This window comes from Procambarus clarkii, chromosome 79 (genome assembly GCF_040958095.1).
Source record: "Procambarus clarkii isolate CNS0578487 chromosome 79, FALCON_Pclarkii_2.0, whole genome shotgun sequence".
Lineage (NCBI taxonomy): Eukaryota > Metazoa > Arthropoda > Malacostraca > Decapoda > Cambaridae > Procambarus > Procambarus clarkii.
Window position 1 is genome coordinate 23,269,003 of NC_091228.1, and position 255,000 is coordinate 23,524,002.

The window sequence follows — 255,000 nt, forward strand, 5'->3', positions numbered from 1 at the left end:
GCTGCTTCTGTTCTCTGCATTTCTCCTGCAGTTGTTTGAAGGAAAAGACCATGTCGATGGTTGACCTGTTAGCTCTGAATCCACATTGTGATTCTGGATAGACTCTCTCTGCAAGTACTTGGAGCCTCTTCAATGCGACTCGAGCAAACAGCTTTCCGTCAATACTGAGGAGGGAGATTCCACGGTAATTGTTGCAGTCGCCCGTCACCTTTATTCTTATACAGCGTGACGATGTTGGCATCCCTCATGTCCTGTGGCATCTCTCCATCTTCCCAGCAGAGGCAGAGAATTTCATGCAGCTCCATGAGCAGGTTACCTCTGCAGCACTTTAAGGTCTCTGCAGGAATGCCATCTTTGCCAGGAGCTTTACCAGAAGCAAGGGAGTCTTGGGCATCGCTGAGTTCTTCCAGGGTCGGTTCGCTGTCGAGCTCCATTAACACAGGCAGGCACTCAATGGCGCTCAGGGCGTCTTCGGTGACCACATTGTCCCTGGCGTATAGCTCAGAGTAGTGCTCGACCCAGCGCTTCAGCTGCAGTGTCTGGTCCTGAATCACCTCGCCAGTGGCAGATTTCAGAGGAGCGGTCTTCCTCTGGATTGGGCTGAGGGCCTGCTTGATGCCGTCATACATTCCCCTTACATTGCCTGTATCCGCTGCAGTCTGTATCTGGGAACAAAGCTGGAGCCAATAGTTGTTGGCATATCGCCTGGCGCTCTGCTGCACTTTGCAGCGGACGGCCCGTAGGATCTGTAAGTTGCGCTGACTTGGGCAGGCTTTGTAGGCTGCCAAGGCGTTTCTCTTCTCTTCGATGACAGGTGTCATCTCTTCCGAGTGAGCCTCGAACCAGTCTGCCGACCTGCTGGTCTTCTTGCCAAAGGTGGAAATGGCAGCGTTGAACACAGCGTCTCTGAAGTGCTCCCATCTTTTACAGGCAGTGACCCCGGCTGGGCCAGGGAGAGCTTCCTCGAGCACGTGTGCAAAATCTCCCACCTTGTCCTGGTTGCGGGTCTTGGTGGTGTCGATGCGAGGTCTGCCCGCCTTTTTCGAGTGATGAATCTTCTTTGGTTGCATCTTGACCCTGCTACATACTAAGGAGTGGTTGGTGTCACAGACAGCACTCTGGCAGCTACGCGTAATCTTGACGCTGGGTAGACTTGCACGCCTGGTAAGAATCAGGTCAAGCTGGTGCCAGTGCTTGGATCTGGGGTGTCTCCAAGATACTCGGTGTTGAGGCTTTGTGCCGAAGAAAGTGTTGGTGACACAAAGACCATGAAGGCAGCAGAGTTCTAGCAGACGTTGCCCGTTCTCATTCATCCTCCCTATGCCGAATTGACCCAGACAAGTGGGCCAAATGTTGTGATCGGCACCCACTCTGGCGTTGAAGTCGCCGAGGATGAACAGTGGCTCCTTTATAGGGATTCTCTCTATGACTCTGTTGAGGTCATCGTAGAATTTTTCCTTTGCCTCTGCTGGAGAAGTCAGGGTTGGTGCATATGCACTAATTACATTGACTGGTCCTGTTTGGGAGTGCAGTTGCAGAGACAGAATTCGTTCGGTTTCCCCCATCGGTGGCCTAATGTGTCCCAACAGTGCATTCCTGACGTCAAATCGCACACCATGTTCTCTGGTCCCATCTGGAGGTTTTCCTTGCCAGAAGAAAGAGAAGGTCCTTTCTCTCACAGATCCTGATCCTGGGAGCCTGGTCTCTTGGAGAGCAACAATATCCATCTGCAGCTTGCTCAGCTCCCTATCGATGATTGTTGTTTTTCGGACGTCATTGATTTCTTGCAGGTCGTCAGAGAAACCTGGTGTCAGTGTCCTGATGTTCCATGTGCCCAACTTTAGGGCAGTTAATATTTTCTTTTTAGGTTTGGTATTGCTTGGTGCAAAGTTGTTGGGCCGCTTGTCGGTTTTCACCCTAAACTCCACGCACCCAGTGAGGTTAACGGACCGTGGCGAGGCAACACCTTATTGGCTGGGGTTTGCCCAGCTTGAGGCGGGCGGTAGCTGCCCAGTGGGGCGCGATGACCCCTCCCACCGTCGGAAGCAACCCCTGGCGTCACACTCTTTGCCAATCGAGCAGAAGACTTAAAACCGGTAGTCTGTCGCTTCCTGTGTTGGTTCGACGCTGTGAGGCGAAGCTGGAGTGTCCTCTCCAGGGCGCAAAGCCTGGGTAGGTAGATATGGAGAAGCTGTTACCCATGCAGCAGGTCCCCCCTCCACATTGCTGAATTTATCCAATGGAAAGGCAAATGCCAATACACATTGTTCCAGCACCGTCGCAGGAGCTACCAGAACAAGGTCGAAGTCAACAACGAACTGCCTGAGGGGCTCAAACTCCGGATTTTTCCTCGAGGTTGACTCCTGAAGCCTTTCCCAAAAAAGGGATATGACCACAAGGCAGCGGAGATTTAAAATCAGGGTTTTCCTTCCCCTAGATGGGCTGCCTTCCCAGGCTATCGAGTCCCATCCACCTGGAGCAGCTGGTTTTAAGGCTCCAGAGGCACGCCATCGCCCCTTCTTCTGTCGGTAAAAGCAGTTCCGCCGGACTTAAAGACTAAGCCCCCGTGCAGGCCAGGAGTTGGACTTGGTTGTCAGAGGCTATTTGAGATGCACGCCATATAGGAGCTTTTTATAGGTCATGGGAGCTCATCCCCCATTACCACCCCCTGGCTATGACAACCCCTTGGAACCCAAGGGGTTATCATAGCCCCTTAGGGTATACCCATGTCAAGGGTATGTAAGTCAACACCAAGCCAAAACAAAGCAGAACCACAAAGTTACAGCTGCCCAAAGAGTCCTGCCATAGAATCAGTCGGGCCAGAAATAAAAGCCTGCACCAGCAAATAGACAATTAGAGCAAACCACACACACACACACACTCAAGGTACACAACATCATTTAAGAATCTAAACACAGAGGTTTTCAAGTCTTACAAACTGCCTGTGAGACCATTACTTGAGGTTTGCAACTAGATTAGTACCAGAATTGAGAGGCTTCAACTATGAGGGCAGGTTGAGAGAACTCAGCCTCACAACATTAAAGGAGAGAAAAGAGGGGGGATATGTTAACTACATACAAGATCCTGAGGAACACTAGACAAAGTGGACAAAGGAAGCATATTTAAATTAAAAACGAGGTTGGACTGGGGGAAATCAATGGAAAGTGGAAATGCAATTGAGTTGATGAGATGTAAGGAAAGTCTCATTCCTTGTACAGGTCGTTGGCAAGTGGAATGCATTGAACAAAGAAGTTGAAGGCAATTCCATCCAGAACTTTAAGTGATCTAGACAGCTAGACAGCTGGAGTGGTTCAAACACAAGTGTCTGGTACAGGATTATAACAACAACAACATTGCATATACAGTGGTACCTCGGAATGCGAGTGTCCCTGTATGCGAGTTTTTCAGAAGACGAGCAGGATTTACTCCAAAAATATGTCTCGGAAGGCGAGGGTTACCTCGGGACGCGAGTTTGTTGATACGTGTACAGGCCGACTGGCGCGTGGTGGCATGGCGATCGCGCCTCAGTTTACCAGTGTCTCGTGTCCAGTGACTATCCCACCTGAATTCTTCACAAGGATTTACAGTTTTTTATCGGTTTTTTTGGCCATTTGAGCATAAAAGTTGTCATTATATATCTTGCCATGGGTCTCAAGAAAGCCATTGGTAAGGTTCAACCTAAGAAAATAGCTGTGACTAGAGGCAGTATAGGATGTCCCTTCTTGATTAAGAAAATGTGTGAAGTATGGGAAGAACTGCAAAGTTTTGTTGAAAAAACTCACCCAGATAAAGCTGTAGCAGGCCGTTGCATTGACCTTTTAAATGATAATGTGATGTCTTACTACAGACAAGTGTTAAAATGTAGGGAAAAACAAGTGTCATTAGACAAATTCTTAGTAACAAGCAAGTCCTAGTGTATGCAGCAAAATGTGCAGTGTGCATACCAGTGAAGTCCTCACTGCCTGATGTGATAATGGGAGGGGACTCCCCTTCCAAACAGTAACTCCTCTCTTCCTCCCACCTCCTCACCATCTTCCATACGCCTACAGCAATCAACAGCAAGGTAAGTAATAACTTGAACATAGTTTTGTAGGTTTATTTAGATGAATTAGGTATAAAAATTTAGTTTGATGTGGGGTTTTTGGGGTAGTCAGGAACGGATTAATTCATTTCCCTTTATTTCTTATGGGGAAATTAGCTTCGGAATGCGAGTTTTCGGAATACGAGGCGTTTCCAGGAACCAATTAAACTCTTAAACTGAGGTATGCCTGTACAGTAGTTGAAGAATTTGATATCGTGTCTACTGACATATCAGTCAAAGGCTTGTATTTTGTATATCAACATACACATTAGTTTAGGGATTTTAATAAATGGTTTTACAAAAAACTTAAGATTTATTACTTATTGCTTACAATATTACAAAGATGCACAAGTTTGTGACTAGAATTACAGAGCAGTAAAAATTAAATTTCGCTGACCAAATTTAACAGTTTGGCATTGTGGAGCGGAGGGCAGGTTTGCCCCTCTTCTTGTAGGTCACCCTCTTCGGCCGCTCGCTCACTAACAAATTCAATAATTTAACGCAGTTTCTATATGGGCACCTAATTGTGGGGTAACACAATGTAGTGCGAAAATGTTCAGATATTCTGGACACAAAGGACCAACAAAATTGAATAAACAGTGTTGCAGGAGAGGCACTAATCACTTTACATAACTTTATAAACATTTCAACATTGCACAGTTATTTATACTCGTAAATAATTGTTTATGTAAATGCAACCCATCCTCTTGTTTAGATAGTACCTAATGTTGTGATGATCGTCAATAGTCAGAATTCGTACGTTTGTAGCTTTTAGATAGTAGTATACTGACTAGTAAGGAATTCTTTAAAAATAAATGAAGCTAAAACACAAACTTAAATATTCCTAGGCCTAGTATACCATACATATGTACTATATTAGGCATCAAATATTGTGTATTAGGCCTAGGAGGTTAGGATAGGTTAGTTTAGTTTGTCAAAGCAACACAAGTAAAATAGTTTTCCTGTTTGTCCAACTCAATAGTTCAGATTTCTACGTTCTAATTTCATTGTACGTCGGAATATATACATCGTTACTTTAAGTACTACCAAAACACAAGGACGGGCTGGTAAATGTGCACAAATTATCAATGTTTTACCGTAGAAGGAATGTGAAAATTATATGAACAATGTTTATTCAATTGTGAAAGTAAGGTCAATTTTGTGTGGCAGCATCACCTGCAGATGCTGCAATATATCACTTGTATACATTGCATTTTGCAAGACTATTTACTGCCAAAGAAATATCAATGATTTAGTTTCAAACTGTTTGGATAGGAACATACTAAGAGTGTAAGTGCTGTCAAAATATTGGATAAACATTGCCGGGTGTTTGAGGTACCGCTGTCAAAACTTGATAAACTTTCATACATTAGTTATTTATAGGCATAACACATTTGTTTTATATAACTATGCACATAGGATTGAGCCTATATTGCTCTAGAAAATGAATTACTTGAATAAAGTTCATTCAATCCCATTTAAAGTGAACCATAATTCATGTGCGCACACAACAACTGCAGCTGGCAAAATGTTAAAATATTTATACTAGATTTTGGTTTGTGGAACTATTTAAAGGATTAGAACATTGATTATGGTATCAAAATGCTTTAAAATGAACAATCTTCAGATGCAGTAAGAGATCACTGGAACATGGACCAAAATGTAGCAGGTGATGCAGTTACGTGTCATCGGAACACCAAAGTCTCAAATATTCCAACATAAATAATAGGTCCATTTTGTACAATGCTCTCCTTAAATGGCAGCAAATATCAACCAAAATTTTCTAGTTAGACATTTCATCCACTGCACAACAGTTTTTCCATTTAAAATCATCATGCAAAAAATTAAAATAGCCTTCAGTGTTTAGCATGGGCACACCATAAGAACATATTTCATTATAAGCATAGAAAAATACCTGTTTCCACACACTGTGCACAGGTGTATTACGCACTGCAGAATAACACCTTTATCGTTTAAGCGTTATGTTACTACATCAAAAGAAACAAAATACCTTTCTCAGTTGATTAAACAGTCCTGGCTCAGATTCCATACACTACATATTTACATTATTTCTAAAAGATGTTTCATATCTGATTTTCACCCATTTTGGTAATGCCCAAAACAACACAAATTTGGCATGTGGAAATAAAAAAAATGGCATTTAAACTGGGTCAGTTCTTACTTTATAAACAGAATACCCTGGAGGAACTACAGCTACACAAATAAGTTATGATCTAGATGTCCTACAGATATAACTATGCAAACAGTGCAGTATGGACCATCCTCATGCATATATGCCACTCAAAATAATGACAATATATAAAAAATTTCACTAAGGGTAAGAAGTTTGTTCACCTACAAATGCCTCTACAGCAATGAATCATACAAAAAACCAACATTGAATGTAATGAAACACCATTTTCTGGGTAAGTCCCAGAGACTCCCGGAGCTATCCAGGCTGACATGGATATCAGCTTTCTGACATCAGTCAAAGTGCATGGAGTTCGGCCTACCGGGGACCATGAGCCAGAACCTGGCCCTCTCAGATGACCCACAAAGAGCAATAGCCTATAAAAAAAACAATGCGGTTGGGAGCATTCTATGTCTGCCATCGACCGGGTCTGGCACCCAGAGAGGTAGGCGCCCCAAAACAAACCCCTATTCTGGTGAAAATATAGCTACCGAAAGCCGAACGAGTGGACAGAACTCCCCCAAACAAAAAGTAGCAAACAAGCATGACGTTATCACATTGCCAAACTGCTGTCTGCGCAACCCCCCCCCCTCCCCGGGAGGCGGAAGGGAGAGTCCCAGTCCCCTTGCGCTGGCAATCCAATCGACAGTTCTTAAGCTTGATGTCAAAAACACGCAAAAAACACCGCCAACCGGACGGTCCTGAAAAACCACGAAAGGAAGGACAAAACAACCATAGCAGAGACCAAAGTACACCTACGCAGGATGGAAAGCCGGAAGGACCGTTAGGAAACTTCACACTGCCGCCGAGACGAAGTATGCAGGTGGGAGACCAACAACGAAGCCACCTGCGCCCCATACCCGATGATGATAAACCCGAGTCAGAAACTCCAGACGCGAAGACTCAAGGAGAAGAACGAATCAGCCTAGTACTGGGCTGGACCGATCTCCTAAAAGAAGCAAAGCCGCGGGAAAACCCTTGGATTCGGACACTGAGCAAGCAGTGCTGAAACCAAGGCTAGGCAGGCCACTAAGGAGCCAGAACAACAACTCTTCCCCCTGGTAAGTCTCCGAGCGAGCCAGGACCTGGAGCAACAGCCGAACCAGGGGGAAAGAGGTATAGGTAACCCCACCTCATCCAGTACAGCCAGAAGGCGTCGACCCCAACAGCCTCGTAGTCAGGGAAGGGCGCCATGTATACTGGGAGACGCCTTGACAATGCCGATGCGAAGAGATCCACTTCCGGAGGCCCGAACATCCGGCAGAGCCAACTGAACGAGTCAGCATCGACTGTCCATTCCATGGAAAGGGGAATGAACCGGGACAGGCTGTTCGCCAGGACATTGGACACCCCACAAACGTGAACCACCAAGAAAGCCAAACCCCGAGAACTCAGCAGACAAGTCACCTGAAGCGACCAGCCCCAAAGAGCCAAGGACTGCAGCGAACCCCCGCAGTTCAGGCAATGAACCACTGGGGAACAATCCAAATGTAGCCTGATCGTCGATACACGAGAGACCTGAATCCTCCGGAGTCACATCCACATAGCCGTGAACACCCGCACCGTGCTGTGAGCTCGACTGAAAAACAGACCCCAACATTCCTGGGCGGACTGAACAGTCCGTGAACACATCGATCGAGAGCTCGGGTAGGCGCCAGGGCACTGAACCCCGAAAAACCCAAAGAGGAAGCCGGCAACTCAGTAACTGATGCAAAGCCCCAGGTGGCCAACCCAGCGGTCGCGAGAGGCGGAAATCACAAAGGCACACAAAGCGTGGGACCAGGCACGAGCAAACAAAGCGAGCCCCAACCCCGCACCGCCCTGTCAATAGGACGAACAACAAAAGGGCCGACGCATCTTACAAGCACCTAAACAGCACACTGGGCAATCTCCATGCCAAACAGAAACAGATGGCACCAAAGGTTGCGCCGGCACCGAATCTGACACCACAGGCCTACCACGATGGGAAAACCACGAGCCCACACACTGAGGACCAACAATTCCTGACATAGGACAGCAACTAGCCGAAGCTGCCTGCAGATACTGCACAACAGCAAACTCTGCAAACAGCAATGGACAAAAAGGGAAGACAGTCTGAGTTAGGGCCCAAGCGGATTCAAAGGAAGAAACAAGCACTGCCTGCTGACACGCGACTCAAGAAGCAAAAAAACGCAAAACCACATCCTGCAGGAGCTGCACGAACAGCTTCAACAATGCAGGCGACACACTCGCTGCCGAGGGCAACGCACCAGACCCAGAGGCGGCCACAAGAACCTCAACATCCACCTGAAGCCAGTCCGAGGACAGTTCAAGGAGGGAGAGGAAACGCAGGGCCGAAGCCAGCAGGCCATGTGTACGTGAATCCTCGTCGACCAAAGCAGCCGAAAGGAAAGGAACCTGAACATAAAGCTGCATCACCCCAACATCCAGTGGAAGGGGAGGGGCAAACAAGCACGCATTAAAATGCTCAAATTCACCCCCCAGGAAAACCTGCAAAGCCGTGTGAGCCTCCTGCCACTCAAGCGTACGGGATCGACAGACTGTATGCCATGCCTCCAAGAGGGAAAGTGAGGGCAGTCTGCAAACCAGGACTCCTCCTGAACTTCATAACGAATTCAGGAAGGACACGAAGATCCATACACGAAGGAATACGGATCCATCACGAAAGCATAATGTGGGTCGGCAGGAGGTATGGCACATGCAGCCCGAATACTGTGGAACATTACTCCTGGCTCACACACCACCTGTAGAGACGGACCACACCACAAGGCAAAGAAACTGAGACCAATTCAGGAGCCAGAGGCACATGACCTGCCAGTATCACATCAGTCAAGAACTGTCAGTTGGATCGCCAGTGCGAGGGTCTGGGGCTTCCCCCTCCCGGGGATGGGGGCCATTGCGCAGACAGCGTGGCGTGGCAACGTGATGACGCTATGCTCGATTGCTACTTTTCATTTGGGGAGTTCTGTCCACTCATTCGGCTTTCGGTAGCAATATTTTCACCAGAATAGGGGTTTGTTCTGGAGAGCCAACCTTCTTGGGTGCCAGACCCAGTCAATAGCAGACATAGAATGCTCCCAAACACATGGGGATTTCAATAGGCTATTGCTCCTCGTGCCTCGTCTGAGGGGCATGAGCCAGAACCCGAGCCAGGTTGTGGCTCGTAGTCCCCGGTAGGCCGAACTTCATGCACTTTGAATGATGCCAGAAAGCTAATATCTATGTCAGCCTGAATAGCTCCGGGAGAGATGATGGAGCTTCCCCCAGAAAACTAGTGTTGATTTCTAATATTTAATATATTGCTGAGAAATACTTTACAAGTTCACATGGAAATATTTTAAGAGTATGAGATACTCCTCATTATTAAAAAAACTAGCATTGAATGTAATGAAATGCCATTTTCTGGGTGAGTCCCAAAGACTCCCCGGAGCTATCTGGGCTGATATGAATGCATAAGACCTTGGCATCAGTCAAACGAATGAAGTTCTAGGCCTACCGGGGACCACGAGCCACAACCTGGCCCCTCAGAGGCACTAGGAGCAATGGCCTCCAGAAACCCCATGTGGTTGGAAGCATTCTATGTCTGCCATCGACCGGGTCAGGCACCCAGAAAGGTAGGCACACCAAAACAAACCCTATATGGTTAAAAATTTGCTACTGAAAGCCAAACTGTTGAGCAGAACTCCCCAAACTAAAAACGAGCAAACAAGCATGACGTCACAACCGTCACCACACCATTGTCTGTGCAGCTCCCCCCCACCCCGGGAGGGGGAAGGGGAAGCTCCAGACCCTCCTCCCCTCGCTGGCTATCCACCCCCATTTCAGAGGCTGGATGTCAAAACCACTAAAACTGCCAACCGGAGGGAGGGAGGGAAGGTTGTGGGAAGCCTCTGGGTCTCACCCAGAAAATGGCATTTCAGTGACATTTTCAGTGGCATTTTCACCAAGAAAATGGCATTCAATGCTGGTTTTTGAGGGAAGCCCCTTCAGCTCCCCAGAGCTAGTTAACCAAAGATAAAACAAAAGGGACTTACCAGGGAAGCAGTTGCCACTCGCTCCTCAACTTGAAGTCGAGACAACTGGCTGCATCCCCTGGCCCAATGCGACACACGCCCGACTAGGGCCAGGAACATTAACTAGGTAGCGAGCGGCCAGGACCCTGTTCGACCTCCAAAAACCCCTGTGTCTGAATGTCAGCCCAAGACATATTACCAAAGACGGCAGTCTATGCAGCAAACTTACGATTGTCATGGGCACGAGGATAGACTACAGGCTGGCTGGACCAAATAATCCTGCAGACGACCTGGGACATCCTAACCCCTGGAACAGGGAAGAGGAGAAACTGGGTCAGCCCAAAATGCGTCCCCGGTCACCGAGGCCGTGGCGCCCATGTAGCGCCGAAGAGCCGCAACCGGTTACAACACATGATGCATCCCCGGCCGAACCACCTAAGCATCAACAACCCAAGGATCCCTCCGGAAAGCAGGCGTCTCATTCTTTGCCATAAAAGACGGAGACGGCTGCAACCGAACAAACCTATAACCACGACCAAAAGAGCAGAAACCCCTGCACCGGAGAAGAGCATGAAGCTCTGCAACCCGACCCCCAGAGGCCAACGCCAACAGGAAAAGAGCCTAAGAAAACAATCCTGAACCGAAGGGGCCACAACAATCTGAGAAGAGAGAAAAGAGAACACCCTATCTAATGACAAGGACAGCTCAGGCAGTGCATAAGCAGGCCAGAGAAAGCTTGCAGAATGGAGCAGAAGTAACTTTCACCCTGAATGCAAGCTGAAGCGGCTCCGCCAGAGCAGAAGGATACGAGGTGACAGTATTTGACATTAGATGACGGTCCTGGAACAACCAAGAAAGGAAGGACAAGACAACCTAATCCGAAACTGAAGAAAACCTACGGCTGGACAACAAATAACGAAAGAACCGACAGGAAACTTCATACTGCTGCCGAGATAAAGCACGCAAGTGGGACACCATCAATGAAGCCACCTGCTCACCATACAAGTGGTGATAGACCCGCGTCAGAAAGACCAGACGCGAAGACTTGAAGAGAAGATCGAACCCGCTACGTAATGAACTGGCCGATTTGCTGAAAGAGGCGGAGGCGCCGGAAGACCCCCGGGTTCGGACACTGAGCAAACAGCACCTGAAACCAAGGCTGGGCTGGCCACCAAGGGGTCAACAGGACTACTTTCCCTTGGTAAGTCTCCAGGCAAGCCAGGACCTGGAGCAAAAGCGAACCAGGGAAAAGAGGTACAGGTAACCCCACCTGGACCAGTCCTGCCTGAAGGCATCGACCTCGACGGCCTCGCAGTCGGGGAAGGGCGCCATATAATTTGGGAGATGCTTTGGCCACGCCGATGCGAAGAGGTCCATCTCCGGGAGCCCGTACCTCAGGCAGTACCAATGGAACGAGTCGGCGTCGACCGTCCATTCCTTGGACAGGGGAATGAACCGTGACAGGTCATCCGCCACAACGTTGGACACCCCTCGAATGTGAATGGCCAAGAGAGCCAAACCCTGAAAACTCAGCAGACGAGTCACTCTAAGCATCCAGCCCCAAAGAGCCAAGGACAGTATCGAACCCCCGTGGTTCAGGCAATAAACCACAAGGGAGAATGGAGCCGTATCGTTGAATCTCGAGCGACCTGAACCCTTTGAAGTGACGTCCACACGGCCGTGAACTCCCGCACTGTGCTGTGGGTTCGATGGAAGAACGGGCCCCACCGCCCCTGGCCGGCCTGGTGAGCACTGGTTATAAAGCCCCAGCCAAGAGACGACGCATCCGTGAACACATCGAGTGAGGGCTCAGGTAGGCGTCAAGGCACTGAATTCCAAAAAACCTGAAGAGGAAGCCAGCGACACAGCAGCCTACGCAACGCCCTCGGAGGCCGAACCCAGTGATCGCGAGAGAGGCGGAAGGGACCAGAACACCTGACGAAGCCAAACCCAGCCCAGCAAGTAGACCAATATGGTAAAGTTTAGACTCCTGCACAAACCCAGGGACACCATCCAAGCATCTGGCCCTAAAAGGAGATGGACCTGGGACAGAGTTCTCTTCTGAAAGGAGGGGCAATAGACCCAGGGGTTCAGGTGGAACAAGTCTAGAATGAACGGCAGGTCCATGCAGTCCCGTTTCGGAACTGGAAACAGGCGGGAAACCTACCTGAGGGACGAGGACATTTCGACCATGTCCAAGCGAACCCTGTTAAAGATGACCCGACAGAGTGCAGAAGAGGCCCGCCCCGCCAGCTCTGAACCCCCTGAAGGGGAAGGGGCCCACTCATCACCACCGCAGGTCGCAAGAAACGACCTAACAAGCCCACAAATCGTGAGACTAGGTGTGAGGAAACAGCGTGAGCTTCCCCTCCAATCGCCCCGTCAATGGGATGAACTGTGAAAGGGCGGACACCCCCTTACGAGAAGCCTACCAACAAGCAGAGCGAACACCACACCTACCAGATGTCGCCGGTTCCGAAGACTGTACCGGCTCAGAAACTGGCACCACTGGCAGGATGCGGGAGGCCGAAAACCTTTCGAAGGAAGGGACCGAAGAACCCAAGGGAACCTGGAACCGAACCTGGGTAGGAGCCGATGCTATATCAAACTTGTACAGGAAAGTTAGATAATAAAACCCCACCCCCAGTAACAACAAGCCCCGCTCAGAGGGTACCAACACCCAAGCAGGGTCAAATGGGGGCCCAAACCCCACCAAGCCAGCCCCTCCCCCGCCTCAGGAACCTCCACACCAGGACCCGGGGCCGGGCCGTCCTCCTAACTCTCTGCCTCAAAAGAAAAAGCAGAGTCCACTGGAAAAGCAGGAAAGAAGGGGGGGGGGGGGGCCCACTGGTCAGACCCAGAAGCATCGGCTAGAGTAACAGGCTCAAATGACTCCATCGCAACACCAGATGGGCATCCCCCGAAACTGCCCGAGTCTCACCACCAACTAAACCCTGCCTTGACTCCAAAAACATCAGATGCTTCGGAGCCGGGTGCAGGGGGGGGGGAAGAGGACGAACAAAAGCAAGGGAAGGACAAGGTCAAGGGACGAAACCAAAGTCGAGGCAACTAATGCCCCCCCCCCCCAAGTCCGGGTCTCTATAACGAAAATGGGGCAGCCTCGGGGCATCTGTGTGAGCAACCAAGTGCCATACAGCAATCTAAAACTCGCGTGTAACGCCAAAGCTTCCTGCACCCAAAATTCAAGACAGTGGATTTGGTAAACTGAAGTACAAGCAAAGAACTCCATTCGCAGCCCTCCGGGTCGAAGGTGTGATTGCCACCCTGAGACAAGGGGACAGAGCAACCTTCAAACTCACACAAAGTGAGATAGAACCCAGGGGATGTATCCATTGGATGATTGAGCCCCAGTGGGGTTTTCCAAGGCCTGTAGACGCTCTGCTAAGGGAAGCCCAGGCAAGGTACTGTTAATTGGCACCCCAAACTACCAAGCAAACTACTAATTGATGAACCCATGTGACGTGTACACTCACTGGGACCTAGTGGAGGACCACCAAGAATATAAATAAGGGTCAACAACACCAATGGTCAGAACCCCCACCAGGCAGCAAACAAAAATATAAGAAAAACCCTGAAAGAGTACAATGTCTCCAGGCGGAACAGAGCCAGCCGCTATGTTATGGTGAAAACTTGCTACATAGCACCTTGCATACTACCAGTGACGAAACTACCCCTACCCAGAGGCAGACAGACACATGAAACACCCAGCTGACTCCAAGTGCTCCAATCTCCGAGCAGCAAAATACCCCATGAAGGTAGGTCCCAAGCGACTTGTGGAAGGTAACCCCCTTCCACAGTAGAACTTACAGGGCACCTAGGGAAGGTAACCCTAAGTGCATGCAGCCCGAGTACTGGTGAAATTACTCTTGGTCCCACACTACCACAAGACCAGACCACACCACGAGGCACAGCACTGGACAATGCCAAGGACCAGAGTCGCACGACCACCAGGTCTCACATCAGTCTCAGAACTGAGGGTGGATAGCCCGCTCGTGAGGTCTGGAGCTCTCTCTTCTCTCCCCCTCCCAGGGGGGAAAGATGTGCAGACAGCGGTGTGGTGATAGTTGTGACATCATGCTTGTTTACTCGTTTTTAGTTTGGAGAGTTCGGCTTTCAGTAGCAAACATTTAACCATATAGGGTTTGTTTTGGTGCGCCCACCTTTCTGGGTGCCTGACCCGGTTGATGGCAGACATAGAATGCTTACAACCACATGGGGGTTTCTACAGGCAATTGCACCTTGTGCCTCTCTGAGGGGGCCAGGTTGTGGCTCGTGGTCCCCGGTAGGCCTAGAGCTCCATTCGCTTGACTGATGCCAGGGTCTAATACATTCATATAAGCCCGGATAGCTCCGGGGAGCTGAAGGGGCTCCCCCCCAAAAATCTCTTTCCATTTGTTGACCAGACTGAAATGATTTATTCAATTAGTTGTGATGAAGAATATACAAGCGAGAAAGTGTTGGGCAAATATTACCATGGTGAAAGTGACCACAATAAATGGCATTACTTAGCGGTTGAAATGCAAGACATGCAGGCACTAGTGTGCTGCACTCAACACCATCATCACTGCACAGCTGACTAAACATACTATTCTCATCAAGGATCTCTAGGAAGCTAGCATTGTATACACTTAAATTATGAAATGTAATTAAACCATATTTAGAATGAGTATGAAAGGTCTCCCTATCAGATTTTTATGACAACTGTCATAAAAAATTATGAGTCCCGGTAGTATAGTCGGGTTTGTTCTCAACTCCCATTCGAGAATTCCTGGCGTGACAGAAATGGCTCGGTGCACTTCCTATCACCTAATGCCTCTTTTCACCTAGCAGTAAGTAGGTACCTCAGGAGTTAGTCAGCTTGTTGTGGGGTTGCATGCTGGGAGGGGGGGGAGGGTCTGTAATTCCACCTCTGGACCTCGATATAAGCCTAACGTGTATAAACACACCCTGACTGCCTGTTCTCTGACACAATGAATTATTATAATAATACTCATTAATACTAGACCTTAAACATGTTTGCAAGTTATATACACTTTAATTGTTTTTTTTCTGGAAAACCTGTTAACCTCTTTGCAGACTGGATATTTTTTTTAGCATGAATAATATTCAAGCAAAAACTTGCTTATACTTAAGTTCATGTGGTAAGTTCACCAAGCAACCAGACACCTTATTTACTCAGTACTCATCTTCTCAGACACTGATACTGTTAACTGGAGGTGCAATTATTTGAAGCCGAGTTTGTTTCCCGGGCAGGACGAGATGTTTAGCCACATTTGCTCGCACTAGTAGCCTCTGTTTACCTAGCAGCATATCAGTACCCAAGAGTTAGGTGACTATTGTCAGTTGAGTCTTGATCTAGACGGACCTCAATGAATGTAACAGACTTGTGTTACCGACACTGGGAAACAGGAAAGCCATGCCAATAAGATAGATCCAATAACACTAATGGAACGGAATTTGTCCCAACATTCCTAACAGAAATAGATATAACTTGACTGCTGATATTTAGTTTATAATTTGTATTGAAAATAAAAGTTGTGGATTTACCAGTATAAGAACCATTTCATATATTTGTGGTTATGCTTTACATGTAACTGAGCTCAATATTTGACAGCAGCCAATAATGCCCTTTGACAGGTATTTGATGCATCATACTGCAAAAAGTTGATCATTCTTTGATTTGGTATGAAAACTCTAATTGATATTTACACTTTATATTTACACAATGGAGAATATACATGCAGGCAAAATGTGGTGGTGCCACGAGGGATCTCTTCACATGTGCGTGACACAGCTGAGGAATTTGCGCACGACTCCACTATTCTATATACAAGTAGCACGAGTTCTGTAATAAGTGTGCCCCCCATGGTTGTAATAGCTGTCACTACACTACTCCAATGACAAATTGCCAATAAGAAAACTGACCAGTTTTTTTACAGTACAAAAATATATATTTTTAACATTAAAGTGAACTCACGAACATGATGTATCTCTGTATAATCCCATACAATAACGTTGTGTGTGTATTTGCAGACATAACAAGATACACACAAATATATACACTTGCAGCCTTCCTGCGCATCATTGCAGCTTTAACTATTAAGTAATATTTAAGACAACAAATCATTTAATTGTGCATCAGTCAACTGTCTATAGAGAAACCTATTAACTTGACCTTTAATAGCAATATATTCAATCTTTTGAAAACTGTGTCAGTTTACAGATACATAAATTAGGAGTACCAGACCAGTGTACAGTGAGCCAGACTGTACCAGACCAGTGTACAGTGAGCCAGACTGTACCAGACCAGTATACAGTGAGCGAGACTGTACCAGACCAGTGTACAGTGAGCCAGACTGTACCAGACCAGTGTACAGTGAGCCAGACTGTACCAGACCAGTGTACAGTGAGCGAGACTGTACCAGACCAGTGTACAGTGAGCCAGACTGTACCAGACCAGTGTACAGTGAGCGAGACTGTACCAGACCAGTGTACAGTGAGCGAGACTGTACCAGACCAGTGTACAGTGAGCCAGACTGTACCAGACCAGTGTACAGTGAGCCAGACTGTACCAGACCAGTGTACAGTGAGCCAGACTGTACCAGACCAGTGTACAGTGAGCCAGACTGTACCAGACCAGTGTACAGTGAGCCAGACTGTACCAGACCAGTGTACAGTGAGCGAGACTGTACCAGACCAGTGTACAGTGAGCCAGACTGTACCAGACCAGTGTACAGTGAGCCAGACTGTACCAGACCAGTGTACAGTGAGCCAGACTGTACCAGACCAGTGTACAGTGAGCCAGACTGTACCAGACCAGTGTACAGTGAGCCAGACTGTACCAGACCAGTGTACAGTGAGCCAGACTGTACCAGACCAGTGTACAGTGAGCGAGACTGTACCAGACCAGTGTACAGTGAGCCAGACTGTACCAGACCAGTGTACAGTGAGCCAGACTGTACCAGACCAGTGTACAGTGAGCTAGACTGTACCAGACCAGTGTACAGTGAGCCAGACTGTACCAGACCAGTGTACAGTGAGCCAGACTGTACCAGACCAGTGTACAGTGAGCCAGACTGTACCAGACCAGTGTACAGTGAGCCAGACTGTACCAGACCAGTGTACAGTGAGCCAGACTGTACCAGACCAGTGTACAGTGAGCCAGACTGTACCAGACCAGTATACAGTGAGCCAGACTGTACCAGACCAGTATACAGTGAGCCAGACTGTACCAGACCAGTGTACCACGAACAAGACTGAACAGACTGCATGCTTCATCTCTTCCTTGTGCACAAGCCAAAAAGAATCTTTCTATGTTCAAGATAAAACCCGTTAAATACTGTACTGTAGTTAAACTCTCTTACATTTACCAATGAAAAATAATAATTTAGAAGACAGGAATACAATAGATACATATAATAATTACACCATGAAAAGTGGCATATTTCAATGGAAAAGATTGTGCATGACTTCCACCCCTTTATGCTAGAACACAACATAAAGATAATCCAGGCCAAATATACAAAATTTAATAAAAATCACTAAAAAGGATTGTACAGTGCGCACAAACTTGCTGCTAAACATTTCACATGAATTCTTTTACAATTCTCTAATTATTTTACATAAATATTTACGAGGTTATTTACGATCCAACTTAAATTGATTGGAAAGGAAGAATTTCTTAAAGTTATTCAATTATTATTTACAAAATGATTGGGAGATCAATAAAAGATTTATTAATATTATCCTTCTGACCACACCTTACAGTATGGCAGTCTTGTATAGCACTGTCACACTATATGGCAGTGTTATATAAGGTGGCAATGTTAGAGTTGCCACACCATATAGTGTGACAGTCCTGTACAACACTGCCACACCATATAGTGTGACAGTCCTGTACAACACTGCCACACCATATAGTGTGACAGTCCTGTACAGCACTGCCACACCATATAGTGTGACAGTCCTGTACAGCACTGCCACACCATATAGGGTGACAGTCCTGTACAACACTGCCACACCATATAGTGTGACAGTCCTGTACAGCACTGCCACACCATATAGGGTGACAGTCCTGTACAACACTGCCACACCATATAGTGTGACAGTCCTGTACAGCACTGCCAGACCATATAGTGTGACAGTCCTGTACAGCACTGCCAGACCATATAGTGTGACAGTCCTGTACAGCACTGCCACACCATATAGTGTGCCAGTCCTGTACAACACTGCCACACCATATAGTGTGACAGTCCTGTACAACACTGCCACACCATATAGTGTGACAGTCCTGTACAACACTGCCACACCATATAGTGTGACAGTCCTGTACAACACTGCCACACCATATAGTGTGACAGTCCTGTACAACACTGCCACACCATATAGTGTGACAAAACTGTCAGTCGTGAGGTCCAAGAGCATTTCACTCCTTTTCTTATGTTTTAAAAGAAGTAACTCCTCATAAGGTTGAATATACATCTTTACCAGGCAATACATACACACAACTCATCATCTATCATCAGTATACATGGTCAAGTAATACATTATCTATGATCAGTATACATGATCATCTATGATCCGTATACATGATCATCTATGATCCGTATACATGATCATCTATGATCAGTATACATGATTATCTATGATCAGTATACATGATCATCTTTGATCAGTATACATGATCAACAAATAATAAAGGCAAGGTGTAGTGTATCTGGTACTATGTTGTACTCTGTATTAAAAACTGACTAACAATATTTTTCTTAGGCAAAAGGAAATCAACATTGATTGGTATAAAAAAAAAAATAAAAAAAGATGATGATCAAGATATTCAATAAATCATAACAAAAATATATCCCAACTTATCACGGTAAGTCAACCATCAGAGTAGTTATTTTAATCCTTTTAAATCTTCTTTGATTCTCCACTGCATCAGTTTCATGCAGGTGAGAGCGTCCTCAGCACTGTCGTGGCCTGAAACTGTAAGGCAACAAGGATTACTAAATATTGTCACAGGCTGCACAATTAATGGCCCAAAATGCTGTGGCTTTTGTTTTGGCTTTAGTCATAGTATATATACCAGCTCTATCTATAATCCAACATTATGTATCTAACTTAACCCTCAAACCGCTAGGGGCCCAAATGGAATTCACACCCACAGGCGCAACAAAAAAAAAAAAAATCCAAAAAATTCTTTCGTCTTATAGAAGTGTTCATTTTTGTTCCCTGATCACGGAAAAAATAACAAAAAAATCGTAGGTGGCATATTTTAGCCGCAATAGGGTAGGGAAGTGTGGCAAAAAACCAGCGTTGAATGTAATGAAACGCCATTTTCTGGGTGAGTCCCGGAGGCTCCCCGGAGCTATCCCAGGCTGATATGCTAATGTCAGACTTTGGCATCAGTCATGTGTATGGAGTTCTTAGGCCTACCGGGGACCATGGCCAGAACCGGGCCCCCTCAGAGAGGCAAGGGGAGCAATGGCCTATAGAAGCCCCCGTGTAGTTGGAAGCATTCTATGTCTGCCATCGACCGGAACAGGCACCCAGAAAGGTAAGCGCCCCAAAACAAACCCCTATTCTGGTGAAAATTGCTACCTAAAACCGAACTAGTGGATAGAACTCCCCAACCGAAAACAAGCAAACTAGTGTGACGTCACACACTGCCGCGCCGCTGTCTGCGCAGCTCCCCCCTCCCCGGGAGGGGGAAGGGGGAGCCCCAGACCCCCCGCGCAGGCTACCCACACCTCAGTTCTTGAGGCTGGATGTCAAAAACGCGAAAAACCGCCGACCGGAGGGAGGGAGGGATGCCGGGGAGCCTCTGGGACTCACCCAGAAAATGGCGTTTCATTACATTCAACGCTGGTTTTCTGGGGGGAGCCCCGTCGGCTCCCCGGAGCTAACTACCCACAGACAGAAAAAGAGGGACTTACCCGGGAGGCGGTCGTCGCTCACCCCTCAACTCGAAGCCGAGACAACTGGCTGCAACCGCCGACCCAAAGCAACACAGGCCCGACGAGGCCCAGGGACATTCACAAGGTAACGAGCAGCCAGGACCCTGTTCGACCGCCAAAATCCCCGCGCCCGAATATCAGACCAAGACATATTCCCAAAGACGGCAGCAAGAGCCGCGAACTTACGAACGTCATGGGCACGGGGATAGACCGCAGGCTGGCTGGACCTAATAACCCTGCGGACGACCTGAGAGACCCGAACCCGCGAACAGGGAAGAAGGGAAACCGGATCAACCCACAGCGCGTCCCCGGACACAGAAGCTGTGGCGCGCAAATAACGGCGAAGCGCCGCAACCGGACACAAAACATGATGCACCCCCGGCCTGACCAACCAAGCATCAACCACCCATGGACCCCTCCGGAACGCAGCAGTCTCATTCTTCGCCAGAAAAGAAGGAGACGGCTGCAAACGAACAAAACTATCACCACGACCAAAAGAGCAGAAACCCCTGCGCCGGAGGAGAGCATGAAGCTCCCCTACCCGACCCCCAGAGGCCAAAGCCAACAAGAAAAGTGCCTTGGAAAAACAATCCTGGACCGAAGGGGCCACAACGAAACGAGGAGATGAAAGGAAAGCGAGCACTCTGTCCAAAGACCAGGACGGCTCAGGCGACGCATGAGCAGGCCGGAGGTGAAACAATGCACGAGACAGCTTGCGAAACGGCGCAGACGTTACATCGATACCGAAAGCAAGCTGAAGCGGCTCCGCCAGCGCCGCACGATACGAAGCGACAGTGTTAGGCATAAGATGACGGTCCTGAAACAACCACGAGAGGAAGGACAAGACCACCCGAACAGACAAGGAGCTAACACGACGAAGACGCAAAAAGAAACGGAAGGACCGCCAGGAAACTTCATACTGCCGCCGAGAAGAAGCCCTCAGGTGGGACACCAACAAGGAGGCCACCTGATCACCATAGAGATGATGATAGACTCGAGTCAAAAAAACCATACGCGAAGACTCGAGGAGAAGATCGAACCAGCTACGTGACGTACCGGCCCGATCTGCTGAAAGAGGCGGAGCCGCGGGAAAACCCTCGGGTTCGGACACCGAGCAACCAGCGCCTGAAACCAAGGCTGCGCCGGCCACCAAGGGGCCAGAAGGACAACTCTCCCCCGGTAAGTCTCTAAGCGAGTCAGGACCTGGAGCAACAGCCGAACCGGGGGAAAGAGGTACAGGAACCCCCACCTCGACCAGTCTAGCCGAAAGGCATCGACCCCGACGGCCTCGCAATCGGGGAAGGGCGCCGCATAAACAGGAAGACGCCGCGACCACGCCGACGCGAAGAGGTCCACTTCGGGGCGCCCGAACGTCTGGCAAAGCCAACGGAAGGACTCGTCGTCGACCATCCACTCCGTGGAGAGGGGAACGAAGCGAGACAGGGCATCGGCCAAGACGTTGGACACGCCCCGTACGTGAACCGCCAGGAGAGCCAAACCCCGAGAACTCAGCAGACGAGTCACCCGAAGCGACCAACCCCAAAGAGACAAGGACCGCATCGAACCCCCGTGGTTCAGGCAATGAACCACTGGAGAGCTCCAGACCCTCCTCCCCTCGCTGGCTATCCACCCCCATTTCAGAGGCTGGATGTCAAAACCACTAAAACTGCCAACCGGAGGGAGGGAGGGAAGGTTGTGGGAAGCCTCTGGGTCTCACCCAGAAAATGGCATTTCAGTGACATTTTCAGTGGCATTTTCACCTAGAAAATGGCATTCAATGCTGGTTTTTGAGGGAAGCCCCTTCAGTTCCCCAGAGCTAGTTAACCAAAGATAAAACAAAAGGGACTTACCAGGGAAGCAGTTGCCACTCGCTCCTCAACTTGAAGTCGAGACAACTGGCTGCATCCCCTGGCCCAATGCGACACACGCCCGACTAGGGCCAGGAACATTAACTAGGTAGCGAGCGGCCAGGACCCTGTTCGACCTCCAAAAACCCCTGTGTCTGAATGTCAGCCCAAGACATATTACCAAAGACGGCAGTCTATGCAGCAAACTTACGATTGTCATGGGCACGAGGATAGACTACAGGCTGGCTGGACCAAATAATCCTGCAGACGACCTGGGACATCCTAACCCCTGGAACAGGGAAGAGGAGAAACTGGGTCAGCCCAAAATGCGTCCCCGGTCATCGAGGCCGTGGCGCCCATGTAACGCCGAAGAGCCGCAACCGGTTACAACACATGATGCATCCCCGGCCGAACCACCTAAGCATCAACAACCCAAGGATCCCTCCGGATCGGGGAAGGGCGCCGCATAAACAGGAAGACGCCGCGACCACGCCGACGCGAAGAGGTCCACTTCGGGGCGCCCGAACGTCTGGCAAAGCCAACGGAAGGACTCGTCGTCGACCATCCACTCCGTGGAGAGGGGAACGAAGCGAGACAGGGCGTCGGCCAAGACGTTGGACACGCCCCGTACGTGAACCGCCAGGAGAGCCAAACCCCGAGAACTCAGCAGACGAGTCACCCGAAGCGACCAACCCCAAAGAGACAAGGACCGCATCGAACCCCCGTGGTTCAGGCAATGAACCACTGGAGAGCAGTCCGAATGGAGCCGAATCGTCGATCCGCGGGCCACCCGAATCCTCCCCAGAGCAAACCACACCGCCGCGAACTCCCGCACCGTACTGTGAGCTCGACGGAAGGACGGATCCCAACGCCCCTGGCCGGCCTGGTGAGCACTGGTCACAAAACCCCAGCCGAGAGACGACGCATCCGTGTACACATCGAGCGAGGGCTCGGGTAGGCGCCAAGACACTGAACCCCGAAAAACCCGAAGAGGAAGCCGGTGACGCAGCAACCGACGCAAGTCCCCCGGGGGTCGAACTCTGCGATCGCGAGAGAGGCGGAAGGGGGAACCCCGAAGGAACCAGAACAGCCGTCGAAGCCAAACCCGACCCGGCGGGTAGACCACCATCGCGAAGTTCAGGCTCCCGCACAGCCCCTCGAGCAACCGCCGGGTGACCCGAGGGCCCTCCAGAAACAGACGAAGGCGGGACCGCAGCCGCAGGAGAGACTCCGGAGGGAGAGACAAAGAGGCGGTTCGAGAGTCCCACACGAGACCCAGCCAAGTCCGAACCTGAGAGGGAACCAGATGGGACTTCCTCCAGTTCACCAAGAACCCGAACCCGGCGAGCTGGGAAAGAACCAAATCCCTGGCTAGCAAGCAAGCTGACTGGCTGGGAGCCCAAACCAGCCAGTCGTCGAGGTAGGCCAACACCCGAACACCTAGGAGACGCAAACGAGCCACCACAACCCGTGTAAGGCGTGTGAACACGCGAGGTGCCAGGTTCAACCCGAACGGGAGACAACGAAAGCAGTAACTCAGACGCCCCACTACAAAACCGAGCCAGTTCCTGAACCGCGGATGAATCGGGACATGCCAATAAGCGTCCCGGAGGTCCAGGGACACCATCCAAGCTCCCGGCTCCAAGAGGAGACGAACCTGAGACAGCGTAGTCATCCGAAAGGAGGGGCAATGAACCCAGGGGTTCAGACGGGACAAGTCCAGAATGAACCGCAGGTTCATTCCTGAGGGCAAACCCATCTGAGGGACGACATCGTTTCGACGACGCCCAAGCGTACCCACTCCAAGACGACTCGACAGAGCGCAGGGGAAGAAGCCTGCCCTGCCAGCCCCGACCCCCCAAAGGGGGAAGGGGCCACCCAACGCCACCGCAGGCCGCGAGACACGACCCGAAAGGCCCACGAATCGTGGGACCAGGCGCGGGCCAACAGCGCAAGTCGCCCCCCCATCGCCCCGTCAAGGGGGCAAACCACGAAAGGGCCGGCGACCCTTACGAGACCCAGAACCCCGCACAGCGCGAACACCGCGCCGACCAGACGAGGGAGGGTCCGCAGGAGGAGCCAACCCCAAACCTGACACCAGAGGCCTACCACGACGAGAGGAACCCCAAGCCCTGGCACGACCTTTCCGGGAAGACCCACCCCGGGCCCCCCGGAAAACTAACAAGTCCGACATCGGACGACAAGCCGCCGACGCAGCCTGAATAAACTGCGCCACGGCCGACTCCCCAAACAGGAGAGGACAAAAAGGTGAAGAACGCCTAAGAGCCAGAGCCCAAGCAGATTCCACGGAGGAACCCAGCACCGCCTGCTGACACGCGAGACGGGAAGCATAGAACAGGGAAACCGCATCCCGCAAAATCGGCGTGAACAGCTACAACAAGGCAGCCGACGAACGCGCAGCCGAGGACAAGGTGCCGGACCCCGGGACGGACCCAAGCATCCCCACATCCTCCACGAGCCAATCCGAAGACAGCTCTAGGAGGGAAAAGAACCGCAAGGCCGAACACAAAAGGCCCCGGGCGCGCAAGTCCTCCGCCACGAGCGCCGCCGAAAGGGAGGGAACCTGCACATGGAGCTGAATAACGCCCACATCGCGGGGAAGGGCAGGGGCAAACAAGCACTCATTCAGGTACTCAAGTTCACCCCCCAGGAAAACCTGAAGCACCGTGGAAGCTTCCCGCCACTCCAGCGTGCGGGAACGACAGAAGGAATGCCAGGAATCCAGACCAAACAAGGGGCAGTCTGCTAGCCAGGACGACTCCGGAACCTCGTAACGGAGCCAGAAAGGGAACGAAGTCCCAAACCTGAACGTGGACGGATCCATTTCCGAGGCATAATCCGGGTCACGCAGGAGGTAAGCTGCAAAGGCCGCTCGCACCACACCAGGTTGGATGCGATAAGCCGAAAACCTCCGGAAGGACGGAACCGACGTACCCGGGGGAACACGGAACCGAACCCGGGGAGGGGCCGACACCAAATCCAACTCGTACGCAGAGGGGGGAAAAGAAAACCCCACTCCTTGTAACAATAAGCCCCGCTCAGTGGGAAGAAAAACCCAGGCGGGGTCCAGCGGGGCCCAAGGCCCCCAAGTCAGCCCCTCCCCAGCCTCGAGGTCCGTCACCACAGGACCCGAGGCCGAGTCCTCTCCCCAAGCCCCGACCCCACAAGACAAGGACGGAGCAGCCGGAAAAGCTGGAGGAAGGGGGGCCCACTGGTCAGACCCTGAAGCTTCGGCCGGGAGATAAGACTCGAATGCCTCTGCCGCCCCCCCGGAAGGGGCAACCCCCGAAGCTGCCCGAGTCTCGAGATCAAGTAACCCCTGCTCCGACCCCGAAACCCTCAGACGCTTCGGGGCCGGAAGCAGGGGCGGGGGACCAGAACGAACAGAAGGGGAAGGACGAGGAGGTGCGGACTGAACCAGGATCGAAGCGACCCCCACCCCCAAGTCCGGGTCTCGAAAAGCAAAGCGGGGCAGCCCCGGGGCATCCGGGGAAGCAACCAACCGAGCGCGTTGCAACAGATGAAACCTAGACTGCAACGCACGTGCCGCCCGTACCCGAATAGAATCATCAGAGGATTGGGTAAATTGAGTCACAAGCAAGCAGCAACACTCACAGGACTCAGGGTCGAAAGTATCACCGACCCAACAGGCAGCGTGGCAGAGGCAAAAACAATGAGGGTCACCCTGAGACAAGGGGACCGAGCAACCCTCAAACTCGCACACAGCGAGTGGGGACTCCGGGGTCACATCCATCGGACCCACGCTCCCCCTAGGGGATTCCCAGGGTCCTGAGCGTTTACTTTAAGAGGACTCGCGCTCAGGTAGTCCCAGGCAGGGTACTGCAAACCAGCGCCCAAAACTACCAAGCAAACTTCTAAAGCTGAACCCCAGGGACGTGTACACTCACGGGGACCTAGCAGGGGGTGCCACCGAGGAGAACAGTGGAAGGGCAAAAACAAACTGAATAAAATGACAGAACCCCCCACCAGGCAAAAACAAAAAGAAAAACAAAACCCCGCAAGAGGACAGCGAACCCCAAGGAACAGAGCCGGCCGCGATGTCGGGAAATACAAGCTGAGCAGCACCCTGCGCCCCTACCAGTGCAAACTGCCTCTTACCTGCCGGTAACAAGGGAGAACAGAACACCCAAGAGCCCAACAGGCGGCCGAAAAACCGAAAGGTAAAACGGACCAGCAGAGGCAGACCCCGAGGAGCCTGTGGAAGGTGGCCCCAAGCCCCAAGGGCAGTACTTACAGGGCACCTAGGGAAGGCAGCCCTAGGCGCATGCAGCCCGAGTACTGAAGATAACTCCTGGCTCTCGCACCCACAAAACTAACACCACACGCAAAGCACAGTGCAGTAGCGACACCGGAGCCAGAGCACACGACCATCGCCTATAGCATCAGCCTCAAGAACTGAGGTGTGGGTAGCCGGCACGGGGGGTCTGGGGCTCCCCCTTCCCCCTCCCGGGGAGGGGGGAGCTGCGCAGACAGCGGCGCGGCAGTGTGTGACGTCACACTAGTTTGCTTGTTTTCGGTTGGGGAGTTCTATCCACTAGTTCGGTTTTAGGTAGCAATTTTCACCAGAATAGGGGTTTGTTTTGGGGCGCTTACCTTTCTGAGTGCCTGTTCCGGTCGATGGCAGACATAGAATGCTTCCAACTACACGGGGGCTTCTATAGGCCATTGCTCCCCTTGCCTCTCTGAGGGGGCCCGGTTCTGGCCGTGGTCCCCGGTAGGCCTAAGAACTCCATACACATGACTGATGCCAAAGTCTGACATTAACATATCAGCCTGGGATAGCTCCGGGGAGCCGACAGGGCTCCCCCCAGAAAAGGGGCGTTGGCAGAGCCTTCGCCAGACGAGGTCTACTCCGCCCGAGCTGTCAGACAGCAGTTGCCACAAATATATTATTACCTAATTATTTCAATGTCTCTGATTGATTTTTTCTTAGTTTTTTTGCAGTAATATTATTCCATACAGTGAATTGTGGTATATTTATATTATAAAATGTGTGAACCATCGCTGTACTCAAAATTATGGTGTGCATATTAGTGATTCAATTATTATGTTCTTAAAACAATAAACAAATAGTTTTGCTGTTGTTACACTATATACACAGGTTATATATAAGTATTTGCATGTTTTGTACACCATAACGAACTACTAAGTTGGTCTTGTGAGTCAAAAGGCAACGAGGAGTGACCGCCAAACACCAGCGAGCCACTCACTGCCACTCCCTCCCTCAACACCTCCTCACTCACCCTCATTCACCTCCCACAATACTCTTTCTGTATTTATTCACTATACACAGACGTTATATATACGTATTTACATGTTTTGTTCACCATAACTGTATATCTAAGCTTGTATGGTGAGTAAAGGCCATAAGACGTAGCTACTCACACAGTCAGCTGATCGGTGGCCGCCCTCAAGGCCAGACGCACTAATATTTGTCCTCCAACAATATTGTTTGTGGTGTTATTACGCTATATACACACATTATATATAAGTATCTACCTGTTTTATTCACCATACCTGAACAAATAAGCTGGTATGGTGCCCAAAGATCATAGTGGCCACCAGTAAACAACACGCCAAGTCGTGCAGATGACGCTCCTCCCTCACCAAAATGGCGGCTCTCAACCTACTCCTCTCTCTGTTATCTCACACTATACACACGTTATATATAAGTATCTACATTTGTGTTCACCATATCGAACCACTAAGCTGGTATGGTGAGTGCAGTCAATAAATGGTGGCCACACACAGTCAGAAAACGACGCCACAACCCTCCCTCCCACAGCATTACTCCTCCCTCCATGGAGCACAGCGCTAAATATCACCACAATCCTGCTATTATCAGAATCCTGGTCAGTTTTATCACAGTCAGGGGGCTTCAGTAATACTATCACTGCTAAATAATAGCAGTATCATTTATATTATGGTATTTGTAGGTGATGCTGTGGTCACATGCTAAACAGCGGTGCTGTGAGCTCGTGCTGCGTGCGCCAGCCTTGGTGGCTTGCTCAATACTGACGCTGTAACACCCAAGAATGTTGGCCTGGATTTTTTTTCTAGGTGGCATCTGGCAACTATCGGTCGTGGCTGTACTATAGCTGCTCCTATCCCAGGTGGGGCGTTTAAATTATAGCGCTAGACACGAAATCATATATAAATGATGTGCGCGGTTTCGGTTTTGTCACTGATATCATTTATATATGATATGCGCGGTTTGAGGGTTAATATGTATTTATGTACTTTTACCTAAATAAACTATTTATTAATTTATTTATAATAATTAAAAGGATCACCAAGCCGGCAAGATTACTTAACATCTGGGAGCAATATATATACAGTACAGTATATTCAAAGGGTTCTATGAATCACTGATGATCTCAATATGAGAGCAATACACCAGCATTAAATATAATTAAACACCACTTTCTGGTGGGTCCTTGGTACCAGCTAACTACCCAATTCAATCCATGCCAGGTCCTTTTCAATCAATGTTAGCCTAACAAGTCCCAGAGGCCACAACCCTCTAAAGCAACCTGTCCTCTTACAAAGAATGCCGCATTCCAATCGTATGTATTACATAAGGCCAAAAAACCAGCGTTGAATGTAATGAAATGCTATTTTCTGGACGAGTCCCGGAGGCTCCCAGGAGCTATCCAGGCTGATAGGGATAGTCCTAACTTTTGGCATCTGTCGATGTGGGTGGAATTTTAGGCCTACCGGGGACCACGGCCAGAACCTGGCCCCCTCAAGAGGCACGAGGAGCAATGGCCTATAGAAACGCACATGTGATTTTGGAGCATTCTATATCTGCCATACACTTGGGCAGGCACCCAGAAAGGTAAGCGCCTCAAAACAAACCCCTATTCTGGTGAATCCAACAAAAATAAGAAAACAAGGAGACAGAACTACCCCAAGGGAAAACGAGCAAAAAGCATGACGTCACATGAGCAGCGCCTTATGTCTGCGCAGCTACCCTCTTTCCCAGGAAGGGGAAGGGGGAGCCCCAAACCTCTGCGCCCGCGATCCTCATCTCCAGTTCCGAGGCTGGATATCAAAATACGTGAAAACCGCGGACTGGAGGGAGGGAGAGTTGCCCGGAAGCCTCCGGGACCTAACCAGAAAATGGCATTTCATTACATTCAACACAGGTTTTCTGTGGGGAGCCCCCCTACAGCTCCCTGGAGCTTCATACCCAAAGAGAAGGAAAAGAAAGGGCTGACCCGGGAGGCAGTCGCCACAAACTCTGCAACGCGAAGCTGAGACAACAGGCTGCAACCTGTGACCCAAGGCAACAAGAATGCACAGGAGCAGATACGGGCATAAAGAATGGGCGGCCAAGAACCTGTGCGACCCTTACATCCCTCCACCTATAATGAGCCCTAGACGTCACCAACACAGCAGCGAAAGTTGCAAATGTCCGAACAGCATGGGCGTAAGGACAGACCGCAGGCTGGAATACTTAAAAACTCTGCGGACGATCTGGGAGACCCGAGCCCTGAAACAGGGAACGAGGGGAAACGGATCAACCCAAAGCGCATCCCCAGACACAGTACGCAGGTAGCGGCAAAAAAGCGCAACCGGACAACACAGGACACACCCCCGGCTGAACCAATCAAGCATCAATAACCCAAGGACCCTTCCGGAAAGCAGCCGTCGCGATCGTCGCCAGAAGGACGGAGAAAGGCTGCAAACGTACAAACCTACCACCAGTACCAAAGAGCAGAAACCTAAACCGAAGGGGCTATCACAAACTGAGAAGATAAGAAGGCACCCTGATCAAGGACCAGGATGGCTCAGGCGACGCATGAGCAGGCTGGAGGTGAAACAAAACATGAGAAAGCGTACAGAACGGGACAGATGTGACATCCACCCTGAACGCAAGCCGGAGCGGATCCGCCAGCGCCACACAAAACTAGGCGACAGTAAGAAACGTCAAATAACTGTAATCCTGAAATCCCAAGAAAAGACAAGACAACCCGATGCGAAAAAGAAGACAACCTACGAAGAGCAAGAAAAAAGGTGCATAGAAACACCAGGAACGTCATACTGTCGCCGAGACGAAGCTCGCAGCTGGGACACCATCAACAAAGCCACCTGATCACCACAGAGATAGTGATACCCGCATCAAAATACCAGTTGCGAAGAACCGAGGAGAAGGCCGAACCAGTCACGTACAGGACCAATCCGACCTGCCGAAAGAGGCGGAGCCGTGGGAAAACGCCCCGGGTGGGACACCTATCAAGCAGCGTCTGAAAATAAAGCTGGGCCGGCCACCAAGGGCCAATGAGGACTACTCTCGTGGGAAGGGCTCTAACAGAGCCAGAAACCGAAGCAACAGCTGGACCGGGAGAAGAGGAATAGGTACCCCCAAATCGAACAGTCCTGCCGAAAGGCATCCACCGTGAACGCCTCGCAGGCGGGTAAGGGCGCCACATAGAATGGCGACGCCTAGACCACGCCGACTCGAAGACGACCATGGCCAGGAGTTCATACGTCCGGCAGAGCCAATGAAACGAGTCGGCGACGACTGGCCAATCCGCGAACAGAGGAATGAACCGAGACAGCTGTCCGCCAGGACGTAGGACACACCCCGGACATGAACCTCATGGTTAGCCAAACCCCGAGAATCCAGCAAACGAGCCACTCTAAGGGACCCCAAAGGTTAAACACCTAAGAGAAACCCTGTGGTTCCGGCAAAGAACCGCCAGAGAATAGTCCGAATGGAGCCGAATTTTAGAGCACCGAGTGACCCGAACCCTCCGAAACGCAAACCAAACAGCCACGAACTCCCGAACCGTGCTGTGAGCCCGACGGACGGACAGACCCCACCATCCCCGGCCGACCTGGTGAGCACTGGTCACAAAGCCCCAGCCGAGAGATGACCCATCCGTGAACACATCGAGCGAAGGCTCGGGGAGGTGCCAAGGCACGGAACCCCGAGAACCCCAAAGAGGAAGCTGGTGACACAGCACCAACACAAGATCCCCGAAGGAATGAACCCAACGATTGCAAGAGAGGCGGAAGGGGAGGCTCCGAAGGAACCAAACAGACGCCGAAGCTAAACCCGACCCTGCGGGCAGACCAGCACGTTGAAGTTCAGACTCTCGCACAACTGCTCGAGCAACCGCCGAGCAACCCGGGACCCCCTCATGAACAGCCGAAGGCGGGACCACAGCCGCAGCAACACTTCTGGAGAGAAGGACAAGGAGCGGCCCAAGAGCCCTAAACAAGACCCAGCTAGGTCCGAACCCGGGACGGAAACAGATGGAACGGCCTCCAGATCACCAGGAAACCAAACCCGGTGATCTGGAAAGAACCACACCCCTGGCGAGCAGACAAGCGGACCGACTTGGAGCTCACACCAGCCAGTCGTTGAGGTAGGCCAGACACCGAACCCCAAGCAGACTCAGACAGGGCACCAAGATCTGGTAAAGATGCGTAAATACACCAAGTGCCAATTACAAAATAGCGGCTTGCCGCAACAAAAGCGGCAAGCCTGAAGCCCCACTGCCAACTGTGCCAGTTCCGGAAAACTGGAGAGGAATGTGCCAAGAATTGACATGGAGGTCCAGGGCCACTATCCAGGCACCCGGCCCCAACAGAAGCTGGACAGGAGACAACAGTCCTTTGATGAGGGCATAGAATCCAGGGCGCAGACTGAAGAAGTCCAGAAGAACCGCAGATTCGCCAGGCCCGTGTCTGCATAGAACAGACGGGAACCCCAGAAGGATGGGGCGGATCGACCACGTCCAACGCACCCACTAAGACGACATGACGAAGCGCAGGGGAAGAAGCCCACCCGCCAGCCCTGAACACCCCAAAGGGGGAGAAGCCGTCCGCCACCGCCACCAGAGGCCGGAAGACAACCAAAAGAGCCCACTAACAGCAGGACCATGCGAGAGTCAACAGAGCAAGCTGCTCCCCCAGCGCCCCGTCAACAGAGCCCGTTCCGAAAGAAAAAGTATACATACATATACACACATACATATATATTATTTATATACACATACATACATATATATTATGTATATACACATACATATATATACATATACAAGCACACACAAGGTGTGTTACACACACGTGCGTATGCACATACACATGTGTGCGTACACACACACACACACACACATTTCACATACGCGTGAAAAGAAAATTACAAGCCGCCGACCAGTGGGCAGAGAGCACCACGCCGACCAGGCAAAGAAGGCACAAAATTGCATCAAAAGGCCCACCTCGACAACAAAACCCTAAGTCCCAGCACGACCACAACACTTGCCAAAACCCAAAAGATCAGTCTGCAAGCCAGGAAGACTCTGGAACCCCAGAAGGCAGAACCGGGTCACACATGAGGAAACAAAGCCCCCTGAACCCACAAAGGGGGCCCAAGAGGAAGTAAACCTCCGGAACGAAACAAAAGAACCCAAAGGAACCCGGAATCGAGCCAGGGGGAGCCCAAACCACCACATTTGCCGGTGGAGATACACCACAGAAAGGCAAAGCACAGCCCACAGACAGAACCCCCAGGGAAATGGTCAAAACAGACCAAAAACTGAGGGACAAAGTGTGGGAGCAAGCATAACAGACAGGGACACCGAGCCCAATCCCTAGGGCCCAGACCCAAAACAGACAAAATGGAAAACCCGGTGTAAAATCAACACTCAAATGTTCCCAGAGGAACAGAAAACAGGCAGAAAACACCAGAAAAGCAAAGAAACAACAACAGGAGGATAAAACACCTGAAAAAGGTGAAACTCACCTAAGACGCTCGCTCGCACACCCAGGCGCATGTAAACAAACCTCGACGCCGCCCTGGTGGCCACGCTGGGAAACCGGCAGAAGAAAAATGGCCACCAGAACAGAGGGCTGTGACCGACGCAAAAGATACGAAAACACGCCAGCAAAAGCAGAAAACCCAGGCAGGGGCAAACTGCCCCAGAAGTGCTAGCAGGCATTCCCCACAGCACTGGGAACCCGCAACAGAGGCCCCGGGGCAGAGCCGTCCTCCATGCCCTCCACCCTTAAAGAAAAGGAAGAGTCCATGGGAAAGGCAGCAAGAAAGGGCCGCTGGTAAGACCCAGAAGCTTTGGCAGGAGGAACAGGCTCGAAAACCTCCGTCCCCAACCCGAACGTGGGCAGCCCCGAAACCGCCCGAGTCTCTGCCCCAACTAAACCCCGCCCCGACCCCGAAACCCACCACGGTCCGGAGCCAGGAACAGGAAGGGAAAGGGGCGAACAGCACCTAACCAAAACAGGGCGGCCCTCGGGCATCCGAGTGGGAAACCAACCTAGCGTGTTGCAGCAACCTAACCTAGCTTGTAACACGGATGCCGCCTGTACTCTGAACAGTAATAACATCAGGAGAGTACTGGAGAACAAGCAGAGAACATCTCTTGCAAGACTCCGGGTCAAGGTGTCAGTGACCCAACAGGCAACATGACGGAGGGAAAAGTGGCTGTCACCCGGAGACAAGGGCACAGCAACCAACGATCCCGTACAAGACGGGTTGGAACCCAGAAGACACATTCAATGGTCCACCTAGCCCCGACAGGGGTTTCCAGGGCCCGTAGGGGTAACAACTACGGGAAGCCCGGGCAAGGTGTTGCTAACCGGTTAAACATCCAAAAATAACAAGGAGAGTAGAGGACAATACTGAAAACCCCTGCGACGTGTACAATCATGGGGGCCTAGCAAAGGGCTACCAAACACTACCAGTGGAACTATAGCCACACTAGGCAGACTGCCACGAGGCAAATGAAAAGAAAAACAAAAGAAAACCCCCGCAAAAGTACGCCGTCTCCAGAGGTAACAGGAACCAGTCGTCGCTTAGGTGGCAGGTCGCGCAACACCTTGACGCCCTAACCAACACAATACCAGTCCCTACCCCAGGGCCAAACAAGGGCCCCAAGCCCCAGCTGGCCCCAAGGGTGAGGCAAATGCTGAGCAGCAAGAACCTCTACGGAATGGTTCCCGAACACCCCAGGGAAGATAACCCTGTCACGCAGGAGCAGTACTCACAGTGCGCTTAGGGAAGGAAGCCCCTAAGCGCATGCAGCCCTGGTACTGATGAGGAACACCTGGCCACCGCACAACACAACACACGGCAGTGAACGCCACACAAGGCAAACACCGCCTAGGAAACTGAGGCCAGAGAAGCGTCTATCCCGGTTGACATTAGCTTACGAACTGATGCTAGGCAGCCGGCGCGGTGAGGTCCGGGACTCCCCCCTCCCCCTCTCAGGGCAGAGAGGGCTGCGCGAACGATTGGCGCGGCAGTAAAGTGTGATGTTTGCTTGTTTGTTTGTTTGTTTCCTTGGGATTGTAGGGAGTTTCTACCTCTGTTCGTTTTTTTGTTTTAGTTTTTTACCATGTAGGGTTTGTTTTGTTATGCCTACCTTTCTGGGTGCCTAAACTTGGTCGATGACAAATAAGGAAACCCCAACCACAAAGGGGTTTTCCAGGGCCATTGCTCCCTGAAACCTCTCTGAAGGGGCCAGGTTCTGGCGCTGGTCCCCTGGTAGGTCTGAACTCCTTAGCTAATGTCCCGGTCTAATATAACATACATTAGCCGGATAAGCTCCAGGGAGCCGTAGGGGCTCCCTACAGAAAACTCCAGCTGACTCCAAGGGCAGGCAATCACCAAGCAGCAAAAGAACCCTGCAGAGGTAGTCCCCGAATAGTTTGTGGAAGATAACCGCAAACTGTAAGGGCAGTACTTACAGGACACCCAGGGAAAGTGACCTGCTTGCTTGATGGGGTTCTGGGAGTTCTTTTATTCCCCAAGCTGCCCGAGGCCAGGCTTGACTTCTGAGAGTTTGGTTCACCAGGCTGTTGCTTGCAGTGGCCCGCAGGCCCACATACCCTCCACAGCCTAGTTGGTCCGATACTCCTAGGAGAAAACTATCTCGTTTTCTCTTGAAGATATCCACGGTTGTTCCGTCAATATTTCTTATGCTCGCTGGGAGGACGTTGAACAATCATGGACCTCTGATGTTTATACAGTGTTCTCTGATTATGCCTATGGCACCCCTGCTCTTCACTGGTTCTATTCTGCATTTTCTTCCATATCATTCACTCCAGTATGTTGTTATTTTACTGTGTAGATTTGGGACCTGGCCCTCCAGTATTTTCCATGTGTATATTATTTGATCTCTCTCTCTCGTCATCTTTCTAGCAAGTACATTTGGAGGGCTTTGAGACGATCCCAATAATTTAGGTGCTTTATTGCGTCTATGTATGCCGTATATGTTCTCTGTACTCCCGCTATTTCTGCACTCTCTCTTGTTTGGAAGGAGGAAGTGAGTACTGAGCAGTACTCAAGACGGGACAGCACAAATGATTTGAAGAGTACAACCATTGTGATGGGATACCTGGATTTGAAAGTTCTCGTAATCCATCCTACCATTTTGCTGGCTGACGCAATATTTGCTTGGTTATGCTGCCCAAAACGTTAGGTCGTCAGACATCATTATTCCCAAATCCTTTACATGTTGCTTTCCTACTATGGGCAAATTCGATTGTGTTTTGAACCCTGTATTATGTTTAAGGTTCTCATTTTTACCGTATCTGAGTACCTGGAATTTATTGCTGTTAAACATCATGTTATTTTCTGCTGCCCAGTCAAAAACTTTATTAATATCTGCTTGTAGGTTTTTCAATGTCTTCAGCAGAGGTAATTTTCATGCTGATTTTTGTGTCATCTGCAAAGGATGATACAAAGCTGTGCCCTGTATTTGAGTCTATATCTGATATGAGAATAAGGAAAAGCTGTGGTGCAAGGACTGTACTTTGAGGTACAGATCTTTTAACTGCGCTTGGACTCGATTTTATATGGTTGACTGTTACTCTTTGTGTCCTGTTCGACAGAAAACTGAGTATCCAGCATCCTACTTTACCAGTTATTCCCATTGACCTCATTTTGTGTGCTATCACTCCATGGTTATATTTATCGAATGCCTTTGCAAAATCTGTGTATACCACATCTGCATTCTGTTTTTCTTCTAGTGCCTCAGTGATTTTGCCGTAATGGTCAAGTAGCTGTGAGAGGCATGATCTTCCCGCTCTAAATCCATGTTGGCCTGGATTGTGGAGATCATTGGTTTCCATGAATCTAGTGACCTGACTCCTGATCACTCTCTCAAATACTTTTATTATGTGGGACGTTAGTGCAACTGGTCTATAATTCTTTGCCAATGCTTTGCTCCCTCCCTTGTGTAGAGGGGCTATGTCTGCTGCTTTAAGCGTATCTGGTATCTCCCCCGTGTCCAAGCTCTTAATCCACATCCTAGGCACGTGCTGCCCCAGTACAGTAGTTCTTGAATTACATCTGGCTCACGCACACCACCACACAGCAGCACTGCTCAAGGATTGGAGCCACAGTCGATCAAACCGTCACTCAACACAACAGCCTCAGAACTGGGGTCGGCTAGCTGGCGCGGGAGGTCTGGGACCTACGCTTCCCCCCCTCAAAGGGAGGAGGAGGGAGCCACGTAGACAGAGGATACGGCGGCTGCGGTGTTATGCTTGCTTGTTTTCTGATTGGGGAGTTCTGCTTGCTCGTTCGGTTTGCAATTTTTAACCAGCTGTACTTTGTTTTTGGGATTCCTACCTTTTTGAATGGAAGCTACGCTGGCCGCAGTGCGCCCCACCTAGCAGAAAACCCACTCCCTACCAGAGGCAAGACGGGAAGCCCAAGACCCCTGGCGGACCCCAAGGGTGAGAATACCACCAGGCGATGAAGCTCTCAAACGGGAGTGAGACCCAAACGTCCCAGGGAAGGTAACCCTGACATGCAAGGAAGTAATTACCGGTTATCTTGAGATGATTTCGAGGCTTAGCGTCTTCGTGGCCTGGTTCTCGACCAGGCCTCCTTTTTGTTATGCATCCCAAGAAAGCAGCTCGTAGCAGCTTGTCTAACTCCCAGGTACCTATTTACTGCTAGGTAACAAAGGTATCAGGGTGAAAGAAACTCTGCCCATTTGTTTCTGCCTCCACCGGGGATCGAACCCGGAACCTGAGGACTACATATCCAAAGCGCTCTCCACTCAGCTGTCAGGCCCCTGAGTGCTTTATTGGCCCTAGGGAGCATAGCCCTAGGAGCATGCAGCCAGTATACTTAAAGAACACCTGGCCACCACCAAACACACAGCTGGCAAAGCCACAAATGCCAAAGCCAGACAATAATTCGAGGTCAGAGGAGACTTGTGGACATGAGCACATCAGTCAACGAACTAGGGTGGTACGGCCGGCTCGTCTGAGCGGGCTTTCCCCTCCCCCCGACCATGCGTGCTAGTTGGATGACAATTGATTGTTTCCTTATTTTCTTTTTGGGGGGAGTTCTTTAGCTTTATTCGGACATAGGTTGCAATTTTCACTAGTTAGAGGTTTGTATTTGTTCGCTTACTTTTCTGGGTGCCCTCCCCGGGCGATGGCAGACACGACAAACCCTATATTTAGAGAGCTCATATGGCCATTGCTCCCTGCGCCTCTCTGAGAGGGCTACAGGTTCCAGCTCGTGGCCCTCATGAGGCATACAACTCCAAGGACTGATGGCAGCAGACTAATATGGCACATGTCAGTTTGATAGCTTCAGGGAGCCGATGGGGCTCCCCACAGAATACCACCCTAAAACTACACAAGCCCAGCACAGACCAGGAACGTTCACAAAGTAAAGAGCCACCAGTGCTCTGTAGGATCGTCTAAATGGCCCGAGCCCGAATATACGTCCAAGACAAATTTGAAAAATCCACGGACAGAACCACAAACTTAAGAGTATGAGAGGTCTTTTAGCAGCTTGAAGGCTGACTAAACTTGATGACACTGTGGCCAACCTGGGACACGGCTTATCTGCCACTTCCTTTAGAACTTTGGATTAATTCAACTTTGGATTTGGTCGGCTCCCAGCCGGTCGGCCGAGCGGACAGCACGCTGGACTTGTGATCCTGTGGTCCTGGGTTCGATCCCAGGCGCCGGCGAGGAACATTGGGCAGAGTTTCTTTCACCCTATGCCCCTGTTACCTAGCACTAAAATAGGTACCTGGGTGTTAGTCAGCTGTCACGGGCTGCTTCCTGGGGGTGAAGGCCTGGTCGAGGACCGGGCCGCGGGGACACTAAAGCCCCGAAATCATCTCAAGATAACCTCAAGAATTCCATCTGGGGTTATAACTCCTTTACTTTGTCAATGCTTTTCCTGCATGTTTTGGTAATATCCTTTAATTCAGTCTCTTGCCCTGCTTCAAACATTTGTCTGGGGTATTGGGATAACCCTGAGGGAGAACTATCAACATCAGAGGCCTGAGACTGTTCAACACGCTTCCACTACACATAAGGGGCATAACTGGCCGATCCCTCAGAGTGTTCAAGGAAGAACTTGACAAGCACCTCCAAAGGATACCTGATCACCAGGCTGTGACTCCATTAGTCAGGCTGCAAACAGCCCGCGTCTAACAGCCTGGTTGACCAGTCCAGCAACGAGGACGACTGGTCGAGGACTGGGGCCGCGGGGACGCTAAGCCCCGAAAGCAACTCAAGGTATGTTGTCTAATGTCTCTAGTGTTAACACTCATGTAATGTATTCATTCAGAATGTTGGCTGCACTTTTATCAATTGTAACTTGGTTGGTTTCGTCTTTTAAGGATCCCAACGAGTCTCATCTTTGTTTTACTTCTTGTGTACACATAACACTTTGGAGACTTCTTATATTTTGAGCAAGTTTTCTTTCATAGTTCCTTTTGGCTCATCTTATTTCCTGAGTATATGAATTAACGCCCATCTGTATATCTCATAATATATGTGGTTGGTGATGCACTCATACTTCTTCAAGAGGTATGTTATACCAGTCTTGTTATAGCTCTTTATACTGCCCCCGTCATCCACCTGGTTCTTATGTGTTTCCTTCTCCTTCTCGGTACATATTCTTTACAGTTTCAGTGATGACCTTTCAGAAAGTTTCCCATGAAGCTTCCATGTCTTGATCTATTAACTCCCATCAGAGGGTATTTTACCATTCCTGTCTCATTCTACCATAAGTTTCCTCACAGGTAGCCAAGAAAGTCATCATCCTGGACCTTTAAATAGGTTTCAATAATAATATTCCAGGTTAGAATATTGCTGGTAACATGAAATGATGAGCTCTCTCTCTCTACCTGGATTTGATTGATCACGCCCTCTTCTGATGTTAGTACAAGAACTACAATGATAATGCTGTACCTTGGGTGGGCTCTGTCACATGCTGCATGAGAAAGGAGTCCTGTGCCAGGTCAAGAAATTGTTCTCTCTCTCTGCTTGTGAAGTTAAATTAATCCACTCTCATATCTCAGGGATTAAAGTTCCCCATTATAGGAACTTGGGCTTCAACAGCCGCATTAGCACATTGTGAAGATCTGTAGCTTCTTCCGAAGCTGTGTCTGCCCTGTAGCATACTGCCACTGTCAGTTTGCTACCATTCTGTGCTAGAAAATTGCACATTCAGATTCTGAGGGTCCCATGTTGTTTAATTCCTCATTGTGCAGTCAGGTCCTCTTTGGTATATAGTGTCATCCCATCTCCTCTTGTTGTTCTTTCCTCTCTAAAAAGTGGGTGGTACCCTGGAACATGACATTCTCCCGTCAATTATATCTTCTCATTCCCATGTTTCGCTGCTGCCAATGATGCCTGGAATCTCAGTTTCAATATATATGCACTCATGGCATCAAATGTATTTACTAGGCTTCTGTACTTATATTAACTGGTTGGTGGCAAGTACCAATATGTTGTGATGGAACACCACAAAGTTGACCTGTATTCTTCAATTTGGAAGAACATGAATTTTTGTAACTGCAACATGAAAGTAAGACCTAACCTAACCCTGCAATCCTAGGCCTAATACTGTACATGCCAAATTAAGCCTAATACCAGTACAGATATACTAACATAAGAATGTTTTAGGTGTGTTTTTTTAGCTTTAGTTTTCCAAATTATATAAAATTAAAAGTACAAAAAGTGATTTACTGGAGGTCCATTACTACAAATTCCTACTTTCCACCAAATACTCTACTGTAAGTACTATAATTTCAGGAGGATGGTTCTCTATTTTAACTATGGAACTAAAAGCTTACTTAATGGCAATTATATAATCGACTTGCTGAGTCAACGTCCAGCTCTTGTACCCTTGAAGTGTGTCCCTGCTGACCTGCTTCCTCTGGCAACTGTCCCTGTAGTCCCTGCTGACTTCCCCTAGCCTGAGTGTGTACTTTGGTACTCTGAAGTGTGTCCTGCTGGACCTGCTTCTCTGGCAAACTGTCCCTGTAGTCCCTGCTGACTTCCCTAGCCATGAGGTGTACTTTGGCTACCCTGAAGTGTGTCCCTGCTGACCTGCTTCCTCTGGCAACTGTCCCTGTAGTCACTGCTGACTTTCCCTAGCCTGAGTGTGTACTTTGGTACCTGAAGTGTGTCCCTGCTGACCTGCTTCCTCTGGCAACTGTCCCTGTAGTCCCTGCTGACTTTCCTAGCCTGAGTGTGTACTTGGTACCCTGAAGTGTGTCCCTGCTGACCTGCTTCCTCTGGCAACTGTCCCTGTAGTCCCTGCTGACTTTCCTAGCCTGAGTGTGTACTTTGGTACCCTGAAGTGTGCCCGCTGACCTGATTCCTCTGGCAACTGTCCCTGTAGTCCCTGCTGACTTTCCCTAGCTGAGTGTGTACTTTGGTACCCTGAAGTGTGTCCCTGCTGACCTGCTTCCTCTGGCAACTGTCCCTGTAGTCCCTGCTGACTTTCCCTAGCCTGAGTGTGTACTTTGGTACCCTGAAGTGTGTCCCTGCTGACCTGCTTCCTCTGGCAACTGTCCCTGTAGTCCCTGCTGACTTTCCCTAGCCTGAGTGTGTACTTTGGTACCCTGAAGTGTGTCCCTGCTGACCTGCTTCCTCTGGCAACTGTCCCTGTAGTCCCTGCTGACTTTCCCTAGCCTGAGTGTGTACTTTGATTTGAAATCCTTCAAAGGCATCTCAGATGGCAAGAAAAGTTAAGATACCTTTTCAAAGAGCTGTTGAAACCACTAATATAAGATACTGTATAGACTGATCTATCTGTTATTTATATATAAAAATATATATATATATATATATATATGTATGTATGTATGTATGTATGTATAAAAGACCGGATGCATCTTCTTGCACCGAGGCCTAACACTAAATGTATTCCTTTCTTGTTACATTTCTTTACCTAGAACTAGCTAGCACAATGAAATCACAAGAGCATAATATATATATGAGAAGATATTGTGGCAGTACAATGGGATCAAACCTACGTCTCTGGACTCGCCAGGCATGCAGGATATTGCCTTCCAACCTTCATGTGCTCCATGTAGTGAGCTTCAGGTTGGGACACTTGTATCTCGTCATGGTTTAATCAGTAGTGCTTGTGACTGGCAAGTTCACGAATATGACTTTGATCCTATTATATTGCCCCAATATTTTCTCATAAAACTACCCTGTTACGCTGGAGACAACTAAATTTAAGACACAAGAATGAAAGATACGACTGATTTCCTCTTTCAACAAAACACAGATTCCGAGCATTGCATTAAAAATCTAAGTGAGAATTAACCAAAAGTGATTCAATATACATATGATAAATTTACTACTGATAAGCAAAAATAATAAACACAAAAGATCTTACCATCATTCTGAATAATTGTTTTAAGAATCTCTGACGCTAAGTTGCGAAGTGCACGCTTATAAGGGGCGCCCATCTTGTGTGGGAACACAACGCTGGTGTCCACAACTGTTTCATGGATCAGCTGAGGGATGACAAGCACTCTCGTTAATATCATATTGGAACTCTTCAATATGTACAAGTTAAAACTGAGACAGCTTTAATATTAGGCATAATTAGGCAGGAGAGCCAACCAGTGTATGGGCAGGACAAGAATATATACAGGATGAGGCACTCTACAGGGGAAGCATGGAGGGTAAGTACCCAGTATATGGGCAGGACAAGAATATATACAGGAAGAGGCACTCTACAGGGGAAGCATGGAGGGTAAGTACCCAGTGTATGGGCAGGACAAGAATATATACAGAAAATGGTATGCTACAGGTGGAGCATGGCTTCGATCTGCCCCCCGACCAAATCCATCAGGTACCTACAAGGTACAGCTGACCACGACTGCATCCACCTAACAGGACTACATCCATCAGGCATGACTATATCTAACTGCTCCGAACACTTACATCTGGGTAAACGTCATTCATTTGGCCTGAACTACATGCATCTGGCACCATTCACTACACACATCCAGGCTGTAGCTGCAGCTCCAGCCTGGAGTCCATACCTAGTTAAACACAAGACAAAGTTAGAGAAGATTCAGAGGTATGCCACCAGACTGGTCACAGAACTGAGAGAATGAGCTATGAGGAAAGGCTACGGGAGATAAACCTCTCGTCCCTGGAAGACAGAAGAATAAGAAGAGACATGATTACCACTTACAAAATTATCAGAGGAATTGACAGGGTGGACAAAGACAAACTATTTAGCACAGGTGGAACACGAACAAGGCGACACAGGTGGAAACTTAGTACCAAAATGAGCCGCAGACACATTCAAATAATTATTTCAGTGTCAGACTAGCTAACAAATGGAATGCTTTAAGCAGTGATGTGGTGGAGGCAGACTCCATACAATTTCCAATGCAGATTGATAATAGCCCAATAGGCTCAAGAATCTGTACACAGATTGATTGACAGTTGAAAGGCAGGATCAAGAGCCAAAGTTCATTCCATGCAAGCACAACTAGGTAAGTACATCTAGCACCACTGAGCACCTATAAGTTGGAGAAACAAGCTGGAGTAAGTGGTAAAGTGCTCCAATGGATAAGGGAGTACCTAAACAACTGGAAGCAGAGTTACTTGAGGGGTGAGACCTCAGACTGGCATGTTGTCACCAGCGGAGTCCCACAGGGTTCTGTACTCGGACCTATCCTGTTTCTGATATACTGTACGTAAGTGATCTTCCAGAAGGTATAGATTAATTCCTCTCAATGTTTGCTGATGATGATAAAATTATGAGATGGATTAAGACAGAGGAGAGCAGAAAGAGGCTACAGGATGATCTGGACAAACTGAAGAAATGGTAAAACAGATTAATTACTAGAGTTGATTGACAGCTGAGAGGCAGGAGCAAAGAGCCAAAGCTCAACCCCCTCAAGCACAACCAGGTAAGTACCAACTACACCACCACCCAACACAACTAGGTGAGTACAGTCTACACCCACCATGGTCTACATCCACCACAGTCTACACCCACCATGGTCTACACCCACCATGGTCTACATCCACCACAGTCTACACCCACCATGGTCTACACCCACCATGGTCTACATCCACCACAGTCTACACCCACCATGGTCTACACCCACCATGGTCTACATCCACCACAGTCTACACCCACCATGGTTACACCCACCATGGTCTACACCCACCATGGTCTACACCCACCATGGTTTACACCCACCACAGTCTACACCCACCATGGTCTACACCCACCATGGTCTACATCCACCACAGTCTACACCCACCATGGTTTACACCCACCATGGTCTACACCCACCATGGTCTACACCCACCATGGTCTACACCCACCATGGTCTACACCCACCACAGTCTACACCCACCATGGTCTACGCCCACCATGGTCTACACCCACCATGGTCTTCACCCACCATGGTCTACACTCGCCAGTCTACACCCACCATGGTCTACACCCACCATGGTCTACACCCACCACGGTCTACACCCACCACGGTCTACACCCACCACGGTCTACACCCACCACGGTCTACACCCACCATCGACTACATCCACCACAGTCTACACCACCATGGTCTACACCCACCATGGTCTACATCCACCATGGTCTATACCCACCATGGTTTACACCCACCATGGTCTACACCCACCATGGTCTACATCCACCACAGTCTACACCCACCATTCTACACCCACCATGGTCTACATCCACCATGGTTTACACCCACCATGGTTTACACCCACCATGGTCTACACCCACCATGGTCTACATCCACCACAGTCTACACCCACCATGGTCTACACCCACCATGGTCTACATCCACCACAGTCTACACCCACCATGTTTTACACCCACCATGGTCTATACCCACCATGGTCTACACCCACCATGGTCTACACCCACATGGTCTACACCCACCACAGTCTACACCCACCATGGTCTACACCCACCATGGTCTACACCAACCATGGTCTACACCCACCATGGTCTACACCCACCATGGTCTTCACCCACCATGGTCTACACCCACCATGGTCTACACCCACCATGGTCTATACCCACCACAGTCTACACCCACCATGGTCTACACCCACAATGGTCTACACCCACCATGGTCTTCACCCACCATGGTCTACACTCGCCAGTCTACACCACCATGGTCTACACCCACCATGGTCTACACCCACCATGGTCTACACCCACCACAGTCTACACCCACCACGGTCTACACCCACCATGGTCTACACCCACCGTGGACTACATCCACCATGGTCTACACCCACCATGGTCTACACCCACCATGGTCTACACCCACCACAGTCTACACCCACCATGGTCTACACCCACCATGGTCTACACCCACCATGGTCTACACCCACCACAGTCTACACCCACCATGGTCTACACCCACCATGGTCTACACCACCGTGGACTACATCCACCATGGTCTACACCCACAATGGTCTACACCCACCATGGTCTACACCCACCATGGTCTACACCCACCACAGTCTACACCCACCATGGTCTACACCCACTATGGTCTACACCCACCACAGTCTACACCCACCATGGTCTACACCCACCATGGTCTACACCCACCATGGTCTACACCCACCATGGTCTACACCCACCATGGACTACATCCACCATGGTCTACACCCACCATGGTCTACACCCACCATGGACTACATCCACCACAGTCTACACCCACCATGGTCTACACCCACCATGGTCTACACCCACCATGGACTACATCCACCATGGTCTACACCCACCATGGTCTACACCCACCATGGTCTACACCCACCGTGGACTACATCCACCATGGTCTACACCCACCATGGTCTACACCCACCATGGTCTACACCCACCATGGACTACATCCACCACAGTCTACACCCACCACAGTCTACACCCACCATGGTCTACATCCACCATGGTCTACACCAACCATGGTCTACACCCACCATGGTCTACACCCACCATGGACTACACCCACCATGGTCTACACCCACCATGGACTACACCCACCATGGACTACATCCACCATGGTCTACACCCACCATAGCCTACACCCACCACAGTCTACACCCACCGTGGTCTACACCCACCGTGGTCTACACCCACCGTCGTCTACACCCACCATGGTCTACACCCACCATGGACTACCATCCACCATGGTCTACACCCACCATGGTCTACACCCACCATGGACTACATCCACCATGGTCTACATCCACCACAGTCTACACCCACCACAGTCTACACCCACCATGGTCTACACCCACCATGGTCTACACCCACCATGGTCTACACCCACCACAGTCTACATCCACCATGGTCTACACCCACCATGGTCTACACCCACCATGGTCTACACCCACCATAGTCCTACACCCACCGTGGTCTACACCCACCATGGTCTACACCCACCATGGTCTACACCCACCATGGACTACATCCACCATGGTCTACACCCACCATGTCTACACCCACCATGGTCTACACCCACCACGGTCTACTCCCACCATGGTCTACACCCACCATGGTCTACACCCACCATGGTCTACAACCACCATGGTCTACACCCACCACAGTCTACATCCACCATGGTCTACACCCACCACAGTCTACATCCACCACGGTCTACACCCACCATGGTCTACACCCACCATGGTCTACACCCACCATGGTCTACACCCACCACAGTCTACACCCACCATGGTCTACACCCACCACAGTCTACACCCACCATGGTCTACACCCACCATGGTCTACACCCACCATGGTCTACACCCACCACGGTCTACACCCACCATGGTCTACACCCACCATGGTCTACACCCACCATGGTCTACACCCACCATGGTCTACACCCATCATGGACTACATCCACCACAGTCTACACCGACCATGGTCTACACCGACCATGGTCTACACCCACCATGGACTACACCCACCATGGACTACATCCACCACAGTCTACACCCACCATGGTCTACATCCACCATGGACTACACCCACCATGGTCTACACCCACGATAGTCTACACCCACCATGGACTACACCCACCATAGTCTACACCCACCATAGTCTACACCCACCATGGACTACATCCACCATGGACTACATCCACCATGGTCTACACCCACCATAGTCTACACCCACCATGGACTACATCCACCATGGACTACATCCACCATGGACTACACCCACCATGGTCTACACCCACCATAGTCTACACCCACCATGGACTACATCCACCATGGACTACACCCACCATGGTTTACACCCACCATAGTCTACACCCACCATGGACTACATCCACCATGGACTACATCCACCATGGTCTACACCCACCATAGTCTACACCCACCATGGACTACATCCACCATGGACTACATCCACCATGGACTACACCCACCATGGTCTACACATACCATAGTCTACACCCACCATGAACTACACCCACCATGGTCTACATCCACCATGGACTACACCCACCATGGTCTACACCCACCATGAACTACATCCACCATGGTCTACATCCACCATAGACTACACCCACCATGGACTACATCCAAAATGGTCTACACCCACCATGGACTACATCCACCATGGACTACATCCACCATGGTCTACACCCACCATAGTCTACACCCACCATGGACTACTTCCACCATGAACTACATCCACCATGGTCTACACCCACCATAGTCTACACCCACCATGGACTACATCCACCATCGACTACATCCACCATGGACTACACCCACCATGGACTACACCCACCATGAACTACATCCACCATGGTCTACATCCACCATGGACTACACCCACCATGGTCTTCACCCACCATGGTCTACACCCACCATATACTACATCCACCACAGTCTACACCCACCATGGTCTACACCCACCATAGTCTACACCCACCATGGACTACATCCACCATGGACTACATCCACCATGGACTACACCCACCATGGTCTACACCCACCATGGTCTACACCCACCATGGACTACATCCACCATGGACTACATCCACCATGGACTACACCCACCATGGACTACACCCACTATGGACTACATCCACCATGGACTACACCCACCATGGACTACACCCACCACGGACTACACCCACCACGGACTACATCCACCATGGACTACACCCACCATGGTCTACATCCACCATGGTCTACACCCACCATGGTCTACACCCACGATGGTCTACACCCACCATGGACTACACCCACCATGGTCTACACCCACCATGGACTACACCCACCATGGACTACACCCACCATGGACTACACCCACCATGGACTACACCCACCATGGACTACACCCACCATGGACTACACCCACCATGGACTACACCCACCATGGACTACATCCACCATTGACTACACTCACCACAGTCTACACCCACCATGGACTACATCCACCATTGACTACACCCACCATTGACTACACCCACCATGGACTACATCCACTACGGACTATATCCACCACGGACGACATCCACCACCGAGCCACACACAACATTCAAGCAGAGAACATATCCTTACCTTGAGTGCATGAAAATCGGACTCGAGACTGTGGGCCCGATGAAGAATAGTCTTATCTGGAAGAAGAGTGTGAGCAAGGCGGCTTGGACATCTCTTATTGTTGTCTTCACATCCTGCATGTCACTCTCACTAATTCCAGAAAACCTAAATGAACAACAAATATAGAAAATTAGGACAAAATCTAAGATGATTATTAACATTAAGTTCCTGATGAGTCACAAGACCACTTCTGTCTTATGAAGTTCTTCACTTTACAAATTTAAGAAAATTACTTTTTACTTATAGGTCCCTATAATTACCAAATAATATACTGTGTAAAAAAAAACTACTTTGAAAGTAATGAAATGCCATGTTCTGTGTGGATCCCCGGAGGCTCCCTGAAGCTATCCGAACTGAATGTATGCTATATTAGTTTGTGGTCATCAGTCACAGGAGTCCACTGGCAACCGGGGACTACGAGCCAGAACCTGGCCGTCTCAGAGAGGTGCAGGGAGCAATGGCCTATGAGCATTTACTTCCTGCACCTCCCTGCACCATTGATGACACATAATTGCCATCAACTTGAGAAGGAGCAGAAAGGCAGGTGAATCAAAAACAGACCACTGTCTGGATACCTGTGCAATTTACATCTGAAAAAGATCAAAATAACTCCCATAGAAAGAAACCAAACAAGCATCTCTTCATGTGAAGGGGGAAGCTGGCAGCCCACCACTCCAGTTCTTGAATGATGAAAAATCGCTGACCAAAGGGAGGGAGAGAGGGAAGGGTTGTCATGGAGTCTCCAAAGCTCACCCAGAAAATGGTGTTACATTACATTCTATGCTGGTTTTCTGCTGGAAGCCCTGACGGCGCCTTGAAGCTAACTACCCAATAGATAAGTAAAAGGAAGGAGCTACCCAGGAGGCGGCAGCACCACAGGTTCTCAAGACGAAGAAGAGACAGATGGCCGTGACAGGCACCCCAAAGCCACACATGGCCAGGAAGGAACCAGAATGTTCATTAGATACCCCCCTTAATTGGGGAGGGGGTCGGGACGAATTCAAATCAAACTCGTACATGGTAGGGGGAATACGAAAACCCCAGCCCTACAACAGCAAACCCCGCCCTGAGGGCACCAAGGCCCAGGCAGGATCGAACAGGGCCCAAGAGCCCCAAGATGACTTCCCTCCAGCCCTGGTAGCCTCCATTCCAGGCTCCGGGGCAGAGTCATCCTCCACGTCCTTCACCCCTCGAAGAAAAAGCAGAGTCCAAAAGAATGGCAGCAAAGAAGGGGATCCGCTGGGAAGACCCAGAAGCCTCGGCAGGAGGAACAGGCTCAAAAGTCTTTGTCATCATAATGAATGGGGGCAACCCCCAGAGCTGCCCGAGTCTCAATCCTAACTAAACCCTGCCCAAACTCCGAAACCCTCAGGCGTTTCAGCTCCTGAGGGTTTTGGAGTCTGCTTCTTTATTCCCTCCTGCAGCAGGGGTAAAGGAGCAGGGAGAACCACGCCAACCAGGGAATGGCTCGAGGGCGCGGGCTGAACCAAAGCCGAAGCGACCAACGCCCCCATGTCTGGGGGCGTTGGTCCAAAACGGGACAGCGCCAGGACATTAGAGCAGGCGACCAACCTAGCATGTTGTAACAACAAAAACCTACCATGCAACGTGACAGCTTCTTGACCCCTAAGACCTTTCAAAGAAGAATTGGCAAATTGGAGAACACGTCTTGCATGACTCTGGGTTGAAGGTGTGTTAACTCAACAAGCAGCATGACGGAGGCAAAACAGATGATTGTCACCCTGAGACAAGGGATACGAACACCCTTCAAACTCGTATAATGCGAGAGGGGGACTCGTGAAGCCATATCCATAGTAACCCCAGCCCCGATGGGGCTTTCCAGGGCCTGCAGGTTAATGTGTCCCTACTGGAAGCCCAGGCACTGGTACTTCAAAGCTGGTCAAACCCTGTCAATAACTGGGCAAACTGACCCCTGTGAAACGTGCAACCTCGGGGGCCCAGAGGAGGACCACCAAAAGGAACCTAGGTGTACTTAATCAGAAGCCAGGCAGCCCTCCACCAGTCAGGAAAGAACTCGAAAAGAAATGAAAACAAAACCCCGAAAGCACACAACAACAGGAGACGAGAGAAACACGGCTGCTGCTAGGTATACGAGCTGCTCAGCACTGTGCGCCACAACCAACTACAAACACTCCCTACTCAGGGCCAAATGAAAGCACCAAGACCCCCATTAACCCAAAGGGCGAGGACAATGCCAAGCGACAGCAACCCCTACGGGAGTGAGAACCCAAAAACCCCAGAGAAGATAACCTTAAGACTCCAAGGGAAGTACTTACAGGGCACCTAGGGATGAGAACTCTAAGCGCATGCAGCTCGAAATACAGCTCTCTCCTGGCCACCGCACCATCCACACAGCAGGCATAACTCCAAAGGCAAAATCCTGAAAGGAGATTGAGGCCAGAGGTAATGTCAGCCCCAGTCGGCTTCAGTCAACGAACTGTTGGGCAAGCAGCGGCTCTGGTGAGCAGAGCTGCTCATTCGCCTCCCCCCCCCTTCTGGAAAGGGAAGGAGGCGACTGAGCAGCGGCAAACGAGATGACATTTTGCTTGTTGCATTGTTTTTCTTGGCGGGAGTTCTTGGGCTCTGTTCGGACTTAGGTTGCAATTTTCTACCAGTTTATTTGGTCTAATTTGGGGATGCCTACCAAATTACCTCCTAATAGGGATGCCTACTTATTCTCATATCAGATATAGACAAAAATACAAGCAACAGCTTCATGTCATCCTTTGCAGATGACACAAAAATCAGCATGAAAATTACCTCTGCTGAAGACATTCAAAAACTACAAGCAGATATTAACAAAGTTTTCGATTGGGCAGCAGAAAATAACACGATGTTTAACAGCGATAAATTCCAGGTACTGTACTCAGGTACGGCAAAAATGAGGATCTGAAACACAATACAGGGTACAAAACACAATCGAATCTGCTCATAGTAGGAAAACAGCATGTCAAAGATTTGGGAATAATGATGTCCGATGACCTAACGTTTATGGAGCATAACCAAGCAAATATTGCAACAGCCAGAAAAATGATAGGATGGATTACGAGAACTTTCAAATCCAGGGATCCCATCACAATGGTTGTACTTTTCAAATCACTTGTGCTGCCCCATCTTGAGTATTGCTCGGTACTCACTTTCCCCTTCAAAGCAGGACAGATTGCTGAAATAGAGGGAATACAGAGAACGTATACGGCACGCACAGACGCGATAAAGCACCTAAATTACTGGAATCGTCTCAAAGCTCGCCAAATGTACTCACTAGAAAGGAGACAAGAGAGATACGAAATAATATACATGTGGAAAATACTGGAGAGCCATGCCCCAAATCTACGCAGTAAAATAACAACATACTGGAGTGAACGATATGGAAGAAAATGCAGAAAAGAACCAATGAAGAGCAGAGGTGCCATAGGAACAATCAGAGAAAACTGTATAAACATCAGATGTCCGCGGTTGTTCAACGTCCTCCCAGCGAGCATAAGAAATATTGCCGGAACAACCATGAATATCTTCTAGAGAAAACTAGATTGTTTTCTAAAAAAAAGTGCTGGACCAACCAGGCTGTGGTAGGTATATGGGCCTGCGGGCCGCTCCAAGCAACAGCCTGGTGGACCAAGCTCTCTCAAGTCAAGCCTCGCCTTGGGCCGGGCTTCGTGAGTAGAAGAACTCCCAGAACCCCATCACTGGCAAACATGAATATACTCTCAAAGAGTGGAGTTACATTGGCCATTGCTCCCTGTGCCTCTCTGAGCGAGTCAGGTTCTGGCTCGTGGTTCCCAGTATGCAAAACTCAATGTGACTGAACCCCCAGACTAATATAACATATATCAGTCTGATAGCTCCAGGGGAGCCTATGGGGCTCCCCACAGAAAGAGAGAAAGGAAAGAGCAATATATATACCCTGAACATGGAAGGCAAGGCAGAGAATTAGTCACAATAATGTGGCAGATAAATAATAACCCAACACACACTCACATGAATGTTGAGATCAGAGCTAAGCTGACAAATACATGGAGTGGTATTTATGTAATAATTCTGGATGTTACACCTCAACATAAAAAAAAAAAAACAGCATTGAATATAATGAAACCCCATTTTCTGTGACTCTGCGACTCTGGGTGAGTCCCCGAGTGCCACACAAAATCCAGCCAAGACCGAACCTGAGAGGGAATCAGATGGGACTTCTTCCAGTTCACCAGGAACTCGAACCTGGCGAGCTGGGACAGAACTAAATCCCTGGCAAGCAGACAAGCGGAGGATGCAGATGGGCCACAACGACCTGGGTAAGGCGTGTGAACACGCGAAGTGCCAGATTCAAGCCGAAAGGAATGCAATGAAAGCAGTAACCCTGACGTCCCACAACAAAACCTAGCCAGACCCTAAAACCCACGTGAATCAGGACGTGACAATATGCATCCTGGAGGTCCAGGGTCATCATCAAGTGCCCAGCTCCAAGAGAAGCCAAAACTGGGACAGAGTAATCATCCAAAAGAAGAGGCAATAGACCCAGGGGTTTAGACAGGGCAAGTCAAGAATGAATCTCAGATCTGCACAGTCCCGTTTCAGGACTGGAAACAGACAGGAAACCCACTTGAGGGACGTCATCGTTTCGACCATGCCCAAGAGCACCCACTCCGAGACGACTTGACAGAGCGCAGGAGGAGAGGTCTGCCCCGCCAGCCCCGAAACCCCCAAAAGAGGCGAGGCCAACACCATTGCAAACCATCGGAAACGACCCGAAAAGCTCACAAATCGTGAGACCAGGCTTGAGCGCACAGTACGAGCCTTCCCCCATCGCCCCGTCAATGGGACACCAACCAGACGAAGTCAGGTCCGAGGGCAGCACCGAAACTGGCGCCATTGGCCTACCCCAGGAATTATCAGGAGGAACCACAAGCCCTGGCATGACCCTTCATGGAAGACCCCCCCCCCAACCCCCGGGAGAACCAACAAGTCCAACATGGGACAGCAAATAGAAGAAGCTGCCTGCAAATACTACACCACCGCAGAATCCACAAACAGCAAAGGACAAAAAAGCAACGAAAACCGAAGAGCCAGGGCCCAAGTAGATTCTAAGGGGGTTGCGAGCACCGCTTGCGTGCACCGAGACATGAGACTACAAGCAAAAAAACCAGCGTTGAATGTAATGAAACGCCATTTTCTGGGTGAGTCCCGGAGGCTCCCCGGAGTTATCCAAGCTAAATGGATACGTATAACTTTCTGGCATCAGTCAAAGTGCTAGGAGTTCTTGCCTACCGAGGACCACGAGCCAGAACCTGGCCCCCTCAGAGAGGCATGAGGAGCAATGGCCTATAGAAACCCCCTTGTGATTGGGAACATTCTATGTCTGCCATCGACTGGGACAGGCACCCAGAAAGGTAGGCGCCCCAAAACAAACCCCCTATTCTGGTGAAATTATTGCTACCGAAAGCCGAACAAGTGGACAGAACTCGCCAAACAAAATTATCAAACTAGCATGACGGCATCACGTCGCCGCGCCACCGTCTGCGCAACCCCTCCCTTCCCAAGAGGGGGAAGGGCGAGCCCCAGACCCTCCATGCCGGCGATCCAACTGGCAGTTCTTAGGCTGGATGTCAAAATACGCGAAAAACGCCGCCGACCGGATGGAGGGAGGGAGGGATGCCGGGGAGCCTCTGGGACTCACCCAGAAAATGGCGTTTCATTACATTCAACGCTGGTTTTCTGGGGGAAGCCCCGTCGGCTCCCCGGAGCTACCTCACCAAAGATAAGTAAAACAGGGAAGGAACCGGGAGGCGGATACCACACGTCCTAACTGAACAACCAAAACCAGAGACAAAACAAAGACCAAAACAAGAAGAAAAAGACCACCCAGGCCAACGACCAGGACGGCCCCAAAACTCAAGAGCAGGCCAGAGGGGAACAACGCCCAGGACAGCATGTGGAATGAGCAGAAGGAACCACAACACTGAACGCGAGCAGGAGCGGCTCTGCCAGCACCACCCAACATGAGGTGACAGGACAATCCCAGACAAGGGTCCCAGAACAACCCCGAAGGGAAGACAAACCAACCCTATCAAAGACCGAAGGACCCTTCGCAGTGACAGGAAAACCACACACCGCCCCCGAGACGAAACACGCAGGTGGGAGACCAATAACGAACCCACCTGTGCCGACACAAATGACGAGAAACGAACACCACGATCGAAAGCGCAAAACGCGAATCTAAAAACAGCGACCCCGCAACCCAAAGGAGAAACAGAACCAGCTCCAGCAGGGAAGAATGATACACACATTCCCGAGGCATCCAAGAGGAGAACTACCGAGGACGAGAACCACAGGAAAGCAAACACACCAGGTCTGGAAAAGGAACAAAGAAAAACTGAAACCAGGACCAGAACCCAGCAAACCCGGTTCCAAGAAAAGGAACCAGGAAGGCAGGAGCGGCAGACCGAAAAGTCCAATAAATAATAAATGGAATGCACTAGGAAGTGATGTGGTGGAGGCTGACTCCATACACAGTTTCAAATGTAGATATGATAGAGCCCAGTAGGCTCAGGAATCTGTACACCAGTTGATTGACAGTTGAGAGGCGGGACCAAAGAGCCAAAGCTCAACCCCCGCAAGCACAATTAGGTGAGTACAGGAGCACCAAACAGGATAATCAAGAAGCACTGACCCAGATACACAAAAAAGTGTAGCATGGGGGAGGAAAAACGGAAATAGATAAGGAAAACCATGAATACGGCCCAAGGAGTGGCCGGGAATTAACGCACACGACCAACCACAAAATGTGTAGAGGAGCGCGTACATACCTGAGGGACCTTACGGACAGTAGGGTGCAGTCAGGCACCGAAGATAGGCAAGGAAAGTGTCCAGACAGGGAAAAGACCCAGGGGTCGACAACGAAAACAAAAGCACCGAAATGCGGGGCAGAGCCCCACAGGACAACAAAGAACAAAAGATGGACAAAACAGGCACTGAAGACACAAGCAAGGTGACCAAACACCACACCAAACACCCCGGTCAGGAGCCATCGACGCAATCCCGCCAAGCGTGGAAGAGTAAACAAGGATGGAACAGTGAACAAGGGTGGCGGAGTGAGTAGAGTATCCCAAGAAGATACTCGCTCCAAACGCATGAGCCTAACTAGAGAAGCAAAGCTCTACAAAGTACCAACGATGGAACTCAAACCGTTCCATACGTCCAAGGAAAGGTCCTGCCAACCTGTGGAGAACTGTGAGGCGGCGCCCAAGCATATAACCAGCAGAGTAGCGAAGAATAACTAGACTACCTGCAAGTGTGGTCTAGAACAGACATGCGAGACACCGTACCGACACTCAGAGCGCCCAACCCGCACCATTGCCCGCCAAAATATCACCCGCAACTACTGTATACTGTTATGATCTCAGCCTGCAGGAGAAACGAGTCTCCCTCCTTGAGAGTTATTCATCAAGCCTGACCTGATTAGAAGGTCTAGCAAATATTGAGGTAATAACCCATATGTAAAATAGTTGTTTGGATATGTATAACAGTTTGAGATTATGGGCAATGAAGGAGAAAACAGATAAATGACTGGCGAGGAGATGTGGACATTTTGCTGGAGGCGTGAGGCTCGCTTCCGGAGGACCTTGACCTCACTTGAGTGCCAGACATCGCAGGGGAAAGCTGCGCTCCGTTGAGCTCCCGTCAGAAGGGAACCCCTAGTGATATATCTCTAAGAGAAGAGAAGTGTGCAGACGTGCCAGCTGTGGAATTGAGCTGAGAACGTTGTGGTGTCAAGTCTTGGACGGCGAGGAGAGTTTAATAAGCTGCTCAGAGGCATTTTCGTGGGCTGTGTGGAGCGCCCTGACCAGACGCCGTCAGAGGGAAAGCGCCCTCGATCAGTTAATCTGTGGTAAGCACGATATACGCCAGTTCATAGTGATTGCTCGTAGTTGGTCGTGTGCCCAGCGACAGTAGCGATGTTTATTTATAAGTTAGACATGTTTTAATAAGGCAGAAGGCCTGAAATAGGAGAGTGAAGAGGGAGGAGCACGGAGCGACGTCCGTTCCCTCTGAGCTCTGACGGACGACTGAGGGAGCCCGGCTCCTGACGGAGGAAGACCCTCCCAGCGAGTGAGGACCGCCGCCGGGCGAGGTGGAGTATGGACCCGCCCAAAACGGGGGAGTACACTCTCACTGTATGTAGAGAACAGATAGAGGTTTGAGGCAAGCATATTGTGTGGTTATTTTTGTTTATGTGTTAAAGGGGAACGTTTTATTGGAGTGTCGATGGGTTGCAGGTTTGTCTTTGGGGAAGAAGTTGCTGAGAACTTCGAAGCCAGCCTAGATGAAGTAATTGATGAGACTCCAAGGTAGTGAAGCAGAGGACCTCGAGCTGTGAGGAGAAGCAGTGAAGAGGAGTGTCACGTGCTTCTGTAGAGGTGGTGTAGCAGCCAAGAGAGCTGTGGAGGAACCTAGCAGAAGGGTGAAGCACCGTAGTTACTCAAGGAAACTTCATGATAGCAGCCTGGAGAAGCTGCAGAGGATCCTGGTAGTGAAGCCCGGAAGAACCTAAAGATATTAGGGTAGTGAACTTCCAGAGGTGGAAGGGAAGTACTGGTGGATTACTTGTAGGGAGTTGATAGTGTTTGATTGTCAGTAGCGTGCAAGACGCAGTGAGAGGTGGGTGATTGTTGGTATTCTGATGTCAAGGAGTGTTTTATACTGAAGTTTAGAGTTACAGTCGTAGGCTGGATTACCTACAGATGTATGCATTCCAGGACTGACAGTGATCGATTGATCATTGTTGTGTATCAATGAACATTTATACTGATATATGTTATTGCATTCAAATGCTGATTTTCTATATATATATTATCTTGCTGATGGTGTAACAGCGTATGTAGACTTGATCAACTTGAGGAGGTTGATAGTATCAGGTGGTGAACCAGGAGATAGGATACCACTTGATAAGCTGATAATAGAGTTCTGATGGTGTTGGAGTGCAACCTGATTGTAATATTATAGAGTATAGGATTCATTATTGTTATATGTGTGTATGTATCGTGTATGTGCTTTGTCCAGTAAATGTATCACAATTTGCTGGTGTTTGCCCTTGTCCTAGTGAGGCTTCCCATGAAATAGTACAGAAGAAGAGAGAGAGAGAGAAAGAACCAGGAACCACTGCTGTGGGCAGGGTAAGAGGTAATACTAGTAAGTCATAGGGGATTGAGGAGATCAGATCTCATAAGGAGAGAGTGGGGAGTCACAGCGGCTCGAGTGGGTGTGTGTGCACGTGACAACGAGGCTAAGTGTTGGAGCCGCATCCCCTAAACGTGTGACGTTGAGCCCCTCTCCAAGAGCCAGAAGTGCAAGGGTGATCTCCTAGTATAAACACTCTACCGAGTTGTGGGTTGGGTTGTCCGTAGAGAAGGATCAACGACGACAACACCACCAACCCACAGAGTCTATAAGAATACGCAACAAAAGATAAGTAGTTCCTTAGTGTTTGTGTTTATTGACCAATCCCCACGAAACAATAGAAACTGGGATAGTGGCACAAGCCACCCTTGTGGCACATTGTGAGCACGAAACAACGGGCATAAAAGGGATAAGTGCAGAATCAGGAAAGACCGGAGGAATGACAGGCACGGTAACAGGCCCGGTGATGCGCGGAACCAATTACCACGTACCGTGGTGGTGGGGCCCCACGATTGGTGCACGGGCGGGTTGGACATGTATGTTTGTGGGAATGGATAGTAAGAAACAGTAGCTGCCTCGCATGGGCCAATAGGCCCTCCGCAGGTCCACTGTACTTCTGTCCATATGTTTGCACGCGCAAGGGACACAGGAGGTAGTGAGCACCCAAAGGAGCCACAGACACTAAAAAGAACGTGATTAATGTCAGAGGGAAAGGAAGCAAAAAGCACCAAAAAGCCATGTGGAGGAGGCAGACGCCACCCACAGGAGCAAACGTGAAGACAGAGCCCAGAAGGCTCAGGAAACTGCACAACTGTCAACTGACAGAAGAGGAGGGGCCCAAGAGCCAGAGCTCAACCCCCGCAAGCACAACTAGGCAAGCACCCCACCAAAAGTGAGAACCAGCACTAGGCCAACAGAAGCGCCAGACATGACAACCTCACCTGCAGAGCAGACACACAACCATACCACAACACAGGCGAGCCAAGTAACATACTAGGAGCAGCGCTAAAGGTGTGCCCGAAAGCCATGCATACTCGAGGCAGTAGGCATAGTATGTACCGTTACCTGAATAAAATGCGAAGTCAAAGGAGAAATACGGCCAGAGGCGCGCGCCCTGCAGAAGACGAAGCAGTACAGAGGGTGAGGCGGCGCCACGCCAATCCATCCCACATCAAGAAGCAGAGGAAGAACAAAGTGACACCCCCAGATATAAATCCAGAACACCCTCAGCATCCAGAGGGCCACGACTGGAGGGAGAAACGAGCAGAAGCCATAGAAAACCATGAGAAACGACGCGAACACACGAGCATACCGCCCGTAAACAAACGCCACACCGCGGCCCCAGCACACGAGGTACGAAACGCACCACCCGTCCACCGGGAGGCGTGGCTCGTACACCAGGCGGACACACAAATCTTACACACAATGTACAGACATCGTACAAACACCAGGAAGGCATGCGGAACGAAGACAAAGAACGCCGAAACTGGAAGTAGAGACGACGCGAAAACAAAACAAGGGCGAAACGAAGCAAAAGAAAATAGATGATGGAAGGGAACCAACAAGGCCGACAAAAGACCCGAGGGAAACCACATCGAAAATCAACAGACGTTCCAATAATATTGGAAGGTACGAAGAGACTCGCGAACCAACGAGAACCATGACAAGCACCCCTGACCAAGGAACATGCAGGACAACGATACAAAGCGGTTTAGGCACTATGTACTAGGTCAATATAGAAATCCATCAATGTTTGTTTCACACCTTGTATGGATGTACCTTACCTGAACACTTTTTTTTTTTTTTTTGAACAGCATTGCGACATAAGAGCGAAAAGGGGTAAGGAAAAGGGGGTGAAACACACCCCCATGAACGACGGAACCGACGAACCCAAAGGAACACGGAACCGAACCCAGGGAGGGGTATACCGAAAACAACAGGAACACAGAGGGAAGGAACAATCCCACTGAGGAACTGCCAGCCCCACACCAAGGTACAAAGACCCAAGAGGGGCCAAATGGGGCGAGGCCCCCAGGCAACCCCTCCCTAACCCCAGGAACCTCTACGGCATGACCCAAGCCGAGCCGCACCCCCAAAGCCCCAGCTTAACAAGGAAAAGCCGGGGCAGCCGTGCAAACACTAAGGAAGGGAGCCCCACTGGTCAGGACTCATACGGCACGGCTGGAGGAACCGACTTGAATGCCTCTGCCGCCACCCCGGAAGAGGAAACCCCCGAGACCGCCCGAGTCTCAACCCAACCAGACCCCGCCCCAACCCCGAAACCCGCCTATGGTTCGGAGCAGGAAGCAAGGGAGGAGTGTGTAGAACAGAAGGGGAAGAACAAGAAGCGGAAGGAACCAGAGTCGAAACGACCCCCACCCCCAAGTCCAGACCCCAACCACCAAAACGGGGCAGCCTCGGGGCATCTGGGGCCGCAAACAACCAAGAGCGTTGCAGCAACCTACATCCAGCAGCCGCCTGCACCCGATTATCAAGACCAGTGGCCTGGGTGAAGGAGAACGCGTACCGACAACAATCATCGGACGACTCCGGGTCACAAGAACAAGGACCCAACAGGCAGCATGGCGGAGGCACAACCGGTGAGTGTCACCCTGAGACAAGGGGACAGATCAACCGTCAAACTCACAGGACGCGAGGGGGACTCCGGGGACACACCTAGAGGACCACGGAGCCCCCGTGGGGTTTCCCAGGGCCCTTAGCCTTTGGTACACGCTAAGGGAAGCCCAGGCAGGGTACCGCGAACCGGTGCCCAAAACTACCAACAAACTGCTAAAGCTGAACCCCCGGGACATGTCCACTCACGGGGGCCAAGCGGGGAGTACCACCAACAGACGCATTCGAAAGAAAATCACCTAGAACAGGAAAGGGGGACCATAGTAAAGGCAGACCCCCCTCCAGGCAAAAACAAAAACAAAAGAAAAACCCCGAAAGAGGACAACGTACCCAGGCGGAACAGAGCCGGCCGCTGTTAATAGTGAAAAACTAGCTGTGCAGTACCCCGCGCCCCTACCAGTGACGAAAACTACCACCTACCCAGAGACAAACCAGGGCAACAAAACCCCAGCCGACTCCAAGGGTGGCCCAGTACCAAGCAGTAAAGGACACAGCGGAGGTAGAATCCAAGGCGACTTGTGGAAGGTAGCCCCAAGCCCCAAGGGCAGTACTTACAGGGCACCTAGGGAAGATAGCCCCTAGGCGCATGCAGCCCGAGTACCGTGGAATCTTACTCCTGGCTCACACCCCACCGGTAGAGACAGTCCACACCACAAGGCACAGAACTGAAACAAAAACCGGAGCCAGAGGCACTCGACCAGCCAGTAATCCCATCAGCCAAGAACTGCCAGTTGGATCGCCAGCGTGGAGGGTCTGGGGCTCCCCCTTCCCCCTCTCGGAGAAGGAGGGGGGGGGGGTTGCACAGACGGGGGTGCGGCGACGTGATGACGTCATGCTAGTTTGATAATTTTGTTTGGGGAGTTCTGTCCACTTGTTCGGCTTTCGGTAGCAATAATTTCACCAGAATAGGGGGTTTGTTTTGGGGAGCCTACCTTTCTGGGTGCCTGTCCCGGTCGATGGCAGACATAGAATGCTCCCAATCACAAGGGGGTTTCTATAGGCCATTGCTCCTCGTGCCTCTCTGAGGGGGCCAGGTTCTGGCTCGTGGTCCTGGTAGGCAAGAACTCCAAGCACTTTGACTGATGCCAGAAAGTTATACATATCCATTCAGCCTGGATAGCTCCGGGGAGCCGACAAGGCTCCCCCCAGAAAACAGAGACACCAAATCCCGCAGGATCAGCGCAAACAGCTTCAACAAGGCAGATCACACACATGCCGCTGAGACCAAGGCACCAGACCCAGGTGCCTTGGGGTCCACATCCTCCTCAAGCCAATCCAAGAATAGCACCAGGAGGAAAAAGAATTGCAAGACCAGAGCCAACAGGCCACAAGCGTGCAAATTCTCAGCAGCCAGTGCAGCTGAAAGGGTGGGAGCCTGCACGATGCCGACATCCCGAGGAAGGGCAAGGGCAAACGAGCATGCATCGAGGTGATCAAACTCGCCTCCCAGGTAAACTTGGACCACTGTCAGAGTCTCATGCCACTCAATCATGCGGGACCGACAGAATATATGCCAAGCCTCCAATGAAAAACCGGACATTCCACTAGCCAGGACGACTCCGGAATCTCATAATGAACCCAGTAAGGAAATGAAGTTTCAAACCTGAATGAAGATGGATTCATTAAGGAGGTGTAATCTGGGTTGCACATGAGGTAAGCCCCAATGGCGTCCCGCACCTCATGAGGCAGGATGCGGGAAGCCGAAAACCTCTGGATGGACGGGACCGATGGACCCGAAGGGACACGGAACTGAACCCGGGAAGGGGCTGACACCGATGGAAAACCATGACATCAAGGAAAACACCTTTCCTTGTAACAGCAAGGCCTGGTCAGAGGGTACAAAAACCCAAGCGGGGTCCAACGAGGCCTAAGGGCCCCCGAGTCAACCCCTCTCCAGTCCCGGGGGAGGCCTAAGGGCCCCCGAGTCAACCCCTCTCCAGTCCCAGGACCTGGGGCCGAGCCATCCCCCAAAGTCCTAGCCTAAAAGAAGAAGCCAGAGCAGCTGGAAAAGCAGGAAGGAAGGAAGGGGGCCCACTGGTCAGATCTAAACGCTTCGGCAGGAGGAACCGGCCCGAATGCCTTCGTCGTCACCCCGGAAAGGGCATCTCACGAGACCGCCCGAGTCTCAAAACCAACTAAACCCTGCCCCGACTCCGAAACCCTCAGACGCTTTGGAGCTGGAAGCAGGGAAGGGAGGACCATAACGAACCACAGCAGAGGAAGGATTAAGGGACGCGGACTGAACCAAAGTTGAAGCGACTAACACCCCCAAGTCCGAGTCCCTATAACCAATAAGGGGCAGCCTCGGGGTTTCCAGGACAGCAACCAACCTAGCATGCTGCAGCAACTTAAAACACGCATGCAACGTTTGAGCTGCCTGCACCCGGAAAGTGTCATCAGTTGACTGGGTGTACCGAGTCACAAACAAGCAACAAACTCGCAGGACTCCGGGTCGAAGGTGTCACCGACCCAGCAGGCAGCATGATGGAGGCAGAAACGATGAAGGTCACCTGGAGAGAATGGAGACTCTTAGATGGAACTCGCTCTAAGGGAAGCCCAGGCAGGGCACTGCGGTACTGCTAACATGGCGCCCAAAATTACTAACAAAACGTTTAAGGCTGCCCCCTCCCCCCTGGGACATGTACACTCACAGGGGGCCTAGCAGGGGACCACCAAGATACAATAAGGTGAGACCAAAATCAAGGGGGAGAACCATCCACTAGGCAAGTAAACAAAAATAAAAGATCCCGTAAGAGGACAACGTAGCCAGGCAGAACAGAGCCGGCAGCTATGAGAGGTGACAACTAGCTGCACTGTACCCTGCACCCCAACCAGTGACGAATACTACCCGCTACCCAGAGGCAAATAGGGGTGAATGGAACACCCCCAGCTGACTCCAAGGGCGTCCAATCACAAAGCAGCAAAAGACCTTGCGGAGGTAGCCCCCAAGGTGACTTGTGGAAGATGGCCCCCAAGCCCCAAGGGCAGTACTTACTGGGCACCTAGAGAGAGTAACCCTAGGCACATGCAGCCCGAGTAATTGTGAATACATTGGAACCTCGAGTGACGAGCGACTCCAGTTATGAGCAGTTTGAGTAACGAGCGAGCCACTCGCAGAAAATTTGTCTCGATTGACGAGCTTTCGCTAGATTAACGAGCAAACCATATGGTGCTTCCTAGCTTTCCTGCTAGTTCTCGGACACCTCCGACGACGGTGTTGTTGTTTCGCAAGACGAGCGTTTCACATGACGAGCTCGGTGCCAGAACGGATTAAATTTGTTAATCGAGGCACCACCGTATACTCCTTGCACGCTCTCCACCAAGGACAGCACCACACCACAAGGCACAGGACTAGAAATCGGGAGCCAGATTTGCACAACCTTGCCAGCCTCACATCAGCCTCAGAACTGGGGTGTGGATAGCCGGTGCGGGGGTTTGGGGCACCCCCTTCCCCCTCCCGGGGAGGGGGAGCTGCGCAGACAGCGGTGCGGTGACATCATGCTCGTTTGCTCATTTTCATTTGGGGAGTTCTGTCCACTAGTTCAGCTTTCAGTGGTAATTTCTGAACCAGAATAAGGGTTTGTTTTGGGGCGCTTACCTTTCTGGGCGCCTGACCTGGTCGATGGCAGACATAGAATGTCTCTAACCACACGTGGGGTTTTTATAGGCCATTGCTCCTCATGCCTCTCTGAGGGGGCCAGGTTCTAGCTTGTGGTCCCTGGTAGGCCTAGAACTCCATGTGCTCTGACTGATGCCAGGGTCTAATACATTCATATCAGCCTGGATAGCTCCAGGGAGCTGAAGGGGCTCCTCCCAGAAAATACACTAGCTTATTGAAAATGCATACAATATAGGGACATGGGAATAAAGTTTAGGACTGCTGAGGGCCAAGACAAAGGCAGTCGTAAGAAAGACAAAAAGATTTACCTGGTATTGTAATCAATAATTGGGTTTTCAGGCTTCACTAAATGCTCATAGACTGTCTCTCCCTCCGTGTTGATGACTGTTATGCGGGTGAGCTCGTTGCCAGCCGTAGTGTAGCACATCTCACAATCTTAAAACAACAACTATCTCAGTTATGTGAACCAATCACAAGCAGAACAAAAAATAAAGAAAACACAAAGACAAATTCAACAAATATATAAGGCAAGTAAAGGAATAAAACACCTTTAAGTCCCTCTAGATATCTTTCCTCAAGTGTTTCATCAGGTTCACCTGTATTTTAAGATGGCATATAAACTGTTTATCACGTGCTCACTATCACTCATATAGAGCTACATCTCACTCCACTGTTGACACTGATAAGTAAGCACACATATTAACATGTTAGGTACAGTGGCTACCTTGCTCTCGTACACTTACTGTATTTACATGTTAGTTACAGTGGTTACCTTGCTCTCGTACACTTACTGTATTTACATGTTAGTTACAGTGGTTACCTTGCTCTCGTACACTTACTGTATTTACATGTTAGTTACAGTGGTTACCTTGCTCTTATACACTTACTGTATTTACATGTTAGGTACAGTGGCTACCTTGCTCTCGTACACTTACTGTATTTACATGTTAGTTACAGTGGTTACCTTGCTCTCGTACACTTACTGTATTTACATGTTAGGTACAGTGGTTACCTTGCTCTCATACACTTACTGTATTTACATGTTAGGTACAGTGGCTACCTTGCTCTCGTACACTTACTGTATTTACATGTTAGGTACAGTGGCTACCTTGCTCTCGTACACTTACTGTATTTACATGTTAGTTACAGTGGTTACCTTGCTCTCGTACACTTACTGTATTTACATGTTAGTTACAGTGGTTACCTTGCTCTCGTACACTTACTGTATTTACATGTTAGTTACAGTGGCTACCTTGCTCTCGTACACTTACTGTATTTACATGTTAGATACAGTGGCTACCTTGCTCTCGTACACTTACTGTATTTACATGTTAGGTACAGTGGCTACCTTGCTCTCGTACACTTACTGTATTTACATGTTAGTTACAGTGGCTACCGAGCCTCACACATCTCATACACTTCAAGTTTCCTCTCAATGAGAAAATCAGTAGGAGCAGTGAGGAGGTTTCGAACCTATGGTTTGAGTACTCCCAAGCACACGTCTTAGACCACTACACCACGACATGGTAAAAGCATTTCAGCCTTGGATTCAACTGAATCCTCTAAGGTTGCTGAGGCTTCCACTGAAGCCAGAAATCAGGGTTTCACGTAATGCCCCCATGTCGGGTTTGCCGTCTAGGAATTGTACCTCCAACGCTTCCCTCCAAATGCACAAAGAAATCACATTAATTTAATGTGATTTATCAATGAGAAAATCAGTAGGAGCAGTGAGGAGGAGAGAGGATTCAGTTAAATACCAGGTTACAATGCTTTAACCATGCCGTGATGTAATGGTCTAAGGCGTGTGCTTGGGAATACCCTGAGCATAGGTTCTAATCCTCCTTATGGCTCCTATCAACTTCTTTGTGTATTTCGTATCAATGTAAATACTCGACTGTCAGCTACTCAGAATTTTTTTTTTTCAATACAAACAGTGGTAAATTTTTTGAATATATTTGGAAGACATTAAGAAAGCTGAATGTAACTGTAGAACATGGAATACGCACAGTGATTTAACTAATCATGAAATTAGTACAAAATTTTTAATTGAAATTTAACAAATTGAAGGAAACTAAGTGTTTGGTAAACGAAAGGAGTTTATAGTGGTGCATATGCTAGGGAATTACTCATATCTTATCTACCCACAAAACAACTCGTTGAAGCATTTGTCAAAACAACAGTTTTATAATATTTGTCATCAGAGAATAATATTTGTTAAAACAACAGAGTTTTGGTCGAGAGAGCCAGTGTATAAATGGTAACAATTGTCGGGGGTGACTTGAATAAGCCAACACCCGTAAACACTAAGCCAGGCCACCAATGTGTCAATACCAGCACCTGTAAACACTAAGCCAGGCCACCAATGTGTCAATACCAGCACCTGTAAACACTAAGCCAGGCCACCAATGTGTCAATACCAACACCTGTAAACACTAAGCCAGGCCACCGATGTATCAATACCAGCACCTGTAAACACTAAGCCAGGCCACCAATGTGTCAATACCAACACCTGTAAACACTAAGCCAGGCCACCAATGTGTCAATACCAGCACCTGTAAACACTAAGCCAGGCCACCAATGTGTCAATACCAACACCTGTAAACACTAAGCCAGGCCACCAATGTGTCAATACCAGCATCTGGTCAACTGGTGCCCATAACACTTTGCATATTAGTGGCTTTATTTCATATATATAATTTATCTACCAACAAATAAGCCACTGTTCCATGTTTCAATGTATATTGTATAAATCAAAACTAATATTATTAATGTATTATATATTAAGTAAACGAGTCCTAAGCTGTGCATGTTAAGAGTAATATCAGGAAAGAGGGTTAAGAGGAATGAAGAGCCTTAACATGATCATTGCTCATACAACCTGCCACATGCATGACCGTTACAGACAACAAATTACTCACAGCAACCCAAGAAAACCCATGAAAACAGGCTGTTCGTGCTGCTGTCAAACTGTATCTCTTCCCGTCCCATTTCTCCACCCACAATTTCACCGAGACAATATCCTTCCCTACAAACTATCTGTATAAATCCCAAGAGCTTCCAACACATCTCTCTCTCTCTCCACAATTATTTCAATTCCTTTCTCTCTCTGTATTGCCATTACTTTGCTTTTATATATTCAGTCTCATACTCACATACCAAGTAAACTTTCAACACAGCTATTTAAGTTTCTACTAGAATGCCTGCATCTCCAGCATACATCAACATTAACATACTCCATATACTGGCTACTCTCATAACCTTCTTTATTTAACAATTATTGAAAATGAAAACAGCAAGGAGGATAAAAATCCTACACTAATACTCGGTTCAATAACTACTCAAAATCCCTCGCAAATAAATTTTAGTATACAATGACAAATGTCAATTATGAAATCATTTATAAAAACATTGCCAACTATATAAGAAGGCACATCTATTGATTACCTAAGGCATATACTCCATGGTCATTTCCTCTGGTGTCTTTGGGAAGAGTTCTGACGTAACCACGCAGGTCGTTGGGATTATAGTTCTGGGAAACGTGTGTAGTGGCCTGACAACATCCTTCAGATTCCAGATCTCCTCCACAACAGGAATATCGCGCCTCAAAGCCGCTGTAAGTTCTGCGTTTGTACGCACGACCCCAGTGATGAACGCAGGGACCCGTGCACTTGGGAAAACCCCATTTGTCAACCATGTAGAGAACAGAACAACGATCACAATAACGTTCAACGGAACTTGGACTCACTTTCTTGCGGGTGTCAATCTGCATTGAGAAAACACGATTAATTAACCCATTCCATAATATAGGAAGGATTTATCAACATTACCTAAACAAGTGGACCACAGCATTATTGAATACTTATTGTAAACTCATAAACATGCAAAATACTTTAAATGTTCTAAATACCATTTTATTATATAAACATATACTGTAAAAGTTTTAAGTTAGGCAAGCTGCTGTTATCATAGAATTAATAGACCACATTTTCATGGATTACTACAGTATAAAGACAAATCAGATCCAGCTACAAGTATCATTTTATCTTGGACATTGACTGATAAATAGAAAATGGAGTACTATATTATAGCATACAGTACAATCATGCATGTTTGGTTCTAATATTTTTCCCTGCCAGAAAAGGAGGAGCCAGCTGCACCACCACCACTAGGGGGCCAAAAGAACAAAACCCTCATCACTGGGGAAGAGCATAAAGCTGCCAAACTCTATAAACTAAGATGAAGGAAACCAAAAACAAAGCCTTGAAGAAGCAATCCCAGACTGAAGAGGACATGGTGAAATGAGGAGGAGAAAGAAATGAAAGAACATTGTCCAAAGAGCATGCAGGCTCAGGTGACGCATGAGCAGGTCAGAGGTGAGACAAGGTGTGAGAGCCTGCGAAACGGAGCAGCGGCAGTGTCGACATTCTAATATAGGCTTCACTGGCTCTGCAAGTGCCACACGATTTTAGCTAACAGTATTTGGCATAGGACGTTGATCAAGAAAGACAGAAAAGAAAGACGAGCACCACCTGGCGAAAAGAGTGCCAAGAAACCACAAACTGCCATCTCGAGGAACCTCGCAGGTGGGACGCCCTTAATTGCCATATACAGTGGTGCCTCGATTAACGAATTTAATCCGTTTCAGCACCGAGCTCGTCATGTGAAACGTTCGTCTTGCAAAACAACAACAACATTGTTGTCGGAGGCATCCGAGAACCAGCAGGAATTCTAGAAAGCACCATGTGGTTTGCTCGTTAATGAAGCTAAAGCTCGTCAATCGAGATAAATTTTCTGCGAGTGGCTCGCCCGTAACTCAAAATGCTCATAACTGGAGTCGCTCGTCACTCGAGGTTCCACTGTATAGGATGATATCAGAAATAGCAGATGCATAGAGTGAAGGTCAAACCAGCAAGGCATGTCATTGGGCTGGCCCTCTGTAAGAGGCAGACACAGGAAAACAACGAAGGCCACCAGGGAGCCAAAAGGAGAGCCCTCCCCAATTTGGACAACAACCTGAACAGAATCCAGAGCAACAGCCAGACTGGGAGAAAGAGGTAAAAGGAACCCCTCACTGTAACCAGTCTAGCTGAAAGGCATCCACCACAAGAGCCTTGCAATCACAGAATGGCACCTCGTACAGTGGAGGGTGCCGAGACAAGGTTGACGCGAACCAATCCGTGGCCCCCAAATGTCCGACAAAGCCACAGGAAGGAAACGGCATCAACAGCCCACTCTATGGAAACAGGAAGGAAATGGGACTGACCGTCAGCAAGGACGTTGGACACTCCCTGCACATGAACTGCATGGAGAACCAAACCCTGAGAAGTAAGAAGAGGAGCAATCTGTAGGGTCCAGCTCCAAAGAAGCAGGCACCAAATTGAACCCATCAGGTTGAGACAATGAACCATGGGGGAACAGTCCGAATGGAGCCAGAGGATAGAGCCCAATGGAATCCAAACCCTCTGCAGTGCATACCACACAGTCGCAAACTCTCTGACAGCAATGTGCACCCAGGAAAGTAGAGGGGACCATTGCCCCTGACCAGCTTGATGAGTGCTGGCCACAAAGGCCCAACCGAGAGCCGAGGCATCCGTGAAAACATTAAGCGAGGGCGGAGGAAGACGCGAGGGAACTGAATCGCTAAAAAACCTGAAAAGGAAACTAGTAACACAGCACAAACCAGGCAGTGGCGAATGAGGCTGCCTTGGAGGGACCAGAACAACCTCTGGTGCTAAACTCTGCCAAGGGTAAACAAGGCAGGCAAAATTGCGGCTTCCGCAGAGCCACTCAAGCAACTGCCGAGTCATCTTGTTACGGACTCGTCACCCTTGTCAGGGGGTAGAGTGGCAGTTCCAGCACCATCTACGAGTCCGTACCCGAACTGTCCCGGAATCGTACGTAATATGGACAATGCCATCTGGTGGTGGCTATCTAAAACTTGCAAATGGCTAAAGATTCCTGCTTGGGTCAGCCAGAGGGGTCGTTGTGAGTGACCTCTGGTGAGGTGACGCATCAAGACCAGTGCCACCTAGTGTGTGCTACAGAGCACAATGTCAACTCCCCAGTGGGTTAGTAGTATTTCCTAGTTCTCCAGTACCGGTAAGGTCATTGATGATGTTTCGTGTCCACAGAGGTGACGTCTGGGGCAGCAGTACTGGAGAGGGCAGTTCATCTTGGGCAGTCCACGGTCTCCCCACATGGTCCTGGAAACGACCAAGTAAGCCGCCGCCGATGAAGCAGTGTGGTAGCTGCTAGTGATTTAGTGTTGAAAAGGATCGGCGTACCTTTGAGACTGGATTAGGGGAGAGACTGACAACAGGGAGGTGCCTGTTGAGTAGTGCTGCTAGCTGGTTGCTAGAGACTGCTGCCAGGGGATCGCTACCCCTGTATTGGTTTATGACCCCGCTCAGCGTGTGGCTGAGCTGGAGAGCGGTCGTTGGGGTACAGGCACCTCATAACACTGTCAGTGGGCTGGCCCATGTATAGGTGAACTCGCCGATGTTCTTCCCAGTAAGGTTGGATACGCTACTGGACAGTGAAGAAATACTGGGGATTGATGAACTCTGCACGTGAACACGTTTGATATCCTGAGCAAAAGGATTGTACATAGGTGTAGTAATAGCCAATCTGTTCTTTATATATTATTTATGGTGACGGTGCACATATATATATATACTTAAGGGTGGTGGAAAGATATTTAATACATTGACGAAAGGAACAGTGTTTTGTTCATCCCCTCCTTTTTTTATGCACTACATAGCCACTTTCTTGAAAGCGTACTACCGACTTGGGGTCGGATACTATCATTTTGGTTCTACCATCAAAGAACCCGGTTACGACCCATAGTGGCCGTAACACACCTCAAGCCAACTCAATACCAACAGACGGTGCCACTGCAGCCATGTCAAAGCTGCTGGAGGCAGGACGAGAGAAACCGACCAAGTCTCAAACGAAGCTCAGCAAAGACTGAACGTGGGACGGAACCAACTGGCACTTCCGCCAGTTCACAAGGAATCTGAACCTGGAAAGCTGGGAAAGAACAGCTTCTTGGCTAGCAGACACGAGGACTGGCTGGGAGCCCAAACCAGCCAGTCGTCGAGGTCGGCCAAGACCTGAACACCCAACAACTGAAGACGGGCAACGGCAATCTGAGCCAAGCATGCGAGTCCAAAAAAGTAGGACCTGAAAGAAGTAGGCCTGAAGCCCCCACAACTAAACCCAACCAATCTCTGAACCTCGGATGTATTGGGATGTGCCAATAAGCATCCCGGAGATCCAGGGAAATCATCAAGTATCTGCAATGAACTGTCACTCGTTACTTGTGCTTCTGGTCCCTGGTAGTCACAAACAGTTGCAAATGCAACTGATTAGACCTAAAGTATTAGAATGGAACAATTTCTGTGAAATAGCTTCACGGAGCCACTAGGAGAGTCCCCTGCATATGGGGGTGCTCTCCTAATAGCTTCACGGAGCCACTAGGAGAGTCCCCTGCATATGGGGGTGCTCTCCTAATAGCTTCACGGAGCCACTAGGAGAGTCCCCTGCATATGGGGGTGCTCTCCTAATAGCTTCACGGAGCCACTAGGAGAGCCCCTGCATATGGTGGTAGTGCTCTCCTAGTGGCTATTAGGATACTGAGCAGCCTAGGGGGTTAAGGCTTCCCGTTCACATATTACTCCCCTAAAATAAGTACAATTTAAAATGTATAATTGCTGACAAAACCAATAACTAACAAGTCACCAGTGTTTGAACATCTTTCCTAAGCCACCCTTTCCTTGCCATATACAACAAAATGTTAAGTATACCAATAAAGAGAAATAAGGTTGTAGTACAAGTGAGACAAAAGGCTCATACCGTCTTTATAATGGCCTTGCCCTTCTCCTCGGGGTCAGGATGTGGGTAACCATTCTGGTCAAGGAGCTCAGTCGACAGCAAATACTTTAACAAAAGCTTGTAGAATGCTTCTCCTAGTCATACATGGGAACACAACATTAATCAATTTATACACATTGAACTGGGAAATTTTATTCTTTGAAATTTTTATAAAGTTCTGTTAAAAAAAAAATTATCATACATGAAATCACTATAAACTGTAATTCTTTATAAACAGGCATTTAAGGTTTATAACATTTATAACGCTCAAATTGGCAGTATGCTATATCAATACAGTAGGTCACTTTTCAAAGTTATAATACTGAAGAAGGATAAGGACTTTCAAACTGACCTTTTAGACAGTCTTGGATATCAGATGTATTCTTTTTGGGTTTCTCAATGCTCCAGGAACCTCTCTGTCCTCCTCCTGCCAACACTGTGAAGTGAGACAATCTCACGTGGTTCGGGTTAGTAGGATGGGACTTTGTAACTTTGGACTGTGAGGGCGCACTCGAGGTTGAGGGATTTACAGATGATGATGATGGTTCTTCAACACACAAACTTTCAGCAACTGCAGAAAAGAAAAAAAGGCTTTAAATGTAATAATATGCCTCTTTCTTGAGGAGCCCCTGTGGGTTCCCGAAGCTATCTTGCCGAGACTGATTCATACTACAAGTCACATCAGTCATGGAAGTTGAATTTGGCCTTTCAGGGACCAGAGCCAGAATCTGGCCCCTCACAGCGGCACAGGGAGCACGTGACACTCTGCCCCCACCGGAAAAACCCTCCAGAAAGTCAGCGAAGCTTTACAAGCAACTGGAGGGTTGATAAAAAATTAAGCCTCAAAACCACCAAACAACTCTGCTGATAAATTCTGGTGCTGATGAACAATGCAACAATGAACCAAGAAGCCTAGAGGAAGGGAGGGGGGGGGGCAAGGAATCATGGAGCCACCCAGGCTCCTCTAGAAAGAGGTATTTCATTATATTGAGTGTTGAGTTTTTAGAGCTAGCTAACTAACCATAGAGAACAACCCAGTCCGGGAGACGTGGCCCAAAGCCAAACACGATTGGCTGGGACCAGAAACATTGACTAAATACCAGGCTGCCTGAACTCTGTTTGAGTGCCAAAAAACCCCTAAGTCTAAATATTAGCCAACGACATGTAGGTGACGACTGTAGCCAAAGACACATATCTGTGAATATCATAGGCCTGAGATGATGTTGAGCCACACTAGTCCCCTTCATGGAAATGGAACGGACGCTAGATAACCCATCCAAGAGAACATTGGGCACACCCTGCAAGTGAACCACATGAAAACTAAATCCCGAGAAGTCAAAAGCCAAGCCTCCTGAAGCATCCAGCTCCACAGGGAAAATGACCAAACTGACCCCTTTTGGTTCTGGCAACGAACCACCAGAAAGCAGCTGAGTGAAGCCGGAGCACTGAACCCAGAGGAAGCTGAATCTTCTTCAGGGGTGACTCACAGCCACAAACTCGACTACAGACCCTGGGTGGCCCTGTTGAGTTCTGGTCAACAGAACCAGAGACCTAACTCACGAGACTAGCCAAATGTGAACATACTGAGCAATACGGGAGGATGGACCAAGGAACTGAACCTCAGAAACCTGAAAGGGAAGCTGGCAAAGAAAGAGCCAATGTAGGGTGAGTGGGCCCCAAACCCGCTCGTCCCGGCTCGTTTAGGGAGCTGGTCGGCCGAGCGGACAGCACGCGGGACTTGTGATTCTGTGGTCCTGGGTTCGATCCCAGGCGCCAGCGAGAAACAATGGGCAAAGTTTCTTTCACCCTATGCCCCTGTTACCTAGCAGTAAATTAGGTACCTGGGTGTTAGTCAGCTGTCACAGGCTGCTTCCTGGGGGTGGAGGCCTGGTCGAGGACCGGGCCGCGGGGACACTAAAAGCCCCGAAATCATCTGAAGATAACCGTCCCAGGAGGGGCAATACAATGAACCAATATTCATTGGTTCATTGGTAATAAAGGAACCAATACAATGCCTGGAACCAAACCCCTGCCCAAGGGAAAGACAATGCAGGCAAAGTTCAGGTTCCTGCACAACCTCTCAACCAACTGGAGTCACCAAGGGCCTAGACAGTGATGAAGCTTCAGGCAGAGTAAAGCTGCCAGAGGCAGAAACAGGGAAAAGTGACCAAGTCCCAAATCAGGCCCAGCCATGTCTGAAGCTGGAATGGAGCCAACTGGGACATCCTTCAGCTTTCCAGGACACTGAACCTCGTGAGCTGGGACAGAACCAGATAGATCCCTGACCAGTTGACATGCAGACTGGTTGGGGACCCCACACCAGCCAGTTTATGAGACAGACCCCCACACACAAACCCACATGAGATGAAGCTGGGCCATAACGAACTGTGTCAATCTAGTAAGCACACTGGACGCCAGATTCAAACTGCAGGGAAGAACCCTAAAGAGGTAAGCCTGGTGCCCCACAACAAAATCTAGCCAGTCCCTGAACCCAGGATGTATAGGGACATGCCAATAATCATCCTTGAAGTCCAAGAACACCATCCAAGCTGCAGCCTGTGATAGCAGGTGAACTTGGGCCAAAGTGGCCTTGTGTATGTTCGGATAAGGAATTAAGGTGCTTAACCCAGAAAGATTGAGGATGTACTGTAGATCTGCATGTTGTTTTGGGACCGAGAAGAACTCGGACACCCACAGAAGGGACGTGGCCACCTTGATCACATCAACCAACACACAATGACACAAAGCAATGCCAGGGAGGACTCCTGACTCGAAAGACCCGACCCAAAGAATCAACTCTACTACGGCTGCAGGAAAAGACCAAAAAAAACAGCGTTGAATGAAATGAAATGCCATTTTCTGGGCGAGCCCCGGAGGTTCCCTGAAGCTATCCAAACTGACATGTGCCATATTAGCTTGGTGTAATTACCTAAGTGTAATTACCTAAGTGTAGTTACAGGATGAGAGCTACGCTCGTGGTGTCCCGTCTTCCCAGCACTCTTTGTCATATAACGCTTTGAAACTACTGACGGTCTTGGCCTCCACCACCTTCTCACTTAACTTGTTAAGTTAGTGTCATTAGTCCCAGGAGTTCTTCATGCCTACCAGGGACCACAAGCCCCTGAGGGGGACCTGGTCCCCCCTCAGAGAGGCGCAGGGAACAATGGTCATTATGAGCATTCTACATTTAGAGTATGTCATGTCTGCCACCCACCAGGGAGGACACCCAGAAAGTTAGGTAAACAATACAAACCCCCAACTGGTAAAAATTGCAACCTACGTCCAAAAAGAGCCAAAGAGCTCCCCCCTCCCCAAAAGAAAACAAACAAGCAAATCGTCACCCAACTAGCGCGCCCGCTCAGGCAAACCAGTGGCCCACCACCCCGGTTCATAGAATGATGAAAACCGCGGACCGGAAGGAGGGAGGGAGGGAGAGTGTGGCAGGCAGGGAGCCTCTGGGGCTCGCTCAGGGCTCAATCTCAATCCTAGGGCTTCATCTCTGGAGTTCAAGATGAAGACGAGATTCCAAGCCGCAACAGACGTCCCAAGGCCACACAAGATCGGAGAGGGCATGGAACATTCACAAGATATCTGGCAGCCAGGATTCCGTTCGATTACCAAAATCCCCGTGCCCAAATGGCAACCCAAGACATATTCCCAAAGACAGCAGCGAGAGCCGCATATGTCCTCACATATTGGGCAGGCTGTCTCGCCATCGCAGTCTGGCTAGACTTGATAACCCTGCGGACAACCTTAGAGACATGCGCCCTGGAACAGGAGACTAGGAAACCAACCTATAACGCGTCCACTATTACCGAAGCAGTGAAACTCGGGTAGCAATGTAAAACCACCCCCGTATACAAAACATGATGCACCCCCTACCGAACAAACCAAGCATCAACCACCCACAGACCCCTCCGGAAGCCCGCCATCTCATTCTTTGCCAGAAAAGAAGGCGGCTGCAAACAAACAAAACGACCACCAGGACCAAAGGAGCAAAACCCCTTGCGCCGGAGAAGAGCATGAAGCTTCCCAACCTGACCCCCAGAGGCCAAAACCAACAAAAACAAGACTTTCAGAAAACAATCCCAAACCGAAGGGGCCACAACAAACAGAGAGGAGGAAAGGAGAGAGAGCACCCTGCTCTTTCTTCTTTCCTTTCTTTGCTCTTACCAGCACAGAGTGGCTGTGCTGGTGAAAGAGCACCTGAAGGTAGGAGAGTTAATACTTGACGACCTTCGAGAAGTTGACATAATGGCATTGCAGGTTTGGAATCAGGATGATAAGCTGATAATTGTAAATGCCTACAGCCCACCAGCAAGCAACACATGGACAAAGGAAGAACTGGATGACAAACAAAACGGCCCTCATAATGGTCATGAGAGAAATTGTTGTACTGTACAAGCAGATAAAGATACATCACAACTGTTGATACTGGGGACTTCAACTTTAAAGCAATAGACTATGAGGCCTACAAAGCAAGAACGGAGGACTTCTGGACAGACAGATCTGTAAACCTCATTCTGGAGACATCCTTGTATCAACACGTCAAGTAAGCCATACATGGACAGCGATATACTAAAGAAATTGTTCACGACTTTTGTTAGGCCAAAGCTAGAATATGCAGCGGTTGTGTGGTGCCCATATCTTAAGAAGCACATCAACAAACTGGAAAAGGTGCAAAGACATGCAACTAAGTGGCTCCCAGAACTGAAGGGCAAGAGCTACGAGGAGAGGTTAGAGGCATTAAATATGCCAAAACTAGAAGACAAGAAAAAGAGGTGATATGATCACTACATACAAAATAGTAACAGGAATTGATAAAATCGATAGGGAAGATTTCCTGAGACCTAGAACTTTAAGAACAAGAGGTCATAGATTTAAATTAGCTAAACACAGATGCCGAAGAAATATAAGAAAATTCACTTTCGTAAACAGAGTGGTAGACGGTTGGAACAAGTTAGGGGAGAAGGTGGTGGAGGCCAAGACCGTCAGTAGTTTCAAAGCGTTATATGACAAAGAGTGCTGGGAAGACGGGACACCACGAGCGTAGCTCTCATCCTGTAACTACACTTAGGTAATTACAAGAATGAGGGAAGGGGATGTTCCGTCATTACAGGGTACAATATTCACAAGGAAAGAAGAAGAAATATTTGACATCCAGCACCTTCCTCCCTTGGGAAAGAGTGATCATGTCCTGTGGGGCATTAAATATGCCTTAAGATATAATTTAGAAGAAAATGGAGACATTGAAACGGTTGTTAAACTCGATTTCAATTGAGGACACCATGGAGAACTTCAAAAAATTTGAATGGGTGTAATTAGATAGACTTGTTGCTAGACAGGGAAGTAAATGAGATGTGCGCCCCACATCTTTAATTACTTGTTTCCTTTGGGGAGCTCTGTTGCATTAATTTTGCAAAATATACGATGAAGGCATCCAAACATTCATACCAAAACAGAGATGCAGGACTAGGACACAGGATTGGTTCAATAGAACTTGTGAGAGGGCCAGAGACCAAAAGACACAAAAATGGAATCAATGTAGGAACAGACCAAACCCCCTAACATTCCAGCAATACAAAGATGCGAGAAACAACTACACGGCAGTGAGGAGAGAGGCAGAAACAAATTTTGAAAAAGGGATTGCAGACAAATGTAAAACAGAACCAGGTCTATTCTATAAATTCATAAACAACAATTTTTTTTTTTTTTTTTTTTTGAGATATATACAAGAGTTGTTACATTCTTGTACAGCCACTAGTACGCGTAGCGTTTCGGGCAGGTCCCTAGAATACGATCCCCTGCCGCGAAGAATCGTTTTTTCATCCAAATACACATTTTACTATTGCGTTAAACAGAGGCTACAGTTAAGGAATTGCACCCAGTCAATCCTCCCCGGCCAGGATACGAACCCATGACATAGCGCTCGCGGAACGCCAGGCGAGTGTCTTACTAATACACACCGGAGACTGCAGGTAAAGGATAATATTCAGAGGTTGAAAATGGGAAAAAAATTCACGGAAAATGAAATGGAAATGTGTGAAACATTAAATGAAAAGTTCCAAAGTGTGTTTGAACAAAAGGACATCTTCAGGGAACCAGACACAATAAGAATTCCAGAGAACATAGAGACACAGTGGAAAGGAGCTAAGTAGGAACAAAGCAGTTGGTCCAGATGGAGTTTCACCATGGGTTCTGAGTGTGCATCTGAGCTCGGTATTCCACTTCACTTGATTTTTCAGGCATCCCTGTGTACAGGAGTCGTAGCAGATGTGTGGAAAAAGGCTAACATAGTTCCAATCTACAAAAGTGGTGGCAGGGAAGACCCCCTTAATTAGACCTGTATCATTGACAAGTGTAATAGTCAAAATATTGAAAAAATAATTAAACCTAAATGGTAGAACACCTGGAGAAAAACTAAGTAATATCAAACAGACAGTATGGTTTTTGATCTTGAAGATCCTGTGAAACGAATTTACTCGGTTTCTATGATAGAGCCACAGAGATTTTACAGGATAGAGATGGTTGGGTTGACTGCATCTATCTGGATCTAAAAAGGCTTTTGACAGAGTTCCACATAGGAAGTTGTGGAACGACCGTAGGCAATTCTCGATACTCAAGTGTGCATGCCAACAGGATGAATGCCAAGCCCCCCAACGAAGAAAAAGCAGTCAGCCAGTCAGGAAGACTCCGGCACCTTGTAACGCACCCAATAAAGAAAAAGAGGAGCCAAACTCAAAAAGAAGGCTTCATTATCGAGGCATAATCCGGGTCTCGCAGGAGGTAAGCCGCAAGGGGCCTCCCACACCTTCCTAGGTGGGATGAGGAAAATGATGAGGAAAGCCAAAAACCTAGAGGAGGGAACTGAAGAACCCAAAGGAACTCGGACCTGAACCCGGGGAGGAGCCGAACTCATAACAAAATCGTGTAGGGCTGTAACAAGCCCCACACCGAGGGTACCAAACACCCAAGCAGGGACCAGTAGGGCCTCAGGCTGCCAAGTCAACTCCTCCCCAGTCTCAGAATCCTCTACGTCAGGACCCGGGGCCGAGCCGTCCTCCAAACCCTCTGCCTTAGGAGAAAAAGCAGAGTCCACCCGAAAAACAGGGATGAAGGGGGCCCACTGGCGTGGCCCAAAAGCTCCAGCAGGAGGACCAGGCTCGAGTGCCTCCGCCACCGATCCAGAAGGGGCACTCCCCGAAGCCACCCGAGTCTCACAACCAGTATATTTCAGCGGGGCAGCTGCGGGGCATCCAGAAAGGCCACCAACCTTGCACGTTGCTGCAACTTAAACCTTGCATGCAATGGTAAAGTTGCCTGCACCCAATATCAGTCTCAGTGAATTGGGTGAATGGAGTACAAGCAACGAACACCACTCGCAGGACTCCAGGTCATAGGTGTCACTGACCCCAACAGGCAGCAAGGCGGAGGCAGACGGTGAGTGTCACCCCAAAACAGGGGGACAGAGCAACCTTCAAACTCACACAAGGCGAGATGGGACTCAGAGGTCTCCTACAGTGGACCACTGAGCCCCAGTGGGGGTTTCCAGGGCCCTTAGGCTGACTGCTAAGGGAAGCCCAGTTGAGGTACTCCTAACCAGTTATCCCAGAGTTACCAAGAAAACAATCTAAATGCTGAACCTCTGTGACGTGTGCAAGCACAGGGACGTAGTGGAGGGCCACCAAAAACCTACCTGTGGTCCTACCGCCACACCTGGCAGACCCCCACCAGGCAAAACAAAACAAAAACAAAAGAAAAACCCCGCAAAAGCACAACGTCTCCAGGAGAACAGAACCGGTTGTCATGCGTATATCAGACAGCTGCACAGTACCTCGCACCCCAGCCAGCGACAAAACTACTTCCTAACCCAAGGGAAAACAGGAGTAAGAACCACGCCAGCTGAACCCCCAAGGGCGGGCAATCACTGAGCAGCGACAGAACCACACGGAGGTAGCTGCTCTTGAACAGCTCATGGAAGATAACCCTGAGCCCGCAAAGACAGTACTTACAGGGCGGCCTAGGGAAGGCAACCCTAGGTGCATGCAGCCCCAGTACTCTTGTGTTACGTCTGGTTACACACCACCAAAACAGAGCAACAACACCGCACTGCACAAAGAGTGGAGCCAGAGCGATCGACTGTCACCAACACAATAGCCTCTTGAACTGAGGAGAGTTACCAGCGTGGAGGTCTGCGACTCCCCCCCCCTCCTCCTCCCGGGAGGAGGGGGGGGGGTTGTGCAGACGGATGCGTGGCGTTTGTGGTGACGTCATACTTGTTTCCTTGGTTTTGATTGGGGAGTTCTGTTGCTAGTTCGGTTTTTGGTTTGCAAATTATTTGATCAGTAGTAGTTTGTTTTGGAATTCCTACCTTTCTGGGTGCCTGACCTGGTAGATGGCAGACAAAGACTGCTTCCAATTACACGGGGGTGTCTTTAGGCCATTGCTCCTCGTGCCTCTCTTGAGGGAGCCAGGTTCTGGCTCTGGTCCCCGGTAGGCCTAGAACTCCTTCGATTGACTGTTGCCACAGTCTAATATATACACATCAGCCCGGTATAGCTCTGGGGAGTGTGACAATAATCTCCTTCAAGAGACTGAGCCTGCTCTTCCCTCCACAAATACGTCGTTACATCTATATAAAACTACTATGGAAGAAATGTCCAACAACGACAACAACACCAGCAAGGTTTGCCAGAGAGCAAAACGTATGCAGCCAGAGACACCTGCTCAGACTCAAACCGCCAAACTACCCGTCTTGCTGCCGGCTCCTCGCTGATTAGTCGCCGGTCTGGCTGCAACTGCACTCGCCCACCATACTACTTGATGTCTGGGGCCGCCACGACCTCAGTCCTCAGAATATTCAGTGCTTTCACACAGTTAACACTTCTCCCTGCTAGACGTAAGCTTTGGCATACGTGTACTAAGAGAGGTGATAGCTTAAAGCCGATATTCCCGCACCTCTCATTTTTTGTATATTGCACTTCTTGTTATTTTGCTCACTTGTCTTAACGTAACTTTTCATTGTCATTTAATTATTCTTATTATTTTGATTGATTTTATTATACGAATTTGTAAGTCCATTTTATTCATGTTTTGTTTATTTAACGTAATTAAAATTCCATTGTTAAAATTTACTTGTGTTTTGTGTGTCTTCTCCTTACCTTACCACAGACGAAGTTCCAGATTTTCTATTTTTTTTTTATACTATGTGACGAGGCCATACCCCTAGCTTTGAACAGCCGAACACCAACGCGTTACCGTCACATATTATATGGAGGCCTGTCCTAGGAGCTTCACTCAGGTACTGGTGCCAAGTGGTAATTAATGGTAAGCGTATTTAACTTTGTTAACGTAGCTTTTCCTATTTTTCATATTCAATTTCATTTTTTATATGGTGCGGTGTATTGTGCATTACGAGAGTAACATATAGTGAAGGTGAGACAACTTTGGATTACGTGGTGACTGTAGGCCGCAGTCATACTCTTAATTGGTCATCTCTCCCTCCGTGTTATTACTCGTGTTTACCATCTTTGTCCCTTGGATATTTCTCATTTTTGACAGATCATCATATTGGTACCCTGGTACTGTGGTCTGCCCCGGGTCAAGAGTACCCAATCTTCTGCAATCTGACTGTAGGAGGACAAAGAGGGCCATAGTTCCTCTAGCTCGAACTTTAGTTGCTGAATTGGGACCTCAGCAGCAGTTCTCGTCACCAGTTGACACCTCGCACCCCTACACGTCAGTCAGAGATGATGATACATACAACGGTAGGGAATTAGCTTACTTTTTCAGAGCACAAGAGTTCGCTAATTCTGTAAGTATCATATTAAATTCAGTAGGAAAAACTTGCTTTATGTCCTATAGAGACTTGGCAAGGTATGCCTACATCCTTGGACTACCAATTTTACTTTTGAGGCAATTTACTGTTTCATTTGTTTTCGAAACTCTGTTTCATTTGTTAGTAGGATTTTCTTGCCCTTATCCTCTTACATGAGTACCGGGTACAAGATTTCCTGCGCCCTTGATTTAATTTAATCATTTAACATCTTTTACTTAACTTTAATTGTTAAAGATCTCACAGGATAGGTACCAGTTGCCACGTTGTCCTGTTTCTGACATTCACTATTGAATATTCGTGTACCTTTATTTGCTAATTTCACCATGTTTCGTCTCCAAGCTTTCCGTGCAAATCCAGCAGGTGAAATAGGGACTTTAAGTCGTGCCAAGAGGACTGAATTACAAACTCTTGCACATGAGTATCAACTAGAAGTTCCCTACCAAGCCAACAAAAATGACCTACACAACCTGTTGCTGGATTACTATTTAGAGCAAGGTAAGATAGACTCTGAAACTCATGAAACTTACTATATTGCAGATAAAACTGACTTGGCAACGATGAAACTCAAACTAGAGCTGGCCAAGATTGAACGCGAGCAGCAAAGAGAAGCAGCTGCTATAAGAAGGGAAGAACACGAACGTGAGGCTGCTTTGAGGAGAGACGAACAAGAACGCGAGGCCGCCTTGAGGAGAGAAGAACACGAACGTGAGGTCGCATTACTCCGTGAACGTGAACGAGTACAGCTTGAAACACTCCAGGAGCGGGAACGCGTACAGCTTGAAACCAAACAACGCGAGTTGGAGATGCAACGCGAACATGACAAGCAACAAGCGACTCTGGCTCTAGAGTGTCATCAACGAGAAATCGCCTTGGAAACTTCACACTTCACTCAACGCCAACAAGCTACTGCCAATCTTCCCGTCAGTTTTAATATATCACATGCAAGTAAGTTAATGCCATCCTTTGTAGAAGCAGAAGTTGATGTGTTCTTTACCACCTTTGAAACCCTTGCTAATCAACTCAGTTGGCCTGTCGACCAATGGGCCACACTTCTCAGAGTCCATCTTACAGGTAGAGCTGCAGTCACACTCAGTACTCTGGCGTCTGAGAATGACTACCCGACTCTGAAACAAGCAGTGTTGGACGCCTACCTCCTCTCTACTGAAAGTTATAGAAGGAAATTCCGTGACCACCTGAAGGCAAGTACCACTACCTTCCTTGAGTTTGCTAACACGAAACGGAGATATTTCATGAAATGGTTGGAAGCAGCACATGTCTCTACTTTTACAGAACTCGTCAACCTGATGCTTGTTGAAGAATTCTTGAGACGTGTGCCGCCTCCTGTCCGCCTCTACTTAGCAGATAAAGAAGAAACTGACTACCTGAAGTGTGCTAAGTCGGCTGACACTTACAGCCTCATCCACCGGCTGACACCCGAACCATCCTCCAGTAAGAAGTCGTGGTACAGTTACGAGAAAGTGAGCCCCGATCAAGCTGGTTCACAACTGTACTGCAAGTATTGTAGACTCTATGGACATACCATAGACAAGTGTGGTAAGTCTCAATACAAGGGAACCACTGACCAACAAAAACCCAAACCAACTCCTCCTAAGTCCGGTAAGCCTGTGATGAATGTTGGTGTTAATGTTAATGATCTTTCTCTTTTCAGTAACCACCTGTATACTGGAACTGTCTCTGCCAACGGTTCAAATCCGGAGGGACGTTTCAAATTGAAGATCTTGAGGGACACAGCGGCTCTACAATCGATCATCTTGAAGTCGGCTGTGCCCAACATCACCTACACCGGAGAAACTGTCTTCATCACTGACCTCACTGCTACCACTCCATACCCTCTCGCCAGAGTCCACCTGGATTGTCCCTACGTGAACGGGGAAGTCCAAGTCGCCGTCAGGGAAAAGCCTTTTCCCATGCCTGGAGTGCAACTTCTCCTAGGCAACGACTTGGCAGAAGACCTGCAACCGACCAACCTGATCGTCATGGACAAACCCCAGGTGTGTAACTCTGTGCCAAGTAACCCTATTCTAGAGTATGTTCCAGTAGAGGTTCAAGAGAGTGATGAAGTTTCTCCTCCGGTTCTCGTGACCACCCGTGCACAAGCCGCACGTCCACAGCCAGCTGACTCTACTGCTACCGCTGTCCCTCAAGACCCTCTGAAACTCCCCCCGCATCTGACCAAGTTGGAGTTCCGTAAGTTGCAGAGGGAAGATCTTACTTTAACACCATTGTTTTTCCAGGCTGAGACTCAACCCGACAGTATTCCTGGGTTCTTCCTAGAGAACGACTTGCTCTACCGCAGATATAGACCCAGTAAACTGAAGGAGGAGGACGATTGGGCCAACATCGACCAACTTGTGATTCCTACCAGCCTGCGGCCCACTATTCTACACCTGGCCCACGGAGCACTCTCCCACTACGGCTTCAACAAGACTTACCATGGAATTCGTCAAGACTACTACTGGCCAGGTATGGTAAATAGCGTCAAACAGTACGTAAAACAGTGTCATACATGTCAGATGGCAGGCAAACCGAACATCTCCATTCCCAGAGCGCCACTGATTCCCATACAGGTGCCTGCGGAACCTTTCCACAGACTCATAATAGACAGTGTTGGTCCTTTACCTCGGACCAGTTCGGGTAACGCCTACATCCTAACCATCCTGTGTCCTACCACCAGATTTCCCATAGCAGTTCCAGTGAAGAACATCACGGCTGCTACGGTTATAAAACATCTATTGAAGATCTTCACTCAATACGGATTTCCCAGGGAGATTCAGAGCGACTGTGGTACCAACTTCACCAGTGATCTCTTCAAAAGGACACTGGAGGAGTTCAACATCAAACAGGTATTGTCCAGCCCCTATCATCCTGCTTCACAGGGTTCTCTTGAACGTAGTCATCAGACTATCAAAGCACTCTTGAAAAAGTTTTGTAGTGAAACCTCTAAGGATTGGGATAAGCAGATTGACCTTATAATGTGTATTTACAGAAGTCTCCCCAATGAGTCCCTAGGAGTATCTCCTTATGAGATGCTCTACGGCCGTAAGTGCCGTACTCCCCTTAAGGCTTTCAAAGACTCTCTCCGAGATGCCACCTTCAGTGAGCATCAGAATGTGCCCCAGTTTCTTCAAAACCTTCAACACATTCTAGAGAGAGTCCACCGTTTTGCCCATGATAATCTATTGAAAGCCCAGGAGAGAATGAAGACTCATTACGACCAGACCAGCAAAGTAAGAAAATTCAAGCCGGGAGACTTCGTCCTTGCATACTTCCCTATCCCAGGTTCACCTTTACAAAACAGATTTTCAGGACCCTACCGCGTCAAAGAGTGCAGGAATAACAACAACTACGTAATAGAGACTCCAGATAGGCGGCGGAAGACCCAGCTGTGCCACGTCAACCTCCTGAAGCAATATAATGGTACTCCTCCCACTGTCCTAATTAACTATTCCACCTTCACAGAACCCTACATCCACAGTGAGACCTTCCCAGCTTCTCCTCCCGAAAGCACTGACAAGGAGTCAGCGCTTTCTAATTCCGAAATCCTTAATGATCTTCCCAAATACTTTCAGGATAATAATCGTGCTCCTTTGCCATATTCTAATTCCACTCTCACCTCGTCAGATAAGCCCTTCATCCTCCATGTCGACGCCAGTGGTACCGACGTTGGTGGTGTCGTGATGCAGCAACGAGGCGAGGAGAATACACCTGTCAGCGACTACTGCTACAAGGAACTACGGAACAATTGGCAAGGAGCTACTCTTCCTCATCCTGAAGCTCCAGCACTTCACTCCACACCTGAAAAGTGCTCGGTCCACCATCAACACGGACCACACCACCCTACACCTCCTGCAGCACGCCCACTTCTCATCTCAACGTCTTCTACTATGGGCTTGCTAACTGCAGAAATTCAACCTGGAGACACGCTATACCAAGATTCCGACAACATCTTAGCCCATGATCTCTCCAGAGTTTATGAAGTAGAAGCGACTCCATCCATTACTCCACCACATAACGACGTACTTCTTCCAGAACCGCAGGCTTCGGGGGAGAGTTGTGACAATAATCTCCTTCAAGAGATTGAGCCTGCTCTTCCCTCCACAAATACGTCGTTACATCTATATAAAACTACTATGGAAGAAATGTCCAACAACGACAACAACACCAGCAAGGTTTGCCAGAGAGCAAAACGTATGCAGCCAGAGACACCTGCTCAGACTCAAACCGCCAAACTACCCGTCTTGCTGCCGGCTCCTCGCTGATTGATCGCCGGTCTGGCTGCAACTGCACTCGCCCACCATACTACTTGATGTCTGGGGCCGCCACGACCTCAGTCCTCAGAATATTCAGTGCTTTCACACAGTTAACACTTCTCCCTGCTAGACGTAAGCTTTGGCGTACGTGTACTAAGAGAGGTGATAGCTTAAAGCCGATATTCCCGCACCTCTCATTTTTTGTATATTGCACTTCTTGTTATTTTGCTCACTTGTCTTAACGTAACTTTTCATTGTCATTTAATTATTCTTATTATTTTGATTGATTTTATTATACGAATTTGTAAGTCCATTTTATTCATGTTTTGTTTATTTAACGTAATTAAAATTCCATTGTTAAAATTTACTTGTGTTTTGTGTGTCTTCTCCTTACCTTACCACAGACGAAGTTCCAGATTTTCTATTTTTTTTAATACTATGTGACGAGGCCATACCCCTAGCTTTGAACAGCCGAACACCAACGCGTTACCGTCACAGGAGCCATAGGGGCTCTCCACAGAAAATAGTTCCAGACTCTCTCCCCAGTCTGTTTTTTCTGCTGCATTTAACCATAATATTGAGCGCAAATGACAGAATGCAAATTTTGCACATACTGTACAATAATACTGTAGGTGAATATAGATCCTATATGTATAGTCCACCCAGCAATTATACCATTTGCCACACTTCTCAACCCTGTCTCCTAAGAGACAAGCATCTTTGTACATGGTCAAATCCTCAGGGAGGGATGAAACAAGGAGAATCCTCAGGGAAGAATGGAACATGGAGAGTCCTCAGGGAGGAAATCATTCACCATTTTTCAGTGAACAACCTTGTACAATCGACACAACATGGATTTGTTAAAAACAGATCCTGCCTTACAAGCATGCTCACATTTTTGGAATTGGTAACCAGCTACTCGGACAAAGGCTTTCCGTTGGATGTAGTATACATGGATTTTGCTAAAACTTTTGATAAAGTATCACATGAAAGACTGGCAAGGCCCATGGAATAAATGGTACAATATTAGAATCGATAAAACAATGGTTGAAGGAAAGATAACAAAGTGTCGTGCTAAATGGAAATGAATTTGATCAGAGAAATGTGCTAAGTGGGGTCCCACAGGGGTCCATTTTGGGGCCAGCCCTTTATGTTATATACAACAATAACATAGATGAGAATATTACAAGCCACATCATCAAATTTCCAGATGACACATAGATTTATGGTAAAGTAGGAAATTATAATGATATTGAAGCCTTACAAAGAGATCTACATGAAATCCACAAATGGTCAGAAGATTGGCAAATGCTTTTTAATTAATATCGACACATGCAAGACATGCATGTGGGGCATAACAACCCACGCCACAACTATTAAATTAATAGCATTACATTACAGCAGATCGATGAAGAAAAAGGACCTGGGAGTCAATATCAACCACTCATTAAAAGTTGCACAACAGGTGGGTGCAGCAGTCAGAAAAGCTAACCAAACTCTTGGGATAATTAAGCATACTTTTGACTATAAACAAAAGAAGGTAGTGACTCAATAGTATAAATCTCTGCTGCACCCAAATTTGGATTACTGTATCCAAGCATGGAGACCTCATCTTCAGAAGGACACAGCTGCTCTGGAGAAGGTGCAATACTTGGCCACAAAAGTCCTTCCAGAGCTAAGTCATCTCACGTATCAGAAATGTCTCAAGGCCACAGGGTTAAACAACACTGAAAACCAGGCATGAAAGGGCAGATCTTATTGAAACTTTTAAAATACTGAACAAGTTAGAGGATGTTGATCCAGACATTTTCTTCAGAAGCTCAGATGTAACACGAACGAGGAACAATGGCTTCAAGCTCAGCAAGCCACAATGTAGGACTGGGAACAGATGCTTTTTCACCCACATGGTTATTAACCCATGGAACTGGCTATTCGTCGAAGCTGTAACTGCCAAAACTGTGCTGAGTTTCAAAATATCCCTGGAAAAGATCATGAAGGCAAATGGGAGGACCTTCGACAAGCTACTGGCTTCCTGTCCTCTTCGAGGCCACTTGGGTTAGTTGCCCTCAAGTAACACCCCCAGCAAGCACCACTACTAGCTCACAATAATACACAATTACATTATAAGACATATTAGCATCAATATTATAATAACTGGATAAGAATGGTTAAAATCAATCTATGATCTGAACTGCATTTTAAAGGGTAATAAATAGAAATGCACCAATGTATACATAGGAAACCATTCAAACTGATTTTATTGGTATAAATACTGGAAATGTCCTCAACAGTCAGACTGATCAAGATTTCAAGTATAATGGTCGTTAACCTAAATGACCCAGCAATGCTCCCGTTAACACCGGTGGAGTACTGGAAATTTGTACTCCCGGATAGTCCGAGAATCTGGAAAATTATTCCTAGATGGGAGTACTGTACCAGTGTTATACAAACAGTAGGCAGGTTCCTTCCCCCATGTGATAGTAGAAGTATAAAAGAGAATTACATCAAGACATGAAAAAAAGAACCTAAAGATAAGCAGCTCAAGGAAGAGCATCTCAAGGAAGAGCAGCTCAAGGAAGAGCATCTCAAAGCATAAGAGAAAATATCACAGCACCTGGAGACAGATTGATACAGCTACAATTAGATTTGAAATGCAAAGAGGTGAAATGAGAGAAAATATGAATCCTTTACGAACATCATTCAAGGCTTACATTGTGGTTCTCTATCAAGAAGTTCTTGAGCAGCTTCTCCAGCGTGCTGTTGAGTCCGTAACCTTTTAATAGCATTTACGGCAAGGTTGAGGTACACCATACGAGATGAGGCACGCTTGAAACATATACGTTCCTCGGCTGCAGCCTATAAAGAAAGCCATATATATTGTAATGCCCTTACAACATGTATTACTCAATACAATATACTGTATAAATAACTTGTTAATTTTTAACGTTCACAGTAACATAATAATAATAATAATAATAATAATAATAATTATTGTAGTATCTATGTATCTATCTAATAATACCTGCCTACCACCTCCTCCAAACTAAATGCAAGACCACTGAATTCAGTGTACTGCACATTAACATCTTGCATGCTGGCAAAGATGCAAGCAACAATAATAAACATCAATTCTATCACAATCATCACAGAGTTATTGTAACTGCACAAATAAGAGGTATTATAGCACCCGAACCCAACAACCCCAGAGGGGAGTGGGGAACCCACAACCAGCAATTCAGTAACCCTAACAGAGAACTGCAACACACACCCACCTGCCACTCCAAGTCCGAACCTTACTGACACCCTACACAAAGGGGTAGAGAAGATTCAGAGGTATGCCACCAGACTAGTCCCAGAGCTCAGAGGTATGAGTTACGAGGAAAGACTACGGGAATTAAACCTCATGCACCTGGAAGACAGAAGAGTTAGGGATACATGATCACCATCTAAAAAATTCTTAGAGGAATTGACAGGGTGGAGAAAGCCAAATTATTTAGCATGGGCAGAACATGAACAAAAGGACACATGAGGAAACTTTGTACTTAAAGGAGCTATACACATATTAGAAAGAACTTTTTCAGTCAGAGTAATAAGTATCAGACATCTTTTTCAGTGTCAGAGTAAGCCCCTGGAGGCCAAACCCAGCAGTCACGAGACGGAAGGAACGTCCCCGAAGAACCAGAACAGCCGACGAAGCCAAACCCAACCCAGCGGCGGGTAGCCCAGCATGGCAAAGTTCAGGCTACCACACAAACCTTCGAGCAACCGCCTTGTGACTCGGGAGCCCCTCAGAAACAGGCGAAGCAGAGCCGCTGGAGGAAGAGACATGGAAGCAGTCCAAGCACCCTACACAAACCCAGCCAAGACCGAATCTCAGAGGGAACGAGATGGGACTGCCGCCAGTTCACCAAGAACCTGAACCCGGTGAGCCAGGAAAGAACCAAATTCCTGGTGAGCAGACACCCAGACTGGCTGGGAACCCAAATCAGCTGGATGTCGAGGTAGGCCAGAACCCGAACACCAAACAGATGCAGGTGGGCCAGCATGACCCGAGTAAGGCGTGTGAAAACACGGGGCGCCAGAATCAAGCCGAAATGAAGGCAACAAAAGCGGCAACCTTGATGCCCCACAACAAAACTGAGCCAGTCCTTGAACTCCGGACACACTGGGACACGCCAAGACACATTCGGAGGTCCAGGGACACCATCCAATAGCCCGGCCCCAACAGAAGACGGACATGGGACAGAGTAGTCATCCAAAAGGACAGGTAATAACCCATGGGTGCAGAAGCGACAAGTCCAGAATGAACCGAAGGTTCGCGCAGGCCTGTTTTGGGACTGGAAACAGGCGGGAACCCACCTGAGAGACAAGGTCATTTCGACCATGCCCAAGCGAACCCACTCCGAGATGACTCGACAGAGCGCAGGAGAAGAGGCCTACTCAGCCAGCCCCGAACCCTCGAAGAGGAAGGAGCCATCCAACGCCACTGCAGGCCTATCAGGAGGACAAACCCTTCATGCAAACTGCACCTACTATCAAGAAGAAGAACAACAACAACTCTATTCACACTGACTGATGCCAAAATCTAATAATATACATACCAGCCTGGATAGCTCCGGGAAGCCTCCGGGTCTTACCCAGAAAATGGCGTTTCCATTACATTCAACGCTGGTTTTTTTTTATCGTATATGATGGACATGTGTGTCCTTTACCATATGTATACATTGGTACATTCATAATGTTCCATGGAACTGTGATACATGTGTCAGTAATGTGTCCACAACAAATGTTCACTGGCACAATATTACCTCTTCATTATTCAATATATTTACAATATTTACAGTTTTTCACACTATTTCTGGGGGAGCCCTGTCGTCTTCCTGGAGCTATCCAGGCTGGTATGTAACTATTAGCTTTCTGGCATCAAAGTGCATGGAGCTCTTGCCTACATGGAACCACGAGCCAGAACCTGGCCCCCCTCAGAGAGGTGCGAGGAGCAGGGGGGCCTATAGAAATCCCTGTGTTGTTGGAAACATTCTATTTCTGCCATCAACCAGGTCTGGTACCCAGAAAGGTAGGCACCCCAAAACAAACCCCTATTCTGGTGAAAATATTGCTACTGAAAGCAGACCGAGTGGACAGAACTCCTCGAATGAAAACTAGCAAACGAGTATAACTAGTTTGCTAGTCATGTCGGTACTGGGCTCATTATAAGGTTCCGGAGTCGTCACACCACCGCAGGCCTCACGAAATGACCCAAAAGGCCCACAAATCATGGGACCAGGCATGAATGAACAGTGAGAGCCACCCCCCCCCCCATTGCCCCTCATCAAGGAAGGAGAAGAATGCAAAGCCGAAGATAGCAGGCCATGTGAAGACAAAGCCTCCGCCACCACAGCCGAAGGGAAGAAACCAGCACGTGAAGCTGCATCACACCAACATCCCGTGGAAGGGCAGAACAATACGCATTGAGATGCTCAAATTCTACCCCCCAGGAAAACCTGCAACGCCGTCTGAGCCTCCCCACACACAAGCGTGTGGGACCGGCAGAATGTGTGATAAGCCTCCAACGAAAAGAGCATACATAGTCTATCAACCAGGACGACTCCGGAACCTCATAATGAGCCCAGTACCGACATGACTAGCAAACTAGTTATACTCGTTTGCTAGTTTTCATTCGAGGAGTTCTGTCCACTCGGTCTGCTTTCAGTAGCAATATTTTCACCAGAATAGGGGTTTGTTTTGGGGTGCCTACCTTTCTGGGTACCAGACCTGGTTGATGGCAGAAATAGAATGTTTCCAACAACACAGGGATTTCTATAGGCCCCCCTGCTCCTCGCACCTCTCTGAGGGGGGGGGCCAGGTTCTGGCTCGTGGTTCCATGTAGGCAAGAGCTCCATGCACTTTGATGCCAGAAAGCTAATAGTTACATACCAGCCTGAATAGCTCCAGGAAGACGACAGAGCTCCCCCAGAAATAGTGTGAAAAACTGTAAATATTGTAAATATATTGAATAATGAAGAGGTAATATTGTGCCAGTGAACATTTGTTGTGGACACATTACTGACACATGTATCACAGTTCCATGGAACATTATGAATGTTCCAATGTATACATATTGTAAAGGACACACATGTCCATCATATACGATAAAAAAAAACCAGCGTTGAATGTAATGGAAACGCCATTTTCTGGGTGAGCCCCGGAGGCTCCCCGGAGCTATCCAGGCTGGTATGTATATTATTAGAATTGGGCATCAGTCAGTGTGAATGGAGTTTTCTTCTTCTTCTTCTTCTTCTTCTTGATAGTAGGTGCAGTTTGCATGAAGGGTTTGTCCTCCCGATGACAGCAGGAGTACACGTGTTGGGAGACGCGTTTATGTTGAGAATGATAAGAGTTTCAAAAGTGCTTGTTGCGTTGTGCTGTAGATAGAGGAGCGGCGACTAAAACAGAGGTGGATGTTAGAGGGAGACTTGCCGCACAGTAGGGCAGTATGTTGTGTTTATAGCGTCAGCTTATCCTTGGTGCTGCGATGAGCCAGTTGTTTTCTGTGTTTAGCTGTTTACTGTGCCAGGTATAAATGTGACACGGCTCAGATGCGGCCCAATTTGTTGGTCGACTGGAGACATTTACCCAGTGCTTTGACTATTTGATATTATTCCTGTAACGAGAGGTCACTTCCTAATATATGCTCGATGGTAAAGGATATTTTAAGTGCGATAAATAATTGTTTGAAATTTACTCTGGCACTATGATGTCAAAAACAGTGAAGGTGATAGTGTTTAATTGTTTCAGGCACCTAGGCCTACCTGGGACCACGAGCCAGAACCTGGCCCCCCTCAGAGAGGCACAAGGAGTAATGGCCTAAAAAAAAGGCGTCCCGTCTTCCCAGCACTCTTTGTCATAAAACGCTCTGAAATTACCGACGGTTTTGGTCTCCACCACCTTCTCACCTATCTTGTTCCAATTGTCTACCACTCTGTTTACACAGTTAGATTAAAATTAGATACTATAGTGACCTCTCATGTAGAAATAATTAGTAAATTGAAAGAAAGTAATGACCATTTAAATAGCAAAGTTTTATGTCTTGAGGGTTTAGTGAAAGACTTGTGCAAGGATAAGAATCAATTGGAAACAAATTGCAAAGCCATGGAAGAAGAAAATAAACTTAAAAATAGCTTTGGAAGAAGTTAAAGTAAATTTAAACATAAATGACTACAATAGGTTAGGTAAGGAAATTCCACAGGAGAAACAGTTTTTGTCAGCACAGATGGAGGAAGTTACACAGGGAATAGAACAGTGCAAGAAAGATATGCAACTCACCTATGCACAAGTGGCCAAGGAGAAGGAAAAAATTGAAGAAGCAGTAAAGGAAGTCAAACACTGCAGCAACCAAGATAAAACAAACATTAGGCTGGAAGTGAGAAAAGAATTGGCATCTAACCCGAAGTTGGTGCAAAACACAATTGATCGGAGTAAGTCCCTGATAATTTTTGGCTGCAAAGAAAAGGAGATAACATCTAGGTCAGAAAGAGCTGTAGAAGAAGCATAAGTAGTAGATAAAATTGTTGGCCTCGTGGAAGGTCTTACAACTATAGAGAATGTGTGCGGCTACAGGAGAATAGGCAGATATGTAAAAGGGAAAGATCGACCTTTGAGGATCACCCTAAATGGTGCCAAACAGATGGAAGAAGTACTAAGAAATGCTAGAAAATTACAAAGTGATGAGGATGGGAAAGGGTGGTTGTTAAGACAAGATCTTTCAAAAGAAGACAGAGACGCTGAAACTGAACCTCGCCGAGGCAAAACATTTAAATGAGAGCAGGAATGAAGAAGAAATCAATTCTTTTTTTCTACAAAGTGATAGGGGTAGGCAGACCAGTAAAGTGGTACATAAAGGCAAACCAACAAAATCATTAGAGAAAGGGGGAGTGAAAAATAAGAAGAGGGGGAACAAGTTCCTGAAGATTGCATACACCAACATAGATGGAGTGAGACCGAAGATACTGGAGTTAAGAGATGTAATACAGCTGCAGACACCAAACATTGTTGCACTCACGGAGACAAAACTTGAAGATGTAATTTTAAATGAGGTCATATTCCCAAGTGGCTACTCAATTTGGAGACGGGACAGAAAAATTAGGAAAGGCGGTGGCGTTGCTGTGCTGGTGAAAGAACACCTAAAGGTGAAGGAAATAATGACATCCAATCCACAAGAAGTTGACATAATAGCACTAGAGATCTGCCATGAGGATGATAAACTAATGATCATAAATGCATATAGTCCACCGCCAAGCAGCACATGGTCAAAGGAGGAGCTAGATAGTAAACGAGAAGGTCTTATAACAATAATGAGAGAGAGATCATAGCGAGAGCGGATAACGATAGTTCACGACTGTTGATAGTCGGCGACTTCAACTTGAAATCCATAGACTGGGAAGCATATGAAGCTAAAACAGAAGATTTTTGGACCTGTAAATTTGTAGACCTCATTCTGGAAACATTCTTGTATCAACATGTTAATTTAACACTTTCGCGCTCTCGGCGTTCAAAAAAAAATCATACCCTATGCGCTTTCGGCGGTTCGCGCGCCTACACGGTAAGACCGAAAAAGTGTACACTCTTTTGACTGTCCTGACAATAATTGAAGGCTCACGTATTTAAATTTGGTATCACTGTGTTCGCAATAAAATTGTCTATAAGAACATACCTATAAAATGCCGCCAAAGCATAAGGACTATCAACACCAAATAAAAAACTATTCAGATCACTCGCCGAGGGCGCCAAACAGCAACAAAATGTTTCCACTCTCTTAATGGTTGCGAAGCCTACAGTTGTCCTACATCGCTAACTGTGGTATCATTGGAATCGCAATAAAATTCTCTACACGGACATATGCATATAAATATAGATTCAATGTCGTAGCCCACCCAAAACAGTGTGGGAAGTGGCCGAAGTGTTACCCGCGGCGGCATATCGGCGAAACTCGCTTTGAAAAGTGTATATTCAATTCACTGTCCTGACTTTATTTGTCGATGTATGTATTTCATTTTTGTACCAATGTGCTCGCAATAGAATGTTCTATAAGAACATAAGTATTAAAGGTCACACAAGGATGCGTTCGACCGGCAACATATATAAAAACTACGTCGATTATACTCGTCGTGTCAATAATACAATTGTTTTACCACGATGATTCACTGTCACGACGTTCTCTTTAATAAGCTGTTCGGATATTAGAGAAAACGTAAATTTCATGGCAAACATTTGTAAACTATTCCCAAGTTGATAGGATAATAAATGGATTTTATAGAAATATTTTTTCTCGTGACTCCCGAGAGCGGCACACATGCGGTTTGATTAATAATATTGGTGACAACGGCGGTCTGCTCGGATGCGTGAAAGTGTTAAATTAAACAAGCTACGAGGATGAGGGAAGGGGACGTTCCCTCTATGCTAGATTTGATATTTACCAGGAAGGAGGAAGAAATATTTTACATTCAGTACCTTCCTCCCTTGGGTAAAAGTGACACATCTTTTTGGGAATAAAGTATGCAATGCGTTACAATCTGGAAGAAAATATGAAGGTTGATGCAATTGAAAAACCTGACTTTAGGAGAAGACATTATGGCAACCTTGCAAAAATTTTTAGTGAGTATAATTGGACAGACTTGTTGCTAGGCAAGGAAGTGAATGAGATGTATGTCAGGTTTTGTGAATTATATGATAAAGGCACAAAAAAATTTATACCAAAACAGAGATGCAGAACTAGGAAACAGGATTGGTTCAACAGAAATTGCGAGAGCCAGAGACCAAAAGACACAAAAATGGAATCAATACAGGAAGAGGCCAAACACCCAAACATACCAGCGATACAAAGATGCGAGAAACAACTACACGGCAGTGAGGAGAGAGAGGCAGAAACAAATTTTGAAAAAGGGATTGCAGACAAATGTAAAACAGAACCAGGTCTATTCTATAAATTCATAAACAACAAATTGCAGGTAAAGGATAATATTCAGAGGTTGAAAATGGGAAATAGATTCACGGAAAATGAAAAGGAAATGTGTGAAACATTAAACGAAAAGTTCCAAAGTGTGCTTGTACAAAATGAAATCTTTTCAAAATGAAATTTTGAAAAGATTTGAAATCAAAATGAAATCGAAGAATTCCAGAGAACAACTTAGAGCACATAGAGGTGTCTAAAGACGAAGTGGAAAAAATACTCAAGGAGCTAAATAAGAACAAAGCAGTTGGTCCAGATGGAGTTTCACCATGGGTTCTGAGAGAATGTGCACCTGAGCTCAGCATTCCACTTCAACTGATTTTTCAGGCATCCCTGTTTACAGGAGTTGTAGCTGATGTGTGGAAAAAGGATAACATAGTTCCAATCTACAAAAGTGCAAGCAGGGAAGACCCTCTTAATTATAGACCGGTATCATTGACAAGTGTAATAGTCAAAATATTGGAAAAAATAATTAAAACTAAATGGGTAGAACACCTGGAGAGAAATTATATAATATCAAACAGACAGTATGGTTTTTGATTTAGAAGATCCTGTGTATAGAATTTACTCAGTTTCTATGATCGAGCCACAGAGATATTACAGGAAAGATATGGTTGGGTTGACTGCATCTATCTGGACCTAAAAAAGGCTTTCGACAGAGTTCCACATAAGAGGTTGTTCTGGAAACTGGAAAATATTGGAAGGGTGACAGGTAAGCTTCTAACATGGATGAAAAATTTTCCGACTGATAGAAAAATAAGGGCAGTAATCAGAGGCAATGTATCAGACTGGAGAAATGTCACAAGTGGAGTACCACAGGGTTCAGTTCTTGCACCAGTGATGTTTATTGTGTACATAAATGATCTACCAGTTGGTATACAGAATTATATGAACATGTTTGCTGATGATGCTAAGATAATAGGAAGGATAAGAAATTTAGATGATTGTCATGCCCTTCAAGAAGACCTGGACAAAATAAGTATATGGAGCACCACTTGGCAAATGGAATTTAATGTTAATAAATGTCATGTTATGGAATGTGGAATAGGAGAACATAGACCCCAGGCAACCTATATATTATGTGAGAAATCTTTAAAGAATTCTGATAAAGAAAGAGATCTAGGGGTGGTTCTAGATAGAAAACTATCACCTGAGGACCACATAAAGAATATTGTGCAAGGAGCCTATGCAATGCTTTCTAACTTCAGAATTGCTTTTAAATACATGGATGGCGATATACTAAAGAAATTGTTCATGACTTTTGTTAGGCCAAAGCTAGAATATGCAGCTGTTGTGTGGTGCCCATATCTTAAGAAGCACATCAACAAACTGGAAAAGGTGCAAAGACATGCTACTAAGTGGCTCCCAGAACTGAAGGGCAAGAGCTACGAGGAGAGGTTAGAGGCATTAAATATGCCAAAACTAGAAGATAGGAGAAAAAGACGTGATATGATCACTACGTACAAAATAGTAACAGGAATCGATAAGATTGATAGGGAAGAATTCCTGAGACCTGGAACTTCAAGAACAAGAGGATATAGATTTAAACTAACGAAACAAAGCTGCCGGAGAAATATAAGAAAATTCACTTGTGTAATTACCTAAGTGTAGTTACAGGATGAGAGCTACGCTCGTGGTGTCCCGTCTTCCCAGCACTCTTTGTCATATAACGCTTTGAAACTACTGACGGTCTTGGCCTCCACCACCTTCTCACCTTACTTGTTCCAACTGTCTACCACTGTTTGCGAAAGTGAATTTTCTTATATTTCTTCGGCATCTGTGTTTAGCTAGTTTAAATCAACGACCTCTTGTTCTTGAAGTTCCAAGTCTCAGGAAATCTTCCCTGTTGATTTTATCAATTCCTGTTACTATTTTGTACGTAGTGATCATATCACCTCTTTTTCTTCTGTCTTCTAGTTTTGGCATATTTAATGCCTCTAACCTCTCCTCGTAGCTCTTGCCCTTCAGTTCTGGGAGCCACTTAGTAGCATGCCTTTGCACCTTTTCCAGTTTGTTGATGTGCTTCTTAAGATATGGGCACCACACAACCACTGCATATTCTAGCTTTGGCCTAACAAAAGTCATGAACAATTTCTTTAGTATATCGCCATCCATGTATTTAAAAGCAATTCTGAAGTTAGAAAGCGTGGCATAGGCTCCTCGCACAATATTCTTTATGTGGTCCTCAGGTGATAGTTTTCTATCTAGAACCACCCTTAGGTCTCTTTCTTTATCAGAATTCTTTAAAGATTTCTCACATAATATATAGGTTGCCTGGGGTCTATGGTCTCCTATTCCACATTAAGGGAGCTGGTCGGCCAAGCGGACAGCACGCTGGACTTGTGATCTTGTGATCCTGGGTTCGATCCCAGGCGCCGGCGAGAAACAATGGGCAGAGTTTCTTTCACCCTATGCCCCTGTTACCTAGCAGTAAAATAGGTACCTGGGTGTTAGTCAGCTGTCACGGGCTGCTTCCTGGGGGTGGAGGCCTGGTCGAGGACTGGGCCACGGGGACACTAAAAAAAACCAGCGTTGAATGTAATGAAACGCCATTTTCTGGGTGAGCCCCGGAGGCTCCCTGGAGCTTATCGGGCTAATGTGTGTTATGTTTGACCGGGACATTAGCTAAGGAGTTCAGACCTACCAGGGACCAGCGCCAGAACCTGGCCCCTTCAGAGAGGTTTCAGGGAGCAATGGCCCTGGAAAACCCCATATGGTTGGGGGTTTTCCTTATCTGCCATCGACCGGGGTTAGGCACCCAGAAAGGTAGGCGTAACAAAACAAACCCCACATGGTAAGAAACTACAACAAAAACCGAACAGAGAGGTAGAAAACTCCCTACAATCCCAAGGAAACAAGCAAACATCACACTTTACTGCCGCGCCGATCGTCCGCGCAGCCCTCCCCACCCCGGGAGGGGGAGGGGGGAGCCCCGGACCTACCGCGCCGGCTGCCAAGCTCCAGTTCGGAAGCTAAGCTTCAACCAACGCGAAAAAACCGCCGACCGGTGGGAGGGAGGGTTTCCAGGGAGCCTCCGGGGCTCACCCAGAAAATGGCGTTTCATTACATTCAACGCTGGTTTTCTGTGGGGAGCCCCTACGGCTCCCTGGAGCTTCATACCCAAAGAGAAGGAAAAGAAAGGGCTAACCCGGGAGGCGGCCGCCACAAACTCTGCAACGCAAAGCCAAGACAACCGGTCACAAACCTGCGACCCAAGGCAACAAGAACGCCCAAGAACAGACGCACACATGGATGGGCGGCCAAAAACCTGTGCGACCCACAATTCCCTGCGCCCGAAATGAGCCCGAGACGTCACCAACACAGCAGCAATTGCTGCAAACGTCTGAACAGCACGGGCGCAAAGACAGACCGCAGTAAGAAGGAAAACACTGCGGACGACCCGGGAGACCCGAGCCCTGAAAACAGGGAACGAAGGAACCGGATCAACCACAGCGCATCCCCAGGCACGGTACGCCGGCAACAGCAAAAAGCACAACTGGACAACACAGGACGCACCCCCCGGCCAAACCAAACAAGTACCAATACCCCAAGAACCCCTCCGGAAAGCAGCCGTCTCGACCGTCGCCAGGACAGAGAAAGGCTGCACACCAATAAAGCTACCACCAGTACCAAAGAGGAGGAAACTGAAACCGAAGGGGCTACCACAAACTGAGGGGAAGAGAAGAAGGCACCCTGAACAAGGACCAGGATGGCTCGGGCGACTCATGAGCAGGCCGGAGGGGAAACAAAACGCGAGAAGACGTAATAAACGTCATACAGTCTCCAAGACGAAGCTCGCAGGTGGGACACCGTCAACAAAGCCACCTGAACACCATAGAGATGGCGATACCTGCGTCAAAATACCAGACGCGAAGAGCCAAAGAGAAGGCCGAACCAGTCACGGACAGGACCGATGCGGCCTGCTGAAAGAGGCGAAGCCTCAGGAAAAACGCCCCGGGTACGGACACCTATCAAGCAGCGTCTGAAAAGAAGGCCGGGCCGGCCACAGTGGAACCATAAGGACTGTTCTCGCGGGAATGGGCTGCAACCGAGCCAGAACCCGAAGCAACAGCTGGACCGGGAGAAGAGGTACAGGTACCCCCCACCTCGACCAGGCCTGCCGAAAGCCTCCACCGTGAAGTCCTCGCAGGTGGGAAGGGCGCCACAAAACGGGCGACGCCTAGACCACGCCGACCCGAAGACGTCCATGGCCAGGAGTCCATAAGCCCAACAGAGCCAACAAAACGAATCGGCGACGACTGGCCAACCCACGAAGAGGAATGAACCGAGACAGCTGTCCACCAGGACGCAGGACACACCCCGGACACGAACCACACGGGTAACCAAACCCCCTGTGGTTCCGGCAAGAACCACCAGAGAACAGTCCAAACAGAGCTGAATGGTAGAGTACCTAGTGACCCAAACCCTCCGAAGCGCAAACCAGACAGCCATGAACACCTGAACCGGGCTGTGAGCCCGACGGACAGACAGACTCCATCAACCTCGGCCGACCTGGTGAGCACTGTTCACAAAGCCCCAGCCGAGAGACGACCCGTCCGTGAACACATCGAGCGAAGGCTCGGGGAGCTGCCAAGGCACGGAACCCCGAAAACCCCAAAGAGGAAGCTGGTGGCGCAGCACCAACACCAGATCCCCAGAGGAACCCAAGGAATGCAAGAGGCGGAAGTGGAGTCTCCGTAGGAACCAACCGACGCCGGAGCCAAACCCGACTCCGCGGGCAGACAAGCACGCCGAAGCGCAAACTCCCGCACAACCGCCCAAGCAACCGCTGAGCAACCCGGGACCCCCTCCTGAACAGCCAAAGGCGGGACCACAGCCACAGTAACACTTCTGGAGGGAAGACAATGAGGGGCCCAAGAGCCTGAAACAAGGCCCAGGACCGAACCCGGGACGGAAACAGAAGGTAAAACCTCCAGATCACCAGGAAACCAAACCCAGCGATCTGGAAAGAACCATCCCCTGGCGAGCAGACAAGCGGACTGACTGGGAGCCCACTCCAGCCAGTCGTCGAGGTAGGCCAGACACCGAATCTCAGACGCAGACAGGGCACTAAGATCCGGTAAAGATGCAAAGAGTATACAAAGTGCCCTTCACAAAATAGGGAATGCAATAAAAACAGCAAACCTGAAGCCCCACCACCAAAGCATTGTATGACAATCATATGAAGACATATTATGACATATGACAATCATTATATGACAATATGACAATTATAATCAAAGCATTATATGACAAAGAGTGCTGGGAAGACGGGACACCACGAGAGTAGCTCTCATCCTGTAACTACACTTAGGTAAGTACACATAGGTAATTACCAACCGTGCTAGCCCCAGAAAAACTGGAGAGGAACGTGCCAAGAAGTGACCTGGAGGTCCAGGTCCACCATCCATGCACCCGGCCCTAACAGAATCCGAACAGGAGACAACAGTCCTCCGAGCAGGGCAGAGGATCCAGGGCGCAGACGGAAGTAGTCCAGAAGAACTGCAGACTGGAAAAGCTCATGACTGCAAAGAGCAGACGGGAAAAGCTCATGACTGCAAAGAGCAGACGGGAAGCCCAGAAGGATGGGGCGGATTGACCACGCCCCACGCACCCACGAAGAGGAAATGACGAAGCGCAGGGAAGAAGCCCACCCCGCCAGCTCTGAACCCCCCCCAAGGGGGAGAAGCCGTCCTCCGACGCCAGCAGAGGCCGGAAGACAACCCAAAGCGCCCACCAACAGCGGGACCAAGCGAGAGGCAACAGAGCAAGCTGCTCCCCCAGCGCCCAGTCAACAGAGAAGGGAACAGAACCCCTTCAGAAAGAAAAAGTACACTACCGAAGTCATGAGGAGAGACTACGGGAATGAAACCACACTTCGCTGGAAGAGGAAGTGAGGGGAGACCTGATCACCACATACAAGATACCCAAGGGAATCGACAGGGTTGAGAAGGACAGGCTATGTAACACAAGGGGCACACGCACTAGGGGACACAGGTGGAAACTGAGTACCCAAAAGAGCCACAGATAGAATTAGTTTTTTTTTTTTTTTTTTTTTTTTTTTTTTTTTTTTTTTTTTTTTTTTTTCCCCCCCGAGTGTCAGAATGGGAACGGGAAAGCACTAAGAAGTAATGTGGCGACTCCTCACACAAGTAACGAGGCTGACCCCCATACAATGTCACATGTAGACATGACAGAGCCCAAGAGGCACAGGAACCGATACACCTGTTGACGGACGGTTGAGAGGCAGGACCAAGGAGCCAGAGCTCAACCCCCACAAGCACAACTAGGTGAGGACATATATTGTAAAAGCACAAGCCGCCGACTAGTGGCAAAGAGCACTACGCCGGCCAGGCAAAGAAGGCACAAAACTGCATCAAAAGGCCCACCTCGACAGCAAAACCACAAAGTCCCAGCACAACCACAACATGTGCCAAGACCCAAAAAGCTCAGTCTGCAAGTCAGGAAGACCCCGGAACCCCAAAAGGCAGAACCGGGTCACACGAGGAAACAAAGTCCCCTGAACCCACAAAAGGGGGCCCAAGAGGAAGAAACCTCCAGAACGAAACCAAGGAACCCAAAGGAACCCAGAATCGAACCAGGGGGAGCCCAAACCACCACATTTGCCGGCGGAGAACACCACTAAAAGGCAAAGCACAGACCCCAGCAGAACGCCCTGGGAAAACGGTCCCAACAGACCGAAAACCGAGGGGCAAGGTGTGGGAGCAAGCATACCAGCCAGGGGCACTGAGCCTAAACCCAGAGGCTCAGACCCAAAATCAACACCCAAACGTTCCCAGAGGAACAGGCAACGGCAAGAAAACACCAGAAAAACAAAGAAACGACAACAGGAGAACAAAAACCCTGCAAATTTTTTGAAAACTCACCAGAGACGCTCGCTCGCACACCCAGACGCATGTAAACAAACCGCAACGCCGCCCTGGTGGCCATGCCGTGAAACCGGCAGACGAAAATGGCCGCCAGCAGGGGCTGTGACTGACGCTTAATACACAAAAACACGCCAGCAAATGTGGGAAGCTAGCAGACTGGAAGGGCGAAAAACGACGCCCAACAGCAGAAAACCCCCTGAAGGGGCAAAACCGCCCCAGAACTGCTAGCAGGCAACCCCCACAGCCCCGGGAACCAACAACAGAGGCCCCGGGGCAGAGCCGTCCTCCAAGCCCTCCGCCCTTAAAGAAAAGCAAGAGCCCATGGGAAAGGCAACAAGAAAGGGCCGCTGGTAAGACCCAGAAGCCTTGGCAGGAGGCACAGGCTCAAACCTCCGTCCCCAACCCGAACGGGGCATCCCCCGAAAACCGCCCGAGTCTCTGCCGCAACTGAACCCCGCCCCGACCCCGAAACCCGCAGACGGTCCGGAGCCGAGAACATGGAGAGAAAGGGGCGAGCAGCACCTAACCAAACGGGGCGGCCACGGGCATTCGAGTGGGAAACCAACCTAGCATGTTGCAGCAACCTAACCTAGCTTGCAACACGGATGCCGCCTGTACTCTGAACAGTAATAACATCAGGAGAGTACTGGAGAACAAGCAGAGAATCACTCGCAAGACTCCGGGTCAAGGTGTCAGTGACCCAACAGGCAGCATGACGGAGGTAAAAATGGCGACTGTCACCCGGAGACAAGGGAACAGCAACCAACGATCCCGTTCAAGACGGGTTGGAACCCGGAAGACACATTCAATGGTCCCCCGAGCCCAGACAGGGGTTTCCAGGGCCCGTAGGGTAACAACTACGGGAAGCCCGGGCAAGGTGTTGCTAACCGGTTAAGAAACCCAAACATAACAAGAGGGTAGATTATAGCACTGAAAACCCTTGAGACGTGTACAAGCACGGGGGCCTAGCAGAGGGCCGCCAAACACTACCAGTGGAACTATAACCACCTTAGGCAGACCCCCACCAGGCAAGAAAATGAAAAACAAAAGAAAAACCCCGCAAAAGTACACCGTCTCCAGAGGCAACAGAAACCGGCCGCCGCTTAGGTGGCAGGCTGCGCAACACCTTGACGCCCTAACCAGCACAATACCAATCCCTACCCAGGGCCAAACAAGGGCCCCAAGCCCCAGCTGGCCCCAAGGGCGAGGCAAATGCCGAGCAGCAAGAACCTCTACGGGAATGGTTCCCGAACGCCCCAGGGAAGATAACCCTGTAACGCAAGGGCAGTACTCACAGGGCGCTTAGGGAAGTCAGCCACTAAGCACATGCAGCCCTGGCACTGATGAAGTACTCCTGGCCACCGCACACCACAACACACGGCAGTGAACGCCACACAAGGCAAACACCGCCTAGGAAACTGAGGCCAGAGAAGCGTCAATCCCGGTTGACATTAGCGAACGAACTGGAGCTTGGCAGCCGGCGCGGTAGGTCCGGGGCTCCCCCCTCCCCCTCCCAGGGTGGGGAGGGCTGCGCGGACGATCGGCGCGGCAGTAAAGTGTGATGTTTGCTTGTTTGCTTGTTTCCTTGGGATTGTAGGGAGTTTTCTACCTCTCTGTTCGGTTTTTGTTGTAGTTTCTTACCATGTGGGGTTTGTTTTGTTACGCCTACCTTTCTGGGTGCCTAACCCCGGTCGATGGCAGATAAGGAAAACCCCCAACCATATGGGGTTTTCCAGGGCCATTGCTCCCTGAAACCTCTCTGAAGGGGCCAGGTTCTGGCGCTGGTCCCTGGTAGGTCTGAACTCCTTAGCTAATGTCCCGGTCTAACATAACACACATTAGCCCGATAAGCTCCAGGGAGCCGTAGGGGCTCCCCACAGAAAAAGCCCCGAAATCATCTCAAGATAACCTCAAGATAACATTCCATAACATGGCATTTATTAACATTAAATTCCATTTGCCAAGTGGTGCTCCATATATGTACTTATTTTGTCCAGGTCATCTTGAAGGGCATGACAATCATCTAAGTTTCTTATCCTTCCTATTATCTTAGCATCATCAGCAAACATGTTCATATAATTTTGTATATCAACTGGTAGATCATTTATGTAGACAATAAACATCACTGGTGCAAGAACTGAACCCTGTGGTACCCCACTTGTGACATTTTTCCAATCTGATACATTGCCTCTGATTACTGCCCTCATTTTTCTATCAGTCAGGAAATTTTTCATCCATGTTAGAAGCTTACCTGTCACCCCTCCAATATTTTCCAGTTTCCAGAACAACCTCTTATGTGGAACTCTGTCGAAAGCCTTTTTTTAGGTCCAGATAGATGCAGTCAACCCAACCATCTCTTTCCTGTAAAATCTCTGTGGCTCAATCATAGAAACTGAGTAAATTCGATACACAGGATCTTCTAGATCGAAAACCATACTGTCTGTCTGATATAATATCATTTCTCTCCAGGTGTTCTACCCATTTAGTTTTGATTAGTTTTTCCAATACTTTCACTATTACACTAGTCAATGATACAGGTCTACAGTATAATTGAGGGGGTCTTCCCTGCTGCCACTTTTGTAGATTGGAACTATGTTAGCCTGTTTCCACACATCTGCTACGACTCCTGTACACAGGGATGCCTGAAAGATCAGGTGAAGTGGAATGCTGAGCTCAGGTGCACATTCTCTCAGAACCCATGGTGAAACTCCATCTGGGCGAACTGCTTTATTCTTACTTGGCTCCTTTAGCATATTTTCCACTTCATCTCTAGACACCTCTATACGCTCTATGTTGTTTTGTGGAATTCTTATCTTACTTATACTTATACTTATACTTAATATACTTGTGTGTGTGTGTGTGCATTTGCATGCATCAAGCTTGAATGGTCCCCAAGCTAACATGCATCAGAAAACACTTGACCCCTGAAGAACCTGAACCCAGTCAGCCAGGGCCTTCATGCCCCTTGGCATGTCCAGTACATGCCCATCACACTGCCAACAGACTGTACAAAAGTATTGGAAAGTCGTCTGATTTTTAACTCTAGTACCCGACAGCTCTTGTGACAATTTTGGGCACAGATATTTCATCATATCACTTCATCATGCCAGGACAGCACGAGTAACATTTGTGCGTCAAGCTTGACACACACAAATGTTACTCCTGCGGCCCCAGCATGATACTACCCTTTGAAAATTCAGGGAAATACTTACAATATTGAAGGCCTCTCTTTCTCCGCAAAATTTTAAGCACTCATCAATTAAAGAATTGAGGTAACGCTGTCTAATGTTCTGCGGAACTTTGCTACCAAACTCGGCCGGAATGATGGGTCTTGCCAATGTTTCCTGGAAAATAAAATTTGTAACAAACTATGTTCATAATAAAAGTACAACTAACCAAGTTTCTATAGCAAATAAATTATAAATTAATAGAATATGCTTCCACAGAATGTTTACAATTATTATACAGTACTTTCATTTGTAATCAATTACAGTATTTCCAATGCATGGGATGCATCTTTTTCAAAGTTTAAATTTGATTTCACAGCTTATACAAAGAACATAGTAATAGGAAAGCTGCACTTACAACAACTTTCAATAATTGTACGATGAAACAAACTAAAAGGACAATAACAATCCATAAAATTTCCTTGCAAAATATGGGTGCATCGTATATAGGGAAAATACAGCAATAGTATATGCAAATGAGAGAAAACAAGGAAAGACAGCTCTGATCTTAGAAGTAAATCTTTAAAAGTAAATAAATAATTATAACCCCAAGTGTTATAATTTGTTTAATGCATATATATTTATATATTTAAACTAATTAATACCCCAGTATATGATATGACTATTAGAGAAATGTGTAAACATAGTGTTTACGTCTCTTATGAATCAATGGATTTGAGTGCAGACACAGTATTAAATATGCCATATGCAGATGACAACAGAGAGTATGAGGAAACTGTACAGCATGTAGACTAGTTTTAATGATATTGAACAAGCACACATTGAGGTGCTCAAACTAACCCCCAGGTAAACCTGGACCACCATCTGAGCCTCACACCACTCAAGTGTGTGGGACCGGCAGAATGTATGCCAAGCCTCCAACGAAAAAACAGGGCAGTCTGCAAGCCAGGGTGACTCTGGAACCTCATAACCTCTCCAGTAAGGAAACAAAGATCAAAACCTGAATGAAGACGGATCCATTAAAGAGGCGAAATCCGGGTCGCGCAGGAGGTAAGCCGCAATGACTTCCCGCTCCTCTGAGGCATGATACGGGAAGCCGAAAACCTCTGGAAAGACGGGACCGACAGACCCAAAGAGACACTGAACCGAACCCGGGGAGAGGCCGACACCAAATCCAACGCATACGCAGAAGGGGGGGAGGGGGGAGGAAAACTCCATCCGCTGCAACAGGGGGGGTGGGGTACCCTGCTCAGAGGGTTCAAAAACCCAAGCAGGGTCCAACGGTGCCTAAGGCTCTTAAGACAACCTCTCCCTAGCCCCGGAAACCTCCACAGCAAGACGATGGATGGCTGAGCCATCCACCAAAGATGTCGTCATCGTTTTCCTCAAAAAGGAAAAGCCGGAGCAGCTGGAAAAGCAGGAAGGAAGGAAGGAGGCCCACTAGTCAGACCCCAGACACTTCAGCAGGAGGAACCGCCTCAAATGACTCCATCGCCACCCCGAAACCACCCGTGTCTCGAAACCAACTAAACCCTGCCCCGACCCCGAAACCCTCAGACGTTTCGGAGCCAGAAGCAGAGGAAAAGGACCAGGATGAATGACAGCAGGAGAGGGACGAGGAGCACGGACTGAACTAAAGTCGAAGCGACTGACACCCCCAAGTCTGGAGTCCCTGTAACTAAAACGGGGTAGCTTCGGGGCTTTCGGGTCAGCAACCAACCTAGCGCACTGCAGCAACCTAAAACGTGCATGCAATGCCTTAGCTGCCTGCACCCGAATAGTTATCAGTGGACTGGGTGTACTGAGTCACAAATAAGCAACAAAACTCTCAGGACTCCAGGTCGAAAGTGTCACCAACCCAGCAGGCAGCATGACGGAGGCATAAACGATGAATGTCACCCGGAGACAAGGGGATCAAGAAACCCTCAAACTTGCACAAGGCAAGAGAGAACCCAGGGGTCGCTTCCATCAGATCCAAGCGCCCCTGCGGGGTTAACCCAGGGTCCTAAGATGGAACACACGCTAAGGGGAAGCCCAGGCAGGATATAGTACTGCTAACCAGCGCCCTAAGTTACCAACAAACTGCTAAAGCTGCTCCTCCTGGATGTGTACACTCACTGGGGCCTAGCAGGGGACCACCAAGATAGAAGGGACCACCTTGGGCTTACCATCCCCCTTGACCCCTAATGACCTAGTGCCCTTAATATACTCCTAAAAAGTACTCCTCCTTAAAGTACTCCTCTCTCATCAGTCCCTCAGTGAGGCGTATCAATACTAAGAATGTCCCGTCTTGCTCCCGTTTATTCTATAATACATCCCAAGTGGTTCCAGGATTATTCGAGTGACAGGCCAGGATTCTGCTACCATTCATATGTTCCTTACACCTGTCCTGGTGGGACATTATACAGTCTACAAGTCCTACAGTTCTCTCTGGTCTCCTATCTGGTAAACTCAGGATGGTGGCAGCGTTAATTCTTATTTGGCAAGTCATACGAAGGCTGTAGCAGCTAATATTTCTCTCTCTCTCTCGTTTGCTCTCCCTCACTCGCTCTCTCTCGTGCTCTCTTGCCGTCTCTCATTCTCGTTATCCCGCTCTCTCTCTCCCCCCCCTAGCTCTCTCTCACTCTGTACTCCCTTTAGTTGCCTACGAAGATCTCAGTTTATGTTGCATAATTATATAGCTACTCGTATGACAGACTAAGTGTTAATATAGTACAAGGTCGGTACAGCAGCAGTTATTGCAATGGAAGTAGCGTTGTTCTTATCCAACATTACAAGATGAGGGGAAAAGCTTCTCTAATAGATGAGGAAAATGTTTCTCTACAAGATGAGGGAAAAGTTTCTCTACAAGATGAGGGAAAAGTTTCTCTACAAGATGAGGGAAAAGTTTCTCTACAAGATGAGGGAAAAGTTTCTCTATAAGATAAGGGAAAAGTTTCTCTACAAGATGAGGGAAAAGTTTCTCTATGAGGGAAAAGTTTCTCTACAAGATGAGGGAAAAGTTTCTCTACAAGATAAGGGAAAAGTTTCTCTATAAGATGAGGGAAAAGTTTCTCTACAAGATGAGGGAAAAGTTTCTCTATAAGATGAGGGAAAAGTTTCTCTACAAGATGAGGGAAAAGTTTCTCTATAAGATGAGGGAAAAGTTTCTCTACAAGATGAGGGAAAAGTTTCTCTACAAGATGAGGGAAAAGTTTCTCTACAAGATGAGGGAAAAGTTTCTCTACAAGATGAGGGAAAAGTTTCTCTACAAGATGAGGGAAAAGTTTCTCTACAAGATGAGGGAAAAGTTTCTCTACACGATGAAGGATTAACTTACAGTTCTCGGCGTGTGTGCGATTCTCTTGCCACCTTTGGCAAGCGTCTGTATCGTCGTCTGTGGGATAGCACCCGAGGCCTTTGCTACACTCGGAGAAAGCAGAGATCTGGCATTGGGGGGAGGCAAGTTCTTGATCTTTTCTCTGGCATGGAGAAGTGACGAGACATTTGGTACGTGTGAGATTCTCCGTTTTGTTGCACCTTCAGAGGAAGAAACAAATGTATATTAATAATAGGCCTATCCCTACAGGCCAACAGTCATTACATGCAATTCATTTCAAGTGCACATCATAAAAAACAAGATGAGGTCAACATAAATAGCTTCTTGCAATCTAATAATGTAAACACTACACAAACTAAGTTGGACTACAAGGTTTGACCAGTACCTTAACTGTTGGGTACAGTGGTCATCACCTTAACTGTAGGGTACAGTGGTCATCACCTTAACTGTAGGGTACAGTGGTCATCACCTTAACTGTTGGGTACAGTGGTCACCACCTTAACTGTAGGGTACAGTGGTCACCACCTTAACTGTTGGGTACAGTGGTCATCACCTTAACTGTAGGGTACAGTGGTCACCACCTTAACTGTAGGGTACAGTGGTCACCACCTTAACTGTAGGGTACAGTGGTCATCACCTTAACTGTTGGGTACAGTGGTCACCACCTTAACTGTTGGGTACAGTGGTCACCACCTTAACTGTTGGGTACAGTGGTCACCACCTTAACTGTTGGGTACAGTGGTCATCACCTTAACTGTTGGGTACAGTGGTCATCACCTCAACTGTTGGGTACAGTGGTCACCACCTTAACTGTTGGGTACAGTGGTCATCACCTTAACTGTTGGGTACAGTGGTCATCACCTTAACTGTTGGGTACAGTGGTCATCACCTTAACTGTTGGGTACAGTGGTCATCACCTTAACTGTAGGGTACAGTGGTCATCACCTTAACTGTAGGGTACAGTGGTCATCACCTTAACTGTTGGGTACAGTGGTCATCACCTTAACTGTTGGGTACAGTGGTCATCACCTTAACTGTAGGGTACAGTGGTCATCACCTTAACTGTAGGGTACAGTGGTCATCACCTTAACTGTTGGGTACAGTGGTCACCACCTTAACTGTAGGGTACAGTGGTCATCACTTCAACTTGGGTACAGTGGTCATCACCTCAACCACTGGGTAATGTGGTTATCACAGGTAAGCACCTACACACCATACAAATGGTGAATGCCCCACATCAAATGGTCCAGTCACGTAGATCAGAGGAGAATGTTGAACCACCTAGGAACTTTCCTGGTTCACTCTGCTAAAGGAGATGGAGCTAAGGATACAAGCCCAAATTCAGATACTGGGCTAGAAGAGCCAGAAACCAAGGAGTCAGGACAACTCTGTACATGCAAGTTTCCAATTGGACAACACTTGAAGCAACAGCTTGAACAGTAAGAAGAGATAAAGGAAAAACCCCACTTTGATCAACCCAATCAAAAGTCTTCCACTGCTAAGGCCTCGCAATCAGGGAATGGAGCCACGTAAGAGCGAAGCCATCAGTTCCATGCTGATGTGAAGATGTCCATCTTGTGGCAACTGACATCTCACAGAGCTACAAGAAGGCTGCAATGAACAAATCCAAACATTGCAATGAACAAATTTGTAATAGTGTAAGGCTGCAATGTTGATGGTCCACTCTGTGGAAATGGAACGGAACTGAGAGAGGCCATTCAAAAGAATGTAGGAAACCCCTATACATGAAGAACCAAACCATAAGAACCAAGATGCTGAGCTACTCACAGAGACCAGCTTCCAAGTAGGAAGGACAAAAGCAACACCCCTGCAATACAGACAATGAACTCCCCAGCAGCAGTCAGAATGCAGCCAGTGAACAGAACCCAGAGAAAGATGAACCCTTAAAATAGCGTGAGACACCACAGAAAACTCACATGCTGTAATGAGTACTCAACTGAGAGGACCTGCCCAATAACTTTGGGCAGCCCGGTGAGCATTAGTCACAAAATACCAGCCTAGGGCCAAGGCAATCTTGAAAACATCCGAGCAAAGGGGGAGGAAGACACCACAGAACTAAACCACAAAAAGTTGGAAGAGGAGAAACTGACAAAGCAAAAGCCGGCAAAGGGCAAATGGAGCCTGAACTGACAGTCCCAGCAGTGAAAAAAGGGGGGAACTGAAGGAAATAATACCTTGAGCCAAACTCTGCTGAAAGGAAAACCACAAAGGCAAAGTACAGGCTCCTATGCTATGCCTTGACCAACTGCTGGGTAAACAGGGGCTGGTCCAACAACAGATGAAGACAACACTGCAGGCGGAACAGAGATGCAGATGGTCATATGAGGGAAGTCAACCGGGAATCCCAAACCAGGGCCCAATCCATGTTCGAATCTGGGACAGAACCAACTGGGACTTGGTGACCAGACCACACACTAGAAGGTGAAGGGACGACGACCTTTCGTCCACAATCGACTTGAGAATGGTCCAGGACGGACCGAAACGTCATCGTCCCTTCACCTTCTAGTGTGTGGTCTGGTCAACATTAGCCACGTTATTGTGACTCATCGCCTACAACTAGGACTGCCTCCAGATCAACAGAACCTGAATCTAAGAAAAAACCAGACACCCAGCATGCAGATACATGAACTGGCAGGAAGCCCAAACTAGCAAATCATCAAGACAGGCCAAAACATGAACCCCATCCCCCCAAAAGACATAACTGGTAGCAACTATCAGTGCTAACTTGGTAAAGTCCCAAGGAGCCAGATTCAAGCTCAAAGGAAGAACCTTGAAGCAATAAGCCTGATGCTCCACAAGAAACCCTAACTAGCCCCTGAACCTTGAGTAAATAGGAACATGCCAATATGTGCACTAAAGGTCCTGCGACACCATTTAGGAATCTGCCTGCAAGTGGACCTGAGCTAATGTGGCTATGGGAAAGGTTGAAGAGGAATCAAGCTGTTCAGATCCAAGTGGTTGAGAATGTACCATAGAACTACCAAGCCCCACTTGGAATTTGGGAACTTAAATAACTTAGAAATTATATTTTAACTTTCCTGTGATCAGGGAATACATTTTCACAATAATAGACGAATAAAATATATTTCAGATTTTGTCTTGAGCACAAAGAGGCTGTCATATAAACTACTTGAACAGTCGAGTGGTTAAACACTAACCCACAGAGCCCTGGAGTCAATTTACCCCTGCACCATCCTGGGCAAGGCACCCTAAACAGCAGGTCTGCCATTCAGGGATGAACTCCTGAACCCACCAGAGAAGTCAATCTGTCAGGGCAAGGGCAACACCAAACAAGTGCCTAAGGAAGAGCAACTCTAACACATGCAGCTTGAGGCAACAACTGAGTGAAGTCCACATAACAAGTGGGGCATGTACAGTATATACACACACACACATGACCCTATAACTAAACCTTGAAACAGCTCACAAGCAAAAGGCCCATGCCCCCCCCCCCCCAACAGGACGAAGTCCAAAGGATGGCTTACACTTGTCTAGAATTCGAGACCTACAGACTGGCAACTCAAGGATAGGTCCACACTGGTGGACAACAACAACAGGATTCGGCTCTGTTGACACGGAAAGCCAGAGCTCCCGGTGGTGCTGCCACCTGTTGGTGGCTAGCTGTAACTAGTGGGTTCTATCTAACTGCTTGATGGATCATCTGTGGAGTCATTTGCTGCTTCCTTTCTTATCTCTCTGTGAACCTTGCAGTTGTTGGTTTTGCTTGCTTACTTTCTGGATGTTTCCTTCATGAGGGTGACCATAACACTCCCCTGCTCCCAGCACCTCTGTGAGGGAGACCTGGCTCTGGCTCTGGTCTCCAGTAGGCCACATGGACTCCTAGAGTTGATGTAACTTGTGTGTGGAGCTACCTCAGTGAGCTACCACCAGGGAGCCACTGTTCGGCCCCTCAAAAAATTTATAACACAGAATAACTGTGAAAAGTCATAACAAGTGAAATAGTTGGACATCATGCACCAAATAAACTTGGTTGCACGAGACCTGTGCGCCAGCTCCCATACATACTGTACAATTTTTACTCAAGTATTTCTAATTATCGTACCAAAACCATGTACCATACCTGAATTTACACTTCCACAAATTTTGTTTGGATTGAGGGGTACTGTATTTATATAAAAATGTTTAATACACTACAAGTCTGAGAGACTGAGAAATTTGTAAAGACTGAGGAAAAGGGGGGGGGGGGAGGCTATATTTTTATTGTTACAGTACCTGTACCTGGATTGTACCTGTATGGGGGTTCTGGGAGTTCTTCTACTCCCCATGCCCGGCCCAAGGCCAGGCTCAACTGTGAGAGCTTGGTCCACAAAAGGAGGATAGACGCACAAATCAGTGAATCTGTACGCTGGTACAACATGGTTGCAGCTAGCAATACCAATCATTATGGACAAAGAGGAGGTGGCTGCGGGAGAGAATCAGTAATAGTGAGAATCCATCTTGGAAACAAATATCCATGGAGATTCGGAATGGAAACAACAGTTGAGCAGCGGAGTTGCAGAATCTCTGGTGAGAATGATGGACACCGCCTTGACCTCTATCTACGAGAATGTGAACATCTGAGAGACATTAGAAATATGTGTAAAATAATAAACCCCACATTGTTTGAGTTAAGAAAATACCATCTGTCAAACATAGATTAGAAGATTCCCCCATTTTGCACCCGCAAGATAACGTAAGATTTTAAGGGTTGACTAATGTTAATGTTCTTGTTTGAGAAGCTGTTCACTTGAGACAGTTAAGCAAGTCCCAGCTGTGTCTGGGTACAAGTGACAGGATGAACAACCCAGCGGGTTTTCTTCCTATTGGGGAGTGTTGTATAAGTTGCTATGGCGGTATGTCCACTCACAGGATGAGTGGCGCTGCCCAATACTGTCACTATGGCGGTATGTCCACTCACAGGATGAGTGGCGCTGCCCAATACTGTCACTATGGCGGTATGTCCACTCACAGGATGAGTGGCGCTGCCCAATACTGTCACTATGGCGGTGTGTCCACTCACAGGATGAGTGGCGCTGCCCAATACTGTCACTATGGCGGTATGTCCACTCACAGGATGAGTGGCGCTGCCCAATAAACTTGCCCCTCAGACAAAATTAAAAAAACCAGCGTTGAATGTAATGAAACGCCATTTTCTGGGTGAGCCCCGGAGGCTCCCTGGAGCTTATCGGGCTAATGTATGTTATGTTAGACCGGGACATTAGCTAAGGAGTTCAGACCTACCAGGGACCAGCGCCAGAACCTGGCCCCTTCAGAGAGGTTTCAGGGAGCAATGGCCCTGGAAAACCCCATATGGTTGGGGGTTTTCCTTATCTGCCATCGACCGGGGTTAGGCACCCAGAAAGGTAGGCGTAACAAAACAAACCCCACATGGTAAGAAACTACAACAAAAACCGAACAGAGAGGTAGAAAACTCCCTACAATCCCAAGGAAACAAGCAAACAAGCAAACATCACACTTTACTGCCGCGCCGATCGTCCGCGCAGCCCTCCCCACCCCGGGAGGGGGAGGGGGGAGCCCCGGACCTACCGCGCCGGCTGCCAAGCTCCAGTTCGGAAGCTAAGCTTCAACCAACGCGAAAAAACCGCCGACCGGTGGGAGGGAGGGTTTCCAGGGAGCCTCCGGGGCTCACCCAGAAAATGGCGTTTCATTACATTCAACGCTGGTTTTCTGTGGGGAGCCCCTACGGCTCCCTGGAGCTTCATACCCAAAGAGAAGGAAAAGAAAGGGCTAACCCGGGAGGCGGCTGCCACAAACTCTGCAACGCAAAGCCAAGACAACCGGTCGCAAACCTGCGACCCAAGGCAACAAGAACGCCCAAGAACAGACGCACATATGGATGGGCGGCCAAAAACCTGTGCGACCCACAATTCCCTGCGCCTGAAATGAGCCCGAGACGTCACCAACACAGCAGCAATTGCTGCAAACGTCTGAACAGCACGGGCGCAAAGACAGACCGCAGGAAGAAGGAAAACACTGCGGACGACCCGGGAGACCCGAGCCCTGAAAACAGGGAACGAAGGAACCGGATCAACCACAGCGCATCCCCAGGCACGGTACGCCGGCAACAGCAAAAAGCACAACTGGACAACACAGGACGCACCCCCCGGCCAAACCAAACAAGTACCAATACCCCAAGAACCCCTCCGGAAAGCAGCCGTCTCGACCGTCGCCAGGACAGAGAAAAGCTGCACAGCAATAAAGCTACCACCAGTACCAAAGAGGAGGAAACTGGAACCGAAGGGGCTACCACAAACTGAGGGGAAGAGAAGAAGGCACCCTGAACAAGGACCAGGATGGCTCAGGCGACTCATGAGCAGGCCGGAGGGGAAACAAAACGCGAGAAAACGTAATAAACGTCATACAGTCTCCAAGACGAAGCTCGCAGGTGGGACACCTGCGAGCTCAACAGGTGGCTCAACAAAGTTCAGGTGGCTCAACAAAGCCACCTGAACACCATAGAGATGGCGATACCTGCGTCAAAATACCAGACGCGAAGAGCCAAAGAGAAGGCCGAACCAGTCACGGACAGGACCGATTCGGCCTGCTGAAAGAGGCGAAGCCTCAGGAAAAACGCCCCGGGTACGGACACCTATTAAGCAGCGTCTGAAAAGAAGGCCGGGCCGGCCACCGTGGAACCATAAGGACTGTTCTCGTGGGAATGGGCTGCAACCGAGCCAGAACCCGAAGCAACAGCTGGACCGGGAGAAGAGGTACAGGTACCCCCCACCTCGACCAGGCCTGCCGAAAGCCTCCACCGTGAAGTCCTCGCAGGTGGGAAGGGCGCCACAAAACGGGCGACGCCTAGACCACGCCGACCCGAAGACGTCCATGGCCAGGAGTCCATAAGCCCAACAGAGCCAACAAAACGAATCGGCGACGACTGGCCAACCCACGAAGAGGAATGAACCGAGACAGCTGTCCACCAGGACACAGGACACACCCCGGACACGAACCACACGGTTAACCAAACCCCCTGTGGTTCCGGCAAGAACCACCAGAGAACAGTCCAAACAGAGCTGAATGGTAGAGTACCTAGTGACCCAAACCCTCCGAAGCGCAAACCAGACAGCCATGAACACCTGAACCGGGCTGTGAGCCCGACGGACAGACAGACTCCATCAACCTCGGCCGACCTGGTGAGCACTGGTCACAAAGCCCCAGCCGAGAGACGACCCGTCCGTGAACACATCGAGCGAAGGCTCGGGGAGCTGCCAAGGCACGGAACCCCGAAAACCCCAAAGAGGAAGCTGGTGACGCAGCACCAACACCAGATCCCCAGAGGAACCCAAGGAATGCAAGAGGCGGAAGTGGAGTCTCCGTAGGAACCAACCGACGCCGGAGCCAAACCCGACTCCGCGGGCAGACAAGCACGCCGAAGTGCAAACTCCCGCACAACCGCCCAAGCAACCGCTGAGCAACCCGGGACCCCCTCCTGAACAGCCAAAGGCGGGACCACAGCCACAGTAACACTTCTGGAGGGAAGACAATGAGGGGCCCAAGAGCCTGAAACAAGGCCCAGGTCCGAACCCGGGACGGAAACAGAAGGTAAAACCTCCAGATCACCAGGAAACCAAACCCAGCGATCTGGAAAGAACCATCCCCTGGCGAGCAGACAAGCGGACTGACTGGGAGCCCACTCCAGCCAGTCGTCGAGGTAGGCCAGACACCGAATCTCAAGACGCAGACAGGGCACTAAGATCCGGTAAAGATGCAAAGAGTATACAAAGTGCCCTTCACAAAATAGGGAATGCAATAAAAACAGCAAACCTGAAGCCCCACCACCAAAGCATTGTATGACAATCATATGAAGACATATTATGACATATGACAATCATTATATGACAATATGACAATTATAATCAAAGCATTATATGACAAAGAGTGCTGGAAAGACGGGACACCACGAGAGTAGCTCTCATCCTGTAACTACACTTAGGTAAGTACACATAGGTAATTACCAACCGTGCTAGCCCCAGAAAAACTGGAGAGGAACGTGCCAAGAAGTGACCTGGAGGTCCAGGTCCACCATCCATGCACCCGGCCCTAACAGAATCCGAACAGGAGACAACAGTCCTCCGAGCAGGGCAGAGGATCCAGGGCGCAGACGGAAGTAGTCCAGAAGAACTGCAGACTGGAAAAGCTCATGACTGCAAAGAGCAGACGGGAAAAGCTCATGACTGCAAAGAGCAGACGGGAAGCCCAGAAGGATGGGGCGGATCGACCACGCCCCACGCACCCACGAAGAGGAAATGACGAAGCGCAGGGAAGAAGCCCACCCCGCCAGCTCTGAACCCCCCCAAGGGGGAGAAGCCGTCCTCCGACGCCAGCAGAGGCCGGAAGACAACCCAAAGCGCCCACCAACAGCGGGACCAAGCGAGAGGCAACAGAGCAAGCTGCTCCCCCAGCGCCCAGTCAACAGAGAAGGGAATAGAACCCCTTCAGAAAGAAAAAGTACACTACCGAAGTCATGAGGAGAGACAACGGGAATGAAACCACGCTTCGCTGGAAGATGAAGTGAGGGGAGACCTGATCACCACATTCAAGACACCCAAGGGAATCGACAGGGTTGATAAGGACAGGCTATGGAACACAAGGGGTACACGCACTAGGGGACACAGGTGGAAACTGAGTACCCAAAAGAGCCACAGATAGAATTTTTTTTTTTTTTTTTTTTTTTTAGTGTCAGAATGGGAACGGGAAAGCACTAGGAAGTAATGTGGCGACTCCTCACACAAGTAACGAGGCTGACCCCCATACAATGTCACATGTAGACATGACAGAGCCCAAGAGGCACAGGATCCGATACACCTGTTGATGGACGGTTGAGAGGCAGGACCAAGGAGCCAGAGCTCAACCCCCACAAGCACAACTAGGTGAGGACATATATTGTAAAAGCACAAGCCGCCGACTAGTGGCAAAGAGCACTACGCCGGCCAGGCAAAGAAGGCACAAAACTGCATCAAAAGGCCCACCTCGACAGCAAAACCACAAAGTCCCAGCACAACCACAACATGTGCCAAGACCCAAAAAGCTCAGTCTGCAAGCCAGGAAGAAACCGGAACCCCAAAAGGCAGAACCGGGTCACACAAGGAAACAAAGTCCCCTGAACCCACAAAAGGGGGCCCAAGAGGAAGAAACCTCCAGAACGAAACCAAGGAACCCAAAGGAACCCAGAATCGAACCAGGGGGAGCCCAAACCACCACATTTGCCGGCGGAGAACACCACTAAAAGGCAAAGCACAGACCCCAGCAGAACGCCCTGGGAAAACGGTCCCAACAGACCGAAAACCGAGGGGCAAGGTGTGGGAGCAAGCATACCAGCCAGGGGCACTGAGCCTAAACCCAGAGGCTCAGACCCAAAATCAACACCCAAACGTTCCCAGAGGAACAGGCAACGGCAAGAAAACACCAGAAAAACAAAGAAACGACAACAGGAGAACAAAAACCCTGCAAATTTTTTGAAAACTCACCAGAGACGCTCGCTCGCACACCCAGACGCATGTAAATAAACCGCAACGCCGCCCTGGTGGCCATGCCGTGAAACCGGCAGACGAAAATGGCCGCCAGCAGGGGCTGTGACTGACGCTTAATACACAAAAACACGCCAGCAAATGTGGGAAGCTAGCAGACTGGAAGGGCGAAAAACGACGCCCAACAGCAGAAAAACCCCTGAAGGGGCAAAACTGCCCCAGAACTGCTAGCAGGCAACCCCCACAGCCCCGGGAACCAACAACAGAGGCCCCGGGGCAGAGCCGTCCTCCAAGCCCTCCGCCCTTAAAGAAAAGCAAGAGCCCATGGGAAAGGCAACAAGAAAGGGCCGCTGGTAAGACCCAGAAGCCTTGGCAGGAGGCACAGGCTCAAACCTCCGTCCCCAACCCGAACGGGGCATCCCCCGAAAACCGCCTGAGTCTCTGCCGCAACTGAACCCCGCCCCGACCCCGAAACCCGCAGACGGTCCGGAGCCGGGAACATGGAGAGAAGGGGCGAGCAGCACCTAACCAAACGGGGCGGCCACGGGGCATTCGAGTGGGAAACCAACCTAGCATGTTGCAGCAACCTAACCTAGCTTGCAACACGGATGCCGCCTGTACTCTGAACAGTAATAACATCAGGAGAGTACTGGAGAACAAGCAGAGAATCACTCGCAAGACTCCGGGTCAAGGTGTCAGTGACCCAACAGGCAGCATGACGGAGGTAAAAATGGCGACTGTCACCCGGAGACAAGGGAACAGCAACCAACGATCCCGTTCAAGACGGGTAGGAACCCGGAAGACACATTCAATGGTCCCCCGAGCCCAGACAGGGGTTTCCAGGGCCCGTAGGGTAACAACTACGGGAAGCCCGGGCAAGGTGTTGCTAACCGGTTAAGAAACCCAAACATAACAAGAGGGTAGATTATAGCACTGAAAACCCCTGAGACGTGTACAAGCACGGGGGCCTAGCAGAGGGCCGCCAAACACTACCAGTGGAACTATAACCACCTTAGGCAGACCCCCACCAGGCAAGAAAATGAAAAACAAAAGAAAAACCCCGCAAAAGTACACCGTCTCCAGAGGCAACAGAAACCGGCCGCCGCTTAGGTGGCAGGCTGCGCAACACCTTGACGCCCTAACCAGCACAATACCAATCCCTACCCAGGGCCAAACAAGGGCCCCAAGCCCCAGCTGGCTCCAAGGGCGAGGCAAGTGCCGAGCAGCAAGAACCTCTACGGGAATGGTTCCCGAACGCCCCAGGGAAGATAACCCTGTTACGCAAGGGCAGTACTCACAGGGCGCTTAGGGAAGTCAGCCACTAAGCACATGCAGCCCCGGCACTGATGAAGTACTCCTGGCCACCGCACACCACAACACACGGCAGTGAACGCCACACAAGGCAAACACCGCCTAGGAAACTGAGGCCAGAGAAGCGTCAATCCCGGTTGACATTAGCGAACGAACTGGAGCTTGGCAGCCGGCGCGGTAGGTCCGGGGCTCCCCCCTCCCCCTCCCGGGGTGGGGAGGGCTGCGCGGACGATCGGCGCGGCAGTAAAGTGTGATGTTTGCTTGTTTGCTTGTTTCCTTGGGATTGTAGGGAGTTTTCTACCTCTCTGTTCGGTTTTTGTTGTAGTTTCTTACCATGTGGGGTTTGTTTTGTTACGCCTACCTTTCTGGGTGCCTAACCCCGGTCGATGGCAGATAAGGAAAACCCCCAACCATATGGGGTTTTCCAGGGCCATTGCTCCCTGAAACCTCTCTGAAGGGGCCAGGTTCTGGCGCTGGTCCCTGGTAGGTCTGAACTCCTTAGCTAATGTCCCGGTCTAACATAACATACATTAGCCCGATAAGCTCCAGGGAGCCGTAGGGGCTCCCCACAGAAAAAAAAATAATAATAAAATAAAAAATTAGCTTGGTCCAGAGTATGTTAATGAGAATATAATGGCTATTGTTAGCATAACAAGGAATACCAAAATAAAGAAGCCACAAGCCAAAAAGTGGAACGAGCACGAGGAAGTGACTCACTAGGTGATGAGTGTGGCGGTGACATGAGGGAGGAGGAGGAGGAAGACGCTGGCAAGGCACCGGACCTGGCAGATGCAGTATATAATGTTCCACTTGACTGTTGCTTCTGCATCTTGGAATGATCAGCCAATCTGGTGCGCTGCTGCTCCTTCACCCTCTGGTATCTATCCATCATCATCTAAAACAAGAAGAGCAAATTGTGTTCATCATGTCTACTTGGGCCAACTAATATCCTCAATTCCCATTGTCAGGAACAGGAAGACTGTTAGGCTTTATCAAGTCCCCTCCACCTTCCCCCACTCCAAGGTCAACTACTGTACTCACCTTCCTCAGGATGCAACCCACAACAGTTGCCAGACTCAACGATACGTATTTACTGCCAGGTGAACAGAGGCATCGGCTAAAGAGAAACGAGTTCAAACATCTCTGTCCCGCTGCTGGAACCGAGCCTGGATCATCTCGGTTCTGACCCATGATACACTAAAGGATGTGACTGCTATGTAATTATTCATTTCTTCTCTCTACAGAATTTCAACTCGATAAAATTTGTAAAAAATTTATTCCTCATAATGCTGAACTTTTCCTGCACAGAAGTTATAAGAAAACAGTACTTTAGTTATTTTTGAGATCGTACATTGGGTGAGAGCAACATACGACATGATGCCACAGGCAAATTACAGGCATCTGCATCCTTGCAGTCATAATGTACAGGCATACCTCAGTTTAAGAGTTTAATTGGTTCCTGGAAACGCCTCGTATTCCGAAAACTCGCATTCCGAAGCTAATTTCCCCATAAGAAATAAAGGGAAATGAATTAATCCGTTCCTGACTACCCCAAAAACCCCACATCAAACTAAATTTTTATACCTAATTCATCTAAATAAACCTACAAAACTATGCTCAAGTTATTACTTACCCTTGTTGTTGAATGCTGTAGGCGTATGGAAGATGGTGAGGAGGTGGGAGGAAGAGAGGAGTTACTGTTTGGAAGGGGAGTCCCCTTCCATTATCACATCAGGCAGTGAGGACTTCACTGGTATGCACACACTGGCACATTTTGCCTGCATACCACTAGGACTTGCTTGTTTTACTAAGAATTTATCTAATGACACTTGTTTTTCCCTACATTTTAACACTTGTCTGTAGTAAGACATCACATTATCATTTAAAAGGTCAATGCAACGGCCTGCTACAGCTTTATCTGGGTGAGTTTTTTCAACAAAACTTTGCAGTTCTTCCCATACTTCACACATTTTCTTAATCAAGAAGGGACATCCTCTACTGCCTCTACTCACAGCTATTTTCTTAGGTTGAACCTTACCAATGGCTTTCTTGAGACCCATGGCAAGATATATAATGACAACTTTTATGCTCAAATGGCCAAAAAACCGATAAAAAACTGTAAATCCATGTGAAGAATTCAGGTGGGATAGTCACTGGACACGAGACACTGGTAAACTGAGGCGCGATCGCCATGCCACCACGCGCCAGTCGGCCTGTACACGTATCAACAAACTCGCGTCCCGAGGTAACCCTCGCCTTCCGAGACATATTTTTGGAGTAAATCCTGCTCGTCTTCCGAAAAACTCGCATACAGGGACACTCGCATTCCGAGGTACCACTGTACTCACGAGATTCAATGGAGAAAATAATCAATCCAGCCCAGAAATGACTCAGTCAATCCTTATAAAACTATAGCCAATTCAGAAGTGGCTTTAGCTTCCCTGTTGATGAACATGTGATCTACCAATATACTGGCTGGGCTGCCTGGTAAACACCACCAATTATCACTAGGTGGCAACACTGCATCCATCCCCACATCCACTGAGCCAAGCTCACTCATGTACTCCCTTCTCTGGTGTGTGGTCAGCAGACTAGCACCAGATTTTGGTTAAGTTTCGACGTATATTTTAATCCTGAAATTTAGTTTTTTTTGTGCATTGTGAGCAACAGATGCAATGTCTATGTCGTACACTTGCAGTAGTGTATTAGCTTTATGTGTGCGTGTGTGGTTACGGTCTTTGTATGTGTATGAATCTCTGAGGCCAGCTCTTTTAGTTCAGTGGTGATGTGTACAGCAATGGTTTAGCTCTCTCAGTGAATCCACTTCATTCACAGTCTGCTGGTTCTAAGCCAAGTATCAGAAGTGTTATTAGTTGCACAATGGATATATTTGGCCATTCTTTCCTCTTAGCGGTGTGGACTGTTTATTTACCAACCAGGTAACGCCTGGGCAGAGAGGGCTGCTCTTTATTTTATATTTTATGTCCACTAAGCATCCTCATACAGGAGGTTCCCATTACACAAACACTCATCCATCTGAACAGCCTCCCAAAGTCCTCAATTTTTACGTTTCAAACCACAAATGACTTGTGTTTCAATCTCCCAATGACAACAACGGGTCAACGGGGTGACCTGCGAAATTGCCAACGCCCTTACAAGAAGCCGGATGACGAGCAGAGTGAGCATTGTGCCAACCAGACAACGCCGGCTCAGAAACTGGCACTAATGGCCAACCCCGACTAGAAGAACCCTGAGCCTGGCATGACCCTCCTGAGAAGTCCGAAAACGGCCCACATGGAGAACCAAAATGTCCGAAAAAGTATGAGGATGCGTGCAGAAACGGTAGCGTCTGCAAACATCAATGGACAAAAAGGCGATGAAAACTTAGAGCCAGGACCCAAGCGGATTCCAAGGAGAGAGCAAACACGACCTAACGACACACGAGGCGAGAGGCAAAGAACAGACACCCCGCCACCCGCAGAATCAGCATAAACAGCTTCAACAGCGTGGATGACGTCCGAGCCGCCGAGGCAAGCACACCAGAGGAAAGCCCGGCACTCAACGCCTCCACATCCTCCTCAAGCCAGTCTGAGGACAACTCAAGAAGGAAAAAGAAGGGAAAAAAAGCGCAAGACCAAAGCCAAATGCCCGCGAGCGCAAGTCCTCAGCAACCAAAGATGCTGAAAGAACAGGAACCGGCATGTGCAGCTGAACAAGACCAACATCCTGGGAAAGCACAGGGGCGAACAAGCATGCATTAAGGTGCTCAAACTTGCCCCCAAGGTAAACCTGCAGAACATTAACTGCCAATCGAGCGTGCGAGGTCCAACAAAACCCATAAGACCCCCCCCCCTGAAAAGAAAGGGCAATCTGCCAGCCAGGAAGAATCCTGAACCTCCAAACACACCCAATATGGGGAAGAACAGAACTCAAACAAGGACGGATCCATGACAGAGGAAAAATCTGAGTCTCACAGGAGGTAAGCCGCAAGAACCTCCCAAACATCCTTAGGCGAGATTCAAGAGGCCGAAAGCCACTGGAAAGGAGGAGCCGTGGAACCCAAGGGAACCTAGAACCAAACCTGGGAAGGAGCTGACCCCCAAATCATACTCATACAGGGAAGGGGGGTAAGAAAACCACTCCCCTGCAACAATAAATCCAGCAAAGAGGCCACCAAAACCCAAGCAGAATCAAAGGAGACCCCAAGCCCACCAGGTCAACTTCTCTCCAGCCCCAGGCACCTCCAAATCAAGCCCCAGGAAAAAGCTGTCCACCACACCCTTCTACCCCCGAAGAAAAAAGGCAGAATCCAGAGGGAAAGGCACAGAAGAAGGGGGGGGGGGTCCACTGGTAAGACCCGGAAGCCAGCATGACGGAGGCAAAACTAATGACTGTCACACTGAGACAAGGGCACAGAGCAATCTTCAAACTTGCAAAAGGAGAGTTGGAACTCAGAAGACGCATCCATCAGTCTAACAAACCCCAATGGGGATTTCCAGGGCCTGCAGACTAGACCACTACGGGAAGCCCAGGCAATGTACTGCAAAACCGGTTATGCCCAAACTAACAAGGGAAAACTGCTCAAGTTGAACCCCTGTGGCATATTCAATCATGGAAGCCTAGAGGAGGGCCACCAAAATAACAAATGTGGACCAATAGCCAAACAAGGCAGACCCCACTCCAGGCAAGGAAAACAAAAAAATAAAAACCCCGCAAAAGTACAACGTCCCCAGAAGGAACAGAAATCGGCTGCCGCATAGGTAGGCAAGCTGCGCAGTACCTTGCGCCCCTACCAGCAAATGACACCACTTCCTACCCAAGGCCAAACAAAGACCTGAAAACCCAAGCTGGCCCCAGCCAGACCAGCTGACTGCTGCCCCTCCTGGCTCCTCGCCGCTGCCTCAATACAGACTGTACTAAACCCAAGAAAATTTTACCATTTCAGTTGCTTTTAACACATTGCTTTATTATATTCTGTAGACAAAGTGAAGAATTCATAATAAATGGTGGTGTTAGTGGTGGTGGTGGGGGGGGGGGGGGTGTCAGAGAAGTCTGGTGGTAAGGTATGATGTCTTTGGTGGGGGTGGTGTCAGAAAAAGTCTGGTGGTGGGGGATGGTGTCAGAGAAGTCTGGTAGTGAGGGATGGTTTCAGTGGTGGTGGATGGTGTCAGAGAAGTCTGGTGGTGAGGGATGGTTTCAGTGGTGGTGGGGGATGGTGTCAGAGAAGTCTGGTAGTGAGGGATGGTTTCAGTGGTGGTGGGGGATGGTGTCAGAGAAGTCTGGTAGTGAGGGATGGTTTCAGTGGTGGTGGGGGATGGTGTCAGAGAAGTCTGGTAGTGAGGGATGGTTTCAGTGGTGGTGGGGGATGGTGTCAGAGAAGTCTGGTAGTGAGGGATGGTTTCAGTGGTGGTGGATGGTGTCAGAGAAGTCTGGTAGTGAGGGATGGTTTCAGTGGTGGTGGATGGTGTCAGAGAAGTCTGGTGGTGAGGGATGGTTTCAGTGGTGGGGGATGGTGTCAGAGAAGTCTGGTGGTGAGGGATGGTTTCAGTGGTGGGGGATGGTGTCAGAGAAGTCTGGTAGTGAGGGATGGTTTCAGTGGTGGTGGGGGATGGTGTCAGAGAAGTCTGGTAGTGAGGGATGGTTTCAGTGGTGGTGGGGGATGGTGTCAGAGAAGTCTGGTAGTGAGGGATGGTTTCAGTGGTGGTGGGGGATGGTGTCAGAGAAGTCTGGTAGTGAGGGATGGTTTCAGTGGTGGTGGATGGTGTCAGAGAAGTCTGGTAGTGAGGGATGGTTTCAGTGGTGGTGGATGGTGTCAGAGAAGTCTGGTGGTGAGGGATGGTTTCAGTGGTGGGGGATGGTGTCAGAGAAGTCTGGTGGTGAGGGATGGTTTCAGTGGTGGGGGATGGTGTCAGCGAAGTCTGGTGGTGAGGGATGGTTTCAGTGGTGGGGGATGGTGTCAGAGAAGTCTGGTGGTGAGGGATGGTTTCAGTGGTGGGGGATGGTGTCAGAGAAGTCTGGTGGTGAGGGATGGTTTCAGTGGTGGGGGATGGTGTCAGAGAAGTCTGGTGGTGAGGGATGGTTTCAGTGGTGGGGGATGGTGTCAGAGAAGTCTGGTGGTGAGGGATGGTTTCAGTGGTGGGGGATGGTGTCAGAGAAGTCTGGTGGTGAGGGATGGTTTCAGTGGTGGGGGATGGTGTCAGAGAAGTGACTGATGATGAAGAGCTGGCAGATTTATCTAAACCTAAAGGGGCATGAAAGATATTATAATGAAGAAGCTCACAACGAAGAAACAAACTAAGATTCAAAGGACTCCCTTTGTGAGTCAAGTGCATTTTTCCTAATGCAAATGTGTCCTGGCATTTGTAATAATGTTGTATTTTTTTTTAAAGAGGGTTGTTGGAGCCCGGATGGATGGAACGAATTCCGCACTGGAACGAATCGGCTTCGCCCAATATTCAAGTGAGAACACACTGTACTGATGTTTTTTGGCCGTGTTGTGAGAATGGTAGGATGGGGAGAGCTGGGAGGTAGGCGGGGGAGTGAGACAGCTAGCAACTTGTGTCTTGTCAGCCCAGCACGTCTGTCCTGAGTTTGCCAGGAGTGCGTGGTGTGTGGATGGGTGTCAGGAGTGAGTACATGTCTGAAGTACATGTCAGGAGTTTTTTTTTTTTTTTTGAAGTCAGTGATCAGTGATATCAGTCCTTATATCACTGATTTTCCTAGGTCATATATCAGATATAGACAATGATACAAGTCACAGCTTCGTGTCATCCTTTGCAGATGACACAAAAATCAACATAAATTACTTCTTTAGAAGACATTATTAATATCAACTTGTAGTGTTTTAAAGTTATTGATTGGGCAGCATAAAACCAGCATTGAATGTAATTTAACACAATTTTCTGGGAGATACCTGGAGGCTTCCTGGAGCAATACCAGATTGATGTGTATATATTAGACCGTGGCAACAGTCAATCGATGGAGTTCTAGCCTACTGGGAACCACAAGCCAGAACCTGGTCCCCTCAGAGAGGCACGAGGAGCAATGGCCTACAGACACCCCCATGAAGTGGGAAGCAACCTATGTCTGCCATCTTCCAGGTCAGGCACCCAGAAAGGTAGGAATCCCAAATAAACTACAGCCAGTTAGATATTGCAAACCGAAAGCCAAACGAGCAAGCAGAACTCTACAATCGGAAAACAAGCAAACAAGCATGACGTCACCCTGGAAGCCAATATACACCTGGAAGATACTGGAGGGCCAAGTACCAAATCTACACAGTAAAATAACAACGTACTGGAGTGAACGATATGGAAGAAAATGCAGAATAGAACCAGTGAAGAGCAGAGGTGCCATAGGCACAATCAGAGAACACTGTATAAACATCAGAGGTCCGCGGTTGTTCAACGTCCTCCCAGCAAGCATAAGAAATATTGCCGGAACAACCGTGGACATCTTCAAGAGGAAACTAGATTTATTCCTCCAAGGAGTGCCGGACCAACCGGGCTGTGGTGGGTATGTGGGCCTGTGGGCCGCTCCAAGCAACAGCCTAGTGGACTAAACTCTCACAAGTCAAGCCTGGCCTCGGGCCGGGCTTGGGGAGTAGAACAACTCCCAGAACCCCATCAACCAGGTATCAACCAGGTATCACCACAGCTGCCGCGCCTCTGTCTGCGCAGCCCCCCCAAAGGGGGACAGCTGCGGTTGCGAAGAGCCGCAACCGGACACAAAACCTGATGCTCCCCTGGCCGAACCAACCAAGCATCAACAACCCAAGGACTCCTCCGGAAAGCAGCAGTCTCATTCTTCGTCAGAAAAGAAGGAGACGGCTGCAAACAAACAGACCATCTGGACCGAAAGGACAGAAACCCCTGCACCAGAGCATGGTGCAGGGGTTTCCCTGCACCATGCATGCATGAGTTTCCCTAACCCGACCCCCTGCATGAGTTTCCCTAACTTGACCCCCTGCATGAGGTTCCCTAACCCGACCCCCAGAGGTCAATGCCAACAAGAAAAGAGCCATAGAAAAACAGTCCTGAACCGAAGGGACCATTACAAACTGAGGAGAAGAGAGAAAAGAGAGCACCCGGCCCAAAGAAACCGGCTCAGGCAGCACATTAGCAAGCCGGAGGTGAAACAACGCCCGAGACAGCTTGCGGAACGGAGCAGAAGTGACACCCACACCAAAGGCAAGCAGAAGCGGCTCCGCCAGTGCTGCACGATACGAGGTGACAGTATTCGGCATAAGATGACGGTCCTGAAAGAACCAAGGGAGAAAGGACAAAACAACCCAAACAGAAACCGAAGACAACCTACGAAGAAACAAAGTGCCAAAAGGGCCACCAGGAAACTGCTGCCGAGATGAAACACGCAGGTGGGACCATCATCAAAGCTACCTGATCACCATACAAGTTGTGATAAACCTGTGTCAAAAAGACAAGATGCAAAGATCGGAGATCAAACCAGCCACGTACCGGACCGGACTGATCTGCTGAAAAGAGGCAGAGCTGTGGAAAGACCCTCGGGTTCGGACACCGAGCAAGCAGCACCTGAAACCAAGGCTGGGCCGGCCACCAAAGAGCCAACAGGACTACTCTCCCTTGGTAAGTCTCCAAATGAGCAATGAACCAGAGCAACAACCGAACCGGGAGGAAGAGGTACAGGTAATCCCACCTTGACCAGTCCAGCAGAAAGGCATCGACCTCAACAGCCTTGCAGTTTGTTCTAGGGCGCCGCATATACCGGAAGATGCCTCGATCAGGCTAATGCGAAGAGGTCCACCTCCGGGCACCAGAACGTCCAGCAGAGCCAACGGAATGAGTTGGCGTCAACCGCCCATTCCGTGAACAGGGAAATGACCCGGGATAGACCATCTGCCAGGATGTTGGACACTCCCGGGATATGAACTGCCAGGAGAGCCAAACCCTGAGAACTCAGCAGACGAGTCACCTGAAGCGACCAGCCCCAAAGAGCAAAGGACCACATCGACCCCAACGTTCAAACAATGAACGACTAGGGGAGCACTCTGAATAGAGTCTGATCACTGATTCTCGAGCGATACGAACCCCTCTGAAGTGAAAGCCATTCCGCCGCAAACTCCCGCACCGAGCTGTGAGCCCGACGGAAGGACGGACCCCACGACCCTGGCCGGCCTAGTGAGGGCTTGGGTAGGCACCATGGCACTGAACCCCGAAAAACCTGAAGAGGAAGCCGGTGATGGTGCAGCCGACGCGAGGCCCCCGAATCCGAACCCAGTGATCGCGAAAGAAGCGGAAGGGACGTCCCCCGAACAGCCACCGATGCCAGATCTGACCCAACAGGTAGACCAGCACGGCGAAGTTCAGACTCCCGCACAGCTGCTGGAACAATCGACAAGTGACCCGGTTGCCCCCAAAAAACAGCCAAAGACGGGACAGCAGCTGCAGCAACGTCGCGGGAGGGAGAGACAAGGAAACGGTCCAAGAGTCCCTCATAAGACCCAGCAAAGTTCAAACCTGAGAGGGAACCTAATGGGACTACCTCTAGCTCACCAAGAACCTGAAACCGGCGAGCTGGGAAAGAACCAAATCCCTGGTGGGCAGACACGCGGACCGGCTGGAAGCACAGACTGACCAGTCGTCGAGGTAGGCCAGAATCCAAAACCCTAACAGATGCAAACAGTTCACCATGACCCAGGTAAAAAAATTGTGTAAAAATGCGAGGGGTCAGATTCAGGTTTTAAGGAAGGCAATGAAAGAGGTAAGTTTGCTGCTCCACGACAAAACTGAGCCAGTCCCTGAACACTCGATGAATCGGGATGTGCCAATACACCTCCCAGAGGTCCAGGGACACCATCCCAGTGCCCGCCTCCAAAAGCAGCCGGACCTGCGATTAAGTTGTTATCCAAAAGGAGGGGCAAAAGACCCAGGGGGTTCAGACGGGACAAGACCAGGATAAACCTCAGGTCCGCACAGTCCCGTTTCGGAACTGTAAAACAGGCGGGAAATCCACCTAAGGGATGCCATCGTTTCAACCACGCCCAAGAGTACCCACTCCAGGATGACCTGACAGAGAGCAAGGAAAGAGGCCTGCCCCACCAGCCCCGTACCCTCCGAAGGCGTAGGAGATATCTAATGCCACCACAGGCCAGCGGAAACGACCCGAAACGCCCACAAATCATGAGACCAGGTGAGACCAAACAGCGTGAGCCTCCCCATCGTCTCCCCGTCAATGGTGCAAACCACAAAAAGGCCGATGACCAACGCTCAGAGTGAGCACTTTGCCGACCAGGTGCCGATGGCTCCGCAGGAGGGGGCTGGCTCCGAATCTGGCATCCCTGGCTTACGACGAAGGAACCCAGAGTCCCGGCACAATCATTCCGAGCAGGATCCCCCCCCCCCCCCCAAGAGAACCAACAAGTCCGACATAGGCCAGCAACTAGTCGAAGATGCCTGCAGAAAATGGACCACCACAGACTCCGCAAACAGCAATGAACAAAAAGGGGATGAAAAATTAAGGGCAAAGGCTCAAGCCCAAAGACTGGACGAGCACCGCCTGTCGGCATGCGAGACAAGAAGCAAAAAACAGAGGCATCGCTTCCTTCAGAATCGGCGCAAACAACTTCAACAAGGCAACAGATGCCCGAGCCGCCGAGGCAAGCGCACTGGATGCAGGCCCGGGACATAGCTCCTCCACATCCTCCTCGAGCCAGTCCGAAGTCAGCTCCAGTAGGGAAAAGAAGTGCAGGACCGAAGCATAATGCAAATGGGCCTCGACCACCAGAGATACTGAAAGGGCGAGAACCTGCACGTGAAACTACACCTAGCCGACACCGCGAGGAAGCACAGGGGTGAACAAGCACGCATTAAGGTGCTCCAACTCGCCCCCAGGTAAACCTGAATGACCATAGTCAACTCTCCCACCACTCAACGAAAATAAAGGGCAGTCTGCCAGCCAAGAAGACTCCGGCACCTTGTAATGCTCCCAGTAAGGAAAAAAAAAGCCCAACTCAAAAGAATAAGGATCTATTATCGAGGTATATTCCGGGTCTCACAGAAGGTAAGCCACAAGGGCTTCCCGCACCTCTCGAGGTGGGACGCGGGAAGCCGAAAACCTCCAGAAGGAGGGAACCCAGTGCCCAGCCCATATCAAACTTGTACAAGGAGGGGGGGATAATAACTTGTACTATAATAACAAGCTCCCGTGCCAAAGGAACCAACACCCAAGCAGGGACAAACGGGGCTCAAGCCCATAAGTCAACTCCTCCCCAGCCCTGGAATCCTCCACGTCAGGACCCAGGGCAAAGCCGTCCTCCAAACCCTCTGCCATTGGAGAAAAGGCAGAGTTCACCGGAAAAGCAGGGAAGGAGGGGGTTCGCTGGCACGCCCCGAAAGCCCCAGCAGGAGGAACAGGCCCGAATGCCTCTGCCGCCAATCCAGAACTGGCAGTCCCCAAAGTCATCCAAGTCTCACCACCAAGAAAGCCGTGCACCGCCTCCGAAACCCTCAGATGTTTGGCTGCCTGTAGCAGGGGAAGGAGGGGGGGAGCAGGATGAACTACAGCAGGGGAAGGGCAAGGGGGCACAGATGAAACCAAAGTCAAGGGGACTAGTGCTCCCAAGTCCGGGTCCCTATAACCCCAGCCGCGAGGCATCTGGAATGGCAACCAACCTAGCTCGTTGCAGCAACCTTAACCTCTCATGCAATGCGGAAGTTGCCTGCACCCAAATATCATTATCAGAGGACTGGGTGAATTGGAGTACAAGCAAGCAGCAACACTCACAGGACTCTTGGGTCAAATGTGTCATTGACCCAATAGGCAGCATGGTGGAGGCAAAGGCAGTGAGTGTCACCCTGAGACAAGGAGACAAAACAACCTTCAAACTCGCATGAAGCGAGATGGGACTCAGAGGATGCATCCATTTAACCAATGAGCCCTAATGGCGTTTTCCAGGGCCCTTAGGCTGACTCCTAAGGAAAGCCAAGCAAAGTACTGCTAACTGGTTATCCCAGAATTACTAAACAAACAAACGCTAAGCATATGCGACATGTGTAATCACAGGGGCCTAGTGGAGAGCCTGTTGGAAATAACCAACAGTTTACTCTCCCTTAACTCCTAATACTAACATTTACTAATAAAACTAACATGTAGAACTAATATTGTTGGTGTTTCTGTAGTTAGGTATAATTTTGCCAGAATCTTCCCAGCCATCATGACGCTGTGCATCAGATATCAGGCTGAAACATGAAATCGTCTATGATGTTGGAGATTTATAAAATTCAGTTAATTGTCCTTTCTTTCTAAAAATATTGTTCATTATGAAAGAAATAATCATTTTGCGTACTATTGCGTACTGGACTCGACCATTCAACCAAATTATACCAGTAAAAATTACTGAGATGTAAATTAAATACACGTCGACCCTTCTCGTTTAATTTGTGCAATATTAATTAAATCTATTTCCTTGCGAGAAGAGGTATTATTATTCAATACAATAGTATAAGTCGTACTCCCTTATTTCCCTATATAATTACAGTACTAGTAAATCAAATTAGTTTAAGCTCGAGATCGCTATGGGCGTCTCTGCGCATGCGTGTCTGAGTGTCAGGGAATGAAGAAGGGGTCTCTCTACGACACGACTCCGCCACGAGCTCACTCACGTCTGCAGGCGGCAGCCGTTGTAGTTACCAACACGTGGTCGTACAGTGTTAATTACTGTGTAATCTCGCGTCTGAGAAGATAATTACGTCCCGTAATCGACCTTCAACAGCAGTGAACGTCAGGGACTATCAGACGTGATGTCGAGGAACGTAAATGTTTCAACAAACCTACGTTAAGTATTATTTTTGGATTTGAGTGCACTTAGTCTAAAATTATTACTGTAGGTAGTTCTCCGTTATGTCATCTACCGACAACAAACCCAATGTTAGTTTCATTCCACATTATTCTCACGTTCTCAATGAATAGTGGAATAATTCCCTAGCCTAGTCAAATATTATTACATCTCTGTGATTGCAGCGTGTTGGTGAGGACAAGCTGAGAAATTCTTTCTCTACACACCATTTCCCCTGCCGGTGTTTCGTCCATTATTTGGGCGATGCGATCACATCTACGAGTATTCGAACTGTGAAATGGGTTTAGTGAAATCTTCTTACACCTAAGCCCTCTTTTTTGTTATTTTGTAGATTTCCTACGATTAATGCTAATACTGTGTCTATGTGTTCTACATTTATTATACATATGAGATTCTAAGATAATTCACTTACATTTAATATTTGTTGCCTAGAGTGTAGCAATTTTTACACACGTAATTTCCAATGATTTGCCAATATATTTCATAGGCTTGATTATCTCAATATATTATAATCACATAGAATCTACATTTAATTTCTGATTCTATAATCTTTAATGTTGCAAGTAATCAACTGGTGACGAACCAGCACCAGTTCCTAGATATATATTAATCTCTAGTAATATGCCCCGATGTTGAGTTTGAGGATTTTAATTCTTAATTAATTATTATTACAGTCCATTTAGGCTCTTCAAATAATTACCAAATAACCTATCATCCATAGGCACTGGTATTTCAGTGTCAGCTTTATAATTCATTTATATGTTTTCCCTCTTTTCTCAAAAGTGGTTGATCCTTCGAGTATTTTGAATCTTCTTAATTAAATATTATTAGATCAGAGTTAAAAGTTCCCATTCCCCAACAGGACCACCAAAATAATACAAGTGCTTCTACAGCCACAGCAGGCAGACCCCCACCAGGCAAAACAAAACAAAAAAGAACCCCCCATCCCCCCGCAAAAGCACAACGTCTCCAGGAGGAACAGAACCAGCCACTATGCATATTATAAGACAGCTGCACAGTACCTTGTGCCCCAGCCAGCAATGATACTACCTCCTACCGAAGGCCAAACAGAGGTAGGAAAAAGCTCTAGCTGACCCAAGGGCAGGCAATCACCAAGCAGTAAAAGAACCCTGTGCAGGTAGCCCCTGAACAGTTTGTGGAAGGTAACCCCAAACTGCAAGGGCAGTACTTGCAGGGCACCCAGGGAAGGTGACCCCTAGGTACGTGCAGTCCCAGTCGTTTTTTTTTTTTTTTTTTTTTTTTTTTTTTGAGATATACACAAGAGTTTTTACATTTTTGTACAGCCACTAGTACGCGTAGCGTTTCGGGCAGGTCCCTGGAATACGATCCCCGCCGCGAAGAATCATTGTTACAACCAAGTACCCATTTTACTGTTGAATTAAACAGAGGCTACAGTTAAGGATTTGCGCCCAGTAAATCCTCCCCGGCCAGGATACGAACCCATGACAAAGCACTCGCGGAACGCCAGGCGAGTGTCTTACCACTACACCACGGAGATTGTACACAAGGAGATTGTAGTTCTTGAATTACATCTGGCTCGCACACCACCACAGAGCAGAGGAACACCATAAGGCTCAACACAGCTCAAAGAATGGAGCCAGAGTCAATAGTCTGCCATGCAACAAAACAGCCTCAGAACTGGGGTTGGGTAACCAGCACGGGAGGTCTGGGGCTTCCCCTTCACCCCCAGTTGCGCAGACAGCGATGCGGCAGCTGTGGTGACGTCATGCTTGCTTGCTTGTTTCTTGATTGGGGAGTTCTGCTTGCTCGTTCAGCTTTCGGTTTGTAATTTTTAACCAGTTGTAGTTTGTTTTGGGACTCCTACCTTTCTGGGTGCCTAACCTGGTAGATGGCAGACATAGACTGCTTCCATCTACATGGGGGTGTCTAGGCCATTGCTCCTCGTATCTCGCTGAAGGGGCCTGGTTCTGGCTCTGATCCCCAGTAGGCTAAACTCCATCGATTGACTGTTGCCACGGTCTAATATATACATATCAGCCAGCTATAGCTCTGGGAAGCCAAAGGGGCTCTCCACAGAAAATAATAATGTTTACAGTGATAAATTCTAGGTTCTTAGGTATGGTAAAAATGAAGACCTTAAACAAAATGCATAGTACAAAACAGTCAAATCTGTCCTTAGAATAAAAGAGCATGTAGAGGAACTGGGATTGATGATGTCTGATGACTTAATGTTAAGGGAGCATACCCTTGCAAATACAGCATCAGCTAGAACAATGATATGATGGATTTGTGAGAACCTTCAAATCAAGGGACCCATCACAATGCTCATACTATTCAAGCCACTTGTGGTGTCCCACCTTGAAAATTCCTCCTTACTCACTTCCCCCTTAAAAGCATGAGACATTGCTGATATAGAGGAATACAGAGAACACACAGCATGCATAGACATGATAAAGACCTAAATTATTGGGATTGTCTCCAAGCACTCAAAATGTACTATCTAGAAAGGTGATGAGAGAGGTATCAAATAATATATACATTTAAAATACTGAAGGGCCAAGTCCCAAATGTACACTGTAAAATAACATACTGGAATAAACGATATAGACGGAAATGCAGAAGAGCAGGGGTGACATAAGCACAATCAGAAAACACTGTATGAACATCAGAATTCTATGGCTAATCAATACTCTCCCAGCAAGCATTAGAAATATTGCCAGAACAAAGGTGGACTTCTTCAAGCAGCAATTAGACAAGTTCCTGCAAGAAGTGCTGGACCAACCGGGTTGGTCCGGCACATAAGACAATGGCTTCTACCTGGTTGATGGGGTTCTGGGAGTTTTCTACTCCCCAAGCCCGGTCCGAGGCCAGGCTTGACTTGTGAGAGTTTGGTCCACCAGGCTGTTGCTTGGAGCGACCCACAGGCTCACATATCCACCACAGCCTGGTTGGTCCGGCACTCCTTGAAAAACTATCTAGTTTTCTCTTGAAGATGTCCACGGTTGTTCCGGCAATATTTCTTATACTCACTGGGAGGACGTTGAACAACCGTGGACCTCTGATGTTTATACAGTGTTCTCTGATTGTGCCTATGGCACCTCTGTTCTTCACTGGTTCTATTCTGCATTTTCTTCCATATCGTTCACTGCAGTACGTTGTTATTTTACTGTGCAGATTTGGGACCTGACCCTCCAGTATTTTCCATGTGTATATTATTTGATCTCTCTCTCTCTCGTGTCCTTTCTAGTGAGTACATTTGGAGAGCTTTGAGATGATCCCAATAATTTAGGTGATTTATTGCGTCTATGTATGCCGTATATGTTCTCTGTATTCTCTGTTCTCTGTATGTATTTCTAAGACACTTTAATTATATTGAGAATGAATCAAATATGAAAAACAAATGAAGTCATACTTATATATAGTCATATTCAATATATAGTTATACTCAATTAAAAAAGTTGATAAATATTTCTTTTCTTTCAAAACCTTCCTAATGAATGCAATGTTTTGCAGCCAAACACATCTGACATGATAAATGGGTCCATTTGTATGAGGTTTGGCTGAGATGCCTTTAATTACATACTATTCCATGAGCCAGAAGCACACTCTTCACCTCCAACACTCATATATAATGTCCATCACTTCACAAGTTGTACAGTATAAGCAGAAATATATTAGAAGTTGGATTTATCCTATTAATAAAAAGGAGACATATACTCAAGAACTTTTGCTCTTTTGTACTGAATGGTACTGCATATCTACAGCACAAAGATAATGCAATGAATGCTTCCATACATTACTTGTATTATGCACACATCTATAGCACAAAGATAACGCAATGAATGCTTCCATACACTACTTGTATTATGCACACATCTATAGCACAAAGATAACACAATGAATGCTTCCATACACTACTTGTATTATGCACACATCTATAGCTCAAAGATAATGCAATGCATGCTTCCATACATTACTTGTATTATGCCTAAGTTGTATCTGGTAGTGGTTCTATGGCACAGTGGTTTACGTCCTCAGCTCACAGCAAAGGGATCTAGGTTCAGTCCCTAGGCTGGAGTCCTTCTTGGAGAAGCCTTCCTGGAGAAGGCTTCAGTCCTTCTTTTCATCTGATACCTTTGTTCACCCAGGAATTAGGCAATTGCCCGCAACGCTATGCGTACTAGTGGCTTTAGGTATTGTATGTACTACCTCTATCTTTAAATCAAACAATGTTTGTACTGTAACTCTGCAACTATGAATGTATTTTTCCTAAATAAATTATTATTATTATGATTAATTGATGTGGGTTGTATACTGGGAAAAGGTCAGAAGTTGGCCTAAGGGGACCTCGGTAAGCCTAAGCGAAGGCTTCCTGTCCCTGATGACGGGAATACATCAGAAGGCTAAGCAAGCAATTCTAGTAATATGTGTTGCGAGGGAGATGACTGATCTTACCTGTGCCGGGGTCTTGCGACGCTGTTGAGTCCCACCGCCCATTTTCTTGGCCATCAGGTTGCCCGTTGAGTTTGCTCGTGCAACACGCTGCTTTGCTGATGGATCTTGCTCCTCATCTACAGACTGTGACCTTGCCTATAATATATCTGACAGCTAGAAAATGACATATTGGTATATCTGCTAATGTCTACTACAGCAGAAAGTAATGCCATTTCATTTTGTATTCCACAAATGTTAGATAAGCATAAAGCATGTATGTAAAATTAGACCTGGATTTGTGGAAAATTATAGTACATTCGTGCACACTAGTTTTTAAAGAAGGTTGCACTAGCATCATCTGACCAAGGGGAAGGGGAGTCATCATTGGTACCAGTGTTACATTCCTCTCAGAATTTGTTATGTATAACTTTAATTGTATTTATACTGAATATCAAAGGTCTTACTTCACTCAGTCACTCTGATCAAACCCCTCCTTTAAACTACTGAATACATGGTACAACATTTAAATATGATTGCTACTAATAAAGAAACCAATAAGTTTTTGAAGCCACCAGTTGAAAAGAAAAAAAAAAGTAGAATAAAATACCATTTTTAATGGCAAATCAGTAAAGCTCTTTTGCCTTGTTGACTATAGACGTGATCGCCACACTGACAATATGTCAATATCACACTGACAATACACTGACGCACTCTAGCTCCCAACAACTATTTTCTCTTGCTGCTCCTAGATAACACAACTACTGAATACCTAGAGCCGGTAGAGCTAACCACCTCACTACGCCTGATGCTTGACTTGTCTACATCACTTGCTTTGTTGAAGCCAAGTTTTATTCAAGTCTTGAACAAGTTCTCCTTTGAAAATGTCTTATAGCAGATCTATTTCTTAGGGATCAATTAGCAGTGTGTAGTCCAATGTGATAATGAGGACAACAATCTCCAGAGCTATTCTTCTCCAAGGCCAATGGGACTTAGTCAGCTGGTTCAACTCTTGAGCTGGTCTTCACGTAGACAATGCTCTTAGGGACTTGATCCTATAGCCAAGGCTTTTGTCTCTGGATCTCTAATGAGACTAATTTTCACCATTCTGTGTTCGAGCGCCGTCTTTCACTTGGGTGACTGTGTATTGTATTTATTTACGAGTGTATTACACCTGAGAAAATTATAGGTGACATTCTTGAAATTTATTGCTCACTAATTGGTATCGTGTTCGGGCAGGTGCAGGCCGAGTATGCTTTACTTGCTGCAGGTCTGCCAACCTGGGGCGACACCTGGGCAGGTGCAGGCCGAGTATGCTTTACTTGCTGCAGGTCTGCCAACCTGGGGCGACACCTGGGCAGGTGCAGGCCGAGTATGCTTTACTTGCTGCAGGTCTGCCAACCTGGGGCGACACCTGGGCAGGTGCAGGCCGAGTATGCTTTACTTGCTGCAGGTCTGCCAACCTGGGGTGACACCTGGGCAGGTGCAGGCCGAGTATGCTTTACTTGCTGCAGGTCTGCCAACCTGGGGTGACACCTGGGCAGGTGCAGGATGAGTATGCTTTACTTGCAGCAGGTCTGCCAACCTGGGGTGACACCTGGGCAGGTGCAGGCCGAGTATGCTTTACTTGCAGCAGGCCTGCCAACCTGGGGTGACACCTGGGCAGGTGCAGGCCGAGTATGCTTTACTTGCTGCAGGTCTGCCAACCTGGGGTGACACCTGGGCAGGTGCAGGCCGAGTATGCTTTACTTGCTGCAGGTCTGCCAACCTGGGGCGACACCTGGGCAGGTGCAGGCCGAGTATGCTTTACTTGCTGCAGGCCTGCCAACCTGGGGTGACACCTGGGCAGGTGCAGGATGAGTATGCTTTACTTGCTGCAGGTCTGCCAACCTGGGGCGACACCTGGGCAGGTGCAGGATGAGTATGCTTTACTTGCTGCAGGCCTGCCAACCTGGGGTGACACCTGGGCAGGTGCAGGATGAGTATGCTTTACTTGCTGCAGGCCTGCCAACCTGGGGTGACACCTGGGCAGGTGCAGGATGAGTATGCTTTACTTGCTGCAGGTCTGCCAACCTGGGGTGACACCTGGGCAGGTGCAGGCCGAGTATGCTTTACTTGCAGCAGGTCTGCCAACCTGGGGTGACACCTGGGCAGGTGCAGGCTGAGTATGCTTTACTTGCTGCAGGTCTGCCAACCTGGGGTGACACCTGGGCAGGTGCAGGCTGAGTATGCTTTACTTGCAGCAGGTCTGCCAACCTGGGGTGACACCTGGGCAGGTGCAGGCTGAGTATGCTTTACTTGCTGCAGGTCTGCCAACCTGGGGTGACACCTGGGCAGGTGCAGGCTGAGTATGCTTTACTTACTGCAGGTCTGCCAACCTGGGGTGACACCTGGGCAGGTGCAGGCTGAGTATGCTTTACTTGCAGCAGGTCTGCCAACCTGGGGTGACACCTGGGCAGGTGCAGGATGAGTATGCTTTACTTGCTGCAGGTCTGCCAACCTGGGGTGACACCTGGGCAGGTGCAGGCTGAGTATGCTTTACTTGCTGCAGGTCTGCCAACCTGGGGTGACACCTGGGCAGGTGCAGGACAAGTATGCTTTACTTGCAGCAGGTCTGCCAACCTGGGGCGACACCTGGGCAGGTGCAGGCCGAGTATGCTTTACTTGCTGCAGGTCTGCCAACCTGGGGCGACACCTGGCAGGTGCAGGCCGAGTATGCTTTACTTGCAGCAGGTCTGCCAACCTGGGGTGACACCTGGGCAGGTGCAGGACAAGTATGCTTTACTTGCTGCAGGCCTGCCAACCTGGGGTGACACCTGGGCAGGTGCAGGACAAGTATGCTTTACTTGCAGCAGGTCTGCCAACCTGGGGTGACACCTGGGCAGGTGCAGGACAAGTATGCTTTACTTGCTGCAGGCCTGCCAACCTGGGGTGACACCTGGGCAGGTGCAGGACAAGTATGCTTTACTTGCAGCAGGTCTGCCAACCTGGAAGTCACCTGGGCAGGTAGTTTAGTCACCTCAATTCTCTGTTATGGGTTTCACTGGTACCTGGCTTATTCATATTCTGAACCTCCTGTTTTAGGCTTTCAGGGGTGTATATTAGTGTTTACTGAGACTACTGGTCATTTCTCTTGACTCCTGCATCCCCCAATCTTGCCCAAGGTTGTGTAATGTTTGTCATATGTGGGTATTGATCTTGGCTGGGTTATGCTGTTATTCTGCAACTTATGAAACAGCAACTTTGTTGGTGTGGTTATGAACTGCACTGCCAGTTGTTGCAGAGCTTAACTTTAACTGGCAGGAAGTCTTGAGCATACTCTCCCATTTGATGAGTTTCTGAACTGCATTACTTGCATGATGACTGAGTCCAGCTGCTCATTCTCTTAGTCCCCTCAACTGGTAAAGGTTTCTAAAAACTTTGACTTTCAGAAGGACAGGCACTACTGGAGGTTGCATTTGGGATCTAAGTTATAGGGACTGTCACACATGAGGTATGTCCTGGGTTGTAATTTCCAGCTCCTTCAATGTCTGGATCTTTTTATGAGTGGGGCAGATGCTGTTACTCCAACCTTTTAGGAGAAGACGAGCTCTGTGGTCAGCATTCCATTCGTCTCTTGTACCTGGAATGCGAGGGCAGCTCTGGGGCAAAGTTCTGAGGCTGGCCCCTCTTACTTTACACTGGAGGGGATTTTAAGTCTGTGGTCATCCAAGGACATTCTGTGATTTTTCATTTAATCCTTCCTGGACTTTAATTTGTAAGTCAACAAAGACATTTCTTGGGTAGGTAATATGTTTTATCCACCGTCCCCTTTGGAGCTCCTTACCTTGAGGTTACCTTGAGGTGCTTCCGGGGCTTAGCGTCCCCGCAGCCCGGTCATCGACCAGGACTCCTGGTTGCTGAACTGGCTGTTGGACGCAGCTGCTCGCAGCCTGACGTACGAATCACAGCCTGGTTGATCAGGTATCCTCTTTGGAGGTGCTTATCCAGTTCTCGTGTTGAAGCGTACTGAACAGTCTCAGGCCTCTGATGTTGATAGCGTTCTCTCTCAGAGTAACTGTTGCACCTCTGCTCTTCAACGGGGTGTTCTGCACATACTGCCATGCCTCCTGGTCTCATGTGATGTTATTTCTGTGTGCAGGTTTGGGACCAGCCCCTCTAATATTTTCTACGTATAAATTATTATGTATCTCTCCTACCTGTGCTCAAGGGAATATAAATTTAAACTCTTTAGGCAATCCCAGTAGTTTAGATGTTTTACTGAGTGGATTCTAGCAGTAAAGGATCTCTGCACGCTCTCCAGGTCAGCAATTTCTCCAGCTTTGAAAGGGGCTGTCATTGTGCAGCAGTACTCCACTCTAGAGAGCACAAGCGTTTTGAAAAGTATCATCATCAGTAAAGCATCTCTAGTGTGAAAAGTTATTGTTATCCAACCTGTCATTTTTCTTGCAGTTGTGACGGCTACTTTATTGTGATCTTTGATGGTAAGGTCTTCCGACATGAGTACACCCAAATCCTTTACATTGCCTTTTCATTCTATGTTATGATTTGACTGAGTTTTGTACGTGGTTTCGTTTATATATTTTCATTTTTTCCGTAGCGCATGAGCTGGAACTTATCTTCGTTAAACACTATTATTTTTTGTAGCCCATAGAAAGACATGATTTACGTCTGATTGGAGGTTTGCCATGTCCTCTATGTTGTCTACTCTCATGAAAATCCTAGTGTCATCTGCAAAGGATGATACAGTGCTATAGGTTGTGTCCTTGTCTATGTCCGATATGAGGATGAGAAAAAGTACTGGAGTAAGCACAGTACCCAGGGGGACTGAGCTCTTCACAGTTGATGGACCGGATTTGATTTATTGACTATTACACATTGGGTTCTGTTAGTCAGGAAATTGTAGATCCATCTGCCTATTTTTCCGGTAATTCCTCTTGAACGCATTTTATGTGCAATAACACCATGGTCACATTTGTCAAAGGCTTTTACAAAACCTATGTAAATTACATCAGCGTTTTGTTTGTCTTCCATAGCATCTAATGCCATATCATAGTGGTCCAACAACTGCGACAGGCAAGAGCGCCCTGTTCTGAAACCATGTTGTCCGGGGTTATGGAGATGCTGTGATTCCATGTATTTTGTGATCTTTCTTCTTAGCATTCTCTCAAAGATTTTTATGATGTGCGATGTTAGTGCTATCGATCTGTAATTTTTTGCTTCTGCCTTATTTCCTCCTTTATGGAGTGGTGCTATCTCTGCTGTTTTTAGTATGTCAGGGATAACGCCAGTATCTAGGCTTTGTCTCCAAAGAATGTGAAGGGCCTGCAATAGAGGTTTTTTACAGTTCTTGATGAATATATAGTTCCAAGAATCAGGGCCTGGTGCAGAGTGCATAGGCATACTGTTTATGGCTTCTTCAAAATCCAGTGGGATAGGGTGACATCTGATATATGATTTGATGTTGTATCATATTCATGAAAAATTTATTTGGGTTATTAATCTTTAGTGTGTTTAGTGGCTTGCTGAAAACAGAGTCGTACTGCTTCCTTAGTATCTCACTCATTTCTTTGTTGTCATCTGTATAAGTTCCATCTCCCTTTCGCAGGGGCCCGATACTAGATGTGGTTTTTGATCTTGATTTTGCATAGGAGAAAAAGTATTTCGGATTTATCTCTATTTCACTGATGGCCTTTTGCTCTCTTTGCCTCTCCTGGGTTTTGTATGATTCTTGTAGCTTTAGTTCAATCGTTTCTATTTCTCTACCTAACCTTCTTCACCGTTCTTGAGATAGGGTGCGACTCTCAAGTTGTTCGGCGATTATTTTTCTTCGCCTATAGAGGGAACGATGTTCTCGCTACAATGTGCATCTCTTCCTCATTTTTTTTTAGGGTATGCGGTTTGAGCATATTTCTAGTGCTACTGAGCTTATTTTTTCCAGTCACTTGTTCAGGTTTGCATTTTCTAACTGTTCTTTGTTATGAACCTTACCTCCTGTGGAGGTTAGTTTCAATTATAAAATGTTGGTGGACTCAGTGGAGAATGTTTATTAGAATAAATCCACAGCTGAGATCAGAGAGGCCGCGAGTTACCAGTAATACTCCGCCCAGTAAAGTAGTGCCTTCTCAGCTGGAGGTTGTCAGAAATAATGTGAACTGGAATAGCCTAACTATGTAAGGGAAAAATGGACTCTCTGAACCTGTCTTTACTAGTTTCATCAGCTTCACCTCTCTAGTAAGTTCAAAGCTCATTCTGTGCTTCACACTTCCCAGGGAATTCTGTAAGGTTTGGGACTTGGGGGTTCCACATGCTCACAACTGTGGTATGACTGGAACAGGCAAGGCTACACCAACACAATGAGGCACACCTCAAGAAAACCTAAAAGATGAAGCCCTCCTCATGTCACTCAAGCACACGGGCACAGCAAAAGCCAGACCAAGATCCTCCAAAAACGGAATGGGGTTTTCTGCAAGCCAGGATGAAGTAGGGACCTCATAACTGCAACCTAAAGGATGAAGCCAACTCACACTAAAAGAGGCCGAGTCAAACAAGGACACAAGGGCCCGTCTAAGGAGGAATTGAAAAAGAACCGAGTGAGCTGAACACGGCAGAAAGTGGGAAGATGGAAAGCTCCTAAAATACACATCCAGTGACCCTACTTAGCCATGGAAACATACCCAGAGAGGAGCTGTTGAGGAGCTAATCTCAAACATTGACAAAGGAGAGGGAAGATTCCCTACCTGAGCTGAAAACTCCCCTGCAGAGGGGATCCTGAGACTGAACATCTCACTAGCCCTAGAAACCTTACACAAAGATTCAGAGCAGAGCTGAGCTTCACACCTGATGCCTAACAGGAAGGCATTTTCACACTAAAAGGATCCAAGCCAAATACATCTCCACCTGAGAAACAGAAGGTTACGGATTCCCTGCAAGAAGCAACGGCTCAACTGTCCCTGCTGCCATCATGGGAGGGGTGATCCCCAGAGAAAGCCAAGCTACACTCACAGCTAAATGCAGCTAGGATTAAAAAAACCTGTGAAGTCTGGGAGCCTGGGGCTGGAGAAGGGGGTTACGAGAGGTCTGGTAAACCAAGCCAGACGGACGGTGGGAGGAGGAGGAGGAAGGGCAAACACAGAACTGGTAGAGTTCATCAGCTGCTCCAACACCAAACCCCTAAAACTAAAGAGAGCCAATGACAGGGCAACCAATCAAGCACCATTCAGCAAAACAAAAACAAATATGAAGTGGCTACCACTTGTTAGGCCTCATCATTACATAAATAAAGTAAATGAAAAGATGGAGGCTCTAGCTAAAAGAACCTAGCAAGCATAAATGCGGTAAGCCTTGGGGTACTACCCATTAAACAGGCAGCAAAGCAGAGACGGTACTAATGACCCTCGGCATGTATCCAAACCGACAGACATATCACAAACTAGCAAGATGCAATTACAGGCTTGGTGAGCCAATCAATTATGATGCACATGAAAAACCCCCAAGGGGCTTACTGGGGCCTGAAGGTAAAAACCAAGCAGGACATCTAGGCACTAAGAGATGCATGTAAAAGCATGCAGACCCAAGTGTGCCGCTTAATCGACAACCTCACGTCGTCTCCAACCTCAGAGGCTCACAGAGGAGTCACAGACCCTTGCACTACTGATGGTGAGGCTCCTCCACATGAAGCTGGGCCTCAATGAAGCAAACACCCAAACTCACCAGGTAAACAACCCTGCCAGGGCAGGGCCAACATCACATAAGCACCTAGGTAAGGGCGGCCCTAAGCACCTGCAGCTCAAGATGAACAGTTTCCAAAGTCCACACAACAAGTGAGGCTTGTAAACACACCCACATAAAGCAAACACTAAATAATGAAACAATACAAAATACATGGGCCCCCATTTCCTAATTATTGAGTAACCCAATTAATAAAGGCACCTTTATAGTGTGTAACAGCTGATAGTAAGGTGCTCACCTTTTTAGATGGCTGCTGATCCTTCGAGTCATCACGAGTCGGCTGGTACTCGTTATACATCTTCAAGCACTCTTCCATAACCTGTGGATCATCCTTGTCCAGCTCATAGGGATCAACATCCTCACAATCCTCCAAGTTCTGACAAAGAAACTGGTTTTAACAACCTAAAACAATTTTCAATAAATTGATCTACAATACATCCAATAATACTGTACATGTAGCCCATGGCACTACAAGTAAATAAAAAGACCTATTAAATATATTAATCTCTCTTTATATATAATTTCCGAGCTGTCACCTTTGGCTGCTCCGTCCTGTAAGAACTCATCATAGTATTTAATGTCCCCATGGTTGATCACTGTCAATATAGATCAGATGTTTTGCCTTCTTCATTGGGGGATATGTACTCCTACTCATCTGCACTGATAACCCCAAGACCTCAATACTGCCGTGGTATGGTCCTTCACAAGAACTATCCAGCCAGCTTTCTTCTGACCCACTGAATAGCCTGGCACCTCATGCTGGACTCCCAGCATGGGGTGCCTCCTGTCACTCGGTAGACAGGAAGACTGCTCTCCAGGAATCTTACCATTCTGGGCCTTTTTTTTCCCCCATCGTTATATGAGCTCTCTTGGTCAATAATAACCTGCAGGCTCCCAGCTGAAGTCCTTGTATCCAACAACTGTCAAACATACACAACCTCAGCTTGCTGACGTCGCTGTGTTTACCTATCACTGACTATAGTATAGTAAGATTTAGTTCTTTATGTCCTTCCTCCTACCTGTTTATACCTGGCACACATTACCTCTCTCAACTTTAATGTTTTCATCATATTTATGTTTAAACTTGTGGATGGAATTGGCATCAACAACCTCTTTCTTCAGTGCATTCCACTTGTCGATGACCAGTACAGAACTTCCTTACATCGCTTCGGCTCAATTAATTAATTTAAAAGTTTAGCGTCCATTGATCTCCCCAAGTCCTACATCCTTTTAACTAAAAGAACCCTCCTTTATCCAATTTATCTATTCCTCTAAAGATCATGTATGTAGTTATCATATCATCTCTGCTTCTTCTCTTCTCTCAGGAGTGAGTTCTCTCAACCTGTTCTAGCTGAGGCCTCTCAATTCTGGTACTAATCTAGTTGCAATCCTATGAACTTTCTCAAATTTCTGTTTATACTTCACAAGGTGTGGGTTCCATGCTGGTGCTGCATAATCAAGTAATGGTCTCACATAGATAGTGTATGGACTTAAAAGCCTTCTTAAGACTTATATGATGCTCTTATGTTTGCCAAGATGCCATATGCAGCAAATGTTATCCTGTTCACACAAGTATCTGATGCTGTCATTATGTCTACAGCCAAGGCTTTTTTTTCTTATTGTTTCTTGTAATTAATTGCCTTCCCCTGATGGTGTAGTTAAATACAGATCTCCTTTCTCCCTTTTCTATTTTCAGTACTTTACACTTATTTGGATTGAATTCTAGCAGCCATTTATCTGCCCACTTCTGATGTTTGTCAAGGTCTTCTTGCAGCCCCCAACAGTCTTCTTCAGTTCATACTCCCATTAACTTTGCATCATGTGCAAATATCAAAATGTTCATGCTCACTTCCTCTGTAAGGTCATTTACATAAAATACAGAGAACAATGATCCAAGGACAGAGCCCTGTGGAACACCACTCTCTACTCCTCTCCATCCTGAAATATTTGTTTACATGCTGTATTTATGTCTTTGTGATTACTGAAACTAATACAAATAAACAGTTTAACCACTGTGCTGTACCAGTCAAGAAAACTTGTTTGCCCGAAAATGTGTCAACCAAGAAATGATGATTTTAGTATATCACAATAATAAAAAACCAGCGTTGAATGTAATGAAATGCCATTTTCTGGGGGAGTCCCGGAGGCTCCCTGGAGCAATCCAGGCTGACATGTACGTATTTAGCTTTCTGGCATCAGTCAAAGTGCATGGAGTTCTGCCTACAGGGGACCACGGTCAGAACCTGGCCCCCCTCAGAGAAGCATGAGGAACAATGACCTACAAAAACCCAAGTGTGGCTGGAAGCATTCTATGTCTGCCATCGATTGGGTCTGTCATCCAGAAATGTAGGCGTCCCAAAACAAACCCCTATGCTGGTGAAAATTGCTACCGAAAGCCAAACGAGTGGACAGAACTCCCCAAACGAAAACTAGTAACTAACTAGTAACTAGTATCATCACATCACCGCCCCACCGTCTTCGCAACTCCCCTCCCCGTTAGGGTGAAGGAGAAGCCCCAAACGTTCGCGCCGGCGACCCAACTCACAGTTCTTAGGCTGGATGTCAAAATACGCGAATATACCGCCAATCAGAGGGAGGGAAGGATGCTGAGGAGCCTCCGGGTCTTGCCCAGAAAATGGCGTTTCATTACATTCAATGCTGGTTTTCTGGGGGACGCCCCGTCGGCTCCCGGAGCTAACTCCTCAAAGACAAGGAAAAACACCGAGACTCAGCCGGGAGGTGGTCAGTCCTCACTCTTCAATGTGAAGCAGAGACAACTGGCTGCATCCGCCGACCCAATGTAACGCAGGCCCAACCAGGTCCAGGGACATTGACAAGGTAGCGAGCGACCAGGACCCTGTTCGACCTCCAAAAACCCCGTGCCCTAATGTCAACCCGACATGTTGCCAAAGACGGCAGCCAAGGCAGCAAACTTAAGAACATCATGGGCACGAGGATAGACCGCAGGCTGGCTAGACTAAATAACCCTGCGGATAACCTGAGAGACCCGAGCCTGGGAACAGGGAAGGAGGGAAACCGGGTCAACCCAAAGCGCATCCCTGGCCACCAAAGCCGTGGCGCGCAAATAACGGTGGAGAGCCGCAACCAGACACAGCACATGATGAACCCCTGGCCTGACCAACCAAGCATTAATAACCCAAAGAACCCTACAGAAAGCAGCAGTCTCGTTCTTCACCAGAAAAGAAGGAGACGGCTGCAACTGAACAAACCTACCACCATGACCGAAAGAACAGAAGCCCCTGCGCCGGAGGAGAGCATGAAACTCCCCAACCCGACCCCCAGAGGCCAATGCCAACAGGAAAAAAGCCTTAGAAAAACAATCCTGAACCAAAGGGGCCACAACAAACCGAGGAGAAGAGAGAAAGGAGAGCACCAGGTCCAGAGACCAGGACGGCTCAGGAGGAGCATGAGCAGGCCGGAGGTGAAACAACGCACGAGACAGCTTACGGAACGGGATAGAAGTAAACTGAAACAGCTCCGCCACCGCCGCACGATAAGAGGCGACAGCATTCGACATAAGATGACGGTCCTGGAACAACCACGAGAGAAAGGACAAAACAACCCTATCAGAGACTGAAGTACACCTACGCAGTGATAGGAAAAACCAGAAGGAACGCCAGGAAACTTCATACTGCCGCCGAGACGAAGTACGCAGGTGGGAAACCAACAATGAAGCCACCTACGCCCCACACGATAATAAACTCAAGTCAAAAACTCCAGACGCGAAGACTCGAAGAGAAGAATGAACCAACCTCATACTGAGCAGGACCGATCTGCTGAAAGAGGCGGAGCTGCAGGAAGACCCTCGGGTTCGGACACTGAGTAAGCAGCGCCTGAAACCAAGGCTGGGCCAGCCACCAAGGAGCCAGAAGGACAACCCTCCTGTGGTAAGTCTTCAAGCGAGTCAGGACCTGGAGCAAGAGCTGAACCGGGGAAAAGAGGTACAGGTAACCCCACCTCCCTCAGTCTTCTCGAAAGGTATCGACCCCGACCGCCCTGCAGTCGGGGAAGGGCACCACGTATACCGGGAGACACATCGAAAACGCTGATGCGAAGAGATCCACTTCTGGAGGTCCGAACGTTTGGCAGAGCCAACTGAAGGAGTCGGTGTTGACCGTCCATTCCATGGATGAGGAAATGAACCAGGACAAGCCGTCTGCCAGGGCATTGGATACTCCCCGAACTTGATGCAGCAGCCGACACAAAGCCCCTGGAGGCCGAACCCAGCGTCCGAAGGATATCCCCGAAGGAATCAGAACAGCCGACGAAGCCACACCTGACCCTGCGGTTAGACCACTATGGCGAAAGTCAGGCTCCCACACAAACCCTCGAGCAACTGCTGCGTGACCCGGGAGCCCCTCAGAAATGAACAAAGGCGGGAACGCAGGTGAAGCAGAGCTGCCGGAGGCAGAGACAAGGAAGCGGTCTGAGCGTCTCACACAAGACCCAGCCAAGACCGAACCCGAGACGGAACCAGATGGGACTTCCGCCAGTTCACCAGGAACCCGAACCCCGCTAGCAGGGAAAGAACCAAATCCCTGGCGAGCAGACACGCAGACCGGCTGGGAGCCCAAACCAACAAGTCGTTGAGGTAGGCCAGAACCCGAACACCTAACAGATGCAGACGAGCCACCACAACCCGGGTAAGGCGTGTAAAAATGCAAGGTGCCAGATTCAAACCAAAAGGAAGGCAACAAAAGCGGTAACCATGACGCCCCACCACAAAACCCAGCCAGTTCCTGAACCTCGGATGAATTGGGACGTGCCAATACACGTCCTTGAGGTTCAGGGACACCATCCAAGTGCCCGACTCCAACATAAGACGAACCTGAGACAGAGTAGTTATCCAAAAGGAAGGGCAATAAACCCATGGATTCGGACGGAACAAGTCCAGAATGCACCTGAGGTCCCCGCAGTCCCATTTCAGGACTGGAAACAGGCAGAAGACCCACCTGAGAGACGAGGTCGTTTCGACCACGCCCAAGCGAACCCACTTCGAGACGACTCGACAGAGTGCAGGAGAAGAGGTCTTCCTCATTAACCCTGAACCTCCCGAAGGAGGAAGAGCCACCCAATGCCATTGCAGGCTACATGAAACGACCCAAAAAGACCACGAATTGTGGGACCAAGCACGAGCAAACAGAGCGAGCCTCCCCCCCCCCCATTGCCACGTCAATGGAACAAACCGTGAAAGGGCCAACGCACCCGACGAGAACCTAAACTGCGCACAGGGTGATCCCCGTGCCGACCAGAAAAAGATAGAACCGAAGGCTGCACCTGCCCCAAATCTGGTACCACTGGCCTACCATGATGGAAAGACTTCCACGAGCTCCCCAGAGGACCAACAAGGCTGACATAGAACGAGAACTAGTCGAAGCCGCCTGCAGATACTGCACATCCGCAGCAACGGACAAAAAGGCGAAGACAACCTAAGTGCCAAGGCCCAACCGGTTTCCAAAGAAGCAGCCAGCACTGTCTGCCGACACGCGAGGCGAGAAGCAAAAAACTGCAAAACCACATCCTGCAGGAGCTGTGTGAACAGCTTCAACAATGCAGAAGACGCACGCACTGCCGAGGGCAACGCCCTAGACCCAGAGGTGGCCCCAAACTCCTCCACAGCCAACTCAAGCCAATCCGAGGACAGCTCGAAGAGGGAGAAGACACGCAGGGCCGAAGCCAACAGGCCCCGAGTAGGCAAATCCTCAGCGATCAAGGCACTGAAAGGGAAGGAACCTGCACATGAAACTGCATCATGTCCACATCCCGCAGAAGGGCAGGGGCAAACAAACATGCATTGAGATGCTCAAAGTCGCCCCCCCAGGAAAACCTGCAACACCATCTGAGCCTCCCTCCACTCAAGCAAGCAGGATCGACAGAAGGTGTGCCAAGCTTCCAACGAAAAGAGTGGGTAGTCTGCCAACCAGGATGACTCTGGAACCTCATAACGAACCCAGTACGAACACGAAGATTGATACACGAAGGAACGCGGATCCATCATGAAAGCATAATCCCGTCGCGCAGGAGGTAAGGAGCAAGGGCCTCCCGTACCACATTAGAAAGGATAAGGGAAGCTGAAAACCTCCGGAGGGACGGGCCCGAGGAACCCACAGGATCACGGAACTGTACCCGGGGAGGGGTAGATGCCAAGTCTAACTCGTACGAGGAGGGAGCACAAGAGAACCCCTCTCCTTGTAACACTAAGCCCTGCCACCCAGGATTGTCAATTGAAAAGGATGGATCAGGAGGAACATGAGCAGACCAGAGGTGAAAAATGCCAGAGTTAACTTGTGGAAAGGCGCAGAAGAAGAATCTACACCAAATGCAAGCACCAGCAGCTCAGCCAAGGTCGAACGATAAAAGACAACAGTATTAGGCACGAGATACTGATCAAGAAACAATCACGATAAACAGAACAACACAACTCAAATATAGATCAAGGAAAACAACAGTGATAGAAAAGGGGAATGCAAGCCAAGCCCCATCATACCACTCTGTCTGCCTCATGCAGATAGATGAAGGTGGGACACCAATAACTTAGCCACCTGCTTGCCACACAATGACAATAAACACATAAATGAAGACAGACGTACCAGCTAGGAACATCACCAGGCTAATCTGCTGAAAGAGGCAGAGCTATGGAAGAATACCTGGGTCCAGATATTGGGCAAGAAGAGCCAGAAATAAGGCTGAGTCGGCCACCAACGAGGATCATCCTCCCCAAGAATGGCCCCCAGTCTGGACAGGTCCCAGAGCAACAAATGAACCTGGCATAAAGGTATATGAACCTCCATCTCAACCAGTTCAGTCAAAATGCATCCACCACAAGGCCTTGCGAATGGGGAATGAAGTCATGAAAGAGGGTAGACGCCAGTTCCACGCCAACACTGTAACACTGTAGAAGTGTTTGGTTTAGTTTAATACATACATAGAGTACATGAGTCACAGACAGGGATTAGAGAAGGCGCCAGTTTGTCCACCGGAAAGTCACACCTCTAAAAGTTAATGACCCCAAGTGACCTGAGGTCAGATCATGCGAATTTCACCTTACTTCTACTAATCGCATAATTGGAGCCTGGTAGCCTTCAAACATGCCGACGTTTAAGGAGTGGCTTGGTAGAGAGCCGGAGGCTATCTACTTGTGGGCGGAGTTAGCTACTAGGTTCCCCCAATATATACTCGGAGAGCTATCGATTCGAGAGCATTAAGCATTAACAGACAGAACGGCAGTCAGCAGAGCAGAGAAGACGTCCCTAGCAGGGAGGCTGTCAGCCGGCAGGGCGAGACAGTCTCTGTCAAGCTACAGACCCCCCTCTCTATTCAACTTAGACTCAGTCCTCGGTGAGTGAACATTTAGGTGACTTGGTCGTGTTTTACAAGTGTTGTGTGATGATCAGGGGCAGTCAGTTGTAGTGTTCTCAGATTCTTGGAGGATGACTCACTTTGAATATTAATCTTTAACATTTTAATTGGATTGCTTAAGTTATGATACTTATCATGAAAAATATAATTGTTGAATTTATTATTTAAATGGCCTTTAACTGTGTCCCCTATGTTTGGAGTTGATACATGGTAATAACATCTTTCGTGAATATTGTGATACAGACAAGTTCCATTCCTTGTCTTGTATGTAATGGTCTAGAATGGATGGTGGCAGCATTTCGTCTTCTACTATCTACTCTTCTACTTCTACCTATCTACACCTCTCCCTCCACCCCCTCTCTAAACTCTCACTTTCAACTAATGACCCTCCTCGCTCCTCCCCCCTCTACCTCTCTCACCCCAAACCCTCACTAATTACTTCACTATTCATTTCTTTCCTTTCGTTTCCTCTTATACGTTTGTGGCAGTGAATATGTATTCTAGAGTTCTCTCTAGAGTTTCGGGTAACTGATCAAGTTACGGCGCCTTGTAGTCTTAGCACCTAGGTAGTCAAATACCTAGGTTACAAGGTGTTGAACGAGAGAGGTTGCCTTAGGATCTCTGGGAGTGCTCTAGAATAGTTAGCTAACTGGGGACGGGATAACGGACTAGAGAGAGCTGTTTCCCCCGGCCTCGTTAGTTAACTGGGGGGGTGGAATAATGGACAAGATAGAGCTATTTCCCCCACCCCCCGTTACAACACGAAGGTCTACTTTGGGGTTACAAACAACTTGCAAACCAAAAGGAAGACTCCCGCCATGACTGGTTGACTAACAGGAGCACTACAGCGGTGTTGATGGCATCACATCAGTGACAGAACTGACTTGGGAAAGTTGGTGGAGGGCCGAGGTTCCAGGCACCCTAGTGGCTGTTTTGGCTGGCACTATGGGCTTAAGCTATTTCGGGTGATTCTGTTTTTTCATTTGAAATGTTTGGGGAGTTGTTTGGCAGTTTGTGCGGCTTTCATTCCCGTGAACCCTGCAGTTGTCTGGAATGCTTCGTTGACTTTGTGGATGCTTCCTCAATAGAGGTGACAAAGTGTCACCTGTTCTCTGTGCCTCTGTGAAAGGCCAGATTCTGGCTCTGGTTCCTGGTAGACCAAATACAACTTCTGCAACTGATGTGACCTAACAGACAGGAACAATATCAGTGAGATAGCTTAAAAAAAAAACTTCAAAGGGGCTCCTCCAGAAAATGTTCCTAGCCAAAAATATTGAATTGGCTGCATATTAACGTTTGACTATCTTGCACACTGCCTGCTATTAGGAAATACATGAAGTAACTTCCTGTTTTCAAGGTGCTCAACTCTGTGCAAGAAGCAAAAGACCTCCACTGAAAAATAAAACCAGCGTTGAATGTAATGAAACGCTATTTTCTGGGTGAGCCTTGGAGGCTCCCTGGAGCCATCGAACTTATATTAGCTTATATTAGTCTGGGGCTTCAGTCAATGGAGTTCTGCCTAGTGGGGACCACGAGCCAGAACCTGACCCCCTCAGAGAGGCGCAGGGAGCAGGGACCTAAAGAAGCCCCCCTGTATTTGGAAGTACTGTATTCCTTGTCTGCCATTGACCAGGGTTAGGCACCCAGAAAGATAGGCATTCCAAAACAAACCCCACTTGTTACGAAATTGCACACCCAAGACCGAACAGAGAAACAGAACTTTCCCAAAAGAAAACAAGAAACAAGCAAACGTCATCAACCACTGCCTTGCCACTTTGTCAGTGCAGCCCCCCCGCATGGTCAGTGCAGCCCTCCCCTTCCACCCCAGAGCCACGGAAAACGCCTTGGATTTGGACACCAAGCAAGGAACGACTGAAACCAAGGCTGAGCCGGCCACCACAGGGCCACAAGGATTACTCTCCTGCAATACGACACCAACCGTGCCAGAACCTGAAGTAACAGCGGGACTGGGAGTAAGAGGTACAGGTAACCCCAACTTGACCAGTCCTGCCAAAAAGCGTCCACCACGAAGGCTCTGTAGTCGGGGGGGAATGTCGCAACATATATTGGGAGACGCCGGGACCATGCCAACATGAAGAGGTCCACCTCCGGGCGCCTGAACATCCGGCAGAGCCAACTGAAAGAGTCGGCGTCAACCATCCATTCCGTGGACAGGGGAATGAACCACAACAGGCCGTCTGCCAGGACATTAGACACTCCCTGGATGTGAACCGCATGGAGAGCTAAACCCCAAGAAACTAGCAGACTAGTCACTTGAAGTGACCAACCCCAAAGAGCCAAGGACCGAAGATCCGGGTCCTTGGCTCGGAGGTCAAAATCAAAATCCGGGTCTCGCAGGAGGTAAGCCACAACAGCCTCCTGAACCTCCTTAGGCGAGATGCGGGAGGCAGAAAACCTCCGGAAAGAGGGAACTGAAGAACCCAGGGAAACCCGGAACCCGGAACCGAAACGGGGAGGAGCTGGGCTTGGTTCAAATCAAATTCATGCAGGGAAGGAGGTATGAAAACCCCCGCTCCCAAGCAAACCCCAAGGACACCAAAACCCAAGCGGGAAGAAAGGGGGCGAAGACCACCAGGGTGACCCTCTCCCCAGCCCCGGGAGCCTCTGAACCAGGCCCCGGAACAGAGATGTCCAGGGGAAAAGCAGCAACGAAGGGAGTCTGCTGGAAGGACCCAGAAGCCTTAGCAAGAGGATCAGGCTTGAATGCCTCCATCTCCGTCTCGAATGGAGCAGCCCCCGGAGCTGCCCAGGTCTCATCACCAACTAAACCCTGCCCCAACTTCGAAACCCTCAGATGTTTAGGAGCTGGCAACAGGGGAGGGGGGAAAGGGGAACAGAATGAACCATGCCCACTGGGGAAAGACCTGAAGGCACGGACTGAACCAAGGTCGAAGCAACCAATGACCCCATGTCCGGGTCCCTAAAACCAAAACGGGGCATCCCCAGGGAATCCGAGCAGGCAACCACCCCTGTTGGGGAGGGAGAGAGCTGGGCAGACAAGCAGGGCAGCGGTGGTTGATGACGTTTACTTGTTACCTTGTTTACTTTTGGAGGAGTTCTGTTTCTCTGTTCAGTCTTGGGTTTGCAATTTCCTACCAAGTGGGGTTTGTTTTGCGATGCTTATCTTTCTGCGTGCCTAACTCCGGTTGACGGTAGACATAGAATACACCCAAATACAGGAGCGGGCTTCCTTAGGCCATTGCTCTCTGTGCCTCTCTGAGGTGACCAGGTTCTGGCTCGTGGTCCCCGGTAGGTGGAACTCCATTGACTGATGGTCCAAACCAAAGGGGGTCCCACAGAAAATGGTTCCAAATGTGGGCACTAAATGGGTGCGCTTTCCCCATTTCAATAGGAAGCTGTATTTTATGAACATAAATGAGTACAGTATTTTAGATTTTATATCAGTGTAAAGAGAAATTCTCTAGACATTAATAATGAATAGTTGGCACATACAAGACAAAATGAATGAAAGACTTCATATAAAAATATTGAAAAAGAACTATTACAAATAAATAACAAACAATTAATACCTCTAAATGACTTAGATCCACTTTATCGGAACTATTCATCATCTCTTCCCAATCATCTTGGGATATATCATCAAGCTCCGAGAGGTATGGTAAGGGCGACTCATTACCCGTATCTGAAATGCAAAATATAATGAGACTTCCAGGCACCACTTAAAATGTTTTGCCTGTTATAGCCAATAATTCTATCACAAATAATCACATTATATTTGTTTTCACCGCCAGATGAAATGCAATGGCTGGAAATGGACTGTTTCATTACCGGATGTGGAATAGCCTGAAATAGAAATTGTAAATATTCAAAAACATTCAGGCAATATAATGCAGTCAAATTATTGCAGCAAATAAAACATATTGGCACTGGCAATCCCCCTCACAAACGTAAATTATTCCATTACACACATCAACTAAAGCTTACCATGATAAAAGAACTGTTCCCTGTCTGAAATTCCACTTGACTCATCTTCTGGAACTGGAGTTTGTTTACTTCTTGTCACTTCATCAGCCTTTTCCAACTCCAGGGTGACAGTTTCAGCACTGGAATGTCCTGTTTCCCCATGATGGCTATTGCTACTGTGTTTATTGCTACTGCTGCTGCTGCTACTACTGCTGCTGCTGCTACTGCTGCTGCTGCTGCTGCTGTGGCTCTTCTTGCTGTTTTGGTGATGCTTGCTGCTCTTACTAGACTGACTGCTAGAGCAGCCACCTTTGCCTTCTTTACTCTTGCCGTTACTGCTTCTTGTGCTTGAAGAGCTGCTGTTGACACTGCTTCTTTGAGGCTGCTTGCTGGAGTTACTCCCAGTGGCACTGCTCTTGTGATGGCTAGTGTTGTCGGTGTGATGACTGTTAGCCTTGTGGTGGCTGGTGCTCTTGTGCTTAGTAGATGACGAATGTGCATGCTTCACTTCATCTTTACCATCTTTATTACTAGAGTTAGAATGGGAATTCTTATTACTCAAGTTAGAATGGGAATCCTTATTAACTGTGTTAGAATGGGAATCTTTATTACTCGAGTTAGAATGGGATTTCTTTTTACTCGTGTTAGAATGGGAATTCTTATTACTCGAGTTAGAATGGGAATCCTTATTACTCGAGTTAGAATGGGAATCTTTATTACTCGAGTTAGAATGGGAATCCTTATTACTCGAGTTAGAATGGGAATCCTTATTACTAGAGTTCGAATGGCTACGACTCAATCTTCTTGACTGATTGGTTGTCTCAGTTATTTTTTCCGTCTTGGATCCAAACTCGGATTTTGATTTAGTACTAGATTTGCTTAGAGATGATGTTTTATGAGTAGATGACTCTTGATTTTTATTACTATGAGAATTTTCCTGGTACATTTCATCCTCTGACTGGGATAATGAAGAATCTGTATTTGCGACATAGTCAGTACAAACCTTATCAAATATAGATATTTCTGTGAATGATTTTGTCTTTGGTGCTTGAGCACTTGCAAGCACCATGTCAAACATTGACAAGGGCTTGGGCTGTGAGTCTGGTGTTAGATTGGAGGCTTTGTCCTTTTTTGTCTTTTCAGTGCTGGTCCTCCGAGACAATTTCTTCTTTTCAGATGCTATTTCACCCTCACTCTTCTTGGAATCGGTACTGCAACGTCTGTTAGATGACGAGTTCTTGTGAGAAGTGTCCTCAGACCCGTGTTTCTTGTCATGGCTGTTTCTTCGCTTACTTTCTCCATCAGAGCTTAATCTGCCTCGTTCCTTGCCTTTCTTACTGTAACTCTCCACATCTTTTCTTGTTGTACTAGACGACCTTCGACTACTTGAATGCACACTTTTATTATTTATATCTGTTAGCTTTTGATTTGAATCACCCGTATTCGTCACATTCCTCTTCTCACTCTGTGGACCAACAGGTTCCTCATCTACCTTTTCAATCTTAACTCGTGATAGATCAAAAGCAAACTCGTCTTTTTCCACTTTAATTTTGGATGGATCGATGGGCATGGGAGTCGATAACGACTGATTGTTCTCCACACACACATTTTCCTTGGATGACAGCCTACCTTCACTCTTGTTTGTGTCACTTTCCCGTCTTTGTCGTTGTTTACTTGCACTTCTATTTTTGCTTCTACTAAGACTTCGACTTCTTTCATTGATAGTTCCTCTTCCTTTACTGGGACTTTGGCTTCTAATTTTGCTTGGACTTCGACTTCTATGCTTGTTGGAACTCCTATTCTTGCTGGAGCTCCTACTTCTATGCTTGCTAGAACTCCTACCTCTGTGCTTGTTGGCATTTCTTGGCTTGCTAGAGCTTCCCTGATTACTAGAACTCCTACTTCTGTGCTTGCTGGAGCTCCTACTTCTGTGCTTGCTGGCACTTCTACCTCTGTGCTTGCTGGAACTTCTGCTTCTATGCTTACTGGAACTTCTGCTTCTATGCTTGCTGGGACTTCTGCTTTTTTGTTTGCTAGAACTTCTGCTGCTGTGTTTACTAGAACTTCTGCTTCTGCTACTGTGTTTGCTGGAACTTCTGCTTCTGCTTTCTTGTTTGCTCGAACTTCTGCTGCTGTGCTTGCTAGAATCTCTGCTGCTGTGTTTACTGGAACTTCTGCTTCTGTCTAGGCTCCCACTTCTGCTTCTTTTCTTGCTCAGACTTCTACCTCTTTCTTTACTCGAGCTTCTGCTTTTGTCCCTACTGGAGCTCCGGCTTCTGTTAATACTCGAGCTGCGACTTCTGTTTCTACTGGAGCTTCTACTTTCACTACTTCTCTTGCTCTCCTTTTTCCTCGACTTCACCTTTCTTTTCTTCCGCTTGCGTTTAGATTTTTTACGATGTTTACTCTTCTTTCTGTGTTTTTTATGCTTTTTAGGTTTCTCAACTTCATCATCATGTGCTTCTTCACTTGTTTCAGCTTTGTCATTATCTTTAGTATCTTTTATTGAATCTTCGTCGCTGTCACTGGTCTCCGATTTACTGTCCCTATGCTTTTTGCGTTTTTTGCTTCGGCTGTGTTTACGATTATGCTTGTGGGCCTTTTTGCGCTTCTTTCGGTGAAGATGATTATCTGAATTAGAACTGCTTGAATAACTCCGCTTTCTCTTTCTTCTGCGTCTTTCTCTTTCTTGCTGTGAATCACTTGTGTCCTCAGAATCATCATTATTACTTTTCTCTTCTGATTCAGAAGCATCACTTAAGTCATTCTTGCCTTTTTCCTTCATTTGCTTACTTTTCTTTTTTTCAATTACATTTTCTTCAGTTTCTATATTTGCTTTTGCCTTTCTTTTCTTTTTACCAACTTCCGTGGTTTTTGCGGTTTCCGATGTATTGTCTTGCGTTGTTTTCTTTGAATCTGGCGTACTATCTTGTTTGGCTTTCTTTGAATCTGGTGTACTATCCTGCAAGGCTTTCCTTGAATCCAGTGCACTATCTTGAGTGACGTTCCTTGAATCCGGTGTGCTATCTTGCACGATTTTCCTGGTTTCTTGTGTACTGTCTTGTATAGCTTTCTTTGCAATGTCTTGATTTCCTGAAACATTATCTGGATCTTTTCTCGGGGAGTCTACTTTATCCTCTAATGCTGACCCATCGTTTTTAGAAGATGAATTTGTAAGGCTCTCGATCTCTTTATCCAAATCTACTTTATATTTTTTTGTGTTCTTCGTACTAGCACCCTCTTGGCCGCCTGAAGTTGGGGAGTGTTTAGTGCTTCCCTTCAACTCCTCCTTACCAGAGGATTCACTTCCATCCATGAACTGCAACATTTCCTCTAATGGATCCCCCTCTTTCTTAGACTCTAATGTGTTACTTCTACCATGAGGAGTCCAATTACGAACATTTGGTCTTACTAGTTTTGGAGCAACCAGCGTATGAACTACTTGCGGGAGGTGGATGTGGCCTTTGGTCTTTTTCTTAGTATCTTCTTTGGACTGTATTTTTTTATCTGCTTTCACACTTTGTTCAGATGGTTCAGCCAAGTGATTTTTCTCTTTTACTTCATTAGTTTCAACTGGACTTGTTATTTGGTCTTTTTCAATCGACACTATAGTGCCACTCGTCTCACACTCATAGGGACTTGTATTCGATTTTGCATACACTATGGAACTAAAATGTCCAAATCCATCACTGGATGATGTGAATATAGGAGAAGGAGGTAGAAAGTAAGATTCCTCTGTTGGCAATTTATCTTCGCTAGTTGTCCTTGGAGTGTCACATGTGTTACTGTCTTGATCACATATATTTCTTGCATCTGCTATCATGGCCGACTCATCCACACTCTTGTCCGGAATACTTAGATTATACTGAAGTTTCCCTAATGCCTTTACTCTCTTTTTCTTTACTTTAATCTTATTGTTTTGCGAGTGTTCTGCAAGAACTTCTTCTAATATATCAAAATCACATTTTCTTTTATCAACTTCTTCCTCATTTTCATCAGAGGAAAAATCAGTGACTTCACTTTCTGCTACATCTTTAGAGTCCGATTCCGTTTCTGTTGCATTAGCTATCGAGCTTTCTGATGCAATTGGTGTTGGGGTATATTTACCAACCTTGGCTGCAGAAACGAATGCATCATCAGTGCCATCTGCAGACCTCTTTCGTTTGTTGAGTTCTTCGATGGGGGTGGGATTATATTTAGGAGTGTCAGGGGGACGGAAGTAAAATTTTTTTTTTGCTTTTGCAGTTGCCTGTGCAGCTTGAGCAACAAGTGCAGACGTGTCAATATTTTTTATGATTACTGACGGGTCAACTCCGGATGAGGCAATAAGAGGGTTTTCTGCCAACACTTTCTTAACAGCCTCACTCACAAGATGCTGCAAGAGCTCAGATCGTTGTTCTTCCTCAGGTGGTTCTGATGATACCTCTTGGCCGTCACCACCCTCTTCCAGTTGCTGTGGGAGCACCTCTTCACACCTTCCAGCTTCCTTGATCGGTGTTGTTGTTGTTGGTGTTGGTGTGGTGCTGCACGCTGCTGAATCTGCAGAGAAAATGTTCCCTTAAAGCATAAATTGCAATTATTTCTCAATGTTCAGTTAAAGCATAAATTGCAATTATTTCTCAATGTTCGGTTAAAGCATAAATTGCAATTATTTCTCAAAGATTAGTTTATAATGCGCATCATTCCAATTAAATGTATTTCTCAAATATGACAGTTTATTATGAGAAAAATTCAATAATTCTTTGCAGGTGATGTTTGTGTATATAAATCAAAACCCATAAATTGCTTCAAGTAATACAGTAATCATTTCACAAATACAGTATACAACAAGACAAGATACATCACAATTTTTCATAATGACACCGCACCTCTGGAAGCTTCATTATTGCTGTCAGTTTCATCAGCCTCAACTTCTGATTTGGAAGTTGGTCTCTGAGGAGAGTAACTTGCAGTCTCTGAAATTCACATAACAACATAAGTTATTTCTAAAAAACAAAAACAAATCAAAAGAAGGAATGTAATAAAATGGCCACATTAAAGCGAATCCCGGTGAAGCTACATGTACCTACGTACCAACATGAAGCTACTAAATCTGATAGATAGGCAGAGATAAATAGATAGCTATAGAGATATATATAGATAGATATATATATTGTTATGGAAATCCCTTGCTTAGGCAAGGAGATTCTGCCTATTCCTTTACCGCCTATTCAACAACATATCTGCATACTCCAGTGTAAGAAATTAACATTAAGAACAACAACAATACGTGCTCAGGAGCCGTGTCTAGACTGACACCACCACTACCCTCCCCCCCCCCCTCAAGTACCCGTATACACCTGGACACCAGCAGTCTGGCGGCCCAGCTCCACACACTGGTCAACAAGCCTACTGCTTGTTTGAGACTGCAGGCTGGCAATTACTGTACCTACACATCAGCGCCACCTACATGGACTCGGCCGTGTATATAAGCAGCTCACCACCAGCTAGACCTCAGAATACTCTTCAGTGCTCCAAGCTGCAAGATCTACTCTCGCTTCCCTGGGTGTCGGTAGTCTCTAGCAGCTATTGTATATATTATTGCGCACCTTTGATTTTTCGATTTAACGTAACTGTAATATGTTCCTATTTCTTTTGCACTGTTCTAGCAAAGTTTCATAAGGGATTTCTTTTATTTGTTAAAGTCATTTTTTGTTATATTAAATTTTTAAGTTTTTCCATTCTTTGGATTTTATCCCGCAATTTTCACACTGTAAAGAGATTTATAAGCAGAAGCGGTTTTATTTATTTGGTTTTACTTTTTTTATTTAATGTTATTGGCATTCCACCAGCCAGAATAGCCACTGCTCTATTCATCCACTTTTCCGTAACACTATATATAATAATTTTATAATTCATTGTGTTGGGGGACTGGAAGTCAGTGTATTCATACACGATAGACTTATACTGAGGTCCCCCCTCCCTCCCCTCAAGCCCAAATTACAGACCCCGCCCAGGATGCAACCCACACAACAAGCTGACTAACTCTTGACTACCTACTCACTGCTAGGTGAAGAGAGACATCAGGTGAAAGGAAATGTGCCCAACCATTTCTGTCTCGCCCGGGATTCGACCCCGGAATTCTCGATTGTGTGTCGAGAACAAACCCGACTGTACTATCTGGCCCTCCCTAATTGATGCCACCAATTAGGGACTGCCACTAACTGGTGCCACCAATTAGGGACTGCCACTAACTGGTGCCACCAATTAGGGACTGCCACTAACTGGTGCCACCAATTAGGGACTGCTACTAATTGTTACCACCAATTAGGGACTGCCACTAATTGATGCCACCAATTAGGGACTGTCATTAATTAGTGCCACCAATTAGGGACTGTCATTAATTAGTGCCACCAATTAGGGATTGCCACTAATTGGTGCCACCTCCCTAATTGGCGCCTGACAGCTGGGTGGACAGTGCTTCGGATTCATAGTCCTGAGGTTCCGGGTTCGATCCCCAGTGGAGGCGGAGACAAATGATTCTTTCACCCTGATGGCCCCTGTTACCTAGCAGTAAATAGGTACCTGGGAGTTAGACAGCTGCTACAGGCTGCTTCCTGGGGGTGTGACAAAAAGGAGGCCTGGTTGAAGACCGGGCCACGGGGACGCTAAGCCCCGAAATCATTTCAAATTAACCAGTCACAGAGTTCTTTTCGCCTACCGGGGACTATGAGCCAGAACCTGGCACCCTTAGAGAGGTGCAGGGAGTGATGGCCATTATGAAAAATTACTAAGAATTTAATCGTGTCTGCCAATGCCAGGGAAGGCACCCAGAAAATAGCAAAACAAAACAGACCACTACTCTATTAGAAATGAGACCATAGCCTCAACACAGTGAAAAGAACTGCAACAATACAAATAAATGATTGAAATGTCACAAAACTAGGGCTAGCTCATGCTAACTCATTCACCCTGCTTCTTCCCCCTCATTTATAAGGAGGGAGGGAGGCAGCTTGGAGAAGGACGGGTGGCAGGGAGCCACCAGGGCTCACCCAGTAATGGGTATTTCATTACATTCAATGCTGGTTTTCTGGGGGAAGCTCCTTGTGGATCCCTGAAGCTATCTACTCAAGGAGAAGGAAGAAAATAGGCACTTACCAGTATCAAGGTGAAGAAGAGACCATTGCTGCTACACATGACCCAAGGCCACACAAAGCTGCTAAAGACCAGGACATTAATGAGATACCTGGCTGCTGCCAGAACCCTGGTCGGCCTCCAAAACCCTTGCACCCAAATATCAGCCTATGACATACTATATTAGTGTAAACAGCTGAAAAGCAGCAAACTTACAGACATCACGGACATGAGGGTAGATCGCAGACCGGCTAGACTTGATAACACTGTAGATGACCTGAGAAATATGAGCCCTGAAACAGGGAACCAGGGAAAACCAGATCAACTCTCTATAGGAGGCAATAGTGTTTGGCATAAGATGCCAAACAAGAAAAAGGCAAGAAAGGTTAGAATCACCTGCTCAGACACTTAATAACGACAACAAAGAGCCAGGAAGTGGTAGAACGCGCGATGCAAAACTTCATACTATCACTTCAAAGAAGATCGCAGATGGGACACCTTCAAGGGGACATTATTCCGAAAAAATTCGACAAAAATCAATTTTTTCTGAAAAATTTCTAAAAATACTACAAGGTTCTGGCAACACCGTGGTGCAAACTGTTTTATGTTATGATGAAAAATAACGTAACTAGAGTAATTTTCCCAGCCGCAACTGTTCCCAATCCAGTCGTCGTAGCTTGGGTGCGCCGTAGGGTGTTGTGTCATACGTTATAAATGTCTACTATGTTGTAATAGCGTGGAAAATAGCTTGTTATGTATAAACAAATTATAAACTCACTCATTGGCAACAGTCTCGAGTGAGAGGAGAGGGAGGGCTCAGCTGAGTCAGTCACACATTGTATCTCCCTGCTGGTGGAGCTATTGTGCACGCGGTCTCGCTGGAATAACGCATTTTTTGTGGCATCTACTGCACAATGGGGCACATGTCGAACAGAAAGAAAGCTCTAAGTGCCAGAGGCAAACATGCTAACCTTGTAAAGCTGCAGCGGAAAGCCGCTGCAGCCGCTTTGCTGCAAAGTTGGATTCTGACGAGTGAAGATAGAGGTGGGCAAGGTTCCATGCAACATCGACGGATGAAAAGCCAATGCACATGCACTGCCCTAAATGCAAAGACTCTTGGTGTTTCTACCAGCAAGACATTACAAATGGAATGACCCCACGATCACACAAGACGATGAAAGTACATTTCCAGCTACCCAGTTTTCACATGACTGAAGTCTTGAAGATATACTACAATCTTGTATCGGAGGACAACATGACCAAGTGCCTGAAGGGAAAGACTCAGAATCCAAACGAGTCTCTACACCACCGAGTTTGGAAACTCGCCCCCAAAGACAAATATGTTAGTCGTGTAATGGTAGACTTCGTCATAGCAATGACAGCTGTCAACTACAACGCTGGGTATATGATGGGATCTCTGACGAACCTCCTTGGTCTACCACAAAGTGACATTCGGGGACCGGTACTTCAACATGAAGGACAAGATGATGCAGAAGCCAACGAGATGCACCACCAAGCCAACAAATGCCCCTGAGGAAGCTGACCCCGGCTATGGGGCAGGTGCCTACTAGTGCCATTGCAGTGCCACCTTGAGGACTCATATTTCAGATCAGTTATTTTAGGTTAGTATGTTTTAGTGTTATATTTTTATATTACATCATAAATAATGGTAAATATATAACTGCTGGATTTTTATTTTTTTTTTTTTGTTATAAGGCGATCTTCATGGAACTTACACACCTTACTGAAGGCATGCCTATCTACAAGGATGCAAATTTTGAATGAAATTGGTCGACATCAACCTCAGCCACAGGTGGCTGAACCTTGATTTTCTACAGGTAAGTAATTAGCAACTACTTGGTTGAATAACTTTTTCATTTATTATTCAATTTACATGAAACTTGCACATTATGTGTAGAGTTTATCCCTCTACACAACTGTGTAATTTTATTTTCCTAAGTCCATTTATTGATTTTATAAATATTTATAAATATTATGTTATTGCATATTTTTGGGGGGAACTTTGAAAATTTGTATTATTGCACTAAATACATTTGGGATAGAAATATTTCTAAAAAACCTCTATTATATAGTAATGTGATAGCTGAGTGGCATAGAAATGATTTCGGTTGGCACTTGTGTTTGTTATTCAACGTTGAAAAATTTAGAAAAATTGTCTAAAATACGTTTTTTTTTTTCCTCTCCCTCTCTATTTAGGCTGCGATGCTGAAACTTGGACCAGTTGTAGCCCTTTTCACATGTAAAACATCAATAAATTTTGATTGCACTAAAACAACTTTTAATCATCGCCAATAATGCCCCCTTCAAACCACCACACAGATCCCACCAAACACACATCAAAACTACAACGTTGCTGCAAACAAGTTGTAACACCTGACAAGTTATCGCAACTATCTAGCAAGTTGTAACAACTTTGTCTCAAAACTTTATAACAAGATGTAACAACTTTGTAACAAGTTATAACAAGGTAACAATAGGGACCATTATGCTGTGTGTTTGTAGGGATGGTGAAAGACATGTATCAGAAACTCCAGACGCGAAGAGCAGAGAAGAAGGTTTGAACCAACGAAGTATATAACTGGACTGACCCTCTAAAAGAGGCAGAGCCATGGAAAAATGCCTGGGTTTAGACACTAAGCAAGCAGCACTTGAAAACAAGGCTGAGCTGGCCACCAAGAAACCCAAAGGATTACTCTTCCCCTGAAGGATTCCAATGTGCCAGAACCCAACTGGGAGAAAGAGGTACAGGAACCCCCACCTCGACAAATCAAGCAGAAAGATGTCTACTGAGAAGGTCTTGCAATCGGGAAACGGTGCCGCATAAAGAGGAAGACATAAGACCAAGACGGTGTGAAGAGGTCCACATCGAGGCCCATACTCCTTCCAGCAAATGAAGATGGGCCACGATGACCCCAAGCCAAATGCATAAAAATGCAGAGAAGAATGGAGGGATGTACGGTAGGTATATTGAATATATAAAACTTTCCCTGAATTGTGTAAATTTACATATGTTACACAGTTTTTCTGAATTACCTTGCTCATCGATGGGATTCTTAGAAGTTCTTCTACCCCTCAAGCCCGCCCCAGTGCCATTACAGTTTTATAGTCCATTACAAAAGAGATTCAGGATTTGTAATCACTGTACAGTATTAGGAAACAAGTTCTTCATTGTCTAGAACTTGGGAAATGTCTTGATTGACATTTTGTTAATCAAGATTATAGAACTATGTTCTTTTAAATGGGTGATTAAATTAAATTAACAGATTAAATAGGTGTGCAGTACATGGATTAAGGGTAAATATATAAAAATATAAATCAGGAAACAATGTTTGAAAATAAACTTGATTCAGACCCCCCCCCTTTTAGTACATTCACGTCCATATATTTACGTACGTTTACATATGCAATGCATGTGTAATCAGTCACATTTGATTACACATGCTCTCGTTGTGTCTTGCTCTTGTTGTGTCCTGCTTGACATCTGCTTGATGGGGTTCTGGGAGTTGTTCTACTCCCCAAGCTTGGCCCGAGGCCAGGTTTACTTGTGAGAGTTTGGTCCACTAGCCTGTTGCTAGCAGCGGCCCGCAGGCCCACATATCCACCACAGCCCGGTTGGTCCGGCAATCCTTGGAGAAAACTATCTAGTTTTCTCTTGAAGATGTCCATGGTTGTTCCGGCAATATTTCTTATGCTCGACGGGAGGATGCTGAACAACAGTGGACCTCTGATGTCTATGCAGTGTTCTCTGATTGTGCCTACAGCACCCCTGCTCTTCACTGGTTCTATTTTGCATTTTCTTCAATATCGTTCACTCCAGTACGTTGTTATTGTGTAGGTTTGGTACCTGGCCCTCCGGTATTTTCCACGTGTATATTATTTTATATCTCTCTCTTCTCCTTTCTAGTGAGTACATTTGGAGAGCTTTGAGACAATCCCAATAATTTAGGTGCTTTATCGCATCAATGCGTGCCGTATATGTTCTCTGTATTCCCTCTATTTCAGCAATCTCTCCTGCTCTGAAGGGGAGAGTGAGTACTATTATAGAGTGTGTGTTGGTGGTGTTGTCGTCGTTGATCCTTCTCTACGGACAACCCAACCCACAACTCGGTAGAGTGCTTATACTAGGAGATCACCCTTGGCGCTTCTGGCTCTTGGAGAGGGGCTCAACGTCACACGTTTAGGGGATGCGGCTCCAACACTTAGCCTCGTTGTCACGTGCACACACCCACTCGAGCCGCTGTGACTCCCCACTCTCTCCTTAGGTGATATGATCTCCTCAATCCCCCTTTGACTTATTAGTATTACCTTCTACCCTGTCCACAGCAGTGGTTCTTGGTTCTTTCTCTCTCTCTCCTTCTTTACTACCTCCTGGGAAGCCTCACTAGGACAAGGGCAAACACCAGCAAATTGGAATACATTTACTGGACAAAGCACATACACAATACATACACACATATAATAATAATGAATCCTACACTCTATACTATTACAATCAGGTTGCACTCCAACACCATCAGAACTCTATCATCAGCTTATCAAGTGGTATCCTATCTCCTGGTTCACCACCTGATACAATCAACCTCCTCAAGTTGATCAAGTCTACATACACTGTTGCACCATCAGCAAGAGAATATATATATGTATCTATAAATGTGTACAAAGAAAATCAGCATTTGAATGCAATAACATATATCAGTATAAATGTTCATTGATACACAACAATGATCAATCGATCACTCTATCAGTCCTAGAACACATACGTCTGTAGGTAATCCAGCCTACGTCTGTAACTCTAAACTTCAGTATAAAACACTCCTTGACATAAGAATGCAAACAATCACCCACCTCTCACTGCATCTTGCACGCTAATGACAACCAAACACTATCAACTCCTTACAAGTAATCCACCAGAACTTCCCTTCCACCTCTGGAAGTTCACTACCCTGATATCTTCAGGTTCTTCCGGGCTTCACTACCAGGATCCTCTGCAGCTCCTCCAACTCTGCTACTATGACGTTTCCTTGAGCAACTACGGTGCTTCACCCTTCTGCTAGGGGTCTTCCACAGCTCTCCTGGCTGCTACACCATGAAGTTTCCTCGAGCAACTATGGTGCTTCTCCACCTCTACAGAAGCACATGACACTCCTCTTCACTGCTTCTCCTCACAGCTCGAGGTCTTCTGCTCCACCACTACCTTGGAGTCTCATCAGCTACTCACTCTGTGCTGGCTTTGAAGTTCTCAGCAACTTCTTCCCCAAAGACAAACCTGCAACCCATCGACACTCCAATAAAAATGTTTCCCCTTTAACACACAAACAAAAATAATCACACAATATGTTTGCCTCCAACCTCTATCTGTCCTGTACATACTGAGAGAGTGGACTCCCCCGTTGGGCGGGTCCATGCTCCACCTTGCCCGGCGGCGGTCCTCACTCACGCTGGGAGGGTCATCCGCCGTCAGGAGCCGGGTTCCCTCAGTTGCCTGCCAGCGCTCAGAGGGGACGGACGTCGCTCTGTGTTTCTCCCTCTCCACTCTCTTATTTCAGGCTTTCTGCCTCACCAAAACATGTCTAACTTACCAATAAACATCGCTACTGTCGCTGGGCACACGACCAACTACAAGCAATCACTATGAACTGGCTTAAATCGTGCTTACCACAGATTGTCAAGTCGAGGGTGCTATCCCTCTGACAGAGCTTGGTCAGGGAGCTTCCACGGCCCACAATAATATCTCTGGGCGGCTTAATACTCGTCTCGTCAACCAGGACTTGAGACCACAACGTTCCCAGCTCGATTCTACAGCTGGCACGTCTACACACTTCTCTTCTCTTCGAGATATATCACTAGGGGTTCCCTTCTGACGGGAAATCAACGGAGCGCGGCTTTCCCACTGCGATGTCTGGCCTCAAGTGAGGTCAAAGCCCTCCAGAAGCGAGCCTCTCGCCTTCAAGCAAAATGTCCACATCTCCTAGCCAGTCATTTATCTATTTCCTTACTTACTGCCCATAATCTTAAACTGTTCATTGAATCCAACAAACTATTTTACATCTGTGTTATCGCCTCTATATTTCTTAGACCTTCTGGTTAGGTCAGGCTTGCTGAATAACTCTCAAGGGGGAGACTCGTTTCTCCTGTAGGCTGAGATCATAACAGTACTGAGCAGTACTGAAGACGGGATAGTACAAGTGATTTGTATAGTACAACCATTGTGATGGGATCCCTGGATTTGAAAGTTCTTGTAATCCATCTGATAATTTTTCTGGCTGACACAATATTTGCTTGATTATGCTCCCTAAACATTAGGTAGTCGGACATCATTATTCCCAAATACTTTACATGCTGCTTTCCTAATATGTGCACATTTGATTGTGTTTTGTACCCTGTATTATGTGGTTAAGGTCCTCATTTTTACCGTACCTGAGTACAGTACCTGGAATTTATCACTGTTAAACATCATGTTGTTTTCTGTTGGCCAGTCAAAAACTTTATTAATATCTGCCGGAAGTTTTTCAATGTCTTCAGCAGAGGTAATTTTCATGTTGATTTTTGTGTCATCTGCAAAGGATGATATGAGGCTGTGACTTGCATTTTTGTCTATATCTGATATGAGAATAAGGAAAAGCAGTGGTGCAAGGACTGTACCCTGAGGTACAGAGCTTTTAACTGAGCTTGGACTCGATTTTAAATGGTTGACTGTTACTCTTTGAGTAACGGTCCTGTTATTCTAACAGTCAGTCCTGTTACTCTACTGACTTATATATGGATAACTACTATAACTCAGTTCAACCAAGTGAAAAGCTGCTTGAACAAGGTGTATACACCTGTGGTACTCTCAGATTGCAGCATGGTGCACCCAAAGATCTTCTGCAACAAGCAAAGGGTAAACTGCCAGTAGATAAAACTCTATTCCAACGAAAGGACAATACAATTTGAGCATTCTAAATGCATTTAGAAAGGACATTTAGAGCATTCTATTGGGAACAATTTGATACCAAAATGAACGACATAACATGAAAATTAAGGTGATAAAACTGAAAAGTGTATACACATTTTAGTGCGGGTGCACGCTCACGGGTAACGCTCAGTCAATTTTCGGATTAGCTACGGCTAGCGCGCCAGTCCTTTCGACCTTATATGCATATATTCCTTTCAAGAATTCTATTGGGAACAATTTGATACCAAAATGAACGACGTTACACAGAAATTAAGGTGAGAAAACTGAAACATGTATACACATTTTAGTGCGAGTGCACGCTCACACGAAACGCTCGGCCGACCTTCGGATGTGCTGGGGGGTCGCATGCTGGGCCAGGCAAAGTGTTAAATTAATATAGTAACACAAACAAAGTATGGCAGTTTTAGAGCAATACTTGATACAGCTTAGTTACAGTGGTTGATACTTGAATGGTATGATGGTGTGGAAGGGGACTCCCCTTCCAAACACGAACACCTCTCCTCCCCCCCCCCCCTCCACTCCTCACTGTCTTCCATATTTTTTTTTTTTTTGAGATAAATACAAGAGTTGTTACATTCTTGTACATTTTAATATGTCAACAAGAGTCCTGAATAAAGGTAAGGTACCTATGAGTAGTATTCTGTATAAAATGTATTTTTGGGTGTGTGGATTGGGTGTGTGGAATACAATTAACATTATTTCATTTGGGAAAATTCACTTTGGTTTTCAAATTTTCGGTGTACGAACCGTCTCTTGGAACGAATTAAATTCGTAAACGGAAGGACCACTGGATTTACTTCAGTGTCGTTCTACAGTTTAAAGACTTTACATCTACCTAAAAAACAAAGGAGAATAAATAAATCAGAAAGCATGGAAACGTCATCTTCAGGACATAGCTGCCCTGAGACGGTGCAACACCGAGGAACAAAAATCATTCCAGAGCCGTCTCATATCAGGAACGATTGAGGGCCACAGGCCTAACACTGCAAACCAGGCATGACAAGGTGGATCTCAATGAAACTTTTAAAAACTGAATAATTTGGAGGATGTTGATCCAGACAATTTCTTCAAAAGGACAGATGTAACACAAACAAAGAGCAATGGTTTCAAGCTCAACAAGCCACAATGTAGGACTGAGAACAGGAAATGCTTTCTCACCCACAGGGTTATAAACCCACGGAACACCCTACCCGCCAAAGCTCTGTTAAATTTTGAAATCCAACTGGAAAAGATCAAAGCAAATGGGGGATCTTAGACAAGCCGCTGGCTTTTTGTCCTTGTCAAGGCTACTAGTGTTAGTGGCTCTTGGGTAAATTCAGGTACAATGAATAGATTGTCATGAGGAATACGAGTGTGTGTGTCACACATTAGCAGATTTTTTTTTTTTTTTAGAATGATGAGGGAGTCATGAGTCCACTCCTGAACTATGACAAGAGAAGTCCAAAAGCGAGTCATGGGTACAACTCATCATGGTGACATTTAACAAAGACACTATCACACTGGAGTGGCCTGAACAGAGGCGACATCTTGTGAGTAAGGAATCATCAGTAGTGTGTGTGCTGTTATGGAATGAGTAATATTAGGCCAGTAATTCAAGTCTGAAGATGATCTCTGGAGACGAGGAATGATTATGGATATCAATAATTGAATGATTGATGATTAGGGTAATTAGGACACCTGGTGGTGCTGGAGACTGAAGAGAAAAATATCCATGAAATCAGTGACTGGGCTTCAGTAGAAGCCTCAGGACCCCTAGAGGATTCAGTTGAATCCCAGGTTACATTGCTTTTGACCATGTCGTGGTGCAGTGGTCTACGGCATGGGGTTTGGGAGAAAGAAGTTTGCAGGTTCGAATCCTCCTTATGGCTCCTACTGACTTTCTCATTGGCACATCACCTAAATGTGTTTTCATTGTGCATTGGAGACTGAGCACTATATATGGACTAACAGTGTTACTCTCTCCTATCATTCTGTGTTACCCTGTCAATACAGTGGACTGCAAGAGAGTGTCAATACCAGAGAGACTGGTGCACGATTGCTAATAAATTACCTGTGATGATATATACAATATACCTGTACTGAACAATAGGTGTAAATATATGTGGACAACATTTGAATATATAAACAGTGACAACACTTCCGACAACGAGCTCCGCAAAAAAATTATTTTGGAAAGAAATGCCTCTTTGAAAGTTCAGTTCAAAACTTCAATATACCAGTGTTAATATTCATGACAAGGAAATACAGTACTACAATACAGTACTATACAGTACTAGGGAGCCGGTCGGCCGAGCGGACAGCACACTGGACTTGTGATCCTGTGGTCCCGGGTTTGATCCCGGGCGCCAGCGAGAAACAATGGGCAGAGTTTCTTTCACCCTATGCCCCTGTTACCTAGCAGTAAAATAGGTACCTGGGTGTTAGTCAGCTGTCACGGACTGCTTCCTGGGGATGGAGGCCTGGTCGAGGACCGGGCCGCGGGGACACTAAAGCCCTGAAATCATCTCAAGATCACCTCAAGATAACTTCACAATGTCCTCAATTCTGCATGTTGTCTACATGTTTCTTAAAGTTCTGGGGCACTTGTACCATAGTTAAGTGAACAGTGCCATATTAAGTTAGGTTATGTTACTGTGGTTCAACAATGCTGCTACTTCATCACACAATAAACCCAGCAGCGAGTCAGTACTACTCTCACGTCATGCTTCAAGTAACCCTAACATCAACTGAATAAAACAATGTCCTTAAATTAGATCTTTTGTAGAAATATTTCTTGATTAAAACATGTTGATTTAGAAAATATGTGGCAACAGCAGTTAGCAACAACAAAAACTAAATAAATTAACATGAGGTTAATTAATTTATTAACTTGCAAGGTTAATAAATTAATCTTGCAAGCAGTTATACTCTGGGCCACACCACGCGCCCACCTTGCAAGCAGCTATACTCTGGCCCACACCACCCACCCACCTTGCAAGCAGCTATACTCTGGCCCACACCACCCGCCCACCTTGCAAGCAGCCATACTCTGGCCCACACCACCCGCCCACCTTGCAAGCAGCCATACTCTGGCCCACACCACCCACCCACCTTGCAAGCAGCCATACTCTGGCCCACACTACCCGCCCACCTTGCAAGCAGCCATACTCTGGCCCACACTACCCGCCCACCTTGCAAGCAGCTATACTCTGGGCCACACTACCCGCCCACCTTGCAAGCAGCCATACTCTGGCCCACACTACCCGCCCACCTTGCAAGCAGCTATACTCTGGCCCACACCACCCGCCCACCTTGCAAGCAGCTATACTCTGGCCCACACCACCCGCCCACCTTGCAAGCAGCCATACTCTGGCCCACACCACCCGCCCACCTTGCAAGCAGCCATACTCTGGCCCACACTACCCGCCCACCTTGCAAGCAGCTATACTCTGGCCCACACCACCCGCCCACCTTGCAAGCAGCTATACTCTGGCCCACACCACCCGCCCACCTTGCAAGCAGCTATACTCTGGCCCACACCACCCGCCCACCTTGCAAGCAGCCATACTCTGGCCCACACTACCCGCCCACCTTGCAAGCAGCTATACTCTGGCCCACACCACCCGCCCACCTTGCAAGCAGCCATACTCTGGGCCACACTACCCGCCCACCTTGCAAGCAGCCATACTCTGGCCCACACCACCCGCCCACCTTGCAAGCAGCCATACTCTGGGCCACACTACCCGCCCACCTTGCAAGCAGCCATACTCTGGCCCACACTACCCGCCCACCTTGCAAGCAGCCATACTCTGGCCCACACTACCCGCCCACCTTGCAAGCAGCCATACTCTGGCCCACACCACCTGCCTACCACTTCCAAAGCAACGTCCTTCTATTCCATAGTTTAATTTACTCACTGTAGTAAGACATCCCTTCAGTTGCCCGAAGCGCTGTGCGTACTAGTGGCTTTAGGCCTACTATATACTAACTATTTAGAAATCCAACATTCTGCTTGTAACTCATTTTGTATGCATGTACTTTTACTTATATCAAAATTTATTTACTTAATTCTTTATTCATCAGATGAGGCTGTAGACGGGATCAAAGCAGTCACTACTGCCCGGGACGCCGAGGACACTAGCGAATACAAACTAAACGGTTGCTACGAACAGAAGCGACCGTGAAGGGAAGAAATATCTGTGCATGGAACGTACGAGACAAAAGCCTTTATGTGAGGTGACCAAACATGGAGGTGACAGTAGTGGTCATACTGGGCAACACATTGGTTAGTGACAATAACAGGCAGGAAACAGTCGGTGCTGACGCAAGCTGGCGTGCAGGGAACAACCAGGTGCAACACGGAGTGCGAGGAAGGCCTCAACAAGAGGTGACGAAGCCTCAGAGTGCTGACCTTTCTTGGGGTTATGACGGAAGTGGCAGTAGGGTCTGCGGCAGTAGCTCCTCTCGTGGTGGGGGCACGGGATGCCCCGGAAGTACCCCGCCGTCGGTAGCATCCTCACCTAACACTCTCAATCACTATATATAAAGCAGAGACGCCTCGCATGTCGAGGTGCGTCGCGAGAAACCATTCAGCTCCAACACCAAGTGTTTTGGTGTTGTCCAACAACCGTTCGCAACTACACAAAAATGTCCAGAATTTACATTACAATGCTGCCTGTTTTCTACCCTTTCTTTACATTTAAACTACACGACTATGTATATGACACGGTATTCCTATATATAATGGCAATAAGCCAATGAGTTCAATTAAGAAACCATTTTACGCGAGTTGTGAACTCGGCTGCAAACAGAAGACAGAAGCCATCCGCAGACGAGCCATCATAAGTAAATAAATAAAATAATAAATAAATAAATAAATATGTTTATTCAGGTAAGGTACATACATACAAGTGATGTTACATTAATGGATTGATATATAGATAGAGCTAGTACATACAATGCCTAAAGCCATTATTACGCAATGCGTTTCGGGCAAAATAATAATATTATTATTATTTATGTATTATGGATCCTCTGTGGATGGCTTCTGTCAAATAAACAAACAAATAGCGCGTTGAGGTAAAAGTACACACATACAAAATGATTTACAAAGCAGAACTTTGGATCTGTAGATATTTATATATTTATTTATTTATTTAATATACAAGAAGGTACATTGGGATTGTGAGGATGCATAGCATAGTAATTACAATCGTGTAAAGCCACTAGTACGCGCAGCGTTTCGGTCCTTAATCTAAGAAAATTTTAAGTAGGTAAATACTTGGAAAATTTATAAAAAAATGATAACAGTTACAAAGCAAGACAAAAATAATAGATGAGAGAAAATTGTAGGTATATTAAAGCACATACGTAGCTCAGATTGATTGCAATGACAGCTTGAATGGTAGTTTAACAAAAATTAGTAGGCACGATACAGCATATGGCTAGCACATAAAAGAAGACAGGAATGAACACAATGATAAAGTTGTTTGGGTTAGGTACATAAAGATTGGAAGATTGGGTAACACTAGATACAGAGCAAATTTAAAGCTCAGTGTAGGAAACTACGAAGATGAAATTAGGTACTTTTTGGTTTTGCTTTTAAATGAGGCAAAAGTTTGACAGCTTTTCAATTCATTAGGGAGTGAGTTCCATAGACTAGGTCCCTTAATTTGCATAGAGTGTTTACACAGATTACGTTTGACTCTGGGGATATCAAAGAGATATTTATTTCTGGTGTGGTGATAATGAGCAAGTATATACTATGCCTAAAGTCATTAGTAGTTTTAGTTAGTTTAGTTCATTTATTATGCACCCCATACCCATCTTGTGGGCGGTAGTGGAAAGGGTTACAGAGGCACATAATGGGCTCAGGGACTGAACCCCACAATTCACTTAGCTAAGCAAGTTACAACCTTGATGAACTAGTTACAAAATTTTGAGTTCCTGGTGCTGGATCTTTCTCCTTCTGTAGTAGGATACAATCTTTCTGTTTATAGTGTGTTATTTTTTTAGAAACTTGATCAGGAGATTTTCATATTATGGGCTTGGGAAGTCAGGTATTGTGGCGAATTTGTGGTTTATAAGCGGTCCCATCTTCGTTTTTTTTTTTTTTTTTTTGAGATATATACAAGAGTTGTTACATTCTTGTACAGCCACTATAGTACGCGTAGCGTTTCGGGCAAGTCCTTAATCCTATGGTCCCTGGAATACGATCCCTGCCGCGAAGAATCGTTTTTTCATCCAAGTACACATTTTACTGTTGCGTTAAACAGAGGCTACAGTTAAGGAATTGCGCCCAGTAAATCCTCCCCGGCCAGGATACGAACCCATGACATAGCGCTCGCGGAACGCCAGGCGAGTGTCTTACCACTACACCACGGAGACTATAAATTTTGAAGAAAGATTAACAAAGCTTAAATTGCATTCACTGGAAAGGCGAAGAGATAGGGGGTGACATGAAAGAGGTTTACAAGTGGATGAATGGACATAACAAAAGGGATATCAATAGGGTATTAAAACTATCAACACAAGACAAAACATCAAACAATGGGTATAAATTGAATGAGTTTAGATTTAGGAAAGACTTGGGTAAATACTGGATCGGTAACAGGGTTATTAATTTGTGGAACCAATTACCGCGTAACGTGGTGGAAGTGGGCTCCCTCGATTGTTTCAAACGTGGGTTAGACACAAGTATAAATATTGTTGTTGTTGTTATGGACCTGCGTAAGGCTTTTGACACTGTCAACCACCAAAACCTTCTTCTTAAATTACAGCATTATGGAGTCAGAGGACACTCCCTGCAGTTTTTTTAGTTTAGTTCATTTATTATGCACCCCATACCCATCTTGTGGGCGGTAGTGGAAAGGGTTACAGAGGCACATAATGGGCTCAGGGACTGAACCCCACAATTCATTTAGCTAAGCAAGTTACAATCTTGATGAGCTAGTTACAAAATTCAATATAAGTCGTCACATCAACAATGGGCTCGAGATCAACCTCAAGTACAGGTTCTAAATTAAGCAACTGACATATGTGGAGAGCTAGTGTCACAATTTATATGTTTGTCCTGCACACCGCCCCCCATCCAGTGGGCAGCGGTGGATAGGTTACAATCACTTAGTTACTACCTACAGTTAGCAAACTGGGGATATTTGACTAAAATTTCTGATAGCAGATAATTTTGAATTAAATATTTACACATCGCTGGAACATTGGTTATAGAATTATCTCTAAATTTACGTATCTTTTTGCACTCCATCACATAGTGACGGAGGGTGTGCGAATAATTTTGTTGACACAGTTTACATTTGGTCAGTCTTACCTTACCTAACTGACAGGCTCTAGTATGTTTCTGTGTATAATTCAATTTCTCCCACCCTACCCATCAACATGGGGTGTTCCCCAGGGCAGCTTACTTGGCCCTCTCCTCTTTCTCATCTACATTAATGACCTTCCAAATGCCTCCCAACACCTCAAACCAATTCTATTTGCTGACGACACAACCTTCATTTACTCCAGTCCTGACCATCTTGCTCTAAATGTCACAGTAAATACTGAGCTAAATAAAGTCCATCTTTGGCTAACTGCCAACAAACTCACCCTTAACATTGACAAAACTTTCTATATTCTGTTTGGCAATAAATCCTCTAATCAAATAAATCTCAGGATAAACAATACCCAAATTTGTAACAAAATAGACGGCAAATTCCTTGGCGTTCTCATTGACCACAAGCTGAATTTCCAGGGGCACATTCTAAATATATAAAAAAAAGTTTCAAAAACTGTTGGCATTCTTTCTGAGATCAGATATTATGTACCACGCCCTGTCCTGGTGACGCTCTATTACTCCCTCGTCTATCCTTATCTCAACTATGGTATTTGTGCTTGGGGTTCTACTACCCAAAATCATTTACGTCCTCTAATTACTCAACACAAAGCTGCTATTAGGACAATATCCAACTCTGGCCCCAGACATCACTTGGTACCCCTACTCAAATCTCTGAATATGTTAGATATTAAGTCACTGCACATTCTCTCATGTGTATTATACATATATAAAAAGCTGAACTGTAATGCCAATCCTGATCTCAAAAGCTTCATTGAAGGTTGTAACAGAACCCATGAGCACCACACCAGAAATAAATACAGTTTTGATATTCCTAGAGTACGACTTAATCAAACTAGAAATGCTCTACAAATCAAGGGACCCAGAATGTGGGAATGACCTTCCCAACCATGTTAAAGACTGTACCTCTCTCAACCAGTTTAAGATAAAAACGAAGCACTACCTAATAAATTCCCTGTAACCTACCTTACCCCTCTATTATCAACCCATGTCTGTTTTCTTAAACAACGCTGTTTGTCGACCTAATTGTATTTGTGCTGCTTTTTCTGCCATGTTCCTCCCTATTTTATTTTTACTTTTATTTGTTCTCAACACATTTTATACTTTAATCTCAATTAGTATTAAGTTTCAGTCTTTAATGCTTTTCCTGCCCGAACGCTTTGCGTAATAGTGGCTTTAGGCATTGTAAGTACTAGCTCTATCTATAAATCTATCAATTTTTGTAAAACCTCTTGTATGTATGTACTTTACCTGAATAAACATTTATTTATTTATTTATTTAAGTATACATAGTATTGAAAAAATAAAAAATAAAAAAAGGGGGAACATATGGCAGAAAATAGCAAATAGTCACTGCTTTCACAACAAAGCGGTGAAGTTCTGTGGGGAAGAAAATGTATTACCATGATTTGGTTTCTAACCGACTAAGTAGCGCACGCGCATGGAGCGGGGTACTTAAAAGCGCACCCGCGGACTCGGCAACCTCGACGGGAGACATCTCCCGTCACGCAGGGTGCAGTCGCACCTCCACAGATCTCCACAGATGGCTCAAAAGGGCCACCACTTACGGGCTATTCATGCCCGTGCCACCTTTTGGGTGGCTTAATCTTCATCAATCAAATCAATCGGCAATTCTATTGATACTGGTAATGGCTCAAAAGGGCCACCACTTACGGGCTATTCATGCCCGTGCCACCTTTTGGGTGGCTTAATCTTTATCAATCGGCAACCTCTTGCTCGCCTCCTCCTCGCCAGATACACTACAAAATGCTCCGCCGCCATCCGTTACATGTGGACTACGACGCCGGTACCTCAGACGACTACTCGCCTTGGACATAGCCTTCCACGCCACCCCCTGTCGCGTGCAAGGGCGGCCCACACGGGGCTCTTGATTGAGTGAAGTTTTCATTGTTAGCCATAGGCGTTCCAGAGCAGCCGGCCCATCTCCATTATCCTAAGGTACAGTCCTGCCCGTGTTTCTCCTCCACGCCCGCGTGTGCGACGCCCTGTTTTAGTTAGGAATGTCCCCAGTGCCCGGCATGTGCCCAGCGCCTGTCCCCGGTCGTGCGTGTTCTGAAGCAGTAGCTAGGCTCCCCAGGTCTATTTGCCCTTTCTAAGGACCCCGCCGTGCGGGCTGCACGGCGGGGTCCCTCCCCGCCCTCAGTCCCGTGCCCAGGCGTGCGTGTCGTGCCATGCACGTGTGGCTCTCCCTTCTGTATGAGGGCGGGCGGCGCCGCTCTGGTGGTGTCGCCCACGTGGCCAGGTTCAGTGGCGTGCTTGCCATAGGCGTGGTCCCTGGGGGCAACCTTCGCCCCTTGCCCTAGCGGGCGCCTGGGCCACGAGGCGTGCACGTGCGGGCTCCTCTACGCCCGGGGCCGGAGTCCCCCACGCCTGATGGCGTGGCCCATGCGAACAGTCCTAATGGTTTCCTTGCCTTAGGGGGCGCCACTGGGGCCCGGAGGTGAGCACGGCGTGGCCTAGTGTCCGTGCCTGGGGTACGGGGCGTGGGCCACGTGGGCTGGCTCTTTACGGCTCTCACGCCTCTGGGGGCTGCATTAGGGGCCTCGCCTCGCCTCTCGCCCGGGCTGAGGGGCACGGGGTGTGGGCGTACCGGGCTCTCGCCCGCCACTGAGGGCCTCCTGCAGGCGGCGAACGGGACCGGGGGCCACGTGGGAAGCACGCACAGGGCTCTTCCCCCTATGTTCCGTCCCGGCTGCTGATGTTCCGGCGGAAGTGGTTCCCGCCGATGATCCAGCAGCCGAAGGCTCAGGTGGCGGTGTTCCAGCTGAGTATGCCCTTCCCGTCTCAGTGCCGTGCCCGGGAGTGCGTGTCGTGCAATGCACGTGTAGGTCTCCAATGCACGAGGGCGGGCGGCGCCACACCTGGTGGTGCTGCCCGCGTGGCCTGGCCCAGTTTATTTCGTTATTTATTTATTTATTTACTTAATTATACATATACAAGAAGGTACATTGGTATTGCGAGGATACGTAGCGTAGTAGTCACTTTCTTGTAAAGCCACTGGTACGCGCGCAGCGCAGCTGGATCTGGTGGTGACGCCCACGTGGCCAGGCTTGCTTGCCCTAGGCGTGGTCCTTGGGGGCTCTGCTTCGCTCCTTGCCCCGGTGGGCGCCCGGGCACGAGGCGTGCACGTGCGGGCTCTTAACGCCCGGGGGCGGGCGGCGCCACACTGGTGGTGTCGCCCATCTGGCCGCCACTCCAGTTATTAAGGTTCTTTCCTACGAGAAAGATTAAGTTTTCTTGATGCTTATATCCTACTTTAATAAAATCGAGAATTACCTCAGTTCCGAAGAATCGATTCAGTCGAATCCAGCCAATTATTCTTTATTAGTGTTATCCTTTATAGTTATTATTATTTATTATTATTCTTTATTATAATCGTCATTAATCTATTCTTAATTATTGGATAGAGAACAACTGCTGTATCACATTACTCGATGTCGTATAACATAACTGAGCAGTGCACAAGTGATTGTTAATCATTGGCTGGTTCGTCGCCCTTACTATTGTTATTCTTCATTGTTATTATTCTTTATTATTTAGTCTTTATAATTAATTATTCACCCAGCTGCTGAAGTTCCGGCTGGCTCGGCCCAGCCGATGATCCAGCAGCTGAGGCTTCAGTTTCTTGAAATCTTCTTCTTAAACTACACCATTATGGAGTCAGAGGTCACTCCCTGCAATACCTCAAATCCTACCTTAATGACAGGCTCCAGTATGTTTCTGTGAATAATTCAATTTCTCCCACCCTACCCATCAACATTGGTGTTCCTCAGGGAAGCATACTTGGCCCTCTCCTCTTTCTCATCTACATTAATGACCTTCCAAATGCCTCCCAACACCTCAAACCAATTCTATTTGCTGACGACACAACCTTCATTTACTCCAGTCCTGACCCCCTTGCTTAAAATGCCACAGTAAATACTGAGCTAAATAAAGTCCATCTTTGGCTAACTGCCAACAAACTCACCCTTAACATTGACAAAACTTTCTATATTCTGTTTGGCAGTAAATCCTCTAATCAAATAAATCTCAGGATAAACAATACCCATATTTGTAACAAATTAGATTGCAAATTCCTTGGCATTCTCATTGACCACAAGCTGAATTTCCAGGGGCACATTCTAAATATATCAAAAAAAGTTTCAAAAACTGTTGGCATTCTTTCTGAGATCAGATATTATGTACCACGCCCTGCCCTGGTTACTCTCTATTACTCCCTTATCTATCCTTATCTCAACTATGGTATTTGTGCTTGGGGTTCAACTACCCAAAATCATTTACGTCCTCTAATTACTCAACACGAAGCTGCTATTAGGCCAATATCCAACTCTGGCTCCAGACATCACTCGGTACCCCTACTCAAATCTCTGAATATGTTAGACATTAAGTCACTGCACATTCTCTCATGTGTATTATACATATATAAAACGCTAAACTGTAATGCCAATCCTGACGTCAAAAGCTTCATAGAAGGTTGTAACAGAACCCATGAGCACCACACCAGAAATAAATACAGTTTTGATATTCCAAGAGTACGACTTAATCAAACTAGAAATGCTCTACAAATCAAGGGACCCAGAATGTGGAATGACCTTCCCAACCATGTTAAAGACTGTACCTCTCTCAACCAGTTTAAGATAAAAACGAAGCACTACCTAATAAATTCCCTGTAACCTACCTTACCCCTCTAATGTCATCCAATGTCTGTTTTTTTTTTAAAGAGCGCTGTTTGTCGACAGAATTGTATTTGTGCTGCTTTTTCAGCTATGTTTTCATTTTACTCTTTATGCTCAATTAGTATTAAGCTTTAGTCATTTAAGTTTTTCATGCCCGAAACGCTTTGCGTAATAGTGGCTTTAGGCATTGTATGTACTAGCTCTACCTATAAATCCATCACTCCTTGTAAAATCTCTTGTATGTATGTACCTTACCTAAATAAACATTTTGATTTTTTTTTTTGAGTTACTAAGAATCTTTACTTTAAGAAAAGGTTAAGTTTTCTTTATGCTTATATTATCTTTATTAAGATCAAGAATTACTTCGGTTCCGAAGACTCGATTCGGAACAATACTATCAATTAATCCTTTATTATTGTCTACATGGTTATTATTCTTTATTATTATTACTCTCTATTATAATTATTATTAACCCAGCTGCCACCCGTTGGTCCAGCAGCTGAGGCTTCAGTTACTATGAATCATAATTAAGAATTGAATACCTTTTCTCTACGCCTATATTATACTTTAATAAGAACATGAGTTGCTTCAGTTCCGAAGAGTCGGTCCAGATGTATCCTATCAATTATTCCTCGTTTGTTATTCTTTATTGTTATTTCATTATTAGCGCTGGGCCTCGCAGCTGAATGGACAGCGCTTGGGGGTCGTAGCCCTAAGGGCCCGGGGTTCGACTCCCGGCGGAGGCGGAAACAATTGGGAAGTTTCTTTCATCTTTATTATAATTATTAATAACCCAGCTGTTGAAGTTCCGGCTGGCGAGGTCCCAGCCGATGATCCAGCAGCTGATGTCCCCAGCTGCTGAAGTTCCGGCTAGCGAGGTCCCAGCCGATGATCCAGCAGCTAATGGCTCAGCTGCCCTCGGGCCGGGCACAGCTGCTGATGTCCCGGCTGACGTTGATACGCTGCCAATGACCCAGCAGCTGATGGGCCAGCTGGTGGTGTGCCAGCTGAGCGTGCCCCCTGGGGGCCACGCCCAGCCGCTGATGTTCCGGCTGTTGTGGTCCCAGCCGATGATCCAGCAGCTGATGGCCCTTCTGGTGGTGTTCCAGCTGAGCACGCCCCTAGGGGCCAAGCACAGCTGCTGACGTTCCGGCCGATGTGGTCCAGCCGATGATCCAGCAGCTGATGGCCCAGCTGGTGGTGTTCCAGCTGAGCATGCCCCTGGGGGCCAAACACAGCTGCTGACGTTCCGGCCGATGTGGTCCAGCCGATGATCCAGGAGCTGATGGCCCAGCTGGTGGTGTTCCAGCTGAGCATGCCCCTGGGGGCCAAACACAGCTGCTGACGTTCCGGCCGATGTGGTCCAGCCGATGATCCAGGAGCTGATGGCCCAGCTGGTGGTGTGCCAGCTGAGCATGCCCCTGGGGGCCAAGCACAGCTGCTGACGTTCCGGCTGATGTGGTCCCAGCCGATGAGCCAGCAGCTGCAGGCTCAGCTGGCGGTCTTACAGCTGAGCATGCCCTTGTAATTAATAAGTCATTGTGATTATTGTTAATTAATTGTTTGCAGTTGATTAAAACACTTTAATGCGCCCGGGCCTCGTGAAAAAAATAGCGCATTGTGCGCGCGGCGTTTTGGGCTCTTGAGTGTAAAACCCAAAAAGTGTGTAATCTTTTCACTCTCCTGACACCAATTCTCGAGCTACGTATTTCATTTTGGTATCAATGTGTTGGCAATAAAATTCTCTACAAAATCATATGTATAAAATGTCACCAAAGCATTAGCTATCCCACCACGAAATAAATAAAATGTAGATCACTTGCCGTGACGCCCAAACAGCAACAAAATGTTCATACTCTTTTGTTTGTTGTCAGCTCCATATTAGTCGGCGTTAAATGTTATATCACTGAACTCGCAATAAAATTCCCTACACAGACATATGCATATAAATGTAGAATCATGATCGCGGCCCACACCAAGAGTGTGTGAAGTGGGCGATTACCCGCGTTGTGTCAACAACTCAATAGTCTCTCCACTAAGTTACAATACAATGCCGTTTTCTCAAATAGGCCATGTGCCTATTAGAGAAAACGAAAATTTAATGGTAAACATTTTCATACTAACCCCAAGTCGATCGAATAAGAATTGGATTTTATATGTTTTTTTTTTTTTTACATCGCGCGGCTATTTACGACGCGGTTGCGGAACCTGTTAAGCAAGCCCGTCGTGTATGTACGACGCGTGTGCATCAAAGTGTTTTAATTATTATTTATATGCTGCCGGTGACCCAGCAGCTGTAGGTCCAGCTGAGCATGCCCCTGGTTGCCAAGCACAACTGCTGACGTTCCGGCCGATGTGGTCCCAGCCGATGATCCAGCAGCTGATGGCACAGCTAGTGGTGTTCCAGATGAGCATGCCCCTGGGGGGCCTAGCCCAGCTCCAGATGTCCCGGCTGACGATTTTCCAGCCGATGACCCAGCAGCTGAGGCTCCGGAAGGAGGTATCCAGCCGACGATGTCCCAGCTGCTGAAGTTGACATCTAGCGGTGTCCAAACGAAGATGCCGCAGCTGCAATGGTCCAGCTGCCGAGGCTACAGATGGCGTGTCCCAGCCGAGGATTTTCATGAGAGAAGAAGGGAAGAACGCATTTTCTCTCCATTCTTAATAATAATTTCGTTACAGTTCTAATTACAATACAATACAATACAATACAATTTTATTTAGGTAAGGTACATACATACAATAAATTTTTACAAAGATTGGTTGACTTATAGGTAGAGCTAGTACATACAATGCCTAAAGCCACTATTACGCAAAGCGTTTCGGGCATGATAAACTTAAATGACAAGCTTAATACTAATTGAGCATGTAGAATGAAAACAAGAAATGAAAACATAGATGAAAAAGCAGCACAAATACAATTATGTCGACAAACAGCGCTCTTTAAAGAAAAACAGACATTGGTTGACAATAGAAGGGTAAGGTAGGTTACAGGGAATTTATTAGGTATAGCTTCGTTTTTAACTTAAACTGGTTGAGAGAGGTACAGTCTTTAACATGGTTGGGAAGGTCATTCCACATTCTGGGCCCCTTGATTTGTAGAGCATTTCTAGTTTGATTAAGTCGTACTCTAGGAATATCAAAACTGTATTTATTTCTGGTGTGGTGCTCATGGGTTCTGTTACAACCTTCTATGAAGCTTTTGAGATCAGGATTGGTATTATAGTTTAGCGTTTTATATATGTATAATACACATGAGAGAATGTGCAGTGACTTAATGTCTAACATATTCAGAGATTTGAGTAGGGGTACCGAGTGATGCCTGGGGCCAGAGTTGGATATTGTCCTAATATAGCAGCTTTGTGTTGAGTAATTAGAGGACGTAAGTGATTTTAGTTTCCCACTGAGGAGGCGTCCGATTGTTCCAGGAGTTAGCACTTATTGTATCGGGCAGTTCCATCACTAGGGTACTCGGTTACTCCCCACTCAGTTATGCTGGGGCTTCATTCCATTCTACCCATTCCTGCCTCACGCAACAGGTGTCGCATCCAGTTATCCCCACTCTCGCAGCCTAAGTTGCCAGCAGTACACTTTGACGCGGGTCCCACGCACCCGTGCCTTTGCTTTTCACGTTACCTCTGCACACCAGCTGCTGCCCACCCTTACTGCTTTAATACTTCCAGATCCACGATAGAACGAGGACGAGGAAAACCTGTGATGATCGAGGAACGCGCGGTGGGGCCCGAAAGGTGGACCACAGCTCTCATGCCCACCGTGCGAGGTATCCTGGGAGGCGACCGACACGCTTCTAAGCTGACACCTCCACTCCACACCCGCGGGGCTCACCACAGCGACAATGACCAACACGGGGTCGACCCTGGGGAGTCGGCCTCGGTGTGGACAGCGTTCACATTCCCACACCCGCCCTGGGGCCAGCCTTCCAGGACTGGTCCCTGTGAGGGCGGGCTACTACGACGAAGATATACACGGGATCGACCAGTCATTCGCCATGGTGAAAAGCGCTCCCTGCATGGAGTACAAACCCGGCAGTAGGTACTCCTCCCAGGGGCACAGTCGGTGGGCCATCCCGCCTCTCTGCTCCACGGCTCGTCAAGAAGGCGCTCCGTCGGCCCACCAAGCGAGCTGCGTCAGTTAGCAGCATCTGACTAGTAGACCCAGAATGGTACCTTTTTCAGTCAGGAAAACCTGATTGTTTTTTAATGGCCTCTCCGGGCATACGGGCACGCTTACGGCCACGGTAGCGAGAAGTCATGTTCCTACCTATAGCAGCCAGCTTCCGCTCGCCCTTCGGGGGTGGGGGTTCCGCGCCGCTGGCCGTCACGGGAATGGGGGTGCTCCGACGGAACCCCCAAAGTGATAAGCCAAGAATACCAAGAATTGGAATTACCGTAAATTCAATCATGCAACTTTCAATTAGAGATGTCTCTTCACTGTATTTGAATTAATACATTATCATTATAACGGCTATCCATTAATTTTATTTCTGTATAATAATTTATGGTTATTCACTAATCATTATTAGTCACCATAATTAATTCCACTTTAATTATCTACTTATTCGTTAAAATGAGCTATTATGCTTCTTCATTTAAGGATTATCAATTATTTAATCATTAATTATGATTATTATTATTAATTAATTATTTGTATTTATTAAATAATTAATTATTATTATTATTATAAAAATAAAATTAAGTCTCAAACTCTGTGAGCGTTTTCTTCCAACCGCAGAAACATACAATTTAGTCAATAAACAGCATTGTTTAAAAATAGTAAGACATTGTTTAAAATAGTAAGACATTGTTTAAAGTAGTAAGGCATTGTTTAAAAATAGTAAGACATTGTTTAAAATAGTAAGACATTGTTTAAAATAGTAAGACATTGTTTAAAAATAGTAAGACATTGTTTAACATTGACAAAACTTTCTATATTTTGTTTGGCAATAAATCCTCAAATCAAATAAATCTCAGGATAAACAATACCCAAATTTGTAACAAAATAGGCGGCAAATTCCTTGGCGTTCTCATTGACCACAAACTGAATTTCCAGGGACACATTCTAAATATATCAAAAAAAGTTTCAAAAACTGTTGGCATTCTTTCTGAGATCAGATATTATGTACCTCGCCCTGCCCTGGTGACGCTCTATTACTCCCTCATCTATCCTTATCTCAACTATGGTATTTGTGCTTGGGGTTCTACTACCCAAAATCATTTACGTCCTCTAATTACTCAACAGAAAGCTGCTGTTAGGACAATATCCAACTCTAAATAATATCGGGGTACATAATATCTGAATATGACCGAAGTTTTGTCAATGTTAAGGGTGAGTTTGATGGCAGTTAGCCAAAGATGGACTTTATTTAGCTCAGTATTTACTGTGACATTTAGAGCAAGGGGGTCAGGACTGGAGTAAATGAAGGTTGTGTCGTCAGCAAACAGAATTGGTTTGAGGTGTTGGGAGGTATTTGGAAGGTCATTAATGTAGATGAGAAGGAGGAGAGGGCCAAGTATGCTGCCCTGAGGAACACCAATGTTGATGGGTAGGGTGGGAGAAATTGTATTATTCACAGAAACATACTGGAGCCTGTCAGTAAGGTAGGATTTGAGGTATTGTAGGGAGTGTCCTCTGACTCCATAATGGTGTAATTTAAGAAGAAGGTTTTGGTGGTTGACAGTGTCAAAAGCCTTACGCAGGTCCACAAATAACCCAACAGGAAACTCATTTTTATCAAGAGCTACATGAATCAAGTTAATCATACTAATAAGTGCATCGTTAGTGCTTTTTTTGGGTCTGAAGCCATATTGACAAGAGCTAAGTATATTGTGTTTGGCTAGATAAGAGTAAAGCTGCTTGTAGATTAGTTTTTCAAATATTTTTGACAAGTTAGGCAGGATTGACATAGGTCTGTAGTTGTTAACATCTGTGGGGTCACCACATTTGTGGACAGGCGTTACTCTCGCCTTTTTTTTTAGAATATCTGGAAAGGTTTGGAGTTCAAGTGACTTGTTGAAGAGCAATGCAATAGCAGGGGCTAAAGATCTGGAGGCTTTTTTGTAAATTAAAATTGGTACTTCCTCAAGGGCACTAGACTTGGTTTTAAGGGAAAGGATTATCTCGTTAACGTCAGTGGAATTAGTAGGCTTTAGGTACAGAGACTGTAGATAGTTACCTGTAAGATAGTCATTAACATCAGTACTGGAAGATGGAATATCATTTGCAAGGGATGACCCAATGGAAGAGAAGAACCTATTGAACTCAATAGCAGAATCAGAGGCTGAAAGCTGACCATCGTTATTGGACAGGAGTGTTGGTTTGTTATTTAAAATCTTCTTTGATCCCAATATTTGTGAAATTGTGCTCCAAGTTTTTTTAATGTTGCTCTTTATTTGGGTAAATTTATCCTCGTAGTATTTAGTTTTGGGCTCGTCTAATTATTTTAGATAGCAATAACGAGTAATTCTTGGAGAATTCTTTGGAGACGGTTCCTAACCTATACTTCTTCTCAAGGTCATGTTTTTTATTAATGGATTTAAGTATTCCCTTTGTAAGCCAAGGATTGTTAAGCCTTTTGGTTGTGACTTGTTTTGTAAGCATAGGACAGTGGGTGTTATAAAGGCTAAGAGTTTTTTGAAGAAAAGATTGCACTGCTAGGTTGATGTCCCCTATTTTATTTTATTTATATATATACAAGAAGGTACATTGGGTTTGTGAGAATACATTGGATAGTACAGTATATACATTCTTGTAAAGCCACTATTACGCACAGCGTTTCGGGCAGGTCCTTAATCTAGCAGATAATTTTAAGTAGGTAATTTCAATCAGAATTGATAAATGATAAAGATACATTACAAGAGAAAAATGAGATGAGAGAGATAAGTAGGTATATTAAAGCACATTGTTATATTAAAGCTCTGATTAATTACATTGACAGCTTGATTAGTAATTTAAACAAGGTTAATAGACACCATACAGCAGATTGACAGTACATATAAGACAGCAATGATCACAATGGTAAAGATGTTCAGATTGGGAACATAAAGGTTGGGAGATTGGGTAGCAATTGATACAGTGCAATTTTAAGGCAAAAAGTGAAAAACTATGAAGATGAAATTAGGTACTTTTAAGTATTGATTTTGAATGATGTAAAAGTTGGACAGCTTTTCAATTCAATAGGGAGTGAGTTCCATAAACTGGGTCTCTTTATTTGCATAGAGTGTTTACACAGATTAAGTTTAACTCGGGGGATATCAAAGAGATATTTATTTCTGGTGTGGTGATAATGGGTCCTATTACATCTGTCCAGGAAGAGTTTCAGACAAGGATTTGCATTTAAGAACAGGGTTTTGTAAATGTAGTTGACACAGGAGAATTTCTGGAGTGAGATTATGTTTAGCATGTTTAGGGAGTTAAACAAGGGGGCTGTGTGTTGTCTGAAAGCAGAATTTGATATTATTCTGATAGCAGATTTTTGCTGGGTGATGATGGACTTGAGGTGGTTTGCAGTGGTTGAACCCCATGCACAGATACCATAGTTGAGATAGGGATAGATTAGTGCATAATATAGAGAGATGAGAGCAGAGTTAGGAACATAATATCTGATTTTGGAGAGTATACCAACTGTTTTAGAGACTTTCTTAGTTATGTGTTGTATGTGGGTACTGAAGTTGAGTCTCTTGTCTAGGAATATGCCAAGAAACTTTCCATCATTTTTATTGCTAATGTTTACATTGTCAGTCTGAAGCTGAATTGCATTTGTAGATTTGCTTCCAAATAGGATGTAGTAGGTCTTTTCTATGTTAAGTTTTTTTATTTATTTATTTATATATATACAAGAAGGTACATTGGGTTTGTGAGAATACATTGGATAGTACAGTATTTACATTCTTGTAAAGCCACTAGTACGCGCAGCGTTTCGGGCAGGTCCTTAAACTAGCAGATAATTTTAAGTAGGTAATTTCAATCAGAATTGATAAGTGTTAGTTTGTTGGTTGACATCCATAAGTGGACTTTTTTTAGTTCATTATTAACAACACCATTTAGTGTATGTGGGTTGGGGTTGGAGTAGATGAGGGTAGTATCATCAGCAAACAAAATAGGTTTCAGAATATTAGAGACATTAGGCAGATCATTAATGTATATAAGAAAAAGAAGAGGTCCCAAGATGCTGCCCTGTGGCACTCCAACAGTTATTGGTAGAATGGGAGAGATTATATTATTGATGGCTACACATTGGTGTCTATCACTAAGATAGGATTGGATACAGTCCAGTGCATGGCCTCGGATTCCATAATGATGGAGTTTACTTAAGAGGTAATCGTGATTAACAGTATCAAAGGCCTTTCTCAGGTCAATGAAGAGTCCAATTGGAAACTCATTTTTGTCAAGAGCTGAGTAAATTATATCAAGGAGACTAATAATTGCGTCGTTAGTACTCTTTTGAGAGCGGAATCCAAACTGACAGGGGCTAAGAATGTCGAATTTTACGAGATAGGAGTAGAGCTGTTTGTAGACCCTCCAAAGGATACCTGATCAACCAGGCTGTGACTCATATGTCAGGCTGCGAGCAGCCGCGTCCAACAGCCTGGTTGATCAGTCCAGCAACCAGGAGGCCTGGTCGACGACCTGGCCGCGGGGACGCTAAGCCCCGGAAGCACCTCAAGGTAACCTCAAGGTAAGGTAGATAATTTTTTCAAATATTTTTGATAGTATGGGTAGGTTCGATATTGGTCTATAGTTGTTTATGTCTGACGGATTACCTCCTTTATGAACTGGCGTTACTCTTGCTTTTTTAAGGATATCAGGGAAGGTATGACACTCAAGGGATTTGTTGAACAGCAGAGCTATAGGTGGCGCAAGGGCATGGGAGGCGCTCTTGTATACAATGGATGGGATTTCACTAATGTTCCCAGCTTTGGTTTTTAGTGAGTGTATGATGGACACAACATCTGTCGGGCTGACTGGTGAGAGGAGAAGAGAGTTTGGATAGCTGCCTGAGAGATATGTGTTGATATGTGTCTGAGTCTGTGGGATTTTACTTGCAAGGTTAGCACCAATCGATGAAAAGAAGCTATTAAATTCATTCGCCATTTCTAAGTCAGATGACAGTGTAAGGCCATCCTTAGAGAGTGTTATCTGGTTGTGGGAGTGTTGTTTAGTTCCCAGGATGTTAGAGATGGTATTCCATGTGCTTTTCATGTTGCCTTTTGCTTCTTTGAATCTAGTCTCATAATATGAAAGTTTTGCTTTTCTTATGATACTGGTAAGCACTGATGAGTACCTTTTAACTACTTCCATTGAAACTAGGCCAATCCTAAATTTCTTTTCGTATTCATGTTTTTTGTTGATTGATTTGATTATGCCACTTGTGAGCCACGGGTTATTTTTTCTTTTATCATTACTTGTTTGGTAAGGAGGGGACAGTGAGTATTGTAGAGGCTTAGAGTTTTGGAGAGAAAGAGGTTAGTTGATGAGTTTATATCCTGTGAATTATTAAATTCAGATTCCCAGTTAATATTGTGGAGTGCATTAGAGAGATTGCCTAAAGCTGATTCACTATGTAGCCTGAATGAAAGTTTTTTGGTTTTTGGTGGTGATGTGTCAATGTTTGCTATGAGGAAAGTAGGATAGTGGTCAGTTGTTCTGTCATAGATTACCCCAGATGTAAGGGGAGCTGTTATATTAGTCCATAGGTGATCCAGGGTAGTGTCAGATGTTTGAGTGACTCGGGTGGGCTTGGTGATTGTGGGGATTAGCATACAGGAGTGCATGCTGTTACGGAAATAGTCAACTTGAGGGTTGTTTTGAAGACCCAGGTCAATATTGAAATCACCTCCCAGAATGATGTGATTTTTGTTGAGATTGTTATTTATGATAAGATTCCTTACATTGTCAGAGAATAAAGCTATGTTGGTATTAGGAAATCTATAGATGGCACCGATTATCAGGGAGGATTTAAGGGATTTACTGGAGAACTTGGCAAAGGTATATTCACAATAGTCGTCTCTATCACTAATGACACTATTGCAAATGAAGGTATCTTTGTAATATATTGCTGTACCGCCACCTTTTTTATTAGGCCTGCAGTTATGAATGGCTTTATAACCAGCTAAATTGTAGAGTTGGGTATAGTCATTACTTAGCCAAGTTTCTGTTAAAATGATGAAAGATAATTTAGTACCTAGTGCTGTAAGAAGTGCATTTATATCATCAAAATGTTTACCAAGTGACCTAACATTTTGGTTGTAAACTGATAAGCAGGTGCTATTTAGGAGTTTGTTTTTTGCAAGATTTGCTGTGTAATACCTGCAATAATGATGATCAATGTGCTGATTTGTGTGGATATGAGACAGAAGATTTCGATCTGGATCAATATCAGTAAGCATATAGATAAGATAATGTCACGATACAATAAGATAAGCAATTTCAGGAACAGATGAAAACTAAATCTGCTGTAAAATAGAAAGTAATTATAGCAAAACACAGCAATATAATAATATAACAATACAATAAGAACTTACAAAGTATTGAGTCTGCTAAAATTAGAGAATAATTATGGCAAAACACAACAATAAATGCAAGTAAACAAAAGAATTGAAACAATTAGAGGTAGAATTAAGGTCACTAGATAGCCATGGAGGATACACAAGTTTGGCGGAGAGAACAAAAAAATCAGTAGAGACTCAAGATGAATATATAAAAAAAATTTGACAAATGATAATTGTAAAGTAAAATAATCTTAAAGATAATAAATTTTAATTAGCTTAGTTTTAACCTATAATTAGAATGAACTTAATTAAAAGAACAAAATGAGATCAATAATTGATTACAATAAATGACATAGATCAATACAATTAAATTTACAATTTAAATGGAATAGGGTAAGATTATATTTAAGAGTAAAATTTTACAATGAAACTGAGGTAGATGCTTGCATAAGTGCATGGAGACTTGATGGATTATTTAGGAAATTATATGAATGAGAGAACATTAGGTAAAAGGTAAGGCAGAGACAGCACCTTAGACAAAGTTAGATTAAGTTAGGTTAGGCTCAGGCACTGAAAGAGTTATTTTAAGTACTGGCATTGGTCGGGTTCAGGTTTTCAGATATACCACAATCACTAAGGAAGGCCAGTAGTTGTTGGTCACATTTTATTTCATATCTTTTTCCTGTACTTTCCTTCTTCGCAAAAATCGTTCCTAATCGTTCGTTCGATTAGTTCGTTCGCAAAAATCGTTCCTATGTTACCTAACTCGGACTCCTAGTTGACATTATCAGCAGCAGTTATAAAATTGTCTATTGCAGTTTCATTGTGCTGCCTAAAACTTAACTCCCTTGACTCTAGAGGTGGTTTGTTAATGTTAGTTAAGAGAAATGTGGGGTAATGGTCTGTAGTGCTATCGGTGATTATACCTGAAGTAAGCGAAGAGGTTATGTTGGTCCAGATGTGATCTAGAGTCGTGGCAGTACTATCAGTGATTCTAGTAGGTCTAGTGATTAAAGGTATGAGGAAGCAGGAATTCATACAGTTGAGGAAGCTAACAGCAGTAGGGTGTTCTGGCTCGCAGAGGTCAATATTAAAGTCCCCTGCGATAATTAGATGGTTTTTGTTCCGTCTGTTATCTAGTATTAGATTTCTAAGGTTTGAGTTGAATTCGGACACATCAGTGTTGGGAATTCTATAGACTGCACCCACAGACAGGACAGACTCGGCACCCTTGACTCTGAAACTGGCGAAGATATACTCCCTACAGCAGTCTCTAGTTCTAATTATTTTTAAGCATGTTAGTTCTTGGTGGTAGTAAAGAGCAGTACCACCACCTCTCTGAATTTGACAACAGTTGTGAATTGCCGAGTAGTTAGGCATGTTAAAGAGTTGAGTAGTATCCTCTTTTAACCACGTTTCAGTAAGTATAATAAAAGAGAATTTGTTGTCAATAGTTTCACTCAAGGCACTAACATCATCGAAGTGTTTACCTAGGGATCTAACGTTCAAGTTGATTACAGAGATATTGAGATTATCTGTTAATACATTGTTTACATCATGTGCTGCAAAATATCTGCAATTTTGATCATTGAAGTGATGATTGTCATAGATAGTGGATAAGAGGTTTAGTTCTGGGTCTATACTTGTCTGCATAAAAAGGCTGTTTGCAGGAAAACAAGGCAAGAATGGCAAATTACAAAATAGAAAACAAAGAAAAAAGTAGAATAAAAATTCTAAAGTAATATAAACTTAATGGTAATTTAAGTAATAAAAACTTCATGGGAACTAGGAATGTAAAAAATGAACTAGAATAATTAATAACAATAGATGACCAAAAGTCAAAAAACAATTATGAAATCTATAAAATGAAAAGCTTGCTTACTATACTATTATAAGTACACTATAGTTGAATACTAAAGTTACACTAAAACAAACTGAGGTAGTTTAAATAGAGATACACTGAGGAACACTGGATAGTGAAGTTAATACTAGAGGACACAGGCGAAGCCACTGTACTATGGAACATGGGAGTAAAAAGAAAAAAGACAATAATAAAGATGACAATATTATTATTTTTTTTTTGAAAGATTAACAAAGCTTAAGTTGCATTCACTGGAAAGGCGAAGAGTTAGGAGTGACATGATAGAGGTTTACAAGTGGATGAAGGTACATAACATAAGAACATAAGAAGAAAGGTAACTGCAGAAGGCGTATTGGCTCATACGAGGCAGCTCCTATTTATAACCACCCAATCCCACTCATATACATGTCCAACCCACGCTTGAAACAATCGAGGGACCCCACCTCCACCATGTTACGCGATAATTGGTTCCACAAATCAACAACCCAGTTTCTTATTTATTTATTTATTTATTTATTTATTTTTTTATATACAAGAAGGTACATTGGGTTTGTGAGAATACATAGCATAGTAATTACAGTCTTGTAAAGCCACTAGTACGCGCAGCGTTTCGGGCAGGTCCTTAATATAACAGATAATTTTAAGTAGGTAAATTCTAGCAGAATTAATAAAATGATAACAAATACACTGCAAGAAAAAAAAATGAGATGAGAGAGATTAGTAAGTATATTAAAGCACATTGGTATATTAAAGCTCTGGTTGATTATATTGACAGCTTGATTGGTAATTTAAACAAGATTAATAGACACCATACAGCAGATTGACAGCACATATAAGAAGACAGCAATGATCACAATGATAAAGATGTTCAGATTAGGTACATAAAGATTGGGAGATTGGGTAGCAGTAGATACAGTGCAGTTTTAAAGCAAAAGGTGAAAAACTGTGAAGATGAAATTAGGTACTTTTTAGTATTGTTTTTGAATGACGCAAAAGTTGGACAGCTTTTCAATTCAATAGGGAGTGAGTTCCATAGACTGGGTCCCTTTATTTGCATAGAGTGTTTACACAGATTAAGTTTGACTCTGGGGATGTCAAAGAGATATTTATTTCTGGTGTGGTGATAATGGGTCCTATTACATCTGTCCAGGGAGAGTTTCAGAGCAGGATTTGCATTTAAGAACAGGGTTTTGTAAATGTAGTTGACACAAGAGAATTTGTGGAGTGAGATTATGTTTAGCATGTTTAGGGAGTTAAACAAGGGGGCTGAGTGTTGTCTGAAAGCAGAATTTGTTATTATTCTGATAGCAGATTTTTGCTGGGTGATGATGGACTTGAGGTGGTTTGCAGTGGTTGAACCCCATGCACAGATACCATAGTTGAGGTAGGGATAGATTAGTGCATAATATAGAGGGATGAGAGCAGAGTTAGGTTATCTTGAGGTTATCTTGAGATGATTTCGGGGCTTTAGTGTCCCCGCGGCCCGGTCCTCGACCAGGCCTCCACCCCCAGGAAGCAGCCCGTGACAGCTGACTAACACCCAGGTACCTATTTTACTGCTAGGTAACAGGGGCATAGGGTGAGAGAAACTCTGCCCATTGTTTCTCTCCGGCGCCCGGGATCGAACCCGGGACCAAAGGATCACAAGTCCAGTGTGCTGTCCGCTCGGCTCCCTAGGTACATAATTAATTATAAAATAATTAGGTACATAATATCTGATTTTGGAGAGTATCCCAACTGTTTTAGAGACTTTCTTAGTTATGTGTTGTATGTGGGTGCTGAAGTTGAGTCTCTTGTCTAGGAATAGGCCAAGAAACTTTCCATCATTTTCATTGCTAATGTTAACATTGTCTATCTGAAGCTGAATTGAATTTGTAGATTTGCTTCCAAATAAGATGTAGTAGGTCTTTTCTATGTTAAGTGTTAGTTTGTTGGTTGACATCCATAAGTGGACTTTTTTTAGTTCATTATTAACAACATTATTTAGTGTATGTGGGTTGGGGTTAGAGTAGATGAGGGTAGTATCATCAGCAAACAAAATAGGTTTCAGAATGTTAGAGACATTAGGCAGATCATTAATGTATATAAGAAATAGGAGAGGTCTCAAGATGCTGCCCTGTGGCACTCCAACAGTTATTGGTAGAATGGGAGAGGTTATATTATTGATGGCTACACATTGGTGTCTATCACTAAGATAGGATTGGATATAGTCCAGTGTATGGTCTCGAATTCCATAATGATGGAGTTTACGTGAAAGGTAATTGTGATTAACAGTATCAAAGGCCTTTCCAGGTAAATGAAGAGTCCAATCGGAAACTCATTTTTGTCAAGAGCTGAGTAAATTATATCAAGGAGACTAATAATTGCATCGTTGGTACTCTTTTGAGAGCGGAAGCCAAACTGACAGGGGCTAAGAATGTCGAATTTTACGAGACAGGAGTAGAGCTGTTTGTAGATAATTTTTTCAAATATTTTTGATAGTATGGGTAGGTTCGATATTGGTCTATAGTTGTTTATGTTTGCCGGATTACCTCCTTTATGAACTGGCGTTACTCTTGCTTTTTTAAGGATATCAGGGAAGGTATGACACTCAAGGGATTTGTTGAACAGCAGAGCTATAGGTGGCGCAAGGGCATGGGAGGCGCTCTTGTATACAATGGATGGGATTTCACTGATGTTCCCAGCTTTGGTTTTTAGTGAGTGTATGATGGACACAACATCTGTCGGGCTGACTGGTGAGAGGAGAAGAGAGTTTGGATAGCTGCCTGAGAGATATGTGTTGATATGTGTTTCCAAACCAATATTCAAATTCAAAATTCAAATTCAAATGTTTATACAGGTAAAGTACATACATACAAGTGGTGATACAGATATTGATGAGTTTATAGATAGAGCTAGTACATACAATGCCTGAAGCCACTATGACGCAAAGCGTTTCCGGCAGGAAAAACACTAAAGACTAAAACTTAATACTAATTGAGATTAAAGTATAAATTGTGTTGAGAAAATATATAAAAAATGGGGGAACATGGTACAAAAAAAGCAAAAATACAATTTGGTCGACAAACAACATTGTTTAAAAATAGCAGACACGGGTTGACATTATAGGGGTAAGGTAGGTTACAGGGAGTTAATTAGGTATACCTTCGTTTATATCTTAAACTGGTTGAGAGAGGTACAGTCTTTAACATGGTTGGGAAGGTCATTCCACATTCTGGGTCCCTTGATTTGTAGAGCATTTCTAGTTTGATTAAGTCGTACTCTAGGAATATCAAAACTGTATTTGTTTCTGGTGTGGTGCTCATGGGTTCTGTTACAACCTTCTATGAAGCTTTTGAGATCAGGATTGGCATTACAGTTCAGCGTTATATATATATATATATATATATATATATATATATATATATATATATATATATATATATATATATATATATATATATATATATATATATATATATAAAGAGGCACCCTTCTTGAGCCCGGATGGGCACATGTATAAGCAAGTAGATGGGGTCGCCATGGGTTCTCCCCTAGGTGTCCTGTTTGCAAACTTCTACATGGGTACCATCGAGCAAAAAGTCTTAGTCGACATGAACTTGAAACCGGCCATATACTGCAGGTATGTTGACGACATTTTTACACAGGTACCTGATGTCAGACATCTGCAGAAGCTGAAGGAGGCATTTGAGCAGAGTTCCGTGCTGCGTTTCACTTACGAGACGGAAAAGGATGGGAAGCTGCCTTTTCTAGATGTAACAGTCATGGAAAAGGGCGGAGGTTTCCACACTGCAGTCTACACTAAGGAAACAAACATAGGAATGTGCCTAAATGCCAACAGCGACTGCCCTGACAGGTACAAGAGGAGTGTTGTTAACGCATACGTCGACCGTGCTCTCAGCCACAGCTCAGAATGGAAGCAAGTCGACGAAGAACTCTGTAGGGTAAGGCAGGTCCTAGTCAATAACGGCTTCTCCAATGGTTTCATCGAAGACATCATAAGAAGGAAAGTGAAAAGCCATGCAACCTCTGAAGAGACAACTAACACAACACCTATACCCCCTATTAGACTATTTTACAGGAACTTCTTTTCCACAGCTCATAAAACGGAGGAAAGGGTCCTGAAAGATATTGTTAATAGAAACGTTATCCCTACAGACAAAAATCAGAGGATACAACTGACGATTTACTATAAAACCAGAAAAACGGCCAGCCTACTCATGAGAAACTCTCCAGACACAAAACAGAACGCTTTAAAAGAGACTAATGTCGTCTATGCCTTCAAATGCCCACTTGGGGACTGTAAGCTCCAAAAAACCCAGTATATAGGCAAGACAACAACATCTCTTTCTAGGCGTTTAACGATGCATAAGCAACAGGGCTCCATTAAGGAACATATAATCTCTTCCCATAACCAAACCATCGCCAGAGAAATCCTAGTAAACAACACAGAAATCATCGATAGATACAGCGATAGCAGGCGGCTTGACGTTTGCGAGGCACTACACATCAAGAAGTCAACACCAGCAATCAACAGCCAATTATTGCACAACTATATTCTACCCACCTCAAGACTCCGCTCCAATATAGAAGCATCAAGAAATATGGACCAATAGGCTTTCTACAAACACTTCTATTCAATACCCATTGTTTCTGTTCTGTCTTGTGTTGATACTTTTAATACCCTATTAATATCCCCTCCTGTTCTGTCTTGTGTTAATGCCACATCACCCTTACCACCTCACTCAAATGTAGATATAAAATCAGAGATACGTTCTAATCAGTTGTGTATTTGTGAAGTCTTTGAAAATGTAATAAGTTTTACGAAACGCGCCCGTGTCGCGTCAGACTAGAAATAAAAATGAATTTTGGAGAAGTGATTTTTAATTTACCTCCAACAGTGAAGCGTAATGTACGAAAGATTGAGAAAATTCGTGTTAGAATTATTAATCTTACTTTTTCGGTCATATTTAATAATATATATATATATATATATATATATATATATATATATATATATATATATATATATATATATATATATATATATATATATATATATATATATATATATATATATATATATATATATTAGTATGTTTTTTTAGCAGTCTTTCCTGTAGACATATATTATTAAATATGACCGAAAAAAGTAAGATTAACAATTCTAACACGAATTTTCTCTATGTTTCTTATATTTCTTTTCACTGTTGATGGTAACTGAAAAATCAATTCTCCAAAATTCATTTTTATTTCTAGTCTGATGCGACACTTGAACGCATTTCGTAAAACTTATTACATTTTCAAAGACTTTAGTTTACACACACACAACTATAACTGAACAGAGTTCAAACAGCTTCGATTTTATACCTGCATTTGGGTGAGGTGATATATTACAACAGTTTTGGATGAGGTGAAAACAAACTTTCAACACAAGACAGAACACAAAACAATGGGTATAATATTTTGTAAGTTAAAGGGAAGAATGGAAGTAACTGCAAAGGGCCTATTGGCCCATATTTCTTGATGCTTCTATATTGGTGCGGAGTCTTGAAGTGGGTAGAATATAGTTGTGCATTAATTGGCTGTTGATTGCTGGTGTTGACTTCTTAATGTGTAATGCCTCGCAGATATCAAGCCGCCTGCTATAGCTGTATCTATCGATGATTTCCGTGTTTTTTGTTAAGACTTCTCTGGTGATGGTCTGGTTGTGGGAAGAGATTATATGTTCCTTAATGGAGCCCTGTTGCTTATGCATCGTTAATCGCCTGGAAAGAGATGTTGTCTTGCCTATATACTAAATTCTTTGAGGCTTACAGTCCCCAAGTGACCATTTGAAGGCATAGACGACGTTGGTCTCTTTTAAAGCGTTCTGCTTTGTGTCTGGAGAGTTTCTCATGAGTAGGTTGGCCGTTTTCTTGGTTTTATAGTAGATCGTCAATTGTATCTTCTGATTTTTGTCTGTAGGGATAACGTTTCTATTAACAATATCTTTCAGGACCCTTTCCTCCGTTTTATGAGCTGTGGAAAAGAAGTTCCTGTAAAATAGTCTAATAGGGGGTACAGGTATTGTGTTAGTTGTCTCTTCAGAGGTTGCATGGCGTTTCTCCTTCCTTCTTATGATGTCTTCAACGAAACCATTGGAGAAGCCGTTGTTGACTAGGACCTGCCTTACCCTACAGAGTTCTTCATCGACTTGCTTCCATCCTGAGCTGTGGCTGAGAGCACGGTCGACATAAGCGTTAACGACACTCCTCTTGTACCTGTCTGGGCAGTCACTGTTGGCATTGAGGCACATTCTACACTAAGGAAACAAATATAGGAATGTGCCTCAATGCCAACAGTGACTGCCCAGACACGCTCACCATCCTTGTGTGTAGTGGTGGTGTCTGGCTGTGACACACACACCGTCCTTGTGTGTGGTGGTGGTGTCTGGCTGTGACACACACACCATCCTTGTGTGTGGTGGTGGTGGTGTCTGACTGTGACACACACACCGTCCTTGTGTGTGGTGGTGGTGTCTGGCTGTGACACACACACCATCCTTGTGTGTGTGGTGGTGGTGGTGGTGGTGTCTGGCTGTGACACACACACCATCCTTGTGTGTGGTGGTGGTGGTGTCTGGCTGTGACACACACACCGTCCTTGTGTGTGGTGGTGGTGGTGGTGGTGGTGTCTGGCTGTGACACACACACCAACCTTGTGTGTGGTGGTGGTGGTGTCTGGCTGTGACACACACACCAACCTTGTGTGTGGTGGTGGTGGTGTCTGGCTGTGACACACACACCAACCTTGTGTGTGGTGGTGGTGGTGGTGGTGGTGTCTGGCTGTGACACACACACCGTCCTTGTGTGTGGTGGTGGTGGTGTCTGGCTGTGACACACACACCGTCCTTGTGTGTGGTGGTGGTGTCTGGCTGTGACACACACACCATCCTTGTGTGTGGTGGTGGTGGTGTCTGGCTGTGACACGCACACCATCCTTGTGTGTGGTGGTGGTGGTGTCTGGCTGTGACACACACACCGTCCTTGTGTGTGGTGGTGGTGGTGGTGGTGGTGGTGGTGTCTGGCTGTGAAACACACACCGTCCTTGTGTGTGGTGGTGGTGGTGGTGGTGTCTGGCTGTGAAACACACACCATCCTTGTGTGTGGTGGTGGTGGTGGTGGTGTCTGGCTGTGACACACACACCGTTCTTGTGTGTGGTGGTGGTGGTGGTGTCTGGCTGTGAAACACACACCATCCTTGTGTGTGGTGGTGGTGGTGGTGGTGTCTGGCTGTGACACACACACCGTTCTTGTGTGTGGTGGTGGTGGCGGTGTCTGGCTGTGAAACACACACCATCCTTGTGTGTGGTGGTGGTGGTGGTGTCTGGCTGTGACACACACACCATCCTTGTGTGTGGTGGTGGTGGTGTCTGGCTGTGACACACACACCATCCTTGTGTGGTGGTGGTGGTGGTGGTGTCTGGCTGTGACACACACACCGTCCTTGTGTGTGGTGGTGGTGGTGGTGTCTGGCTGTGAAACACACACCGTCCTTGTGTGTGGTGGTGGTGGTGGTGTCTGGCTGTGACACACACACCATCCTTGTGTGTGGTGGTGGTGGTGGTGGTGTCTGGCTGTGACACACACACCGTCCTTGTGTGTGGTGGTGGTGGTGGTGGTGGTGGTGGTGTCTGGCTGTGACACACACACCGTCCTTGTGTGTGGTGGTGGTGGTGGTGTCTGGCTGTGACACACACACCGTCCTTGTGTGTGGTGGTGGTGGTGGTGTCTGGCTGTGACACACACACCATCCTTGTGTGTGGTGGTGGTGGTGGTGGTGGTGTCTGGCTGTGACACACACACCATCCTTGTGTGGTGGTGGTGGTGGTGGTGTCTGGCTGTGACACACACACCGTCCTTGTGTGTGGTGGTGGTGGTGTCTGGCTGTGACACACACACCGTCCTTGTGTGTGGTGGTGGTGTCTGGCTGTGACACACACACCATCCTTGTGTGTGGTGGTGGTGGTGTCTGGCTGTGACACACACACCATCCTTGTGTGTGGTGGTGGTGGTGTCTGGCTGTGACACACACACCGTCCTTGTGTGTGGTGGTGGTGGTGGTGGTGGTGGTGGTGTCTGGCTGTGAAACACACACCGTCCTTGTGTGTGGTGGTGGTGGTGGTGGTGTCTGGCTGTGAAACACACACCATCCTTGTGTGTGGTGGTGGTGGTGGTGGTGTCTGGCTGTGACACACACACCATCCTTGTGTGTGGTGGTGGTGGTGGTGGTGTCTGGCTGTGACACACACACCGTTCTTGTGTGTGGTGGTGGTGGTGGTGTCTGGCTGTGAAACACACACCATCCTTGTGTGTGGTGGTGGTGGTGGTGGTGTCTGGCTGTGACACACACACCGTTCTTGTGTGTGGTGGTGGTGGCGGTGTCTGGCTGTGAAACACACACCGTCCTTGTGTGTGGTGGTGGTGGTGGTGGTGTCTGGCTGTGAAACACACACCATCCTTGTGTGTGGTGGTGGTGGTGGTGGTGTCTGGCTGTGACACACACACCGTTCTTGTGTGTGGTGGTGGTGGTGGTGTCTGGCTGTGAAACACACACCATCCTTGTGTGTGGTGGTGGTGGTGGTGGTGTCTGGCTGTGACACACACACCGTTCTTGTGTGTGGTGGTGGTGGCGGTGTCTGGCTGTGAAACACACACCATCCTTGTGTGTGGTGGTGGTGGTGGTGTCTGGCTGTGACACACACACCATCCTTGTGTGTGGTGGTGGTGGTGTCTGGCTGTGACACACACACCATCCTTGTGTGGTGGTGGTGGTGGTGGTGTCTGGCTGTGACACACACACCGTCCTTGTGTGTGGTGGTGGTGGTGGTGTCTGGCTGTGAAACACACACCGTCCTTGTGTGTGGTGGTGGTGGTGGTGTCTGGCTGTGACACACACACCATCCTTGTGTGTGGTGGTGGTGGTGGTGGTGTCTGGCTGTGACACACACACCGTCCTTGTGTGTGGTGGTGGTGGTGGTGGTGGTGGTGGTGTCTGGCTGTGACACACACCGTCCTTGTGTGTGGTGGTGGTGGTGGTGTCTGGCTGTGACACACACACCGTCCTTGTGTGTGGTGGTGGTGGTGGTGTCTGGCTGTGACACACACACCATCCTTGTGTGTGGTGGTGGTGGTGGTGGTGGTGTCTGGCTGTGACACACACACCATCCTTGTGTGGTGGTGGTGGTGGTGGTGTCTGGCTGTGACACACACACCGTCCTTGTGTGTGGTGGTGGTGGTGTCTGGCTGTGACACACACACCATCCTTGTGTGTGGTGGTGGTGGTGTCTGGCTGTGACACACACACCATCCTTGTGTGTGGTGGTGGTGGTGTCTGGCTGTGACACACACACCATCCTTGTGTGTGGTGGTGGTGTCTGGCTGTGACACACACACCATCCTTGTGTGTGGTGGTGGTGGTGTCTGGCTGTGACACACACACCATCCTTGTGTGGTGGTGGTGGTGTCTGGCTGTGACACACACACCATCCTTGTGTGTGGTGGTGGTGGTGTCTGGCTGTGACACACACACCATCCTTGTGTGGTGGTGGTGGTGGTGGTGGTGTCTGGCTGTGACACACACACCGTCCTTGTGTGTGGTGGTGGTGGTGGTGGTGGTGGTGTCTGGCTGTGACACACACACCAACCTTGTGTGTGGTGGTGGTGGTGGTGGTGGTGGTGTCTGGCTGTGACACACACACCAACCTTGTGTGTGGTGGTGGTGGTGGTGGTGGTGGTGTCTGACTGTGACACACACACCATCCTTGTGTGTGGTGGTGGTGGTGTCTGGCTGTGACACACACACCATCCTTGTGTGTGGTGGTGGTGGTGTCTGGCTGTGACACACACACCATCCTTGTGTGGTGGTGGTGGTGGTGGTGTCTGGCTGTGACACACACACCATCCTTGTGTGTGGTGGTGGTGGTGTCTGGCTGTGACACACACACCGTCCTTGTGTGTGGTGGTGGTGGTGGTGGTGGTGGTGTCTGGCTGTGACACACACACCAACCTTGTGTGTGGTGGTGGTGGTGGTGTCTGGCTGTGACACACACACCATCCTTGTGTGTGGTGGTGGTGGTGGTGTCTGGCTGTGACACACACACCGTCCTTGTGTGTGGTGGTGGTGGTGGTGGTGGTGGTGGTGGTGGTGGTGTCTGGCTGTGACACACACACCGTCCTTGTGTGGTGGTGGTGGTGGTGGTGGTGTCTGGCTGTGACACACACACCGTCCTTGTGTGTGGTGGTGGTGGTGGTGTCTGGCTGTGACACACACACCATCCTTGTGTGTGGTGGTGGTGGTGGTGGTGGTGGTGTCTGGCTGTGACACACACACCATCCTTGTGTGTGGTGGTGGTGGTGGTGGTGGTGGTGTCTGGCTGTGACACACACACCGTCCTTGTGTGTGGTGGTGGTGGTGGTGTCTGGCTGTGACACACACACCATCCTTGTGTGTGTGGTGGTGGTGGTGGTGTCTGGCTGTGACACACACACCATCCTTGTGTGTGGTGGTGGTGGTGGTGGTGGTGTCTGGCTGTGACACACACACCATCCTTGTGTGTGGTGGTGGTGGTGGTGTCTGGCTGTGACACACACACCATCCTTGTGTGTGGTGGTGGTGGTGGTGTCTGGCTGTGACACACACACCATCCTTGTGTGTGGTGGTGGTGGTGGTGGTGGTGGTGTCTGGCTGTGACACACACACCGTCCTTGTGTGTGGTGGTGGTGGTGGTGTCTGGCTGTGACACACACACCGTCCTTGTGTGTGGTGGTGGTGGTGGTGGTGGTGGTGTCTGGCTGTGACACACACACCATCCTTGTGTGTGGTGGTGGTGGTGGTGGTGGTGGTGTCTGGCTGTGACACACACACCGTCCTTGTGTGTGGTGGTGGTGGTGGTGTCTGGCTGTGACACACACACCATCCTTGTGTGTGTGGTGGTGGTGGTGGTGTCTGGCTGTGACACACACACCGTTCTTGTGTGTGGTGGTGGTGGTGGTGGTGGTGGTGTCTGGCTGTGACACACACACCATCCTTGTGTGTGGTGGTGGTGGTGGTGGTGGTGGTGGTGGTGTCTGGCTGTGACACACACACCATCCTTGTGTGTGGTGGTGGTGGTGTCTGGCTGTGACACACACACCATCCTTGTGTGTGGTGGTGGTGGTGGTGGTGTCTGGCTGTGACACACACACCATCCTTGTGTGTGGTGGTGGTGGTGGTGGTGTCTGGCTGTGACACACACACCATCCTTGTGTGTGGTGGTGGTGGTGGTGGTGGTGGTGTCTGGCTGTGACATAACTAATTGTTTTAATTCGTCCAGGAACTGAACCCACGTTCATCGGTTGTGGGCTGAAGATGTAGACTATTGTGCTAAAAGAGCCGAGTTAAACAAACCTATCAGTGAGTGTTTCAAGTTATGGAGAGACAATTAATCAACATTAAGGAAGGTTAAGTTGAGCGCCTGATGGAGAGTCATGCTCGGGGCTGGCACTTGGACCTCAGACACTCAAGCCTCGAGTCTGACCTTGGGGGGGGATCTGCCGGTTAATGAACGCTCTCAAGGTCGACCTTGGCTGGAGGAGCAGACCGGCCATATTACTTGAGGTTTAGCAGAGACTGGAGCTATGTAAGCCGTCACTATGTTACGTCACTATCCCTCTCCATGTTACGGTACTGTCCCTCCCCATGTTACGGTACTGTCCCTCCCCATGTTACGGTACTGTCCCTCCCCATGTTACGGTACTGTCTCTCCCCATGTTACGGTACTGTCCCTCCCCATGTTACGTTACTGTCCCTCCCCATGTTACGGTACTGTCCCTCCCCATGTTACGTTACTGTCCCTCCCCATGTTACGGTACTGTCCCTCCCCATGTTACGTTGGTGTCCCTCCCCATGTTACGGTACTGTCCCTCCCCATGTTACGGTACTGTCCCTCACCATGTTACGGTACTGTCCCTCCCCATGTTACGTTGGTGTCCCTCCCCATGTTACGGTACTGTCCCTCCCCATGTTACGGTACTGTCCCTCCCCATGTTACGGTACTGTCCCTCCCCATGTTACGTTGGTGTCCCTCCCCATGTTACGGTACTGTCTCTCCCCATGTTACGGTACTGTCCCTCCCCATGTTACGGTACTGTCCCTCCCCATGTTACGGTACTGTCCCTCCCCATGTTACGGTACTGTCCCTCCCCATGTTACGTTGGTGTCCCTCCCCATGTTACGGTACTGTCCCTCCCCATGTTACGGTACTGTCCCTCACCATGTTACGGTACTGTCCCTCACCATGTTACGGTACTCCCCCTCCCCATGTTACGGTACTGTCCCTCACCATGTTACGGTACTGTCCCTCACCATGTTACGGTACTGTCCCTCACCATGTTACGGTACTCTCCCTCCCCATGTTACGGTACTGTCCATCACCATGTTACGGTACTCTCCCTCCCCATGTTACGGTACTGTCCCTCACCATGTTACGGTACTCTCCCTCCCCATGTTACGGTACTGTCCATCACCATGTTACGGTACTGTCCCTCACCATGTTACGGTACTGTTACTGCCAACACATTCCCTCACACAGCTTCACCTGCGTCATTAGGCAACGTAAGAGTTACTCACATCTTACGACCAGCGTCTCCAAACTCCTGCGCATCTTGACCTTCAGGACTTTGTGTCTATTCTTCATGAGCCTGACACTTAGTACGTCTATCTGGGTGTCCAGGATACGTCTATCTGGGTGTCCAGGATACGTCTACCTGGGTGTCCAGGATAAGTCTACCTGGGTGTCCAGGATAAGTCTACCTGGGTGTCCAGGATAAGTCTACCTGGGTGTCCAAGATAAGTCTACCTGGGTGTCCAGGATAAGTCTACCTGGGTGTCCAGGATAAGTCTACCTGGGTGTCCAGGATAAGTCTACCTGGGTGTCCACGATAAGTCTCCCTGGGTGTCCAGGATAAGTCTACCTGCGTGTTCAGGATACGTCTACCTGGGTGGTGGACGTCGGGGTAGACGACGTCCAGCACATCAACAAACGTAGTCCCTGCCAGAGTGTAGTCGACTCTCGCAGACAACTGTAGGTCCGCTGACCCCGTCCTCGTGACCAGAGGAGGAGCAGGACCCTGTCTTGGTACACAGCTGTCCTCTGTACCAAGCTGGGTGCTGGCACGACGGCACGTAACAAGCGTACTTCTCATCTTGTAACTACTCTCGGGTAGTTAAGCGACGAGAGCCCACGATGGTAACAGCAACAAGTAGAAGGATCAGGAACAACTGCTGCTGGGGCGCCCAACTTCTTGGGGTGGGCAAGGTGGTGGGTGCCCAACTTCTTGGGGTGGGCAAGGTGGTGGGTGCCCAACTTCTTGGGGTGGGCAAGGTGGTGGGCGCCCAACTTCTTGGGGTGGGCAAGGTGGTGGGCGCCCAACTTCTTGGGGTGGGCAAGGTGGTGGGTCCCCAACCCCCTGGGGTGGGCAAGGTGGTGGGTGGTGACGGCCTGGGGGTGGGCGGGGTGGTGGGTGGTGACGGCCTGGGGGTGGTGGATGGTGACGGCCTGGGGGTGGGCGGGGTGGTGGGTGGTGACGGCCTGGGGGTGGTGGATGGTGACGGCCTGGGGGTGGTGGATGGTGACGGCCTGGGGGTGGGCGGGGTGGTGGATGGTGACGGCCTGGGGGTGGTGGATGGTGACGGCCTGGGGGTGGTGGATGGTGACGGCCTGGGGGTGGTGGATGGTGACGGCCTGGGGGTGGTGGATGGTGACGGCCTGGGGGTGGGCGGGGTGACGGCCTGGGGGTGGGCAAGGTGGTGGGTGGTGACGGCCTGAGGGTGGGCGGGGGCGAGGAAGTGAGTGGTGACGGCCTGGTGGTGGGCGGGGAGGTGGGTGGTGACGGCCTGGGGGTGGGTGGTTGCGGGCTGGGGGTGGGCGGGGTGGTGGGTGGTGACGGCCTGGGGTGGGCGGGGAGGTGGGTGGTGACGGCCTGGGGGTGGGTGGTTGCGGGCTGGGGGTGGGCGGGGAGGTGAGTTGTGACGGCCTGGGGTGGGCGGGGAGGTGAGTTGTGACGGCCTGGGGTGGGCGGGGAGGTGGGTGGTGACGGCCTGGGGGTGGGCGGGGTGGTGGGTGGTGACGGCCTGGGGGTGGGCGGGGTGGTTGGTGGTGACGGCCTGAGGGTGGGCGGGGTGGTGGGTGGTGACGGCCTGGGGGTGGGCGGGGTGGTGGGTGGTGACGGCCTGGGGTGGGCGGGGTGGTGGGTGGTGACGGCCTGGGGGTGGGCGGGGAGGTGGGTGGTGACGGCCTGGGGTGGGCAGGGTGGTGGGTGGTGACGGCCTGGGGGTGGGCGGGGTGGTGGGTGGTGACGGCCTGGGGGTAGGCGGGGATGTGGGTGGTGACGGCCTGGGGGTGGGCGGGGTGGTGGGTGGTGACGGCCTGGGGGTGGGCGGGGTGGTGGGTGGTGACGGCCTGAGGGTGGGCGGGGTGGTGGGTGGTGACGGCCTGGGGGTGGGCGGGGTGGTGGGTGGTGACGGCCTGGGGGTGGGCGGGGATGTGGGTGGTGACGGCCTGGGGGTGGGCGGGGTGGTGGGTGGTGACGGCCTGGGGGTAGGCGGGGATGTGGGTGGTGACGGCCTGGGGGTGGGCGGGGTGGTGGGTGGTGACGGTCTGGGGGTGGGCGGGGTGGTGGGTGGTGACGGTCTGGGGGTGGGCGGGGGTGGTGGGTGGTGTCGGCCTGGGGGTGGGCGGGGTGGTGGGTGGTGACGGCCTGGGGGTGGGCGGGGTGGTGGGTGGTGACGGCCTGGGGGTGGACAGGGTGGTGGGTGGTGACGGCCTGGGGGTGGCGGGGTGGTGGGTGGTGACGGCCTGGGTGTGGGCGGGGTGGTGGGTGGTGACGGCCTGGGGGTGGGCGGGGAGTTTACCTTGCCTACCTTGAGGTGCTTCCGGGGCTTAGCGTCCCCGCGGCCCGGTCGTCGACCAGGCCTCCTGGTTGCTGGACTGATCAACCAGGCTGTTAGACGCGGCTGCTCGCAGCGTGACGTATGAGTCACAGCCTAGTTGATCAGGTATCCTTTGGAGGTGCTTATCCAGTTCTCTCTTGAACACTGTGAGATGTCGGCCAGTTATGCCCCTTATGTGTAGTGGAAGCGTGTTGAACAGTCTCGGGCCTCTGATGTTGATAGTTCTCTCTTGAACACTGAGAGGGGTCGGCCAGTTATGTCCCTTATGTGTAGTGGAAGCGTGTTGAACAGTCTCGGGCCTCTGATGTTGATAGTTCTCTCTTGAACACTGTGAGATGTCGGCCAGTTATGTCCCTTATGTGTAGTGGAAGCGTGTTGAACAGTCTCGGGCCTCTGATGTTGATAGTTCTCTCTTGAACACTGTGAGGGGTCGGCCAGTTATGTCCCTTATGTGTAGTGGAAGCGTGTTGAACAGTCTCGGGCCTCTGATGTTGATAGTTCTCTCTCAGAGTACCTGTTGCACCTCTGTTTTTCAACGGGGGTATTCTGCACATCCTGCCATGTCTTCTGGTCTCATGTGATGTTATTTCTGTGTGCAGGTTTGGGACCAGCCCCTCAAATATTTTCCACGTGTAAATTATTATGTATCTCTCCCCCCTGCGCTCAAGGGAGTACAGTTTTAGAGGTGGGTGGTGACGGCCTGAGGGTGGGCGGGGGCGAGGAAGTGGGTGGTGACGGCCTGGTGGTGGGCGGGGTGGTGACGGCCTGGGGGTGGGCGGGGTGGTGGGTGGTGACGGCCTGGGGGTGGGCAAGGTGGTGGGTGGTGACGGTCTGAGGGTGGGCGGGGGCGGGGAGGTAGGTGGTGAAAGCCTGAGTGTGGGCGGGGGCGGAGTGGTGGGTGGTGACGGCCTGGGGGTGGGCGGGGAGGTGGGTGGTGGCGGCCTGGGGGGGGGGCGGGGTGGTGGGTGGTGACGGCCTGGGGGTGGGCGGGGTGGTGGGTGGTGACGGCCTGAGGGAGTGCGGGGAGGTGGGTGGTGAAAGCCTGAGGGTGGGCAGGGAGGTGGGTGGTGACGGCCTGGGGGTGGGCGGGGAGGTGGGTGGTGGCGGCCTGGGGGTGGGCGGGCTTGGTGGGTGGTGACGGCCTGGTGGTGGGCGGGGGCGGGATGGTGACGGCCTGGGGGTGGGCGGGGCAGTGACGGCCTGGGGGCGGGCGGGGAGGTGGGTGATGAAGGCCTGGGGGTGGGTGGGGTGGTGGGTGGTGACGGCCTGGGGGTGGGCGGGGTGGTGGGTGGTGACGGCCTGGGGGCGGGCCGGGAGGTGGGTGATGAAGGCCTGGGGGTGGGCCGGGTGGTGAGTTGTCACGGCCTGGGGGTGGGCGGGGGCGAGGAGGTGGGTGGTGACGGCCTGGGGGTGGGCGGGGACGGCCTGGGGGTGGACGGGGAGGTGGGTGTTGACGGCCTGAGGGTGGGCGGGGAGGTGGGTGGTGACGGCCTGAGGGTGGGCGGGGGCGAGGAGGAGGGTGGTGACGGCCTGGGGGTGGGCGGGGACGGCCTGGGGGTGGACGGGGAGGTGGGTGTTGACGGCCTGAGGGTGGGCAGGGGCGAGGAGGTGGGTGGTGATGGCCTGGGGGTGGGCGGGGAGGTTGGTGGTGACGGCCTGAGGGTGGATGGGGGTGGGGAGGTGGGTGGTGACGGCCTGGGGGTGGACGGGGAGGGCCTGGGGGTTGGGCGGGGTGGTGGGTAGTGACGACCTGGGGGGAGGGCGGGGGCGGGGTGGTGACGGCCTGGGGGTGGGAGGGGTGGTGGGTGGTGACGGACTGGGGGTGGGAGGGGTGGTGGGTGGTGACGGACTGGGGGTGGTGACGGCCTGGGGTGGGCGGGGTGGTGACGGCCTGGGGGTGGGCGGGGTGGTGGGTTGTTGGAAATTTCCAACACTAATAAACTACTATTGCATTATAATACATCATCATCATTATATACCAACTACAGTAGTTATTAATTTCACTAACGGTAGTGTAAACATAAATTAAATCATTTCATCTGGTATTAGTGCTAGAATTCTCATGAAATCGAGTAGCAAAATTGCGTCAGGTAATGTCTAGATGGACACGTTTATTACCAATGTGTTAGAGAATTGAATGTGGTTCTCTAAAATTATCAGTATTCCGTGTAATAGTTACCTACGGATAATATGACTCCCGATAATCTAAAACCGAGAGTTATTAACTGAAATTGTTATCAAGTAGCAGTTTTATCTGGTACGTACGAATGCTATGGAGAATAAATATCTTCTCCATTTCTTGTTTAAAACCATTAAACGAGAATATGATAATATTTAAGTCCCTATAATTGCAACCCAGTTCTCATTAACGTATTACATCCATAATTGCGCGGAAAAGAATTATCCGTGATTAATAATTTCTGTGGTGAATGCAAGAGACGGGTTGAGGGAAGGAGGAGACGCCATTGTACACGAGGCATCCCTGGCGTGAAGAGTGGCGAGACACGTGGTAGTAACTGGGGAGTTTTATCAACAAGAATTACGTTGATACCCGTTTAATAGTCAACAATTACCAATTCACGTGTTCTATAGTGCCCAGCCAGTTAATAACGCGTCAACAATTGAAGCCACGACCCGTAATTACGCGTACACAGCAGTGGACGTCTGGGACTGGCTGACGCGGTTTCGGCAGACCTTAGTATTTGATACGCTCATGTTAAGTATACCATTCTCGTTTGATGCATCATCCTAGATTGTATATTTGTGGGTAGCCTGTCGTTATACAGCATGGATACCTAATACATAACGTTAGTTGATTTTCAACAATTTCTCTGTTTTCATGAATATTTGAAATAATTCGTAGCCTAATCAAATGCTACTTAAATTTCTCTGATTTCAGCGTGTATACGAGGAGTCGACAAGTTGTCTCTCATCATTCGTGATATTCACCTCGGGTTCTTTCTTAATTGGGATCCTGTGACCACGAGGACGAATGACGAAATGGCGTTACAGAAATCGTCTTACAGATAAGACATTTATTTCGTACAAATTTATCTAATATTATTACTGATTTCCATGTAATTCATATAGGATCTTTACAGTGAATAAATTATTGCCAGAAATGATGATTTGGTAATTAATGTGTTTTGCTCTTACTGTTGCTCAGTAATTCATAATCTTTAATATTCACAATTTGAGGTATCATTTTTGAATCTATTGTAGTTTAGATTTACTATGTTACTAACTCAACAATGAACTAGTGACGAACCACACTGGTTCCTAGATATGTGAACTTCTAGAAATACCCCCCCAATGTTGATATTTGAGGCTTTGTCTTTAATTAATTAATAATACAGTCTATTCATTATTTTCAAGTGATTGTTCATTTAATTAGCTTCCATAGGCACTGGTTCTCTAGTGTCATTCTAATGATCACTATTATTCGTTTTCCCTCTTTTCTCAAAAGTGGGCGGTCCTTCGATTTATTAAAATACAATAATCAATTAATTGAATATATGAGTCAAGCCCCATAAATCCTACATGGGTGGTGACGGCCTCGGGGTGGGCGGGGTGGTGGGTGGTGACGGCCTCGGGGTGGGCGGGGTGGTGGGTGGTGACGGCCTCGGGGTGGGCGGGGTGGTGGGTGGTGACGGACTGGGGGTGGGCGGGGTGGTGGGTGGTGACGGCCTCGGGGTGGGCGGGGTGGTGGGTGGTGACGGCCTCGGGGTGGGCGGGGTGGTGGGTGGTGACGGCCTCGGGGTGGGCGGGGTGGTGGGTGGTGACGGACTGGGGGTGGGCGGGGTGGTGGGTGGTGACGGCCTCGGGGTGGGCGGGGTGGTGGGTGGTGACGGCCTCGGGGTGGGCGGGGTGGTGGGTGGTGACGGACTGAGGGTGGGCGGGGTGGTGGGTGGTGACGGCCTCGGGGTGGGCGGGGTGGTGGGTGGTGACGGCCTCGGGGTGGGCGGGGTGGTGGGTGGTGACGGCCTCGGGGTGGGCGGGGTGGTGGGTGGTGACGGACTGGGGGTGGGCGGGGTGGTGGGTGGTGACGGCCTCGGGGTGGGCGGGGTGGTGGGTGGTGACGGCCTCGGGGTGGGCGGGGTGGTGGGTGGTGACGGACTGGGGGTGGGCGGGGTGGTGGGTAGTGAAGGACTGGGGGTGGGCGGGGTGGTGGGTGGTGACGGCCTGGGGGTGGGGGTGGGCGGGGTGGTGACGGCCTGGAGGTGGGCGGGGTGGTGGGTGGTGACGGCCTGTGGGTGGGCAGGGAGGTGGGTGGTGACGGCCTGGAGGTGGGCGGGGTGGTGGGTGGTGACGGACTGGGGGTGGGGGTGGGCGGGGTGGTGACGGCCTGGAGGTGGGCGGGGTGGTGGGTGGTGACGGCCTGTGGGTGGGCAGGGAGGTGGGTGGTGACGGCCTGGAGGTGGGCGGGGTGGTGGGTGGTGACGGCCTAGGGATGGGCGGGGTGGTGGGTGGTGACGGCCTGTGGGTGGGCGGGGAGGTGGGTGGTGACGGCCTAGGGATGGGCGGGGTGGTGGGTGGTGACGGACTGGGGGTGGGGGTGGGCGGGGTGGTGACAGCCTAGAGGTGGGCGGGGTGGTGGGTGGTGAAGGACTGGGGGTGGGCGGGGTGGTGGGTGGTGACGGCCTGGGGGTGGGCGGGGTGGTGGGTGGTGACGGCCTGGGGGTGGGCGGGGTGGTGGGTAGTGAAGGACTGGGGGTGGGCGGGGTGGTGACGGCCTAGAGGTGGGTGGAGGCGGGGTGGTGACGGTCTGGGGGTGGGCGGGGTGGTGGGTGGTGACGGCCTAGGGGTGGGCGGGGTGGTGGGTGGTGACGGCCTGGGGGTGGGCGCGGAAATGGGTGGTGACGGCCTGGGGTGGGCGGGGTGGTGGGTGGTGACGGCCTAGAGATGGGCGGGGGCAGGGTGGTGACGGCCTGGGGGTGGGCGGGGAGGTGGGTGGTGAAGGCCTAGGGGTGGGCGGGGTGGGCGGGGTGGTGAGGGCCTGGAGGTGGGCAGGGTGGTGGGTGGTGAAGGACTGGGGGTGGGCGGGGTGGTGACGGCCTGGAGGTGGGCGGGGTGGTGGGTGGTGAAGGACTGGGGGTGGGCGGGGTGGTGACGGCCTAGAGGTGGGCGGGGGCGGGGTGGTGGGTGGTGACGGCCTAGGGGTGGGCGGGGTGGTGACGGCCTGGGGTGGGCGGGGTGGTGGGTGGTGACGGCCTAGAGATGGGCGGGGGCAGGGTGGTGACGGCCTGGGGGTGGGAGGGGAGGTGGGTGGTGACGGCCTGTGGGTGGGCGGGGAGGTGGGTGGTGACGGCCTAGGGATGGGCGGGGGCGGGGTGGTGGGTGGTGACGGCCTAGAGATGGGCGGGGGCAGGGTGGTGACGGCCTGGGGGTGGGCTGGGTGGTGGGTGGTGAAGGACTGGGGGTGGGCGGGGTGGTGACGGCCTAGAGGTGGGCGGGGGCGGGGTGGTGGGTGGTGACGGCCTAGGGGTGGGCGGGGTGGTGACGGCCTGGGGGTGGGCGGGAAGGTGGGTGGTGATGGCCTGGGGGTGGGCGGGGTGGTGGGTGGTGACGGCCTAGAGATGGGCGGGGGCAGGGTGGTGGGTGGTGACGGCCTGGGGGTGGGCGGGTAGGGCCTAGGGGTGGGCGGGGTGGTGACGGCCTGGGGGTAGGCGGGTGCGGGGTGGTGGGTGGTGACAGCCTGGGGGTGGGCGGGGAGGTGGGTGGTGACGGCCTAGGCGAGGGCGGGGTGGTGGGTGGTGTCGGCCTGGGGTGGGCGGGTGCGGGGTGGTGGGCGGCGAGGCCCCATAACTGCAGCGTGACGTCTCTGGGGTTGCAGGTTGCATCACCACCATCTGATGCAACACCCTCCTCAAGAACCATCACTGGCCATCCTAACTCAGTTAACAATAAGCTGATAACTTCATTCATAAGCCTTCCTCATCCAGGCTGTGTGATCCACCAGGCTGTGTACCCTGCAGTAAAACGTAAACATTGTAGTATTGTATGTAATAGATGTATTGTTGTATACACACGCTCTAAGGGATGAGGAAGCCCATGGGATGAGTTGGTACCCACGAGGATCTAACTCTCTATACCCATCCAAACCCTTCAGTGTAAACCTGAAATGGAGAAATCAACGAAACTACTCCCTTAAGTGTACTCACCTAGTTTTATTATAGGGGGGATGAGCTACGGGTCTTGGGTCCGGCATCTTAACTGTCCCATATGGTGTGCATGTTGGGTTATTCTGTGCTTTGCAACATTGTAAACATTCCCATATTATGTAACCTCACAAACCTATTATACCTCCTTGTAAATACATAAATACATAAATAAATAAATAAATATATAAATAAATAAATAAATAAATAGATAAATAAATAGATAAATAATAAAACAAATAAATATATAAATTAATTAATTATTCGACTGGTATATATATATGTTCTAGGGCTTCTTGGACTCGACGCATCCAGACACAAAGCTGTGTATGGAGATTTTGTTTGCTTATTGATGCTTAATTTCACCAGTGTCCCCTTGTACATGTACTGTCAACTACTTAATTATCTATTTTTGTACGCTCTCTCTATTCCCCTGAGCCCCCCTCGCTATCTGGCCCGTTGGCGCCGTGAGGGGGCTTGGTGGTTGGCTGCCGGAGTGTGATGCTCCATGGGACAGTCCTCTGTCCTTTTGTAGCCTTATGCTCCTGCTGCTGTCTTCTCTAATTTTGCCGGATCGCTTTTCCTTTTCCTTATGTTTCGTTTTTCTCCCCCCTCTTCTCCTTTCTAATTGTCATTTCCTGCCGACCTTTTGCCTGTTTTGATTACTCTTTTGGACTTCTTCTATTTTGACGCCCGGGTGTTTGAGGAGGGATACTTTTGCACCCGTAGAACTGTAGTACCCGACGTCGAGAGCGAGGGGAACCTTTTATTGTTAATCCCCCTTTCGTCACTGAACCCGATCTCGACGGACTGACAGTTCTTAAGGTGGCGTTTGTGGGGCGTATACTCACGACGCACCCCTAGGGGGCCCCGGCATGATCGGTGATAGCTTCTTGTTGGGTGTCCTGCCTCTAATTGTGGCTCCATGGTGGGTATGGGGTACATTCGTGAATGAATGTCTGACTCTCGTTTTATGTCAACTTCCGTCATTCTTATTCCTTCTCAGGCTTCTCGGGCGACCAAGCCACCGAGTTGGACCATGTTGGAAGTCCGGGCTCTGTAGCCCCCGCTGCATTGAGCCCTGACCTTGTTCCTCCTGACCACTCCCCTTGGCTCCCCTCCCTATGTGGTTGGGTCGAGCCACAAAAGGCCCCAAGTGGTGACCACCACGGCCCCTGGCACGGCTCAGTCTCTAGTTGTGACTAATGCGCCTTCTAGCTCCTCTCTCTCTGGGGGTTCTCAGTGCCGTGCACAGCACGGCCGCACTTGCACGATCCCTTCCCGTACTGATGCGTACCAGGCCTTGTTTGGTCTCGTCTCGTGGGCCAAATACTTTGATCTACTCCCTCTGAATTCTACATCTGATGATTTCTCCCTCCATAGGCACCTTGTTGATTCAGTAGATGCCTCTGTTACTTTTAACCCCACCCATCTCGGTACACGTTCCTGCTGCTCCTTCTCAGGATGCAGCTGCCCGCTTGGCTGCCTTACCCTGCCTTGGCGAGACCTCTGTTCGGGTCTCTAAGAACGCTCGGTTGAATGCCAGTGTTGGCACTGTTCTCCTTCTGCCCCATGTTGCCACCGGTGTTCGGAATCTACAGGACTGCTATGAAGATATTTGGCATATCCTCAAAGCCCAGGGCCACTCTGTCCTCCAGGTAGACACGTTTACTCGTCCCCCTCGTGGTCGTCGCCGTCAACCCCTTCGGGTTGTGAAGATTACCTTTGATGGTAGGACCCTTCCACCCTCTGTCATTCATGCTGGTGCCAGGTGCTCTGTCCAGGAGTACATTCCCTCTCCTCGGCTCTGTAATAAGTGCTGGAGGTTTGGGCATGGTGCTCTCTGATGCTCGGGTACTGTCTCTCTCTGTCCTTTGTGTGGAGGCAAAGATCACTCTAAGTTGGAGTGCTCTTCTCTCCCGACTCGCTGCCTCAATTGCAGTGAGGCCCACCCTACCTTCTCCAGTGCGTGTATACATTACAAGCTTGAGGCAGCCGTCCTCAACTTGAAGCACCGGGAACGTTTGTCTTTTCCTGAGGTGAGGCGCCAAGTTCGCCGTCTCCCCCCTTACGCTAAAGTGTCTTATGCTCACGTGCTGCGCTCTTCCTCTCCTCGTCCTTCCCACCTTCCTCAGTCTCACAACCGTTTCCAGGCCTTAGACCCAGACACGCCCACCGCCCCCTCCTCTGTTCCTTTGAGTTCTGTCCCGAAGGGTCCCCCTCATGGTTCTCAGTCTGGGGTTCCCTTCTTTCTGTCCAGTCTGTCATGTCTCCTGTGTCTTCTTCCTCGTCTCCCTCCGATCCTCCTTCTCATCCTTCTCCTCCGTCTTTTGGCTCTCCCTGCCGGTTGTGTGTGTGGGCTGATGTCCATCGCTCTCCCAGCGGTCATCGTGTTGTTTGCCCTCGTTCTGCTTCTCCTGTTTAGACGCTTGATTCTGTTGCCCAGTACATTGTTGTTGGGATGCCTGTCTCCTTGAGTCTGAAGCGTAAGCCTGGCTCCTCTCCTTCCTCCTCCCCGGTGGGTAAGAAGGCTTCACATTTTTCCTCGACCCCTACCTCTGACTCTCTCGCTCCATCCCCTCCCGTTTCGGTGGCCGCACCCCCTGCTCCTGCTATGGAGGTTTCTTTGGCCCCGTGTCCCTCTCGGTTGCTGCCCTTACCGAGGTGTGCTCCCCTCTTTCTGCCCCTCCTCCTCCTCCTCCTGCTGCTGTCCTTGACTGCCCCTCTCGGTTGTCTCCTCCTTCTCCTCCTCCTGACCCTGCTCGTCCGCCTCTGGTCTGTTTTCCCGCTCCCTTCCCTCCATCTTTGCTCAGTTTACCCATGCCCCCTAACCCTGACTTTGCTGACCCTGATCCCTTCCCTGAGCTTCTTTAACATGCTGTGTTCCTCTTTCACCTTTGTTTCTTCCTTGTTCTCTGTTGCTATCCTTTCTATTTTTGTTGATGTATCTTCTTCAGTGGAACATTCGTGGATATTACGCCAATTTCCTTGAACTCCAACTTCTGATTTCACAGATTTCGCCCCTTTGTGTCTGTCTCCAGGAGCCGATGCTTGGTGCTCGTCCTGGTCGCTTCCGTTGCTATTCCTTTCTCTCCCTCACCCCCAGCTGTTGCTGGGGCCCATAACTCTTCTGCTCTCTTGATTCGCTCTGATGTTCCTTTCGTTCCCTTACTTTTTCCATCACCTCTCCAATGTTCTGCTGCCCGTATCTTTGTGCGTAAATGGTACTCGGTTTGTTCCATTTATCTTCTCCCAAATGTCCTGCTTTCCCTTCCTAATCTCAAACACCTCCTGGACTCCTTGCCGGAACCTGTGCTCCTGCTGAGTGATTTCAATTGTCGACATACCCTTTGGGGAGATGTTCTGACAAACACCCGAGGTCGCCTTCTCGAACCGTTTATCCTCTTTTCTTCCCTGTCTCCTCTGAATTCTGGTGAGCCCACTCATTTAGACTCTCGTACTCGCACCCTTTCCTGTCTTGATCTTTCTCGTTGCTCGTCTTCCCTTTACTTAGATTTTGAGTGGCGGGTTCTTGATGACCTCCATGGCAGTGACCATTTTCCCATCCTCGTTTCCTTTTTCTCTTTTCACCCTCCCCTCTCCTTCCCTAGGTGGCAGTTTGCCGAGGCTGACTGGCCCCTCTTTACCCTCCATGCTACTATCTCAGACCTCTCCCTTCTGCCTCTCCCTCGCGCCCTCCTTTTTTATGACACCGTCTTCGACGCTGCCCTCCGCTCTATTCCTCGCTCTTCCTCTCGGGAAATGCGGAAGTGCGTTCCCTGGTGGAATGTGGGCTGTGCTAGGGATGTCTGCTGTAAGCGTGCAGCCTGGAAGAGACACTGTCGCCAGCAGATAACTAAGTCTTTTCCTTTGTTTCGGAAGGCAAGTGCAGTGGCCCGTAAGACCATCCGTACGATTAAACGTGCATGTTGGATGTCGTATGTCTCCACCATCACATCCGAAACTCATCTACCATAGATCTGGAAGCGTATCCGCAAGATAGCGGGTAAGTTTGTTCCTGATGTCTCACCGGTCCTTCACCTCTGTGGTACTCTTGTGGCGGACCCGTTGCAGGTCGCGACCGAATTGGGTTCCCACTTTTCTTCTGTTAGCTCTGGTTCTCATCTCCCTCAATCAGCCTTCCCTATAATGATCCCTTCTCTCTCTCTGAGCTTCAGTCTGCCCTGGCCCTCTGCGGTTCTACGGTGGCAGGCTTCGATGGCATTCATTATGAGATGCTTTGCCATCTCCCTCCATGGATGTCTCAGTATTTACTGAGTCTGTACAATCGGGTCTGGGAGTCGTCGTCAATTCCTGAGGACTGGCTGGATGCTGTTGTCCTCCCTGTTTGGAAACCAGGGTCTCTCGGGTCATCCCCCAATGACTTCTGCCCTATTGCCCTCACGAGTTGTGTCTGCAAGCTCTTTGAACGTATGGTTAACGTTCATCTGATGTGGTTTTTAAAGCACTATCTAAGGTGAACTTGGAGGTCTTCGCTTTTGCTGCGAAGACCTCCGTTGTTGCCGTCCGTTTTGACCTGGAAAAGGCTTACGACACTGCCTGGCGGTATCATATTCTGTCCCAACTTCATTCTTTCGGCCTTCATGGTCATCTCCCTCTCTTCCTCCAGAGTTTCCTCTCTCGTCATTCCTTTCGTGTGCGGCTTGGTATCACTCTCTCAGCCCCTTTTAAGCAATATGAGAGTGTGCCCCAAGGTAGTGTTCTGAGCTCTACTCTTTTTCTTGTTGCTCTCAATGGTCTTGTTCCCTCCCTTCCTTCTGGCGTCTTCTCCACTCTCTATGCAGACGATCTTACTCTTTGCTGTCAGGGTGATGATTCACCTCTCCTTCAACGGCGGCTTCAACATGCTATTGATGCCGTGTCGTCTTGGGCCACCAATCATGGCTTCAGGTTCTCTCCATCTAAGAATTGTGCTATCACTTTTATTCGACATGTTATGGTACAGTCGCCATAACCTGCCAGTGTCAGGGGGGACAGTCGCCATAACCTGCCAGTGTCAGGGGGACAGTCGCCATAACCTGCCAGTGTCAGGGGGACAGTCGCCATAACCTGCCAGTGTCAGGGGGACAGTCGCCATAACCTGACAGTGTCAGGCGGGACAGTCGCCATAACCTGCCAGTGTCAGGAGGACAGTCGCCATAACCTGCCAGTGTCAGGGGGACAGTCGCCATAACCTGCCAGTGTCAGGGGGAACAGTCGCCATATCCTGCCAGTGTCAGGGGGGAATAGTCGCCATAACCTGCCAGTGTCAGGGGGACAGTCGCCATAACCTGCCAGTGTCAGGAGGGACAGTCGCCATAACCTGCCAGTGTCAGGAGGGACAGTCGCCATAACCTGCCAGTGTCAGGAGGGACAGTCGCCATAACCTGCCAGTGTCAGGGGGGAATAGTCGCCATAACCTGCCAGTGTCAGGAGGGACAGTCGCCATAACCTGCCAGTGTCAGGAGGGACAGTCGCCATAACCTGCCAGTGTCAGGAGGGACAGTCGCCATAAGCAGCCAGTGTCAGGAGGGACAGTCGCCATAAGCAACCAGTGTCAGGAGGGACAGTCGCCATAAGCAGCCAGTGTCAGGAGGGACAGTCGCCATAAGCAGCCAGTGTCACCTTACCTTACCTTGAGGTGCTTCCGGAGCTTAGCGTCCCCGTGGCCCGGTCGTCGACCAGGCCTCCTGGTTGCCGGACTGATCAACCAGGCTGTTGGACGCGGCTGCTCGCAGCCTGACGTATGAGTCACAACCTGGTTGATCAGGTATCCTTTGGAGGTGCTTATCCAGTTCTCTCTTGAACACTGTGAGGGGTCGGCCAATTATGTCCCTTATGTGTAGTGGAAGCGTGTTGAACAGTCTCGGGCCTCTGATGTTGATAGAGTTCTCTCTCAGAGTACCTGTTGCACCTTTGCTTTTCAACGAGGGTATTCTGCACATCCTGCCATGTCTTCTGGTCTCATGTGGTGTTATTTATGTGTGCAGGTTTGGGACCAGCCCCTCTAATATTTTCCACGTGTAAATTATTATGTATCTCTTCCGCCTGCACTCAAGGGAGTACAGATTTAAGCTCTTTACTCGGTCCCAGTAATTTAGATGTTTTACTGAGTGGATTCTAGCAGTAAAGGATCTCTGCACGCTCTCCGGGTCAGTAATTTCTCCTTCTTTGAAAGGGGCTGTCATTGTGCAGCAGTACTCCACTCTAGAGAGCACAAGCGTTTTGAAAAGTATCATCATCGGTATAGCATCTCTAGTGTGAAAAGTTCTTGTTATCGAACATGTCATTTTTCTTGCAGTTGTGACGGCTACTTTATTGTGTTCTTTAAAGGTAAGGTCTTCTGACATGAGTACACCCAGATCCTTTACATTGCCTTTTCGTTCTATGTTATGATTTGCCTGAGTTTTGTACGTGGTTTCCGTTTTTATATTTTCAATTTTTCCATAGCGCATGAGCTGGAACTTATCCTCGTTAAACACCGTATTATTTTCTGTAGCCCATAGAAAGACCTGATCTACATCTGATTGGAGGTTCGCCGTGTCCTCTATGTTGCCTACTCTCATGAAAATCCTAGTGTCATCTGCAAAGGATGATGCAGTGCTATAGGTTGTGTTCTTGTCTATGTCCGATATGAGGATGAGAAAAAGTACTGGAGCAAGCACAGTACCCTGGGGGACTGAGCTCTTCACGGTTGATGGGCTGGATTTTATTTTGTTGACTATTACACATTGGGTTCTGTTAGTCAGGAAATTGTAGATCCAGCTGCCTATTTTCCCGGTAATTCCTTTTGAACGCATTTTATGTGCAATAACACCATGGTCACATTTATCAAAAGCTTTTGCGGAATCTGTGTAAATTACATCAGCGTTTTGTTTGTCTTCCATAGCATCTAATGCCATATCATAGTGGTCCAGCAACTGCTACAGGCAAGAGCGCCCTGTTCTGAAACCATGTTACTCGGGGTTATGGAGATGCTGTGATTCCATGTGTTTTGTGATCTTACTTCTTAGCACTCTCTCAAAATTTTTTATGATGTGCGATGTTAGTGCTATCGGTCTGTAATTTTTTGCCTCTGCCTTATTTCCTCCTCTATGGAGTGGTGCTATCTCTGCTGTTTTTAGTATGTCAGGGATAACGCCAGTATCTAGGCTTTGTCTCCATAGAATGTGAAGGGCCTGCGATAGTGGTTTTTTACAGTTCTTGATGAATATGGAGTTCCAAGAATCCGGGCCTGGTGCAAAGTGCATAGGCATACTGTTTATGGCTTCTTCAAAATCTAGTGGGGATAGGGCGACGTCTGATATATGATTTGATGTTGGTATCATATCCATGAAAAATTCATTTGGGTTATCAATCTTTAGTGCGTTTAATGGCTCGCTGAAAACAGAGTCGTACTGCTTCCTCAGTAACTCGCTCATTTCTTTGTTGTCATCGGTGAAAGTTCCATCTCCCTTTCGCAGGGGCCCGATACTAGATGTGGTTTTTGATCTTGATTTTGCATAGGAGAAAAAATATTTCGGATTTCTCTCTATTTCACTGATGGCCTTTTGCTCTCTTTGAATCTCCTGGGTTTTGTATGATTCTTGTAGCTTGAGTTCAATTGTTTCTATTTCTCTACCTAACCTTCTTCGCCGTTCTTGAGATAGGGTGCGACTCTCAAGTTGTTCCGCGATTCGTTTTCTTCGCCTATATAGGGAACGACGTTCCCGTTCCAATCTGCATCTCTTTCTCTTTTTTCTTAGGGGTATGCGGTGTGAACATATTTCTAGTGCTACTGAGCTTATTTTTTCCAGGCACTGGTTCAGGTTTGCATTTTCTAGCTGTTCTTCCCAGTTTATTTCTGTGAAGTCCTGGTTTATTTGCTCCCAGTTTATCTGTTTATTATTGAAGTTGAATTTGCTGAAATCTCTTCCACCGGGAATCTGGACTGGTTTTGAAGGTCCATTCCCCATGGTTGTCATAACTTCAATTAAGTTGTGATCTGAGTAACAGGTATTTGTAATCATTATGTTCGCTATCAATTCATCATTATTAGTGAAAATGAGGTCCAGCGTGTTCTCATTCCTAGTTGGCTTTACTATTTGCTGGTTTAAGGCAAACCTGTCGCACATCCGTAGCAGGTCATTTGCATGTGCCTGTTCATTTAGGCTACTTCCTGGTATTCTTTCTGATATTACTGTATTAGCCAGGTGCTTCCATTTCAGGTGCCGTAGGTTGAAGTCCCCAAGCAGGATGATATTCGGAGCTGGATTTGTGAGGTTTTCCAAGCAGTGATCTATTTTCATTAGTTGGTCTTTAAACTGCTGAGGGTTTGCCTCCGGTGACTTATATACAAGGACAACAACTACATTTAGGATCTCTATTTTGACTATCAGCACTTCCACCATATCATTTGAGGTGTTTAGCAGCTCAGTACAGATGAGTGTGTCTTTGATGTAGAGGCTGACCCCACTCTGAAGCCGGTGTTTCCTATCACATCTGAAAAGATTGTACTCTGAGATCCATATTTCACCATCAAGGTAGTCCTTTGTGTGAGTTTTCGTTAGGGCTGCAAACACTGCATTTGCCTCATGAAGGAGACCATCTATAAAGTGAACTTTGTTGGATTTGCGTGTTTTTATACTCTGGATGTTGGCAAATATAAATGATGTTATCGTGTTAGTGGAAGTGCTGGATGCTTTAATTGGTGTTAATATCTGAGGCTCTGGTAAGGAGGCCACTGTGTTTGCGTCCTCTCTAGCATTTGACCGAGTTGGTGGTAGAGTCTGGTCATTTTTAGCCATTCTTCTCCTCCTCCTCTTGCTAAAAAATTATCCCGGTCGATGGAGTAGTGGCTGTTTTCATAGTGGTAGTCTGTCGGTTTTATTCGCCTGGTACCTCTTATATGAAAAGCTGGGCATTCAGCATTGAAGCACTCTTTCCTGTCCAAAGAGTTCTTGCAAATTTCTGGGTGAAAGAATTCACAGCTTTTGGTACATTTACCTGTATTGAGGAGGTTTGAACAGAGTTGAATGTTCAATGCTGAACAGAGTTGGCATTGAAAGCTCTGTTGGTAATCTACCTTCATGTTGCATTCTATGCACGTTTTTATCAAAGCCATTTTTTGAACACTTCTGTTCAGTGGTAGTGGTCTTACAAGGTCTTACAAGGTGGGGTGTTGACCGGTGGGGGTTGACCGCGGGTGTTGGCCGCGGGTGTTGACCGCGGGTGTTGACCGCGGGTGTTGACCGTGGGTGTTTACCAACTTGAGACAGGTCTGGAGGAGGCTGTATGGACGGCCAGTGTTGCTACCACGTGCCGCACTCTTAATTTGTTTTGTTCACTTGTTAGATTACATTACTTGCATTTTCCCACTAGTTATCTTACAGCGGAGGCGTCTAGTTTCTGTGTCTGGGCACTAGTTACCTGAGTACGTTACACTATTTGGAAGAATACACACACAGAGGGTACTGGGGTGGGCCTACCTCCAAGTGGCCCTTGTTTACATACACACGACGGACTTATTTTGTGTATAAATTGTTCACTTGATATTAAAATATGTTATCTTAATTTTTGTTATAATAGACACAGGTTTTGCATAGAGAGCTTAGCACTATGGGCACTGATTACTTGATGTTTCAATAGCGAGAGATGTGATATAAAGACGACTTGGCAACTATCGCCTAAGGCCCCCTGGCACCACGAGGGCAGGCCTTCACTACACACGAAGTTCATTTATTTTTCCTTGAACACAAACGGTCGGATGGTAATCACTATGATATATTGCTTAATATGTTGAGACACACTTTAAAAGTTATCTGACTGTGTGTGGATAGTCGCCATAACCTGCCAGTGTCAGGGGGACAGTCGCCATAACCTGCCAGTGTCTGGGGGACAGTCGCCATAACCTGCCAGTGTCTGGGGGACAGTCGCCATAACCTGCCAGTGTCCGGGGGAATGTCACCATAACCTGCCAGTGTCAGGACAGTCGCCATAACCTGCCAGTGTCAGGACAGTCGCCATAACCTGCCAGTGTCAGGGGGAATGTCGCCATAACCTGCCAGTGTCAAGGGGGAATAGTCGCCATAACCTGCCAGTGTCAGGGGGAATGTCGCCATAACCTGCCAGTGTCAGGACAGTCGCCATAACCTGCCAGTGACAGGGGGAATGTCACCATAACCTGCCAGTGTCAGGACAGTCGCCATAACCTGCCAGTGTCAGGACAGTCGCCATAACCTGCCAGTGTCAGGACAGTCGCCATAACCTGCCAGTGTCAGGACAGTCGCCATAACCTGCCAGTGTCAGGACAGTCGCCATAACCTGCCAGTGTCAGGGCAGTCGCCATAACCTGCCAGTGTCAGGGCAGTCGCCATAACCTGCCAGTGTCAGGGGGACAGTCGCCATAACCTGCCAGTGTCAGGGCAGTCGCCATAACCTGCCAGTGTCAGGGGGACAGTCGCATAACCTGCCAGTGTCAGGGGGACAGTCGCCATAACCTGCCAGTGTCAGGGGGAATGTCGCCATAACCTGCCAGTGTCAGGGGGACAGTCGCCATAACCTGCCAATGTAAGAGAACAGTCGTCATAACTTGCCAGTATCAGGGGGAACAGTCGCCATAACCTGCCAGAGCCATGGGGACAGTCGCCAAAACCGGCCAGTGTCAGGTTCGCTGTCGCCATAACCTGACAGTGTCAGGTTCACTGTCGCCATAACCTGCCATTGTCAGGGGGAACAGTCGCCATAACCTGCTAGTGTCAGGGGGGGACGAGTCGCCATAACCTGCCAGTGTGAGTGGGACAGTTGCCATAACCTGCCAGTGTCAAGGGGGAAAGTCGCCATAACCTGTCATTGTCAGGGGGACAGTCGCCATAACCTCTCAGTGTCAGGGTAACAGCCGCCATAACCTGCCAGTGTCAGGGGGACAGTCGCCATAACCTGCCAGTGTCAGGGGGATAGTCGCCATAACCTGCCATTGTCAGGGGGAACAGTCGCCATAACCTGCTAGTGTCAGGGGGGGAAGAGTCGCCATAACCTGCCAGTGTGAGGGGGACAGTTGCCATAACCTGCCAGTGTCAGGGGGACAGTCGCCATAACCTGCCAGTGTCAGGGGGACAGTTGCCATAACCTGCCAGTGTCAGGGGGACAGTCGCCATAACCTGCTAGTGTCAGGGGGGTGGAGAGTCGCCATAACCTGCTGTGTCAGGGGGACAGTCGCCATAACCTGCCAGTGTCAGGGGGGTGGAGAGTCGCCATAACCTGCCAGTTTCTGGGGGACAGTCGCCATAACGTGTTATTGTCAGGGGGACAGTAGTTATAACCTGCCAGTGTCAAGGGGACAGTTGCCATAACCTGCCAATGTAAGAGAACAGTCGTCATAACTTGCCAGTATCAGGGGGAACAGTCGCCATAACCTGCCAGTGTCAGGAGAACAGTCGCCATAAGCTGCCAGAGCCATGGGGACAGTCGCCAAAACCGGCCAGTGTCAGGTTAGCTGTCGCCATAACCTGACAGTGTCAGGTTCACTGTCGCCATAACCTGTCAGTGTAAGCGGGGACAGTCGCCATAACCTGCCATAACCTGCTAGTGTCAGGGGGGGAAGAGTCGCCATAACCTGCCAGTGTGAAGGGGACAGTTGCCATAACCTGCCAGTGTGAGGGGGACAGTTGCCATAACCTGCCAGTGTCAAGGGGAACAGTCGCCATAACCTGTCATTGTCAGGGGGACAGTCGCCATAACCTCTCAGTGTCAGGGTAACAGCCGCCATAACCTGCCAGTGTCAGGGGGACAGTCGCCATAACCTGCCATTGTCAGGGGGAACAGTCGCCATAACCTGCCAGTGTCAGGGGGACAGTCGCCATAACCTGCCATTGTCAAGGGGAACAGTCGCCATAACCTACTAGTGTCAGGGGGGGAATAGTCGCCATAACCTGCCAGTGTGAGGGGGACAGTTGCCATAACCTGCCAGTGTCAAGGGGGACAGTCGCCATAACCTGCCAGTGTCAGGGGGACAGTCGCCATAACCTGCCAGTGTCAGGGGGATAGTCGCCATAACCTGCCATTGTCAGGAGGAACAGTCGCCATAACCTGCTAGTGTCAGGGGGGGGAAGAGTCGCCATAACCTGCCAGTGTGAGGGGGACAGTTGCCATAACCTGCCAGTGTCAGGGGGACAGTCGCCATAACCTGCCAGTGTCAGGAGGATAGTCGCCATAACCTGCCAGTGTCAGGGGGACAGTCACCATAACCTGCCAGTGTCAGGGGGACAGTCGCCATAACCTGCCAGTGTCAGGAGGATAGTCGCCATAACCTGCCAGTGTCAGGGGGAGAGTCGCCATAACCTGCCAGTGTCAGGGGGACAGTCGCCATAACCTGCCAGTGTCAGGGGGACAGTCGCCATAACCTGCAAATGTCAGTGGGACAGTCGCCATAACCTGCCAGTGTGAGGGGGACAGTCGCCATAACCTGCCAGTGTGAGGGGGACAGTCACCATAACCTGCCAGTGTCAGGGGGGACAGTCGCCATAACCTGCCAGTGTCAGGGGGGACAGTCGCCATAACCTGCCAGTGTCAGGGGGGACAGTCACCATAACCTGCCAGTGTCAGGGGGACAGTCGCCATAACCTGCCAGTGTCAGGGGGACAGTCGCCATAACCTGCCAGTGTCAGGGGGGACAGTCACCATAACCTGCCAGTGTCAGGGGGACAGTCGCCATAACCTGCCAGTGTCAGGGGGGACAGTCGCCATAACCTGCCAGTGTCAGGGGGTCAGTCGCCATAACCTGCCAGTGTCAGGGGGACAGTCACCATAACCTGCCAGTGTCAGAGGGACAGTCGCCATAACCTGCCAGTGTCAGGGGGACAGTCGCCATAACCTGCCAGTATCAGGGGGACAGTCGCCATAACCTGCCAGTGTCAGGAGGATAGTCGCCATAACCTGCCAGTGTCAGGGGGACAGTCGCCATAACCTGCCAGTGTCAGGGGGACAGTCGCCATAACCTGCCAGTGTCAGGGGGACAGTCGCCATAACCTGCCAGTGTCAGGGGGACAGTCGCCATAACCTGCCAGTGTCAGGGGGACAGTCGCCATAACCTGCTAGTGTCAGGGGGGACTGTCGCCATAACCTGCCAGTGTCAGGGGGACAGTCGCCATAACCTGCCAGTGTCAGGGGGGACAGTCACCATAACCTGCCAGTGTCAGGGGGACAGTCGCCATAACCTGCCAGTGTCAGGGGGGACAGTCACCATAACCTGCCAGTGTCAGGGGGACAGTCGCCATAACCTGCCAGTGTCAGGGGGGACAGTCACCATAACCTGCCAGTGTCAGGGGGACAGTCACCATAACCTGCCAGTGTCAGGGGGACAGTCGCCATAACCTGCCAGTGTCAGGGGGACAGTCACCATAACCTGCCAGTGTCAGGGGGACAGTCGCCATAACCTGCTAGTGTCAGGGGGACAGTCGCCATAACCTGCCAGTGTCAGGGGGACAGTCACCATAACCTGCCAGTGTCAGGGGGACAGTCACCATAACCTGCCAGTGTCAGGGGGGACAGTCGCCATAACCTGCCAGTGTCAGGGGGACAGTCGCCATAACCTGCCAGTGTCAGGGGGACAGTCGCCATAACCTGCCAGTGTCAGGGGGACAGTCGCCATAACCTGCCAGTGTCAGGGGGACAGTCGCCATAACCTGCTAGTGTCAGGGGGGGTGGGAGAGTCGCCATAACCTGCCAGTGTCAGGAGGATAGTCGCCATAACCTGCCAGTGTCAGGGGGACAGTCACCATGACCTGCCAGTGTCAGGGGGACAGTCACCATAACCTGCCAGTGTCAGGGGGGACAGTCGCCATAACCTGCCAGTGTCAGGGGGACAGTCGCCATAACCTGCCAGTGTCAGGGAGACAGTCGCCATAACCTGCTAGTGTCAGGGGGGGGGAGAGTCACCATAACCTGCCAGTGTCTGGGGCTCAGTCGCCATAACGTGTCATTGTCAGAGGGACAGTCGCCATAACCTGCCAGTGTCAGGGGGACAGTCGCCATAACCTGCCAGTGTCAGGGGGACAGTCACCATAACCTGCCAGTGTCTGGGGCTCAGTCGCCATAACTTGCCATTGTCAGGGGGACAGTCGCCATAACCTGACCACTGGCTAGACGACCACTGGCCGTACGACCACTGGCCGTACGACCACTGGCCAGACGACCACTGGACAGACGACCACTGGACAGATGACCACTGGCCAGACGACCACTGGCCAGACGACCACTGGCCAGACGACCACTGGCCAGACGACCACTGGACAGACGACCACTGGACAGACGACCACTGGACAGACGACCACTGGCCAGACGACCACTGGCCAGACGACCACTGGCCGTACGACCACTGGCCAGACGACCACTGGCCAGACGACCACTGGACAGACGACCACTGGCCAGACGACCACTGGCCAGACGACCACTGGCCAGACGACCACTGGCCAGACGACCACTCGCCGTACGACCACTGGCCAGACGACCACTGGCCAGACGTCCACTGGCCAGACGACCACTGGCCAGACGACCACTGGCCAGACGACCACTGGCCGTACGACCACTGGCCAGACGACCACTGGCCAGACGTCCACTGGCCAGACGTCCACTGGCCAGATGTCCACTGGCCAGACGACCACTGGCCAGACGACCACTGGCCAGACGACCACTGGCCAGACGACCACTGGCCAGACGTCCACTGTCCAGACGTCCACTGGCCAGACGACCACTGGCCAGACGACCACTGGCCGTACGACCACTGGCCAGACGACCACTGGCCAGACGTCCACTGGCCAGACGACCACTGGCCAGACGACCACTGGCCGTACGACCACTGGCCAGACGACCACTGGCCAGACGTCCACTGGCCAGACGACCACTGGCCAGACGACCACTGGCCGTACGACCACTGGCCAGACGACCACTGGCCAGACGTCCACTGGCCAGACGACCACTGGCCAGACGACCACTGGCCGTACGACCACTGGCCAGACGACCACTGGCCAGACGTCCACTGGCCAGATGTCCACTGGCCAGACGACCACTGGCCGGACGACCACTGGCCAGACGACCACTGGCCAGACGTCCACTGGCCAGACGTCCACTGGCCAGACGTCCACTGGCCAGACGTCCACTGGCCGGGCGACCACTATCCGGACGACCACTGACCGGACGACCACTGGCGGTACGACCACTGGCCAGACGACCACTGGCCAGACGACCACTGGCCAGACGACCACTATCCGGACGACCACTGACCGGACGACCACTATCCGGACGACCACTGACCGGACGACCACTGGCGGTACGACCACTGGCCGGACGACCACTGGCCGGACGACCACTATCCGGACGACCACTGACCGGACGACCACTGGCGGTACGACCACTGGCTAGACAACACCTGGTTCTGCCAAGTGTTGCTGGCCAGGTGTGTGGTCCTGTCAGGATTTGCAGGCCAGGTGTGTGGTCCTACCAGGTGTTGCAGGCCAGGTGTGTGGCCCTACCAGGTGTTGCAGGCCAGGTATGTGGCCCTACCATGTGTTGCAGGCCAGGTGTGTGGCCCTACCATGTGTTGCAGGCCAGGTGTGTGGTCCTACCATGTGTTGCAGGCCAGGTGTGTGGTCCTACCTGGTGTTGCAGGCCAGGTGTGTGGTCCTACCAGGTGTTGCAGGCCAGGTGTGTGGCCCTACCAGGTGTTGCAGCTAGGCCAGGTGTGTGGTCCTACCAGGTGTTGCAGGCCAGGTGTGTGGTCCTACCAGGTGTTGCAGGCCAGGTGTGTGGCCCTGCCAGGTGTTGCAGGCCAGGTGTGTGGTCCGGCCAGGTGTATGGTCCTACCAGGTGTTGCAGGCCAGGTGTGTGGTCCTACCTGGTGTTGCAGGCCAGGTGTGTGGTCCTACCATGTGTTGCAGGCCAGGTGTGTGGTCCTACCAGGTGTTGCAGGCCAGGTGTGTGGTCCTACCAGGTGTTGCAGGCCAGGTGTGTGGTCCTACCTGGTGTTGCAGACCAGGTGTGTGGCCCTACCTGGTGTTGCAGGCCAGGTGTATGGTCCTACCTGGTGTTGCAGGCCAGGTGTGTGGTCCTGCCATGTGTTGCGGAACAGGTGTGTGGTCCTACCAGGTGTTGCAGGCCATGTGTGTGGTCCTACCTGGTGTTGCAGGCCAGGTGTGTGGTCCTACCTGGTGTTGCAGGCCAGGTGTGTGGTCCTACCTGGTGTTGCAGGCCAGGTGTGTGGTCCTGCCAGGTGTTGCAGGCCAGGTGTGTGGTCCTACCTGGTGTTGCAGGCCAGGTTTGTGGTCCTGCCAGGAGTTGCAGGCCAGGTGTGTGGTCCTGCCAAGTGTTGCAGGCCAGGTGTGTGGTCCTACCTGGTGTTGCAGGCCAGGTGTGTGGTCCTGCCAGGTGTTGCAGGCCAGGTGTGTGGTCCTACCTGGTGTTGCAGGCCAGGTGTGTGGTCCTACCTGGTGTTGCAGGCCAGGTGTGTGGTCCTACCATGTGTTGCAGGCCAGGTGTGTGGTCCTACCAGGTGTTGCAGGTCAGGTGTGTGGTCGTACCTGGTGTTGCAGGCCAGGTGTGTGGTCCTACCTGGTGTTGCAGGCCAGGTGTGTGGTCCTACCTGGTGTTGCAGGCCAGGTGTGTGGTCCTACCAGGTGTTGCAGGCCAGGTGTGTGGTCCTACCTGGTGTTGCAGGCCAGGTGTGTGGTCCTACCTGGTGTTGCAGGCGAGGTGTATGGTCCTACCTGTCGTTGCAGGCCAGGTTTGGGGTCCTGCCATGTGTTGCAGGCCAGGTGTGTGGTCCTACCAGGTGTTGCAGGCCATGTGTGTGGTCCTACCTGGTGTTGCAGGCCAGGTGTGTGGTCCTACCTGGTGTTGCAGGCCAGGTGTGTGGTCCTACCTGGTGTTGCAGGCCAGGTGTGTGGTCCTACCAGGTGTTGCAGGCCAGGTGTGTGGTCCTACCAGGTGTTGCAGGCCAGGTGTGTGGTCCTACCTGGTGTTATAGGCCAGGTGTGTGGTCCTACCTGGTGTTGCAGGCCAGGTGTATGGTCCTACCTGGTGTTGCAGGCCAGGTGTGTGGTCCTACCAGGTGTTGCAGGCCAGGTGTGTGGTCCTACCAGGTGTTGCAGGCCAGGTGTGTGGTCCTACCTGGTGTTGCAGGCCAGGTGTGTGGTCCTACCAGGTGTTGCAGGCCAGGTGTGTGGTCCTACCTGGTGTTGCAGGCCAGGTGTGTGGTCCTGCCAGGTGTTGCAGGCCAGGTGTGTGGTCCTACCTGGTGTTGCAGGCCAGGCTTGTGGTCCTGCCAGGTGTTGCAGGCCAGGTGTGTGGTCCTGCCAGGTATTGCAGGCCAGGTGTGTGGTCCTACCTGGTGTTGCAGGCCAGGTGTGTGGTCCTGCCAGGTGTTGCAGGCCAGGTGTGTGGTCCTACCTGGTGTTGCAGGCCAGGTGTGTGGTCCTACCTGGTGTTGCAGGCCAGGTGTGTGGTCCTACCATGTGTTGCAGGCCAGGTGTGTGTTCCTACCAGGTGTTGCAGGTCAGGTGTGTGGTCGTACCTGGTGTTGTAGGTCAGGTGTGTGGCCCTACCTGGTGTTGCAGGCCAGGTGTGTGGCCCTACCTGGTGTTGCAGGCCAGGTGTGTGGCCCTACCTGGTGTTGCAGGCCAGGTGTTTGGCCCTACCAGGTGTTGCAGGCCAGGTGTGTGGTCCTACCTGGTGTTGCAGGCCAGGTGTGTGGTCCTACCTGGTGTTGCAGGCCAGGTGTGTGGCCCTACCTGGTGTTGCAGGCCAGGTGTGTGGTCCTACTTGGTGTTGCAGACCAGGTGTGTGGCCCTACCTGGTGTTGCAGACCAGGTGTGTGGTCCTACCTGGCGTTGCAGGCCAGGTGTGTGGCCCTACCTGGTGTTGCTTGCCAGGTGTGTGGACCTACCTGGTGTTGCAGGCCAGGTGTGTGGTCCTGCCATGTGTTGCAGGCCAGGTGTGTGGTCCTACCAGGTGTTGCAGGCCAGGTGTGTGGTCCTACCTGGTGTTGCAGGCCAGGTGTGTGGTCCTACCTGGTGTTGCAGGCCAGGTGTGTGGCCCTACCTGGTATTGCAGGCCAGGTGTGTGGCCCTACCAGGTGTTGCAGACCAGGTGTGTGGCCCTACCAGGTGTAGCAGGCCAGGTGTGTGGCCCTACCATGTGTTGCAGGCCAGGTGTGTGGTCCTACCAGGTGTTTCAGGCCAGGTGTGTGGTCCTACCAGGTTTTGCAGGACAGGTGTGTGGTCCTACCTGGTGTTGCAGACCAGGTGTGTGGCCCTACCTGGTGTGGCAGGCCAGGTGTGTGGTCCTACCTGGTATTGCAGGCCAGGTGTGTGGCCCTACCTGGTGTTGCAGGCCAGGTGTGTGGTCCTACCTGGTATTGCAGGCCAGGTGTGTGGCCCTAGCAGGTGTTGCAGGCCAGGTGTGTGGCCCTACCAGGTGTAGCAGGCCAGGTGTGTGGCCCTACCAGGTGTTGCAGACCAGGTGTGTGGCCCTACCAGGTGTAGCAGGCCAGGTGTGTGGCCCTACCATGTGTTGCAGGCCAGGTGTGTGGTCCTACCAGGTGTTGCAGGCCAGGTGTGTGGTCCTACCTGGTGTTGCAGACCAGGTGTGTGGTCCTACCAGGTGTTGCAGGTCAGGTGTGTGGTCCTACCTGGTGTTGCAGGCCAGGTGTGTGGCCCTACCAGGTGTTGTAGGCCAGGTGTGTGGTCCTACCAGGTGTGTGGTCCTACCAGGTGTTGCAGGTCAGGTGTGTGGTCCTACCAGGTGTTACAGGCCAGGTGTGTGGTCCTACCAGGTGTTACAGGCCAGGTGTGTGGTCCTACCAGGTGTTACAGGCCAGGTGTGTAGTCCTACCAGGTATGTACCTACCACACACATCTGAGGGCCGCAGCAGCTACGTCAGGACACACCTGAGGGCCGCAGCAGCTACGTCAGGACACACCTGAGGGCCGCAGCAGCTACGTCTGGACACACCTGAGGGCCGCAGCAGCTACGTCTGGACACACCTGAGGGCCGCAGCAGCTACGTCTGGACACACCTGAGGGCCGCAGCAGCTACGTCTGGACACACCTGAGGGCGGCAGCAGCTACGTCTGGACACACCTGAGGGCCGCAGCAGCTACGTCTGGACACACCTGAGGGCCCCAGCAGCTACGTCTGGACACACCTGAGGGCCCCAGCAGCTACGTCTGGACACACCTGAGGGCCGCAGCAGCTACGTCTGGACACACCTGAGGGCCCCAGCAGCTACGTCTGGACACACCTGAGGGCGGCAGCAGCTACGTCTGGACACACCTGAGGGCCGCAGCAGCTACGTCAGGACACACCTGAGGGCCGCAGCAGCTACGTCTGGACACACCTGAGGGTCGCAGCAGCTACGTCTGGACACACCTGAGGGCCGCAGCAGCTACGTCTGGACACACCTGAGGGCCGCAGCAGCTACGTCTGGACACACCTGAGGGCGGCAGCAGCTACGTCTGGACACACCTGAGGGCCGCAGCAGCTACGTCTGGACACACCTGAGGGCCCCAGCAGCTACGTCTGGACACACCTGAGGGCCCCAGCAGCTACGTCTGGACACACCTGAGGGCCGCAGCAGCTACGTCTGGACACACCTGAGGGCCCCAGCAGCTACGTCTGGACACACCTGAGGGCGGCAGCAGCTACGTCAGGACACACCTGAGGGCCGCAGCAGCTACGTCAGGACACACCTGAGGGTGCCAGCAGCTACGTCTGGACACACCCGAGGGCCGCAGCAGCTACGTCTGGACACACCTGAGGGCGGCAGCAGCTACGTCTGGACACACCTGAGGGCCGCAGCAGCTACGTCTGGACACACCTGAGGGCCGCAGCAGCTACGTCTGGACACACCTGAGGGCGGCAGCAGCTACGTCTGGACACACCTGAGGGCCCCAGCAGCTACGTCTGGACACACCTGAGGGCCCCAGCAGCTACGTCTGGACACACCTGAGGGCCGCAGCAGGTACGTCTGGACACACCTGAGGGCCCCAGCAGCTACGTCTGGACACACCTGAGGGCGGCAGCAGCTACGTCAGGACACACCTGAGGGCCGCAGCAGCTACGTCAGGACACACCTGAGGGTGCCAGCAGCTACGTCTGGACACACCTGAGGGCCGCAGCAGCTACGTCTGGACACACCTGAGGGCGGCAGCAGCTACATCTGGACACACCTGAGGGCCGCAGCAGCTACGTCTGGACACAGCTGAGGGCCGCAGCAGCTACGTCTGGACACACCTGAGGGCCGCAGCAGCTACGTCTGGACACACCTGAGGGCGGCAGCAGCTACGTCTGGACACACCTGAGGGCCGCAGCAGCTACGTCTGGACACACCTGAGGGCCGCAGCAGCTACGTCTGGACACACCTGAGGGCGGCAGCAACCAATATTTTACATAAAAGAACAAATAACTCCATTTTCTCTCTATTTTACTAATAACCCGTTGCTCTCTTAGTCTCTCCTGGCTTTGCATGATTCTTGTAGCTTTAGTTCAACTTAGTTTAGCTTTATATATTCCTGTACCTCGCCGTCTTCGTCGTTCTGATGATGGAGTGTTATTCTCAAGTTGTTCAGTGACGTGTTTTCTGAAGGGTATGCGGGTTGAGCATATTTCTAGTGATGCTGCGTTTATTTTCTTCCTGGCTCTGGTTCGCATTTTGTTCTTGTTCTTCTTAGATTATTCCTGTGAGTTCTTGGTATGTTATCATTGGAGCGAGCAGGTTATCCTTGGGACAAGTATGATATCTTTGGGATGAGCAGGTTATTCTTAGGACTACTATGTTATCCCTGGGACTACTATGTTATCCTTGGGACTAATATGTTATCCCTGGGATTACTATGTTATTCTTGGGACTACTACATTATCCCTGGGACTAGTGTGTCACTCCTGGGACTAGTGTGTCGTCCCTGGGACTAGTGTGTCATCCCTGGGACTAGTGTGTCACCCCTGGGACTAGTGTGTTATCCCTGGAACTAGTGAGTCATCCCTGGGACTAGTGTGTTATCCCTGGGACTAGTGTGTCATCCCTGGGACTAGTGTGTCATCCCTGGGACTAGTGTGCCATCCCTGGGACTAGTGTGTCATTCCTGGGACTAGTGTGTCATTCCTGGGACTAGTGTGTCATCCCTGGGACTAGTGTGTCATCCCTGGGACTAGTGTGTTATCCCTGGAACTAGTGAGTCATCCCTGGGACTAGTGTGTTATCCCTGGAACTAGTGTGCCATCCCTGGGACTAGTGTGTCATTCCTGGGACTAGTGTGTCATCCCTGGGACTAGTGTGTCATCCCTGGGACTAGTGTGTCATCCCTGGGACTAGTGTGTTATCCTGGGACTAGTGTGTCATCCCTGGGACTAGTGTGTCATACCTGGGACTAGTGTGTTATCCTGGGACTAGTGTGTCATCCCTGGGACTAGTGTGTCATACCTGGGACTAGTGTGTCATTCCTGGGACTAGTGTGTCATCCCTGGGACTAGTGTGTCATCCCTGGGACTAGTGTGTTATCCCTGGGACTAGTGTGTCACCCCTGGGACTAGTGTGTCATCCCTGGGACTAGTGTGTCATCCCTGGGACTAGTAATTACCTAAGTGTAATTACCTAGGTGTAGTTGCAGGATGAGAGCTATGCTCGTGGTGTCCCGTCTTCCCAGCACTCTTTGTCATATAACGCTTTGAAACTACTAACGGTTTTGGCCTCCACCACCTTCTCATCTATCTTGTTCCAGTTCTTAGGAATTATCAATTTTATCGATTCCTGTTTCTGTTTTGTACATAGCTATCATATCGCGTCTTTTTCTTCTGTCTTCTAGTTTTGGCATATTTAATTCCTCTAACCTCTCCTCGTAACTCTTGTCCTTCAGTTCTGGGAGCCAGTTAGTAGCATGTCTTTGCACCTTTTCCAGTTTGTTGATGTGCTTCTTAAGATATGGGCACCACACCACCGCTGCATATTCTAGCTTTGGCCTAACAAAAGTCGTGAACAATTTCTTTAGTATATTGTCATCCATGTATTTAAAAGCAATTCTGAAGTTAGAAAGTGTAGCATAGGCTCCTTGCACAATGTTCTTAAATGTGGTCCTCAGGTGATAGTTTTCTATTTAAAACCCCCGCTAGATCTCTTTCTTTATCAGAATTTTTTAAAAATTTCTCACATAATTTATTGGTTATGTGGGGTCTATGTTTTCTTATTACTCATTCCATAACATGGCAGTTTTCACATTAAATTCCATTTGCCAAGTGGTGCTCCATATGCTTATTTTGTCCAGGTCTTCTTGAAGGGCATGACAATCATCTAGGTTCTTATCTTCCCTATTATCTTAGCATCATCAGCAAACATGTTCATATAATTCTGTATATCAACTGGTAGATCGTTTAAGTAGACAATAAACATCACTGGTGCAAGAACTGAACCCTGTGGTACTCCACTAGTGACATTTCTCCATTCCGATACATTGCCTCTGATTACTGCCCTCATTTTTCTATCAGTTAGAAAATTTTCCATCCATGTTAGAAGTTTACCTGTCACCCCCTCCAATATGTTCCAGTTTCCAGAACAACCTCTTATGTGAAACTCTGTCGAAAGCCTTTTTTAGGTCCAAATAGATGCAGTCAACCCAACCATCTCTTTCTTGTAAAATCTTTGTGGCTCGATCATAGAAGCTGAGTACATTCGTTACACAGGATCTTCCAGGTCGAAAACCACACTGAAGGTCTGATATTATATAGTTTTCCTCCAGGTGTTCTCCCCATTTAGTTTGAATGATTTTTTCCAATATTTTGACTATTTCACTTGTCAATGATACAGGTCTATAATTAAGGGGGTCTTCCCTGCTGCCACTTTTGTAGATTGGAACGATGTTAGCCTTTTTCCACACATCAGCTACAACTCCGGTAAACAGGGATGCCTGAAAAATCAGTTGAAGTGGAATGCTGAGCTCAGGTGTACACTCTCTCAAAACCCATGGTGTAACTCCATCTGGACCATCTGCTTTGTTTTTACTTAGCACCTTGAGCATTTTTTCTACTTCATCTCCAGACACCTCTATGTGGTTCTCTGGAATTCTTATTGTGTCTGGTTCCCTGAAGATTTCATTTTGTACAAACACTCTTTAGAACTTTTCGTTTTCTGTTTCACACATTTCCTTTTCATTTTCCGTGAATCTGTTTCCCATTTTCATCCTCTGAATATTATCCTTTACCTGCAGTTTGTTGTTTATGAATTTATGGAATAGACCTGGTTCTGTTTTACATTTGTCTGCAATCCCTTTTTAAAATTTTCTTTCTGCCTCTCTCCTGACTGCTTTGTAATTGTTTCTCGCATCTTTGTATCGCTGGTATGTTTGGGGGTTTGGTCTCTTCCTATATTGAATAAATATTGTCAAAATTTGAATCAATCTTTTGGTCTCTGGCTCTCGCAATTTCTGTTGAACCAATCTTGTTTCCTAGTTCTGCATCTCTGCTTTGGTATAAATTTTGTTGTGCCTTTATCATATATTTCACAAAACTTGACACACATCTCATTTACTTCATGTCCTAACAGCAAATTTTTCCAGTCAAATTCCTTAAAGAAATGTCTGAGTTCCATATAATGACCTCTCCTGAAATCAGGTTTTTCAACAGCTTTAACCTCATTCTCTTCCAGATTATAACGCATTGCATACTTTATTCCTAAATAGACATGGTCACATTTATCCAAGGGAGGGAGGGACTGAATGTCAAATATCTCTTCCTCTTTCCTGGTAAATATCAAATCCAGCATGGATGGGAGATCCCCTTCCCTCATCCTCGTAGCTTGTTTAACATATTGATACCTGAATGTTTCCAGGATGAGATTTACGAATCTACAAGTCCAAAAGTCCTATGTTTTAGCTTCATATGCCTCCCAGTCTATGGATTTCAAGTTGAAGTCGCCGACTACCAAGTCATGTTCTATCTTTATCAGCTCTCACTATAATCTCACTCATTATTGTTATTAGACCCTCTCGTTTATTATCCAGCTCCTCCTTTGACCATGTGTTGCATGGCGGTGGACTATATGCATTTATGATCGTTAATTTATCATCCTGATTGCAGATCTCTAGTGCTATTATGTCAACTTCTTGTGGATTGGCAGTCATTATTTCATTTACCTTTAGGTGTTCTTTCACCAGTACAGCAACGCCACCGCCTTTCCTAATTTTTCTGTCCCGTCTCCAGACCGACTCCAGACATATGCCCCTTGGGAATATGACCTCATTTAAAATATCATCTTCAAGTTTTGTCTCAGTGAGTGCAACAATGTCTGGTGTCTGCAGCTGTATTACGTCACTTAACTCCAGTATCTTTGATCTCACTCAACCTATGTTGGTGTCTGCAATTTTTGGAAACATGTTCCCTCTCTCTTTACTCTTCACTCCCCCCCTTTCTCTAGTGATTTTGTTGGTTTCCCTTTTTGTACCATTTCACTGGCTTGCGTACCTCTATCACTTTGTAGCAAAAAGAATTGATTTCTTCTTCATTCCTGCTCTCATTTAGACGTTTTGGCTCTACAAGGTTCAGTTTCAGCTTGTCTGTTTTCTTTTGAAAGATCTCGTCTTAACGACCACACTTTCCCATCTTCATCACTTTGTAATTTTCTAGCATTCCTTAGTACTTCTTCCATCTGTTTGGCACTATTTAGGGTGATCCTCAAAGGTCGATTATTCCCTTTTTTGTACCTGCCTATTCTCCTGTAGTCGCACACATTCTCTTTGGTTGTTAGACCTTTCACGAGGCCAACAATTTTATCTACTACTTTCTTTCTCTTCTTCTTCTACAGCTCTTTCTGACCTAGATGTTATCTCCTTTTCTTTGCAAACAAAAATTATTAGGGACTTACTCTGATCAACTGTGTTTTGCACCAATTTCCGTTTTGATGCCAGTTCCTTTCTGACTTGCAGCCTAATGTGTGTTATATCCTGGTTGCTGCAGTGTTTGGCTTCTTTTATTGTTTCCTCTATTTTTTCCTTTCCCTTGCCACTTGTGTATAGGTGAGATGCATATCCTTCTTGCACTGTTCTATTCCCTGTGTAACTTCCACCATCTGTTTTGACAAAAGCTGTTTTTCCTGTTGAATTTCCTTACCTAACCTATTGTAGTCATTTACGTATAAATTTGCTTTAACTTCTTCCAATGCTATTTTCAAGAGTTTGTTTTCCTCTTCCATGGCTTTTCAATTTGTTTCAAATTAAATTCTTTTCCTTGTATAAGTCTTTCACTAACCCCTCAAGACCTAATACTTTGCTACTCAAGTGGTCATCACTATCTCTCAATTTGCTGATTAATATTACATGAGAGTTCACTATAAAATCTAATTTTGCCATCCTGTTCTATAGACTGCTTATATCAATGCTTTCTTCATTCAAACCACCAAACTCTAGCTCTGTTTTGTTTTTCTTTCTTGCCAGCGGCCATCTTGAATTCCGTCGTCCGCACTGTAAACACTAGGGCAATTTTTTTCTCATCCAATTTATTCACTTCCCCCCTGGCACATTCCTGTTATCTCGCCTATTTTTCCAAAGCACAACACCTGTATGATCCTACGGACACCTCTCACTATCATTACCCTGGTCTACAAAAATTATTAACTGTGAAATATCCTAGAGCCCCAATGTTGCCGGTGTTGACACACGGGGTGTCACCTTTTTTGGTGACAAAACTAGTCACTGTTCTCATTGATTCATCACATTATTGTGATTTCTTTGTGCATTATTATTATTATTATTATTATTATTATTATTATTATTATTATTATTATTATTATTATTATTATTATTATTGTTATCACTATAATGACTAGGGTGTTATCCCTGGGACAAGTGTCTTCTCTGGTGTATGCTATCCCTTTGACTATTATATCATCCCAGAGACTAGTATATTATTACTGGGACTACTGTTATCCTTGGGACTACTGTGTTATCCCTGGGACTACTATGTTATCCCTGGGACTACTATGTTATCCCTGGGACTACTATGTTATCCCGGGGACTATTATGTTATTATTGGGACTACTATGTTATCCTTGGGACTACTATGCTAACCCTGGGACTACTATGTTATCCTTGAGACTACTATGTTATCCTTGGGACTACTATGTTATCCTTGAGACTACTATGTTATCCTTGGGACTACTATGTTATCCTTGGGACTACTATTATCCTTGGGACTACTATGTTATCCCTGGGACTACTATGTTATCCTTGGAACTACTATGTTATCCCTGGGACTACTATGTTATCCTTGGAACTACTATGTTATCCCTGGGACTACTATGTTATTCCTGGGACTACTGCATAATCCCTGGGACTACTATGTTATCCTTGGGACTACTATGTTATCCCTAGGACTAGTACATTATCCCTGGGACGACTATGTTATCCCTGGGACTACTATGTTATCCCTGGGACTACAATGTTATCCTTGGGACTTCTGTGTTATCCCTGGGACTACTATGTTATCCCTGGGACGACTATGTTATCCCTGGGACTACTATGTTATCCTTGGGACTACTTTGTTATCCTTGGGACTACTATGTTATCCCTGGGACTACTATGTTATCCCTGGGACTACTATGTTATCCCTGGGACTACTATGTTATCCCTGGGACTATTATGTTATCCCTGGGACTACTATGTTATCCCTGGGACTGCTATGTTATCCTTGGGACTACTATGTTATCCTTTGGACTACTATGTTATCCCTGGGACTACTATGTTATCCCTGGGACTACTATGTTATTCCTGGGCCTACTACATAATCCCTGGGACAACTATGTTATCCCTGGGACTACTGTGTTATTCTTGGGACTACTGTTATCCTTGGGACTACTGTTATCCTTGGGACTACTATGTTATCCTTGGGACTACTATGTTATCCATGGGACTACTATGCTATCCTTGGGACTACTATGTTATCCTTGGGACTGCTATGTTATCCTTGGGACTACTATGTTATCCCTGGGACTACTATGTTATCCCTGGGACTAGTATGTTATCCCTGGGACTACTATGTTATCCCTGGGACTACTATGTTATCCCTGGGACTACTATGTTTTATCCCTGGGACTACTGTTATCCCTGGGACTACTATGTTATCCTTGGGACTACTATGTTATCCCTGGGACTACTATGTTATCCCTGGGACTACTATGTTATCCCTGGGACTACTATGTTATCCCTGGGACTACTATGTTATCCCTGGGACAACTATGTTATCCCTGGGACTACTATGTTTTATCCCTGGGACTACTATGTTATCCCTGGGACTACTATGTTATCCCTGGGACTACTATGTTATCCCTGGGACAACTATGTTATCCCTGGGACTACTATGTTTTATCCCTGGGACTACTATGTTATCCCTGGGACTACTATGTTATCCCTGGGACTACTATGTTATCCCTGGGACAACTATGTTATCCCTGGGACTACTATGTTTTATCCCTGGGACTACTATGTTATCCTTGGGACTACTATGTTATCCCTGGGACTACTGTTATCCCTGGGACTACTATGTTATCCTTGGGACTACTATGTTATCCCTGGGACTACTATGTTATCCCTGGGACTACTATGTTATCCCTGGGACTACTATGTTATCCCTGGGACAACTATGTTATCCCTGGGACTACTATGTTTTATCCCTGGGACGACTATGTTATCCTTGGGACTACTATGTTATCCCTGGGACTACTATGTTATCCCTGGGACTACTATGTTATCCCTGGGACTACTATGTTATCCCTGGGACTACTATGTTATCCCTGGGACTACTATGTTATCCCTGGGACTACTATGTTATCCCTGGGACAACTATGTTATCCCTGGGACTACTATGTTTTATCCCTGGGACGACTATGTTATCCTTGGGACTACTATGTTATCCCTGGGACTACTATGTTATCCCTGGGACTACTATGTTATCCCTGGGACTACTATGTTATCCCTGGGACTACTATGTTATCCCTGGGACTACTATGTTATCCCTGGGACTACTATGTTATCCCTGGGACTACCATGTTATCCCTGGGACTTTTCAGTTTTAGTGAAAATCACAATACAATACAATACAATTTTATTTAGGTAAGGTACATACATACAATAAATATTTACAAGGATTGGTTGACTTATAGGTAGAGCTAGTACATACAATGCCTAAAGCCACTATTACGCAAAGCGTTTCGGGCATGATAAACTTAAATGACAAGCTTAATACTAATTGAGCATAATGAGTAGAATGAAAACAAGAAATGAAAACATAGATGAAAAAGCAGCACAAATACAATTATGTCGACAAACAGCGCTCTTTAAAGAAAAAAACAGACATTGGTTGACAATAGAAGGGTAAGGTAGGTTACAGGGAATTTATTAGGTATAGCTTCGCTTTTAACTTAAACTGGTTGAGAGAGGTACAGTCTTTAACATGGTTGGGAAGGTCATTCCACATTCTGGGCCCCTTGATTTGTAGAGCATTTCTAGTTTGATTAAGTCGTACTCTAGGAATATCAAAACTGTATTTATTTCTGGTGTGATGCTCATGGGTTCTGATACAACTTTCTATGAAGCTTTTGAGATCAGGATTGGCATTATAGTTTAGCGTTTTATATATGTATAATACACATGAGAGAATGTGCAGTGACTTAATGTCTAACATATTCAGAGATTTAAGTAGGGGTACCGAGTGATGTCTGGGGCCAGAATTGGATATTGTCCTAATAGCAGCTTTGTGTTGAGTAATTAGAGGACGTAAGTGATTTTGGGTAGTAGAGCCCCAAGCACAAATACCATAGTTGAGATATGGATAGATAAGGGAGTAATAGAGAGTCACCAGGGCAGGGCGTGGTACATAATATCTGATCTTAGAAAGAATGCCCACAGTTTTTGAAACTTTTTTTGATATGTTTAGAATGTGACCCTGGAAATTAAGCTTGTGGTCAATGAGAATGCCAAGGAATTTGCCATCTAATTTGTTACAAATTTGGGTATTGTTTATTTTGAGATTTATTTGATTAGAGGATTTATTGCCAAACAGAATATAAAATATCACGTTGATAGTAAAACAATTGTAAGAGAGAACGAGGTCGGAGACCAGGAGCCAGAGCTCGGAAACTGTTTTGATCTTATTTACTACATATGAAATATAACTGTTTTAAATTCAGTGAAAATTGGGCTGTTGGTAGGGAAATATAGGCATGGAACTAAGGCGGAGGACAAGAGCTGGAGTTCTGTAATTAACTATAGTTTTTTTAATACGTTCGAAATAACTCTCTTTTAAATTTTTGTGAGGTGGGGTGGGGTTAGGTACTCACCTAGTTGTCCTTGCGGGGGTTGAGTTTAGCTCTTTGGTCCCGCCTCTTAACTGTCAGTCAACTAATGTACAGGTTCCTGAGCCTACTGGGCTCTATCATATCTCCATTTGAAACTGTGTATGGAGTCAGCCTCTACCACATCACTTCCTAGTGCATTCTTCCATTTACTTACTACTCTGAGACTGAAAAAGTTCTTTCTAACGTCTCTGTGGCTCATCTGGGTATTAAGTTTCCACTTGTGTCCCCTTGTTCGTGTCCCGCCCGTGTTAAATAATCCATCCTTGTCTACCCTGTCAATTCCCCTGAGAATCCTGTATGTTGTGATCATGTCTCCCCGAGGTCTTCTGTCTTCTGTAGGTGGGTGTGGTGGGGTTAGGTGGGGTTAGGTGGGTGTGGTGGGGGATTGGGTGGGGTGGGGTGTGGTGAGGGCGGGAGGTGAGGCCATAGAGATGATTGGGAAGGCATTGAGGTGAGGGTAGACGAGATGTTCCTCACTCCTGCTGTGTCACTCGCACCACGCACTCGGTCTCTCGCTCGCCACGCACTCAGGAGTGCCTCCCACACCACACACTCAAGAGTGTCTCCTTGCACGACACTCACTGTTCCCCCCCCCCCCCCTGGCCTGGCACTCTCCTCACTCCCCCTACGAGTGCCTCCACTGCTCTCACTCAACACTCACTAGGGAAAGTCATCAACAGTTTAGGAAAAAGGAGAGAGATGGGTGTTGTGGCCCCCTGCCAGGTAGTGTGGTGTGTGGTGGTGGTGGTGGTGAGTGTGGTGCCCCAGGCCCAAACCATTCTGGGTATACCTCCCTTCCTCGAGTATGGCAACTGTGCCAATGTCACACTCAAGTCCGACTTCGACCCCATCAAGGTAAGTCCCACTCCAGAAAGTTGGCTGCTAGACTTGGATAATGACTTTTCTACTGTCTGTAGGAAAAGTTTTGGACTTGTACCGCTATCCTGAGGCAAAATATAAATTTTGGGGTAAAAAATACTCAAGTATTTACTAAACTTACTAAAAGTTTACTAAAGTTACTAAAACACTTAATGAAACGTTTGTTGCAAAGTATTCTGTTCTTTGATTAGTTTATTGTGGATACGAGACCTATCCTGGGGTCGGTGGCTGACCCTACTCTATCCTGGGACTAGTGGCGGAACTCAGACTATCCTGGGGTCGGTGGCTGACCCCACTCTATCCTGGGGATAGTGGCGGAACTCAGACTATCCTGGGGTCGGTGGCTGACCCCACTCTATCCTGGGGATAGTGGCGGAACTCAGACTATCCTGGGGTCGGTGGCTGACCCCACTCTATCCTGGGGATAGTGGCGGAACTCAGACTATCCTGGGGTCGGTGGCTGACCCCACTCTATCCTGGGGATAGTGGCGGAACTCAGACTATCCTGGGGTCGGTGGCTGACCCCACTCTATTCTGGGGATAGTGGCGGAACTCAGACATAGCCTGGGGGTCCGTCGGTGGCGGACCCCCAGGCTATGCTGGGGTTGGTGGCAGACCCCAGACTATGCTGGGGGTCGGTGATAGACCCCAGACTATGCTGGGGTCGGTGATAGATCCCAGACTATGCTGGGGTCGGTGATAGACCCCAGACTATGCTGGGGTCGGTGATAGACCCCAGACTATGCTGGGATCGGTGTCGGACCCCAGACTATGCTGGGATCGGTGGCAGACCCCAGACTATGCTGGGGTCAGTGTCGGACCCCAGACTATGCTGGGGGTCGGTGATAGACCCCAGACTATGCTGGGGTCGGTGATAGATCCCAGACTATGCTGGGGTCGGTGATAGACCCCAGACTATGCTGGGGTCGGTGATAGACCCCAGACTATGCTGGGGTCGGACCCCAGACTATGCTGGGATCGGTGTCGGACCCCAGACTATGCTGGGGTCGGTGGCAGACCCCAGACTATGCTGGGGTCAGTGTCGGACCCCAGACTATGCTGGGGTCGGTGGCAGACCCCAGACTATGCTGGGGTTGGTGGCAGACCCCAGACTATGCTGGGGTCGGTGGCAGACCCCAGACTATGCTGGGGTCAGTGTCGGACCCCAGACTATGCTGGGGTCGGTGGCGGACCCCAAACTTCGGATCCTTGGGTTTGTGGTGGAACCCCGGACGCCCCCATCCTGGGGGTCGGCTGTAGGAACGGGGTCAGGATGAATATAGGAACTGGATTCCAATATTATTTAAGTTAACCAATATGAAATTAACTGCAATCAGTTTTCATAAGCCTGTGACTTGCAGTCACTGCTAGCTTACAGTGTCTTCACTGCCTGCAGTAGTCAGAGCCAGCTTACAGTGTCTCCACTGCCTGCAGTAGTCAGTGCCAGCTTACAGTGTCTTCACTGCCTGCTGCAGTCAGAGCCAGCTTACAGTGTCTCCACGGCCTACAGCAGGCACAGTAGTTTAGACGAGCCTATCATAGAGGAGGAGCCTTCTGTGGTTGTCAAAGGCAAGGCACCACTGGCCAGGTGTAGAGGGCCACTGGTACCAACAGTTAGGACGAGAGGCGGCACCACTGGCTTGGTGTCAACAGTTAAGGAGAGGTGGAGCGATCTGTGATCACAACATCATTCTGGCTCAAGACATTGTACTTGCCTAGAGTCAAAGCCCACGCTTGGACTCGAGGCAAGTACAATGTCTAAAGTACAACTACTCCCATTCCTGGGTTGGAGAAGGAAGGATAGTACTCTCAGGACTCATGATCTCTAATGTTGTCTCTCTCTTGGAAGAGATCATGAATACATGCTGAGGGTTGTATTAAAATGTTGCAACGTCAGTAATCCTTGTTGAGCCTGCTGACCTTCCACAACGAAGACTTGAGGGAAAGAAAGAAATGAGTGATATGCGAGATTTGATATGAGATACATCCTTATGAAAGCTGCGAAACTTGAGTCAATAGCCTCACCACCTTGTCTGAGAGCGTGTCTGTGAGTGTGCCTGGGGATATATCTGTGAGAATGACTGTGAGTGAATCTTTGAGTGTGTCTGTGAGCATGACTGATTGAATCCATTATATCTGTGAACGCGCATGTGAAGGTTTGTGTGTGTTTACCGGTAAATCTGTGATTGTCTGATGGTGAGAGTGTCTGTGAGCTACTTGGTGTTGGGAATCAGTGCACATACTTAATAACAATTAACACTAATTGGTGTTGGGTATGTGCCCAACAGGGTCGGGTTGCGGGCGCTGTAATTGAACGAGTGCCGCGTGACATAATGCGAATACAATCCCCTCTTGACTAAATTTGCAGTATCATAATAATTAACTCGGAATTTAACATTTTAGTTTCGTTTCTCTCTTTTTTTCTGTAGTGTAAATAATTATAGAAACTTAAACAAATAAATAATATCATACTTTGCGCGTAATTAGGTGAAATAGTGGACTGCTGGCTGGCCAGAGTAGGGGAGTAGGAGAGGATGATAATTTATACTTAACCAACACTTCAGATAGCCACCACCAACAACACCATCACAGACACCAACAACAACAACACCACCACAGATAACTACCACCACAGACACCAACACCACCACAGATAGCCACCACCACAGTCACCAACACCACCACAGATAGCCACCACCACCACAGATAACCACCACCACAGTCACCAACACCACCACAGACACCACCACCACAGATAACCACCACCACAGATAACCACTACCACAGATAACCACCACCACAGACACCACCACCACAGATAACCACCACCACAGATAACCACCACCACAGATAACCACTACCACAGATAACCACCACCACAGACACCACCACCACAGATAACCACCACCACAGATAACCACTACCACAGGTAACCACCACCACAGTAGTGGTAGTAGTAGGGATGAACCCGTATGAGTAAATATTCGTTTTTTTTAATTTAATCATTCTGCCTTAAAGTTTTCTTATAGGGAAAATTCGAGGCAAAATTTACTCATTCGTTCTTGAAGGTTTCTTATGGAAGAAATTAAAAAATTATCAGAATTCACTTTTTATAAAAATATTTCAGAGTTCATATCATCACATACGTTTTTTAAAGAGTTTAAGACATAAATTTGTCAAAAAAGACCATTTTTATAAAATATGTTCTTAGAAATTTATTAAGGAAAATAGACATCTTATTAGTCATAACTTTTAGTTTTTGCCTAAGTGTAGAATATTTTTTAGGTTTTTTAACAAATAGTCAGTCATGTTCAATGTCAAAAACAGTCTGAGTCTAGTTCAAAGTCAAATATCTTCGAAGTTTGTATAAGGAAAATAGACATCTTAGTCATAACTTTTAGTTTTGTCTAAGTTTAGATATATGTTTTCAGATATTTAAAAAAAAATAGTCGGCGTCTCATTGAAAGTCAAATCATTTTAGTCTCGTTCAATGTCAAAATTAGTCAGTCTCGTTGAAGGTCAAATATTTCAGTCTCGTTTATCTTCATCTGTGTCACAGGAATTAAGACCAAATTTGTTCACAGTTTTAATCCGCGCTGCGGTGTTGATCTCTACAGACTTGAGGAGATATTTTAACTGTTCATCACAAGTTAGCTCTTGGATCCAACTCTTTACGGGTCCAAGAGTGTAAGGTGTTTATAAGTGTAGTTTCGCTATTAAGCAATCAATTTTCCTGTAATTTAAAACAGTCATACTTCGAACGTAGTAAGAAAAGAAAATATAGTTACCGAACTCTAGCTCTCGTCCCCGCCTTAGTTTACTATTACAACTTCGTTAGTATCCAACTAATTTCCTCGAGATTTAAAACATAGCTATTTCAGATGAAGTAAATAAGGTCAAAGCAGTTACACAGTCCTAGCTCCTGTCCCCGCCTTATTTTACTTATATATCTTCGTTAATAAATAATAAATTTCCTCGAGATTCAAGACCGCTGATTTTCATATGCTATAAAATAAAACAAAACACATACTGAGTTCTTATGTCTTGTCCCCGCCTTACTTTACCCCGTAACTTCTTACTGAGTTCTTATCTCTTGTCCCCGCCTTACTTTACCCCGTAACTTCTTACTGAGTTCTTATCTCTTGTCCCCGCCTTACTTTACCCCGTAACTTCTTACTGAGTTCTTATCTCTTGTCCCCGCCTTACTTTACCCCGTAACTTCTTTACTGACAGTACAATCTCCCTGAAATTTAAGACCGCGATATTTTGTACGTAGTAAAATAGATCCAAACAACTACCAAGTTTCAGCTCTTGTCCTCCGCCTTACAACTCTCTCAATACCTGATCAATTTTTCTTAAATTTACACCGATGTATTTCTAACAGGAAAATACAATAATTTAGTTACCGAGCTCCAGCTCCGGTCCCCCACTTTAATCCCATCTCAAGTCTTCGTTAATACCTAATAAGTTTCCCTAAAATATAAAGCAGTCATACTTCTAATTAAGTAAGTAAAGAAAACGCAATTACCGAGCTCCAACTCCTGTCCTCCGCCTTAGTTCAATGTTCATCAAACTTAGTATTTCAGATCAAGACCCGCTCCAGCCATCTTACTATCAAAGTAAGCATATCCTCTCCTGTAACACCCTTTGTTTACTCAGCTATGTAAATAATCAACAACGAGCTAAATAATCACACGGTCATATCACACCTTACCTTCCCCCCTCCGTTATCTGCCCCACTCCCACACCCTTATCTTCCCCCTCCCCCTAACTCCCCCCAACCCCTACTGCTCGCATTTCGCCCCCCCCCTTCCCCCCTCTCATCTAAACCTCCCTCCCTCCCCAGAATGTAAAAGATCAGGGATTATCCAATAATCTTACTGTATTTGTGTATTCTCTCCATGTTCTCTGTACAACTTTTATTCTCACTATTCATGTTCTCTGCACCTTCAAATCATATTATTTACCTGTTTCTCCATTTTTTCTGTGATTTTTGTAAAATTCTCATGATGATCTTTGCATGTTCTTCACAAGTTACTACAGAGTTTTATATATTTAGTCATTTACAAGGTTTATTTACAATCAAATATGTCAATGTATTTCTGTTTAACAACTTATTAGTTCTTACTAGCACTGTTCGTTAACAAATGTTCACTTTATACAATAACAAATGCACCAAGACAGTCTTTTCTCTTGTCATTTCTTAACTAAAAGTATTCGTCAATCAACTAAAATATAGTCACGTTCATCATTACTTAACTAAATTATTCGTCAATCAACTAAAAAAAATAGTCATGATCATCATTTAACTAAATTATTCGTCAATCAACTGAAAATAGCCACGTTCATCATATTTTCTTACCGTTTCTTAACTAAAATGCCTCCTCTCTTAACTAAAAATAGTCAAGTGTAGTTCCTTTCAACACTTTCTTAACTACCATTATGCCTCATTCAACTTAAAAAATAGGCACGTACATAGTCGTTACATCCTGTTTTAACTAAATAACTCTCCGAAGCATCTTTGCTCATCAAATGATACCCTCTCATGTCATCTTCATTCTCCTACAACACGCACAAAGTCACTAAGAATACTATTCACGCCATCAAAAGTTATCAGAGTCCTCAAAGGCAGTTTCGAAACATCTTAGAGTATCAAAGTTGTTCTCTAAGACATCTTAGAGTTATCAAAGGTAATCTGTAACTCACTTTCGTTCATCAAAGAAACTTTCTAAAACATCTTCGTTCATCAAAGTTGTTATCTAAGTCACCTTCGTTCTTTCAAGATAACTTTCTAAGACTTCTTCGTGCATCAAAGTTGTTCTCTAAGACATCTTTGAGCATCAAAATTTTTCTATAAGACATCAAAGTTGTTCTCTAACACAACTTCGTTCATCAAAGAAACTTTTTAAACATCTCGCTTTTAAAGCGTCTCTCCAAAAGCAGCAATAATATGTTTCCATATAATTTAATTAACATGTGCACTCTTTAACACGACTTTATATAAAATAATTACTCTTTAGAACTTCTTTGTGCTTTAAATTAACTCTCACTGTAAGTAAACTCCCTCTTCACACACCAGAAAATAGTCACTAGCATCTTTGTTCAAGAAAAATGTAAACTAAAGTTTGTGCTAAAATTACAAAGACATATCCATTATGTAGACATAAGCAACTTTAAGTAATATATCAAACTAAACATGTACAGTTTTTTGTACTAATAAACGTATGCTTCATGTATAAATCAGTAAAATAATTGACTTTTATGTAGAAACAGCTAACACTAAAACAGTTTGCAGGCGATGAGTCACAATAACGTGGCTGAAGTATGTTGACCAGACCACACACTAGAAATTGAAGGGACGACGACGTTTCGGTCCGTCCTGGACCATTCTCAAGTCGACACAATCGACTTGAGAATGGTCCAGGACGGACCGAAACGTCGTCGTCCCTTCAATTTCTAGTGTGTGGTCTGGTCAACATTAAAACAGTTTCACTAAGACATTTACAGTCACACCTCTCGCAAAACACGACTCTTGTTATGTAACTAGATCAACTCTTCATATCAAACCTACACTTCTGTTAATAATTATTCTGTAAAATATATTTCCTTAGCTACTTTATCTTAAACTGTTCTCTGAACATCTCTGCATAACCCTACTTAACCTAACTTACCTGTACTAGTCAAGTACTAACTTACCTGTACTTACTACCTTAATATAACTTATCATAACTTATCTACCCAACCCAACTTGCCCATACGTACCTAACCGTACTTCCCTGAGCTAGCCTATCCTAATGTAACTTATCTAACCTAACCTCACCTAACTTACATCACCTAACTTACCTAGTCTAACTTACCTATTCCTCCCTATCTGAGCTAACTTACCCAACCTGAAATGACCTAACTTACATAATTTAGCATACCTAATGTAACTTACCTACCCTGATATGATCTAACTTACATAACTTAGCATACCTGATGTAACTCTTTACTATCCTGATTTACCTGTAGTAACTTATCCTAATTTAACATTCGTACTCAAATTTACCTGATGTAACTTACCCACCCTTCCCTAACCAACATATATAACTTACTAACATAACTTACATAATGTAACATACCTTATCTACCCTCATCTTACTAACTTAACTTACATATCCTAAGCTAACTTGACTTACCTGTACTAGCCTATCCTAATGTAACTTGCCTAGTCAAACTTACCTATCCCGATATTACCTAACTTACATAGCTTAGCTAACTTAACTGAACTTAAATTACCTTTCCTACATAATGTAACTTAACTTAAGAATCATCTTATTCTCTCTGAAACATAAACTTTTCATTTATTTTCCCAGAAATTCATACAACTCTGACAAAAACACATGCACTCTTAGACAAACTTTCACAAGTAATTCTGTATACATAAACTCTCTCAAACTTGACCCACTATATAAACTTAGACAAACTAGCACAACTCTTGCAAGCTCTTAGACACTTTGAGAAACTTTTACACACATAATAATTTCGGAACATTACATAAAAAAGCATATTCAACTATCTTATCTTATCTTAACCTTTTCTTATTACTATTTTCCTTTATTAGTTCTGCTTTTAATCTCTTATTAGAGTATAGTTTGAGCATCCTTCCCTTAACCTAACGTAACCTTAATCACCCATATATGTTTACTTATACACTATCTATCCAGTATATTATGTACATCTCAGCTTAACACATCCCTACCTAACCTAACCTAACCTAACCTAACCTAACCTAACCTAACCTAACCTAACCTAACCTAACCTAACCTCTACTCAATTTATATTTCCTCATATTTTTTCAAAATAATTTAGAGGAAGTCCTATTGTGTCTTCTAGTCTTATACATATTTTCTTAATACATTTAACAAACTAAGTTTTCTCATTCATCTCTCTTATCCACCGCTGCCCACTGGATGGGGGGGGGGGTGTGTAGGACAAACATATCAATTGTGACACTAGCTCTCCACTTAGGTTGATCAGGTATCCAAAGGATACCTGATCAACCAGGCTGTGACTCATGCGTCAGGCTGCGAGCAGCCGCGTCCAACAGCCTGGTTGATCAGTCCAGCAACCAGGAGGTCTGGTCGACGACCGGGCCGCGGGGACTCCAAGCCCCGGAAGCACCTCAAGGTAACCTCAAGGTAACCTCCACATATGTCAGTTGCTTAATTTAGAAACTGTACTTGTGGTCGATCCCGAACCCATTGTTGATGTGACGACTTATATTGAATTTTGTAACTAGCTCATCAAGATTGTAACTTGCTTAGCTAAATGAATTGTGGGGTTCAGTCCCTGAGCCCATTATGTGCCTCTGTAACCCTTTCCACTACCGCCCACAAGATGGGTATGAGGTGCATAATGAATGAACTAAACTAAATCTCTCTTAGGTTTAAGTACCAAGCAAGTCCCATTTATTCAATAACCTATGTTAAGTTTTATATTTTTCACCAATTAATGCAGTAAAGTTATACATCTTGTTAGTTGTATATATGATTACTGCAGGGCATTTATGTTTACTCAGTGTCTCATATTCATTTGTTCGTTTCAAGAGTTATTTTCTCAAATGGTCATTTATGCACTTCAAGTGTTATTTGTTAAAGTTAGGGGTTTTAAGCATTTCAAAGGATTTGTTATACATAGGTGTTTGTTTATTTCAAAGTGTTAATTTCTCAAATGGATGTTTATGCATTTCAAGTATTATTTGTTAAAATTTGGGGGTGTTTAAGCATTTCAAAGGATTTATTTATTTATTTATTTATTTATATACAAGAAGGTACATTGGGTTAGAGAGAATAAATAGCATAGTATTTACAATCTTATAAAGCCACTAGTACGTGCAGGGTTTCATGCAGGTCCTTAATCTAACATAATTTTAAGTAGGTAAATTCTAGCAGAATTTTATAACAGATACATTGGAAGAAAAAGAAATAAGATGAGAGAGATTAGTAAGTATATTAAAGCACATTGGTATATTAAAGCTCTGGTTGATTACATTGACAACTTGATTGGTAATTTAAACAAGATTAACAGACACCGTACAGCAGATTGATAGCACATATAAGAAGAGAGCAATGATCACAATGGTAAAGATGTTCGGATTGGGTACATAAA

At 47.8% G+C, this 255,000-nt stretch overlaps 3 protein-coding genes across 3 annotated transcripts in view; all 3 read right to left on the reverse strand.

Annotated features, from left to right (window-relative positions):
- Positions 1-15,253: 15,253 nt before the first annotated feature.
- Positions 15,254-174,816, reverse strand: LOC138357610 (serine-rich adhesin for platelets-like). Its single transcript, XM_069314602.1, is given in 19 exon segments — positions 15,254-19,288; positions 41,803-41,923; positions 48,006-48,065; positions 48,068-48,149; positions 63,795-63,921; positions 66,931-67,249; positions 71,341-71,453; positions 71,711-71,929; positions 88,179-88,323; positions 105,576-105,707; positions 108,871-109,070; positions 120,411-120,588; positions 136,963-137,097; positions 144,908-145,045; positions 155,601-155,713; positions 155,860-155,874; positions 156,016-160,533; positions 160,863-160,949; positions 174,474-174,816. Coding segments are annotated over 19 exon segments (6,894 nt in total). The 5' UTR covers positions 174,577-174,816; the 3' UTR covers positions 15,254-19,199.
- A 35,299-nt stretch (positions 174,817-210,115) lies between these two features.
- Positions 210,116-217,184, reverse strand: LOC138357727 (uncharacterized). Its single transcript, XM_069314719.1, has 2 exons — positions 217,102-217,184; positions 210,116-211,202 (listed from the first exon to the last, which is right to left on the reverse strand). Exons 1-2 carry the CDS (start codon positions 217,182-217,184, stop codon positions 210,116-210,118), a joined length of 1,170 nt encoding a protein of 389 aa, XP_069170820.1.
- Positions 217,185-229,671: 12,487 nt separating this feature from the next.
- Positions 229,672-255,000, reverse strand: part of LOC138357728 (ribosome-binding protein 1-like) — a 47,777-nt gene continuing 22,448 nt past the window's right edge. Inside the window, exons 3-5 of the mRNA XM_069314720.1 lie at positions 251,326-251,412; positions 245,762-245,915; positions 229,672-231,050 (exon numbers count right to left, since the gene is read on the reverse strand). Coding sequence (XP_069170821.1) covers positions 229,672-231,050; positions 245,762-245,915; positions 251,326-251,412 — 1,620 coding nt within the window. The remainder of the gene's footprint in view (positions 231,051-245,761; positions 245,916-251,325; positions 251,413-255,000) is intronic.

Excerpts from the sequence above, each read along its gene's own strand:
- LOC138357727 (XM_069314719.1), bottom strand. The coding sequence starts at position 217,184 with ATGGGGCAGAAGGAGAACAGTGCCAACACTGGCATTCAACCGAGCGTT. Across the intron at positions 211,203-217,101 it reads AGAGGTCTCGCCAAGGCAGG|GTCGTCACTACCCACCACCC; the intron begins GTAAGGCAGCCA and ends CCCTCCCCCCAG.